At 35.7% G+C, this 272,937-nt stretch overlaps 5 protein-coding genes and 2 long non-coding RNA genes across 12 annotated transcripts; 4 read left to right on the top strand and 3 right to left on the bottom strand.

The window, feature by feature from the left end:
* Positions 1-3,763: 3,763 nt before the first annotated feature.
* LOC126964744 (uncharacterized) lies at positions 3,764-5,246 on the top strand. Its single transcript, XR_007729422.1, has 2 exons — positions 3,764-3,942; positions 4,945-5,246. It is a non-coding gene; the product is annotated as an uncharacterized LOC126964744 (long non-coding RNA).
* Positions 5,247-43,943: 38,697 nt separating this feature from the next.
* On the top strand, positions 43,944-111,088 carry LOC126964453 (multidrug resistance protein homolog 49-like). The gene is made up of 26 exons (XM_050807552.1): positions 43,944-44,103; positions 70,611-70,804; positions 72,384-72,528; positions 77,297-77,397; positions 78,311-78,482; positions 79,050-79,174; positions 80,755-80,950; positions 81,340-81,564; positions 82,625-82,811; positions 83,582-83,724; positions 84,405-84,554; positions 85,395-85,453; positions 86,426-86,560; positions 87,716-87,813; positions 90,382-90,470; positions 91,394-91,558; positions 92,641-92,914; positions 93,317-93,429; positions 94,256-94,385; positions 96,272-96,467; positions 98,774-98,933; positions 101,001-101,195; positions 101,733-101,942; positions 104,465-104,611; positions 106,679-106,787; positions 108,417-111,088. Exons 1-26 carry the CDS (start codon positions 44,005-44,007, stop codon positions 108,515-108,517), a joined length of 3,918 nt encoding a protein of 1,305 aa, XP_050663509.1. The 5' UTR covers positions 43,944-44,004; the 3' UTR covers positions 108,518-111,088.
* On the bottom strand, positions 80,944-82,471 carry LOC126964464 (uncharacterized). Its single transcript, XR_007729383.1, has 3 exons — positions 82,411-82,471; positions 81,993-82,264; positions 80,944-81,177 (listed from the first exon to the last, which is right to left on the bottom strand). It is a non-coding gene; the product is annotated as an uncharacterized LOC126964464 (long non-coding RNA).
* Positions 111,089-113,254: 2,166 nt separating the features above from the next.
* Positions 113,255-119,025, top strand: LOC126964462 (NADH dehydrogenase [ubiquinone] 1 alpha subcomplex assembly factor 3). Its single transcript, XM_050807580.1, has 6 exons — positions 113,255-113,454; positions 114,424-114,526; positions 116,150-116,208; positions 117,399-117,492; positions 117,997-118,133; positions 118,781-119,025. Exons 1-6 carry the CDS (start codon positions 113,366-113,368, stop codon positions 118,887-118,889), a joined length of 591 nt encoding a protein of 196 aa, XP_050663537.1. The 5' UTR covers positions 113,255-113,365; the 3' UTR covers positions 118,890-119,025.
* Positions 119,026-127,422: 8,397 nt separating this feature from the next.
* Positions 127,423-221,431, bottom strand: LOC126964454 (copper-transporting ATPase 1). 4 transcript variants are annotated; one of them, XM_050807556.1, is made up of 32 exons: positions 221,159-221,431; positions 219,510-219,575; positions 216,967-217,003; positions 172,064-172,178; positions 169,511-169,635; positions 167,144-167,271; positions 165,936-166,103; positions 163,461-163,534; positions 162,671-162,788; positions 161,230-161,390; positions 158,505-158,605; positions 155,355-155,483; positions 154,282-154,459; positions 153,270-153,367; positions 152,136-152,271; positions 150,863-151,003; positions 149,556-149,664; positions 148,978-149,137; positions 144,969-145,068; positions 143,294-143,488; positions 142,345-142,501; positions 141,620-141,764; positions 140,512-140,632; positions 139,636-139,768; positions 137,464-137,606; positions 136,590-136,682; positions 135,201-135,311; positions 133,569-133,718; positions 132,720-132,790; positions 131,745-131,885; positions 130,497-130,536; positions 127,423-129,013 (listed from the first exon to the last, which is right to left on the bottom strand). In XM_050807556.1, exons 2-31 carry the CDS (start codon positions 219,520-219,522, stop codon positions 130,500-130,502), a joined length of 3,588 nt encoding a protein of 1,195 aa, XP_050663513.1. In that variant the 5' UTR covers positions 219,523-219,575; positions 221,159-221,431; the 3' UTR covers positions 127,423-129,013; positions 130,497-130,499. The 4 variants fall into 4 exon arrangements, with proteins under 4 accessions (XP_050663513.1, XP_050663510.1, XP_050663512.1 ...); XM_050807553.1 differs by lacking the exon at positions 130,497-130,536; XM_050807555.1 differs by lacking the exons at positions 130,497-130,536; positions 216,967-217,003; positions 219,510-219,575; positions 221,159-221,431 and adding exons at positions 198,846-198,985; positions 211,664-211,828.
* Positions 221,432-235,042: 13,611 nt separating this feature from the next.
* Positions 235,043-249,585, bottom strand: LOC126964455 (uncharacterized protein DDB_G0290301-like). 3 transcript variants are annotated; one of them, XM_050807559.1, is made up of 8 exons: positions 249,441-249,585; positions 249,054-249,249; positions 247,317-247,431; positions 240,680-242,843; positions 240,170-240,610; positions 238,272-238,549; positions 236,262-236,466; positions 235,043-235,328 (listed from the first exon to the last, which is right to left on the bottom strand). In XM_050807559.1, exons 2-8 carry the CDS (start codon positions 249,238-249,240, stop codon positions 235,254-235,256), a joined length of 3,465 nt encoding a protein of 1,154 aa, XP_050663516.1. In that variant the 5' UTR covers positions 249,241-249,249; positions 249,441-249,585; the 3' UTR covers positions 235,043-235,253. The 3 variants fall into 3 exon arrangements, with proteins under 3 accessions (XP_050663516.1, XP_050663517.1, XP_050663515.1); XM_050807560.1 differs by having other exon boundaries at positions 240,170-240,583; XM_050807558.1 differs by having other exon boundaries at positions 240,170-242,843.
* An 823-nt stretch (positions 249,586-250,408) lies between these two features.
* On the top strand, positions 250,409-271,366 carry LOC126964457 (uncharacterized). The gene is made up of 10 exons (XM_050807569.1): positions 250,409-250,558; positions 252,008-252,185; positions 253,405-253,541; positions 254,429-254,566; positions 255,648-255,779; positions 256,562-256,654; positions 258,284-258,408; positions 260,318-260,395; positions 262,452-262,538; positions 263,286-271,366. Exons 1-10 carry the CDS (start codon positions 250,495-250,497, stop codon positions 264,366-264,368), a joined length of 2,115 nt encoding a protein of 704 aa, XP_050663526.1. The 5' UTR covers positions 250,409-250,494; the 3' UTR covers positions 264,369-271,366.
* The last annotated feature ends 1,571 nt before the right edge of the window (positions 271,367-272,937 follow it).

Raw genomic sequence — 272,937 nt, 5'->3', positions numbered from 1 at the left:
CTCCACAGTGCGGCTTTCTTCTTCGAACTACAACGCTGTGGAATGAGCTTCCTTGTGCGGTGTTTCCGGGACGATACGACATGAGTACCTTCCACAAAAGCGCGTACACCTTCCTTAAAGGCCGGAAACGCTCTTGTGATGCCTCTGGTGTTGCAAGAGAATGTGGGCGGCGGTGATCACTTAACACCAGGTGACCCGTACGCTCGTTTGTCCTCCTATTCCATAAAAAAAATACAGGGGAACTGCAGCTGATATTAATACTATACAAATTTTTTGGAAATAATTTATGTTTAAGTGTGCGACTGCTGGGTTCAAAATTGATAAATAAATATGTAGATAATGAAATTACTGGGCTAGTTAGTCTTAATATTTCATGTCTCAAAATAACGGGCTCAATTTCGGTGCCGCTCAGAATATTGGATTGAATCAAGAATCCTTAGCGGTACTGCAATAACCAACAGGTGAACATTTTACACGTCGAACATTTTACACGCTCACATAAAAAAGACACCCAAGTTATATTATTACAGCCAAAAGAGGCGTGGAGAGATTATATCACACCACATCTGTTCGCAGAGTGAGATTAGAAGCTAAACGCTTCGTGCATGTTTAGACATGCAGTTTAGTTTAAGGGTGAAACTGCGTCTGGTTTTCTGAAGGTGAAATGGGGAGACAGTTGTCACATCTTGCAGCTTCTGAGCGCACAGCACAGCGCTTGGCGACTCACTAATATCAATCAATATTATCGAAGAGCATTCACAAGCAGCTTCCATTTTCCTCTTACTACGGACTTTTGGACAACGTAAACGGTTTCAATCTTTGACTACTCGATTTGAGAAGAAATTTTTGGCGTTGGTACTTGTAATTTAGTTGGTTCCGGATTGACAACCATCTAGATTTTGTTAATAGAGCTGAATTATATTTATATTTCTTTTGTTTTAACCATCTTCACTAATCATTAATTTAATTTGTTTAACCCATAGTTTCTCAACCTTATTTTGCTCACCGCCCACTTTGAGAATATGTTTTTTTCTAGAGTATTGTCGCGTATTTTTTTGGCTTTTTAGACTATATTTTTTAATCAACCCACGCCCCATCTGCGCCATCTCAATGCCCCCGAATTTTCTCTGGATCTTCTACAGCCCCCCCGAAAGTCTACAGCGCCCACAAGGGGGCGTTATCGCCCACGTTGAGAACCTATGGGTTAAACTTTAACCGGTCGTTGGCATGTCTGAAGCATAATATTTTCGGTCCTTATTTAATTTCCCATATTATATTTTTTTTTTTCGAAAAATTGTAGCAAATACTTAATTATTATAAAGGTTTCTTTGGGTAATTCTTTAGTTCTTCTTGTAATAATTTATAATGCTTTAGTTTCAGGTTGATACCAGCAGCCGAATTCCACCATAAGACATTTCATTGAAATGCGAAAATCCACCCACACCATGTTGACCTCTGGTATTCTACACCGCACGTTTTGTAAGAAACTTCTTTCCTCGTACAGCCACTTCGTGGAATCAATTACCGGCTGCTGTTTTTTTTGAACCGATACGACTTATGGACCTGCAAGCTTATAGCACACTCCTTAACTTAAATATTAGTTTGTGATTTTTTTTTTAGAAAAATATATTTTTTTTTGAAAGAAATCATAAGATCATATTTATAACGTGTCCAATTTAGTAAAAATAATACAAAGAATTCAATTGCAATATATTTATTTTGACGCGTTTACCAAAATAGTCACAATTTTCCAGAAAGAGCCGCGATATCACAGCATAAATCACGTTTTGTGCGGCCGTCTCTTGTGCCAACATTCAAGCCCAGCGCAGGCAACTGTTGGTAACGCCTATATTAAACAGATGCCACATTATTGCTTCACGGCAGAATTAGGCGCCGTTGTGGTACCCATAATCTAGCCGGCATCCTGTGCAAAGGAGTCTCCCACTGGTAAAAGGTGACGAGCGCTATTTTTTTACCGCTCAGAATTTTTGTGTTTTTCAAGTATCCTCAGCATTGCAATGGGCAGGGCGTATCAACCACTATCAACGGAATGTTTTGCTTGTGTCGTCCCTTAATTTCATAAAAAAAAGGTACTGCCTAGAGAGCTTAGAGACCTTTGATCCGATACCACATGATAGTTAAAACTGATGTACAATTTTAAATATTTTGTAAGGTTAATTTTAATGAGCCGTGAAGTTATTAGATAATATGTCGTATTGATATACTTATGTATAAAAAATTATTATCATATAACATCATCAGCCGGAAGGCGTCCATTGCTGGACAAAGGCCTCCCCCAAAGATTTCCATGACGATCGATCCTGCGCTGCCTTCATCCAACGTATTCCGGCGATCTTGACCAGCTCGTCGGTCCATCTTGTGGTGGTATGGCCCATATTAATTGCAAATTGCAGTGGGGCCCCCATATTGAAGGATTGGCGAATAGGCTTAGTTCTGCAGCATATGCGGTTAAGAAAATCAGACGGTTAACTGACATAGATACGGCGAGATTAGTATACTTTAGTTATTGTCATAGTATTATGTCCTATGGTATATTGTTATGGGGCAGTGCGGCCGATATTAATACTATCTTTGTGATGCAGAAGAGGGCTATTCGCGTGATTTATAACCTAGGTACTAAAGAATCATTAAGAGAAAAATTTAAAGAAATAAACATTTTGACTGTTGCTTCTCAATACATTTTTGATAATGTTTTGTATGTTCATAAGCACATTGAGGAATTTTCTAGAAACTGTGACATTCAAAATGTTAACACGAGGAACAAACATAAACTTGTTATGCCTACTACTCGGTTGGGTCGAGTTAGTAAGTCTTTTGTTGGGCGATGTATATGCTTCTACAATATGATCCCAGAAAGTGTACAGAACAGGTGTGTTACGAAATTTAAAAGAATTGTTAAAAAACGTTTGTGTGGGAAAGGTTATTATAGCATAAACGATTTTCTTGGTGACACCACGGACTGGGATTAAAGCGAACACCCTCAGGCTCTTTAATTATAAATGTTTATTGTACGATATTACATTGTAATCCATATTTTATATATATAAAAAAAAAGGCCCGCTGAGTTTCTTGCGCCCATTCTTCTCAGGTCTGAGGCAGTCTCTTTTGAATGGGTGGTAGATTTTGACGTTCAATAAGTGATTATAAATCCTATTTTGAATAAAACTATTTGAATTTGAATTACATGTAATATAAAAGTCAAATCACAATTTTAAGGGGAGTGAAGTGCGTAATGCACTTTGCAGACTAAGATTATGTATATCATCAAAGTTAAAATAAAAAATGAGGTGAATAATTCTTGGTCTTTGATTGACACACAATATAAAAGCACATAAGTTAAATTAAAAAAAATACGTTAAATATTAAACAAATGATTGTTTATTTTAATATTAATATAGAACAATAATTCTAATAGGTAATAAAACTTATAAATAAAATTAATATAGATAAGATTTTCTAACTTTCACTTAGGCTTAAATGAACAATTAACTATGGCTTCACTCTCGCGGCTGAGAAAACACCAAAACAGTAATTTTTTTATATTTACAAAATATGTGTCTATGAACTGTTTCAAGTGATCCAATAAATACAATGTGCCTTAAGATTAATCAAACTCTTAGAAGTTGAATTTTATAACGATAACACTGTATAAAAGTCTAAATAACTAGTTGTATTTAAACCAAGATTAGGCAAAGAGAAGGCACGGTTAAACTGGCCCCAAAGACTGTATTTAAATAGTTTTTATAACGATCTCTCATGCCAATTAGTGTCTCTAGTCATTATTTTATAACAGCTTTTTATTTTTTGATGTTATGATTAACTAAGTTCTTTTTATATTTTTTGTAATGGAAGACGCATTTCAAAAACTGCAGAATGATGGAAAAAATAGTGTTAATGGTCTTATTGATTGGATGAAAGGAGGTACGTACTAACATGAAAATCTAAATTATTCGGTATCATAATGCGGTTTATGCTACGTGTTGCTAAGCTTGGTTATTGTAAACAAAAAACGTGATTTATGATAGATTCGTGCTGTGTATGACGCCGCTCTATCAGAATTGTACGAAAAATTGACTATTTTGCTAAACGCGTCAAAATAAAATCATTGCAATTGAATTCTTAGTATTATTATTACTATAATGGACACGTTATTAGTATAAGTTATATGATCTAATGATTTCTATCAACAAAAATTTATTTTTCTTACTTTTTTTTATATTTATGTGTGTAGTTCTTTAAACCTATGTCTATGTCACATGGGCAATAGAGAAAATAATCTTAATTTATAATGTAATAACAGCAGTACAGTTAGCAAAAAAGGAATAATAATATCGCATAAATTTCGTTCTTCGGATTGACTTGAAGATTCTCATTATTTTAATAGCACCGATTTCTTTTAAGTCCCAAGTGATTAGTCGTACCACGCCACGCCATGCCACATATCTAATTGGGGTGGGTTTCGATTTCGTCTCTTTTATCATTACTATGGGTAGAGGGCACCAATAACTTCCTTGAAAATTTTTGAATAATGGCATCTTTTTGTTTTTTCTCTCGCTCTGGGGTCGGTCCCTCATGTCTGAGGATCATGGCTGACCACGATCCGAATCTCCTCCTCATGCTTGCATCTGGAGCGGATGATCTGCCTCCACCGGATTCTGTCCAGCGCATTCCGGTCAGTCCATCTTGTTGGAGAACGACCGCGCGATCTTTTGCCTTTGGTATGGAAATATCAACCACAATTAGAATTTTCAAAACTTTCGTCGCCCCTGTGACTTGTCAATCAAAATCAGTTACAGAAGAAAATTTTTGCCTTGCTATATCTCCGTTACATATTATTTTCTTTCTCTTACACGCCTCGTTCATTTATACCCTAGTTTATTGTAAGTCTATGCATATAACACTCAACCTAAATAATAATTCCAGCGAAAATTATAGACGGAGCGAAAATCACCGAGGAAAAGGCTCGGGAATACTTCGAAAGCGTTCCCAATCCCCAAAATGTTGAGATGTCTCAGTTCAAAGAAGTCCTGAATGAGCTGGCATCGGAAACACAGAAGAGCGTGTCTGACTTCATCACAACCCTGACAGATCAAAGGCCGAAGCTAATGAACGCAGCAATGGCGGCTGCAACAGCCTTCAAAGACGCGCTCGATAAAAAATAAAGATTTGATACATTATCAGCTTCTATTGCAATAAATTGTCACAGGGATAAAAAAAAAATTGTTGGATCTTTAAATTTATGTGTGTAAATTTGTATTATTTATTACGAATTCGGCTGTACGGGCTTGAACCCTTTGACTATCCTAATATTTTTTTTTTAGAAACCAAAAAAAAAAAACGAATGTCGCAAACTTCAGAAAATTTCAGGCACCCACTTCACCCTGTTATTTTTGTGTTACAGTGATGCGCGCGCATCTTAAAATTTCACTCTCATAATTTTTTCATAACGCGCCTAAAGAAGTATAACTTCAAAATATATTTATTCATTAAGGTCACTTATGAACGTCAAAAGTTGACGTCAAAGGTTGAGTTTTAATGAGAAGAAGTCGCAAGAAGCCTATTGCCACTCTTTAAATCAACATTAACAGCTTCATGCTCAATACTCAAAAGTCAAATACTTAAATATATTATATAAGTTTTATTTTAACAACATAAAGCAGTTTCCGATGACAGAATAATCCAGCCACCACGTTTACGAGCAAGAAGCACCGACCAGCCAACGCCTCTTTCAACCTTATCTTGGGGAAAGGAACGACCCGCCCTACGACGGCACCACAAACATGGACATTCCCAGTGGAAGGCTCCTTTGCACAGGATGCCGGCTAGATTGTGGGTACACAGCGGCGCCTATTTCTGGCGTGAAGCAGTAATGTGTAAGCATTACTGTGTTTCGGTCTCAAAGGCGCCATAGGTAGTGAAATTACTGGGCAAATGAGACTTAACATCTTATGTCTCAAGGTGACGAGCGCAGTTGTAGTGCCGCTCAGAATTTTTGGGGTTTTTTAAGAATCCTGAGCGGCACTGCGTTGTAATGGGCAGGGCGCATCAATTACCATCAGCTGAACGTCCTGCTCGTCTCGTCTCTTATTTTCATAAAAAAATAAGATCTTTAAATTCAAAGAGAAGTTAAACACTAAGTTTTAAATTACTTATTGAAAGTCACAAAACTACCACTATTTTGAACAGATATACCCCGGATCTGAGAAGAAAGTATGCAAGAAATTCTTCGGGATTTTCAATTATATTACATTAAATACAACCATTAGTGGAAGTACACACTTACAGCGTCTCTTCTTCTTCTTGCAAGGCTTATTCATTCAATTTTTATTATTATTTTAGTTAATAATAACAAATAAACGCAAAATTAAATGTAAAAACAAAGTTACAATCACACGTGTTTTAATCGTTTAAAAAGTGTTTTATTTAAATTTGTAACATTCAAAAAGACTACTATTCTTATTGTAAACTAGCTGACCCGGCAATCGTTGTTTTGTATATAAATTATTTTTAGAGATAGACCGTTTCCTGGACATTGCAACATTACTTTATTTTTCTAAAATAAACGCCTAAGTTACTCCATATTACATCAGCTACCTGCGTTTAAAAGTCCTGTCAAAATCGGTCCAGCCATTTAAGAGATTAGCCGGAACAAACAGACAGACAGACAAAAATTGTAATAAATGTTATTTTGGTGTATGTACCGTATATATATTCATATACATGTCGTAAAAAACGGCTATTTCAATATTACAAACAGACACTCCAATTTTATTTATATACTAGCTGACCCAGCAAACGTTGTATTGCCGATATTAAAATCGCGATACAAAAGTAACTGTTGATCGTAGATGGGTGAAATTTTGAAGTTGTATGTATTTTTTAATGCTGGCTCATAATCAAATAAATTTAAAAATAAAAGTAAAAAATAAAAAATCGTGTGGACCACCCTTAACATTTAGGGGCGTGAAAAATAGATGTTGTCCGATTCTCAGACCTACCCAATATGCACTCAAAATTTCATGAGGATCCGTTAAGCCGTTTCGGAGGAGTTCAAAGTTTAACACCATGACACGAGAATTTTATATATTAGATGTATAGATGTATAGACTAGGTAACCCAGCAAACGATGTATTGCCGGATAAAGTGATAAAAAAAATCAATAATAAAAATTTTTGGGGTATAAAAAATAGATGACGACCGATTCTCAGACCTACCAAATATATCGTACTACAATAATAATTATTATATTCGATTGCCATCTTGCAACCCTATTGCGTATCTGTGGATGGAATAGAATAATATAAAAATCGCAATACAAAAATAGGTGTTGATTGTAGACAGATGAAAATTTAAAGTTATGTACTTACGTATTTTATTATGGTGAAACATACTATACAAAAGTTAAAATTTTGTCAAAAATAAAAAATAAATTTTTGAGTGGGTCACCCTCATCATTGAGGGATATGAAAAATAGATGTTGACCGATTCTTAGATCTATCCAATATGAACACAAAAATGTATATAAAACATCGGGACGAATTTTATATATAAGATGATAAGCAAAATTAGTATGTAATGTTAACCTTTTGCCATACCCTGTGCATGTAGTGTAAATTATAAATAGTTTATGAAATATTAAATATGTTACATCGCTAGGAGAACCAATAAATAAATAAAGTCGTTAGAGCACAATTAGGCAAGATTATTGCTAATGAGTGATGTTTTTCAGGTAACAAACAAAGAATGACAAACACTTATGACTGACAAAGATTTGTCCATTTACCAAAAGTTCCACGTAGGTTTAAATTAGTAATGATTTTACGCATGCGTTTCCATGACATAGAAATAAAATCAAAAGAACTATACTTATAATGAATAGATAATGATGGAATAAATGGATGAAATGGTCACTCATGTAATGCTGGAATGAACTGGGGTGGCCAACCAACGGGCAAAAACCTTAGTAAATACAAGGTCGCTCCAGGAAGTCTGCGAACACCCCAGGAGTGTTCTGAACTTCTGAGAGGAGCTGGGCTGGTTGGAATGACTGGCCAACACTGCACGCAAAATGGACCCAATCGGAGCTGTCTAATTGCGGAAACAGGGCACCCTTGGATCAATACAAATATAATATTAATATAAATAATAACTTTAAATGTTACTTTACCAACTAAATTAAAATTTGTCAGCTGTTGAAACTGCCGATATGAGAAAACTTAGAACTTTTAGTATTAATTTTGAAAAGCTTAAAAACATATAAATTATTAATTTCAATTTTGTATTTTAAACTTATTTTCAATAATTTATTAATGCACAGTATATATACATTGTACTTTTAACTAAATCAATTTAAAAAAAAGATATACACAGCACTAATGTTGCACAATACGTCAGCTGTATAGCTACATATATACATACTAGTTGACCCGACAGGCGTTGTTCTATACACAATAAATAAAATACTGTTTTCTATGAATTTGTCAACAATATTTCATAACATCAAGAATTATTTCGTAAAACATGCTCCCTGTGAAGTAATAATGAAATTGTTTTACAGCAGAACTGTCAAACCGTGTGTCAATAAATTCTCTAATAGAAAATATGTCCATACAAAACAAATATTGGAATTAAAAATAATTATAGGTCTCAAATCGATATAAAAACTATCCTTTCTCTCAAGTTGGACTAAACTGCACTCAATGAAGTAATCCCCATTAAAAATCCGTTCATTAGTTAGGAGTCCATCGCGCACAAACGTTTTTTTTTATGGAATTGGAGGACAAACGAGCGTACGGGTCACCTGGTGCTAAATGATCACCGCCACCCACAATCTCTTGCAACACCAGAGGAATCACAGGAGCGTTGCCAGTTTAAGAAAGGTGCACGCGCTTTTTTTTAAAGTCCTATGTCGTATCGTCCCGGAAACACCGCACAAGGAAGCTCATTCCACAGCTTTGTAGTACGAGGATGAAAGCTCCTTGAAAACCGCACTGTGGAGGACCGCTTCACTTCTAGATCTTAATATATATACATATAGATATACGCATTTCAGTGACGGGAACTCACGGGATTTCACCCATCCAAAAAGTGTATAACTAGATAATATGTTGATATTTATTTTTTTAATTATTTATTTATCGCGTGAGCCAGTCATGAGCATGTCAGTGACCCATAAGATTTTTCCCAAAAAGTGCCCAACGCGGCAACAGAAGTTTTCAGTTAAAAAATACAAGGCTCCGATGACAGAATTGACCAGTGACCAGGAGCGACGAAGAGATCTAATCCGCCTTTTGATGTCATACTATAGAACAGCGCTTCATCAAAATAACGCAAATGTTATGTGTATAAGGGGCCATAACCACATTCCTAAAAATTTGTTAGAGAGATGTCTGAGACAATAATGCATAACAAATTAAAATTATGGCTAATAGATAAATGCTTGTATTTATTAAAGAATTCTTGGGCCAAAAATAATATAGTATAGTATTTAAAAGTTATTATTTGAGAGGTACAACCTAATGTTTGTTTAATATTATATACTAGCTGACCCGACAGACGTTGTTCTGTATATAATAAATAAAATAATGTTTTTTATGAATTTGTCCATAATATTTCATAACTGTTGGTGTAATGAAATTGTTTCACAGCAGAATTATTTGATAGTTCTGAACGACGGGGGCCACATCAAAGGATAAACTAAATTGTTGTTTTTATTTAGTTTCGAGCATTTTCATGTGTATTTACCTTTTAAACCTTCTCTGGACTTCCACAAATAATTCAAGACCAAAATTAGCCAAATCGGTCCAGCCGTTCTCGAGTTTTAGCGAGACTAACGAACAGCAATTCATTTTTATGTATATAACTATGTACCTAATGTGTATTAATGACGCATAAATACAAAAATTCCAATTTTGACCATCAAATATTTGTATGCCGATATACTGGCGGATTGTGCTGTGCATCTACCAATTGTTAAAAACTATGTTACCATGATTTATACAAATAAATGAATTTCATTTCATTTCAGAAGGTAACAACCTGCCCCACGATGCCTCAAGAATCAAGATGTAATAAAAGGAAAGAAATACTGGCAAAAATTTATTTCAATGCAAGCGCGTCTTTCACAGCTCCAACAGCAGCTGTTGCAGCGTTCATCAGCTTCGGCCCCACATCAGACAGTGTCTTCATGGGATCATCCACGTTCCTCTTATTTTCTGTCGCCAGCGTATTCAAAATTTCGACGAATTTCGAATACTCCACATTTTTAGCATCAGGAACGCCTTCGAAGTATTTCCGAACCTTTTCCTCTGTAACTGATGCCGTGTCTATGATTTTAGCTGAAATATAAAACCCAATTCATTTAATTATTCATTTGATAATCTTACAACGATACAATTTAATTAAATAAAAAAACATAGATATGGCCGAAAGTGGATTACACATTTAAAATTACAACAGAAGGTCAAACTCTTCCTGTGTTTGTTGTGTTGTGTGTGTGTTTTTATTTTTAACCGATTTAAAAAAGGAGGATGACCTGACCATTTAACCGATTTTAAAAAGGAAACGATGATGATGATTTAACCGATTTAAAAAAAATCCAATCGAATTTAGAAAATTCGATTGGATTTTTTTTGTATGTACATCAATTACGCTGAGATTTATGAACCGATTTACGTGATTCAAATTCAAATATTTTTACTCAAAATAGGATTTAAAATCACTTATTGAACGTCAAAAACTACCAGCCATTCAAAAGAGACTGCTTCAGACCTGAGAAGAATGGGCCTAAGAAACTCAGCGGGCTTTTTTTTAAATATAAAATATGGATGACAATGTGATATCTTACAATAAACATTTATAATTAAAGAGCCTGAGGGTGTTCGCTTTATTCCCATTCCGTGGTGTCATTAAGAAAATCGTTTATGCTATAATAACCTTTCCCACACAAACGTTTTTCAACAATTCTTTTAAATTTCGTAACACATTTGTTTTGTACATTTTCTGGGATCATATTATAGAAGCATATACATCGCCCAACAAAAGACTTACTAACTCGACCCAACCGAGTAGTAGGCATAACAAGTTTATGTTTGTTTTGTAAAATTTTACACTTTTAGTAACATTGGTTTGCAATTTATGTTCCATAAAGGCAGAATTGTCCTTGTTGTGATTTTTACGCCCTAATGCTTTCGTTTTCCATCTACGTTTATACAGCTATGTTTATTGACGTTTTCACAGCTGAACCTTAAAAGGTCAGATTTGGCGTTGGGGCTAAAAGTTACATTTCCTCGGGGCAGGTTGTGATTTGTCACTACCTGCCCCGTAGTGCTTGATTGCCAACTGAGATAATTTGTGCTTAATTTTTTTTTATCAAGCTTTTGTCTCTTTTTTGTACGAATAATATATATATGAATAAAATTGGGCATGGCAAAATATTTAAAAAAATTAACGAACAAGCAGCAGCTATATTGGAGAGGAAAAAATCGCAAGATTTTGGATTATGTCATATGTCGCTTACAAGATATTTAAAGAAAAGAAAAGATGCAGAAGAGAATTACATACCTGTGGAATCTCTCACAGTCGACTATCAGAAAAATAGAGAAGTTTTCAACGATGACCAAGAGCCCGTTGTGGTAAGTTAGGTTATTAAATACAGCCAATATTGCTACGGATTGACGTTAAAGGATGTCAAGCAACTGGCATTTTCTTGCGCACTTAAGAACAACATTGTAATACCGCAATCGTGGATTGACAAAAAGGACGCTGGATCTGGTTGGCTAGCAACATTACAACGCAACCAGTCGTCATATATAAGAACACCAGAAGCTGCTAGCTTGAGCAGAGCCATTTATTAAAACGAATGTTAATAAATTCTTTTCAAAATTAGCTAACGTTATGGAATGTAGATGAAACAAGTGAAAGCTAGAAAGAATTTAGCTCCAAAAGGATGTCAACAAGTGGGTTCCATTACATCAGCAGACATAGGGGCTCTTGTAAGTCTCTGCGTAGCAGTAAATGCAGCGGGGAAAACGGTGCAGTGAATGTTTATCTTCGTTCGATTTAAATACAGGGACTATTTTGTTCACCTGCATTAGCCTCCAACCTGCATTAGAATTTACGAAAGTGATATTTCAGACTACAGCAACTTACTGCTTGGCGTTCCTTAAAGATATGATCTTCAAGTTAAAGTTTTTTAATAAAATTAGATACAATTTTTAAATAAGATTTGTTCAGTAGTAGGTGCAAACGTTTTTTTGGATCAAATATTCAGTTTGTAGTTTAGTTTTATTTTAGATTTATATTTTCGTTGTAATAAAGAAAATACTGCTTTATAGACATAATGTTAAGATGTTTAAGTTAAGAAAAGTAACTGATTGTGATGATTGCTCCTAATTACTAATAAATTTATTTTCTATTGTAACAATTTGCTCCATGTTGTGTAACAACCAGCCCCGAGCACGGGGTTGAAAGTTACAGGGCTTTTTTTCAAAATTTGTCCATTTATGTCTATCAGTCTGCTACATAAAATTTATTTTAAATAAAGATCCTCCATAGTTACTCTATCAAAAAACCTATACTCATGTGAACATTAAAAAAATATGACAGTTTGTAAAAAAATGTCACAACCAACCCCGGTCTACCCTAATACAAGAAAAATGAAAGACACTGGGATCACATATCATCAGTAAGTATGTATTTGTTATTTTATTAATTTAAATGTAAAACAACAGGAAGCGTATGTTATCTAATAGTTGCCGTTATAAAAGAGCTCAAATTGCCCTCCTCTGTAGCACGAAAACCGTATATACATCGACTGCACTATTCCATACCAGTTAACTGTCGGATATAATACAGTGATCATATTCTGAAAAAACTAAAGCGAGCCGCGACTAGGCCAAGATGTAAAGTAAGCACCTATGTGTGGCTGGAAAATAGATGCACCTCAACTACTTACAATCTTTCATCCAGTTAACAAGATTATCAACACTATTATTTCCGTTATTCTGCAGTTTCTTAAATGCGTCTTCCATTACGAATGAACACTACGTGTTTAAATTCTCTTTAATTACGAAATAATTATAAAACTACTAAATCAAAACAGAATAATGACAGGTTCAGAATTTAACTGAACGTTGTGCTTAAATTCTCTTTGAATTTGACTTGCTGTCACAATAGAATAAGAACTTCGTGCAAAAATACTTCTTTATGTGAGAGTTGTCGAAGGAGAGAAAAATCAAACAATTTTTTTTCAAGTTATTATTTTTATATGTTTTTAATCTTAGATAATTTATACGTCTACGTAGACTGTGGACATGTCGAACAAAATAGCGACAAAGTTAGCCTTTATTTGCAGCAACGCACGCACACTAAATCAATGTGACTGACTTATTAAAGTAATAAACCCGGCCTGCTGTCATGCGTGGCCTAACACAAAGTGGCTCTATCAAGACGTATAAGTTATCTAAGGCTTTTAATATTATATTTAATTGCATAGACTGCTATGGAATTATTACAATTATTGCATAGATAGCTGAATCCGATATCGTACAGTAATTTAGGCACATTTTCCCAGAAGTGAGTGAATTATTGTAGTTATCCAAAGAATGGATTTTGGACAAAAAATTGTCGTTTATCAGTTACAATTACTGAAAGAATTAAAGAAAAAAAAATCAAAGAATTATGCCACGAAAATAGCAAATCATTGAGAAGTGACGATGACCCCGCCATCGCTAGGTTTCTTATTGATATTAATTTACCTAGTATTTTTTCGATACTTGTGGAATTTTTGAAAATTTTACATATACATACAAGACAGGTATACCATATGCCCATCTTCTGTTGTGACTGCTTTACTAACTCTATTTCTCTCTTCAGACTATGGCAACACTTATTCGATTATAATTTTGCTTTTATATGCTGCTTAGCAAAATTATATATGTGTTGTCATTAATGGCATATAATACTCGTACATATACAAAGACTCACGAGTCTCGTGCCAGATTTTGGCGAGACAACCCGTCCTGAGGATGCCTCGTGTAGAGGCGAAACACGTGTCGAATCGTTTAAAGACAAATATTGGCGGAATTAACACTAAAGAAAACTCAAATCATTTGTATAATTATGGATTTCCGCAAAGTAACGCCTACTTCAATAAAATATAATACATATGTTATACATACGATTATGTTAAAGCAGTCACAATGACATAAGTACATTATAAAAATTTAAATTTTTAAAAGAGCGCAGAATACGAGAGAGTTTCTTCTCTCTCAGAGCGTCATGTATTTCTGTAGTGGTGTTTTAGTTTTCCGCCTCCGCTATTGTTATATATCTATGGCTGTCTAGTTCAATAAGAAGTAAAATGTAAATATATATATTAATACTAAGCTAGAGGTCCCGGGTTCGAATCACGGTAGGTGCAATCATTTATATGATGAATATAGATGTTTGTTTCCGAGTGATGGATGTTTATATGTATTTATGTATGTTTAAGTAAGTATATAGTAATAAACATATCGTTGTCTTGTACCCATAGTACAGGTTATCCTAGTTTGGAGCAAGACAATTTGTGTAAAAGTGTGTCAATATTATTATATTCTATATATATATATACCTTTGGCGATCATACATGAAGAAAGAAATAACAATAAAAATAAATAGAGTACTCAGTAATATTTACCGAAAGTTTTGTAATTAATAACGCATCGCAGGGACTCCTGTGATGCCTCTAGGAGAATGTGGGCAGTGGTGATTAGGACCGATAAGATATCGATTGTTTGGCTTTTCGAAAGCTTTTCTAAGTTGATCACCAGCTTCGGGTCATGGTGGACCATTCAGGTCACTGTCAAAGGTCTAACGCTCGTGAACACCAGTGTTTTCTAAGACTGTGTCCTACCTTCTAATCCGTTTCTTCTGGATTTCAATCATATGTTAGACTCCTTAACAGGCTACATACATTGCTATTATGATAACAGTAGGTACTGTAGATGCACAGGACATTCCGAAAAACTCTCTCTCTTTCTCTCTTGGGAAAACGATAACCAGTGCCGGTTGAGTTAAGATTTCTATCAAGTTCTCTCTTGAGAAGTTCGTAGAATGGGGGTTCCTAAATGAGGAATGATGATAAATAACCATAGAAGATTCAAGTTTACTTTTTAACCACTCAACTATTTTGTTAGAAATTTAACAAACCATTCATATTACAAATCCAAATTCAAATATTCTTATTCGAAATAGGATATTCAATCACTTATTAAAAGTCAAAAATTACCACGCATTCGGAAATTAATGTCACAGAACTGAGAAGAACGGACACAAGAAATAAATATAATGTTTTATAATTTAAATAGGCTGAGGGTGGTCGCTCCATTTCCAATCTATGCTATCATCAAGAAAGTCATATTTAATGTTATAATAACATTTACCACACTAACGTATTTTAACTATTCTTTTGAATTTCGCAATACATTTTTTTGAACACTTTCTGGGATCCTGTTGAAAAAGCTTATACATCGCCCAACAAAAGACTTACTTACTCGACTTAGCCGAGTAGTAGGTCTAATAAGTTTATATTTGACATTATGTTATATATTATAATCTCGTTTTTAACATTATGGTTATAACAGTTTCTAAAAAAAATCTAGGTTATAAATAGAGAGAATAGCAGCGTTGCCCAATAACATTATACCATAGGACATAACATGGGGCACACTAAAAGTTTTGCATTTCTAGCTAATCGGAACTATTCGAAACGTTGCAACCTTCTTAGTAATAAAAAAAAACAACAATTGGCGGGAAATCATTTGTCAATTGTTTTTTTATCACACATCAAAGTTCTACGTACGCAACGAAAATGGAATTAAGTCGAAAATATTTTAGAGCGATGATTTTTTATGATTTTAAAAGTTCTCTCTCTCCGCAAGACTGTGCCGCTGTTTTCAAAATGCTTTTGGGAGAGAAGCACCTTGCTTGAGCACCGTGAGGCGATGGTGTGTTGAATTTGAGACAGGTCGGGTTTCTTTACATGACGAATTTCGTGCAGGGCGACCTTCAACTGCCGTCAACGAAAATAATATGGCTACTGCTAAGCGGCTAATTGAAGAAAACCCGCGGATTACGTATGAGACAATTCGAGGACTATTGGGGATTGGTATGAGCCAAACTCAGAAAATTTTACCCGAAGAATTGAATGTTCGGAAACTTTGTTATCCTTGGATCCCTCGTGAACTGTAGACAGCGGAGCAGAAGCGGGCTCGCATGGAATGGTGCTCACAGTTGCTAATGAAGTACGACCACGGACATTCCAATGCTGTTTATGACATTGGTACAGGAGACCAAACGTGGATTTATTGTTTAGAACATTGTATAGGGTTTATATTTGAAGTTAAAGTAATGGGTTTAAGCCTCGGTGAAACTGGCTCCGACATTTAAATTATAGTTTTTAAACATAGAATTACATTATACTAGCGTTTAGACGAACAAAGCGAGAAGAAAAATGAGAGAAGAACATCTCTAACGGATATACAGTAAGATAGAATTTCTTCTTTCGAGTCACTTTTACTCGTAACAAAACATTACGTAGTCATGCGGCGCTACTACAGTCAAAAACATTTAAACAACAAATAATTAATCATAATAAGCTCATGGATGAGTAAAAAAATAAGGACTCCGTCTCACCTTACATAACAATGAGGCACAAAAACAAGCCGATAAACGTGTAAATACATAGCCCCACGCATACACTTACACTAATACAATCCCATCGGCCGCCATTATGAGATTTGCCATCATTTGTGACAGTATTTAAACATATAATTACATTATACTAGCGTTTAGACGAACAAAGCGAGAAGAAAAATGAGAGAAGAACATCTCTAACGGATATACAGTAAGATAGAAAATTTAAAGCGAATCTATTGCTACTGTAACCCATTTTGATTGACAACTCGTAAACAGTCAGCGACGATTGGAATTAGTTCCTTCATATCATTATATGTACGAGGGGCACACTGAAATGATCGGGAATAAGAAAAACCACATGCACAGGATAGGTAAATTGTATTTTATAATTTTATGAAGTATTCTCCGTTCAACTTTATGCACTTTTCCATTCGTGCGAACCAATCATTATAACAGTAATTCCAGTCTGAAGTTGATGTTGACAAAATGGCTGATTTGTACACTTCCACAGCTGCTTCGGGGTCTTCAAACCGTTGACCGCGTAATAAATCTTTCATTCTAGCGAATGTAAAGGATTCGTTTGGGCTCAGGTCAGGACTGTACGGAGGATGGCCTAACAGCTCAACGTTTTCCTGCTTCAAAAAATCATTTGTATTCCGAGCCGTATGGGAGCTCGCATTTTTGTTATGTAAGATGATGCGACGTTTAGGGTTATTTTTTCGGAGTTCGGCTATCATTACTGGCAAACAAACCGTAATATACCACTCAGCGGTAACCGTTCTGCGATCCTGTAAAGGAATTGTAGCAACATGCCCCTTTTTCGAGATAAACGTAGCGACCATTTTCTTTGTCACGCTGCGAGAGCGAACCACTTTCGTTGGTTAGACCTCGTCTTCGAAAACCTAAACTTCTGACTGATGTTTTATTTCAGGTTCGTATGAATAAATCCATGATTCGTCACTAGAGACGATATTATAAACGGCATTTGACTTCCCTCCGTTAAAGCGTTGCAGAGTATTCCGGCACCAATCTACACGAGCCGCCTTTTGCTCTTCGGACAAATTGAGGGGTACCCATCGGGAAACTAGCTTTCTTACACAAAGTTCATTGTGTAATATAGACTGAATTGCACTCATTCCGATACTGATAACAGCCTGAATCTGCTCGTATGTCACATGACGGTCAACTAATACAATAGTTCGCACAGCTGCGATGTTTTCAGGCGTGACCGCTGTTCTTGGTCGACCTGCAGAAGAAACAGTGCTGAGCGACACACGACCGCGTCGGAACTCGGCATACCAACGGTATAGTGTCGTTTGACTCGGTGCTTCAACATCATAAATCGAAACAAATTCACTGAGACATTTATCTTGAGATAAGCCGCGACGAAAATTGTGATAAATTATGGCACGAAAATGTTCACGCGTGAGCTCCATTTCTGTCAACGACGTGTCAACTTTAAACCAACATAGATTTTGTTTTTGATTTTTTTTTAAATTATATGAAGGTTCTAAGAGGCGAGTTTTCAAATTCTAAAAAAGGTTTTATTGTAACTCAATAAGAAATATTCTATTCCCGATTATTTCAGTGTGCCCCTCGTATATGTAATTCTTCTACTCTGTACTTGTGTTGACAGTGAACTCCTCCTAAACGGCTCGACCGATTTGAATTAAATTTTCTGTGTGTGTTCAAGTGGATCCGAGGATGGTTTAGATTCACAATTGAACTACCTCCTAAACAGCTGGACCAATTTTGATGATTGTTTTGTGTGTTCCAGTGAATTTGAGAATAGTTTAGATTACATTGAACTAGCGTTTAGATGGACAAAGCGAGAAGAAACGAGAGAAAAGAACATATCTAACGAATAAACATTAAGATAGGAAAAGAAAGCGAATATGTAGTTACTGTAACCGATTTTGATTGAGAACTCGTAAACTGTCAGCCACGGTTGGAAATAGTTCCTTCATATTTTGTTTATAAAACTAGCAAAATAGACATCAAAACTGGTCAAGCATTATCGTGCTCTCAAGTCGCTAGTGATTCTAAGGCTATGGTTTAAGCTGAGGGTTTAAACCACGGTGAAACTGGCTCCAACAATCCGATTGTAGTTTTTAAACATAGAATTACATTAAACTAGCAATTAGACGAACAAAGCGAGAAGAAAAGAGAGAGAAGAATATCTCTAACCGATAAACAGTAAGATAGGAAAAGTAAGCGAATATGTTGTTACTGTAACCTATTTTGATTTACAACTCGTAAACAGGCAGCCTCGCTTGGAATTAGTTCCTTCGTTGATCCTAAGTTTATGGTATAAACTGAGGGTTGAAACCACGGTGAAACTGGTTCCAACAATCCAATTTTAGTTTTAAATAGTTTTTTATATCCAAACATCACATGTCACGTTGTGTCATTATAAGTCATCAAGTACTAACGTTGATTACGGTCAGCTGGTTTTTGTATTGTTTAATAATGGAGGACGCGTTTAAGAAACTGGAAAAAGACGGACATAACACTGTTGATAATCTTGTTAATTGGATGAAGGAATGTAAGTATTAAGTCATTTTACAAACCGAAAACTGTTCCAAAACAAAGCAAGTTCGTTTTCCTTTATATCTGGAACTTTTATGTAGCCATAATTATTTATCAAACCTATTACAAATAAATACAAAAATACAAATATTTATTTATTACAACAAAATACAATCAGTGTTGGGGTCTCCTTTTAAGCAAAGAGTTGCCTGTAGTAGGAGGCCCCGCTCTTCCATAGCATAAACATACAAATGAAAATTCAGAGATTTTAAACTCCAAAGTTTATTTTTGGGAAGCAACTTCCAAATTTTTTATTGGTAATTTCAAATTATATATAAATATTATATTCGATTCAAAATTTTCTTTAAGTCCTTCTTTTTGTAATGAATTTTTTGCGTAGGAATATTTTCATTGCGTTATGTTGTAATCGACTCTCTAAGAATCCAATTTTTGTGAATATTGAAGTAGGACCGCGCCTTAAGCAAAGAGTTGCCTGTAGTAGGAGGCCCCGCTCTTCCATAGCATAAACATAATAATAAGGTGTAATAATAAACAAGTTAATTAACTAAGGGAAAGACAAAGACAAATGACAATCTGCTTCTTTTTTTTTAAGGAAATTACAGGACGAGACGAGCAGGACGTTCAGCTGATGGTAATTGATAAGCCCTGCCCATTTTGTAATGCAGTGCCGCTCAGGATTATTGAAAAGCCCAAAAATTCTGAGGCGCACTACAATTGCGCTCGTCACCTTGAGACATAAGATACTAAGTCTCATTTGCCCAGTAATTTCACTAGGTACGGCACCCTTCAGACAGAAACACAGTAATGTTTACACATTACTGCTTCACGTCAGAAATAGACGCCGTTGTGGTATCCATAATCTAGCCGGCATCCTGTGCAAAGAAGCCTCCCACTGGTAACTATTTTACTTGGATATTGTGAAACAGCCCCTTAGTATTTCATTTATATTATAATAAAAAACATGTTGGAATTATTATTTATATACTTATTGTAAGAGTTATGACTGTACGAAATAAATCTATTTTTTTAAATAAACATTGCAAACTTAGTTAGCGCTCAGAATTTGTTTGTCCTGCACTGCACGCATCACCTACCATCAGTTGAACATTTTTCTTGTTTCGCGTCACTTTTACTCGTAAAAAGCATTACGTAGGCATGCGGTGCTACTACAGTCAAAACCTTTTAAACAACAAATAATTAATCATAATAAGCTAATGGATGGGTAAAAAAATAAGGACTCCGTGTCACCTTACATAACAATGAGGCACAAAAACAAGCCGATAAACGTGTAAATACATAGCCCCACGCATACACTTACACTAATACAAGCCGATCGGCCACCATTATGAGATTTGCCATTGTTTGTGACAGATCAGTTTGCGTCGCAATAAAATATTTTAAAAATGCCGTTGTGAGTTGTGAATAAGCGTCAAAACAATAATATAAAAGTATTTGTGGATAAATGATTATCTAAGGGAGAAAAATTGTGTAACTGGTATACACCGTAACCGCACACACATTAGCATAAAGGTGCTTCACTTGCTAATATCACGGCGCGGAGTCCTTCTTTTTTTACTAGTCCGTGAATAAGCTCAATTTGATTAACAATTTCAGCAAAAGTCATCGACACCACAAAAGTAACAGAGGAAAAGGTTCGCAAATGTTTCGAAGACGTTGCAACTGCACAGAAGGTTGAGTACGTGAAATTCACCGAGATTCTGAATAAGTTAGCCACGGAACACCAGAAAAATGTGAATGACTTCATTAAGACCCTGTCTGATGAAGGACCAAAGATGCTAGATGCAGTCATGGCTGCTGCTGCAGCTTTTAAAGAGGCTCTGGTTAAAAAATAAAGTTTTGATGATATATTGTAGGCTGTCTATGAATTTCTACGGAAACCAAGTTAAATTTGTATAGCACATATCTTTTTGTATAGTGTTAGTCATATATATATTCCCCTGGCACATTCCCTATTTGTGGTTGGCCCTCCTGATACAAGATTGCCATTGTTTGCGATCTTGGGTCATTACTGCTATTAGGCCTAGCATCTTCATGTCTTTGTTAACGGTTCTACTCCAGGTAGTTGGTGGGGGGCCTCTACCTCTCCTCGCCTCATCCATATTCATGACTCGTCTCGTCATGTGGTGCTCGTCCCTACGTATTCCATGCCCATACCAGAGCAATCGGCTTTCTTTCATTTTATGATGTATAGCTGCAATATTAAAGGTGTTTATCGAATATACTCATTTCGAATTTTGCCTGAACGAGTACAACCCCCATAATCTTAATATATATAAATTACGTGACACGTTCTTTGTCCGCGATGGACTCCTAAACAAATGAACAGATTTTAATGGGGATTACTTCATAGAGTGCAGTTTGATCCAACTTGAGAGATAGGATAGTTTTAATTTCGAGTTGTGATCCATAATTATTTTTATTTTCAATATTCGTTTTGTATGGACTTATTTTCTATGAGAGAATTTAGTGACGCACGGTTTGACAGTTCCACTGTGAAACAATTTCATTGTAACAACAGGGAGCATTTTTACGAAATAATTCTTGATATTTTGAAATATTATTGGCAAATTCCAGTAAAACAGTATTTTTTTTATAATCTACAGAACAAAGTCTGTCGTGGCTAGATACTAGCTGTATCTAATAATAAGCAATTGACTAACACTACACATTTGTATAATGCTAGTGAATTGCTTGAAATATTAGAGCCACAAAAAAAGCTTTAAAATGTTGACTTATAAATGGAATTTAAAAATTACTAATCTTATATATAAAATTCTCGTGTCACTGTTATAATGTTAGTTACCTTACTCCTCCGAAGCAGCTGCACTGCTTTTTACCAAATTTTATATGCATATTCATAAGGTCTGAGAATCGGCTAGTATCTATTTTTCATACCCTTAAGTGATAAGGGTTGTTCACATTAACATTTTCTTTTTAATTTTTGCACAATTTTTTTTATTTTTATTTTATTATGATCCATCATTGAAAATTACGTGCAACTTCAAATTTTCGCCCTTCTACGATCTACAACTTTTTTGTATCGCGATTTTTATTTTATTTTGTTCCAACCACAAATCCGCTATAGGGTTGCAAGATGGCAATCGAATACAATAATAATTCTAGTACGATGTATTTGGTAGATCTGAGAATCGTTTGCATCTATTTTTTATACTCCAATTTTTTTAAATTACTTTCTATGGCAATACAACGTTTGCTGAGTCAGCTAGTTTAATATAATATGGCATGAGAACACCAAACACGTGCAGTATATTTCGTATATATGACATGCCCTAATGCGAGTACGGGTAGGAGGGTGATACCGCTATTCTTCATTATCTCATACCATCTTTGTTCTGTCTAATGGGCGAGTTGTGTTACTATTTGTATTAATAACATATTATATGCGTACGGCTTAACCTTCCAAAATTGGAAGATTCCATATGTCACTACATTTTTCAGATACATCAAAATTGCCAGACGGCACACTACCAAACCCATTTCTGACCCTCATTTACTACCGAATAACAAAACAATGTTCATCTAAATATTACGCAATACTTACTAAATGCCTTTACTTACAATTTACCATTTTGTAAAAATCTATGTCACGGCTATGATTTATTAAAATTTGGTGAAGGTCGCTTCCTGTTCGGACCTTAGGCTATTGCGTAATAATTCGTAAATAATAAATTAACATTAATTAACTATTAACTAAGAACAAAATAAAACGCTTCAATCCAAGGAAAGAATTTAAAATTTCTAATTGAACATCAAAAACCCCATCGATTCGAAAAGATATGCCTTAAGCCTGAGAAGAACGGAAGCTGGAAACTTTGCGGGATTTTTTTGCATTACAATTTATTTATTATAATATACAGGATGTAATAGTTAAGTATCAGTAGGCGATTATTCCATAAATAAACATAAAAAACTTTTTAATCTATATATATAAAAATTAAGTGCTGTTCGTTAGTCTCGCTAAAACTCGAGAACGGTAGGACCGATTTGGCTAATTTTGATCTTGAATGATTTGTGGAAGTCCAGAGAAGGTTTAAAAAGTGAATAATGAATTTGAAAATGCTCGGAATTAACTAAAAACAACAATTTTGTGTTTTCTTTGATGTGTCCTCCGTCGTTCAGAAATCAAATTGAAAGAATAGTTGCCAATGAATAACTAATTAGAATTTTTACACTTCTTTCTAAGTTAAGAGGTAAAAAATAAACTTAAATTTAATTTTGGTTAACTATAGTTGGTAGATTACAGCTGTTAACTATCTATCAGATTTTTTTTATGTAGTTAGATTGATAAATCTTAAGTTTTGTCACAAATTAAATTTCGCAACCATAATATTTGACATTGACCAACTATATGTATGATATATCATACGTTTGAACCAATTGCATTACAACAATAGGGGTTCAATATTTTACGAAATAAGTCTTGATGTTATAAAATATTATTGACAAATTCATAATAAAAAAAAACATTATTCTATTTATTATATACAGAAAAGCTTTTGTCGGGTCACCTAGTTGGTAATAAAAGTACGTTATCTAATTAGTATAACGACATCAATAACATTTTAAAATCAAACGAGAAGCATAAAAAAATGAATATTAATTTATTAGAAAGCCAACGTGCATACAAATATATGAATCTACGGACACATTTAAAATTCTTTTATAATGTTGTACACTTCACTGATAGGCTAACTTGACATGCTTAATAGGTAAACGGACGAGTAAAAAAAGAAGGACTCCGCGTCGTGATATTAGCAAATGAAGCACCGTTATGATAGTGTGTGTGCGGGGGATACTAGTTAAACAATTTTTTCTCCCTTAAATAATCATATATGGCCACAAATACTTATATAGTATCGATTCTACACTTATTCACAACGCACGACGGCATTTTTATTAATTTTATTGAGACGCAAACTGATCTGTCACAGACGATGACAATTCTCATAATGGCCGCCTATCGGCCTGTAGTAGTGTAAGTGTGTGCGTGGGGTATGTATTTACACGTTAATCGGCTTGTTTTGGTGCTTCACTGTTATGTAAGGTGACACGGAGTCCTTATTTTTTTACTAGTTTGTGAGGTATAATATATATTATTTGTTTTACTAAAACTTTTTACTTTGTGCTACTTAGAGCTAAAGACAATTTTGAAAAATATTACAAAATAAAGCCACCAGCAAAAGGATGATAAAAGAAATAACAAGGTTCTTACTTAATAAACAAAAGAAAAAAAACAATAACTATGAACAATGACTAACCATCATGCAGTACTCTCATAATTTTTTTGACTTCTTATTTGAAATATGACGCAGAGTGCCGAAAAGTACCTATCATATTGTTGTAGGTGACAACTATTCTACACAAGGGGGCAGATCTGCCTAGATTCGATCTAGCTACCTAGCATTACGCGTTGGTACCGCCAATCGAACCCCACTCAACAGATTTGGGCAATCGACCCCTCCACCTATAATATTTTTCAGGATAGAAAGATCGATTAAGTCCCTGCGATCAGACAGTGACAACGCTTTGTAAAATTTTAGAAGATCGGTGTGGGTTAACTTTTTAAAGTATTTAATAGACATTGCCAAAAATTATCACCAAAGTCCTCTTACAGTTGGAGCCATGCTAATCAGTCAATCTAGATAAAAATTGTATAAAAATTATTAAATATTTACCAATATTCTTTAACATGACACAGTTTTGTTATATTTGGAAAAAAAAAATTGTGATATCATTGAAAATAAATTCAAAATGCTTCTAATTCTGAAGTAAAACTATGGCGATCTTGTGTGAGAGAGGTAACCCAGCTCCATTCGATTCCTCAAGGCTGTTGAATCAGTCCCCACCCTTAAATCGATAAACATACATAAATACAAGTAAACATTCATGACTCGGAAACAAACAGCCATAATTCGTCATATAAATGTTTGCACCTACTGGAATTCCAATCCGGGAACTCTAGCTCAGCAGGGAGGGTCGTCATTTTGTACCGCGGGGGTGATTGATGTATTCTTAAGGTGGTATCATTAAGAAAATGATTTATGTTATAATAACCTTTACCACACAAACGCTTTTTAACAAAGTATTTTCTTTGATTAACGCGAGTGTGCAACATTTAAATAAAACACTTTAAAGGATTAAAACGCGTGAAATTCTGTGTTTTTTATAATAATACTTTATTTCATTTTCTTTTACACTCACTGCAAATAACTTAAATTACTAAATGTACAATATTTATTACATAATACCAATTATTTACATATTTTTATCGCTAATTGTAATAATACATTGAACATTGAAAAACGGTTTTGCAGTGATATTAAAAGAGGTTGACCTCTGACCCCGAAACTAGTTAAAACTGTATCTTCGGGGTCAGTGATTCCTCAACAAATGACAATGACAAACGAAACAAAACTAAAAAATAAAAATTAAATTGGAATGCGTGTATGTGTGTGTGTGTGTGTGTGTGTGTGTGTGTGTGTGTGTGTGTGTGTGTGTGTGTGTGTGTGTGTATACATGTGTGTGTGTATGTAATTCTTAGTTAGTAGGTAACAGAGACTTTCCGTTTCTGAATATGATAATTGTTTAAGATAAGTGGTGGTTTTCTTTTTTACCTCAAAATTGCTTAGTGTGTAGATAAAAGTCTTCTCATGAATCTTTTAAGGCCGTTTTACATTTTATTATGGGACATATTTGGGTGCGGCGTCCGCGTCGTCCAAGAACAGTCACGTTGAGGGGTAGAGTCGCATGTTTTCTTAATACACTCCGAAGAATATATAGTTGCCGGACCTTTAAAAGTAAGTTTGAAATAAGCCAAATACAACACTTTGTGCAATTCTAGAATAATTATTTATACACTCCTCATTTTAAAAGTACCCTACACAGGAAAAGAATATATTTTTGTTGTTACTCACTTATTCACAGTAAAGTTTTAAGTGGGGGTGGGTGGGATTTACAGTGAGGGACGGCTTCGTGTGTTGATGTAAACTGACGAGTGAATATTCTATTATCTTACGGAAGTCGGGAGAAGCGGAACTACACATTATTTGAATAAAACAAGGTCTATACAAGTACATGTAGAAATCTATAGGCTTTGGTTCTTTTATATAGGAAGCAGCATGGGAGTTACCTGGTAGAAAGCGAAAGTCGCAAATGGACATCAGAATAGCAGAGGTCTCCATTTCTCGTATCCCCTCGATTCGAGATCAAATTCAAATATTTTTCATTATTCAAATTCATTTATTCAAAATCACTTAATGAACGTCAAAAACTACCACTCATTCAAAATATACTGCCTCAGACCTGAGAAGAACGGGCGCAAGAAACTCAGCGGGTATTTTCAATATAAAATATGGATTACAATGTAATATCGTACAATAAACATAAATAATTAAAGAGCCTGAGGGTGTTCGCTTCATTCCCAGTCTGTGGTATCATTAAGAAAATCGTTTATGCTATAGTAACCTTTTTCACACAAACTTTTTTTTAACAATTCTTTTAAGTTTTGTAACACATTTGTTTTGTACATTTTCTGGGTTCATATTGTAGAAGCATAACATACATCGACCAATAACATGTTTATGTTTGTTCCTCGCGTTAACATTATGATTGTCACAGTTTCTAGCAAATTCCTCAATGTACTTATGGACATACAGAACATTATCAATAATATATTGAGAAGCAAAAGGCAAAATGTTTATTTATTTAAATTTTTCTCTTAACGAATCTTTAGGACCTAGGTTATAAATAGCGTGAAAAGCCCTCCTCTGCAGCACAAAGACTGTATTAATATCGGCCGCACTGCCCCATAACAATATACCATAGGATCATCACTCCTCTAACTTGCACCATGTATAGTCATACTCGGTGTCGATATATAGAGCGACATTCAGTAGCCATTTGGAAGGGAAGGCCAAAGTTGTCTCTAAGAAGTTTGGTGGACTCAGTTAGGCGAGACAGTACTTCACCTCATGCCATCACCAATTAAATAAGACGCAACTTCGGCCTAACTGCTGGAGTACTGATCTCATCTCTTACAATTTATTTTCCGTAATACGAAAGATTTTAGAAGTATTTTACCACTCAAGATACTTGTTGAACTCTGTTGTCAGATCTAATCTAGAATATAACTCAGCTGTTTGGTGCCCATATCACAAAAAATATATATCACGAATAGAATCTGTACAAAAAAAGTTTCTTTCAAAGTTAAGTTTTTTGCAAATAAATATATCCGTAATGATAGCTATGAGAATAGATTAAATACATATCAAATGAGGTCTCTGCGAATACATAGAAATGCTTCACAATTGCTGTGTTTACATAAACTTTTAAGCTTTTTTTGAGGTACCACCATTTTGTTTTAGGGTCATTTTATATTGTACGAAGTAAGAAAAATACATTAATTACTATGTTATCTATATGAGACGGTGGATTATGCTTAACTATTTTAAATGATTTGATTAAAATGAATTACGCTTATGCTTAAGATCTAAATGTAAGTCGTCAAATGCAACTTACACACCCTGAGGGCCAACCATCAAATTTTAATAAGCGATGCGATTCCGATGCAGTTCAGTTTAGGTACCCAAACTGAATCACTGAAATTCGTACCATCAAGTGGCTTTTACTGAATGGTGTTAAGATCGCTTAAGAAGAATGAACGAAATAAATTTGTTTGTGGTCCGCAGTGTGAGAAAGAGATGACTCTCTACAGTCGCTGCATAAGTTTGTCTCTCTTACTCGAACCGTATGCGTTGCATTTCGAAACCCTTAAATGATATGATTTTAGCGGTTTATTTGCGTAGAAAATACTAAAAATACATTTTAATATTGCGCTTTATATTGTCAAGTTATAAACCATTAAGCCCAATTTGGACTTAATAAATAATAGTAATATAAATAAATATAGTTCTTTGAATTACAAATTAAATATTTGCTTAGGTGTTTTCGTAAAAATAACGAGTTATGAACGCACCACCAGGAGACAGAGTATTTTTTTTTATTTGTTCTTGCGAACAGGCTATAAGCGTGGACCCTTACTGCCTCGTCTTTAGTGTTTTCATTTTTGGTATTTATTTTCAGTATTTTGTTTAACAAAAAAGTCCAATAAAGTATTCTCATCGCATCTTTCATCAATAAAATTTTCCTTTTTTGCATGTTTTCACTATTTTTAAAAGTTATTAACAACACGATTCACTTTCCTCTAAGGAAGTAGCAATTATTTTCGAATCGATCACTTTGACACCTAAGCTATCCAGTTTAGGTTGAAATATTACCTCATGGTACAAATGAATGAACGAACTAAATCAGTTTGCGATTCATTGACATCCTTTTTCACATTCAATTGACATCATTTACGTAAATTAGATAGCTTTAATCACGTCGTGGTACGAAATAGCAAAGCAGTTCATTTTAGGTTGTCAATTGAATCGCAATAAGACTTCATGGTAGGCCCGCTGGCCAATAAAACGATAAAGGTAAAAATGATCAACAATAAATTTTGGTATGAATTAACAAATAATTTTATTAAAAAAAAATTCAGTAATGGATTAAATATAATCCAATCAAGTCCACATCATTAAATGTGAATGTTATGAGTATAATCAAAAATAAAAATCATTAAATTATTTTTGCTGGACGTTTGTCTACGTCCAGTTTCGCCCAGTGCCACATTATGGGACAATCTATCTTATTCACCATTAACTAAGATGCTGTAGGTGCTTTCTCTTCGCGTCGCATTATAGAGGCGGTTTATTCCCTTATGAACGCGTAAAAGGCATTTATTTTTCTCAAAATTTATTCCTTTATAATTAATTTTGATGTCATTTCTAATACTACTACCGCTTCGGAAACAAATTGTGCTCTGGGAGTGAAGAAGCGGAGCAAGAAACTCTCCCCGAATTCTTTTTTGCGCTCTTTTAAATAAAATAAACAATATTATACTGTCATTGCTATAATTCATAATTGCCTGAAAACCGTCAATACGCGCTTCCGCGAACATGCCGGAAGCACTGAACTATTTAGGAAAACCCAACAGCATCGTCAGCGTGCTATAAGACCTATTGAACGCATAAGTCGTTGAATGTCCGTTGAAAACAGCTAAACCACGGCAGCACGGGTAAAAGGACTGGCAAAAAGCCCTTAACAAAGTTTTTTTTGTATCCGTTTTATTATAATCTGTCTCCTTCGCTGGGACATTCAATAATATGTGTGTCCTACTGGTCCATATATTGGCTTGCTTGGAGAATGGCCTATGCCAAACCCAATTTCCATAATTAAGCATCTGGTTGGCTAGTTACTAGATCTTGAGATATTTTGCGTTTCAGTCTTCTTGATACTTTCGTTCTTTTGTTCATTAGGGCTTTTGCTAGTATGTTAGGGTGATTGTCTGTTCTAGTTTTGTGTGCCTTAGCGAATTTTGTTATCTCATCCTTGACTGTTGGTATTCCGAGGTTATGGTGTAATAGATCATTTGGTACAAACCATGGAGCATTGGCTATTAAACGTAGTGTTTTATTCTGAAATCGTTGGATTATTTCAATATTTGAGTGTGATGCGGTACCCCATAGCTGTATACTGTATGTCCAGATGGGTTTAAGCCCCTAACAAAGTTATCTCGTACATCGTGCAAACCTATGGGCCAACATATTCCCCAGGAAAGCCAACGCCAAACGCTCCATTTGAATATCACGGTCATCTAAAAGGCTAACATCAACCCAGTGACCCAGATACTTGAATTATTTCTGGTATCCTGTCGACTTTTTGTTCACGCACCTGGAACACCATTTCGCGAAGTACTCCTCAAACCTCCCGAGCAGTTACCAGAATGCACACACAGACACTCCCAACAGCACCACGTTGTCAGCATAGCTAATATTGTTGACAATGGCACAGCCTGCTTCAGTACTGCTCCTGCTGGGGTCCCCTATAAAGACATTCACATACAGGTGCTCACCCCACACCTCAACCAGTACTCGTTAGAAAATGTGTCAGCCCATTTTACCATATTTAACTAGTTTTTGTATCAATAATCAAAAACTCTAATTTTATATGTTGTTGCAAGGCTAAGTACATATTATCTACCATATTTTTTTTCATATTATATAGTACTTAATAGTTATAAATAATTGTTTGAAGTTTTAAAAAATATAACAAATTTCGTTTAATGTCCAATAGAGTCTTCTTCATCTTTGGATTTACTTGTCGGGATTCCATTATTCTTGTCCTAAGTTATAGCCCGATTTGTTAGGCTGTTATAGACAATCTAGCCTATGTTATAGCAATCTACTCTCAGCTGTCCTTAAATATCAATTTTGTGAGTGAGACGAAGGAAATTCGTGACCAATCTGTTTCACCTTCGCTGATTAATTACAACGTAAATATATAGAAACTATCAGACCCAGCAAACGTTATATTGCCATTTAAAGTAAGAGGCGATCTTGACCATGTCTATCTTATGGGGACCAACATTGCGTCTTCCAGTAGGTGGTCACCATTGGAGGACTTTTCGATCTGTCCGTCGAACAATGTGCACTGCATTTTAATGGGTATGGCGTATCATCAGCTGAACGTCCTGCTCGTCTCGTCCCTTATTTTCATAATACTTCACCATTCCATACAAATGTTCAATGCTTCCAAAAGATGAAAACATAATTTTTGGGGTTCGAAAAATAGATGACGACCGATTCTTAGACCTACCAAATATATCGTACATAAAATTTATCGTACTACAATTATTGTATTCGAATTCGTATTGGTCGATTCTCAGACCTACTCGATATACACACAAAATTTCATACAAATCGGAGTTTGGTAACAAACACCGGGACACGAGAATTTTATATATTAGATGTAAATAAGAAGGTATCACCTACTAGAAGTGATATTGTCATGTAAAACATATCCCCCTACTTACCACCACGACCGAGACAGTAGTGATTTTGTATTAAGTACGTAAAACAACGCGTTAATATGAAGTATATCAATCAGCCTTTGAAGTGATCTGCGATGAGATCATAGTTTTAATAACAAGAATATTTGTAGCTAACTAAACATTAAGATCAATCAGTGTTAATTGGAGAGGACAATGATTTATACAACACTTACAACTCGCAACGACTATCATATCTAAACTAATATTATAAAGAGGAAACATTTGTATTTTTGTATGTATGTTTGTAATGTTTTCACACAAAAACTACTAGACCGATTTTCAAAATTCTTTCACCCTTAGAAAGCTGCATCTTCACTGTGTGACATATGCTAGTTGTAAAAAAATAGCGGCGGGCAGTTAGCCTCTATTTTCAGCAACACACGCACACTAAAACAAAGTGACTGATATAACACGAGTTTAAGACGTAAGCTGTCATGCACACTGAAGTAATAAACCTGGCCTGTTGTCATTCGCACGTTGCCTAATAGCAAGAGGCTCTATCTAGACTAGATTAATAATCTAAGATCTACATATGATAAAATCGTAAGAAAGTAATAGTGAAGACAAAAAGTAGTATATAGGATTGTTGTCTATTTATCTGTTTGTCTAGTGATATAGATAAAAATAGGTAATTAATACATCTAAATAGTATTTTGCTGTTAGACAACCGATAAAAACAGGCCAGGAATATTAGTTTAGTGTGCGTGACAAGCTACGTCTTACACTCGCGGTTTGTATGACACTTTGTGTGTTTGTTTTTAGTGTGCGTGAATTGCTCTAAATAGAGGGTAGTTCTAGACACAATATTTTTCGACGTTTTCACAGCTGTCATAGTCTTTCTAGACGTATAAATTATTGTTTAAAATAAATAATTCAGTTATTAATAATTCCTTAGCACAGGATGCCGGCTAGATTTTGGGTACCACAACGGCGCCTATTTCCGCCGTGAAGCGATGAAGATGATGATGTAGACCAAAACACAGAAATGTATAAACATTACTGTGTTTCGGTCTGAAGGGCGCCGTAGTTAGTGAAATAACTGGGCAAATCAGACTTAACATCTTATGTCTCATGGTGACGAGCGCAATTGTATTGCCGCTCAGAACGTTTGGGGTTTTTCAAGAATCCTGAGCGGCATGGGCAGTGCATGTATCAATTACCAATAGCTGAACCTGCTCATCTCGTTCCTTATTTTCATAAAAAATGATCTAAAGATAAATACTAAAACGTGACCACGGCAGAACCAATGATAGTATCACTTCTCTTACCACGATCGCGTGATCGCATCGATAAACAAACACGCCATAACTATTATAAACGTTATCGGAAAAATCTTAATAAAGTAATTTGTCAAATACTCTTCTTATCATTTCCTTAAATGCATTTCCCACGGTATTGGAATACGGGAAACTTAAGCATTTCTTCCGCCTTCCTTTTGAACTCTACTTCCGACAAATTTTCGTATAATTAAGTTAACGAGATAATAGAGATAATGCGATAGAAATACATTGTATTTACCATAGGGACTGACAATAACATAACATATTGCAACAACACTTGCTAAACGTTATGAAGCTACATCAGTTAGTAAAGGGGATTTGACATGGAGAGAAGAACTGCTAAGAAACTCCCAATACATATTTTTAATCACATCATAGCTTAGCCTATTCAATATAATATTGCAATTTGTTTTGAATGTATGTGTGCATTGGAAATGCTTATTTATCTTAATAAATATAAATTACGTGACACGTTGTTTGTCCGCGATGGACGCCTAAACTAATGAACGGATTTAAATGGGGATTACTTCATGGAGTGCAGTTGAGTCCAAATTGAGAGATAGGATTGTTTTTATTTCGATTTGGGACCCATAATTATTTTATTTCCCATATTTGTTTTGTACGGACATATTTTCTGTGAGAGAATTTGGTAACGCACCGTTTGACAGTTCTGCTTTGTAACAATTTCATTATAACAACAAGGAGCATACGTTACGAAATAATTCTTGAAGTTTTGAAATATTATTGGCAAATTACTATGAAACAGTATTTTTTTATTATCTACAGAACAACGTCTGTCGGGTCAGCTAGTAATAATAATATAAAACAAATCTATTAACTATATTTAAAATACTTTAATAACATTAAATTATAAACATAATATATCATTACCAAGAATACTGGCAGCATTTTGCGTTAGATAACTCTACTGGTCTGTAGACCGAAATAGCTGCCAGTGCTTATGTTTCCAGCAATTGAGGCGCGATGGTAATACTGTGTACATTCTCCGCGCCTCAAGTATCACAATACCAAACGGCACAAAGATGTAAGACATATCTACGACGCTTGCAGTCTTCGGCAGTCGAAGCAACAAGTATATAATATTATACAATTTTAGGTGGCCTGCACAGAACCAGACAAGAACCAAGCACAATTATCCTCGATTATAATTCACTATGCTATAGTAAGCCTCTTTTATCAAAGAATCTTTAATATATTTCTTTAATTTGTGCTCAGAGAGTCCTAGTATACTGTCTGATATTTTATTGTAATATTGAATACCAAACCTGTTAAAGAGCCCTTAATTCTAGCTACCTTACAATCTTTGGATGTTTTCAGTGCGCTGCAAATGTATTATATATTTGTAGTTCTTGCAAACTACGTCAGACAAAGACGTCGCTCTCGTACTAATCTATCCGACACAATGTTATATTATGATTTTCTTTGATTACCTTTGAAATAATCATAAAGAAATGTAGAACTTTAAACTCTATTATACCAAAAATAAAGCAGAGCTCTCATTGACAGAATCACTACAAGCAGCGCCTGTCATGAGCATGACATCTGGATAAGCCATCGCTTCTCTCGTACATATCCTAGGGAAGGTAAAGATTCCTTCCATGACGCCTCCAAGTTAGTCCATCGACTTAAGGCGACACTAAATGCCAGCGACCTTGAGCGATATGAGTTCACGGCTTCCGGCCCGCCATCTATGTAACAAAGCCAATATTTTCAAAATTCTTGCGTGGAAAACAGTTTATATGCTTACAATCCTCGTAATTCATTACTTATCTGAATAAATATACCTACACAAAAATGTAAAGCTATAATAATAACTTTTCTGAGAGTTGTACTAAAAAATGCGTCATGCCATGCCAAAAAACTTGTTTAACTGCAAGGAAAAGTGGTAGTTCAAAAAGACTCTGGAGTGAAAACTATAACCAATAGCAAGCATTAGAAACCTACAAATAAGACTTAAGTATATGTGTAAGAGGATTAAGTAGTGTTCATAGCACGAAATGCTATATTTTCACCAAAAAACTTGTCTAAAAACACCTTGTTTGCATGTTTTCTGTTTACTCTTTGCCTTAATTTAGACATACGGAATGAAATACCGAGTAAGTCGATCGACTTAATGACAACATTCACAGCTTTAGGAAGTGCTATTTCCGTCTGAACTTAAAATGAAGGCGAATAATGTAGGTATAGTTTTGTACAGATAGATTCGACCACTCTATGCAAAGGTTTACAACAAAATGCGCAGCAACGTAGCAGTTCCTGCCGTGTGCCATATTGAGTGGTTAGTCTGCAACCAAACCGTACGTTCAAATCAGATCAAGTATTTAAATCTATAATTCGGTGTAGTATAGGTAAACACCTAAAAATATGAACGGAAACCGAGGACCCAGTGCTCTGCGAACGGCTTGATCACTTGGCGTTGCGTAGAGACGTCGCTTCATTGTGTGTCTTCTACCGCATTTATCACGGGGAGTGTTCCGAAAAGCTGTTTAACCTGATTCCTGTCACCGAATTTCACCTTCGCACGACCCGCCACAAGTTACGATATCATCCCCACCATCTGGATGTGTGGCGGTCCTCCACAGTGCGGTTTTCAAGGAGCTTTCTTCCTCGTACTACAACGCTGTGGAATGAGCTTCCTCGGTGTTTCCGGGACGATACGACATGGGTACCTTCAAAAAAAGCGCGTACACCTTCCTTAACGGCCGGCAACGCTCTTGTGATTCCTCTGGTGTTGCAAGAGAATGTGGTCGGCTGTGATCACTTAACACCAGGTGACCCGTACGCTCGTTTGTCTCTTATTCCATAAAAAAAACTCGGTGTACCTGATCGACACGCACTTGTCCGTTTTTTTATTAATTATTATTTCAAGTTGTATGATTCGTTTACAATAATCTTATTGTTATCATCTGATTAGTGAGAGTGATGATGATTTGATTAGAATAAATAATAAGTGGGAGGGACATTAAAAGAATTGTTAAGAACCGTTTGTGTGAGAAAGGTTATTATAACATAATCGAATTTCTTAATGATACCACAGACTGGGAATGAAGCGGACATCAGAATCTTTAATTATGAATGTATATTGTACGATATTACATTGTAATCCATATTTTTATAAAAAAAAGGCCGCTGAGTTTCTTGCTCCCGTTCTTCTCAGGTCTGAGGCAGTCTGTTTTGAATGGGTGGTAGTTTTTGACGTTCAATAAGTGATTTTGGATAAAAATATTTGAATTTGAATTAAAAAGGTTGGATGAGGGCAGTGCAGGACCGATCGTCGTGGCAATCTATGGCGGGAAGCCTTTGTCCAGCAGTGGACGCCTTCCGACTGATGATGATGACATTAAAAAATATTGTTTACTTTGTACTTTTTTATCCTTACGTTTACGTCATAAAACAAAGTACCTAATTCTGAGACATGTTAAAGTTACATAAAGTAATAAATATAAAAGACGCAATTTTTTTTTTATGGAACAGGAGGATAAACGAGCGTACGGGTCACCTGTTGTTAAGTGATCACCGCCGCCCACAATCTCTTGGAACACCAGAGGAATCACAGGAGCGTTGCCGGCCTTTAAGGAAGGTGTACGCGCTTTTTTTGAAGGTACCCATATCGTATCGTCCCGGAAACACCGCACAAGGATGTTCATTCCACAGCTTTGTAGTACGTTTACTTTTGACTTTTTTATCCTTACGTTGTTGTGACATTCTCCAGACGGTGTCGGCATTTGGTACAAAATCAGAACATATTCCTCTGAATAAGTTTATTCAAGGACGAAACATGTCTTTAATTGTTTTAGAAACACTTCTATTGTAAACCGGACTTGGGTACCAAAACTATAAAACTTGTAAGTGTTGAATTAAGTAAATCCCTGAGTATTGAACCAGATGGAGACGCTACGTGAAGCTAAAATGGCCAAAAAATTCCAGATTGTATTTGTATGCATTCTGCGCTCATATGTAGGAAAAATAACCAGTTTTTCAATATCTCAGTCCCCCATCTTGTGTCACAGACGACCTACACAAAACCCGATGGATGAATGTCTCAAGCTGACAGTCGAAGGAGGCGATACCTGCACTGTCACCCAACACCTTTTCACAATCGGCGTAACGGACAGTCCTAAGTGCAGAGGCTGTCTGGCCGAGGACGAAACGGTCGGTCACGTAATCCTGGAATGTGCGGGAGGGGGGGGGGGGGGCAACCAACGGGCAAAAACCTTAACCAATACGAGGTCGCTCCAGGAAGTCTGCGAACACCCCAGGCATTTTCTGAACTTCTGGAAGGAGCTGGGCTGGTTGGAGTAACTGGCCATTACTGCACGCAAAATGGACCCATGCTAGTGGTTTAATTCCGGAAACAGGAGCCCCTATACCATACCATACCATACCCCATCTTGTGCAAGGTACAATCGAAATTTAAATCAAGATAATTTTAAGAAAGAAAATAAAAACTGCATAACAAGTAATATTAAATAAGTCTTTACGAGAAATGAAATTTAAACGAGACCAACTTAAAAGTCCGGACTTATATCGAAATTTCAGGCTTTGTTCTTTGTAAATAGTAACTCTAGGCCTATTAACCGCATCGTACGTTATTTGGCGATTAATGTATTTTTGGGAGTTTCTTGTCACCTATTCTTGGACAGTGTCGCGTAGCAACGCTTCGACGGATATGACGAGAGTTGTCAAACTTCAAGACATTGATAATTTCAACAGCTCCGTCAGCAATACTCGTAGCTTTAGCGTAAAAGTGTTTACTTTAGACGCTGTAGACCCGGGTTCGATACACCTACTAGTGTCTGGAATTTTTTGGGTTTTGTAAAGTTAACGGAAATTTCTAGTAAGTTCAGGATCAAATCGAACAGAAAAAAAGGGATGGAAAATGTGTAAGCAGAATAAAAATAGTTAAAAGAATTTTCTAGTACAATTTAAATTTAAAGATAGAATGGGAGAATCATTTTGAAAATAGAGCAGATCCGGGGGTATATCAAGTCCAACTTGGTAGCACCGGAAACTCCTGTACGATTGCTTAACGTATAACGACATAAAAATACCATTTGAGATGGGTAAAAAGTCAAATATGATAAATATCTAATTAAATATTTGGAATAGTAAATTTGACATTGCGTCGTGAGTAATGCAAATTACAACAATCTCAATCAAGTTTTATTTATTAATAGAACCTCGTTCTATTTTATGATAAACTGAAGCTACATTTAGATTGTACAAAAGTTCATTACCGTCTCTTCGCGGTTACTTACTCTAAGTTAAGGCAATACAGTAAGTCAATAAACATGACCGCTGTTAAGGTCAAGAGCAAACTTAATGTGCGGAATGCTTCGGAAACGTCGCGTTTGAGATTAAGAATTAGCAGAATTAGTCATGGATTTAGAGAACATGGTACATTTCAAAACCAAGGACGGGCTACAAACAGGTACATAATTAGTATGTCATAAAACAAAGTACCTAATTCTGAGACATGTTAAAGTTACATAAAGTAATAAATATAAAAGACGCAATTTTTTTTTTATGGAACAGGAGGATAAACGAGCGTACGGGTCACCTGTTGTTAAGTGATCACCGCCGCCCACAATCTCTTGCAACACCAGAGGAATTACAGGAGCGTTGCCGGCCTTTAAGGAAGGTGTACGCGCTTTTTTTGAAGGTACCCATGTCGTATCGTCCCGGAAACACCGCACAAGGAAGTTCATTGAACAGCTTTGTAGTACGTGGAATAAAGCTCCTTGAAAACCGCACTGTGGAGGACCGCGACATTTTGACTTGAATATGGAGATAACAGACAAAAAAATTGTACATGAATTGATAACTAACTTCACATTTGAAGCCGGTTGAGGATGAGACTATTAATTGTTGCAAGTAAGTATCCACTCATATATTTGCATTTTATAGCCATAATTAACACAAATACATAATTAGCAAAAAAATCGAGAACGATATCCATATTGTTGAAATCATAAATTTGCGCGGCGGCCATCATGGATTTCAAAAATGATCCCAAATTCGTTCTCTGCATTCTCGAGAACCTCGGATACGATATCCATAATGTTGAAATCATAATTTTGCGCGGCTGCCATCTTCGATTTAAAAAAACAAAATGGCGCGTAACCGAAAATCGTGACGATTTGCTATAAAATTTCTTACATACGTTGATGAAGAAGTTTCAGTTCAAAAGTATATTATTTATGTATACCACAAAGTAATGAAAAAAAGTAATAATATAGTACATAATATAGTATAATCTATTGAATAGCCAAAATATTCTTAATTATCTTTAGAAAACTTGTACATTAAAAGACTAGCTGATGCCCGCGACTTCGTCCGCGTAGATAAAGGGTTTTTAAAAACAATAAGTAAGCCTGGAATTGAAGATTATCTCATGTCCTATTTCAGTTCCGGTTCCCGTTTTCACTCCCGTTCTCAACATATTATATGAATCTTATTACGAGAAAGATTGTTATGGAAAACTAAGCCTACTACTCATCGACGTGAACTTCAGTTTTTCATAAATCCTGCGGGAACCAAGGATTTTCCGGGATAAAAGTAGCCTATGTCCTTTCCCAAGCTCTAGTCTATCTCTGTACCAAACTTCATCAAAATAGGTTCATTAACTTCGTCGTAAAAGCTTAAGAAACAAACTTACATTCACATTTATAATATTAGTTGGGATATGACGTTGATTTGTGGTTGTATTCTGTTATCGAGTTGTTAACTGGGCCCCGGATTCCCGAACATTATCTCACTTGTCCGGTTTTAAAACAATTCAAGTTTAGTCCCAAGTATGTTTTCTCTCGGGAAACTCCCTGGGACATTAAAATGCATGATGCAGTTTGTGGTCTGTGAGACACAATTTATGTTAATTTTTTCCTTAGAGGCTCACCATTTATAAGTAATTGTACTAATTTTATACACCTGTAAATACTTGTAATACGTTAAATATTCGTTACCAATAACTAAAGCAGTCGGCTTACTCTATTGTAACATGCAATTTTTGTTTAGAAGACAAACGTACCCTCGTTTGACTAAATACAAAAATCCAATCCCCTGATTTATTTAACGTGAAGGAAAAGGAGCTTTTAAAGGAGGTGAACGAGGAGTTTTTTAAGGGAACCCATATCGTATCGTGCTGGAAACGCAGGGAAAGCGCAAGGAAACTTATTCCATAGTTTGGTTGAACGTGGAAGACAGTTCCTTTAGAACAACACTATAAAAAAGGCATAAAAAGGCATTTATTTTTTCAAAATTGATTCCTTAAGAATTCTTTTTGATGTCATTTCTAATAACTACTAGATAATACATACTACTACCGCTTTGGAAACAAATGGCGCTCTGAGAGAGAAGAAGCGGCGCAAGAGACTGTCCCAGCATTTTTTTTGCGCTCTTTTCAATAAAAATATACAATATTGTACAGTCATTTCTATCGCTATAAAATAATCACAATGGGACTAGCCCAGGCTGTCCGATCATTTAGATATTCAGCAGTGGAGTAATAGGATTTACGACAGAGCCTTTTGATTATAAAACATTTAAATTTATTTATAGATAATGCCTGAACAGTGGCTGGGACTTTATTATAGAAGTGTATACATTTACCCTTAAAGCTATTATGTATCTTATGAAGCCTATAGAAGAACTCAGAAATTACAGATGGTAAAATAATATTCAATTCATGTGGCGTGTCGTTTCAAGTTGGAATTGCCGCAGGAATAAGGACAAACAGCTCTTCAGAAAACTCTTCGTGATAAATGCTGGTAGAACATACACAATGATGTGACAACTCTACGCAACGCCAAGTGATCTGGCCTAATTAAAGCTAATATTGGTTCTGATCAGAGATGACAGCAGTACTCCATATGTGGCCGGACCCGCGCTTTGTAGAGCGCTAGAATGTGGGCCAGTTTGAAGTATTGCCGTGCTCTATTAATGACGCCCAGTTTCTGTACAAGATTACCGTTTGGACGCAGCCCCTGAGATCCGTTTCTTCGTTACGACTTTAGGTCCTGTAGACGCGCACGTAGATGCGAACGCGGTCCTAGAAATCTACATGCAGCCAAATTATTAGAATATATCCTCCCTAACCAGCATACATATCTACCCCGGCATGAAGCAATATTTTTTATTTGTATATTATGCTCTACTTTGTACCAGGAGTAGGTTAAATAATCCTGTATGGTCCTGTAGACGCACTGGTAGATGCGAATGCGATCCTAGAAGTCTACATGCATTCAGAGAGTATACTCGAAGTAGAGAAGATATCATCGCTAACGAACATACATATCTACCCCGGCATGAAGCAATATTTTTTATTTTTATTTTTATGCTCAATTTTGTACCAGGATTATGTTATAGTAGATTGTTAACCGAGGGTCGAAAGAATCAATTCTCGAGGTATTCCCGCAGCGAGGTCGGCTATAGTCTGAGTAGGACTTGATACTTTTACCCGATTTAAACACTAATTTTCATTTCGAATATGAGGAAAATAAAACTAGTTGTTTATCTAAGCACAGATTAGTATCCCGCCAACGTATGTCGACTTTTTAAATTTCAAATATGGAACTTACCGCGTAATTGTTGCGGTTTATTCCGCTCAAAGAAGTTTGCGCTAAGTTCACACTGGCTGTTTAGAATTTCACATGACCGCAGCATTTTTTTTAATTAGTTCTTTTTTACATTAAACTCTTCACAGCAGTTCTATTTTTAAAGTTCATTCGGGCCCTTTGGTGGGAAGTAATTTGTATGAGTTTTTCCGTCTGTATGGAGGGAAGCAGCATTTTCCACCCAATAATAGGATCAAGACACCATTACTTTCCGAGTATGAGAAATGAAAAATAATAAACTGTGCGAGTGTGGTAATATGCACGAGTCTGGCCCGTTCGTACTGACGTCATAGGCCGGCAATGTTGTTCTCTCACATCGACATGCCATTTGTCGACATATTACGACAGTCTTTGGCCCCTGGGACTCCCCTATTCTTTATAAGGCCTGGTGAAGCACAGGCAAATGTATCGATCGCAAATAATTCTCAGGGGATTCTGAGAATTTTCATAATTATGAAAAGCCAGTGGACTTATTAAACAAATTTAAAATTATTTTGTACTTTTAAGTTAGGATTTCTACTAAAGAATGTTTTTTTAGTTCTTTAAGCTCTAATATATATTATTATTTTTAATATTTCATTAAAAAGTGCGCAAAAAAAGAATGCTGGGAGAGTTTCTTGCGTCGCTACTTCTCTCTGTTTCCGAAGCGGTAGTAGTATCTAGAAATGACATCAAAAATAATTCTAAAGGAATCAATCATTTTGAGAAAATAAGTGCGTTTTATGCCTTTTATCATATTTCCTCTAAATTTGTCTCTCTCTCTCTTTATCTCTACTTATTTTTGTTGATAAATGGAAATATGTTAATTATTTTATCTAACAATAATAATAATTTTTATTTCTTATGATTCCTCTGGTGTTATTGTTCAAAATTCTAATTACAATTCAAATATTATATAAGAACGCGTGGCCGTTGAGTTTCTTGTATGTACTTTTGCCGAAAATATGGTAGATTCAGTAGGTAGTAACTAATTTAAAAGAAATATTTATGATTCTGCTTCTTCTTATTGGTATTTCAAAAGCGCTCAGCTCAAGACTATTTGAATAAAGTTTATTTTACTTTGACTTTAATTAGTATTTTCCTTCATTAACGCGAGTGCTGCACATTTAAATGGAATACTTTTAAATGGATTAAAACGCGTGATATTTTGTTATTATATTATTATTACATAAGGATTTCACGTAAAAGTAAAACTTTTACTATTATTTTATTTAACCCGACGTTTCGTGACCCATGCAGAGATTGTTTTCAGGGGGACTGAAAACGTAAATACAATAATAATAAAAAATCCTCAACTGATAAACATTTCATCATCAGCCGGAAGACGTCCACTGCTGTACAAAGGCCTACCCCAAAGATTTCCACGACGATCGGTCCTGCGCTGCCTTCATAACCAGATCGTCGGTTCTAGTGGGGGGCCCACCAACACGCCGTCTTCCAGTACTTGGTAAAAATAAAAATAAATATAATATAGCAAAATCCTCATCATCATCAGCCGGAAGACGTCCACTGCTGGACAAAGGCCCCCCTCAAAGATTTCCACATTTGTATGAAATAAATTTTACACAGACACAGTTTCGGTCAAGGACGTTAGTACGCCTCGTCATTCCGAGAAGATATAGCAAAACGCATAAAATTATTTAATAAAACTTGTTTCGATACAATAAAGTGTATCGATTTGCATAAATCGTATATTATTTTTTGTTATTACAACAATGAAGAATTGCAATACGAGAAAATATGTTGTAATTCACTACTAATTATTAACAGTAATATCATTGAGACATTCTCAGACCCAAACCAATGAATGGGACTGTCAAAATGGCTAATATAAAAAAGGCACATATGTTTTCAAATTTGATTCCGAAAGAAACTGTCCAGGTATATCTTTTACGCTCTTAAACTTGTCTTACTTTTAAAAAACTCAAGCCGGTAAGCTCGCACAAGTTCGTACAAGTCGGCAGAGAAAAAAAAAAGGAAAAACTTAGAGATGGATGGATACAGAGGATTTGTAGAGTAATTTGGTTGAATATCAGTTCGTTTAGGAAAAGTGGTCTCTTGCCGAAAATCATGTTTCTTTTCAGAAAGCGTTTAACGTTAACTTATTAAAGTTAAAGTTAAACACTTGGTTCCATTAGGAACCAAATGGTAGCGGTCCGACTTGTGCGAAACTTATGTCTGTCCGTTTGTTGCAGTAAATTTTGACGTTAAACACTGTGAACACACACACTCATTTTAATAGATGTAACTTGCGATTGAAAAAAATAATCTATGGTCCGTGCAAAAGTTATTATATTTTATTAATGTTTTTCATAACTTTTATTAGTTCCTAGATAGGCAAAACAAAATGTTCAACATTTTGTTAAACTATTAAACGTAGGTAACAATGTAGTAAAAATTAAGGTAATGCAAATTCAAAAAACAATAAACATGAATGTCTGCGGGGTGAGAGGGATGTCAATATTGAAAGTGGCAAAAAACCTCCTTAAAATAAAACTCTTTCCGAGCCCAAATTCAAAATGCGAATTTCTAATACCAACTCGTAATTAATAAAGATATCAGCAAACTACAACTCTACATATAAACATAAAAAAAAATATTCTAAGAAACGCACCCACGGCCGTTAATTTTCCCCGAAATCACAGGAAGTAAAAACAACAATGTTTATGTCGTCACAAAACGGCTGATTTATAATTAATACAAATTAATTTCGACACGAAAACTTTGACGCATCTTAAAGGGGTTTCCCTAACTTGTTTTCATATAACAGTACCTCGGCATGTACAGCTCAGTTTATCCGCGTCTTCCAACGAGTTGACAGCTCTGTTGTCTTTGTCGAAAAGTGACATTTGTGTTTTTTTTTGTAATGAAAGGCCAAAGTAAACGATTTGTGAGCCATAAAGGCAAAGCGTATGATATGAGTGTGAAAAAAGAAAAAGAAATTAGTGTTGGATTCTTAGATTTGGTAAGTTTTAATTTTTGAAAAGTTTTTGAATAATAATTATTGTGTTATTATAAAAACGATGTATGCGTAAACGAAAAGTATGTATATTATATATAGAACTATACAATATATCTATACTAATATTATAAAGCTGCAGTGTTTGTTTGTTTGTTTGTTTGTTTGAACGCGCTAATCTCTGGTACTACTGGTCCGATTTGAATGATTCTTTCAGTGTTGGGTAGTCCATTTATCGAGGAAGGCTATAGGCTATGTTTTTTTTTTCAAAATTAGGGATCCGTAATAAAATTGCTATTTTGTAACACATGGTGTAAAATCGAAAACCTATTTTTGCGTGCGCTGCAAAAACTATTGACAATAGAACAAAATGATGTTCAGGCTATAATATAGGCAATATTTTATTACTTATAAAACTATCGCGTGAATTATACTTTATATGGCAAAACAACGTTTGCCGGGTCAGCTAGTACACTAATATAATTTTAAAAATCTTGGATCGAAAAAGTAATTTTGATATAATTAATTGGACTTTTTTATACACATAATATGATATAATTTAATGAATCTTTAAACGAAAAAGTAAAAATGAAAGAATTAATGAAGATCTTTTTTTATTAATTATTGAATTCCCACAGGAAAGGAAAATTTATATTTATTATTATTGTTAACATTGATTTACTTTGACTTTGACTTATCTTTATTTACTAAACAATCACCGGCGTATAAGTGTTCAGATAACTTAATTAGAAATATTTATTTAGTATATTATTACAAGTTGAGTGCCCCGAATAACAAATAAAATAAATACATAACGAAAGAGTTTTCATATCTGTAATCAAATAAAAATGCATGTTGTAAAACTATAATGATTAAATTATTGACTGTAGATCTTCGCTTGTTTTGCAAGCGGTAACAGATTACTCTTTAGTCTGTGGTAAAAGCGTGTGATAATAAAAAGTCACAACTTTCTCAAAGGTCAAGATATATATCTATGACCTGAAATGTTTACGTTCTCTTAATCTATAAAGCTCAGTTCTGAAATAATTTTAAAACATAATTCAATACGTCAATTAAGTTAACTACAAACTTATCAAATACAACCGATTTAAAATTAATTATTCATTACGCTTTCTTAATATTATTATTTACGCTATTAATTTTCCAAATAAGTTAATTAACTTAATTACATTCGGTATTTTGAGGCAATGGAAAGAATATCAATCGAATTGAAAACGGTTTCTTACTGGATTATTTTTTAAGAAGTCATCATCGTTTTAAACTTATTTTTCATTAAAGGTTAATTTATATAATATTTGTTACCTACTTGGGAGCTGCGATGCTCAAAAGTCAAAAGAGTTTTTCATTCATTTGGAAGGGTTTAATTTCTTGATTGGTTTCAGTTATTTCATATCTAATTATGGGATCTGTGACTAATTATGCAAATTCTTAATATTTTATAGATTTTTTATAAAAGTTCTGGGTTTTTGAGTTGATGATGACGCACGCTATGTATTTACTGAGTATTGAATGAGACTAAAGTGTCAAACAGAGAAGTTTTTTTTTGCGCCCAGACAACGCGAAAGGGCTTCCCTTACGACTGGAGGGAGGTGTTGAATGCTCATGCATAAACAGCCTAAGTCTGCGTTGGTTATGTGGTACTCACGTAAAACCTAAATGCCTACCCACTTAACACCACCTGAAGTTGGCTTTGGGCAAGTGCCCTCTAAGCCTTCATCGAAGGCGACGTCCTCTTAGGGAGAGAGTGGCGCAAGCGGCACTCCCTTGGGAGTATCCACTGGGATATAGCACAGAATATGCTATTTAATTGGGATTAGTGACATCAGAAGTATGATCATATACTAGAGGTGAGTCTAAATGCGACTGATTATCCCCGGATGCCAAGAGGCGATTCAGGTCAGACGAGAGTTGGTTAGGGGGATCGGTGACAGCGTTTCTGGGCCTTCTCACTTCTTGACGGGAAGGATCACTTATTACCAGAGTAATTTATATAAGAATACAGCATAGACAAACATACGCGCGAGAACGAAGAACATCTCTAACGGACAAAGTAGCATTGTTTGCAGCGGCATCGTGTGCCGGGTCTTCTCTATCCCTCAAATATGTGCGATGGAAATGTGTGCTGCTAATAAATCATTATTTTTGTTTGATGAACGCAGAGCTACTCGAATTGGGTACCGTCGCTCTGTTAACGGCTAGATCACTTGGCGTTGCGCAGAAATCTCGCTTGATATTATTATTCTACGTACAACTATGGTGTGGAATGAGCTTCCTTGTGCCGCGTAAGAAAAATAAATATTAAAGAATGCTGCAAACGTCAGAAAATTTTTGAAAACTTTCTAAATAATCAACATCCTACACTTATATTATAATTATAACAATTTCTTAGTTAAATAAATTGTTTAACTGACTTTTTTTTGAGTGAAGTACTGAGCGTTAATTGCGTCAAAAAAATTCTGATTCACCCTCAAGTGGCACCTACAAAATTTTTACTTCAAAAAGGAACAGTAGAACCTCTATAAATCATACAAACACCATTGGAAGTCCAGTCCAAATTAGTTGCACAAGGATTAAAATTTAAACCGCATTGTCATATTTTGTAAGCGTGTTAGTCATTTGGAATTCATTAATTTTAATTGAAAATGTAAAACATTTAATAATATTACACAATCTTAAAATTATAATTAATAAGTTGATGTCTTTGAAGTTATGCATGTTTCTGCGTTTGGAAAAAAATATGTGTATGTTATGTGACGTAATTATTCTCGAAAAAATATAAGGATTATTTTATCATGGATGGAAGCTAATTGCGATTTCTATTATGGATGGATGGAGCGTATTTGTTGTGTATGTAATTGGATTTATGTACGAAGAAAGTATGAATTGTATCTTAAATACGAGTAGGTAATCAGTGTAAATGTTTTTTGACCATTAATAGGGATATTTTATTATTAAAAAAAAAACTTTTTTCTATTCCTAAATAATATCTAGTTTTGATGGTTCTTCTAGGGAGTGATAAAGATTATTTATTTAAAAACGGTTCTAAATAAATAAAGTTAATAATGACTAACGAAAGTTTTTATAATCTAAGTAATTATGTAAAATTAAATTAACTACCAAGTACGTAAGTATATACATACTATTTTTAAATCTCATAAAAGGAAGTTATATAGTTATCGTTATAGCCAGTGGGAGGCTCCTTTGCATAAGATGCCGGCTAGATTATGGGTACCACAACGGCGCCTATTTGTGCCGTGAAGCAGCAATGTGTAAATATTACTGTGTTTCGGTCTGAAGGGCGTCATAGCTAGTGAAATTACTTATGGGCAAATGAGACTTAACATCTTATGTCTCAAGGTGACGAGCGCAACTGTAGTGCCGCTCAGAATTTTTGAGTTTTTCAAAAATCCTGATCGGTACAGTATTGTAATGGGCATGGCGTATTTATCACCATCAGCTGAACGTCCTGCTCATCTCGTTCCTTATTTTCATAAAAAAAAAGTTATAGGCTGAATAAAAGATGACTTTTAACTGTGATTTTAGCGTTCATAATTTTAACATTAATTTTTTTTTATACAATCATGGGATTATTTTGAAAAAGAGCAAAATAAACGCCTAGATTTTATTATGCGTAAGCGATTGGTATAAAAATCAAAAATATATGTAAATACGCTTTAGTAGGTAAAAAGATTTTCCTATCAAACAGCTAATTTCATCAAAAATTTACTGAAATAGCTAACGGGCTACATCTCTCTCGTTCCCACGTTTGCGAAACGTCGAGATAGCACTACGATAAACTACAAAGCGAAAAATAAATGGACGTGGTTCTTGAAAAACTTTACAAGCCACAAACATCACATTTTAAGGAATTCGTGTTTAAAGTTTAATAAATATTAGTGTATTTCATACATGTGGGTTGGCCTACTAAGTCATGATGTCATTTAAAGAGTGACTGCCATTTTTTGTCAGTCCGTTAATTTGAATCACGTGACCAATTTGTGTTCTTAACTCAATTTCGACCTGATTGTGGTTTGGAACGTTTTTCTGGACGTTACGTCCAATTATTGTTCGTAATGTAAATAACTCTTAAGATTACCATGAAAAGAAATCTACATTTAATTATAATGGAATGAATAATAATAATATTAATCAGACTTTCACTTGTAATAATCTTGATTTTTTTAAATTAAAGTCACCTACTATTTATTATTCAAACAAAACAAATCTTATAACTATATTTACAATACTACGACTTCATAATATTAAAACTATCATTACGTGGAAGCGTACCAAGAATACTGGCAGCATTACCGCGTTGGATAGCATGGCTGATCCGTTGACCGAAATAGCTGCCAGCGCTTGGGTTTCCAGTAGCCTTATTGAGGCGCGAAGATATTATTTTTAACATTCTGAGCCCCACGGGCCAAGTGTCTCGACACCAAACGGCACAAAGATGTATGACTCACTGAGGCCAACATAATATTTGCGACGCTTGCTGTCTTCGGCAGTCGAAGCAGCAGCCCCAGCACCAACTGACGTAACTTGGACATGAGAAGGAGCCAGAGTGTCGACGCAAGTAGCGTCCCACACCAGCGCCCTTCCCCATGCCCAAGCCACCAGCGTCATTCCATTAGGACGCTTGCCAAAACAGCTGGTATATTAAGAGCGGCAAATTCCCTGCGGATGACTTCATTAATGCTGGCGTGACGACTGATACGGCCTGCCGATTTTAGGCAGGATAACCCGTGACGTCCAAGAACCTGAACGCCAATTAAAGTTATTCAATTTTTTTTATATAATAGCTAATAAAATGCTCGCATAATGCCTTTATTTTATTAACGGTATGTGTGGATTGATGCATCTACCGAATTGCACTTTAAGTATGTACTCAATAACTATGTTTTTACTTGTTAATTTAATTTTTTTTGATTTACTCGTGTAAGGCATTTATTAATTGACGTTTGTGTATTTTGTTGCATCACTTTGTATATATTGTAATTGAAATTATTATATTTTATAAAAATTAAATTGAAAATAAGAATCTGTAATACCATTCTATTATGAAAAGAGCAACCTTAGAGTTTCTTGCTCGTTCTTCTCTAAAGAAATCTGCCTTCCGAAAGAGCTGTATGAAAAAATTACATATTTGAAGTGTAATGCAATTTACCCACGAAATAATTGATCAAATAAAATTGATAACTTTTGATGATTTAATAACTTTTGTCTTTGGGCCATTTAAAAAAAAATATTCCAACAAAACAATTAATCAGCTTTATTTAGATTACTGTGATTACATTAAATTAAGACTATCATTAAGGGGAAGTGCACCAAGAATACTGGCAGCATTTATGCGTTGGATAGCTAGGCTGATCCGTTGACCGAAATAGCTGACAGCGCTTGGGTTTCCAGTATAGTATATATATGAAGGCTTGATATAGCGAAGGCCTTTGATCGTGTATGGCACAAGGCGCTCCTCTCAAAACTTCCATCATTTCGGCTTACTGAGACCTTATGCAAGTGGACCTCCAGCTTCCTCACTGGGCGCAGCATACAGGTCGTTGTCGACGGTTATTGCTCGAATCCGAACCCCGTGAACGCTGGAGTGTCCCAAGGCTGTGTGCTATCTCCCACGCTGTTTCTTCTGCATATCAATGATATGTTTGACACCTACAACATACGTTGCTATGCAGACGAGAACACTGGTGATGTCGTGTACACGGGCCATGTAGGTCTCTCTCGGGAAATCGTCGACCAGTGCCGTGGGAAACTTGTGTATTCTATCGAGTCCTCACTTGATGAAGGTCGCGGAATGGGGTAAATTGACCTTGTCTAATTTAAACCTCAGAAGACTCAAGTTTGCGCATATACCACTAAAAAACCCCATTAGTCGTATCACCGCTCTTCGGCAACACTTCCCTTAAAGCCTCACCTAGTATCGGAATACTGGGTCTCGAAATCTCGAGGGATTGCCAATTCCGTGGACATCTGGAAGACAAAGCCAAATTCGTGCATGTATTCGACGAAGCTGGGCGTCATTAATAGAGCACGGCAATAATTCAGCCCACATTCTAACGCTCTACAAAGCGCAAGTCCGGCCACACATGGAGTATTCTATCATCTCTGGTCTGGCGCACCCCAGTATCAGCTCGATCCATTTGACCGCGTACAACGCAGAGCAGCTCGAATTGTCGGTGACCCAGTGCTCTGTGAACGGCTGGATCACTTGGCGATGCGTAGAGACGTCGCTTCATTGTGTGTCTTCTACCGCATTTATCACGGAGAGTGTTCCGAAGAGCTGTTTAACCTGATTCCTGCCGCCGAATTCCACCTTCGACACGACACGCCACAAGTTAGGATATCATCCCTACCATCTGGATGTGTGGCGGTCCTCCACAGTGCGGTTTTCAGGGAGCTTTCTTCCACGTACTACAAAGTTATGGAATGAGCTTCCTTGTGCGGTGTTTTCGGAACCATACGAAATACGATACGACCTACCTTGTTTTGAACAAGCGCGAACACCTTCCTCAAATTTCATTCTCGCAAGAGAATGTGAGCGGCGGTGATCACTTAACACCAGGTGACCCGTAGGCTCGTTTGTCCTCCTATTCCATACAAAAAATATGTATATATTGAGGCGCATTCTTTCACTTTATACTTTCTCCGCGCCTCTGGGCCCCACGCGCCAAGAGTCTCGTCACCAAACGGTTCTAAGATCAACACACAGAGACCGCCATATTTACAACGTTTGCAGTCTTCATCAGTCGAAGCAGCAGCCCCAGCACTGATTGTAACTTGGACATGAGAAGGAGCCAGAGTGTCGACCCAAGTCCAACACCAGCGCCCTTCCCGTGACCAAGGGCTATTTGTTCAATAATTTTTTGCCTTTGACATAATTCTCACATTAAAAAAAATAACAACAGTTATACGACAATATAAACTTACACAAATAACTTTTTACTATATGATCTCGTTAAAACATGATCACAATGGAACCACGTACCTTACGTTGATATCGGTTTAGATAACCTATTCTGGACTTAGTTTCTGTACTTCAAGCTGGCCAACATTCTAGCGCTCTACAAAGCGCAGGTCCGGTCATATATGAAGTTATGGTGTCATCTCTGGTATGGCACACCCCATTATGAGCTTGATGCATTTGTCCGTATACATTGAATTCATTTCATGAGGTTTATAAACCTTATCATACGTGGTTTATTTGGCGATTTCGGGATAAATAATCAGAGTTAACTTTTACGATGCGCGCGCACACCGTCACGCAAATTCAACACCCTGACGTTAATTGGTCAACTAGATATAATATAACATACCACCCACTGAGAGATAAGTGCTCTTAAATCATAAAATAATATTACAATATGTAAGTATTATTATTTCCTCATAACAATGGTTAATTTACATATCAGATTTCTATTGTGGACACAAAAGATTTATTCTCTATTCAATTTTTGACTCCCATACTGTACTTACATAGAGACGATACCGTCCTTACAACTTGGTATAAAGTTATACTTGATTTAAAATGTTTACAATAATTCCATAATACATAACTTTACACTTATACGTAGATCTACTTGACATGAACTACTGACTACTAACTATGCTGTATTTGTCCATAATAATATTCAACAGGAAATATACGATATATATACAGAAAAAGATTTTGTAGGATAAGTAGTGGGTACTATGAAAATTACTTAAGTAAGGTGGCAGGTCGACCTGTTTTTTTACGGAAAAAGGTGTTTGTAAAAGGTTCAATACGTGGAAGAAAGCTCCTTGAAAAGCACCCTGTGGAGGACCACCACACATCTTGATAGTGGGGATGATAATTTGTGGCGTATCGTGCGAAGGTGGGATTCGGCGTCAGGAATCAGGCGAGACAGTACTTCGGAACACTCCCCGTGATAAATACGGTAGAGGACACACAATGAAGCGACGTCTCTACGAAACACCAAGTGATCCAGCTGTTCATAGAGCACTGGGTCCCTGACAATTCGAGCTGCTCTGCGTTGCACGCGGTCACTTGGATCGAGCTGATACTGGGGTGCGCCAGACCAGAGATGACAGCAATACTCTTTATGGCTGGACCTGCGCTTTGTAGAGCGCTAGAATGTGGGCCGGCTTGAAGTATTGCCGTGCTCTAAATATATGACGCCCAGTTTCTTCGAAGCCAATTTGGCTTTGCCCTCCAAATGACCGCGGAATTGGAAATCGCTCGAGATTTCGAGACCCAGTATTCCGATACTAGGCGAGGCTGTAAGGTAAGTGCTGTTGAAGAGCGGTGATACGACGAAGGGGCTTTTTTATGGTAAACGCGCACTTGAGTCTTGAGGATATTATTATCACAGGATAGGTACTCGGTAGTACCATGAAAATTAATTACGTAAGGTGGCAGGTCGACCTGTTATCTATTCTACGAGTACTAATATACACTGGCCTTCAAAAGTAAGTATCACACTTTTAAAATTGGGATAACGTTTTAAGTTCACAAGATATACTTTCGAAATAAAAAGGACTCCAAAGAGAATTTAATTTTGTACATAAAAACTTTATAGTCGGTAACCTTCTTTTAAGAATTGGCTGAAAAAAAACTTCAAAAACAAAACCATTCCTTTTTCAAAGTGGACGATTCCGAATTACAATTTTACCATTCACATTTTTCTTTCTGTTTTAAATTTTTTTCAAGATCGATGGGTCTTGTCTTAAAAATTTATGCTAAAAAGCACATAACATTTATTTATCATGCCTCTTTCAGTTGAAGAATGTGCTAGGATCATGGCTTTTCTGGAACTAGGCATCAGTATGCGTCGCACTGCAAGAATGGTGGGTGTGATGGTACGAACGGACCAGAAGGTAAAGCGAAGGTACGAAGAGACTGGACACCATCTGAGGAGACCTTGTAATGGCAGACCCAGGTGTACCAGTGCCCGAGAAGATCGTTATATTATTTCCACTGTGTTAAGAAATCGCCACCAAAACGCAGTTGAAGTCCAGCAACAGCTACTTCAGACCCGGAGGGACTACATTAGTGACAGTACAGTGAGAAGAAGACTTGCTGAAGCAAATTTGAAACCCCGAAGAACAGCGAGTGGCCCAAAACTCGAGAGACAGCATCGAGTAGCGAGACTGCGATACGCCCGTGAACACATGCAGTGGGATGAAGAAGAATGGTCAAGAATTTTGTTTGCAGATGAGTCTCGATTCTCCCTTTACACTTCTGATGGAAGGCGAAGTGTTTACAGGCGACCTGGTGAGCGATACCTTCAAGCCTGCATCTCAGAAAGAGTCCAATACGGTGGAGGCAGTGTACATGTATGGGCTGGCATATCTTCAGAAGGTCGCACAGAGCTAGTAGCCATAAAAAATGGCACCCTCACTGGGCAAAGATATGCTCAAGAGATTCTCAATGAGTATGCAGGGCCGTATTTAGCAAATATGGGTGATGGATGGATGCTGATGCATGATAATGCCCGGCCACACACGGCTCATATCGTACAAGAGTATATTCAGGAGGTCGGTATCAGCGTGATGGCTTGGCCATCAAGAAGTCCTGATCTCAACCCGATTGAACACGCCTGGGATGAGCTTGGGAGGCAGATCGCAGACCACCACCTACTACCCTCAGGGCACTAAAGCAGGCCCTGGTAGAAGAATGGGAGAATATTCCCCAACATCGGCTCCGAAACCTAGTGTTCAGTATGCCAAACCGACTCGAAGCTGTAATCAGAGCTCGAGGAGGCAATACCAGTTATTAAAAATTAAATAACATGTAATACATTTTAGTTGTTTTTTTTTACACTAAACTAAAAATGTCTATTTTCATTGTTTTATCTTTTTTAAGTTAAAAATGTTACTAATGTATAATTTTAGTTTCTAAGAATTAAAGCCTATAAAATTTGCAACAAAACGTTTTTAATATTAAATCTCTACCTTCTATAGTTAAGAAAAAAAATTAATTTGAAAAGTGTGATACTTACTTTTGCAGGCCAGTGTATAAGGAGGAAAGATTTGATTGTTTGTTTGTTTGCATTGAATATGCTCCGCAACTACTGAACCGATTCGAATAATTCTTTCACTGTTGGGAAGCTACATTATCCCCGAGTGTTATAGGCTATATTACATTTTCAAAAATTTAGGGATCCCTACTAAAAGTCCAGTAATGTAACCCAAGGTGTAAAAATACGTCCGCGAACGACGTCGCGGCGTATCATCTATGGTTACCAAATTATTGTATTTGTGTTATTACTTATAAATTTATTTTACTTTTTTTAAATTACTACTGTAACGCATAATCAGGACCATATTATTCACGAAGTATCCTTACTTAATAAAAATTTTTAACCAAAACAAACAACCGACTTCAAAAACACTATTCCAAAACAATAGATAATATAATGTGCACTAAAAAGTATAAAAATAATTTCGTATTTTTATACAATCTAATTTATTAATCTTATTCTAGTTACGATTATTGTTATTTTTGGAGTCGGTGTCATTTTATCTATTATTTTGGAATCGTGTTTTTGTAGTCGGTTATTTTTTTGGTTAATATATTTTTATTTTATGATTTTTAGTGAATTTGAAGTGTACTTACTAACAATTTGTCTAAATATGTGTATATACAAAATTTTTTAATGCAGCAATGAACGTAAGTGCTTTGAAATTTGATTACAGACAGTTAGAAATTCTGTCACAGATCGCACCCTTTCTGTAAGTCGTTAAGGAGTCATCATATTCGACAACGACAATTACTTGACCATAACTATGTTATGGTAGATGACTTAAATCGTTAATTTGCTCCTAAGAACTGAAGAGATCCGTTACTTTGTCATGAATTCCGTAATCAGAACCTAAACAAACTCTCACCAAAATATCTTTGAAGTACTCGTATATCCTTTTCAATAAAAAAAAAATATTCGAAATCGGTTGGCGCGATATTGAATTATTCGTAAATTTATCATCCACTTTGCTATACGTTTGTATTGCAAATTTAAGACTTTTATGGTTTTCTCATGGATGCCATTGTCACATCTGGACCAATTACACTATGACCACACGGGAAGCACCAGCTTTCAAATATAAAAAAGAACTATCACAATCGGTTCACCCAGTCGAAAGTTTTGAGGTAACAAACATAAAAAAACATACCGACGAATTGAAAACCTCCTCCTATTTTGAAGTCGTTTAAAAAACAAATTGAAGCCCTACAGGTTGATGCATCCAATAAACGATAATTTAAATTTATACAGTTTATTATTTATTACTTTTTATGAAAAATTTGATATTTAAAACGCGTTTAACATAGAAAACGGTTTATATATTACATGCAGCACCTTACAAACTATATCAATTTTTGTATATTACTCGTACAGTCATTGTAAAATACTCTTAATATTTAAAATATGGCCGTTGAGTTTCTTGTATGTTCTTATCACGAGCTTTACTTTATACGAACACATAGTAGATTCAGTAATTTAAAATAAATCTTTATAGTAACGATTAATTTAATGACAAGCGCTTAACTTAAGCCTAATTGAATAAAGTTAATTTGACTTTGTAAACGTAGTGAACCGGGTCTATGTGAGTTAGTTGACTTATCTGTTCAACCGAGTGCTGTAGAACTAAGTCTTTTATCCATTCTTCAATGTGGAGTCTCGATCTTATGTGGAAACAAGAGTATTACTAAGAATGTAGCGGGTTGCACAGGCTTTAGCTCTTCTCTGTATGACAAAATGATCATACGGTTTGCCAAGTCGTTAAAATCAAATAAGGCTAAGCAACGGAACATTGACAAAAACCAGTTTTTGTGACCGTCTGCGAATGCAATATATTGCTAAGTTGCTTTTTTGTAATGTAACAATAACCAAAAATTATGGAAGGCGGCTCGAACCATCGCCGATTAAGTCATCTCCGATCGATTTGATTCTTTAGCGTTGCGTTGGGATGTGGTTTCTCTTTGCATCTTCTACCGCATTTATCACGGGCAGTGCTCACAGTAGTTGTTCGGGTAAACAGTCGTGTTCCACCACCGGATCATCATCATCATTTTAGCCGGAAGACACTGCTGGACAAAGGCCTCCCTCAAAGATTTCCACGACCATCAGTCCTGCGCTGCCCTCATCTAACCTATTCAGCGATAATGACCAAATCGTCAGTCCATTTTGTGGGGGGCCTACCAACACTACGTCTTCTAGTACGTAGTCGCCATTCGAAGACCTTACTGCCCCGACGGCTATGTTCCCAGCCTACTGCCACTTCAGTTTCACATCCTCCTGGGCTATATTGTCGACTCTGGTTCTCATACGGATCTCCTAATTTCTGAATCGATCTCGCAGGGAAACTCCGAGCATAGCCCTCTCCATTGCCCACTGAGCGACAATGAGCTTCCTCATAAGTTAGCGATCACGTCTGCGTTCCGTATGTCATCACTGGTAACACACATTGGTTAAAAATCACCACCGGATTTTACGTCAAAATGCGAAATTCTACCCACATTATATTGACTTCTGGCATTCAACAACCACGCGACTTGCGTCACGCTACCGTCAAGGTCATGAAAAAAAAATTATACTAGCGAGTACTACTAGCCATACGAACCTTGTGAGAGTGAGATACGGATAACTATCCTTACACAAAAACCTAGGTGTGAGAAAGAGACGGAAGAGATGGACGGTGAAACAGTTTTGAAACAATTTAGTGTCAATTCAGTTGAACGTATATGTGATCAAGTTAATATTATTTTTTATTTTATAAGTAACAGTATCAAATTTACTATCGACAAAATTAAATCGTAACCCACCTTAAAGTCATTTTCCAACAGTCATAATAAACAATTAGGTCGAATTTCGCTTAAACATACATATACTAAGTGACTGTTATCTTCTATATATAAACTTTGTATACTATCGTAGTAGACGAATTTACTTAATAGTATTTTACAAAACCTGCCAATAAAATTCCTGTCAAAATCGGTCAAGCCATTTCAGAGATTAGCCGGAACAAACAGAAAGACAGACAGAAATTGTAAAAAATTCATATAAATGTAGTAAGAAACGATTATTTCAATATTACAAACAGACACTCGAATTTTATTTATATGTTTAGATTTCATAAAAAGTTATAAGGAATAAACCGTACAAATATAAATTATCGTATGATAAAATCCCATATAAGTTATCTTATGGTTAAAAACCCCAATTTATTCATATATCGAATATCTGTCGTTTCATTAAATTGGTTATACTGCTTAGTTTTAAGCTTATTACTAAATCTGCTTATTATAAATACTGTTGTCATAGCAACCAATTCTTGTAAGATACATATTTTTAAGTACTAGGTATATCTTCTGTACATGAAAAGTTTATAAATTTATATCTAGAACCACGGATTAGTAAAAAAAGAAGGACTCCGTGCCGTGATATTAACAAGTGAAGCACCTTTATGCTGGTGTGTGTGCGGTTACGGGGTATAGCAATTACACAATTTTTTCACCCGTAAATAATCATATATCCACAAATACTTTTATATTATTATTTTAACACATTTTCACAACGCACGACGGCACATTTAAAATATTTTATCGCGACGCAAACTGATCTGTCACAGATGAAGGCAAATCTCATAATGGCGGCCGAGCGGCTTGTATTAGTGTAAGTGTTTGCGTGGGGCTGTGTATTTACATTTTACACGTTTACCGGCTTGTTTTGGTGCCTCACTGTTATGTTAGGTGACACGGAGTCCTTATTTTTTTACTCGTCCGTGTCTAGAACATACAATATCTCATCACACAAAACTCCACAAAGCAATATTACGTCGTATACATACATACATACACACAGGTGATGCTAATATAAAACAATTGGAAATAGACTAATTAACACTTCCGAGACAATTACTACTAAATTTTATCTTAGATAATATATATACGTCTTTGTCGTATGACAGCTGTGAACACGTCTAAATAAATAGTAATTTAAAAAAAATACTAATAAACATATTCTGCAAATTGAAAAATGGAATAATTTTATCAAATTAATGTATTGCCATCGGTCCTTTGAACGAAATCTGTCTGTTTAAAGTGGGCCAAACTCGCGCCCAAATGAGTCGGTTGCAAACAAACATACATACAGGTGAAGCTAAAGCGTGTAAAAATAGCGGTGAACTGTCAAACTCTATTTTTAGTAACACACGCACGCTAAAACATCGGGACAGGTGTATCGCTAGTGTAAGACGTAGCTGTCATGCACTCACAAGATTGGCCTGTTGTCATACGTAGCCAAACAGCACGAGGCTATCTAGATGTGTAAAATATCGCAGCATTCTATAGTGAAAGTTTGTAAGAGTTGGGAAAACCCGGAGGAAAATTCCATATGCTTTCCAGTTTCTATTAATACTTAAATTTTAATTTATTAGATACTTAATGCTAAAGCCGTGCGCGAATTGCGCTCAAATCTTCTCCTTCTTACAAAGGATTAAAGCATATATTCTATAATATATGATATAGAGTGGGCACCACAAAATAATCGTAAATTTATCACCAAATTGTTATAACAACAGTGGCACTCCGGGAGTGCCGACGCAAGTTTTACCAGTGGGAGGCTGTGCACAGGATGCCGGCTAGATTATGGGTACCACAACGGCGCCTATTTCTGCCGTGAAGCAGTAATGTGTAAGCATTATTGTGTTTCGGTCTGAAGGGCGCCGTAGCTAGTGAAATTACTGGGCAAATGAGACTTAACATCGTATGTTTCGAGGTGACGAGCGCAATTGTAGTGCCGCTCAGAATTTTTTGGCTTTCTTAAGAATCCTAAACGATAATGCATTGTCATGGGCAGGGCGTATCAACTACCAACAGCTGAACGTCCTGCTCATCTCCTCCCTTACTGTCATAAAAAAAGTGAAAACTTCAACATATACGTGTACGTGTCTGGAATCGTCAGGAAATATTTTAAAATGCAAGAAATACTTTTAAAAGAAGTATTTTTTCTGTAATGGTAACGGTAACAAGGTACCTAAAGTAATTTTCACTTTCACAAGAGATATTTGATGATAATTTTGAGCTCAAAGTAAGTCTCTATTCGAGCCACGGTAGAGTCAAAATAATTTAATTTATTTTCCAAAATATATAAATGATGCTCAAACATTATTCAAATAGGCTTTATCTAAACATTATTAAATCGTCATTACAAATATTAAAATTATTGAATCTACTATATTATGTTCGAAAAAAGTAGAGCTCGTGAGAAGAACATACATGGAACTGAACTCTTTAAAACATAGATTATTTTAAGTTGGCTGTAACACATTTGTGATTAAGGCATGCAATATTATTTGAATCATGTTCTAAGAAAAACAAATGTGTTATAAATTATAAAATATTTCATAAAAAGGAAAGAAAAATAAAGTGTATTAATATAATTTATATATTAGATACGCTAGCCACACGAATTATGCACGATCCATAAATCTTCGTAAATATAAATAAAATTAAGCAGGCTAGCAATAGTATATCTAATGTTATCAAAAATAAATAATAGTTTAAAATACTAAAAAACGCGCTTTTTATAGAAAATCGAACTAAAAACGTTAGGTGAACATTTTGTAAATTAACAAAAATCTTAATTTGCGAATTGAAAAATGGAATAATTTTATCAAATTAATGTATTGTCATCGGTCCTCGATAAATCTATGAAGTTTGAACGAAATCTGGCCGTTTAAAATGATGAGACATATCATTTTATGTCTCAAGGTGACGAGCGCAGCAGTTGTAGTGCCGCTCAGAATTTTCGGGTTTTTCAAGAATCCTGAGTGGCACTGCATTGTAATGAGCGTCCAGCATCAGCTGAACGTCCTGCTCGTCTCATCCCTTATTTTTATGAAAAAACGTTAAGAGGTTCTAGTCCCGCGTCACTCATACATTTTGTATTATAATTAAAACATGTATATTTAATCCCAAAAGTGTGGAAATCGCTTAGAAATAACAAATCGATCTAATCTTTCAAATATATTTTAATTAACTCACGAAGGTCTGTTGCAGTTAGATAGTTCAAACCGTGGGAGTTGCTGTACAGGAAACAATGTAGTTTTACAATTTTGAGGAATTGCTTACGCTGTTCCGGTTGTGTGTATGAATGCCCCTCGTCGCGTGATAACGATCACGCGATAGTCGGCTTTAGGAATAATTTATTTCAGAAAACAGTGACTTTATGACGAATACAATGAGAAGACACGCCGCTATCTTCCTGAGGTCATACTGACGTAAGATCCAACCATAGATTATCAACATACTTACAACTAGCGTCCTCTTTTTAGATTTACATCGACTATTTGCTTTTATATATATATCTATTTTTAAATAGTAATAAAAACAATATCGTACACTCGAAAAAAATCAAATAAATTACGACTTACATATTAATCATAAGACAATAAAAGGTAACCACAATCAGTGAAGTGTCATCCGCAAACAATACTACCTTATGTTTTTTTTTCTATAAGAGTAGGAAGATCATTTATATACATAAGGAAGAGAAACGGTCCAAGACGGTCGCTTGTGATTTTTTTTATGAAAAAAGGGACGACACGAGAAGGAAATTGATACGCCCTGTCCATTACAATGTAGTGTCACTCAGGATTCTTGAAAAACCCAAAAATTCTGAGTGGCACAACAATTGCGCTCGTCACCTGAGACATAAGATGTTAAGTCTCATTTGCCCAGTAATTTTACTAGCTACGGCACCCTTCAGACCGAAATACAGTAATGTTTACACATTACTGCTTCACGGCAGAAATAGGCGCCGTTGTGGTACCCATAACCTAGCCGACATCCTGCGCAAAGGAGCCTCCCACTGGTAATCCCACTTGTGATACACCCATACTGAGAAGAGTCCTTAAATTTCGCAAGATAAAACACAATTTTCTAACTTCACATATTGCAATAATATTTAATAAGGGATCATCCGCTTTTTTGCGGTTAATTACGGTTAATTTTTACGCGGAACGTAAATCGTTTTTTGAATTAAAAAAATTTCGAACGCACACGTTATCGATATGCCATTAATTTATTTTATTACTTGACTTTAATCTTTAATATGGACATAATTTGATATCATATAACTTGACATTTTTTAGATCGTTGTTTTTTATTTTACCTTTAATTTTAAATCTATTTTTGCTATTTTATTACTATTTCTGGGACTAGATTGTAAACTTTAAAAAAATACTCGTCATTACCGTTCCAGCTTTGCTAAAATAGCCCGGAACAAACAACCACACAAAACTAAAAAATGGTTGATTGTATTCCGTATAAACAAACATTATTATTCAAAAGCTGTGTATCCGTAATTGCAGACACTTCAATTGTTTTCATATAATGTAATATAATAATATTATATAATTAAATACACCTATGGGTTTTCCGACGCAGAAGTACCTAACTACCTACCATTAAATCCCATGTCCAAAGAGTATCAAAACAAGAACTTGTGCTATAAATAACTCATTGAGTGCAAGTCTGGTGCCACTGACCTTACCAGGGTCGAAAGCATGGCAGACGTACTTTTTCTTGCGTAATATTTCATCATACACATGCCACACAATATTCCTTAGTAATAACACAGTAATCAGAAATCCAATATATTCTTCACGTTTTAAAGTTCCTTGCCTTTTCTAGTTCTCTTGCGACCATACAATAAGGTGTAATTCAGATCGCACACCGCTATTAACCTACACTTTTCCTCATCTAGAACTTGCCTCTCTTTCTATCGAGTGACTCTTACCTATTCTTACGACATTAGGGTTGTCTTATTTACCAAAAACTATGCTTATCTAGTATATGGTCGTCTCGTAAAAATAGCTGAGTTTTTTCTATAATATAAATAGATTATGTAATCTAAAATTTATATCAATATTATTTTGTTTTCAAACCTTCATTAGTTGCAGATAGTAATGTATCCGTTGGAAGACCACGACATAGTCATACCTATTTAGTATAGTAAAATTATAGCTACCTTAGTATCATTAATGGTAATTTCATTATAATAATAATCACTTTAATTAAGATTGTTTCAGCGTCTTTAGGGAGCTTTAAAAATTTAAATTTGGATCGATAACCTTAATATGCTTTTTCTTACACTGTAACGTTTCTGTACACGCATAGACACTAAGATAATCTGCTTAAAAGAAATGATATACATAACATTAATACAAGATACAAGAATAAATTGTTGATTCCCAGATACCGATTACAAAAACTTAACAATTCTTTCATGGGAAACTCTGTGCGTTTCTATAACAAACTCCCATCAAAAGTGACAGAGCTATCAATTCGTCATTTCAAATCTTATATTTAAAAACAATTAAATAAGGAAGCCTATTATAGAATAGATGATTTTTTAAATGCCAAGATAGCTTGGCCAGATGTCGCTCCATCTCGCAATGACAGCTTGACAATACCTAAGGTTCTTGTAAACCGGTGTAGAGCTATGACTTGTTTGGTATAATATAGTGCAATAGTATAATTATGGATACAACTTTGTATTTTTGTATATTAGAATAATTTATTGTGTGAGGATTCAATGTGATGCTCGAGATTTTATTGAATGAAGATATTTTGATTCTGATTCTCCCCATTTTTAAAAGATCGGTCGGACCGGTGAAGTGAATTTCGCGCGAGCGTCCATACTGGATGTCCTACTCTGTAGAGGCCGCTGCGCATACTTACGATTTCGATACCTAAACGTGTGATACAGGCCTGCCGTAAATGCCGTGCCTGACTTACAAATATTCAAAGCCATAAATAATGTACTTAAAAACTCTGCGTTTAATAAAATATAAGGCATAAAGTAAGCATGTATATTACGCAAGAGTAAACGAAATTAGGGTTTCTGTCATACAGCTCAAAATCGAATTTCCCTTGTCGTTCTTGTAGGTACCGAAAGATGTTCGATGTTCTCGAATTTTCTAGACGGGCATTTAAATAAAATTAAAAACGTGTTTCCAAAAGCCGGTGCATATATAAATGTAACCGGAATTGCAAACATATTGTTGTGAATTTGTTTAATTTTTGAATTAAAGTTTTGTAAACCACTACATAGTACAGTGAAAGATCGCGAAAGATTGCTAAAGAAGAAAGACAAAGGCAATGTGAATCGTTCGTGAGTAAAAGAGAAGGAAGACAATGTGGAATAGTTAGAATTCGAGAGTAAAAGAGAAGGAACACAGTGTGGTCTGATTCGAGAGTAAAATATGGAAGATATTTCGTCGGCTTTGGTTCGTCGGTGTTCTTTGCTCGTGGACAAGGTCTAACCTATTGGCTAGCGACCCTGACCTCTGTGGTTAGGGATCTTGAGTTGGACTCGCAGTTGTAGCAAACTGCAAGCGTTGTATGACGAATAGAAATGTTTGTTTCTGATTTATGGCTTTTGATCTTATATACTTAATACTAGGGTAAAAGTTTCTTCGCATTTTTCATGACAGCTCAAGACTTTTTTTTCCAAACTTCATTCACATTTAATTACAGAATATAATATTAATTATTTGCTATTTTGTTCGATGACTTTTTGCTACTTTTTGGTAGTGATGATAGTTTGACATAAAAATACATCTATTTTTACATATCTTAATATATATACCTAAATAACGTGACACGTTGTTTGTCCGCGATGGACGCCTAAACTAATGAACGGATTTAAATAGGAATTACTTCACGTAGTGCAGTTTAGTCCAACGTGAGAGATAGGATTGTTTTTATTTCTATTTTGCACCCATAATTATTTTTATTTCCAATATTTGTTTTATATGGACATATTTAGAGAACATAGAGAATTTAGTGACGCACGGTTTGACAGTTCCACTGTGAAACAATTTCATTATAACAACAGGGAGCATTCTTTACGAAATAATACTTGACGTTTTGAAATATTTTTGGCAAATTCCTATAAAATACTATTTTTATTATTATCTACAGAACAACGTGTGTTGGGTCAGCTAGTAATATAATATATAAATTACGTGACACGTTGTTTGTCCGCGATGGACGCCTAAACTAATGAACGGATTAAAATGGGAATTATTTCATGGAGTGCAGCTTAGTCCAACTTGAGAGATAGGATTGTTTTTATTTCGATTTGGCACCCATAATATTTTTTTTTTCTAATATTTGTTTTTTATTGACATATTTTCTGTGAGAGAATTTATTGACACAGTGTTTGACAGTTCTGCTGTGAAACAATTTCATTATAACAACAAGGAGCACATGTTACGAAATAAAACTAATGACTGGTAGTACTCCTATAAAACAGTATTTTTTTTTATTATCTACAGAACAACGTCTGTCAAGTCAGCTAGTATATATATATATAATGAAAATGGCCTTAGTCTTTCAAGCTTAAACCACCGATCGGGACATGAAACTACCACCATTCGATGCGAAATTTATCCTAGATGCTTTATGGCTACTTATTCTTTTTATTGTATAATTTATTTCCTTAAATAACATAAATTTGGGAAGTTGAGACTTCTGATCAAAACATGGCAAGTATTTTGGGTTTTCTTCTCTAGATGTTAACACACTGCCTTAAGAAGTCTGTGGTGGAAATCTGAAGACGCAATGTTAGGCGGATGCACCTCCCAGCTAATTCTCTGAATTTTTGCTGAGTGGCTAAAATGTGTGTAGTCTGGCGTTATCGTGATAAAAATCCACTGACACACTAAAGTAATAAGAAAAAAACTATATACTAAAAGTCATAATAACTACAGTGTTAAAGTTCCGCGATGATAAAAGTTTAAAAACACTTTTTTTTATTACAATAAGGAACGAGATGAGCAGGATGTTCAGCTGATGGTAATTGATACGACCTACCCATTACAACGCCGTGCCGCTCAGGATTCTTGAAAAACCCAAAAAATCAGAGCGGCACTACAATTGCGCTCGTCATCTTAAGACATAGGATGTTATGACCCAGATGCCCATTAATTTCACTAGTTATGGTACCCTTCAGACCGAAAAACAGTAATGCTTACATATAACTGCTTCACGGCAGAAATAGGCGCCGTTTTGGTACCCATCGGAAAAGCTCATAAAGTTCAATGACCTTCAACTTCCATCACACATACACAGCATCACCTTATTGCCACAGTGTGTAAAGCCTGACGGACCTTTGATATTGACTTTATTCCGGCGTTCTTACCGAAAGTAATCCACATTTCATTACTAGTTAATAATCTTTCAAAAATTATTCGGATGAACGTAATGAAATTACGTCTCAATAAATAATTGCAAATGTGTACGCAGTTCATTAGGTTTCATTCATTGAGCTCTTGTGGCTGTATCTATACCTTTTGAAAGAAAGAAAGAAAAATCATTTATTCTGCATTTAATACCTAGTATTCAAGTAGACCTATTATTAATTTATATTGAATTATCAAAATTGGTGCCCGCAGCCAAGAGTTGTGAGGTAACAAATAAAAAAAATTAACAAAATTATTATTTTGCACTAAAAAGTATCAAATAATTGCGTATTCTTAGACATTCTAATTAATTAATCTAAATCTAGTTACGATTATTGTTATTTTGAATCAGTGTCCTCCCGCCGCGGCCCCGCTCTCGTCTCTTGCCTCCTCACGTCGCGCGTGCAACTCAAGCACATCTCACCTTTAACTATGTGTGTAGTTACAAACCTACTTTGGCTGACACCGACTCCAAACATAAAAAACATACCGACGAATTGAGAACCTCCTGCTTTTTGAAGTCAGTTAAAAACGTTCCAACTCAACACAACACACATCCGTTTTTATATTAATTCACATTTTTCTTACATTTCTCGTTATCTTGTTTTACTTTTTACCCCAATGTTTATCGGCTTCTACTTTGTTTGCTGATCAAGCAGGAAAACGCTTGTAACTATTAAATCACAGTTTTATGCCCTTTCTTGTTACAAATGAGTCAGTTAGAAGCTAATTGGTATAATTATTATTCAATACACGTGTTTTCAACAGGTTTATCACAGGAAAACCAACGTATATGATACTTTGTACGTTATGATAGCCTTCAATAGGTCTCATTTACTGCTAAATTTTTACCAAATCTTTTTTTTAAAACGTGGTGCAAAAATAATAAATAATTGGATACCTTATTTGACAGTAACGGACGAGACTATCAGGACGTAATGCTGATGGTTACAAATGCGTATTTTATTATTATTAGGAAATTGACTTAAGATGTCTTTCAAATCTGAACAATTCCTAAACATAATGCAAATATTGGGGTTGAACAGGTTATCAACTGTAAAGTAGATCCTGTAGATTAAGCCACAACATGAGAGTTCAACAAGACACATCAATATTTATGAACGTGACGTCAGTCAAACGGTTGGCTCAGTGGAAGAGGCACTCGAGTCGCGAGGGTTCGAGTCCCGCATGGTTCATAAATTTTTTTTTTCAAATTTAAACTGTGTACATTAAAAGGTTAAAATTGTTCATGCCAGTTTGTAACACCATGTTATTACGAGTTATATTTTTTCCTCGTCACACCACGGGTTTTACAACGTTAATATTATGGATACATCAATTTCTATTCACAGCATCTCGACACTATCAATACTTTAGATTACAAATCCTATGTAAATAATAGTACCTATAATTAGCTAGTAAATTTTAAGTCTACGTAGTCCATTGCATTATTTAGAGGACGCAATTTTATTTTTGGTACATGTGTGGGGGGTCAATAGAAGCATAACCTCAAGTTTGTGGGGTCGCCGCCCTTGTCCCCCGGCCGACATCTTGGAAAAAAGGGGTGAAAAAACTTTTATCGCGATATCTTGGAAACTAAGCGTCTTACAAAAAATTCGTGAAAACATAATTTGTAGCAAATTGTTTTGCCTATAAATATGTTTATGAATTTTCTTGCCCTTAATTAATAATTAAAGAAGTTATGAGAGAAAAAGTGAAATTTTTTCATAAATATTTTCCATTTGCTCTATAACTTTTTATATTATACATTTTACAAAAATGATCTTTAATGATGATGAATAATGATATTGTTTAAATAGGCATATCATAGTCCCGGGATCTTTCATAAGGCCACCTATGACCTGCGGCTGTCACTTTATAATCGCCGCACAATACTGGATCTAACATTCCTCAAAAAGCTGTTAACAGGATAGAAAACATGCAGTGAATTGCTGGATAGAATAGAATAGAATAGAATAGAAACATTTAATCTATATATATATATATATATATATATATATATAAGAGAATGTATGTTTGTATGTTAACTAATAACTCCTAAACTATTCGACCGATCTCAATGAAATCTTTTGTTAAAGATTCGTTGATGCTCAAGGAAGGTTTACATATATAATTTATATGGCAAAAACAACGTTTGCCAGGTCAGCTGTTAGCAATAAAAAACACACACCTTAAATTAACAGTATTACAATTACAATCTTAAAATACTAATTAAAATTAAATGAAATAGGTAACAAAAAATACTAAAAAATTAAATTAAATGAAAAATTAAATGAACTGTGCGGCGTGTGATTCCCTGCTAAAAGGAGCTGACTCAGTACATTGTTGGTCAGTGCAGAAGACACCAACACAACACTGGTTTCCAGAATTGTGGAAATGGAGTTCACAGTGGCTAAATAAATTTCAAAATCCTACAGATATCCACGAAATCCCATTACTACATACTTGTTGAACCAGTAAGTAGGACAAATGCCCTTAAACATTCTCCATTATCAAGGATGTGTTCTGAGTACAATCGATTCTCCGCGTCCACAAAAGATTTTGATATTTTTCATGACTCAGTGACAATCCTAAAAAAACCAACGGCACATTTCTGTTTGTAAATAATAATATGTTACTTGATATTCATGCAAACTATATTTTTTCTTTTTATTATATCTATTATTTTAATAATTTGGCTTCAAATCTTTGCCAAAATAATTGTATTTCGAACTTTATTTTGTATTTAATTTAATGTCTTCCAATGAAGGCGATGTATGCACCAGTAACTGGCATTCAGACCAGATTATGTATAAGACCATGATTGTTGTAATATTTTGTTTTGTAATGCTGTTGGTTTGTCAGAAAAAAATAGTGAAACACAAAAATCTCGCCCCTTCAAAAAGCCTTCGAGTAATTCTTTTTAGAGTTCCACAGGGCAAGTGGGACCCGCGCGAAGACTCCTCTGTCTATCCATTAGCCCGTCTGTATTTCATCAGGGTGTATCTGGTAAACCAAAATTGTTTGATTCAATTTCAAATCGCATTCTGAATTCAAAATAGGATCACTTATTAAAAGTGATAAACTACCGCCCATTAGAAAAAAGTATGCCTCAGATCTGAGAAGAACAGCGTAAGAAACTCAGCGGGCTTCTTTTTTTTCTCATGAAAATATGGTTACAATGTAATATCGTACAATAAAACGTATTATTTAATAACCTGAGGACGGTCGATCCATTCCCAATCTGTGGTAACATTAAGAAAGTCATTTATGTTATAGTAACCTTTACCACACAAACTTTTTTTTTTAATTTCGTAATTTGTTTTGTACGATTTCTGGGATCTTATTGTAAAAGCATATACATTACCCAACAAAGACGAAAATTATTATTCATTCATTCAAACGAGCTCAAGCCAACTTCAATATTATAATAATAATGGTAAATGTGTTACGGTGTATCTTATGAACAGTATAACAATACAGGTTTCTGATTTATAGTTATATAAAATCCCAAGAAAATTGCTAGTATGAACAATAAATCAATCAATTGAAAATGACTCATTTTCCGATAAATTTTTCCTCAAACCAATCTATGTAATTATTGTATTGTATGTTCCAGTCTTATGGTTATTATATCAGTTTTATTGATTATTTATAGATATATTAAAGTTGAAATAGAACTACGTTTTTGAAGCTATAGTTATGTAGTTGGTCAACATTTTGTATCATACTTCAGCTACCAAGCCTCTTGTAACTCATATGTCTACTGAACCACAATGAATGGACGAGAATTAAATAAATTTCAATATATATAAGTTGTAAAATAAAACAAAACATTTCTTTCTCATCGTATAAAAATAATTTAAATAAACGTTTGTATAACTCAATTATGCGGTAATAATAATTTGTTATTTAAATAAAAGACTTTTTAAAGTACAAATGATTTGAGTTTTCTTTAGTGTTAATCCCGCCGATATTTGTCTTTAAACAATTCGACACGTGTTTCGCCTCTACACGAGGCATCCTCAGGACGTGTTGTCTCGCCAAAATCTGGCACGAGACGCGAAAACTTTAAACAATTCAACACGTGTTTCGCCTCTACACGAGGCATCCTCAGGACGTATTGTCTCGCCAAAATCTGGCACGAGACTCAAAAACCTTAAACAATTCGACACGTGTTTCGCCTCTACACGAGGCATTTTCAGGACGTGTTGTCTCGCCAAAATCTGGCACGAGACTACGCCTACATCAATAATTTTTTGACTTTTTAAACGATTAAAACGTGTGTAATTGTAACTATGTTTTTACATTAGAATTTTGCGTAAAAGTTATATTTTTATAATTATTTTACGGTCGTTTTCAATAACCTATCTACCCTTAGTTTAACTTACGGATACATTGCTGTCACCGTTTAATGACAAGATCTTATCTATCCATAGTTATCCATATTCAATGCTATCTGTCAATAGGTTATTGAAATGTAAGTAAGCGTAAAAGGATAGAAAACGTCTATTAAGTTAAACTAAGGATAGATAGGTTATTGAAAACGGCCGTGAGTTAACCTGACGTTTTAAGACCTTTCCAGATCTCATTTTCAGAGGGACTGCAGATGAACGATATATTATGATGATGATAAATGAAAGATAACTAAAATAATAATAAAAATGTAACTTTTACGCAAATATCTAATGTAAAAATCAGTTACAATTACACGCGTTTTAATCTTTTAAAAAGTGTTTTATTTAAATGTGTTACACTCGCGTTAATTAAATACCTTAAAAAAAAGAAATTTCTAGAAAAAATTGTTATTTTAAAGCGATGTCCTCACTTCTGGGATTAAATATACAAATTTATTTATATCAAAATTGTCATAGGGGGTTCTAATCCCGCATCTTCCAAAAATTTGGTACATATTATACAAATTCAATTTGTATGTGTAATACTTAAAATATTTTATTACTCGAGCGTAATTCTCATCCATTGGTTGTCATTCAGTAGACATATAAGTTACAAGAGGCTTGGTAGCTGAAGTATGATATAAATGGTCTAGTTGACAAGCTAACGTCAGGGTGTCGAATTTGCGTGACGGTGTGCGTGCGCATTGTATACTTCACTCTCATAATTTTTCTTGCGTAGCTTAAGCTTAGTAATTCAAAAAATCTGTCATTTCGTAAGTTAAACTACACAGCTTCTAATATCTGTCCTATTCTTAACGAAGATTTATATTATAATATTTTTTTCAACAGTGGCGCTACGCAACATGGCCTGAAAGATTTGCATCATTCCTGTCAGCGGTATTCGGATTCCTGTGCTCAAGCGGCCTCATAGCTGCCATATATGCCTACAGCGAAATAACCGCATTGTTTGTGGAGAGGGACAAAGCTGTCGACTCACCGTTTCAGCCAGCGATAATAGGCCTCTTCGGAGGTGGAAGGAAATTGTGAGTTTCGTTTTACTTTTATAATTTAGAACTGACACATCTTACATTATGCTGGCTTATATTACTATAATGTTAAGTAGTCAGGGAAAATAGAAACAGAATTCCAACACAAATCACTGTATTATCTACAGATTTTATAATTATAACTTTTAACTTTCAAATATACACTCTCGGAATTATTTAGCAACACTTTAACACTGCAGAATAATTAATTTAATCCCAAGTAAGGCATTATTTACCCCGCTCCTCTCCTCAACCCTCCATGACTCGTCTCACACTTCACACCGCTATACTAGCGCCACCTCTCAGACACCCGTTGCTCACTTCAGTTGAATCGTTACAATAACTAATGATGATAATAAGCCATAACGGGTATCGGAACAGCGTTAGGTAGACTTAGCAACTACAGGAATAGGTGTGGTGGCAGTACTGTCTGGGCCGAACACAGCACAATATATAGTTACTTATACTGCTACTACAAAAATATGTGTGTTGGCAGTACTGATCCGGGCAAGTACTGCAGATACAGCTTTAATTTTTAATTCCCACTGCAGCCAATCACTACGGCAATTTACAAAGTCATATAGGTATAGGACACGAACGTCGACGAACAGTGCCGGATATTTTTATCATCTATCGACTCCTTTCTTAAGAAGGTTGCGAAATGGGGTAAAATTGATCTTATTCGATTCAACCCCAGAACACTCAAGTTTGCGCGTTAGCCTCAAATACCCACTTGTTGCCTCGTCTAGCATTTGAATAGTGGGTCTCGAAATCTCAAGCAATCACTAATTCCGCGGTCATGAAATTGACCAAAATTGACTTTGAAAAAACGAGGTCATAAAAAGAGCTAGGCAATAGTTCAAGCCGGCCCATTTTCTATTGCTCTCCAAAGCACAGGTTTGCCTGCACCTATATCAGCTCGAACCATTTGAAAACCTATAAAGTGTTACTCAATCCAACATAGCACGCGTCCAACTCATCCGATGTGGCGATGTATGAATTATAAACAATATCTGTCTCATTAATAAACGCAGTGTACTGTTACTCCAAGCGGTTAAAACTTAGTATCTCGTAGCACGAATTATGAGGCAAAAAAAATTGTAATTGAAAGAGCTTTAGTCCACGATCATAAGGCTACCACTCTAATTACAATGTAATCCACCGTATACGTTTCATTTTACTTTTTTCATGTAAATTTGACAGTGATTTACCCGTTTTAGGTTAGTCGTGTCGTTCGTTTTTCGTTATTTTCTTGAAAACAGTGCATTACTTTGTATTAGGAGTGTTATCATTATAATCGTGGACTAAAGGTCTATCAACTACAATATTTTTTACCTCCTAATTAGTGCTACTAAGTCCAACCCCTCCAAACCTAAAATAAATTCTCCCTATCATGTACCTAATTCTGTAGTGACAAAGGTAAGATAAAGAGAAAAAGTTTTCAATTTGGAATAAATCTACTTCGCGTTTATAAATAAAACAATTGAATTACGTGTCCAATAATATACTCACAACTCTTGGAGAATTTTCCACTTTAAAAATAAATTTGAGATTAATTTCTCTGCGTTTCCCACAGGAATAATAGCAATAGAAGCGGCCATATGGATGCTCTGGTAGATGACTCTGTGGCCTTCGCTTGGGCCAGCGTGGCTATCATGGTTGTTCAGTTAACTTTGGCAGCAATTGGTGTCACTCTTGCTAACTGGTCTGCTGCGAGAATGGTAAGCTTACAATTTTTTCTATATCAAAATAAAGCGACTTCAAATATAAATATTGAAGGCTTAGCCGTGCATTTTGTATTTACGTATCGTTTGCCTTTAAGGCCTCTTTTCACCAAAAACTAAGCGCAGTTGAATAAAGCTAGGTTTAAATTAAATTAGTTTAAATGTCAGTATTCATCTGGAGTACAAAAAGAAGTCACCAATATATTTTACGCACGTCTACGAAAACCATGTTTACACGTCATAATTTATAGTATTTATTGGAATCTAAATCAAATTTGTTATTATGTTATCAAATGTTTGTATTACGTTAACGACAGCGACTGCGTGAATGCGTTAAAAAATGTTAGGCATCCAAAATTCCGCGGTCTGAATTTAAAAGGATTTATTTTAATTTATTGATTAGGCATTTATAATGCGTTTAGTTTGTGTTGGCAAATTACGGCTAACTTATAGTGGCAGAAAGCATATTTTCATCAAGTTAAGGCGAAGAGTAAGCAGAAAACATGCAAACAAGGTGTTTAGAGAAGTTTTTTGGTGAAAATATAGCATTTCGAGCTATGAACACTACTTAATCCTGTTACACATATACTTAAGTCTTATTTGTAGGTTTCTGATGCTTGCTGTTGGTTATAGTTTTCACTCCAGAGCCTTTTTGAAGTACCACTTTTCCTTGCAGTTAAACAAGTTTTTTGGCATGGCATGACGCATTTTTTAGTGCAACTCTCAGAAAAGTTTTATTCTTATAGCTTTACATTTTTGTTTAGGTATATTTATTCAGATTAGTAATGAATAACGAGGATTGTAAGCATATAAACTGTTTTCCACGCAAGAATTTTGAAAATATTGGCTTTGTTACATAGATGGCGGGCCGGAAGCCGTGAACTAATATCGCTCAAGGTCGCTGGCATTTAGTGTCGTCTTAATGTTTGATTATATCTTATATCTTTATAATAATCTTTGACTTTTTTTTTTCGAGAGGAGCAAAATACATTTACGTATTTAGGCAAGTCCGCACAAGCGGACACCCCCTACCGACTAAAAACCTCCTCTATGCTGTTAGCCCTGAAGGCTTTTACAGCGACATAGGACGTGAAAAATTCCATACACTGGTAGGTGGATCGAACCCCGGCTTACAGCGTCTGAAGCAAACACTTTTCCTCTTATCTACAAGTATTGCTTGATCTTTGACTGTCAATATGAAAAAAAATGTGACGGTATTATATATTTAATGAAACATTAACTTTAAGCACAAGGCATCCGCAACTAGCGGACAATCTGTAAACTTGTTTACCTGCGTAAGCTTTGTTAAAATTATTTTAATCGCGTTCTACATCAATGGTGAAATCAGCTCTATGTCAGTGGACTCGGCTAAAGCATTTCGACTGCGCTTTTTCTTCCGACTCACTCACAAACATCAATATTTAACGTACTTTATGTACGCTTGCTTATTTGTACTTTGTTGTGTCGATCAGGTGTTTATTCTCCCCGCAAACAATTGTATATATTACAGTATTTTAAAGAGTGATGACGTACCTGGTTTTGTGGTGAACCACTTACAGTTTAACGTGTTTGTAAAGGAATTATTTGCATACTTTAGGAATAGGATAGGACGTTTTAATTTTATTTTTGTAATACTGACTGAAAAACTATCAAAAAATCTCCAAATGTTGAAATACTTAGTTGAACTTACCACCTGAGTTATAGTGTAACCCAAAACATTTATTGTCCTAATAAACGCGTTTTTATTCATGTACATAAATGTTGTTGCACGTAAAATACAAATTATTTGATTAATATCTAAATATATTATTGTTTAATAAACTATATGTCTATTCACTCACAGTTTAGTGTAGTGTAGTTTAATTGAATTAACATATGGAAAGTCTACTAAATACAAGTCTCCACAAGTTAGGATATCATCGCCACCATCTGGATGTGTGGCGGTCTTCCACAGTGCGGTTTTCAAGGAGCTTTCTTCCTCGTACTACAACGCTGTGGAATGAGCTTCCTTGTGCGATGTTTGCGGGACGATACGACATGGGTACCTTCAAAAAAAGCGCGTACTCCTTCCTTAAAGGCCGGCAACGCTCCTGTGATTTCTGTGGTGTTGCAAGAGATTGTGGGCGGCGGTGATCACTTAGCACCAGGTGACCCGTACGCTCGTTTGTCCTCCTGTTCCATAAAAAAAGTCTGCTAAGTAGGTAGTGTAATATGTAATGAGGCCATCTTTGGTTTGGTAAGTCCAGTAAATTATTTTGAAAATGTAATGAAATTAATTTAATGAAAAGCATATCGTAGTTTATAGGTTTAGTTATGTCAACATATATATAAACTAGTAATTAAACTGGACGTATACGAATTGCTTTGATTTTGAGGTTATGCTACATTAATCAGTGGGAGGCTCCTTACATTACTGTGTTTCGGTCTGAAGCGTGATTACTGGGCAAATGAGACTTAAGGTCTTATCTCTCATGGTGACGAGCGCAATTGTAGTGTCGCTCAGAATTTTATGGGATTTTCAAGAATCCTGAGCGGGACTGCATTGCAATGGGTAGGGACTATCAATTACTATCAGCTGAAAGTCCTGCTCCCCTCGTCCCTTATTTTCATTAAAAAAAACATTTTATCAATTAACATCAAAACCCTGGTTTTAAATCTAAAATGATAACTGGGGGTAATAAGTTGATGTTACGTATCATATAAAAAACTTTGATTTTGATACAAGTCTAGGCGGCAGTTTTAGCCAATCTCCTTTAATTTGTTTTTTGACAAATATTAAATTTGAAAAAAAAAATTATGAACGATGCGGGACTCGAACCCGCGACCTCTTGCGTTTCGTGCAAGCGCTCTTCTACCGAGCCAACCGTACCAGTGTTGTATCATTGATAAATCTGGTATGTCTTGTTCAACTCTCAGGTTGTAGCTTCATCTACAGGATCTACTTTACAGTTGATAACCTGCTCAACCCCAATATTTGCATATTAGCAAATTGACTTGAGATATCGCTCTTTCAAATCTAAACAATTTGTTATATATTTTAAAGGTATAACCCTCACTTCTGGGATTAATTACACAAATTAAATTTGAAAACAAAATTTATGAACGATGCGGGACTCGAACCCGCGAACTCTCGCCTTCCGTGCGAGCGCACTTCCACTGAGCCGTATCGTTCATAAATCTTACATGTCTTGTTCACCTCTCAGGTTTTTTTGCCTAGACTACGTCAGACATACACGTCGGTGCAAAGATAAATACTTCCGATTAAGTAAGGTTTAGCTTTTATTATAATTAAGACGAATGACCCTATTTGTTACAACTCATTTGTGTAAAATTTCATTGTTACAGATATTGATAAATTTACACTAAATTCATTCAAATAGTAACACCATTAACACAACAATGAAAAATAATATTAAGTAGGTCATTGTTTTTCGACTACTATTCGGCTAATACACGTTATTAGACAAAGTTTTTGTATAAGTTCTTTACTTTCTTTTTTCAAGGAACTTTCTTCCACGTACAAATAATCTGTGCAAAGAGCTTTCTAGTGTGCTCTTTCTAGAACGACACGACATGGGTACCTTCAAAAGAAGCGCGTACTCTTTTCTAAAATGCTGTTAGTGCTCCTGTGATTCATCTGGTGTTGCAAGAGAATTTGGGTGGCGGTGATCACTTAACACCAGGTGACCAGTACGCTCCTTTGTCTTTACCGTCCTCTTCAATATAAATAAGTTGATTAAGTGCTGAAGAACAATGGCGTAAGGTGCGCGGAGAATGTATAATGTACTATCTACCCGCCTCAATAGAGCCACTGGAAACCCAAGCGCTGTCAGCTATTTTGGTCAACGGATCAGCCTAGGTATCCAACCTATCAGTCAACTAAGGTCATCACCATAGATAATACACTATATACTAGAGATAGATGTGCAACTAATGTTTTTATTTTGTAAAATCAGTATACCCAGGCCAAGAGATGGCGCTGTATTATTTTTACGCTCTTAGCGTTCCGACTCTACTCTCTAGATGGCGTTTATTATGTTTATAGTTTTTTCTATTGTCGTGGTAAATGAAGACCGTATTGAATGCATATTGATGTTTGTTCTGTGTGGGTGGTAATTATTATTCGTTTATTAAGTTCAGCAGTCACCTTTAGATAAGGAGAGGCATTCGATGAGTACAACACGATAGTCAAGTCTTGTTTTAATAAGTAAGTTAAGTGAGTTTTTTGCTATCACTAGCTCCATCTATCCATCTATCATCATAGCCATCGTGGTGAAGTTGCAGCGTACCTAATAGAATAGGTGGCAGCACTTTTAATGCAAATTTTTTTCATGTGCCAATGTAGGGAAGTTGCACCCCCCTGGTCATCACCCTGACCAATGGCGTATAGATAACCTCAGCTGCGCGGCGCAGCGAGTCAAAGAGATAAGGGGGACGATGATTATTATTAATACAAAACTTTCTTTTTCGCCACTGCCCCCCGTCGCCCGCACTCCTTTCGCGGGGTACATGAATGAAATGGCTGTGTGGGCGGAAAACTATAAAATGGCCGCAGGTGTTCAAACTTTTATAATTGGATACGTTTATATTTTTTTACGTTTTTACGTTTTTTATGTGCTTATTTCCTGAAAACCAATATTTATTTGTTCTCACTTCTTGATACCAATATACGCATCAAGATATAGTACAGGATTTCTTTAACACCCTGTAGTAATTTAAGCAAGTTTGAATAAATTATGTCATTTCATGTGGATTTATGTTGCAGATAGCAAGGATACGATGGAAACTGCTAAGGTCTGTGCTGAGCCAGGAGACAGCATTCTTCGACATGAACAACTCGATGAATTTTGCGACCACTATTACAGAGTGAGTTCCTTCTTAAGTAATCTTTGTTTATAAAAGAAAGAGAAATAAAATAATGTATTTAATAAGGGACTTTCAAGAAAAGGGCATACCTAAATGCCGGATAACCACGTATCTCTTGACACATGGTTTTGCGGATGTCCATGAGCGGTTGCCTCATTACTCCCCATCACGTGAATCTCTTGTCTGTTTGCCGCCTTTTTTATACAAAAGAAAAATACATTATTTAATTACACTATTCCTATTTTAAACTCACTGAAAATCGAATTTTATGGCTTAGTTTCTTTTTCTATAGAAGCGTATTTTTAGTTATGTTTTACTATTATTTAATTTTGTCCTTTTATTCCTTACTAACCTCACCGTAATATAGTATTAATTACTGTCATGTGGATTCCATCACACACCGTTTTATAAACATTTGCTGTCTTATAAACTCAGTGTAAAGTTACTCCAAGATTATAATTACTCCTCCCTGTCATGTAATATTGTAGCAACAAAGGTAAGATAAAGACAAACTGCACACGTTTTTATTGAAGTTATACGTTTTTTGGCGCGTCAGGGAAAATCTATCAGAGTGAATTTTTATGATGCGCACGTACACGAAAATTTCGCATCTTGACATTAGCTGGTCAACTATATTACTATTATTATTATGCGTAGGGGATTAAGATGCACTTAAATCCTAGTATCTATCGCAAAACTTAAATCCTAGGAGCTAGCGTGCCTACCCTCGTCTTTCTATGTCAAAAAATGAGCTGTGCAAAAAATCGAGGCTACTAACTAGGAAACGTGTGCCCTTACTGAGCCGGGATAGCTGGTCAACTGGACCATAAGGACCATACTTTAGCTACCAAGCAGCTTTTTAACTTAGCGACGAGGAGGCTTACATAACTAATTATAAAAAAAAATGTCCCAGAGACACAGAGAAACTCCGCGCTGGAGTTGGCCAACACGTGGCTATGATATCGTACCTGGGTGGCAGCGTGGTGACGGCAGCCACGGTTGCTATCCTGCACGGTTGGCAGCTGACGTTAGCAGCTCTGTCTGTGGTGCCAGTGGCGGTACTTGTGGCAGCCTCTGTTGCTATGGTAAGTTATTCAAGTAAGACATCTATTTGCCGTCTCGAGAAACTATGACGTATGACGCCTACCCATGCCGTCATCTACCCCTCTATGCCATTTTTGTGTTATAAGTTAAATTTCGTTCAACAGCGCTGGTCTTTAGGCCATGCTGAAGTATTGTGTATCTCTACACTATTCCACTTGTGGTATCAGATCCGGCGAATCCGAAACTATAGATCCCATACGCCGACTACCTCGTATCAAACTATTCCTAACTGGTGTTTCTGAAACAAAGTATAATAATGAAAAACCTAAGAACACCCTAAGTTTAACTGGAAGGAGTAAGGTCTCGAATACAAAAAAGGCCTAAAAGCAATAAGCCTTCGAAGCCAAATAAACTTTATTCAATTAGGCTTAAACGTTTGAATAGTCACTATAAATATTTCTTTTAAATTACTGAATTTACCATAATATGTCTGGAAAAAGTTTAGCTCGTGAGTTAGCTCTTTGGGACTGAGGTATCGATATGTTTTAAAAAACTGTTGCAACTACAATTTTATGCATAAGCATTTAATTATCTTGGAAAAATTGCAGTATCAAACGCGGTGTGCATCTGAAGAAGTAGTGTCGTACGGAGTGGCTGGCCGAGTGGTGGAACAGGCTCTGGCTGCCATCCGAACTGTGAGGGCGTACGCTGGAGAACATACCGAGGTGAAGAGGTAAAGTTATCGAGGCTGTCTTCTATATTTTATGGAATAGAAGGACAAATATCCTGCAATACCAGAAGAATCACAAGATTGCTGCTAGTCTTTTACGAAGGTGTACGCGCTTTTCTTAAGATACTCTTGTCGTATCGTCCTGTAAACTTTACATACTATCTTATTTTAACAACAAGGGACGAGATGAACAGGACGTTCAGTTGAGTGTAATTGATACGCCCTCCCCATTAAAATACAGTGCCGCTCAGGATTCTTTAAAAACCCAAATATTCTGAGCGGCACTACAACTGCGCATGTCACCTTGAGACAAGATGTCGAGTCTCATTGTACCAGTAATTTCAACAGCTACGGCGCCCTTCAGACTGAAACATAATAATGGTTACACATTACTGCTTCACGGCAGAAATAGGCGCCGTTCTGGTTATACACATAATCTAGCCGGCATCCTGTGCAGAGGATCCTCCCACTGGTAGATCAATAAGATCTTCATTCAAAACATTCTACATCGTCATTTACTGTACAAATTTATAGTGATTCTTTTGAGTACTTTTTTATGATCAATTATTTACTTATTTTTTTTTTACTTTCACAAATATGTCGAAGGTTTTATTTAGTATTTTTCATGCACTTTACACACCTCGTATAAAATTTTAATGTAAATTGCCAGATGTAAACAGAGCAGCAATGAATATCTCGAAGGGTTTTTGTACTTTTGTTGCAATTTACATAGAATGTGTTGACACTTTTTCTCGATACTATGACATAGGTATTTGTATACCTTTGTGAGTAAGTGAAAAATATTATTATATAAACTGGTCCAAAAAGCTTATATTCATGTGAAGCTGCATCAAACTCAACAATTTGCTTTATTATTTTAATAGGTAGACCTACCTACACATTTCACCACGATGTTTATCAGCAATTTATAAAATCTTGTCTTGAACTTTTACTTAATTGTTGAAAAAAAAGGTAAAATATTTATAAAAGAGTCAGGAGTTATAGTTACATTTCAGGGGTGCATCAATCTAAAAAAAATGTAAATCAATAAAAGCATTATGTGAACTCTGTAACAGTTTTATATGTTTTTTTTATTAACAACAAAAGTAAAGTGAGTAATCGCAGGATCTAGTCGACGCAAACAGCATGGACCAGTGATACTTGTAATATTCACGAAGAAACGCTTTAGGGAAATCGAGGCAGGGCTAATAAGAGATGGAACGATGACATAGTAGAAACAGCAGAAAAGTTGTGGACATTAATTGCAAGAGATAGGAACCAGTTAAAATTAATGGAGGAGGCTTTTACCGCTAAAGGCAGACCTTATATCGAAAATAATGACTAACAATACTAACAAAATACTTCTAATAAAAACAACGAAATAATACTCGTAATACATACTAATTAAATTTATAAATAATATTAAAGCTCTTAATAAATATAAAAATGACCATTTCATCTGATATTTCCGTAATCTTATAGTAATAATAACATACACATGGGGTTACGTTATAGTAATAACGTAACCCCATGTGTATGTGACCCTGTCAGCAAAAAATACTTATAATTACTGATTTCGGCAGATATGAAGAATCCTTGCATGATGCGAGCTTAGCTTCTCGCCGCCGCTGTGTATGGGTTGGAATAGGTTCTGGCGTGGGGTGGCTGCTCACGTATGGCCTGAATGCTATCGTCTTCGCGTACGGAACAGCTCTGTTGGTCGATGATATGCCGCTGCCAGCTGAAGAACGGACATACAACCCTGGCTCAATGGTTATGGTACGAGCAGAATAATATTCTACGAGAATGTCTTTCCTTGTTTCCTTGATTCTCTTTTTGACCGCCACTTACTTTTCGAACTAGTTTTCCGTTGTAGTTACTAGATTTCATTTCAGGGTTCCGTACACGAAGGCTTACCAACAGAAATCCTAATACTATTCTCAGATAAACGGACCGACCGACGAGACTTAGTATCAGGGACCATGTTATCTCTCGGGTACGAGACCCTGAAAAAACAGAATAACATCATAAATACTAGTTCACGTCTATACAAACCAACTCCAACAACCAACACAACAATACAAAAGGAAATCCCTGCGAATATAAAAAAAATGTTAAATATCAATGAAGTATTTTATAAGGCATGTTTTTTATATTATTGTTTTCAGATTCTATTCACCACTTTCATGGCAGCCCAAAACATAGCAATGTGTAACCCACACTTAGAAATATTCTCGACGGCGCGAGGCGCTGCCAAATCCCTCTACAAGCTCCTTGAACGCAAATCCAAAGAAAACACTTTACACGACTCAGGAATCAAGCCCGACAGTTTCAAAGGCAATATACATTTTGAAAATCTGTATTTCAACTATCCTTCACGACCTGACGTTAAGGTAAATTGAATTGTTTTAGCATACTTTACTGAGTCTTCCAAAACAAATATTTTAAGTAGCGGACCTATATGTAGGCCTTGCGGTGTACTGGCTAAAGGCGGTATAAGCATGCAGCTATATGATTTTGAAAATAACCTACAGTGAATTAATTAACTAAAAATTCAGTGCCGTGATAGCTTGTCCGACGGGGTTGATGACTTTGAAATGATAATAAAAATGATCTTTAAAACTATCAATCTTCTTTCATATTTAAAAGCTTAAGCCAAAAATTTGTCATTTTGAATCATTAGTATTTAAAAGATTAAAGTTTTGGACTCTGGATAAACGTGGTGGAATCAAGTTGAAATTAATATCGAATACTTATTACGTCCGCAGTATTAAAACAATCAAAATAATTTATGGGAAATCAAGCCGCATATTGTACTTACTGATTTCTTCTGGGGGTACTTTTTAAAGGTTTTGATTGTGTATTCATCCAAAATACGAGGTAGTTTTAATATTATTAAAATACTGGAGTGTGAAACTGCTTCGGGCGGAAAGCACGGGCCATTTTCCGTAACTCGGCGTATTTTGTCTGGTGGTGTGGGTGGCGAATCTTACCCATGATCTCGATCAGAGTCCTCTGTGACCCGTGTTTGGCTCCGTATGTGGCTCACACTCTAGAATGATGTGTGCGGCTATCTCTTCCGCCATGTGATCCCTATATTAAACACATACTCTTGTTGAAACTGCGGCGATATGGTAAAGTTATACCTAATTCACCTTACTCTGAAATATCACTCCTAAATACTTCACTTCGCTTGTCAGTTGGAGTTCTATTAAACAATTTGGGCAATTTACAGTTACCTAGAATTCTTTTGTTTGTGAACATTACTAGTTCAGTTATTGTTCCCTTAAGCGCCTAAATAATATTTATTCCAAAGTATACATTGTGCTGTTCAATTACTTTTTTTAATAGGATAAAAATATTTGTACGCATTAATTCATCAGTTACTGTCCCTTACAAGTTACTTTATTTTGTTTTGAAGTTGACATATTTCATTTATTTTTATTTTTAAAGATACTCCGAGGTCTAAGTCTGAAAATAAATGCTGGAGAAACTGTGGCACTGGTTGGAGGTTCTGGATGCGGCAAGTCTACTCTACTCCAACTCTTGCAGAGGGCATATCGACCTGACAGTGGCTGTATCACTGTGGATGGGCACCAACTGAACTCCTTGCATTTGAACCATTTTAGAACTAGAATTGGTACGTATTCTATATTTTCAATTAGTGGGACTGTACAAATTGATAAATTTCCATGCCTCCAATAGACTGAGAGATAGAGTTACGTCATCGGTACCTTATAAAAACGCATACACCTTCCTGAAATGCCCACAACGCTCCCGTGATTCTTCTGGTTTTGGGAAAGAGTGTAGGTAGTCAACATAATTTTCTTTTCGATAACTTTGCTCTATAATATTTGAGTTTATGCTTGCTTGCTTGTGGAGGCGTTGTGGCATGACTGAAATATTGGGGGACGCGATTTCTGGCTTTGTTTTGGAGAGGAGGAAAATATGACGGGCCTGGGGGTAAACCGATGGCTGGTGCGTCATGCTCGTGAACTTTTTCGGTGCTAGTAAATGGTAAAACTATAACTATAATTTCCTTGATCAAAATGAATAAAGTGATATTGGTTTAAGTAAATTTTTGTGAATGACGTTTCTGAGGTTACATGAAATTTATAATTATACACAGGGATGCTTATCAACGGGTACTCAATTACCAAAATACCGCCAACCGGCCATCTGTCAATCTGTCAGCGGCTGTTCCTATATCTTAAGCCGCATTAGTTGAAATTTCGACAATTAGCACAGTTAGAACATAGCAAATAGTAAAAGCTAAATTAACGCACTATAAGCAAAAGTATTTCAAAAATTCTTTACGTATTAGTAAAATTTTACGATGCCAAACAACTCTCAGTGAATAAGTCCAACTTTTCGTTCCAATAACGTTGTCTATGTCTCTTTCTCTTCTAGGTGTTGTAGGCCAAGAGCCAGTGCTGTTTTCCGGAACTATACGAGAGAATATCACTTTTGGAATAAGCGACGTGAGCGACGATGAGATCATCGAAGCTGCGACAACTGCGCACGCGCATCATTTTATTGTGAAACTGTCGAATGTAAGATATTGTTTGCCTTGCTTTCGCTTAAATTTCATTACTTGTGGTGTCATCGTGGGCCGGGTCATTCCTTCCTCTAAAATATGCTGAGAGAAGTGAAACCTGGTCCAATGATCTTAGTCACCTCTTACGACACCCTTAGGCCTGGAACTTTTTATGCCCCGGGGAAGCTCAGAGTAAAACATCTGCAGCGGCGCTCACTTTGTCTATAATAATGGAAATAAATGTAAAGATTTCAAAGCCCTTAATTTACCAATCACTACAGAGCCAAATCCGTCATGTCTGCGTGATTAAAACATTCATTTTGATTTAATAGATCTGGTGTCCGTGAATAAGGTTTTCATGTATTTATAATATATATCTCGGATATTTATTTGGATTTAAAACCGAGCTTCACTGTGTTGGTATCCAACATTTGTTTTAAGTCGATCAGTGCACACAACCGGCGTGGGCGCTAGCTTGAAGACGACTGCGACTTCTCAATGAGCGCTCTACTGATGCACAATAATAACTAACTTCAATCACGTCACCGAGTGACAACTTCAAACACACTTTGAAAGATGACGTTCGCCATCAGTTCAGCCCAATACACAGAGTAGAATATAATCATACAGGCCATATTACTTTTATATTCTAATTCTCCGACATATATATGATATTTTAATGTGTAATGTATGCAGGGATATGAGACGCAGCTGGGGGAGAGGGGTGCCTCGTTGTCTGGAGGTCAGAAGCAGAGGATAGCCATCGCGCGAGCGTTGTTACGGAAGCCAGCCCTGCTGTTGTTGGATGAACCCACTTCTGCCTTAGATCCCGCTTCTGAACGTCAGGTCTGCTATTTGTATTTATAGTCTGATTAATATCTTGATTAGTAAGACGGGCATTTGATAATTTTCTTCTTTATTATAAGGTACGTACTTTAAGTAACTTTGATGATAATTGCATTACTTGCTGTTATTTCTACAAGAATGTATTGTATTAGGCTCACATATTTTATAGGTCTAGACAGACTGATACCGTTGCGAACACGTCGAAAAAAATAGCGGTTAACACCTCTATTTTTTGCAACTCACGTACACAAAAAAACTAACGTTTCGCGAGTGTAAGACGAAGCTGCTGTTATGCATGCATCATTAACTAATAAACCTGGCATTTTTTAAGGGTTTTCTAACAGCAAGAGGCTCTTTCGAGACGTACAAAATACCTAAGCCTCTACCATATAAACGTCTCTTAACAATAGGCTATTTGACAGTATGGAAAATAATTACTTATTTATCTCTGCGTATAAGTTGTAACCTCTCCTTACGAACTTCAACATTTTTTGGAACACTTATGAGTTTTTTCGACATCTTTATTGTAGTATTTGTGCACACCATTTGTAATTCATATTTAGAAGTAAATTACAGCAACGAACTATTAAATCACGAAGTTAAACAAAAAATATACTCTTCGCCATACACACCAATGTTTGTTTACAAAGTGTGACGTCACAATATTGACACGGCGCCATGTTGCTGGACCAAGCGTTTTGGCAACATAATTATTTGGTGTAATTTTTTTCCGAAGTTGTGTAAATTTAAAGAGAAAAGACAACTAATGACATTTATACTAGCATTTACGTGGATTTCAACATAAGTGATAATTATCATTTTAATTGTTTGTCGTAACAGGTTCAACTGGCCCTCGACGCAGCTAGCAAAGGGCGGACTACACTTGTGGTATCGCACAGGTGAGAAACAACTTTTATTTCTATAAGTCGCGATTACGGTTGCCAACCTTATACATATTTATTTAAAAAAAATAAAGTTTATTAACTGTATTCAAAAATACTTATAACTATACATATTATATACAATACTATGAATACATTAAATTTAAACTATCATTACGGGTACCAAGAATACTGGCAGCATTTCCACGTAAGGCAGGTCCTACATTAGAAGCGGAATCGGTCTGGCCAGCAGGCCCGACCCAGCCAGACCAGACCAGTCCAGTCCAGACTCCAGACCGCTCCTACACTGCATCTAGACAGGAGCGGACGAACCAGTCAGAATCCAGAGTCAGTACTGTGTGAAGTCTTGACGAGGAAAGGTGTCGATATTAGCTGGAGCGTGGACTAGAAGAAAAACAAACCTGTTTCGTTGTTGTCAGACCAGTTCAGACTTGTTCCGCCTCCCCGGAGCGAGCACTGGCTCCAGTGTAGGAGGGGACATGTCGGAAGAAATTCCGCTTCCAATGTAGGACCGGCCAAATATAGATAGGCTGATCCGTTGACCGAAATAGCTGAGAGCGCTTGGGTTTCCAGTAGCCCTATTGAGGCGAGAAGATAGTACTTTGTACATTCTCCGCACAAACACAAACGTCACAAAGATGTAAGACTCACTGAGACTGACATATTTCGCTGTTTCATTCGCTCTCTTCGGCAGTCAAAGCAGCAGCCCTAGCACCAACTGAAGTACTTAAAATTTGATTGAAATCAATAATCAAATAATGGTGTTTAAAACTTAAACGCATACATTCCAGATAGCAGACAGCATGCAAATATTTTAGCTAATCTTATTTTTGACAATGAACCAGACCTATAAATGGCCTGAAATTAATTTGTGGCAACAGAACCAGCCCCTTTTTTACCGACTTCAAAGGAGGAGGTTCTCAATTCATCGTTATTTTTTTTAATTTGTTTTTTCTATTTTGATTCTAGATTAGCTACAATAGTGAATGCATCCCGAATCGTGTACATAGAACAGGGATCGGTCCTGGAGCAAGGAACACATATCGAATTACTGGAGAAGAAGGGAGCGTATTGGAGACTCGTCCAAGATGACATGACGCACAAGTAAGTTAAGGCGATACATTCAAAACTGATTGAAACGCATCTGCGTGGATTAATAGCGCTTTAGCCCCTTTAACACTTATAAAAATTTCCAAAATCATCACGACCATCATTTTATTTATTCTGGCTTAAAAACTAAATAAGATAATTTTACATGTACGATTACAAGCGAATATTGTATTGGAAAAAACAATTTATTATTTACTTATTTACTATTCTGCGTATATAGGAACATTTATTTAATCTATTCACGAAGCATCCTTACAGAAAGAATGATTTTAAGCTCTAAAGGTTGATGCATTTTGGCTGAAGTACGATCAAAACCAGGATAGGTAAAGTAATGAAACTGTATCTTAATCTTTGTATATTAAAATGATAGATACAAAGTAGGAATTTACTATTTTGGTTTAATACCTCAGGTTCATCGTTTTAATTACAATCTAGCTTTAGGCTTATAAGCAATTTAATTTTAATCAATACAATTTATATGGCAAAACAACGTTTGTCGGGTCAGCTAGTAACTAATAACTTAAAAAGTAGGTTGTTTATGTGTTTTTGTATACGTATTATTACAATTATATTTATGTGTACTTGCCACTTCACTCTATACTATAGAGTTTAGATGATTAGCATCAATCTCATTATGAATTATCTATAAATGATGTCGCACGGATCGTGAAAATTCACTCACGTGCTTTTTTCTCTAATGATTATAGGAAATCATTAAAACGCCTCGTAATTACGCGTACCAGTGAGGCTCTTTTGCACAGGATGCCGGCTAGATTATGGGTACCACAACGGCGCCTATTTCTGCCGTGAAGCAGTAATGTGTAAACATTATTGTGTTTCGGTCTGAAGGGCGCCGTAGCTAGTGAAATTACTGGGCAGATGATACTTAACATCTTATGTCTCGAGGTGACGAGCGCGAGAGTATTGCCGCTAAGAATTTTTGTATATTTCAAGAATCCTGAGCGGCACTGCATTGTAATGAGCAGGGCGTATCAATAACCATCAACTGAAAGTTCTGCTCGTCTCGTCCTTTATTTTCATAAAAAAAAATTAAGTCTAAGTAATTATTATTTCTTAGACAAAATAAATAGACGAGTACCGAGCATTTTATATAATACCTATGTTCTGACCCGACCGTTTTTATTGCAGAAGTATTGAGAAGTTGGAAGAAGCTACAGAAGATGAAGAAGAGATTATAGAAGAGAATCCAAAACTCAGGCGCAACAGCAGTGTCTGCTTTCATAGAGGTATTGTTATATTAAGTTCAATATTTTTTTTAACAATTTTACGAACTAATCTACGATCGATATTTTTGTTAGCTGCTTCGCTTACAGTAAATCTTCTAATATATAAAAATCTCGTGTTATGGTGTTAAACTTTGAACTCCTCCGAAACGGAGGAGTTCAAAGTTTATGTTTATGTTTCTCATGAAATTTTGAGTACATATTGGGTAGGTCTGAGAATCGGACAACATCTATTTTTCATCCCCCTAAATGTTAAGGGTGGTCCACGATTTTTTTTTTAATTTTTTTTACCATTTTTTTTTTTAAATATTTGATTATGAGTCAGCATTATATACAACTTCAAATTTTCACTTATCTACGATCAACAGTTACTTTTGTATCGCGATTTTAATATCGGCAATACAACGTTTGCTGGGTCAGCTAGTCTTTTTATAAAAAAGTCACCAATCCATTATTTATTTATTTATTCAACCAATAAAGCCTCTCTCCTGACAGAGTAACCTTTTGCAATACAGGTTTGACTTTAACTTAAGTATTTAAATTATCTTATATACCTTAATACCTCAGAATTACTATGAACAAATTATAATATATACAATTTTACAATTATTAACATAATATTTATACAGAAAAAAAATTAATTTTAAAATATATTTGACAATTGCCTTACATTATTATTACAAAATAATTTATAATTTACTAGCTGACTCGACAGACGTTGTTCTGTACATAATAAATAAAATACAGTTGTTTTTTATGAATTCTCAATAGTATTTCATTACATCCAGAATTATTTCGTAAAATATGCTCCCTGTTGTTATAGTGAAATTGTTTCACGGCAGAACTGTCAAACTGTGCGTAAATAAATTTTCTCATAGAAAATATGTCCATACAAAACAAATATTGAAAATAAAAATAATTTTGGGTCCCAAATCGAAATAAAAACTATCCTATCTCTCAAGTTGGACTAAACTGCACACCATGAAGTAATCCCCATTAAAGTCCGTTCATTAGTTAGGAGTCCGTCGCGGACAAACAACGTGTCACTTAATTTATATATATTAAGATAAGATAAAATGACAGGTTAAAATAAAATTATTATATAGTAATAATGATGATAAAGAATGATATCCCAGAAGTCCTGACCCCAGTTTCTACTTTATTGCGAAGATGTTCTTCTTATGCTCGGATTTCATTAGCGGGCTACGTCGAATATTCGCCGCTAATGAAGCCACGCCAATCGCGGTGTGTGTCGGGCGCAGACAATTGCACATCGCGGCCCTGTCGATAAACGGGCGTTCATCAAAGGGTTTTGTCGCGACAACATTCGCCTGCGTGGCTTCACTTCGCCGCTTCATTATAATTCACGTCGATCACGCGGTAGGCGATGTAGTATACTGCGTAGATGTAGCCAAGAACATCGCGGTATACCGTAAACGATATTTTTGTACAGCGCGACACGAAAATTCGCTCGCTAATGAAGCCCCAGCAAAATAGATGTTTCACTTACTTTGATTCCGGCGAGGGAATTGTTGAAACAATGCTGTACTGTTCTATTACTGCATTTGGACCTCGCCCCGCACCGCGGCGTACATTCAGTCTTTGTACTTGTGCGCAAATTTAATATTATGATGTAATGATTTTATAGACGTGTGGGAATATTCGAAAGATTCGAAGTTTGTGATGCTAATTGTACACAAACAATGCCAATTCAAGCTCTAAAGGTTGATGCATCCAATGTACGTTAAGCTCTGTTCAAACTGAGGCGAATAACGCGCGGAACGCGGGACGCATTTTAGAGCAATTCGCTCGCTCGCTTAGCCTCTCAAACTGACGCGACTTCCCGCGTGTCGTTTTTGGTACTTCAGTGGAGAAACATCATGTCTATTGCTTTGGAAGATGAAGTTTTACTGTTGTTACTGTTAACTGTTGAAGAATAACAAGAAACAGTTCCATATTGAATCGCATTGTAAGACCAAATAGTCCCGCCGGGCCTTGTTTCGCGTCAACTTGAGCGACTACTCGCGTCAATTTGAACACGTCCATACAAGTTAGCTGACCTAATCGGCGCGAGCGACTTCCGTCCCACGTCCTGCGCGTTATTAGCCTCAGTTTGAACAGAGCTTTAATTTATATTTATACAATTTAATTTTTTATTCATTTTAATGAAATAATTTATATTATTTAAACACGGTTCATATATTGGATGCAGCACCTTATAAATAAATTGTTATATATATTACAGCTATTGTAAAATACTCTTGCTTGATTGAAAAGAGTGGCCGTTGCGTGTCTTGTGTATGTTCTTCTCACGAGCTCAACTTTTTCGGAACACATGTTCGGAAAAAGTTATCATATGGTAAATTCAGTAATTTAAAAGAAATATTTATAGTGACTACTAAAAAGCGCTTACTTGAAGCCTAATTGAATAAAGTTTTTTTGAATTAGACTTTGAAGGCTATTCTTTCTTTCTATTCGACACCTTATACCATCCTGTTAAAGTTCCGGATTTAAAAATCATTTGTTGAATCTTTAGGGTCTTAGGTCTTTCATTATTATACATTGTTTCAGAAACACCAGTCAGGAATAGTTTGATACGAGGTAGTCGTCGTATGGGGTCTATAGCTTCGGGGTCACCACCGCCTGATCTGATACCACAAGTGAGTATACATAGTATAGAGATACACAATACCAGCACAACCTAAAGACCAACGCTGTTGAACGACATAATATGGGGTATCCGTGGTCTGTTGCATCTGCGTAGCAACACAATCTATTTGGCCACTTGAAGTTGCGTGGAGACACTACTAAATTTGTGTCTAGTACTGTACTGGCAACGTATAATGGACCCTCCATTTATTTTCCTCCGTCTTTAAAGCATTTGTGTCTAATAATATGCGCCGCTCCAGCCGCGTTTGCATAATAAATTGCATGAGAATTTGCTAATCACAAGAGTGTTGCCACCCTTTAAGGCAAATAAACAAAACTAAAACATATAAATCCAAAAACCGAAAACATATTGGTATTTGTAATCTCAAAAAATATTGCAATGTCATAAATATAATACAAAACATAATTAGCCTTATAACTGTCGTTATTTGTCGTTCTGTAGAGGGCCCTCCTCCTTTTCTGTTCCGTCCAACGCATACTCGTACTGCCTGTTGACGACATGCAAGAGAAAGTATTTGACAAAAAATTGTGTGCAGAAATTCCAGAACACTTCTTCCAGGACATACGTGTTTTTGGGTTATCATCATCATCATCATCCGGACGACGTCCACTGCTCGACAAAGGCCTCCCCCAAAGATTCCCACGACGATCGGTCCTGCGCTGCCATCATCAAAGTATTCCGGCGATCTTAACCAGATCGTCGGTCTATCTTGTGGGGTTGTTGGGAAATCCTTACAAATTTGTGAAATAAATGTTAATCATATAGAATCTCCATTACGTGCGCGAGGCTTCTATCGCATTATTTTCTTTAGGTACTTAAACACACATACTTTCATCTGCACGTTTTCTAGTAACATAGACCATAATAAACACTTAATTGCACGTTTACTCAAGAAGTGCTTTTATTCACCAGGAACCTGATGTGGAAGAAAAAGAACCAGAGATTATAGTTTCTAGTTGGCAGATTCTGAAGCTGAACAGCAAAGAGTGGCCCTTACTAGTGGGAGGAGGACTGGCATCACTGACAATTGGTGCCACAATGCCAGTGTTTGCTTTCTTATTTTCAAAACTATTCGGGGTGAGTTTCAGTCAGTAAGTTCTTAAAAGTTAATATAAGGTTCATATTTTGTGTGAAAATTGTGCAAACTTTAAAAAACCGACTAGAATACCTACGCATATTTTAAAACGTCACTAAAAAATCTCGTTTTTTTTACATCACTTGGGTTTTTCTATCTAATTCAAATTCAAATTTTCAAATTCAAATATTTTTATTCAAAATAGGATTTATAATCACTTATTGAACGTCAAAATCTACCACCCATTCAAAAGAGACTGCCTCAGACCTGAGAAGAATGGGCGCAAGAAACTCAGCGGGCTTTTTTTTATATAAAATATGGATTACAATGTAATATCGTACAATATAATATAATATAATATCGCTTAATAATAACATAGATAATGCCTACTACTCGGTTAAGTCGAGTTAGTAAGTCTTTACGATAGTCGTTACGAAATTCAAAAGAATTGATAAAAAACGTTCGTGTAGTAAAAGTTACTATAACATAAATGACTTTCTAAATGATGCTACATATTGGGAATGGAGCGACCGCCCTCAGGCTATTAAATAATAAGTTTTTATGACAAAAAAAGAAGCCCGCTGAGTTTGTTGCGTCCGTTCATCTCAGGTCTGAGGCATACTAGTTCGATAAGTGATATCGTATCCTATTCAGAATAAAGTACTTATATGTACAATTTGTTATGTTTTAAAGTGACAACACTCACTTCTGAGATTAATTACTCAAATAAAACTGAAAATAACATTTTATAAACTCAATCACTAATTAGTAGTGTTTAGATTTGCAAGCCAATTTCCTAATATGCAAATATTGGGGTTGAGCAGGTTATCAACTGTAAAGTAGATCCTGTAGATGAAGCCACAACCTGAGAGTTGAACAAAGCATACAAGATTTTATCAACGATACGTCACTCGAACGATTGGCTCAGTTGGTAAAGCGCTCGCACGAAACGCGGTAGGCCGCGTGTTCGAGTCCCGCATCGTTCATTAAATTTTGTTTTCAGTTTTATTCGTGTACAATATTTGAACTTGAATTTAGATTATTATGGATTTTCTTACAATAACACCTAATTTCTACACCACAGATGTTCTCATGGCCAGACAGAGAAGCAATTCTGCACCAATCCCAGTTGTACGCTGGTCTCTTTGCCTGTGCTGCAGTAATCAGTGGTCTGGTTACTTTCCTGCAAGCTTACCTGTTTGGACTAGCTGGTGCTAAGCTCACAGATCGGCTTCGCATCATGACGTTTGCGAACTACCTGAGACAGGACCAGGGATGGTTTGATGAAGCCTCTAACTCCGTGGGGGCGCTGTGTGCCAGATTGGCCTCTGACTGTGCCGCAGTACAAGGCGCTACAGGTAATTTAATTAAATTTATTTATTTACATTTAGGTAGAATAACAGATAATAGGATAAAACTATGATCTCATATCAAGTACAGGATATTTTATTAGATCCTGAGATCACATTAAAATTGTACACATAATTCAGCAAATACAGTAAATAAAATTAAAAACAATAAATAAAATAATGTGGTGTCCACACAACAGAACATGCATATAACAATAATGAAATATACGAAAGTAAAATGATGATTTTGATTTTGAGCTTTGCTGGCTTTTAACAAATTCTCAGAAACGTTACATTTCTTATTGCGAACAGTACAATAACTGTCAGCCAATAATTAATTGCAAATTCATGATTTTCTATTGTTGCTTTAAGTCGATTATGACATCATTAAAACCTGATGGATTATTTTAGGTAGTCGCCTAGGTACAATGCTGCAGGGTGTCAGCACCATGGTCCTTGGAGTGGGCCTGGCAATGTTCTACTCCTGGAAGATGACCCTCGTCAGTCTCTTGAGTGTGCCTTGTGTAAGTAAATATAGTCCATACTAAAGTAACATAAAGAAATGAATTATGAAAGTTCTGCCAACGAGAAGAGATAAAAGAGGTCATTCACCCAAAACACGTCTACAGCGTGGAACTAAAATGGCGAAACAAATGAGTACAGCTATTTAACCGTAAACATAAATAAAAATCAAAAATAATACATATTAATTCATTTAAATAAATCAATATTCCTTATTGTTAATTCGGAACAACTTAGTTATAGTAGACGCTTGCTAGCGTAGGCACTGATATCTGCCTACTTGTCCCACGCCTCGGCGTATCGTTTAAAACTCGATAGAGTTTTCGAAGTAGTTATTAAGTTCAGACTGTCAAATGTTGCAACTTTTTTTCTTTTTATTGTGTCCATGTCAGAATTTGTTCGAACTATTTTCTTTTTAGTACAGAGACTAAAAAGCAAATTGTGTGGTTTTATGAAACCGCGATGCCAGTGAATTTTTTTTTCACAAAATAACATTTTAATATCAGCCTAAAATTAAAATAAATTATATATTGTCCTTTAAATATTCATAAAATTAAAATATAATGTAATAAAAATAACCTTTGTCAGTTGTGGGGTTAGAACCTGCTCCCTCTAACCACCGACATCAGCGCTGACGGTCGGTCGATCAACATCCGAGAGCATTTGAACGATATTATAATTCTACGGTCTACAAGAGAACCAAAGTGCTATCTTGATATCAATCTACAGTTAGTCAGCATGTTCAGTTAGGCTGTGCAAAGCAATAGATTACTTCACCACGAGTCTTGAAAATCGAAATATAATGATGAATTAATATTTAATTTACAGGTTATTGGAGGTATATGTCTCGAAGGCTGGATCAACAAGAAAACCGAGGCAAAAGAACGTAATGCTATCGAGAACGCATCCAGATTAGCAACAGAGGCTGTGCTCAATGTCCGAACTGTACATAGCTTAGGTAAGACTTGGTTTGATTAGGGTGATACCAAAGAATATGTAACAGTACAAGTACAGAAGTCTCACTCCGCAAAATCAATTAAAGAAATAGGGACTCTTACGCCCATACAATAAGGTGTAATTCAGATCGCACAGCGCTATTAACCTACATTTTTATTCACCTAAAAGTAGCCTCTCTTTCTAACGCGTGACTCTTACCTCTTCTGACGACATAAGGGTTGTCTTCTTTACCTAAAACTGTACCTACTATGAGTATAAGTTCAACTTATAAAAATAGATCAGTTTTTTCTATAATATTGATAGGTATGTATTTATTCGTAACTTTAAATCAATATTTTTTCTGTCAAACCACATTACTTGCAGATATACGTTGGAAGACCACGACATGGTCAAACCTACTTAGTATAGGTAATACATAGGTAGCTATCATGAATGGTAATTTCATTACAATAATAATAACTTTCAGTTAGTTTATCGTCTTCAGGAAGCTTAAAAAGATAAGTTTGGATCGCAATGATTTAATATGCTTTGCCTTTTTTTATGTTTCCGACTCTTAAATGATTGGTCTAGATTTGAAATAGGTGACCAACAAAGCTCGCGCGAGCTTTGTTGGTCACATATTCGTTCAGACTGTCAAAGTTGCTACGATTCCGTTACCTGCACAGAGAGTGAGACAGGCCTGGTGATACGATGAAAAAGAGAGTCTCTCTTCTCCGAACATTTGAAGGATGAAACAATATTTAATCTAATATTATAAAAAAAAGTGTGTATGTTCTTATATACGAACAGATGAAGTCATACTTATTTAACGTAACAAAAGAAAAACTATTCCACGTGCTATTTTATTAAAGTTGAAAGAACAGTATTGTAATAAAGGTATATTATATTATAATGACCAATGAAAATATTATTATACCGCATAATTTAGTGAAATAACGTTTATTTTAATTATTTTTATATAATTAGACAAAAATATTTTCAATTCTATTTTACAACTTATATATATTGAAATTTTGTTTAATTCTCATCCATTCGTTGTGGTTCAGTAGACATATGAGCTAAAACAGGCTATGGTAACTGAAGTATGAAACAAATGATCTAGTTGACCAATTAAAGTGAGGGTGTCGAATTTTCGTGACGGTGTGTACGTGCAACGTTAAAGTTCACTCTTATGATTTTTCCCTAACGCGCCAAAAGAAGCATCACTTAAAAAATCATTTTAGTAATTTTAGTGTAACTCAAAAATTAATTGAATGATTTTAAATTTCCTTCCACCTAAATAACTCCAGATCTTAAATTATTTATACATACATCTAGATGATATGGCATGACTAGACTATGACAGCTGTGAAAACGTCGAATAAAAACTTTAGAGCTAACCTCTATTTTGAGCAACTCACGCACACTAACACAAAGTGTCATACAAATCGCGAGTATAAGACGTAGCTTGTCACGCACACTAAACATATATTTCTTTTCTGTTTTTATCGGTTGTCTAACAGCAAGAGACTCTATCTAGACGTGTAAATTATCGAAGCTCTATATTATCAGCGAGAAACATGCTTTGATTTTTGATTTAATATTTTATTCATAGGTTTTGGTCTTATTATTTGCAGAGCTGCAAAATTAAATCAAATGCTTATTCAGTCATACAAATGATTTAAGTTTTCTTTAGTGTTAATTCCGCCAATATTTGTTTTTAAACAATTCGACACCTGTTTCGCTTCTACACGAGGCATCCTCAGTACGTGTTGTCTCGCCAAAATCTGGCACGATAGTCTCGTGAGTCTCTTAAATCATTTGTATAATTATGGATTACCGCAAAGTAACGCCTACTTCAATAAATTTTCTATCCAGTCATTCCTATTAAACAAAAAAATATTACAGGTGTCGAAGAATACATCCTTTCAAAGTATTCCAAGGCTTTGGATGAGGCAGAGAAGCAAGCGAGCAGTGCGCGATGGATTCGAGGACCGATCTATGGACTGTGTCTTTGTTCACCCACCCTGGGATATGCCGTGTCAGTGGCGTATGGTGGTTATCTGATCGCAAGAGAAGACCTAAAATATGAATACGTTATTCTGTGAGTTATTAGCAGAGACCTAGTTAACTTATGTGTCGTAGAAGTTCGAGAGAATACTAGCAAAATCTCTTTATAAGTTAATAAGGTTAGGATTTCGAGACCCGTAACTGCGTATCAACGTAATTTTACAATCAATGACGTTACGTTTCCATCTTATTTTTTTCTCTATATTCGTATTATCCTACCATTTCCCTAGTACGTTAATTCAATTGCAGTATGATGTCAACGGCATTTTAGCACCAAATCTAAAATATTTCTACTACTATTAAAAGGGCTGTCGATGCTTTAGACAAATAAAATTTGAAAACAAAATTTTATGAACGATGCGGGACTCGAACCCACGATCTCTGGCATTCCGTGCGAGTGCTCTTCCAACTGACCGACTGATCTTTAAAAACATAATAATTATGATACTGTTGTCATCTCAACCAAACGTTAAAATTCTGAATAAGACAGGCATTGGAACTCTTTAATGAAGCCACGTATCTATAGCCATATTTGGGCTTATTACAATTATGGACGCTGCTTGTGGTGACTGGTCCATCCTGTCTTAAAGGATATTTATTTTATATTGATAATAAAAGATTTTAAGTTATTAGTTTAAAAATAACCAATACTTATTTACATTGCATGAGAATTAAATTATCTTGTGTGCTCTTTTGAGTTTTGTTTTATGATAAAGATTTTCTTGCCATTTGTTCACATTAAAGCTAAACTTATTCCAAGTGGTGGTAAAATCTTTGGCATTCATAAGTGTCATTTTGACCTAAGTGAAGAAATGTAATTCTTTCTTTGTATACTAGATATTAAATACCAGCTAGAGAATATTTTATTTTCTTCTTCTTATAGGTCTGTCCCTGAGTGCTGAGGAACGAGACTCCGTTTGAAAATTTTCTTGACAGCCGCTCTCAACTTCTCCCTGTGTAAAGCGTAACTCAGGGGGATATCCATCTCTATTGCGATTTGGGCTTCTACCTCTAGGCCTTATAGGCAGTTCAGTTCCCTCATCACCATAAGCCTTATACAGATTAAATTTTTAACCAAAATTTATATACGTTGCGGGACTCGAACCACCACCTTTCGTCCGAGCGCTCTTTCCAACTGAGTCAACCGTTCGAGTACGCATGGGTCGTAAATTTTGGTATATCTTAGTCTCTCAGGTTATGGCTCCATCTACAGGATCTACTTTACAGTTGATAACCTGCTCAACGCCAACAATTTCATATTAGGAAATTGATTAGAGATGTCGCCCTTTTCAAATCTAAGCAGTTATTTTTAAAAGTGATAACTTAAAAAATAACAAATTGTTTAGACTGTAACCTTTTTAAGTTATTAGCGTCTCTGAGAGCTATGTAGCCAAAGTATTACAGCAGGAGACAGTTGGTGGCATATTATTTTTAAAATTTCAGTATTTAATTTAGTTTTGAATTCGGTATATTTGGTTAAAAAAAATTATTAGAAAATAAAAATTCCGGCAGAAAAAAATTTTGCGTTTAAGTTTTTTTTTCAAAAACTTTTGTGTATGTTTTAAGGAGATCTTCCACTGTTGTCGCAAACAGCCGCGTCATTTTCAAGGTTAAAAATTCAAAAGTATTTATTTGAGTGTGGTATTATATGTATGTTATTGTATTATTTGGAGAGTTTCTTGTGCCGCTTCTTCTCTCTCATAGCGCCATTTGTTTCCCAAGCCGTAGTAGTGTTAGAAACTTTTTTTGATGGAATAGGAGGAATAATGAGCGTACGGGTCACCTGGTGTTAATTGATCACCGCCGCCCACAGTCTCTTGCAACACCAGAGGAATCACAAGAGCGTTGCTGGCCTTTAGGAAGGTGTACGCGCTTTTTTTGAAGGTACCCATGTCGTATCGTCCCGGAAACACCGCATAAGGAAACTCATTCCACAGCGTTGTAGTACGAGGAAGAAAGTTCTTTGAAAACCGCACTGTGGAGGACCGCCACACATCCAGATGGTGGGGTGATATCCTAAAACTGACATCAAAAAGGATTCTAAAGGAATATATTTTTAGAAAATAAATGTCTTTTATGCCTTTTTATGTATTTTTATTATTCTATAATAATTAAACAATGTATCTAATTTTATATTTATTCAAAAATGTTTTTTATTTATTAGATTTATTAGATTAATATTTAAATGGGGATACATAGATGCACAATCTACTATTTAAGTACCAGCTTCAATCTACTCAGAATTTCTCTTATATTTTGATGAATAAATAAAATTGACATCCTATTTAGACTTATACCGACTTCACTGTTCAATTAACGATAGCCTATACCTTTTTTCAGAGTGTCTGAAGCACTTATATACGGTGCGTGGATGTTAGCAGAGGCATTGTCCTTTGCACCAAGCTTTGCTGGAGCCAAACGAGCTGGAGCCAGGGTTATGGCTGCCCTTCAGCGACAGCCTGCCGTCTTGGATTCTGGACTAGTAGACGACCCAAGCTGGGTAAGCAGCCCAAATTCAAAATTATTGATGCTAACAAAAACATTGTAATTATATGAAAAGGATGGCACGATTAAATTTAAAGTAAGGAGAAGATTGTTTGTCAGTTGACACGTCTTGCGTGTTAGCGTGGAAACACGTTACATACCTACTTAGCGTCAAAATGCGGTTCAATTTCCTTTAACGTTTCCTGTAGTATGGGTGCCAAACAACGGTATGTTTAAACAATCAACATTCAGAAAATTTATTGGTCACTCACTCGGAAACAATAATAATTTTAATATTTTCATACATGTGAAAAAGGATTCCACTTAAATGTGTTAGAGTAATTAGAAATAATAAAACACAAAAATAACATTGTTGTATGAACAAACAAATTTTGTCCCATCACCTTTGTTGCGTATCTCTTCCGGGGGTAATACGTCACAACAGCCGACCAATCACAGCGCGTCATTTCATGGAGCGAGGGTATAAAAGAGCGGCTTCCGGCTCACTTGATTCAGTCTCGTGCCAGATTTTGGCGAGACAACACGTCTTGAGGATGCCTCGTGTAAAGGCGAAACACGTGTCGAATTGCTTAAAGACAAATATTGGCGGAATTAACACTAAAGAAAACTCAAATCATTTGTATAATTAACATTCATTTATATGTCTTGGAAATTAATGTTACTCATAATACAAAAGTCATAATAGTCATCATACAAAACGTTTGCAAATTCCAAAAATCAGGATCTGCAGCTCAGTAGTCAGCGTAACCACTGGGCTTTGAGTTTTTAACGTTTTTTACATATATTATAATATTTTAGTCTCTATACTTTCTCTGTACGAGCATTTTTTTTCATACATTTTAATGTGAGAGAAGCATCAAGGAGTATACATACGACTCAGTGTACGGTATGATATGATCACCGTGGCCCATACACTCTTGTAACACCAGTATCAAAAATTGCTTACATACTAGAGTGTCGAATAAACATCTTCATCATCAGCCGGAAGATGTCCACAGCTGGACACAGGCTTCCCCCAAAGATTTCCACGACGATCGGTCCCTGCGCTGCCCTCACCCTACGTATTCCGGCGATCTGACCAGATCGTCGGCCCATCTTGAAGGGGTCCTACCAACACGTTTTCCGGTACGTGGTAGTCATTCGAGGACTTTACGTGCTCTGCCCACTGCCACTTTGTTTCGCAATCATTTGGGCTATGCCGGTAACTATGGTTCTCCTACGGATCTCCTTATTTCTGATTTGATCTCGCAGGGAAACTCCGAGCATAGCCCTCTCCATTGCCTTCTGAGCGACCGTGAGCTTTCTCATAAGGCCCAAAGTTAGTGACCACGTCTGCGTACCGTAAGTCATCACTGGCAACACACACTGGTTGAAAACCGTCGTCTTCAGAATAAACATACATAATATTAATTCGAAAACATATTTGTATGTGGCGAGAGATAGACTCAGGGTACCGTGGATAGTGCCCTTTGCTATTATATAAATATACTAGTTGACCCGGCAGACTTCGTACTGCCTCAGTGGATAAATAAAAGACCTAAACTTTTGTATAACATAAAGTTAACACAAACGAAAGGCATCCTTTTTTGAATGAAATTTTATTATTATTTTCGATATAATTACAAATGATGCTGCTTACGTACAAAACATAGTTTTCCTAAAATACAGGCTTTTTATAAGGTTTCAATTTGATTGATTTAAGGATTCAATTTGACAAACACATCAATTTATAGCTTTAAAATAAACTTTTTTGCATTTTTTGTTTTGTGGTGCGGTTAGGTTCAGAAATTTTATTTTTTGACAAAACTTAAGATTTATCAATCTACATAATATAGTTTGTTGTCAAATGTCAAATAAAAATTAACGGGGAAAAATCAAAATTGTGGTTTGTATTTAAATCCGAGGATTTTCATGTTTATTCAAACCTTTTAAACCTTCCCTGGACTTCCAGAAATAATTCAAGACCAAAATTAGCCAAGCCGTTCTTGAGTTTTAGCGAGACTAACGAACAGCAATTGATTTTTATATATATAGATTATATTATGTCTGTTTTTGTCCACAGAAAGCAAACGGTAGCATAGTCTTTAAAGACGTCCACTTCCGCTATCCCACCAGACCTAAGGTTCCGGTGTTACGAGGCCTGAATCTCAATATTCCCTCTGGGAAGACTGTAGCCCTGGTGGGTCCTTCAGGATGCGGGAAATCAACCATAATGCATCTGCTACTGAGAAGTTATGATCCAGAGAGCGGAAGTGTGGTATGTGATTTAAAGCCAAGTAGTCTTAAATCATGTTAGATAGATCTTATTTATTAGACAACGCACATTTAAATTAGTTAAAAGATATAACATATTATTTTAATAAATAAAAAAGAAATCCAGCATCGTTATATATTTAAAAAAAAAACTCTATATTATGTTAAGACAGGAATTTAAACATTTACGGCCTTATAATTAAAATTGCCATAAATTTATAAGTACTTGAGAATTAATTAATTATTAGTTTATTCCACGGGCTTATTCGCACGTATAATCTTTCCAACGTGTATTTGCAAGGCTGCTTGATATTAAGAAAACTTCAAAATAATTATTGTATTGTCAGTGTTGTCATCAATATAGTCAACATTTTGCATAATCTTTGTTTATTTACAGGTATAGCCTTATGTAAAGTTTATTTGTAAGGCCGAATAATTACGTCTTTCTTAGTGACATTATATGAGTGAAAATGTAGAAATATTGATTAAAATTATTTTTTGAATGTTTATACAAATAAAATGTTGTATTAATCTGTTACAGTCTCTTGATGGTAAAGATATTAAAAAAGCCCTCAGCCTTAAGAGGTCCAGAGCACAATTCGGTTTGGTTCAGCAAGAGCCAGTGATGTTCGAGAGAACAATCAGAGAAAACATCGCGTATGGAGATAACACTAGGGATGTGCCAGTCGATGAAATTATCGATGCGGCGACGAAGGCGAATGTACATAGCTTCATATCTAGCCTACCCTCGGTGAGTTAAAATATCAAGAGCAATAATGAATTATTATGTTATAGTGCAGAGAATCACGCAAGATAACAGTATATATAGATAAAGATAAACATAACGAAAGAAAGATGAAATTATCTATTTTTTTTATGGAATAGGAGGACAAGCGAGCGTACGGGTCACCTGGTTTTAAGTGATCACCGCCGCCCACAATCTCTTGCATCACCAGAGGAATCACAGGAGCGTTTCCGGCCTTTAAGGAAGGAGTACGCGCTTTTGAAACACCGCACAAGAAAGCTCATTCCACAGCTTTGTAGTATATGGAAGAAAGCTCCTTGAAAACCGAACTGTGGAGGACCGCCACACATCCAGATGGTGGGGATGATATCCTAACGTGTCGTGCGAAAGTGGAATTCGGCGGCAGGAATCAGGTTAAATAGCTCTTTAGAACACTCCCCGTGATAAATGCGGTAGAAGACGCACAATGAAGCGACATCTCTACGCAACACCAAATGATCTAGTCGTTCACAGAGCACATCTAATTGTAATTGTGATGTATGTTCGATTAGTTAATGCTGGATGCGGCAGAATAATTAAATTAGATAGTACTACTGCTCATGAAGAAATAGATATGGTGGCGATACTACCATAGATAATTGACACTTATATAACTGGTACTACCCCACACGAACACTGCACATAAAAATACTACTGCTACTACAGAAATAGGTATGGTGTAAGCAATGTTCGGGGTGACTGCTCAAAATAGTTCTAAAATCAAATTTAAAACTCTTGTTAAGCATGGAACGTATTCTTTTAGGATATTATAATCAATGACATTCTATACACATACAAGTATATATCATTTGCAGTCTGGTAGGGGAACGGCAAAAGTGTGCTTAAAGACATTATAAGCACACTTTTCTCCTGAGTCATGTGTCAATTACTGTCTCTGTTCGAACCAAACCTGAACTGAGTAAATGTTTTACATTGCTGATTATTGACCAAGAATATTTTTAACAACTGGAGTAAATGCGGTACACAAGGTTATATGGTGATACGGCCCCCGAGATGAACTGATGCCCTGATACCGATGAAAATACCAAATAGCACTACTTAAAAAATCGAATAGTATTTACCATTTGGCACTACATCTTTCATATACACCAAAATCAGAAGTGCCGTTTGGCACACTACACCCTGACCAAGTTCTGGCTCTCATTTTGTTTATAAGATAGTTTATTTTGCATGGTCTTATAGCTTGTTTCAATAGTTTTCTTAAATATTATCCTAATTATGAGCAATCTATTAATACACGTAAAATAAGTGCACTAAAATAGACGCTGCGCGCACGCCAAAATGGCGCCGATCTATAGCATACCGCGGCGTGGGGGCATTTGCCAATCATTTTCGACTGCTTTCTTTTTGAAGTTTTCATCATTTAAATTTAAGTTGTTATGAGTTCTGAATTTTATTTAATCTGTGTCTATAATAGTATTGCCGGAAAAATTAATACTTTTTTCCTTGACCCAGATGTTTTCATTGATTTTTCATCATTTTAATAATAATAATCGGTGTCACAACACAACACCTTTATATCACTGTATAATACAGAAAAAATAAATCTATGTTTATTTAACTATAAATATCCGGACGACCAAACTTTGCCCGGATTTTTCGAATGTACAAGACGTCAAAAAAAGCTTATAGGACATTTTGATTGAACCGGGGTCTTCTGCTTTCCGGATAACCCAATGTGATGGGACATTGAGCTATTATAGTTTTGTATATAGTCGTGAAATTTACAATTGTATTCTAATGTCATTGTAGCTGTTTCTCATTAAAACACGGATAAAATTAACATTATACATTTTTTAAAAATGAAACCTAGCTAGATCGATTTATCGGCCCCGAAATCCCCTGAATACTTATGGAAATCGTTGGAGACGTTTCCGAGATTCAGATTATACATATACAAGAATTGCTCGTTTTAAGATACACACTGTGACGTTATCGACATCAGGTTCTATGTGACCGGGTAGTACTTACGATACCGGGGAGCCGTTGGATGCATACCGCCCAAGATCGGTCGGAGGCCTACGTTCACCAATGACCGTTTGGCTTTTGTTCAAGATGATGGTAGTATAATTTGCACGTGTGAGGTCAATATTTTATTGGTATTTTATGGCGATTAGATAAGTTTCAGTAGTTATAACCACAGTAACAAAATACCAGTCGAAGCTGATTATGGTGTAATTTGTGGCAAATTCCATATTTTTACGTAATTTGTCTATATGTATAGAATGTCATTGGATATGATAAATATTTTTTTACGTACATGGATAGGTAGATGATACCTACTTACATTCATCATATTCATCAGCCGAAAGACGTCCGCTGCTGGACAAAGGCCTCCCCCAAAGATTTCCACGACGATCGGTCCTGCGCTGCCCTCATCCAACGTATTCCGGCGATCTTGACCAGATCCTCGGTCCATCTTGTGGGTGGCCTACTTACATTAGTAACCTTATATTATTATATTACAGGGTTACGAGACCGTACTAGAGGCCGGCAGCGCTGCTTTGTCCGGTGGTCAGAAACAGCGGGTGGCCATAGCGCGGGCATTGCTGCGAGACCCCAAGATATTGCTGCTAGATGAGGCCACTTCTGCACTGGACGCTGCAAGCGAAAAGGTATTAATTGACATCTATCAGCCGTACCCAATTTACTATCTACAGATAGAAATAAATTACTACCTTCCGCTGTCAAAAATCTGAAGCTGTCCCAATATATCCAATAAGTCACTCTTATCGCCTTATATTGCGACGCGTGAATTGCAATTTCCATACAAACTTCTATCGCTGGTAAGCTATATGTCTTCCCATTGACAGACGTGTACGGATAAGATGAATTACTGTCGATAAGTTTATTGGGACATAAAAGTCAACGATATTTACGATTTTTATCTCAAGTAGGCCACAACCGGTGATCATAGACTGAATATTGGGAACGGCGGTCAAAAATCAAAATCCATATTTTGATTTTGTTTTTAGTACTTATGCATCATTATTTTTTTACCTAATTTATAATAATAAATAATAATAAATTTATTCAATTACGAAAATGCACTTTATCCGACTTGGGGATCTCTAAGCAAAGAGACAGACTTAAAAGCCAGAAATGCACAGTCTTTGCTATATGGTAAATATCCATGAACAGCGAGTTTAGCTTAAAACACTAACATATAAGTGATTTTCTTGCAAGGCTTATCAAACATCTTATTACATTTATGATTATAAATATGACACTAATCAGAACTTACTGCAGATAAATTCTCAACCACATTGGGAAAAAGAGTACAAGTTTGTATACAATTCCGTAAAATGGCACTTATGAAGTTGTACAATTGACCAGGTCTTCTAAAAGGTTGGAAAGTGGTACGAAACTCGTTACCACTGTTTGAAAGCAATATTTACAGCTAGATCATTTACAACTATTTTAAATATAATCTATGGAAATACAGACCTATCTTAATATATATAAATTACGTGACACGTTGTTTGTCCGCGATGGACACGTAAACTAATGAACGGATTTTAATGGGAATTACTCCATGGAATGCAGTTTGGTCAAACATGAGAGATAGGATAGTTTTATTTTCGGTTTGGGACCCATAAATTTTTTTTTTTCAATATTTGTTTTTTATGGACATATTTTCTATGAGAGAACTTAGTGAAGCACGGTTTGACAGTTCCGCTGTGTTTCATTATAACAACAGGGAGCATTTTTAAAGAAATAATTGATGTTTTGAAATATTATTGGCAAATTCCTATAAAACAGTTTTTTTAATATCTACAGAACAACGTCTGTCGGGTCAGCTAGTAGTAATATAAAATATTATTTTATTAATAAACATAATTAATTCAAACGTTCATAAAAGATTTCGCCATCAAATAAATTACGGCACGATCTACCGTTTTCAGTGGTCTATATCCCTCTGCTTATTTATATGGAATAGGTGGATAAACGAACTTACGGTCACCTAATGGTAAAGTGATCACAGATGCCCAAACTTTGTAACAATACCAGACGAATTACAGGGGCGTTGTTGGCTTTTTTGTAATTAGACTGCTGAAGGAAGCTCCTTTCACAGTTTGATTATTCGTAGAAAGAATTTCCTTAAAAAGCGCACATTACACTGACTGGACTGCATATACTTATTACAACGTTTGCTGCGTTTCTTTGTACCGACTTCGTACGTACGCGCGCGGCGACATGCATTGTTAGCGCAGCCGGTTGCACGCACTCAAGAACATAAGCACACGCCTCTAATACGAGCCATCTGTCTTCTAGACTCTGTACTTGAGGTAGCACCACAGTGTGATCTATTTTCCAGTTCGATGGGATGTTTGGTCAAAGAATTTAAGAAAAGATTTGAGAGTATGATGCCTTATAAAATAAGATAACTAGTTTATAATTTTGATTGTTTTCTTTCTTTAGTTAAGTATCTTTGTAACGCTTTAGATTTAATATGTAATGTTACATTGTATTTTAATAAATAAATAAATCAAAGGAGACAAATTCATGGTTAGGATGTACTATAAATATTTGGTGAAATTCGCCAGTCAGGTCAAACGGCTCGTTTTTTTGAGATACTCATGGCATATAGATCTAAAAGTGCAACGAAAGAAAGTTCCAATCATAGGTTGTTGTGTGGTATTACTCGAGATCATGTGATTCAATTGATTTATCCATTACAGACGGTTCAGCAAGCATTGGAGACAGCATCAACTGGGCGCAGCACTGTGATCATCGCTCACAGACTGGCGACCGTCCGGCACGCTCATGTCATATGTGTTATCGACAGAGGTAAATATAATATATTCCTGGCTAAGCAGAAGTAGCTGTAATAAATTTAGTTGAAGTCCAATACTTGGGGCTTGCTTATCTGGTCTTTTACAGATGACATTTCAGGACCCAAGAGTTGTAATGGAAATATATTTATATACCATAGGCAGTGACAATAAGATATTGCAACAATACTCGATAAACGTTGCACATGGGGAGAAGAGCTGATAGAAACTCCCAGCCCATCTTTTAAACTATAGAACAACAAGATTACCATTAAATTTTAGGTGGCCTGCGCAGAACCAGTCAAGAGCCATGCATTATTATCATCTATATAAGCTACTATATTATAGCCTTCTTTATCAATTGAATACCAAGACCTAGGAAGGAGCCCTTAGTCCTAATTTCTAATAGCTCAATACTCATTTTATCCTATCAGGCTGAAAAGGGCTTTAATTCTGTTTTATGAAGCATTTTTTTTAAGCTTTTAGCCTCTTTACGCGAACGGCTAAGTTGTGGAACAATTATTAATTGCTATGTTTAGAACTTGTTCATTTTGTGTTTCATCCTTCAATTCGTCTAGCGTCAACCACTATCCAATAAGGCCTTTTCCACGTAAACGGAACAACAGCTAGATATAAGGAAAAACATTGACTATTAAGCTCGAAACCCGTGTTCGAATCCCTTTAGGTTCAACGCTTGTATGATGGCTTGTACGCATTATTAATTCACTTTGTTCAGAGCCTATTATACAACATTTTACCCCGGCAGCCTGTGGGTTGACTATACGCTAAAACAATACAGTGCTCTGCGGGTCCAGTATGATAATGCAATACAATGGATTCAGGGTACTTTTGTGCCTGCCATGAATCTGTAGTGCATTGTGAATTTTTGCTTTTTTTGCGCTCAGGCAAAGGGAAAGGGCTGCCCTCCGGGATAACGATGGGAGGGAGGTAGTGAATGTTCATTGCTCATGCATACTAACACAGCCGTCTGCGTTGGTTATGTGGGGCTCACGTCAAACTTAAGTACCTTTTCACTAAATACCACCTGACTAGTCTTGGGCAAGTGTCCTCTAAGCCTTCATCGGAGGCGACCTTCTCTTGGGGAAAGAAAGGCGCAAATGTTTGCCAAGGGTTGATTGCATTTTACATTAATGCGATAAACCGTGCACGTCCTTGATGCGTAGGTTACGGACTGCCGCAACAGTATTCTGAATTCATTCGCTAACTGATTTGACTGCCAGTTTGTAATATGATTCACCTACTGACTGCTTGATTCAATATACAAATTCTAATCTTTTTTAGGTGGTTGTAATTACTTTCACTTGCCTCTACATATATTATTATCTCTATTTCGTTGTATAGCTTTTTTTTTCACAGAATTCTTACCGTTCTTTTAAATTTGGTTCATTATATTTTCTTAAAATATCTTATCACACATGAAATACTTAACTTTAAAAGTTTGTTATTCGTCTTATATTCCACTTCACCAAATGACACTTTCGGTATACAAGAACACTAAATACCTACAGGATTTTTTACAATGGGACTTATATGGGTATATATACCCTTTGAAACTAAAGAACAAATATTGTATAAAATTATTATAATATGTAAATTATATTATAAATATTCAATTTCTTTCCAGGAACTGTTGCCGAATGTGGGAGCCATGAAGAGTTAGTCAGAAAACGTGGACTGTATTACGAATTACTGCAGCAACAGTCTCACAGCGATCCTCACACATAGTTATAAGAACATTGTATTCATCTAATAATTATTGAATAACAACTCGCCGCTCTGACCGGTGTCGCCATCTTGAAATGGTGACGTCATCGTACGCGATGGCAAATTTGACGTATGACAGTAGCGTACGGGAAAGGAGGTGTTCCAAAATTTACTTTTGATATTTTCCTGTTTCTCGTGTATAGTGTAGCGTTTTCTTAATTAATCACCCTCACATACATAGGGTGAAACATAATTAATAAATTGTTGTCGTTAGTAATATATTCTAGCGTTCTTAAGGCAAATATAAGTCATAAACATGCAACACATATTAGTCTGTGTCATATATTGTGTACATTTAACATTGTTTGGGTACACTGAATACAGCAAAGATAAGATTGATAGATTGTAAAATACAACGATAATTATTAATGCCATATTTAATAAATAGGAAATGTTGCCATAGTTATATTATTAATTTTGTCTACAGTTATTAAGGAGAGTTTAGGGTGATTTTCCTCTAATTCTGTGTACAAAGACCTAGAGAAGAAATGGAACAACTCCTTTTGTTATGTAGTTTAAGCGCCATAGAGTAGAATTCCTTTGGCTATTTAGATAGAACCAATTTAACAGTAGAAGGTATTCTAAGTATAGACGTAATGGGAGGACAGGTACTTGACATGATCTTACCTTTGGTAATAGGTACATTTCTACTGTTCTAGATAAGGCTGCTAGCGTATTACAATATAGGTTTATATAAGTAAAGAGTTTTTAGAATGTGACAGCTTCCAATTAAGTGTCTTTTGTTATAAGAGAGGATAAATTGTTAGTTAATATTATATTAAGAATAAAATGTAACAATTACCAGTGATATGAAAACTTTACACAACATGCCATTGTATAGATAAGATATTTCTCATATTTATTACATTTATGTTAAGTTATTTCTCATATTTATTTAGGTTACCTCTATAATTGTTTTTGAAAGGTATTTACATTCCATTGCTTGAAAATAGTTTTCGTAATAGATAAATGAACATAATCATCGCCATCGCCTCGACACATGCCTCCTCCAAAAATCTCCTGTGCTGGCCCCATCCAACGTATTCCGGCGATATTGATCAGATTATAAGTCCGTCTCTACCAACACTGCGTCTTCCGGTCCGTGTTCGGCATTCGAGGACTTTACTGTCCCAACAGCCATCTCTCCGTCTAAGTATGTGTCCTGCCCATTGCCACTTCAGTTTCGCAACCACTGGGCTATGTTGGTGACTTTGATTCTCCTACGAATCTCCTCATGTTTGATTCGATCTCGCAGAGAAACTTCGAGCATAATTAGCCCTCTCCATTGCCCTTTGAACAACTGTGAACTTTGTCATGAAATGAATTGAAATGAAAGTAATAATAACTTAAATGAACATGACAAGTAATCATAAGCGGTATTATTAGTTGATAAGTTATAGACATAAATCTACACTCATCTCTTTAGACGGTTTTTCTAATGCCATGTTTGTAATTGGATTTTCTGTATGTACATTATATCTGATAGGGTCATGTGGATCCGCTGTTTAACAGTAAATTGACTGTACAAATGTTTGAATGAAACGTGAATTGAAGTTTTTGTGATTTGCTCAATCTAGGAACACATATTCCACAATCAGTCGGTGTTTACTGAAATAGGATTTCAAGACCATACCTACTACATAACACTTCCGGAGACAGACGTGGTTATATTAATATCTGCTATTTAAAGTTTATCATCTCGTGGAAATGCTTTTCGCTCATACACAAAACAAATTATCATCGTTAGAACAATTTTGATTCTTCTTTGACACCTGCTTGCCGATTGGCTGGGACTATATTTCACCGTGGCGTCCGTAAGCTACCAAACTGGACACCATAGATACACCAGAGTCATGACGCGTCCGAGCTGGTCGCGCCACCAAATTATTTGCGCAACTGTGAGTAACTCCGTATAGAGCTGTATATATTTTGTTGGTAGCAGCGACTGGTTGCGCCGCCGTGATGTCCGGGTGAAATATGGCCCTTTGTCTAATAGTAAGCTGTTCTTTGTATGAATTTAAATTTCTCTTATAAATAACATTTATAGAAGAGCTACACGTCATAATGTACTCCATTTGTGTAATTATTATTGTGGTTTGTAGATTATGTAACAGACTCCTTAGCTTAAATCTTAATTTAGTACAACTAGGTGACCCGTGTAAATAAGTTACAAAAGGTCACACTGAAATAATCAAACCGAACTTAACAATACCTACTCTAATTATTGTTGACAGATTGGACTGTTATTGATGTAAGTATGTTTTTTTTTGGTAAATCTATATCTACTTAATATTTATTTGTCAATTTTTCGTGTCTATCTGAATCGAATTTTCGTTTTTCATTTCTTTAAATAGTGTTTGTTCATTAAATTTGATGAAGAATTATGGAATTTATGTCGTTCCGAAACGAAAACACACATTAGATAATTACCTAGTAATAAGTTTAAGGGGATTGTAATTGCCAAAACGTTATTTAACTCGATCTATGTCTAGTTGTAAGTTATAACATACATAATACAATTATTTATATCAATTTAATCTGGTTTTATTTTTCATTTTAAACACATTACGCATTAAACTTTCAGCCTATAAGAGACATTTCATAACTGATAATTTAAAAAAGAATAGGATGGTAAAATCGAAACAACTAATGAAGCCCTACGCAAAGGGAGGTCACAGAAAAAAAATGTTTACGAATTTTTTTACAATTGAGCAACATTTTATGAAACAAATTTAGTCAACAGAGTGCAACGTGGGCATTATCTGACTTCAGTGATGGTTTGGTGGGGTATTAGCTATGAAGGAGTGACTGAGCCATACTTTTTTGAAAAAGGTATCAAGACATCGGCACAAGTGTTTCAAGATACTATTCTTGAGAAGCTAGTGAAGACCCTTTACAACATCATGTTCAATAACCAGGAATGGTCCTTCCAGCAAGACTCGGCGCCGGGTCATAAAGTCTTGGTTGGAAACGGACGTTTCGGACTTCATTAGAGCTGAAGACTGGCCGTCGCCTAGTGCCGATCTTAATTCGCTGAATAATAATTTATGGTCAGTTTTAGAGAGTACGGTTTGCTCTTAACGCCATGATTATTTGGAGTCCCTAAAACAATCCGTTCAATTGGCAGTGAAGAATTTTCCCATGCAAAGAGTGCGTGCTTCTATTGATAACTGTATTGCAACCAATGGAGACCACTTAGAATAAGCTTTTCATAATTTAAATTGTTTTATATTTATGTATAAAATTAACACACTATAAAAGTAATAAATTTTATTTGCAATGGAAATTATTTTTTTCATTGTTTCAGGATTTATGACTGGTATTTAATGATATTAAATTGGTATTTATGACTATTGAGAACAAGATACATACTTTTATCGTTTAATACAGCAATAAATTGTTATTATAGGATATGACGCTGATGTAATCAAAAGGCAACAATTAGCCTGTATCGATTTGACCGCGTGCAATACAGAATTGTCTTCAGTGCTCTGTGGACAGTTTTATCATTTCGATCCCTACTCTGTAATTTACAAGTTGATACAGTAGGATCTATTACGAGTAAAATGATATAAAATGGGGAGTTGTAGCTAGTGGAGGAATTGTAAAAAATATTATTTAAATTTATTATAGTTTGGAAGAGAATCGAGTTACTATTAATCGGTTTTGTCATTACAAAAATAAATAAATACAGAAATATGTCTAATACCTATAGTCTATATGTATAGGTATATATGTCTAATAGCTTATCCACATAAACCTTAAACTAGTAGTTTTTTAAGTATTCAGTTACCTAAAGTATCAGCTAGCCTATAGGTAAGTATTAATTTATTTAATTCTAGTTGTCGATTCGAAGTGGCTGATAGTAAAATCTCAAATCGATATTATTATCTGTCACCTGTCAATGTAACTTCTATTAACACTGGCCTGTTAAAATACCACTGGACAGCGTAGACTGATTATCAATTGTTTACTCAGTCTACACTGGACAAGCTGTTACATAAGTTTGACAGCAAATTTTTTGTGTCTATTTGAAGCGCCACTCGCGAGCGTCCAGAGAACTAATATTGACGTATAATACAAATGGCTGCGAAGACCTTACAATACTTATTTTTCATTTTGAATTAATTGCGTTCGTTTTCTTTATACTTCAAGAATCAACATAAAAAAGTACAATTTTTTTGCAAATAGTTTCCCAAAATCTATCGATGCTTGCTGTGGTTGTCATCACTAGTTTAAGTACCGCAGACTCTCGCTACATGGCCAACAGCGCCAAAATGGCGAATATCAAACAACGATTTTTCTGCGATTCATAAATTATAAGAGATTATGTGGAATATGAGGATATTATAAAGTTAATAAAAAAATTCAAAGCAATAATAATTATTGTTTCCTTTTCATTACTTTTGTGATTTCTATGTAACTGAGAAACTCCTTCTTTTTTGAAGCTAGTTAAAAAATTATTTAGGAATTAAATTGTCTTTAAGCACACTTTTGCCGTTCCGCTATCATACTGCGAATCAAAGAGTATAATAATAGATAGGGAATATATATGCTGCGAATGATAATCATATGTTCATATGTATAGACTATATAGAACGTCATTGTATCTTACCGTAACAGCTAGAGCAGTGCCAGAAATAAAAGAAAAATAAATGTCATAAGTCACAAACTTCACAAGTGACATTGCCATGTCTTGAATAAATTTAAAAAAATACAGAGAACGAAAAGAAAACAAAATTCAAAAACAAAAACATTATTTTGAATGAAGTATTAAGTAAAAGCTTTTTATATAAATCACTTAACAAGATGTTTTTATTATTTGGGCTTGGACGTGCTTGTAAGTTTGCAAAGAAATCACCATATTACTTAAATAAATGCCATTTATCATTAACTAGGTAAGTGCTTTTGGAACTAGTCTTACTATTCGCTACCATTGTATCATAAAATATATTTGCAGGACCATTAAAAAATAAAAGCACATTTATTGAGCTAGTATTAGTATTGAGAACGTTTGTGTTTTTTTTAATTGGCAAACAGGCAAGTGCCTCACCTCATAGAATGTGGATAACAGCTGCCCATGGACGTGAAGTTATTAATAATTGTCGGCATTTGAAGTGAAAGTAATACTCTCTACTTCTAAGCTCGGATGTCCCTAAGCCATATAATTTTGGCAAGTATACCCAAAATGATATTACTCAGCAAACAGATAATTCCACCCAATGGCTTTGATAGGCAAGATGTACCCTATACAATTGTGTAATTGTTAATTTTATTATTGATGCCTTATAAATGAGAGTTTGAATATACTGTCACTTCTAAAACACTGGCAACACTCCTGTGACTCCTATGGTGTTAGAGATAGTGGGAGGCTAACATCAGGTGACACTTGTTTGTCCTCCTCTTCTATAAAAAATTTAATTTAATTCCTGCTGATTCTAAAAATATTTTTTTCATACCTGTAATATGTTTTGATGAACATCATCAGATGATCTGTACACTCATGTCTCTAAGTTGTTATTTATCACTATAGTGTGACCAAATTATTAGTAAATTATTCAGTTCATTAAAAAATGTCTAATAAGACATTTATAGGATAGCAAAAGTTAAATCTTTTTCGATAAGTTTAAGTAAAATTTTGCATATTTTGTCCGTGTGTAGTCTGATCAAGTTGCAGGCAAACCTCCTTGATTCCGATCATATTGTATTTGTAATTGATAGATTAATGTCTTAACACCCAAGCTGCCCCATTTTCCATATTTATTATAAAGACTATTATAGTAGTTCACAGTGCTAAGAGAGAATGCTATATTGAAATATTGTCTACAAAACATTTAAATTAATTTATTTTCAATGAAACATTTCAGTAAAAGGCAACACAAAGCAGCCTATGAAGGTGAAGGAAAGACAACACTACGAATTATAAACCAGGAGCAAGATCTAGGACTTATGATTGACTCATACGGAGCAGTGAGTATCCATCTTGTGTATTACATTTATTTATTATGTTTTGGTGAATGGATTTCCATATTTGTAATAATGGGCTAGTAAATATCTATAGAATATACACATGATTTAAGTTTTTCTTTAATGTTAATTCTGCCAATATTTGTTTTTAAAAAACTATTCGACACATGTATCGCCTCTACACGAGGCATCCTCAGGACGTGTTGTCTCGCCAAAATCTGGCATGAGACTCAAAGATGTCTCACGAAACATGTGTCGAATTGTTTTTTAAAAACAAATATTGGCGGAATTAACACTAAAGAAAAACTTAAATCATTTGTATAATTATGAATATCCGCAAAGTAACGCCTAATTCAATAAATTATCTATAGAATATTCAAAATCTGTTTTATCATGCTGCCTGAGGTGTAGGTAAAAGATACAGACTCTTACCACTTAATGCTTAAACTTACTGCTAAATGCAAAAGCGACTATATGAACCTCAAATCTTTTAGGCCAATCAGTCTCACACCTTTATCAATATCTCACACCTTTACCTATATCTCACATTATCTCATGAGTTATTTTATTTTAGAAGGCTTGTCTTATTTGATATAATTTCTTTAGCCTGTCTAAAAATACCGCCATCCACTATTTATCATGTAGCTAGTATGACTGATGCATGCCATCCATAGGGCTATTCCAGGCAGCACACTGGTATAGCTTCTTTTGACTGTCTGTAGCTTTTGGAGCTTTGCCCCCAAGACATTGTATAGGTTGTTGTGTAAATAAGTTTACATAAACATACTAAAATGTCCTGCCAGTCATTGATAAAACAATAAAATTAATAAATAAATAAAACAGCATGTTGTATGTTTTTGTTGCTGTATGTGCATAATTTAAGACCAGATTTTTGAAAAATTTATAATTGCATTAATTCTGTTATAACCTCCCTGCTCTCCAAAATCATGGAGAGCATAATTAACCGCCAGCTCTTGGTATACCTAGAAGGTCACCAGTGGATCAACGGCCGACAGTACTGCTTTCCCCATGGTCGGTCGGCAGGCGATCTTCTGGTATTATTTCTAACACGTAGATGGGCTGCAGCTATTGATAGCAAGGGGGAAGGCCTGGCAGTTAGCCTGGATATAGCGAAGGCCTTTGGTCGTGTATGGCACAAGGCACTTCTCTCAAAACTTCGATTATTTGGGCTTCCCGAGAGCTTATGCAAGTGGACCTCCAGCTTCCTGATGTTGCATAGAGACGTCGCTTCAATGTGTGTCTTCTACCGCATTTATCACAAATTAGGATATCATCCTCACCATCTGGATGTGTGGCGGTTTTCAAGGAGTTTTCTTCCACTTACTATAAAGCTGTAGAATGAACTTCCTTGTGTGCAGTTTCCGGGACGAAATGACATGGGTACCTTCAAAAAAAGCGCGTACACCTTCCTTAAAGGCCGGAAACGCTCCTGTGATTCCTCTGGTGTTGCAAGAGAATGTGGGTGGAGGTGATCACTTATCACCAGGCGACCTGTACGCTCGTTTGTCCTCTTTTTCCATAAAAAAAATATTTTCCAGTCCAAAAAAACTGCATACTTATGTATGATGTAACTTGTAAATTTATAAATTAATTTTATAATTTCAGTTTGGATTCAGATTGAACAATGGCATTACTGTACTCGGTCCAATGGCAATATTTCCAAGGTTAGTTTACCTTATTATCTTCTTTGAGCAGTTGAATCTTTTCTTTGATAAGTTCTAGCCAAAATTAGTCTCAGTGCATCCAGTCTGTGCATATTCATCCAGACAGTACACTAAACACATCCTACTGAAGAAGCCATTGTTAGGGTTAGTTAGTGTGGAGTGCCTTTATTTAAAGTACAGTACATACCACATCTGAACCCTCTGAGGATCCTACACCTCTAGGCAAGTGATAGGCACGGGACACAGTTACCAGTCGGAGGCTCTATTGCACAGCATGCCGGCTAGACAACGGCGCCTTATCTGCCGTGAAGCAGTACATTAAGCATTATTGTTTTTCGGTCTGAAGGGCGTAACTAGTGAAATTATAGGGCAAATGAAACAACGTTTTATGCCTCGAGGTCACGAGCGCAGTGTAGTGCCGCTCAGAATTTTCGAGTTTTTCAAGAACCCTGAGTGGCTCTGCATTGAAATGGGCAGAGTGTATCACTTAACATCAGTATCAAAAAATATGGAATTTTGGCATTTTTATTTTTTCTTCATGAATATGCTCTGCAATGCTATAGTTTAAATGAATTTTTCAATACAAAATGAATTAGTCTATTTGATAATAATATATGTAAATTAATATACTTTTATGACATTGAATTTGTTAATATTATACATAGGTACTAAATGAATTATTAAGTTATTTACGTCTCATATTATAATATTATATAAGTATTAAAATTTCATTTTATAAATATTATTGATATCATTGTGAAATCCGACATGTTTCAATATAACAGTACGATTAGTGTTTAGACAATTTTGTAACATATTTTGCATGTCAATTGACGAAACATATTGGATTATCCATTATATTGTTAACACCTTAAGTACAATGTTTCCTGCAAATAAATTTCATTTCATTTCAATGCTGACTGATACAGAAATATTAAAGTAAGTGTACAAATGTTTCATTTAGAGACAATTTGAAGTTTTCTCTTGTATTGTGTGGTCCAAACATCGTTATTTTTTTTAAAAGATGTTCCTAATGAACTTCTATACACAGAACAGTCCTGTTGTGGCAGGTTCACCGGACAGTATAAATATGTTCCATTTAGAGACAATTTGATGTTTTCTCTTATATTGTGTGGTCTAAACCTCATAATTTTTTTAAAATGATGTCCCTAATGAACTTCTATTCACAGAACAGTCCTGTCGTGGCAGATTCACCGAACAGTTGACATAACAACCGAATCTCTGGCCATCTTTCGCGTCTTAGAACCAAAGATAGATCTTCTTGTAAGTATATTAAGACATTTGTTTTTTCATAATGATTCCTAGAAAAAATTGTTGCTGTCAAGTAAATCACTACCATCGGTTCATACAAGGAGAAGAAACTGAGAAAGTGAGAATGGGGTCTTTTACTAAATCCAAATAAAATCAATTATATAGAAATTTAAATATATTTTAATATTATGAAGCTAAATCAGTCCGATAAAGGGCTTTGAAATGAAAAGAAACTCCCAGCCCATATTTTAAATCATATAAAAATTTAGTAAATATTAAAACAATTTTTAATTCGTTTCTTTTATGGTTTTGTTAAATATGTTAGCATTCTTATCCGTTGGAAAGAGCGGACCCTAAGGCAAGTTCTTTAAAAGAACGAAACGAGCTTAAAAGGGAAGTCCTGCAAATTGTATAATAAGTTGTTAAATTTTGATGCTCGCTTTTGTCGATTTTGAAATGCAACCCCATATTTCTACGAGATATGATAAATATAATTTAAATTTTCATCATTCGCAGATAATAGGACTGGAAACGAACGATCGGCGTGTCGTAGACCCGGTGTTCCGGGCCACCAAACAAGCGGGCCTCAACGTGGAGCTATTGGTGACTGAGCACGCTTGCTCCACCTTCAACTTTCTCAACGCGGAGGGACGGTACGTAGGGCCACGAGATATGGCGACAAGAGCTATGACTGGTCATGGACCAAGGCTTGTTTTGCTTTTGTGACAAATAGGGAACTCTCGATAATGTAACATTATATTTATATGATGAATATGGATGTTTGTTTCCGTGTCATGGATGTTTATATGTATGTTTAAGTAAGTATATTGTATTAAATATATGGTTGTCTTGCAACCCATAACACACGCTATATATGCCTAATTTGGGGCAAGATAATTTGTGTAAAAAGTGTGTCAATATTATTATTATAAAGAGACATTATAGTATTAACCAGTCTCAGTTTGGTACCTGGACCTGGGGTTATAGTAATCGATCGCCAGATCTCAGTCAGTCAGTCTTCGTTGAATGTTTGCTAATTTTCAAGTAAATCTGACACCTAGAAGTTGTGCAAATCCCATTCCAATATTTCTTTACATATCTACTTGCATTAAGTTGAAGCTAATATGAAGCTTACAAAATCAAATATATTTTTTTCACACAACTTGAGAGTTGAACAAGACATACTTAGATTTACGATCGATACGTCACTCGGACGGAAGCCCAAAAACGCTTGTTTGAGGGCCGCATCGTGTATCAATTTTCGTACAAATTAAATTTGTTTTTATTTTTTCATTTCAAGGTCTGTAGCAGCAGCTCTTATCCCGCCCTTGCATATACAAGTTAACGAAGATGACATGCTTAAATCACAGTTGCATTACAACAATCTGTACACCAAGAGGAATTACTAGCAGCCGAACTAGCACCTACTAATAAGTGATACGACCTTTCGATGGCTACAGCCTAAATATTGTGTTATATATTATGTAATAATTGTTGTGTACATATTAGTTAATTGTTGATAATTAATAAATAGCTTTATCTGTGTGTGATGTTTATAATTGAAGTGAATAATTCTTTAGCTGCGTTGGGCAATTTTTGGTAGGGGAAAATCTTATGGGTTCGCGTTACCGACATGCTAAAAAAAATATATATATAGTGTTGCGGCTTCAGAACAATCCCTTATACTTGTCCTGAAAGCCATACATTCAATCCATTTCAAACTTTCCCTCCTTACATGCACATCCGTGATGTGTGCCATCTGGCAAACTGTCAAAATATAACTCTGAATGGCCGCGTGCGTAACCGCATCGACGCTCACTAAAAGTAGAGCAATCTAAGGTCTAAGATCGATCAATCGCCTGGACAACAGTGTACGTTAAAGTTATAGTGCTAAGTCTACCAGTAGTTATATATAATTACCAAAACATTAAGTATTAGTGACGTGTGATTTGGCAAAAGAGGTGTGCTCCTGACCAGTGAGTATTCCTTCCAAAACTTCCAGTTTTGTAGCCACTATATTTGTTCTTATTTGAAGCCAACTAGGTTTTGATATTCTTTGTTTCGGTGACTTAGGTAATCTGAAATATATCTAACATAGGCACCAATCCATACAAGTGTTCATGTGCCAACATATAGTTAAACACTTTTTGGATGGATGAAATCTCGTGAGATCGCGTCACCGACGGTAGGCAGTCTACAAATTCCATATACGAAGCAATCAGCGTTTCATACAACTTATGTCGTACTAAAGCGACTACAACTACAACTAGTTAGATCTACAGTGCCTACCTTTCTAGAAAACCAATGCACGCCACTGAATTTTGTAGCTATACAGCTAACGTATTGTGCAACATTAGTGCTGTGTATATCTTGGATATTACATGGATTTAGTGAAAAGTTCATTGTGTATATACAGTGCATTGTTGAAATAGTGATTTTATTTGATTAATATATTATTGAAATTAAGTTGTAAAAATAAATTGAAATTAATAATTTAATAGTATTTAAAGACATTATGGAATTTCAAATTTTAATACTAAAAGTTCTAAGTTTTCACTTCTATTTAAGTAAGTCTCTACAACTGCCAATTTTTTATTATTTAACCAGTGCGATGCTTCTATTCACAGAATATCAGCTAGATGCGCCTTTTTCTGCTGTAAAGCATATCGTATCAGCAGTTATCTTCCGGTCGGTCCTGTCTTCGGGGATTTTTGTCTTTCATTTTTATATTGATAACTAGCTGGTGACTGGTGCGCTCCGCTTCACCTATACAATATGCATATAATATTTTTTTTGTTAATTACGAAAATTGTCATATAAAGTAAGGTCAGGTGGGGAAGGGAAACATACTTCATTTTTTTATTTTATGATCAGCTCTAATCACTATTTAATGTCGTGCAATCATCTTGTAAGGCACAAAATATACTTCTTCAAGTCGGCTTTATAATATCGAATGGATTTTTAAACTAGCTATAATGGAAGTAGCTAAAAAGCTATGAACCGTTTAAGCTGGTTGTGTTGTTTCACTTTCCCGGTTTTTGGGGTAAGGGAAACACTTAAATTAAATCTAAAAGTAGTAATGCTAGTACAGATTATTCCTTCACAATAAACTTAAAAAAATCATTAATCCAATGAAAACTTCAGCCCATTGAAATACGGCTTAAAATAGAAAATATTTCATCTATCGAAATTCGGGGTAAAGGAAACATATGGGCTTGAGACAGGGATTGTCAACTAAAAATGAAAACTGGGTTTTCATTTTATTTATGTTTATAAACAGTACAATTACAAAAGTCTCTCATATTTCAGTCTCGATAGAAGGTAATACTTGTGTTGGAGTTAAATTCCAACTTATCGAAGTATTATTTAAGTATTTACTCATCTAAATCTAAAACTCTTGGACTACTAGGAACTTTAGTTACGTAATTGAAAAATTTATTTTATAACAATAAAAAAATTTAGACTCTACTTAAATAGGAACATTAGCTAAGTACCCACTTTAAAAAATACTTTTAAGAAAATAAAATTTAACTTAAATCTATAGCTATTCAGTTACTGAAAGTTTAATGGAGTTAAAAGCCATTTTAAATATAATTTGGCCTCTGCGACCAATGGCTGGATTTGGCAATTTTGTGACAATGTCCTCCGTGTGTTTTACTTCAGAGATATCGCCCAGTACAGGAAGGGTATAAATAGTTTCCCCTTCTGCTTTTGATTTTTTTCTTGCGTATTTTACCACTGGAGCACCGATCTCATTTTTGGTTAACACTACGCCCACATAATGTTTTATAGACTTTTTAGTGCAAAATTTTACCAGTCTCAAAATAATGCTAATTATGATTTTCCTTGTTTGAATCAATTACATCTTCCTCATTACTTTCAGTCAGTGTTTTTTTTTACCATAGAAATCATTGCTGCCATTATATTCGTCATATTTTATTCTTATTGTTTGTTTGTTTCTTTTGCTGCTTAATTTTATGCTTTTTTTCTTTGTTTTCTTCACCATCTTCCTTCATTATCATTACTTTCATTCCGTAGCTCCTCCCTGTAATCATTGCCTTCACTGTGTTCGTTATATTTGACTTCAGTCTCACATTCACTTGAAGTTATTGAAATTTTTGACTGTTTTCTACTTTTTTTTAGTGGAATTTGTATCTTTCTTTTCTTTTTTATTTGTTGTCTGGGGTCTTCAATATTTTCTTCTTTTACTTTATTCCTGTTCTTTGTTCGCTTCGCTTGCCGCTTCACCTTCTTGTTTTCTTCAACATCTTCCTCATCTTCCTCGTTACGTCCATTCAGTAGCTCTTCCCAGTAATCATTTCCATCATATTTGACTTGATCTCACTTTCACTTGAAGTTGTGGAATAATTTGGTATAGGTTAAGTTGTCAAGATGAAAGTTGAAACCAAAAATCAGCCTGAGGAAGGGAGTATATTACCTGTAAGTAACCAGAAGTGACATCAACAAAATTAGTTAACCGAAATAAATACCTAATTATTTATACCTAACTTTGGGATTGTAAGTAATATAGGTATACATAAATATTCCTTGAGAAAAATTATTCGGTTTCATGCCCTGATAACATCGCTAGATATATCAAAATTCATCGTCTCCAAAACTACTGCCATATTCGTACCTGTATGGCCAATAGGAAGAACCTCTGGACTTTCCAGAGGCACAGGGCCCTACCAAGTCAATTTTTTATGTACGAATTGCAAATTACAAATATTTCTGTTAATAGTAAGTAATACAACTATTTGTTATTAAAATACCGATGCTTGAATCTTTAGGTACTAAATATCTGTAAATAAGTATATCTCTTAAAAATCTCTTAAAATGTTGATGACACCTACCACCGGGAAAGGGAAACATATGTTCCACTTGACCTTGCCATGGTAGTTCCCCTTACCCCGGTCATGAATTTGTAGGTTATGTTTTTAATCACATTGAATTTTCTTATTTGTAGCGTAGTTTACTCAATTTCAAATACATAACATGAAAATAATACGTATTAAAGAATACTTACCGATATTGTAAGTCTTCGGGCTTAACACAAAAAATACACGTCCAACTCGTGATTTTGTAGCGCGCCAACTGACTTTGTTTTTGTAAGGGTCGCGCGCACTGATTAGACCTAGCGCCATCTTTGTTTTTGTATTGAAACTAAATCCTAATTACTGCTTTATCGACCGACAACTCACAGAGCTACAGTCTATTGTTCTAAATTTACAAACCACTGTTTACCTTCCCCCGTAGTCCCCCTTACCCCACCTGACCTTAAAAAAATATATATAATTAAAATTTTGGGGGGTATAAGATGACGACCGATTTACCAAATATATCGTACATAAAATTTATCGTACTACTATTATTGTATTTGATCTTGCACCCCTATTGCGGGTCTGTGGATGGAACAGAACAATATAAAAATCGCTATACAAAAATAGGTGATGGGTAGATGGGTTATAATTTGAAATTGTGCGTACTTTTTTATGCTGAATCATAATAAAATAAAATATCAAAAAAAAAAATTTAGGGGTTTGGGTCACATTTATCATTTAGGGGTATGAAAAATAGATTTTGGTCGATTCACAGACCTACCTGATATTCACACAAATTTTCTAACAAATTGATTTAGCCGTTTCCGAGGAATTTGGAAACAAACACCGGGACACGATAATTTCATATATAAGATAAAAAGCACTTCTACCACTATTTTCACAATAAAATCAATCATCACATAATTATTATATTTTGCCTTCGTGTAACGAAATTTGAGAATGTTATGTAATCTAATAGTGACAATATTTAGATCGGAGTTGTAAAGCACACGATAAGACCAATCGACGCCAAGTTAAGGGCGATGGTTTTGAGAAACCTACAGTAGCCAGTAGCGATTTTGCTGTTGTTATTATTACCTGACCAATTACGATACGTCGTGATTGTTAACTGACCAATAAGCATTCAGTATCCCGTGCCCGCTTACCTCAGTTGATTTACTGTATTGTTTGCATTGCGAATTTATTACGAGTTGTTGAGTTATAAGGTCAATGACGTCACATTACAACTCTAGTCATATTGGTCATACGAGCGTATATCTTATTCCTTAAAACCATGACCAACTTGTTACACAATGAACTATGAAGACATGTACGTAACATTTCGAGCGGCTAGCGGTGGAGAAACTGCTGGTTACGATGTGGTACTGCAGTGGTTCGTGCAGTGCAGAATAGTTGATGGCAGAGTGATATCTGAAGGTTTGTTCTCCAAGTCCTACGAGCGAATGTGCCCGAACAGGGAAGGGCTGACTCTAGCGAAGTTCATTCAATTGTTGGGAATTCTTTCTCGGGAGTCACGTGCCAGCGTTGATGATTTCTGGCACAAATATTTAACAGTAAGAGATTTGATCCTAGAAGATATACGGAATAAATGATTTGGAAGTTACTTATTTATATTTTATAATATAGATTATAATTGATTCTACAGAAAAAACTTTATAAAATGTAAACCTTATAAGCAAATATTTTAAATTATTATTTGGTAAAAGGTTATGGTAGTTAGTAGGAATAGGCAGAAACGTCTTCTACAAACATCTCAAAACAATCGCTACCACTACAATAATAGAATACGTTATAAATTGAATTAGTATTTGTGAAACTTACTTCCCAAATATTATTTTGTTCACCTAAAATGTTGCTGGGCCCTACCCCAATAGTAATAAAGAGTCTTTATATTGTTTTCACCATATTGTATTTATATGACTTGCAATAAAAATATTTTTGATTTAGCATTTAATCGTAAATATGTATATGGGATCAGACATAGACCAGGATAGATGCCCGACATACGGCCGTTACCAATATTCAGTCTATCTCTTACTTGAGATAAAAATCGTAACTATCGTTGACTTTTCTGTCCCAATAAACTTATCGACGGTAACTAACCTTATCCGTACACGCTGTCTGTCAATGGGACGACGTATAGCTTACCAGCTATAGAAAATTTTATGGAAATTGCAATTCACGCGTCCCAATATATATAGCAATAAGAATGACTTATCGGGTATATTGGGACAGTTTCAGATTATTGACAGCTAATTACTGACAGTAGAAGGTAGTAATTTATCTCTATCTGTAGATAGTATATTGGGAACGGCCATAAGAAAATGCTAAGAAGGATAGATGCGTGCAATGTCGGATAGCTTTATGTAAAATACACAGTTTTAAGATGTTTTTTTTAGAAATCCTTAGAACATAATCCTAATATAAAATACTTAATGGAATTATTAGTTTTTTCACCAGAAATTTCGTAGGTAGGTACCTATATATTTTCTACCACGCTATTAACAAACTGTAGAACTTCTACAGTAGAAGTGTATTACTATCATCGAAAACCTCTAGTTAACAGTAGGGTACTAATTAAGTAAATTAAAAATAAATAGCTTAAAAATCCTAGATCATTTAAACGTCTCCATAGACCATGACAGCTGTAAAAACGTCGAAAAAAAATTGGGTTCAGAACTTTTGGTACGTAACTGGTTAAAATGTAAAATAAAACAAATCGACCGACTTAGGTATATATATATTAACAATAGGATCAGTACAAAAATATAGTTCATATAAAAACGTATTTACAATCAGCGCCTCCCACTGACTGCCACAAGCGTTGGACACGTGCTGAGATATATTGTGAAACCGTAAAGGGACAATAAGGCCCGGTATCCACCAAAGGGGAGAAGAGAGGAGATGTATTTTGAAAACAAATCAGATTCCGTTATTTTCACATCTCTCCGCTTAGCTTCGATGGAAATGGATCAAGCGGAGAGGAGAGGAGATGTCCCATTTGTCTATAGAATTTTGTGCTGCGTCGTGCGATAGAGCGAAGTGAAGATGCATGTAGGCGGAAGGCCCTCGCTCGCGTGCCCTTTTCCCCGCTGCCTTCTCCCCGAGCCTCACACACACTAAAGCGTTGCTATAAACACTCCGGTCTGGTGGAAATAACCTGACAGCTTCGCGGCTAATCTCTTCTCGTCTCCTCTCCGCTATGGTGAAACCGGGCCTGAAGGTTTAAAAACTCACCGAAAATACAAATTAGATTATCGAAACAGAATCGGTAAATGCGTGATTTAATTACTTCCATGCCAGATGAAAGAGATACATAGATTCGGTTTGAAGTAATACAAATCTGGTTAAGAAAAGCAAACAAAATTGTATTTAAAAATGTGCCTTTATAAGGTCCACTTTTCTGTTAAAAAATAAAGCATAAGAGATAAGTATTTCGTGTAATATTTTTGTTTTTGTTTTACAATTAAAGTGTTATTAAAATTAATTGAGTTTTCTTTAGTGTTAATTCCGCCAACATTTGTCTTTAAACAATTCGACACGTGTTTCGCCTCTACACGAGGCATCCTCGGGACGTATGGTCTCGCCAAAATCTGGCACGAGATTTTGCCTCGTGTAGAGGCGAAACACGTGTCGAATTGTTTAAAGACAAATATTGGCGGAATTAACACTAAAGAAAACTAAGATCATTTGTATAATTATGGATTTCCGCAAACTAATGCCTATTTCAATTTTTTTTTTATTTAAGTATTGTTATCAAGACACGTGTACAATTCTCGTGGCGTCATTTAAGTATAAATAAACAAAATAGGTTTAATTTTTGTATAAAATTATTTTAAGTAAAAAATATAATGACTTGATTGATATACCGATGTGTCGATTATTGAATGCTGTAGCGTTACATAAATCTACAGTTCGTTAAGGGGCAGACACGTGTCGTGAATCATTTGAGCACGTTACGCCTTACTTCGTTTGTGATGCGTTATTATTCGGATTTTATTATAAAAACTTATAGATAATCGGCCGTTACTTTAATCTTTGATAAATTGACAATTTGACACTAGAATAGTAAATCATTTCGCCAGTACAGTTTTCAATACGGGAATAAAACTTATGACTTTACTGTCGCGCGTTTTTATTAAGACTAAACACTCAACGACACATTACTTTTACACAAATCATAATAATATATTTTTGCTATTTTATGCAAGAGATACAAATTTTATATAAAATTCAATTAGAATATATTACAATAGTATATTCTTTGATTAACATGAGTATTAATCATTTAAATAAAACACTTTTTAAAAGATTAAAACGCGTTGTATCCCCCTGCAAACGTGCTCTGGAAAGGTCACAAAACGTCGGGTTAACTAAAATAATAATAAAAATGTAACGTTTACGCAAAATCTAATGTAAACCACAGTTACAATTACACGCGTTTTAAACCATTAAATAGGGTTTTATTTAAATATATTATAATTTATAAATCGCATAGAAGTCTTAGGACATAGATACACTTCGGTTTATATTAAGACCTACAAAAGTGACGTCACAACTACGAGACATTCCGTCGTATGCCGGCCGAACACACTCGTTGAAACAACCCGGGACTCGTCAAGTCTTGGCTATCGGCCGCGTGTCGGTTATTTGCGCCCGAGTGAAAGAGAAGTGGGAGGCACTTTGGTACCTACAGGATGCGGCTACATTATGGATACCACATTTCTGCCGCGCCTATTTCTGCCGTGAAGCAGTAATGTGTAAGCATTATTGTGTTTCAGTCTGAAGGGCGCCGTAGCTAGTGAAATTACTGGGCAAATGTGACGTAACATCTTATGTCTGAAGGTGACGGACGCAACTGTAGTGCCGCTCAGAATTTCTGAGTTTTTCAAGAATCCTGAGCGGCACTGCATTGTAACGGGCAGGGCGTATCAAAAAAATACGAGCATACTACTACGTTATTTAGCTACAATTGTCATCTGCTAATTGTGTTAGCATGAGGCAGTGTTTCGATATAGCGACGAACGAAACGCCGCGATAAATGAATAATCTTAATTTAACAAAATATATTATGTTGTTAAAAATCATGTAAAAGTACTTTTTAAAAGTACCTCATTTAAATATTGACGTCATTATTTCAAACGATTTTGAAGTAAATGGGACCCATATAAAACATGTCCATTTTCAAGTACATACGCGGCAAAATGGCTGACGTCTAACACGTTCTCGTTGGTTGTTTTTTTTAAATACTGAGTTAATTTTGCGGCGTTATACAATTAACATAATTTTTCCATAAATAAGCAATGTTGATATTTTATGGATATTCCATAACATAACAGAACAAATCACAATTCGGGACATCATTTTAAACTGCCTTATATCTATTTAATAAGTCACAAAGACTATAACTTAAGCTGATTTGTGCACTAGTTTGGTAATACCGCCTTAATATAAATAAAAATATTTATCTGTCAAAAACTTGAACGATTTGATTGAAAGCAAGTGACACGAACCAATTTGACATGCCGTCAAGAGAAAAACAGCGATATGGTTAAAAAAATCAACGAAGAAAATAAAATTACATTTGTACAAGTATTGGTAACTGGTATGGTATATAACAAACTCTGTATGGCTTCAAAAATAACTAGAGTACGGACGCGTCATTTGTAAGGGAAACGATAGCTGGTCCATTCGTCAACGGGTTCTTTTACTGGTAACTAGACAGTCTTAATATGTTAAAGTTCTATTGAATCTACTCCCCAGCCGTACTCTAGCTAAAATTCTTCCAATAAAGATATCTCTATATACATATCAAACAATTCACCCGTTTCGTAACGACATACAAATACACAAATATCACACGGAAATAATTATACGCTGGAAATACTTCATCTGCGAAATGAAACTTTTTCCTTCCATTTAAATCGACAAAATAGTTTCATTTTAATATACAAATAGTATATAACTCTTACATTCGTACTCACAAACTATAGTATGACGTGTCATAAGACTCTTGGCCTATTCATAGGTTTTAAATAGATTGGAAGCATAGACATAGCTCAAGGTAATAGAGAAAGCAAGTGCGAAAAATCGTCCAAAATCATGGTGACTTAAAATAATATTTTTCTAATTTCTTATAACATCAATCAGCTGAAAATATTTGTTTTATTGATATAGTAAAGACCATCAGACAATTATATTATGTACTACATTTTATTTTACCCATTATTCTTTACAAAATCAAAAAAAACGAAGGGGCCGAAATAGTTGGCTTATCCACATTAAATCAACCAGTGACGTAATAACCATGAAGACTTTTTCCACTTAAGTGAGCAATGTTGTACTAAATTTCATAAAATCCAAACCAAGCACTTCGATTCGGGTATTTAAATACTGTAGAAGAACCTTTTTCACAGTTCCTGCTTTTTGAAGCTGAACCGTTTGTTTACCAAATACTTAAAAATATGTTTAAAAAAAATATATTTTCACGCTTTCAAGTATAGTTTGTGAATACTGACGTAAGTTTACAATTATTTTTCCCTATTAGCGCCATCTACATTTAGATTTGCGCAACTCAACCGTTAATACTGGGTGCATCCCTCGTCGGCCTCTTTGGTATGAACGAGACGGACATCAAGTCGTCCTCCTCTTGCAACAAACAGCCGTCCGTCTGTTTGTTACGTTGAAACAGTCTGTTGGGAAATAAGATATACACACTTGTATTAGTACACATCATTGAAACAACTCATGTCATGTCGAGATTTATAAACGCTGTATTCAATGATGTTCTAAACACATATAAGGACATATCACTCGCAGATTGATAGCGGAACGGCAAAAGTGTGCTTAAAGACAATGTAAGCACACTTTTCTCCTGAGTCATGTATCAACTGTCACTGTCCGAATCGGGTTCTAAATTGAACATACGTAACCTGAACAGAATAAATATTTTACATTGCTGCTCATTGTGCAAAAATATTTTAAACAACTTGAGTAAATGCGGCAATGTATAGATATAGCAGTCGAAGCTTATTGGGGTGTTATTTGTGGCAAGTTCCATATTTCGGCTTGATTTTTTTATGACGTGATCTGTCTACATGTATAGAACATCATTGCCTGTGGTATCGTACGTTCGGATTAGCGATTTTATTTATGATTACTTATATATTATATAAATGATATTATTCACTAATGAAACAAAGCCGTAATTTCTCTGAGAACACAAGTGTAACGGGTAAAGTGAAGTGAGGAGCGGGTGTCGGAGGGGTGGCGCTAGTGTAGCGGTGTGAAGTGTGAGGCGAGTAGAGGAGAGGAGAGGGGATGGCGTAGTGTTAATAGATGTCTTGCTTGGGATTGAACTTTTCTGCAGTGTTAAATTGTTGATAAATAATTACCAGTGTATATATTTGAAAGTTAATAATTTTAATAATATGTGATGAAAAAAAATACTATTTTTATTTTCCGTGACTGCTACACAAAGTTAGTTAAATTAAATATTAACAATCTACTATAATTATGAGTATTATTAGCAGGTAAACTAAGATGAAAATACAAGAAAAACTAAAGCAGTTTCGGAATTTATATTTCTTTATGTAAAAGTTAACAATTTTACTTTTAATATTTTCACAATCAAACATTACCTATTCTAGAAAATTCTAACCTCTGACACAGATATGTCTACGTGATCGACAACCCATAACGTTGAGCTAACGAGCTCGTACGCAAATGTTAGGCGACATAAGGGAATGAACATTCGATACTCATTTCAGTCAATGTATGTATGAATAATTTGAAAACAAATAAAACCGTTATTGTCAGACACAGTGGCAGTCGAGCTCATTAGGCCACAAACACCTTAGTTGAAGAGCTCGTTGGTGAAACAGTTTCGGTTAAAAACGAGCACAAAACAAAGACAATTCCAAATAACGACCTAGCCAATCAGTTAACCCGTCACATTGCACAAATCCTTACGGTATAATCATACCCAAACACAATTTGCCCGCACAAAAACTATTAAGCATTATAATCCAAGCTCTAAGATCAAGACAACCCGATTTTTTTATAACCAAAGTACAAAAATACAATCAAATTAACCCCAATGATGTATATAGCGGACACACACACACTAACTCCGTCACCCAGGCTCACACAGATTTTAATTATGTATTTACACACCATTTACTGAATAAGAGCCGCTTTCATTGGATCCTTTCCGCTAGAGTGAGAAAAAAACGTGTATGAGCGGAACGTTTATGTATCTTTACAGAGTGGATACAACATAGGCATAAACTATTTTTAATAATTTAATCCAACAAATATGATAAAATAAGCAACGTTTTTTAAATTTGTGTATTTTAGTCATTTTACAGAAATATAGAAAGGTCAAAAACCAAAAATACAATCCCGCTCGAATCTTTAGAAGACCTAAAGTTCTGCTACACCAGTCCATTTCCAAGGCTTGTTTTCTACTGGTATCAATCATTATCTTATACTTATTTTTACCAGTGAGAGGCCTTTCACATGTTGTCGGCTAATTAACTATGCAAGAATTATTGTTTAGATTTGAAGACCACTGTAGCTACAGGAATTACCGGGATAAATGCCGCCCAAAATATTGGGGTTCAATTAAATATCCTGAGCGGCACCGCACTGTAATTGACAGGGCGTACCACTTACCACCATCAGATGTGTCAATGTGCTCATCACGTTTTTTCATTAAAGAAATCTTGGTTCCCTTGGCCCCATTTTCGGTCAACCTCTTAATATGGTGAGTTAGGTGACTCAGGTTAAACTCTTCGGAACACTTCCAAATGATTAGGACACGTATGCGACAATGTCTCTACGCAACGGCAAGCGATCGATACAACTATGCATTGCAAGCGTCTTATGGTTCGAACTGATGCTGGGGTGCAAGTTGCAACTAGAAATGAGACCTTGACATGAGATGTGGCGGGAAGAGCTAAAAAATTACTAAAATCTGTCTGAATTTTTGAAGTTATACTTCTATAGGCGCGTTATAAAAAAATGACGAGAGTGAAATTTTAAGATGCGCGCGCATCACTGTAACACAAAAGTTTCAACAGGTTGAAATTATTTCATTTAATTTTCTGACGTTTGCTTCTTTCGTTATTTTTTTTTTTGGTTTCTTCGTCCATTATTAGGACAGGCTAAGGGTTCAGGCCCATACGGCCGTATTCGTTATTTATTGTCAAAGCCATCTTTGCAAGATTTTTACAAAATAGTTCTTTCTAAAAACTAAGAATAGCACGAGGAATAAAGCATTTTAATGATTTTTGCTTCGTTAGGTCAAAGAAGTATAATTTCTTGCGTGCATACACAAGTACACACACACTTTTTTTTAACTAGAATAATTATTGTTTATGTAATATGTCCCATTATCAAGCGAACCCCAGGGGTACGTACTTGGCGATCGGCGAGGCCCTGCTCTCCGGGTAGATTTTGTCATCCAGTCCTCGGTGGACTGACACTGCGTCTAACTCCTCCAGGTGTATCGACTGCAGGTACTCCGTGGTACGCAGTTCTTCGATTGTCGCCTTTCTAAACCTGAAATTGAACAATGCTTTCGTTGACCTATTGTTGTTTATAAATCATTGTATTTGTTGGATGCAATTACTAATTTTGACCAGCAATCACGACCCTCATGTTCACGAAGTAGCCTTACACAAACAATGAATTCAAGCTCTAAAGTTTATAGCAGTATTTCTCAACGTGGGGCCCACGCCCTAGAGGAGGGCAATTTGATAGTTAAGGGGGGCAATTCGATTGTTAAGGGGGGCAATTCGAAAATGGGCTCGACACGAATTTACTCCTTACGCTTTAGGTTATTTGAATGCAATGCTAGACATCGGTGAAAAATATAACAAAAAAGGCAAATTCCAAGAATGTACAAAAAAACTCCTACTACCGTGTCCATCTTCATATTAAGCAGAATGTGGATTTAATGCTGTAAATGATTTAAGTACTGATAAAAAAATAAATCGACTTGATATAACACAACGCGGAGACTTGAGATTAAACTAAGTAAATTGGAACCTAATATAAAATCTCTGTGCAGCAAGCATCAACCGCAAGGATCGCACTAAATGAATATAGAAAAATAAATATTAAAAATATTTTGAATTTCAGTTTTTCGTTTTAATATGTTTTAAAATATGACTCACGATGTTTTGATAACAATTTAAAAGTGATTTCTTCCTAAAACTTATCATTTATATTTCTTATGGGACAAAACAATTTTTAAAGGCAATACCAGAGGAATCACAGGAGCGCCGCCGGCCTTTTAAAAGCTTTTCCCAGAAACGAGAAGTCACGGTAAATATTGGTACAAAAATATATACCTACAAGAATCGCTAATTTAAATATACAAGCCAAGCTTACGTTTTGAGCAGCAAACTGGAACACACCACCGAAACAGAACTCATTGCCATCGCGGCCGACGCCATCCATGGCTGCAACAGTATTTACATCTATATTACATCCAATACAACATAACATCCATGTTGCCACATTCCACCTTCGCACAATGCGCTAGATACTTACCCCCTTATTCATAATAGTCTGCGAACTAAAAGCATTACTAATTCTCACTCTGTCTTCTTCTATTGACCTAAATCAGAATGAGAAAAAACACTCCTAAGCGGCTGTTTAAAGTTAGCGGACCATTATGAATAATAGGGTTAATCATTATCCCATTAACGTACTATAAACTACTAGACTCCCAGTCGCCTATTAAAAGGTGCTCAAAAATGTCCGAGCGGCGTTGTATAGACATACACATTAAGTTACAGATAACATTAAAGCATTTATTAAAATCAACACCTTGTAAGTTAAGATTATGGGGCGAATAACTGATTCAAAAGCGCTTACTTTAAACCTAGCTGTGACATAAAGTTTATTTGACTTTGACTTTACTATTTATTAATACAATGAAAATAGCTAAAGTAAACTAGTCGCGGCTTACCTATATCAGTTAAATGTCAAATTTTTTTCAACCATGCACAGCCGAGTCTATCAGCCAGTTCCGAATTCAAATATTTTTTATTCAAAATAGGATAATATGATATCACTTATTGAAAGTCAAAAAGTACCGCCCATTCGAAAAAGTATGCCTCAGACATAACAGGGTTACAGCCTATAGACATAATAAAATTACAGTAAAAGAGTTAAAACTTATTATTTTATAATCTTAATATATATTAATTCAATACCCCCCCCCTTACAACATACCTGTAACTGCAGCCCCCACAGAGCGAAGGCCCCGCTTGCCAGCGGTATCCCCAGCAGGTTGTAGACGGATGCGAAGATAAAGTTGAGTCGTATCCGGCGCACGGTCGTCCTCGACAGCTCCAGACACGCAACCACGTCCAGTAAGTCATTCTGAAAGAGGGATTAGTATTACTTTATCATATAACTACCAGTTTCACACAATCCTATAATCAGCAATTTTGGAAAAAAAAATACGTGTTGCACTCCGGGAGTGCCGGCAGAAGTGAAAAGTTGAACATTACAGTTAAGTGCATTTTTTAATAGTTTGGAATGATTAGAGAATAATTTCGCGCGAATTGATTTATTTATCAATTATAAAAGTACTTCTAGCATTTAACACAATATTAACATATTGCGCTATCGTACACAAAAATGACAATTTATATTACAATACACTTTAAAACTATTACAATTATTTTAAATAAAAAAGTTTCTCTCTCTGAAAAATAAAGAAACAATTAAATTTTCTATAAAAAGTTATTTTCAATAATATATTAATCAAACAAAAACACTATTTCAACAATGCACAGCACTTATTGAACTTTTCACTAAAACCATTTATTGTATGTAAATAATTAATAATATAATTTAGAAACACAGCACTAATCTTGCACACTAGAGTATCGCTGTATAGCTACAGATATAATGCTGTAAGCATTTCGGTGACGCATGACGATGACGCGACCCCATAAGATTTTCCGCTACTAAAAAGTGTCCAAGCGACATAAGATTTGAGGGCGCAGCATTATTTAATTACCATATTTGTAATGTTGACAACACAATATTAAGAATTTGACATCTTGATACTTGTAAATTATTTTAGAATATAATGTTTTCATATTCAGTCTTAATAAATATTTTATACTATAAGCCATATAAAAGGCATAATATTAGTTCCATTTTATGCCACGACGGTTTCTTTCACTACAGACTTTAAAGAAGTTTTTACTGCAAAAAAAATGGTTGTCTGTAATGTCTACGTACGATAATTGTACGTGATAACGTCATAAGAAAACATTGATGAATACTTTTATGAATTGAATTATTACTACAAAATTATCATTCATCAAAGGAGTTAATTGAATATTATAATTTTGTCGATAAATTAACATTTATTGGCACTCGTTAATTTTAATATTTTTTTACTTAAACTAAACCACGCCTTAGGTCGATCGTGTCTCTGTATCGCTTGTTCTTTGCTCACGCCTGCACGCTCGGCTCAGGCGGTATGTGACACTTTTTCATGCGTACACGTACATATTGAGAGCATGAGAGTTGAACAAAACATACAAGATTTTATGATGATACGTCACTCGAACGTTTGGCTCAGTTGGAAAGAGCGCTCACACGGAACGCGAGATGTCGTGGGTTCGTTAGTAATATTTTGTTTTCAGTTTTATTTGTGTAATTATTTTGCATTTTTTTTCTCAAAACTATCATATATGTATATTCAAAACCATCCGTGGAAAATAATTTGTGGGTTTATAACGCTTTATAAGGTCGGCAATGCTCTTGTGATGATGCTCGTGTGTCCTCTTCTCTAAAAAAACCAGCCCATGTGCTCGCTGTCTACAAATAAATAAATGAAGTTACCCTCATAAGTACTAAGTCGGCGGCCTCGACAGCCACGTCTGTGCCACTTGAGATGGCGATACCCACATCCGCCTGCGCTAGAGCGGGAGAGTCGTTCACGCCGTCACCCACCTGCATTACAAATTGAAGAATATAATGCACAAATACAAACTTTTTTAGTAAGGGGCGAGACGAGCAGGACGTTCAGCTATTGATACGCCCTGCCCATTACAGTGCAGCGCCGCTCAGGACTCTTGAAAAACCCAAAAATTCTGAGCAGCAATACAATTACTACTCATTTTCCCAGTAAATTCATGAGGACGAGACTAGCAGGACGTTCATGTAAAGGTAATTGATACGCCCTGCCCATTACAATGCAGTGCTGCTCAAGATTATTGCATAACCCAAAAATTCTGAGCGGAGCCATTGCGCTCGTCACCTTGAGACATATGATGTCAAGTCTTATTTGCCAAGTAATTTCACTAGCTAGGGCGCCCTTCAGACTGAAACACAGTAATGCTTACACATTACTGCTTCACGGAAGAAATAGGCACCGTTGTGGTACTCATACTCTAGCCGGCATCCTGTGCAAAGGAGCCTCCCACTTGTGTATGGTTCCGTCTGTGTCACAGGCTTCCGTAAATGTAAAACAAATGAGATATCATATGAACAGCTGAGCAGTAACATATACAACTGAATATTAATTGGTTTCTCAAAGCAAAAGTTCAATTATAATGAAAAAAGCATGATGATGATATATCTTTCACAAAATAACATATTAATATCAGCATAGAAAAAAAAACAAATTTACATATTAATAGTATAAAAAAAAACCTTGGTCAGGGGGTTCGAACCTTCTCTCCCTTTCCGAATCAGAGCTTAAATCTAGCGCCTTAGACCGCACGGCCAAAACTGATTCCAGAGCGTTGGTTGAAATAAATGATGCAACTTCACCCCTACTACAATCGATTGTAATGTGACATTTTTTTTTATGGAATAGGAAGACAAACGAGTTACCTGGTGTTAAGTGATCACCGCTGCCCACATTCTCTTGCAACACCAGAGGAATCACAGGAGCGTTGCCGGCCTTTAAGGAAGGTGTACGCGCTTTTTTTGAAGGTACCCATGTCGTATCGTGCCGGAAACACCGCACAAGGAAGCTCATTCCACAGCTTTGTAGTACGAGGAAGAAAGCTCTGTGGAGGACCGCCACACATCCAGATGGTGGGGATGATATCCTTACTTGTGGCGTGTCGTACGAAGGTGGAATTCAGCGGCAGGTACCAGGTTAAACAGCTCTTCGGGACACTCCCCGTGACAAATGTGGTAGATGGGCGAAAATTTGAGCCAATGTCATAAAAGTTTCACTTCAATAATAACTTTACAATTTCATATATTTTTATAGCTCACCATCGCAACTTTTTGCCCCTTTTCTTGCAGCTTCTGTATTTTGGCCACCTTGTGAGACGGCAGCACCTCCGCGTACACCTTGTTTATGCCCACCTGGATATTCATAATCAATTAAGCACAAGCAATAATACAAATAACCTACAAAATATAAAAATGTATGTGTGTACTTATGTACGCAAAACAAAAATCCTTAAAAAAAAATATTTCTCGTGGTATTTTACGTGTGTAGAAAAAACAATGTAATAAAGAAAGTATTCAATACGACCAATGAAAATATAATTATACCGCATAATAATTTACTTAAATAACATGTAATTTAATATTATCATTAAATTATTTTTAAACAATTAGAGAGATTTTTTTTTAAACTTGTATATAAATTGCAACAATATATTCAATAGACCGACGCAATAGACTGGCGCAAATACTATAACATACCTATTATAAAAACGGGAATAATTCAGTTTAACTAATTTTAGTTAAATTTTTGTTAAAATTAGTTAATAATTTATCCTCTACATTGTGACGTGAAATTATTGTAAAAAACAACACGAATTGAAAACACGTGCACGTGCACCGAGTCCTATAAATACAGCCGCACAGTCGACACTTGAGTCAGTCGTGCTCGGGCTGTCGTACGGTACGGACCTCTCTGAGACGTCGTAACGCTGCCCGTTGAATAAACGAAAGTAATAAAATACTTACTCGTGTAGTTTTCTTTGGAAGAACCAATTAGTGATCTTCAGCAAGCTAGCAATAATTGCTGCACAATAGCACAATTATTGTGATGTCAACAGTAATGACGTCACACCTTTTAAAAACAATACAGAGGTTATTTTCTCGTCATATATAATATAGTAGTATATAGAATTACCTGTCTGGCGATAGCGACGGCCGTCTTCCTGTTGTCTCCGGTGAGCAGACATACTTCCAACCCCATCTTCTTGAGGCAGTATACAGCCAAGTGTGCCTCCGGCTTTACCTCATCTGCCACGCCTATCGTGCACACCAGGTGATCTGAAAGTTACACCATGCATTACTTGCAAACCTCCACTGTATAGAACTCATAGACTTACCATATGTGGTGCAATGAGTTTCTTGCCGCTTCTTCTCATTAAAACTAAAGTTATTTTGCATATAATATGACACAACCGTAGGTAGATACTTGTTAGAGTTGTAATCGATAAACAAAAAGCTGTTTAAGTTTAATTTGACATTGTTCTCTAAAGAATATTGTAAAAACACTACACCTTATGTATTTAAGGCTAAACATCTTTTTAAGATTGTTTTTATAAATTATGATGTATTTTAGAGATAATTATTGTGACTGATGAAGAACTAAACAATAACAATTTATAACCTGTTTTACATGTTAAGTAACAACCAAGTTACCTGTTACCTGCTCAGGAAATCACTCAGAAAACATTGGTTCCGTAAGCAGTGAACTTGCAAAAATAAACTCTTTTTACAAAGCTTATCCATTCAAAAATTTGTTTTATTAATTGTTCAAAATATTAAAACATTCGAATAACATAAAAATACTAGTTTTTAATGACTTGTTTAGGTTGTTGGTAAGTAAGTGTAAAAAAGTATCGATAAACTAGAATTGAGGGTAGGGTAAAGTAGGGCACTTTATTTTTTCGCCATTTGAGTGTTTGTTGATTCAGTTTACCGCGAGCTTTCGGGATATGTGTTCGAACTCCGGAGTGTCCGTGATTCCAAGTGGGTGCCTTTCGCAGTGCGCGATAGTTTCAAGTGATTGACTATATTTAATAATTTAACTATCTAATTTAATTAAGATTTTGAAATCAATTTTCATTTCTTCGCTAATTCTTAAGAGCTTGTTTACGAGAAGAGAAGTAACAGCCAATTTGCCGCTTGTGTGCAACGTTGTCACTTGTGTGCTACGGGGTCAAAGTACGTTTTCGTTTGCTAATTAAATTTTGATGTTTATTTTCTTTGAAAATGTCACTTTTATAATTTACGGATTTTAATTAAATAATTAATTTTACTATATTTCTCTGGACCAGTATGACTTGTATTTTTGTTTATTTCATTTGTATGCGATCCATACTGTATACCTACCGTTAAGGATCATTCTAGAATCATATCGAACAGTGTAGTATGTAGTAACAAATAAAAACTTATTTTTGTAATCAACTCTAAGGTCAAGGTTCCTTTCGCCGGTAAGTATCTATCGAATTCTCTACGTAGCAGTATTATTAACCGCGTCTTCATGAATTTTTTACTTCTGCCGTGTGGTATTGATCACACACCGTTATTTTTCAAAGTTGACTAGATGACTCCACAGACATTGTTCTGTACATAATAAATAAAATACTGTTATTTATGAATTTGTCAATAATATTTAATAACACCATGAATTATGTAAACTAAGCCCCCTGTTGTTATAATGAAATTGTTTCATAGCAGAATTGTCAAACCGTGCATCAATAAATTATCTCAAAGAAAATATGTCCATACATACAAAACAAAATAACAATAATTACGGGTCCCAAATCGAAATAATAACTATAATATCACTCAAGTTATTTGGACTAAAGAGCACTCCATGAAGTAATCCCAATTAGAATCCGTTCATTAGTTTAAGAGTTCACTGGAAATAAACATCAGGACACTGGATTTATATATGGATGGTGTTAGGGAAAAATTATCAGAGTGAATTTTTACAATGCACACCGTCGCGCAAATTCGACACCCTAACGTTAGTTGGTCAACTAGACCATTTGTATCATACTTCAGCTACCAAGCCTCTTGTAACTCATATGTCTGCGAATGGACGAGAATAAATTTCAATATAAAATGTAAAATAAAAAAAAAAAACGTTCTAAATGTATGAAAATAGTTTCTTAATTACATTATTATTCTTACATCGACAAACGTAAAAAAGCAAGAAATATTTTTTTAAAGAATGTTGTTTTCTTACTCAACAGTAGTAATTCTTGCGTGCGTACATAAATACACAATATTTTTCTTATTAAAATAATTTGGCTATTGTAAAGTAAAAGTAGGTATATTGACGTACCGTTGATGGCGACCAGTACAGCCGTTCTGCCGAGCTCCTCATCATCAGCCAGCACCTGGTGCACGCGCCGCGGCACCGTCACACCGTTACGGGACATCCACTCGCGGTTACCGATTAGAACCACCTGTTCCACCTGCCCAGGCCAACATTCACATTCAACTAAGTCTTAATCGGGTGTTATCCAATGTCAATCCTGTGCAAAGGAGCCTCCCACTGGTGTCTAAATTGACTTACTGACTTACAGGTTCTATTTACTTTAAGAGGAGGAAAAACGAGCTTACAGGTTACATATGTTAAGTGTTCACATTGTCCAGCATCATCAGAGGTATCACAGGAGCGTTACCTTTTAGGAAGGTGTACGCGTTTATTTGAAGGTACCTATGTCCCATAAGTACCACGCAAGGAAACTCATTCTAAAGTTTGACTTACGACTGATCCGAGTCCATCAGGATCCGTTCCCAAAGAAACGAGTTTTTATTTATCGTCAAGCACGAGAAATGGCGGCGTTTTAGACGTGTGTGTTGACACATAGTTCGACGAACAGATGGCCGCTAAGCAGTAAAGTCCTCGAATGGCGATTACGTACCGGAAAACGCAGTGTTGGTAGGCCCCCCACGAGATTGACTGATCTGGTCAAGATCGCTGAAATACGTTGGATGAGGGCAGCGCAGGATCGTCGTGGAAATCTTTAGGGGAGGCCTTTGTCCAGCAGTGGACGTCTTCCGGCTGATGATGATGATGTGTATTGACGAAAGGCAGAAATAAAATTTGTGATTTAATAATAAGGTTAAAATTTAAATTTATCGACACACTCATGATTATCGTCACATCACTATCGCCTTCCTGCACCCTGCACTCAACTCGCGTCCTCAGTACCTGCATGTCGGGCGGGATGATGGCTCCCAGCCGGAGCGCCGCCTGAGCCGAGCTCAGCGCCGAGTCTCCCTCGTCCACGATCACGTCCAGCGGTACTCCGCCCAGGCGCATGGAACTGGCGCTGAACACCCGAAACAATATTATGAACTACCAGCTGTTACCCCTGACTTTGTTCACATACACTTTTTAATGTCAATAAGGAACGAAACAAGCAGGACGTTCAGCTGATGGTAATTGAATCGCCTAGCTCATTACACTGCAGTGCCGCCCAGTATTCTTGAAAAATCAAAATATTCTGAGCGGCACTACAATATCGCCTTGAGACATAAGATGTTAAGTCTCATTTATCCAGTAATTTCACTAGCTACGGCGCCCTTTAGACCGAAACACAATAATGCTTGCACATTACTGCTTCACAGAACGACAGAAAAAGTTGTGGTTCCCACAATACATCCTGTGCAAAGGAGCCCCTCACTGGTAAAATCCCTCAGTCGCCTCTTGCGATACACTTGGGCCTGAGACTTCTCTATTATTTTTATGCCCCGGGGAAGCACACATCCTATATGTATCTAACTAGCTAATAATAACATGTAATAAATTTTATACATTTGGCATTCAGTCGTTTTACCGTGATTATTTAACAAATATTTTAAATATTTCAAACTTCACATCTACATATAATATGAGATCACGCTTTACTGCGCCTAAGTACATAAGTCGCTTTCAGCTATTAACTCAAACCTTATGTAACGAAAAGTCAGCTACAAGGAAAAAAAATTTTTTTTTTCACCGGACCGCGCATTATTCCGGAGCGGTACGGTAGTTTTTTGCCATCTTATTGCAATTTATAGTCAAATACATAATGTGAATATCGCCTCCATATTTGAATACCAGCAATATATTTTATTAAGAAACTCTAATTTATGCAATATTTTGTACAATAGTGACAACATTGTAATTTGCGTGCAACGTCTATCGTTTCGCGACGAATTCGGTTTGCTTTCGCTTTGCTATGTGACTAGATTTAAACGACACTATACATGACAAAATGAAACGTTTTGCCACGCTTTCGGTTCGCTGTCTGTTTGAAAATAGCTAAAGTGATCACCTGTAATCCTGTATAGTCGGCTGAACGGTATTGGTCCGTAGCACCAGTCGAGCTCGCAGGCCGCACCCGGGCGCCGCGGTGAACGATACGCAGGAGGCTCTGCTTTCTTTCCCACCTAGCACAGTGCTACACCACTGTACAATAGCTGCGGACAGTAATAATAGTAATAGAGTTAGAAAAAATAAAATTTATGAACATAAAAATTTGTTTAAAACTGTTGGACAGGTTCATACGCGCTGCACCATACATGGTCATACACTGGTTTTGGATAGACCACAACGTACGTCATTGCTTCAACGTAATACGCAAATTTCTATTGACATATGAATATTATAATGTAAGTGAATTCTTAAACTGTCACATTGATATTTAAATTTCTTATTTATATAAATAATTGTCAATCTCTGACATTAGCACGCTTTGAATAAAGCTGAGTAGCATAGGTATTATAAACATTTGTACTGTACCATCCTGTAATGAAACCTATTCAATGCGAATAAAGTTTATCTTATCTTATGAACGATGCGGGACGCGAACCCGCGCCCTCTCGGGTTTCGTCCGGGCGCTCTTCCAACTGAGCCAACCGTTCGAGTGTCGTATGGTACGTAAGTCCTGGTATGTCTTGTTCAACTCTGAGGTTATGGCGGACGGAATCCGAGAGGTCGCGGGTTCCAGTCCCGCATCGTTCATAAATTTTTGTTACAAATTTAATTTAATTAATGTACCTGAGGCGACGGGATGCTCTGAGTTGAGCTCGGCGGTGAGGATACAGGCCACGATGTCGGGCAGAGTGGCCGCGTCACCCGTCAGCAGAGACACGCGAGCCACGCGGGCGCTGCCGCGGGTGATGGTGCCCGTCTTGTCGAAGATCACTGTCTTGACCTGCAACGACCAGTGGACGTGTCAACTGGGGGTCATGACCACTGTTCAGGCGAAAGACGTGTGGCGCAAATTCAGCCAATCAACGTGCGCGATACCGGAGTCGGCTCGGGCGCATTGACTGCAGCGCCACTCGCGCGGTTGTGGTCTATAGGCCAGTTACTTCAGCTAAGTTAATTAGTGACGCTTGAGAACTACGCACGTATACGTATATATTTCGGCCTGGCTATGTCGCAGCCCTACCTACTCCAACCTACTCATCGGAATAGGAACAAATGCAGAACAGAAGCCGCATCATCACATCCAAGGTTACCCATTCCACACTTTTAAGGAAAATTCGAAAATTAGGAAAGGATTTCAAAACTATAAGGAATCTAGGTGTTCTACATTTTTGTTAAACAATTTACAATGCCTTGGTCTTTCTATTTTGAGGTTGCTATGCTATTTTTTAGTTAGGGACGTTTTTTTACTAGGAAGTTTACCAAGAGTTGTTTCAATATGTGATGTTATTTATTTATTTATTAAGTACAACCACATTACACATCCATACAATCTAGTTTCATACATACGGGGTAAAATGACTTTAAATTTTACAATAACTAATAACAATAATATAAACTAAATTCTTAAATACTTCCAAATCTTTAGTTTAAAACTATATAAAGAGTCATAAAACACATCCAACTCAATGCGACAATTTATTAAATTGTACTCCTTAAGGATGCGTGTTATTGTCACTACCTATGGTAAATAAATATATTTCTATCTTCTTCTATCTAAAAGAAAATGTTTAACCTTATGTGCGTTCTCCAGAGGCTCCGCCCCCTTGATGAGCAGGCCCAGGTTCGCCCCGACGCCCGTGGCCACCATGACGGCGGTGGGCGTGGCCAGGCCGAGCGCACACGGACACGCGATGGCGAGCACGGACAACGCGAAGTGGAACGCCGTCTGAACGATCAGCTCCCAGTGAGAACGGTCGCGGTACATCTCCTGGAACACCCCGCGCTATGTGAGGCCTCGTGTCGGCCGTGCTACTATCATAGTACGGTCAAAACATAAATTCTTTCAAATTAATGCTTTTCAAGCACTATTTCAAAAGCATAACAGATGTTACGTAACTGTCAGAGCGTATAATATTATCAAATTGAAGTTTTTTTTTATGAAAACAGGGGACGAGACGAGCAGGACGTTCAGCTGATGATAATTGATACGCCCTGCCCATAACAATGCACTACCGCTCAGGATTCTTGAAAAACCCAAAAAATTCTGAGCAGCACTACAGTTGCGCTCGTCACCTTGAGACGTAAGATGATAAGTCTCATTTGCCCAGTAGTTGCACTAGCTACGGCGCCCTTCAGACCGAAACACGTTGTGATACCCATGATCTAGAAGGCATCCTGTGCAAAGATGCCTCTCACTGGTAAAAGTTACTATATTTATACTTATCTCTTTCTTTCTTCTTTTTGGGTTGTCTGGACGAGATCGTTTAATTCGTCGATTGATCATTAAGACCGCCCATTGCGTACCTATGACTGTAATTAGCTTAAGATCTTTTTTTTTATTTACTTTTAAGTCTGTGTGGTATGCAATAAAGTGTCTATCTATCTATATCAGCTTACTTTCACTTGGTGGGTTGAAACAGGGACGTACTCTTATAATTTTAAGGCCGGCACGACACCATTATCAAACGCTACTTTTGATTGGTGATTGTTTGAAGTGTCTACCTGGACATAACCTCACTAATAAATTATCTTGCCCCAAACTAGGCATAGCCTATGCTATGAGTTGCAATACAACGATATATTTAATAGAATATACTTACTTAAACATATATAAATACATATATACATCCATGACGGAAACAAACATCTATATTCATCATAATATAAATGTCTGCACCTACCGGGATTCCAGAACCCGGGATTTCTAGCCCAGTAGTCGGGTCACTGACCACTGGGCTATATGGGTCCTATATATTTTCTCTCTTTTTATTTATAATATTACATTACCTAAAGCTAGTTTTAACATAGCTATAATCATTGTTTTTAATAGTTATTTATTTTATGCGATATTGTTATCAGAAACGAAGTATTAGTAAGTGTCTTGTAATTGTAATTTTTTTCATCAAGACGTTGTTTTGTAAGGAAATTAAGTTCGGTTATCAAAATATCAAGACGGATATATGTGATCAGTGTAGGAGTAAAAAAAAGTAGCAAAATTGTAAATATCGTATGAAATGTATCTTATAAAGTAAGTATTCAATGTTCATTTAATTTTACCTATTAACATCTATATAATATGCTACAATAGGATAAAATATTCAACTTCATTCACATTTATAAATAATCAAATGTATACTTGAGGAATAGTATTAACTAATATTTTTCACAAATAAAAATATCAATTATTTTTATCGGTTAATAAGTATAACATTTCAACCAATATTGACACCTATGTTATATTATCATACCGGTGTAATTCTCTTGACAATATCGATGTTGATGGCGCCACTGATCGTCCAACAGATCAAGGTCAACAGAGACAGGAATACCACTATGGGCACGAAGTATCTGAAACAAACACAAGATGATAAAACATTAGGAAATTTATGAATTTGAGTATAGAATAGTTTTGTTATATTTTTCTACTCCTATACTATTTTTTTTTCTGTCATTTATACAGCCACGGTCACTAATATAAATACATACTTTATTGAGTCTTTGACACTGACCTCTACTATATACCACTGGACTGGCGGCTGTCAAAGGGCTTTTGTGCTGTTTGATATTTGCCATTTTGGCGCTGTTGGCTATGTAGCGAGAGTCTGCCGTACTAAAACTATGATGACAACCTCAGCAAACAGGCACAATAAATTTGCTGTCAAACATATGGAACAGCCTGTTCAGTGGTATTTATATAGGTCAGTGGTCTTTGAAAAAGTCTATACTCTATGGCCTAAAAAAACATTGTTTACCCTACTATAATGTAGCTAAAAAGCACAGTTTTTTGGTGCATCAGACAGCTCAACCTAGGTTAGGTATGGTAGGTTCATAGAAATATTAGGTAATACGTTGTACATACTATAGAACATACCTACATACTATTTTCCATGTTTTAATCATTAGACTATACATTTTAATTGTAACTTTAGAAAAATTTTAATATAATTTGCCAAGATACTGCTAGGTTATATTCTGTAATTTTCATATTTCCCGCGTTGGCTGTATGGGTGTACCTTTGCCATTCATTGAAGTAAAAATAAAACCACTCACCAGAGTTAAGTAACTATGTAAAAAATACATCGCCCAAAGAATGCAACTCAAAAAGTTGTTGTTTTTTTTTTCATTTAAAATTACAGAGTTCTAGAAAAATATGTGTATGCAACAGTTGGATAACTAGGTCAAAAACGCTCGTGGCGTCATTCATTGCCAAGTGGTCCCGGGTTCGAATACCGGTAGGTGCAAGCATTTACATGATGAATAGGTATGTTTGTTTCCGAGTCGTGGATGTTTATAATATTTATTTATGTATGTTAATAAATCAATCAGGTAATATATCGTTGTTTTGTACCCATAATATACAGGCTATGCTTCATTTGGGGCAAGATAATTTGTGTAAAAGTGTGTAAATATTACAATATATTATGTGTTTTCTCAACTATACAGTTGAGCAATATTTTATACCCGGGGTATGTTAAATACGATGAGTATTTTTGTCTGTATGTCCGGATGGAAAACAAAGCCGACAGCGCCATGTCAGCGTGGTGCTGGATGTCGTTTAACTTGGAGTTGTTTCCATATATTTTGCAAATGTTCACATTGATTCACATTTTCTTCGTCCTCGGCAATAAGTAGCACTGTGCCCTACCAGAATACGACTGGCGGCCCGAGCGAGAATGCTTCTCCGAGTCTCCGATTGCTGTCATATTATGGTGTGAGGAAAGCGAGCGGGGCCGGCCAATACTAACCTATGTGAAAACATAGCGCTGTTAGCCCGCTACTTGACACGAGATTGAATTTAATGAGCCATTGTTGCTACGTAGATGTTAGAGTCTCGTGCGAGAATTTGGCTGCCTCGTGTAGAGGTGAAACAGGTAACGAATTGATTAAAGACAAACTTTAGCGGAATCTATACACTCAATAAAATCACAACATTTTGATATACTGTGGATGTAGAAACAGTGGACATGGTAGACTCACCCAGCGATGGTATCAGCCAGCCGCTGTACGGGAGCCTTGCTGCCCTGCGCGTCCTCCACCAGGCGCACGATCTGCGCCAGGGTGCTGGCCTCGCCCGTGTGCGTGGCTCGCATCACCACCGCACCGTGCTGGTTGAATTATAGTGGACTCACCCAGCGATGGTATCAGCCAGCCGCTGTACGGGAGCCTTGCTGCCCTGCGCGTCCTCCACCAGGCGCACGATCTGCGCCAGGGTGCTGGCCTCGCCCGTGTGCGTGGCTCGCATCACCACCGCACCGTGCTGGTTGAATTATAGTGGACTCACCCAGCGATGGTATCAGCCAGCCGCTGTACGGGAGCCTTGCTGCCCTGCGCGTCCTCCACCAGGCGCACGATCTGCGCCAGGGTGCTGGCCTCGCCCGTGTGCGTGGCTCGCATCACCACCGCACCGTGCTGGTTGAATTATAGTGGACTCACCCAGCGATGGTATCAGCCAGCCGCTGTACGGGAGCCTTGCTGCCCTGCGCGTCCTCCACCAGGCGCACGATCTGCGCCAGGGTGCTGGCCTCGCCCGTGTGCGTGGCTCGCATCACCACCGCACCGTGCTGGTTGAATTATAGTGGACTCACCCAGCGATGGTATCAGCCAGCCGCTGTACGGGAGCCTTGCTGCCCTGCGCGTCCTCCACCAGGCGCACGATCTGCGCCAGGGTGCTGGCCTCGCCCGTGTGCGTGGCTCGCATCACCACCGCACCGTGCTGGTTGAATTATAGTGGACTCACCCAGCGATGGTATCAGCCAGCCGCTGTACGGGAGCCTTGCTGCCCTGCGCGTCCTCCACCAGGCGCACGATCTGCGCCAGGGTGCTGGCCTCGCCCGTGTGCGTGGCTCGCATCACCACCGCACCGTGCTGGTTGAATTATAGTGGACTCACCCAGCGATGGTATCAGCCAGCCGCTGTACGGGAGCCTTGCTGCCCTGCGCGTCCTCCACCAGGCGCACGATCTGCGCCAGGGTGCTGGCCTCGCCCGTGTGCGTGGCTCGCATCACCACCGCACCGTGCTGGTTGAATTATAGTGGACTCACCCAGCGATGGTATCAGCCAGCCGCTGTACGGGAGCCTTGCTGCCCTGCGCGTCCTCCACCAGGCGCACGATCTGCGCCAGGGTGCTGGCCTCGCCCGTGTGCGTGGCTCGCATCACCACCGCACCGTGCTGGTTGAATTATAGTGGACTCACCCAGCGATGGTATCAGCCAGCCGCTGTACGGGAGCCTTGCTGCCCTGCGCGTCCTCCACCAGGCGCACGATCTGCGCCAGGGTGCTGGCCTCGCCCGTGTGCGTGGCTCGCATCACCACCGCACCGTGCTGGTTGAATTATAGTGGACTCACCCAGCGATGGTATCAGCCAGCCGCTGTACGGGAGCCTTGCTGCCCTGCGCGTCCTCCACCAGGCGCACGATCTGCGCCAGGGTGCTGGCCTCGCCCGTGTGCGTGGCTCGCATCACCACCGCACCGTGCTGGTTGAATTATAGTGGACTCACCCAGCGATGGTATCAGCCAGCCGCTGTACGGGAGCCTTGCTGCCCTGCGCGTCCTCCACCAGGCGCACGATCTGCGCCAGGGTGCTGGCCTCGCCCGTGTGCGTGGCTCGCATCACCACCGCACCGTGCTGGTTGAATTATAGTGGACTCACCCAGCGATGGTATCAGCCAGCCGCTGTACGGGAGCCTTGCTGCCCTGCGCGTCCTCCACCAGGCGCACGATCTGCGCCAGGGTGCTGGCCTCGCCCGTGTGCGTGGCTCGCATCACCACCGCACCGTGCTGGTTGAATTATAGTGGACTCACCCAGCGATGGTATCAGCCAGCCGCTGTACGGGAGCCTTGCTGCCCTGCGCGTCCTCCACCAGGCGCACGATCTGCGCCAGGGTGCTGGCCTCGCCCGTGTGCGTGGCTCGCATCACCACCGCACCGTGCTGGTTGAATTATAGTGGACTCACCCAGCGATGGTATCAGCCAGCCGCTGTACGGGAGCCTTGCTGCCCTGCGCGTCCTCCACCAGGCGCACGATCTGCGCCAGGGTGCTGGCCTCGCCCGTGTGCGTGGCTCGCATCACCACCGCACCGTGCTGGTTGAATTATAGTGGACTCACCCAGCGATGGTATCAGCTAGCCGCTGTACGGGAGCCTTGCTGCCCTGCGCGTCCTCCACCAGGCGCACGATCTGCGCCAGGGTGCTGGCCTCGCCCGTGTGCGTGGCTCGCATCACCACCGCACCGTGCTGGTTGAATTATAGTGGACTCACCCAGCGATGGTATCAGCCAGCCGCTGTACGGGAGCCTTGCTGCCCTGCGCGTCCTCCACCAGGCGCACGATCTGCGCCAGGGTGCTGGCCTCGCCCGTGTGCGTGGCTCGCATCACCACCGCGCCGTGCTGGTTTATGCTGCCGCCTATCACCAACGAATCTGTACCCAACAAACGTTGAACATAAGTTTTTTGACGACTCATGTAGCCCAGTGGTTAGTGACCCTACCTACTCAGCTAGAGGTCCCGGGTTGGCAACCCGGTACTGCGCGGTCTACTTTTATAGGGGTGTAGCTGTATCATTAATTTCGACTACTGCTTTCAAGTCAGTTTGACCGCGCGGTCGAAGACGCCAGATTTAAGCTCTGCTTTCCGAGAGAGAGTACACCGTGTCCGATTGTAATGCGATACGCAATAGATGGGCAAAAAGAAATTGAGGCGATGTAATATAAGTATTTTATGGAGCCTACTGAAGCTAGAAAAGAAGCTAGAAACAAACTTTTCTTTAAGATTTGTGTTGTATATGAAAATTAGTATTTAGATTAAAAAGGTGCCGATTTAGGGTAGTTACGGTATTACCTTTGGTTTTAGCAACTGGCATAGACTCCCCGGTGATGAGAGACTCGTCGCAAGTGCTCTGCCCGGAGAGAACCTTGCCATCGACCGGAACCTTGGCTCCTGGCACCACCTGTCCGTAAAACCAGTCAGTAGTCAGGTTGCCGCAGCAGCAAAGAACATTCTTCTACCGACAATCAAACTATGGAATAATGTCCCTTAACCGGTCTCCAGGACAATACCTCATGGATGCTCCTGAAATAGCGGGCGGTGTTCGCCGCCAATTTTCCAGAACTTAGAGAACGCGTTCAAATAAATAATGTAAGTAATAGAGCTTAAGGCAACATAAGAAGTCAAAAGACCATTAAGGTGAGGTTAATAAACACTAAACACACAATTGTTATCACAACAGAAAAAAATGCTAAGTTATAAGTTTCACAAAACAACCACATTAAGATCGGCTCCCATAGTAGGCTCCAATCGACATTACCTGTACGAGTGTTAGAAAGACTAGCTCATTCACAATCAATAGTCATAAAGTATGTATCGTACCAAAAAGACTTATCATTTCAAAAATATATACATATTAGCTTTTAACCGCGACTTCGTCCGCCTGGAATAGTTACTTTGAGCAGCTTTTTTTAAAATACTTTGCAATCAATACACATACAAACTACGGCGGTTAACTATAAATTTGCTTATTTAATATATATATATATATATAAATTATAATTATAAACTACTTTATTTTGTTTTTCCATCCTTTGCTAAATCATTTTGAGTGTTTGATATTCGTAAGCACGACATATAATATAGTTTCCTATGGGAACATATTTTTCTGAAAGTATTATAGTATAAAAGTTTCACAACTTTTAAGCGTTTTATTTTTGTATCAAGTATTATCAAAATCGAATTTCTGAAATTTCAAAAACGCTAGACACAATATTTATTTATTTCTTATCAATTGCCGAAATACAAAGTTTCATAGTGTCACCTTTGATAGTGACGAACTTCCATATAAACTTCAACTCCTCCAAACCTCTTATTTGCGATCAAAGATAGCTTATGTCCTATTCCAAGTTCTATCTCTGTACTGTTTCATCAAAATCTTTTCAGTGGTTCAGGCGTGAAAGCGTAACAAACAAAAGTTGTGATTTATATTGAGTCTAAATTCCGCTAAGTTTTGTCTTCAAGAACTCTAAAGACTCAAAGAGTCTCGTCAGTGTCAGGATTTGTCTGGTCAACATCTCCTGAGGATGCCTCGTGTAGAGGTGTCGAATAGATTAAATAATAATAACATTTGCATTAGTAAAGTAAGACTACTAAGTTACCTTCAACACATCGCCCCTTTCCACCAGCTCGACCGGAATACTTTTCTCGCCTATCTCGTGACCGTCAGAGTCGAGGGTCAGCAGAAGAGCTTCCGTCGGCTTCAGAGAGAGCAGCTTCGATAGAGCCTCCGATGTCTTACCCTGTATATGAGTGTTGGGTTATACCTAACTAATAAGCTGAATAGTAAACCTTTTTGAGACAAAACACTGTAAACATTTTATAATGTTGATCTAGAATAAGCCTTACTTAAGTTTCTTCTTTTGTTCTCGATGTATATTAGATTTAATTAGATTAGGCATGTATATATGGGCGCAAATCGCCACCTACCGTCAATTGTTTGCAACTATTGATATTTGTTTTAGTTTATCGTTAAAATGAATGTATTATTATAGATATATCTGAAATTTAAATACAAATAGCTATTTGTAAACATAAAAATGTTATTTATTAAGGTCTAACTAATTTAATAGACACTGTTTTGACTGTTTGAAATGTTTGAAGATGTTTGATGTTTCATTTATTGTTAAAATACTTAATTGAATGTGTAAATGTTCAAACTAATTTGTATTAGAATTAATATCGTTATTCTGTATCAAATTTTATTATTTTATGCAATAAGTCTTTCTTAATTGTATTTCGAAACTTGCTTGCAGCGCCATCTTCTTATTTCGTAATGTTTGTTCAAATTAAATGAACAAACTATTATATAAATCATTTGAAGTTATATAAATTCACTAAAACATTTACTGAGCTGTATTTACGAATTATTTTACAATACCTAATTTTATTTGTGTTTTAAAACAAGTTGTATCTACTCTGTTTCATCTATTGTACGGAAGCTATAAAAGCGATTGTTTTATGTAAAGATGGTTCATATCTATACTAGCAAATGTGCTTCAATAAACCGAGAAATTCTTAATGTTGTATTTCTTCATGATGGACCCTGATCAATGAAACCCTGGCGTAACGCCGACATATATTATACTCATAATTATTTAGATCCTACCATCCCCACCATCTGGATGTGTGACGGACGGTACTCTACAGTGCGGTTATCAAGGAGCTTTCTTCCACGTACTACAAAGCTGTGGGCTGATGAATGAGCTTCCTTGTGCGATGTTTCCGGGACGATACGATGTGGGTACCTTCAAAAAAAGCGCGTACACCTTGCGTGCGTACCATAAACGTGGGCGGCTGTGACCCCTTAACACCAGGTGACCCGTACTCTCGCTTATCCTCCTATTCCATAAAAAAAAAATTGGTGGGTGTTACCTTAGCAATGTGCTCGAGCCACCTTCCGAGCGACACGAAGACCAGCAGCATGGGCGGCGTGTCGAAGAATGTCAGCGGGCTGGTGGTGCGCTGAAGCACCATGGCGGCAATCACCACGCTCAGGGAGTACGCGTAGCTGTCACACATTTTATCAGCTATAGTATTTTCTTTGATTAACGCGAGTGTTACACATTTAATTAAAACACTTTTTACAGGATTAATACGTATGTAATTATATTTATTGTATTAATTTAACACCTGGAATCCAATAACCTCTAAATTACAATCCAAAACTACATATACCAAAAAAGGAGAGGACACTTGTCAGTATTTTTTTCCAAAAACCATCTGTCTACAGCAAATACCACCCACGAAGGTACAAATGGCGCTTAACCTCATAATGACAACTATAAAAAGATAAATGACAACTACTTATACCATCTCGACTCATTGTAGTCTAAGATTCGACTGCGGGATTAGTGCGCTCATCGATTATTTGCTAAAAAACAAATTTTTATTTATATTTATAATTAGGAGAATATATATCTACCAAGTTGCCTATCAAAATTTGGCCGCTAGTATTTTTAATTAAATTATATTTAATTGATTTTTGGGAAAAAAATTCGTTCACTTGTTTTTTAAATAAAATATCGTCTACATCACGGCAATTTACATAATGATTTTAAAAAATCACGGTTGCCATTGCCCACCTGGCTTCGCAGCCAGGTGTAAACAGGTATAATTTCGATACATTTATACGTTCATAACGTATAACGTTAAATGTAGAAAGTAAGTTATATAGTGTAAATCAAATGGTGTACAAAACTTACTTACATAATAGTAGGTATAAATATATATAAAATATAATATGGGGAAATCCTAAAACATAGATTCGCCAGGGAAACTATCCTAAGAATGATTACTCCATTGCTCGTGAAAACAATATTAGCGTAGTCAAATTCTTCTTTCCCAACTTTTTCCGACACAGAAAAATTATCATATGGCTTTCACATAAAAGTTGTCAATTTTATGCGTTTTTACGGCTAACTATGTAAAGATTGTTTTGACCTAATAGTTCCAACAACTAATTTTGAGTTTCGGATTTCTTGTGACGAAAAAACTCCACAGCCTCACCTGATGGTAGTGGTCATCGATATTAGTACATCCATATTGGAAGTTCCGTGCTTCAGCGCCTTGTAAGCCTGCTTGTAGAAATGCCAGCCACCTATAAACTGAAATAACACTGTGTTTTAGATTTAGTTCTATATCAAGAGTGACACAAATAAAAAATTTAGGATGTAATACGCATAAAAGGCATTTATTTTCTTAAAATTGATTCCTTTAGAATTTTTTTGATATCATTTCTAATATACTAGATGCTACTACTGCTTCGGAAACAAATGGCACTCTGAGAGAGAAGAAGCGGCGCAAGAAGCTGTTTCTAATTAACTTTTCTTTTTAATAAAATATACAATATTGTACTGTCATTGCAATTGCTATAAAATAATCATAATCTAGTCCCAAACTGTCCGATCACTAAGATATTGAGCTGTGGAGTAGTAGAATTTACGACAGAGCCATATTTTAATAAAACTTTTAAATTTATTTATAGATAATTCCTAAACAGTGACTGGAACTTTTTTACCCTTTAAGCTATTATGTATCTTATGAAGCCTACTAGAATTAGTCACAAGCAATCCCTTATTATAATAGAGCAAAAAGGTGACGATTTTTTTGAACGTATATTAAATTTTTTTCGTTTGTAAATATAAGTACCAGTGGGAGGCTCATTAGCACAGGATGCCGGCTGGATTATGGGTGTACCACAACGGCGCCTATTTCTGCCGTGAAGCAGTTATGTGTAAGCATTACTGTGTTTCGGTCTGAAGGGCAAATGATACTTGATAGCTTATGTCTCAAGGTGACGAGCGCAGTTGTAGAGCTGTTCAGAATTTTTGGGTTTTTCAATAATCCTGAGCGGCACTGCATTGTAATTGACAGGGCATATCAATTACTATCACCTGAACTTCCTGCTCGTCTCGTCCCTTATTTTCATAAAAAAAAGTTGTCACAGTTTATCTAGACGTATAAATGATGTAGGGGGATACAGGGCACTACTGCTACTCCTAGCCCGTCCAGCACTAACCTGCACGGGCGTGGCCAGGGCGAACATGATCAGGTTCTCCAGACTGAGCCCTGGTATCACGCAGCACATGTCCTCGTGGCTGCCCATGTTCACCATGAAGTACGTCATGGCAGCCATGCACGGCGCCCCAAATATCAGCGATATTAAGAACGCGTTCCGCCATTTTCTGATCTCCTCTCTGGAAGTACACAGAAAATTAACGAATCCTATCGAGAAGGAAATAGTAAGAATGTATGAATGTATAAATTGTATGAAATTTACCGGGCCAAATTATAAACATTTAGACACTATACTATATTTCTTGGCATTGGGCTTGAATCCATAGATATAATATATAAACATGTAAAAATAAATATATTAAACTAAAATTAATGGAACAACAACAATTATTATAAGATCAATATTATTATTATAACATTCAATTCCACAGAGTGTATGTGCGATGAAAGAAGTTTCTAAAACAGACGGTTGTGGAATGCCAGTTGTTTTTCTTTTTAAATAAAAAGTGAACAAACGAGCGTTTGGGTGACATGATGTTAGGTGATCACCGCCGCCCACATTCTCTTGCAACACCAGAGGAATCACTTTTTTTGGAAACACCGCACAATGAAGCTCATTCCACAGCTTTGTAGTACGAGGAAGAAAGCTCCTTGAAAACCGCACTGTGGAGGACCGCCACACATCCAGATGGTTGGGATGATATCCTAACTTGTGGCGTGTCGTGCGAAGGGGGAATTCGGCGGCAGGAATCTCCATCCAGATATGAACGTGAACACTTGTAAAATATTTTATACTTTTTAAACACGATTCATATATTAGATGCAGCACCTAACAAACTAATTAGTTATGTATATTACAGCCATTGTAAAATACTCTATTTGATTGAAAAGAGTGGCCGTTGAGTTTCTTGTATGTTCTTTTTATGAGCTCTACTTTTTCCGAACGTACGGCAAATTCAGTAATTTAAAAGAAATATTTATAGTGACTATTCAAAAGTCTAATTGAACAAAGTTTATTTGACTTTGACTTTGAACGATGGACCAACACATTCAAGTGCAGATAGTCGAACTCACTTGTGCTCTAAATAGTTGCCAGTCGTCCGGGTGTGTGACGTCACGAGGGTGGCTTCGAACCCCAGTTCATTGACCGTGTCGCAGATGCGGCGAGCGCCTATCACCTCCGGGTCGTACTTTACTCTGCCCCTAAACAAAACAATAAATTAAATTTTAAAAATAATTCGAACGTATGGTTAAAACAGTACATTTTTTAAACATGGACTGTGTTATCAATAAACGCCGAATAAAATTATTCTAAATTTAAAACATTTTGGTGAGACAGGGAGAAGTTGCGGAAAACGCAGTCAAACTGCGTAAGCAGTTTTGCGGGGCATGATTTAAATGACAGTGTAACTTTTTATGAATAAATATTTTATATGTAATGCAAGTAAGTCTTTTTAGATTTAGGGAAAATCATTCTACCATGGCTTAAGTCCAAAGACTAACCGTTATAATGGAAAACGAAATTTTTGTTATAAAACAGTCGTTCTAGATGTCGCGCAAGCTCTTGGTAAAGTGTAGCATGAGGGAGTAATATACAAACTACGATACAGGCCTCATAAGCAGTTTGCAGGTATTTTCGACTCGTACCAGACAGTGCACATAGCGTTTCAAATCAGGCAGGACGAGAAAAAGACATCGCTCGACACTATGTTCTCTTTTCCCCCGCGGTCTCCACGCTTTCCCCTTTGTCGACTGATCATCCAATGTTGTGGAACGTGGCGAAATTATACCGGTTGCCCCAAAGGGTACGCGGTAGCGGGTTTAGCAGTCCAACTTATAGGTGGTAGCTACAAGACATTGAATGTTAAGTCCAATAGATCATTTATTCTTTTCAATTATAAAATATCTTTATTATTTTTTATTATTATCATAACAATATAAATAAAATGTACAAAAACCAGTGTATATTAAGTCCTAGCGGTACAACATCATAAGATCATAAGTTTTACGAACAAAAAGTCCATCTCAAAACTTTTAACATACAGATACTTAAATTTGAATATTATATAAACTTACACATAGAGAAATATAATTAATAAATAAATTTTATGTACGCGTAAACGTGATGCGTAGTTAATATGAAGTTTTTAAGTAATGCCGAGGCAATCTTTAGATAGCAACAAGACAGCAAACTCGTTTGTTTGTTGTTCATGGTTTGGCGCTCACGCAACCAAGAGATCAGTGATGTCACTAGCAGCTGCTTCTTCTGCACCGCTGTGGTTTTCAGTGAAGCTTCCACAGATATAAACCTTCTCCATGGCACCAATTGATATGGTAATATTGTAATATGGTAATATTGTAATGTAAATCGAAAATAAAACTTTTCACATTCATATATTATGTCTTTACCTACATGAATAAAGTGATTTTGATTTGATATGAGGAAAATAGTCCAAAGGAAGTCCAAAGGGTAGTAACAAATGGGTAAATCTTCAGGTAAGGCTTTTGACGTAAGACAATCTATTTGAAACAAACCAACCGAAGTCGATAATTAAAATTTGTTCACTGTCACAACTATAGACTAACAGTTAGGTGCGTGCATTGGTTTTCCAGCGCGGTAGGCACTCGAAGTCTAACTAGTTGTTTTTGCGATTAATATTTAAAAATTTAGTACCTGTTATAAGTAAGTTCACTTACCAAAATTTTTCTGCTGTTCTGTCAGATTGATCTTGTGTTATAGCAAGATTTGTCAAATTATTCTAGTCACCGTAACCAGTATCATTCCACACAGTTTTCGTTGTAGAAAATAAACAGCAGGGGTAGCAGAACAATAAATTAAAATGGCGGCATCCGGCTAGCCAAGTGTAGATATTTTTCGTAATACTTGGTATTTAAATATCTCATAATTTTACCTTTTTGTTGATTTAAGTAACATTTTTGCATTGGTCTATTAAGAGAAACAATTTTTATTTTATCTACGAACGAAAATTGTGCAAAAGGATACATACCTAATTTATCTAAACAAATCGTATTTTCGCCACAATCGCGACACTGGAATTCCTCCATTATATTTTAATTCCTTACTAGTTACCTATTTTAAACACAAAACACACAGCAACTTCTTTTTTTTTATACGCGTTTTTTACGCATTATATTAGCTTCACCTGTATGTTTGTAACCGACTTCTTTGGGCGCGATTTTGACCCACTTTAAACGGCTAGATTTCGTTCAAACTTTGTAGATTTATCGAGGACCGATGACATTACACTAATTTGATAAAATTATTCAATTTTTCAATTTGCAAAATATGATTTTTGTTAATTTATGTAATTTTCATCTATAGTCGATAAGGCAGGAATTGATGTTAAAGTACTTAATGGCGCTGTCATTGTTCATTATTAGTGAACAATATATTTTTATTTCCGGAAATGTCATATTTTATATCTCACAATCATGAATCACGTCATGTGCGATGTCAACACTCTTATGGGAGCGCAATAAGGTTGATACTCGGACACTAAGCGAACCAGACACGTCATAATAATTACTCATAAATCATAATGTAGGTATAATTTCTTTCATTGGTTTAATTCGTGACAGCTAATTGTCATTTCGAAGTGTCATAAACCTGCCTACCCCGCATGTGTTAAAGATGTCAAATTGCGATGGTCATATTTAAGAACGATATACATAGTAATTGTATATATTTTGGTGTGGTCGTATAACCTTGACAAATATTTTTTTTTATAGAAATTGAACGTATTCTACTAGCCTTTATTAAGCATTATCGGAACTGCTTACTTGAGGTATTTAGTATATCGCGTAACGAAAAACTTACTGGTTGGGTGTTCAATAGAAGTTCGATTATAGAATAAAAGAACTAAATTTATCTGAATTATCTTGGAATCTAGTGTAGGTATATTATTTAGACTATGAATATGGTAGGTAGGCTATGCCTATTGGCATATATGGAATGCACGCCCCTGCTAACAGTATACTAGCGTAGAGACAAACAAAGTGTGCGACAGATAATAATGTAACCGATTTAGATTGACAAGTCGTTAATAGTCAGCCAGTCTTCTCATTAGCTCCATCAAACCATCACTAGCGCACACACTGACAAATCACGCATTAACGGACTGTCAGCTCCTCTATACGCTATTATATTTTAAGTCTGTTTATCAAACAACTTAATTTAAGTTGATACAATTAAACGCTACATACTTGCTTGTAGTTAACGCCACCACACACGATATCACACCATCTAGGTTCATCAGGCTCTTCTCAATCTTGCTGACGCACGACGCACACGTCATTCCTTTGATCTGAAAGATATTACACATTAGTTATTTATGCAACTGTTGTGTAATAAGGTGTTTTTATACCTAATTATCAACAGTTGCATATAAGACTTTATCTACACCCAGAATATGAATCCTCTAAAAGATTCTGAAACAGTTAGCTTACTGCTAACATTAAAACAGCCAGTCCTAGTAGTAACCTAATATCATCCATTACTGATTATATACAAATAAACTAAGTATTAATGAAATAATTATTTATTTTAGAAGTAATTTACATTTTGTTTAGTGCAATAATTAAAATTCACATGAAAATTAAGTTCTTTTGCAGCGTTTAAAATGAATCGCTCATTTTTTGTAAACAAAGCAATAAAAATATCGAAGAAAAATGGCGGGGATTCGAAATACCTATTTTTTTTACGGCGCGCGACATTCTGGTAGTGTGGAACGCGCGTAAACGAAAATGTTCTTTTTTTGAAATTCACACAGATACCACGCATCGAGCAATTAGAATGTGGCTGTCTGTTAAAACTCTTTGAGCATGAAGGGATTGAAAAAAATAGGAGTGTTGTTATGAAATTCAGTACAACATTACAACACTCGTTTGGATGATGTAATGGTTATTAGGACATTGGGTTTTTTAATGTTGGTAATAAGCTAACTGTTTCAGAATCTTTAATAGAGGATTTAAAGCATGGGTGTAGATAAAATAAATAATAATTGCGGTTTTTCCTCTGAGCACCCGTTAAATGAATAAGATGCACAGGAATGCATCTCCACGTTATACCAAATAATAAAGCCGATCGGCGATGACTTGACGGATCCGAGTCTCGTGTCGTCCTAAAATTGCGGTACAAATAAATACTTGTTAAAGAAATATACTTCTATAAACAAGTTCTAATATATTTCTTGAATTTGTGCTCGGTGAGTCTTACTAGGAATATATATAATAGGTATGAAGGAGCCCTTAACTCTAGCTAACTTATTAATAGCACGTACAGTTTTTTTTCTTCTTGAATTGAATCACAAATTTTCTTAGTTATATTTTTTAAGCTAGTGCATAGCTTCTATCGCGGGCCTTGAGCGTGGAGACTGAATCCAGAAATTCCGCAACGAAAATAACCTAACACTTACTTACTAGATGTATATAGATATTTCGGCACGGTCATTACAGTTGCCGTGGAACAGCGATTATCACGTATGCTTTTTTGCAGAAGGTCCCAGGTTCGAGCCTGGGGTACATCTTGATTTTTTTTTATTTCTTTATTTTTTTTATCACGTTTTTTTAATTTTTATTATTATGACAAGCATTTTTATTTAGTTTCACCTGTCCAGTTATCTGTCTGTAATCAAATCTTGCAAGTTAAATTTTACTCACTTCCCGTTTGCTTTTTTAAACTAAGTTTTATCAAAAAAAAATACTGCGTAAATAAAATAAATCAATAATTATAATTGCATAAGTTGATAAAAAATGCTATGCAATAGCTTTACCGCGGCAGTCCGCGAGTGCCACACGTCTTTTTTTAACATACATTATATTCATATATATGTATGAGGGAAGGGTTACGATGTTAATCAACTTGATGTTTCCTGAAAAGGGTATCTTGGTCGCAGTGGCGTGCATTAGTTTTCTATTCAGGTAGGCACTGTGGATCTAACTAGTCGTAGTTGAGCTTTGTAATATGAAAAAATTGCTTACCTAAACTACTACTAAATACCTATATTTAGTATCTAGCGTAAAGAATTGTATGAGTAGGTGTTCAATAGAAGTTAGGTTATAAAATAACGGAACAAAATAAACTAAATTAACTTTTACAATAGCGCTATACTTATTTAGGTTCATAACGAAGTAGGCACTGCTTATTGCCTATGTCATATGCAGGCCCCTGCTTGGTTGCATTTTATAAATACTGTAATTACAGTAATTATGGCTTAAACTCTCCTCTACAGCAAATGTTACAATTATATAATTGTATTTTTAATATAGATGAAAACATCGATATCTTCTTTTCAAACTTTCTTAATTTTAAAAAACAAATTTATATTGCTCAACAAAATTTATAGAGATTAGATTTTTAAATATCACACGTATTTCGTATAGGTGTTCTGCCTACCAGTGGGAGGCTCCTTTGCATAGGATGCCGGCTAGATTATGGGTACCACAACGGCGCGTATTTCTACCGTGAAGCAGTCATGTGTAAGCATTACTGTGTTTCGGTCTGAAGGGCGCCGTAGCTAGTGAAATTACTGGGCAATGGGACTTAACATCTTATGTCTCAAGGTAACGAGCGCAGTTGTAGTGCCGCACAGGATTTTTGGGGTTTTTCAAGAATCCTGAGCGGTACTGCATTGTAATGGGCAGGGCGTATCAATTACCATTAGCTGGACGTCCTGCCCGTCTCGACCCTTATTTTCATTAAAAAAAAAGCTATAATTTAAGTAGGTACATTTAAACTATTTTATTATATTTGTTTAATTCTTAGTGTATAAGTTAATAAATTGTATTTAGTTGGTAAGCCTTTATTAATAAATCAATAAATGACTCCAATATCCCTCTTTTGGAGCATAAGAATACTATGACCATCCGCAGCATCTGTACTCCTGCAACTCTGTTCTGCAAGTCCGTCATCAGACGGCAGGAGACTCACCAGCAGGGTGAGGTCGCGAGGCGCGCCGCTCTCGCTGATGACGTCACTGCTGAAGCCCAGGTCGGTGATGGAGCGCGCGATGTCGGCCGCCGCCATCTTGCTCGCGTCGTGACACACTTCAGCCTTGGCCGCCAGCAGGGCAATCACAACAGACTGCACACCTACCGAGTGATGGTTTGGATTTTAATGATATAAACAAATAATAAATAAAAAAATATTGACACGCTTACACAATATATCTCGCCCCAAACTAGGCATAGCCTTTTACTATGGGTACAAGACAACGATATATACAATACACTAACTTAAACATACATAAATACTTATAAACATCCATAACTCTGAAACATTCATATTGATCATATAAATGTTTGCACCTAACGGGATTGGAACCCGGGACCTCAATAAATACAATACCTAAATACAAATCACTTGTTAGTTTTAAAGTGATATCCCTCACTTCTGACCTATCGCGATCTTTCGGGTTCCATCCGCGCTCACTTCTAACTGAGCCAACGGTTTGAGTGACGTATGGTTCGAAAATCTTGGTATGTTTTTGTTTAACTCTAAACAAACTCAACAACTTGTTAAGATTTGAAAGAGCGACATCTGAAGTCAATCTCCTAATATGCAACTACTGGGGTTGAGAAGGTTATCATTTGTGAAGTAGATCCTGTAGATGGAGCCACAACCTGAGATTTGAACTCGTGAACGAGCGCTGCTTGGGGTGATTGGTCAATTGATATCGAGAACCATACTTAAATTAAGTAAGTTTAAAAGAATCACAGGAGGGTTGCCGGCCTTTTAGAAAAGTGTACGCGCTCTTTGAAGGTGCCCATGTTAAATCGTCCTGAAAACACCGCACAAGGAAGCTCTTAACACGGCTTGGTTATATGTAAAGGAACTCAGATCATGGGGATGATCTTCTTAAAGCCATAAATTAGAATAATTTATGGCTTTAAGAAGAAAAAAGCTTTTTCTCAAGTAATCCAATATTTATCTTAGGGTCTTTTTTATGAAAGTAAGGGACGAGACGAGCAGGACGTTCAGCTGATGGTAGTTGATACGCCCTGCCCATTACAATGCAGTGCTGCTCAGGATTCTTGAAAAACCCCAAAAATCCTGAGCGGCACTACATCTGCGCACGCCACCTTGAGACATAAGATGTTAAGTCTCATTTGCCCAGTATTTCATTAGCTATGGCACTCTTGATACCGAAAAGCAGTAATGCTTACACATTACTGCTTCACGGCAGAAATAGGCGCCGTCGTGGTACCCATTATATAGCCGGCATCCTGCGCAAAGGAGCCTCCTAATGTGTCTGTCTTAACATTTCTATATTATTAAATACATAGGGTACCATATTATATTAATTTGTACGTTAACCGTAATAATCTGGTTGCATTAACCCTTTCATATAAGCTCTTATGGAGTAACTCACCAGGTAGCTTGGCGCAGTGTTTCTCTATCGCAGCCACACACGAGGCGCACGTCATTCCTCGCACTTCCAGTGTACAGCGTGAGAGAACCACCTCCGAGGTATCCACTACAGCTCCACCCTAAAAAATGGAGATTTTTTTACAAGACGTTCAGCGGATGGTAATTTATAGGCCCTGCCCATTACAATGAAGTGTTCAGGATTCTTGAAAAACCCAAAATTTCTGCGCAGCACTACAATTGCGCTCGTCACCTTAAGACAAAAGATTTTAAGTCTCATTTGCCCAGTAATTTAGTATTGATAAGATAAAATATGAAATAATTTATACATGTAGCCACCTGCCGCATAGACCTAAGGCTGAGATCGTAAGAGTCCCTATTTCTTTAATTGAATTTGGAGAGTAAGACTTCCGTAATTGTACAATTATTATATCTTCTTTGTACATATTCCAAGGCTCTTAAAAACGTTTAAATAATATCTATTAATCTGACAGCCAAAAGGGGTTTGACATTTTAAAGACCTGAATTTTTAAGCAATCAACACACAGTAAAACACCATAATAATTGTAGTCGGAAAGGTGGTAGTCAGTTTATATATATGTTTGGGTATGTGTGCGTGAGTTTGAAGGAATGTGTGTGTGTGTTACAAACCACGTGTATGTGATTTAAAAGATACCTAACTAACATAAAATAAACATTTCTTAATAAAATCATCAAATTATCTCTCAACTAATATTATTCAATATCTCATTTCTCAATTTGAATTTAAATTATGTATGTGTGTGTATACTTACATTTAAGTGGGGTTTGCTGTTGGGCGATAGTTTGACGCCGTCCCCTTGCGCCTGCTCGTTGTTTTCTGAGGTATCTATGAAAAAAGGAACGATTTAATTAATATAGGAGTGTACAAGTAATAAGTAGTACATACTTTAAATCGGGTTGTAGGGTGCACAGAAACAAATGTGTTGGTGTGTGTACTATACTAACACTCAATATAATTAACTCCGTATTAACTACTGTAGCCATAAAAGGTTGGTGTTTTAATGATGCCACATCAATATTATTATAAAATCATATATCTCTCATCGTTAAGGCAGCGTTCGTAAGTACTCATAATTTAGCCGGCATCCTGCACAAAAGAGCCTCCCACTGGTGTTATTAAGGCGTTCAAAAATCAAATCAAAATCGAAGCCATACATGTAGGTCAAGGATTTGACACTTAAGTTTTCTTTTTTTTTTTTAAAAACGACGCTTTAGCGTAATAAACAAACAAACCCATACACACATATTTAATAATATTACTAGGTGACCCGTGCACTTCACTCAAAACAAGGCACACTGAAAGAATCCAACAAAACGTAAAAAGGCACTGTCTTCCACGTCTAACTAAGCTTTGGGGCTGTGTTCCATGTGCGTTATTTCTAAGACGATATGATATAGAAGAAGGAGAACACTATACAGGATGTCCCAAAGTTTTGGGACATGAAGGGAAAGTACCTTAAATATCGAAGATAGGCTATTTTACTGAAAGAAGACTTTATGTTATTTTTAAAAGTAAGTAGTTCTGCATTCAAAGTTTTTCTAAAAATTACTTGCCTCATCTGGGAATCGAACCGACTTAAATGTAAAAAAAACATCCCTACTTTTATGATGCCAATCGAAAGAATGGCCAAAAACTAATAACTCCTCTAAGTAACATAGTATTTTAAAAGAAAGGAACAACGTAAAATGAATGTTTTTCTACTTGGATTAGTACGAATGGACCGATTAGATGGCCGGCCAGATCTCCGGACCTTACACCATTAGATTTATTCTTTTGGGGATATGTGAAAGATATGCTATACAAAAAGCGATACGTGAACGTGGGCGAGTTACAAACAGAATTGTGCCATATCATATCGAGTATTCACCATAAAATGATAAGAAAATCATCAGGCAGCGGACTCATTAAAAGATTGGCGATTTGCGTAAGACAAGAGAGATCACATTTTGAGCATTTAATTAATTAATTTACAAAAAATACCCATTTAATTGACTACTTTCTTTTAAAATACTATGTTACTTCAGAAGAGTTATTAGTTTTTGGCCATTCTTTCGATTGGCATCATAAGAGTGAGGGAGTTTTTTTTTAGATTTAAGTCGGTCCGATTCCCAGACGAGGCAAGTAATTTTTAGAAAATCTTTGAATGCAGAATTACTAACTTTTAAAAATAACATAATGTCTTCTTTCAGTAAAACAGCCTATCTTCGATATTCAAGATACTTTCCCTTCATGTCCCATAACTTTGGGACACCTGTATATGAAACTTCATACAGTAACAACTCGAGTTACTGAAGTTACACTTCTTTAGGCGCGTTATGAAAAAATGATGAGAATGAAATTTTAAGATTCGCGCGCATCACTGTATCACAAAAGTTAAGGTTAAGTTGGTTCTTAAAATTATCTGACGTTTGCGACATTCGTTATTATTTTTTTGGTTTCTTCGTCCATTATTAGGATCGGCAAAGGGTTCAAGCCCGTATAGCCGTATTCGTTATTTAATAATTAATTGTCAAAGCCATCGTTGCAAGATTTCTACAATATCTTTCTTTCTACAAGCGTAGAATAACACGAGGAATAAATAATTTGAAGGATTTTTGCTTTGTTAGGCCATAGAAGTATAACTTCTTGCGTGCATACATAAGTACACACCATAGACCAAGTATAGTAACTAGACTAATTGATAGCTTCCGTCTCAATCACGAGAAAAAGAAATACTTATGCGAGTCTTATGTAAAGAAATGAGATATAGTGATTAGATTTTTTGTTTCGCCATGCGTGCCGGTTTTTTCAAGGTCAGCACACCCGGTGTGCTAAACAAACTTGACAGCGCTGCACAGATATTTTGTTTACTTTTATTTTGGGTCTATAAAAATAAGCTTTAATTGTTGTGTAACGTGTGAAATATCCACTATTTATTCAACATCAGTGACAGTAAAATTTCAATTCTACTTAATAAGTAGAATTGAAGTAAATATGGTGCGATGTTGTGTTTTACGATAAAGTGATAACGAAAGAACACTTGTGTTATATTATGTACCTATGTATATAGGATATTATGTGTCTCATGTTGGCCACACCAAACCGATGTCTAGTTACTATATATACTTGGTCTATGGGACACACACACTTTTTTTTTAATTTTGTTTGATGTGAGTACCCTTTTCTGAATTCTTATTCTTTAGAACAAATAACTCTCTTTCATAATGTTTCCCCACCAAGTACGTACCGTACTTCCTCCCGTCCACGCTGACTATGTCCACATCAAATCCCAACGAGTATATCGCGTCCGCTATCTGCTTGGGCGTGGTCACGTCCGCTGCGAACCGAACAGACGCACTATTGTCCGCCAGGCTCACTGTTGCCTTTACCACACCCGCCATTCCATCGAGACATCCTGAAACAAAATAATTGTATTGTTATGATACACAGCAGATGCTCTGCTGGTTTACATGCTTTATCATCATCATCATTTCAGCTGGAAGACGTCCACTGCTGGTCCAAGGCCTCACCCAAAGCTCGCCATGACGTTCTGTCCTGCGCTGCCCTCATCCAAATAATAAGAGACGGACATATTCTATGCAGTTTTATAGTTTTATTGTTAGCATTGAGGTTAGTCAGTTACAAATTTTCGATTAAGCGCGAGTTAAACAATTATGAGATAAGTCCTCAATGCTGCTAAAGAAGTTTTTACTTCAAAAACAACAAATGGTTAATATTATGTTCGATGACATTTTGTAGTCGGTAAAACTCGGGGGAGTTTATGTAGGTTATATATAATATAATTTTCGGACCGTAATCTTGTGAGGGTCGCATATCAACACTACGTCTGTCCGGTACATAGTCGCCATTCGTGGACTTTACATGGTTACGTTATTAAATTAGCCGCCTCCAAGTTAATTTAATATGAGTACATCAGCGCCGTCGGTTTGTGTGTCGGTGTGCACCATGAGTTGTAAGATTGATGATAATGATTTGCTGCCCCCACAAACTGAAGTTGCAGTCCCACTACCATTTTTATATTTTTATGAAAATAAGGGACGAGACGAGCAGGACGTTCAGCTGATGGTAACTGATACGCCCTGCCCATTACAGTGCCGCTCAGGATTCTTTAAAAACCCAAAAAATTGGGCGACAAATTCAACAAATGCGCTCGCCACCTTGAGAGATGTTAAGTCTTATTTGCCCAGTAATTTCGCTAGCTACGGCGCCCTACAGAGCGAAAAACTATATTTTTTTTATGAAAAAGGAGGACAAACAAGCGTATGGGTCACCTGGTGTTAAGTGATCACCGCCGCCCACATTCTCTTGCAACACCATATGAATCACAGGAGCGTTGCCGGCCTTTAAGGAAGGTGTACACGCTTTTGTTTACACATTACTGCTTCACGGGAAAATTATCTAAGGTTAAGGATTAGATGTTGTGGCGCCACTTACCCTGTATGGTGTTGACACAGGAGTGACACGTCATGCCCGTGACTGCTACGAGAACGTCGCTGACCTTGGGCGTGGGTCCCGCCATGTCTATCAACACGTCGGTGGGGATCTCGCGCGAAAGGAGTTTCCTGAAAGAAACCGATGTACCACGCTATATATTGGCTTCACCTGTAATATCACTACACATAGTATAAAATAAAGTCGCTTCCCGGTGTCTGTCCCTTTGTATGCTTAGATCTTTACAACTACGCAATGGATTTTGATGCGGTTTTTTTTAATAGATAGAGTGATTCAAGAGGAAGGTTAATATCAGGTGCGTGCATTCCATATAGGCAAATAAGCAATGCCTACCTTAATAAATATCTAAATTAATATATTACACACACATTATTCTGTAACCAAATTTCTATTGTAAACCCACCCAGTAAGTTTTAGCTTACGCTAAATATTTAGTAAAAACCTTTGATATGCACTTATGAGTGCCTGCCTTAACATTTAACTGCCTATACCAACCCACTGAGTTTACAATACAATTTATTTTGAGAAATGTTCGTCCAAGTTATACTACCACAGAAAAAGGTAGGCTAGATGAATATGTAATGTTCTAAAAACATGTCTTCGCAATTTAACAGCGATAATAAGCTTGCCTACTGACCAATCACTGCTCGTGGAATCCTAACAATAAATTTCGCATGCACTTGCTCTCATATTCAATTGCAACCCTTAGCTATTTTCTTGATATTCGTGTCTGTATTGTTAAAAAATTTAAATTAGACGTTGCTATGAAGTTGAATATATATTATTGAATATATATATATGTGTTGAAGAGTTATTAAGTAATTTAAAAATAATAGAGAAATTAGGAATAATAATTATTAAAATTACTAATTTTGGTGCATAGTTTTTATTCGTAGACAAAATAAAAGAAGACGAACATGTCAATAGACCAACACCAAATATTTACGAGTCGTGTATAATATTCATGCATTAATGAGATATACTATATATATATGATACACCTCCCGCCCGCACGGCCTCAACTGTCGACTGAACTATTGAGTCAGTTAACGTGACAAGTGACAACCCTACTGAAACGGATTCGACACGTGTTTCATCTCTACACCCGCGATCCTCAGGAGTTGTAGACACGCCGAACGCTGCAACAAAATTCCAACACTCCCACACATCTCTATGCCACAATACAGCTAATTGAACAGTAGCGTAACTCATCCGTCTCCGTGAAATTTATAACTACGTCTGGGCGGAGCGCTAGGGTTGTTGCATACAAAAGTATAATAATAATATTGACACACTCTTACACAAGTTATCTTGCCCCAAACTAGGCATAGCCTGTATTATGAGTGCAATATACTACAATATACTTACTTAAACATACATAAATACAAATAAACATCAAGGACTCGGAAACAAACATCCATATTCATCATATAAGTGATTGCACCTACCGGGATTCGAACCCGGGACCTCAAGCTCAGTAGGCAGGGTCGCTAACCACTAGGCCATATGGGTCAAATAAGTATGATGATACGGACGGCGCGGACCAGGTAATTTAACACGGACCAGTCTTGGCGGCGTACGGAGTGGCACTCAATAGGTTGTCTTCTCAAGATTGCTTAGCAGCCGTGTCAATCGTGTGTATGTGTGCGTGTGTCGATTTGGTCGCTCTAGTTAGAAGTTAAAGTACTGTTCTATTACTGTATTGTGCTCTATGCAGTGCGGCCCGTGCCCTGACTTATAAAGAACATGTAAATATAGATCTGTGAAATTTAATAGTGATTTATTCAAGAATTTTTGTGACACTAACACTCGAAGAAACCGCCGGGATCCAAATAAGACTAATTTTCGACGAAATTCCCACTGACCTTGCAGTATGACAAGAGTTGTCTTGCTATGAGTGTCAGAATATACAATAAACTGCCCATTAATTTAAAATTATTTAATAAAAGACTTTTTAAGAAAAAATCTTAAACACTGGTTAAGTGAGCGACTATTTTATACGATAAATGAATTTCTGAACGCGAGTAATATCATAACATAAAATGTGAAAATTTTTGTTAATAATTAATTAGACAATATTTATTATTATGTGAGTCTGTAGTTCTGTATTATTTTTCAGTATTATGATAATTAATATTTATTGTTTCTGACATGTTGACATATTATATCATCTAATCTTGTTATGTGTTATTTACCTTACTATTTACTGTATTAAATTAATTTGCATGCCTAGTTAAGCCTGGCGCAACATGTGAAACTGTAAGATTATACCATCGTAACATACCATGTTTGTACGCAAATAAAGAATTTGATTGATTGATTGATTGATAAATGTTTCTGTCGACTCACTTGTTTTCGTCATCAACGTCGTTCGGGACCTCGAACCCCATATCCTCTATGTGGCGCCGGATGTCGTCAGCCGTGCACGCGCCTCGCTCATATCTGAAGTAGCCGGCACTCTCAGCTAGGTCCACCTGAAACATGCGCCAGACTTATTGGATATCACAAGTAAATATGCCGACCCATATGGCCTAGTGGTTAGTGACCCTGCCTACTGAGCTAGAGGTCCCGGGTTCGAATCCCGGTAGGTGCAAACATTTTTATGATGAATATGGATGTTTGTTTCCGAGTTGGATGCATGGATGTTTATATGTATTTATGTATGTTTAAGTAAGTATATTGTATTAAATATATCGTTTTATTGTGCCCATAGCACAGGCTATGCTTAGTTTGGGTCAAAATAATTTGTGTAAAAGTGTGTCAATATTATTATTATAATATAAAACAATAAAGTACGTGTTTCCAAACGATGTTTCGCAGTGAACAAGCATCGTTACTCAGCGTAATTAGGTGTAAGCGTTTTTAAAAAGTTATAGTATACAAAGCAATGATAGTTAACTGGAATCAAAAAGCATTCTAAAAGAGAAATAGATAAAGAGAGAATAAAAAATTACTCTTAGAAAGTGATTCCCAGCTCTTGCTATACCCACATTTTGAATTCATTCATTACAAACAAAAACAATATTGACGTAAATGCTCTCATTTCAAAAAACATCAAAAAACGCATCTCTTAGACCTTGTCCACACACAAAGAACACCGGCGAATGACAGCCAACGAAAGGTCTCACCTTTTTTTTCAGCCGATTCGTTCGTCATAATATGTGAATCCAGTATTAGTTCTCTAGTATAGCCAGGGGCGTTATTATCATATAGGCAAGTAGGCAGTGCCTATGTCGTTATCTATATATATAAAAATGAATTGCTGTTCGTTAGTCTCGCTAAAACTCGAGAACGGCTGGTCCGATTTGGCAAATTTTGGTCTTGAATTATTTGTGGAAGCCCAGGGAAGGTTTAAAAGGTGAATAAATATAAAAAAAAGGCTCGGAATTAGATATTTTTGGTTTTCCTTTGAAGTGTCCCTGTCGTTCAGAAATCAAATTGAAATTGAATTGAATAGTTTAAACTGAATAATTAATTAGATTTTTTTTATTTTTCTTACTTTAGCTTACTATAGTTGGTAAATTAACTACAGTTCTTAACTATTTATCAGATTATTTTTATGGAGATTGATAAATCTTAAGTTTTGTCATAAATTAAATTTCTGAACGCAAACATAATATTTGACATTTGACAACCAACTATATGTACATTGATAAATCGTAATCTATATATATATATATAAGAGATTTCCACGTATATAGTCACTCATCACGATATCTCTGGAACCATAAGGCGTGATTGAAATTTGGTAGGAATATTCCTTTCGCCGAGTAGAGGTCAGCTAAGAACGGATTTCAAAAATTCCACCCGCAAGATTTTTTTTATTATAAACAGAACAACGTCTGTCGGGTGAGCTAGTAAGAAATAAATATAGCACTAGTGTTAAAGTTGATTAAGTTTAATTTAAATTGTTTAGATTTGAAAGAGCGACATTTCAAGTCAATTTCCTATTAAAGAATTAGTACCTGAATGACCGACCCTTGCTCGGATTTTTAAGAAGGTACAAAACTAAAAGGACATCTGGATTCGAACCCGGGTCTTCTGCTTTCCGGATCACCCAATGGCCCATCTGAGCTATTATAGTCTTGTATATAGTGGCGAAATTTACCTTTGTATTCTTAAAACTAAAACCTAGCTAGATCGATTTCTCGTCCCCGAAACTACCTGTATACTAAATTTCATTAAAATCGTTGGAGCCGTTTCCGAATTCAGATTATATGTATTTATATACAAGAATTGCTCGTTAAAAGATATAATATTGAGGTTGAGCAGCTTATCAACTGTAAAGTAGATCCTGTAGATGAAGCCACAACCTGAGATTTGAACAAAGACATATCAATTTTAATTTGGTTCCGTTATTTTATAACTGAACTTCTATTGAACACCCTCATAAAAAAAAGTTCTTACGCTAGATACCTACGGTAAGAAATCTTTGCATATTACAAGAGCTCAACTACAGATCCACAGTGCCTACCTTACTAGAAAACTAATGCACGCCACTGAGCATAGCACCTGACCACTGGCAGGATTCTATTGTCAGTTCAATGTTTTTTTTTATGAAAATAAGGAAGGACATGAGCAGGACGTTCAGCTGATGGTAATTAAGACGCCCTACCCATTACTCTCTTGAAAAACCCAAAAAATCTGCGCGGCACTACAATTGCACTCGTCACCTTGAGACAAGATGTTAAGTCTCATTTGTCCAGTAATTACACTAGCTACGGCGCCCTTCAGACCGAAACACAGTAATGTTTAAACATTACTTGCTTCACGGCAGAAATAGGCGCCGTTGTGGTACCCATAATCTAGCCGGCATCCTGAGCAAAGGAGCCTCCCACTGGTAAAGTACAGTTGAAAGTGGGGAACAGAATATTCATTATTGAAATTACGGATCGCGCTCACCTTGACGTGATAAATCCCTGGCAGCTCTCTCACCGAACTCTCTATGCTGCGCACACAGGACTGGCATGTCATGCCATTGATGAGCACGCGGACGGAGACCAGCTCGGCTGAATCGCTGTTGACAAAACACATAATATAATTCTAACTATATAGCGTAGTGCCGTTGAATACGAATAACGATACCACAGGTTGGGAATGGAGCGACCGCCTTCATAATAAGTTTCATTGTACGATATTAGTTCTAAAACACTTTCAAAGGATTAAGACGCGTGTAATTTATTTTATTTAACCCGACGTTTCAAGATCCCCTGAAAACGAGATCTAGTAAGGTCTTGAAACATCGGGTTAACTTTAAAAAGTGTTTTATTTAAATGTGTAACACTCGCGTTAATCGAAGAAAATACGATATTACTTCGTAACCATATTTTTTATGAAAAAAAAAAGAAGTCCCCAGAGTTTGTTGCGCCCGTTCATCTCAGGTCTGAGGCATGGTTTTTCGGATGGGCGGTAGTTTTTGACTTTCAATAAGTGATATCATATCCTATTTGGAATAAAAATATTTGAATTTGAATATGAAAAATTATATTAAATAGTGGTCGCCCTGCATTGGAAATTCGACCATAATTCATTTAATTACTATGTATGTATGTGTGTGTAACTTGTACGTCATTGAAGTAGTAGTGTGTGTTATATTTATTTTAATTAATTCAATGTATTCATAAGGCATTTTATAAACTAAGAATAGATTTATGCACTTCTTCTCCGTATTAACTGTAACTTGTGTTAAATTTAACCATCATCAAGTTCATGCTTATATGGATATAATATCATAAAACATGAGAAATGTAAAAAAAAAATATTTCTGCCAAAGTACATTATGAGCAATGCGAGATTTGCAACTCTGTTACTAAAGACCACAGTTCGTCCGTCTGTCTGTTAGAAGCTTGTATCTCGTAGACCGCAACAGTTAGACTGCTGCAACATGTTACAGAATGTGTATTACCATTGTAACAACAAAAAAAAATCTATATGGCAAATCCCAACACGACCATCAAGCAGGTAAATCCGCTGACAGACAGACAGACGGACGAACAGTGGAGCTATAGTTATAATACCACTCTGTTACCCTGCGTACATGGAATCCTAGAAAGACAAATCAATGAATATATAAACAAAACACTAAAAGCATTTCTGCACAAACATTTAACAAAACAAATATTGATAAAATCTTATCTATAATTCTGTTCGTATGCACACGTGTAACAAGGAAATATACAATCTCGTATGCTTTTGAAATGAAAATTTCTTACACGCGCTGAGCACCTATATTTTTTGGTACCGAGTGAGACTTAGCCGTCACGCTGGGCTATGTAATGCGGGTAAAATAAGTAACAAACACTTAACATAAATATTGTAACTAGTAGTTGCATTCGCAACCAAAGGTTTTATCTCAATAAAATGTTTTTTAAGAGAATAATCATTAACAGAGAGAGTTGTCATACTGAAACATGCAGGCCAAGCCTGTATGTTTCAGTAAGCCATTAAGTTGGCGACATCCCATTCTGCAAGTACGTACACGCCAAGAAAGGGAAGATACTAGTAGGATTAAAACAATATATCAAACGATGAACCTGTTAATGCTGACTTAATTTTGATAGAATGGCAATGAGTTTCTTGCCACTTCTTCTAATGGAAGCTCAACCTTTTCCGGAGTGTTGGTTAGTGGTTAAAAGAAAAAATATTTTGACATTCATAAGTGTCAATTCCGTGACCTGAATGAATAAAATGATTTTGATTTGATTTTATTTGGTTTGGTTTGAGGCCCTCGATATATGCACGCTCGTAAGAATGAACTGTTATTTAAATGTGTTCTGTGGTCGCGTAGGACCTTGTCCACAGAGAACGACGACAAAAGCAAGACATTCTTCTCGCTACACATAGGTATCTCGTCTCTTCCGTTTAATAGATTTATTCAGCCGTCGCTCGTTATATGTGCACCCGGCTTAAACAATACAAGGTAACAAAAAGATTATTTCTTATACATTCATGGAATCCCATACTACTAAGGCTTCTTATACATAACACCGACATCGTAAAAAACCGCGTGAACACCGCAATAAGGACGAGTTAAAATTAGAGATGTGCCTACGTGTCGGTAAAGCCGGCAACTATCGCAGTCGGCCACTAGTCGGCGATTATTCGGCAAAAACCGCCCGGACTATCCGGCTTCCTATTTTGTATGAACCTACATATTTGTCAGTAAAATTTATGTAGGGGAAATTACAATAAATAAAAACCTTGTATGTTTACAAATATTTTTATGTTATAATCAGTCTATACATTTCGCAATGTACCTAACGCAAACTTTTCTTTGGTAATCACTCTCCAACATTACATTATGATTGTTAAAAAACATCATCTATGACATTTTCAAACTAGATCAGTATCAATAAATGCCAATAGTCGCCATCTTTACATCCGACTAAGGGACTACGCGCACTTATTCAGCTCTTTTCAGCTTTTGTCCATAGAAAACAACAATTTTGTATGGAGACGTGTACGCGTCGATTCAGATTTCCGCGTCCATTCTGCTTTCGCGGCAAACTAGCATAAAATGAGGATAAATGTGTTTTTATTATGCGACTGCACACACAGCGTTCAGCTGTTCCGCCGCATACAGTGCTGTTCGCCGTCGAATGCGGCGGAACAGCTCTTTACAGGGATGGTTCGCGACTCCTTGTCGACAAGTTGCGACCTGTATTGATTTGACGTAATCATTATGCACGCAAAGATTAAAGAGTGCAGACGTGATTTAAAGTTATTATTCTCATTTTTACGACGCCGTACGCGGCTGATAGAAGCAGAGCTGTATAAGTGTGACCAAAATCGTTCAGCGAAACGCGAATGGAGTTGAATAAGTGCGCGTAGTCCCTAATCGGCTAGTCGGCCAAAGTCATAATCGGCACATCTCTAGTTAAAATAAAATAATGGTCATGGTTCATTAAAGTATTGCCAACGAAACTGAAAAGAAGTCTCCCTTTTTTTATATATTGACAAATAAAGAGTATTCTACTTCATCAATAACTCATAATGGAACTGGTCTAATCTAACTTTATTGATTTATTTGTATTAAGTAGTTAATAGTCATCACATTGATGACATTGTTTACCTACGTACATAGGTTATTATAAAGATATTTTTTTTTTTTAATTTATTTAGTTTTTTTCTTTTTTGTGATCATTTACTTTGTATGTGAGCTTGACGCCTGAAAGCCAGGATTACCTAAGTTTAAACACAGTGTTATAGCTTCTAAGCAAGACATTGTATTTATTATTATTTTATTTTGTAATTTAGTAATAGTTAATTAATTAAAGTGCAACTTTTATATTATGTTTGCTAGCTGACAGAGCAAACGTTGTATTGCTGATATTAAAATCACGATACAAAAGTAACTGTTGATCGTAGATGGGTGAAAATTTGAAGTTGTATGTATTTTTTAATGCTGACTCATAATGAAACAAATTTAAAAAAAAATGTCAAAAAAAAAATCGTGTGTACCACCCTTAACATTTAGGGGGATGAAAAATAGATGTTGTCCTATTCTCAGACCTACCCAATATGCACTCAAAATTTCATGAGAATCGGTCAAGCCGTTTCGGAGGAGTTCAAAGTTTAACACCATGACACGAGAATTTTATATATTAGACTAGCTGACCCGGCAAACGTTGTTTTGCCATATATAGTATAAATCACGCGAAGTAATAAAATATTGCCTATATATATATTGTACATCATTTTGTTCTATTGTCAATAGTTTTTGCAGCGCACGCAAAAATAGGTTTTCGATTTTACACCTTGTGTTACAAAATAGCAATTTTATTACGGATCCCTAATTTTGAAAAAAAAAACATAGCCTTCCTCGATAAATGGACTACCCAACACTGAAAGAATCATTCAAATCGGACCAGTAGTACCAGAGATTAGCGCGTTCAAACAAACAAACAAACACTGCAGCTTTATAATATTAGTATAGTATAGATAAGATAATTTAGTACATATACTTCAATTATTTGTTTAGTAACTAAGTCGCATGTAACGCAATTTAAATAAATCAAATATTTTTTTAAATCATATTTTTTATGAAGAAGTAATATATTAGTATTTTTTTCGATTATTATGATGATATTAATATGTTATTTTGTATATAATTAAGTTTCATAAAACCACACAATTGCTTTTTTTTAATAAATAAAAATTATACTTAAACATGCGGTTTTGCAGCGACGCGGCACCAGCGTCATGTATACAAGCATCTTTATACCGATAGAGTAGTGTTGTCATACTGTGGCGTGAGATCTAGAACTTTCGCAACGCGTGCCTAATCCATATTACGATCACGACTGTACCTGCATGTATGGTATTATTTATCCATCACAAGGTTGTTTTGTTTGTTTGTTTTGGGCCTTGAGAGTTTGTAAGAGTGGAATTTTAAATAAAATATATAAAAAACGGCTAAGCCGTTCTGACCGTATCGTGCACAAACAAACAGACAATAATTCTTAATACATATACCGATTTAGCTTCGTGTATATTTAAGTAAAATGAGTTGAATTTTATTTTTGTATAATTTAATATACACGGCACGCCATGTTTTTAGTATAACATTTTTATAAAAATATATCTTCTTATTAATCTGATATTTTATATAAGCACTTGCAACAAACACGACTTTTGATTCCTTTATAAATTTTTTAGTACTTCAAGTTTTTCACTTTCACTTTTTTAGTGATTCAAATACGGGCCTCTGGCTTAGTAATCAGGATCTCTCACAATAAGTAACTCGCGTACAAGCAACAAAAAACATTAAAACCACCAAATTGAACTGAACTATGACATGTAAGGTCAAACAAAAAACTAAAATATAATTTTGCGGTTCTCGTTCTTGTGGTTGAACGAAACGTGTGAACTGAGGGCGGTGTGCAAACTTAGCACATTCAGCGCTTGTAGCGCTTGAAAATCTGAATGTATAATATTAATAATATCATTTATTTCAGGCCATAGCCATAGGTTAGTAACACATTAAATACAATTATCTGAACACTTATATTTTAACAGCCAATGTCTATTCACTACATATAAAAATGTACGTAACTAATATGTGTGTTCTTTAAGTTTTTACCCTATCTGCTACATTACGTCACTATACATTTCTACTTTATTGAGGTATGTATAGAAGTAAGACCTCTTTCAGTTTTTTCCATAATTTTCTATTTCTGTTTTCAAACTCTTCTTTTCAATTTATTATGTTTTCAAAGTGATAACCCTCGCTTCTGGGATTAAATACACAAATAGAATTAGAATATATACTTATATATATATAAAAGATGTCACTTAAAAAAAGGTAACAAATTGTTTAGATTTGCAAGAGCGACATCTCAAGTCAATTTCTTAATATGGCAAATATTGGGGTTAACCAGGTTTTGTACTGTTAAGTAGATCCTGTAGATGAAGCTACAAGCATTCTAGATTTTATCACCGATACGTCACTCGAACGGTAGGCTCAGTTTTACGGTAACTGTTATTTTGTCTAGTGTTGGTTCATCCCATCTTGTGGATAGAATTATCAATTATTCATAAACCGTAAGATATGACTTTGGTTCTTTCCTATTAATTTTTTATAGTTTTTTTTTCAATTGTTCCGTAATATATTTATGTATGTCTCTTCGTAAGCGAGTCGAACTCGCAGTGGACCGGTTACATAAGTCCAATGCTGATGACCAAGTATTACTTGCATCTTCAGCCGAGGAGTTGCAAGAGTTGTTAACTGCTATGAATGGAGCTTTTGGTAGAAAGGGAATGAAGATGAATGTAAAGAAGACGAAAGTGATGGTGCTTGAAAGAGTGACAGACTGCAATATCGTGATTGGAGATGAAAAAATTGAACAGGTGAATGAGTTTGTGTATCTGGGTTCTAAACTAACAAGAGATGGAAAGTATGAGAGTGATATTGAAAGAAGAGTGAATGCAGGAAACATGGTGAATGGAGCTTTGCACTCCTTTATGAACAGTCAGAAGGTGTCTAATAAGTTTCGTTTGGCTGTGCATGAGGGGATGTTGATTCCAACACTCATGTACGGAAGTGAAAGTTGGGTATGGCAGAAGAAACATGAAAGCAGAATAAATGCAGTTGAGACGAGAGCGTTAAGAAGTATGATAGGAGTTAAACTGAGTGACAGGATAAGAAATAGTGAGATAAGGAATAGTTGTGGTCTGAAAGAAGATGTTGTGACAAAAATTGAGAAAGGTATACTGAGATGGTTTGGACATGTCGAGAGAATAAATGAAGAACGATTGACGAAGAAAGTGTATAAGGCCAGTGTGAATGAAAGTGTTGGAAGGGGTAGACCTAGGCGGACGTTTCAAGATCAAATCAGGGACGTCTTGCAAAAAGGCCAGGTCAAGAGTACCCTAAACCGGAATGCATGTATGAAAGGAATAATGAAAGTGGACGAAGCGAAAGAAGTATGTAAGGATCGTAGCAAGTGGAAAGAAGTGGTCTCTGCCTACCCCTACGGGAAAGAGGCGTGATTTTATGTATGTATGTAAGAAACCTTAGACCGTCCTTGCAAGGGCATGCGAAGCGCAGACGGCACGTAAACTTCCCTCCTACAGCGCTTTAAGCGCTTCAATAAATGTAACATTTTATTTATTGATGTTGAGTCATAGAATACGTGCATATAATAACAAAAAAGCATCACATTTTATTAGTTATATAATTATTAATTACATAACTGATATAATATATGTAATTTGTCAAACATATAATATATTATATTGTATTTGTCATCAAGATACCCCTCCTCGACTATTCGGTTAACGGGGTCATTAGACTAAAAAAAAACCAATTCCGATCACATGTTCTAAGATTTAAAAAAAAAATTGAAACTTGAGACATCTGCCAGTCTTCCAGAGTTTCAAAACTTATATTAATATAATATTGTATTGGGAAAATTCTTTGTATTTTAATGAACGTTAACGGAAAATCCTTGGAATAGCACACCGGATATCGAAAACATTAGCACACGGAGTCACCGCAATCAACCGGTAGACGTGGGTTGATGGTTTACAATATAAAATTATCATTTATAGAAAACACTTATCTCTCACATTAACACAAAATTTTATGAACGCTGCGGGATTCGAACCCACGACCTCTAGCGTTCCGTGCGAGTGCTCTCCCAACTGATCTAACCGCTCGAGAGACGTATCGTCCTTCCCACAAGCACACAGCCGGTCCGAGGGTCGAGTCTCCTTAGGCCTTCAGGGCTAACAGCACAGAGGAGGTTTTTAGTCGGTAGAGGGTGTCCGCTTATGCGAACTCCCAAGTCCGACATATGGTCTTCAATACGTAAATGTATTTTCCTCCTCTCAAAAAAAAAAAGTATTGTCATAAAATCTTGTATGCTTTGTTCAACTCTCCGGCTGTGGCTTAATCTACAGGATTCTACTTTACGGTTGATAACCTGCTCAACCCCAATATTTTCATATTAGGAAATTGACTTGAGATGTCGCACTTGCAAATCAAAGTGATAACCCTCACTTCTAGGATTAATAACAAGATAAAATTTGTATTTAATTTTTTTTTGTGTAACGAAGCGGTTTACCCTCCCAAAAGAAGTTATCACTTCAATAATAATCTCCGATTACCATTTTAAAATTACCATTGAGTATATTTAAACAAGCAGTTAATCCAACTGTTGTCAAGCAAGATCACCTGCTCATATAAAGCTAACAGACCAACAGTTAAAATAATCAAGATGATTAACAGTTAAAAAAATGTAATTACTTCCATAGGTTTCGTTTGCAATTATGATCTTCAGTTGAACTAAAGATTTTGTATCTAACGTGACACAATTTATATGAACTACAATTATATTGCTCGCAATACTGTCACAGAATAAAGAAATTAACAGTAGTTTCACTTAATTACACACCTATTAAGGAAATAGCTACTTTAGGTGTCCACTGATAAGACTCATTTTGAATCGTATTCAAATCGTAGCTGCGCTAGATTCATGATAAATAGATAGTAGTGTGGTTTCCACACACTATGATCTACTCTTTCTTATTGGGTATCTTCCCAGGGCTGAGGCTCGCGAAAAAGACAACACGCGACATTTTCACGTCACATAACAATTTATTTGTACCTGTAAGGCCGACGACCAATCTGTCAAGGCCAAAACTAACTTAAAACTCACTGTTTTATTATGAAGTTGATGTTAAATTTCTTGACTTAAAGCAATTTAATTCGATCTGGTTATAACCTGCAGGTATTACTGACGTCTGTTGGCGGCTGGATTTTAATTTTCATTTACTGGTTGACTGAATTATATACTTCCTTTGCATAATTAGGTACCTAAGTGTAGTATTTTCGTTTGTTTAGTTTATCTATACGTTTTTTTATGATTCTCCATATTTGAGAGAAATTTCACTCTGATCACATAATCAAATAAAAGAAAACATGGCTGAAATAAAGTAACGCGCTTCTGTAAAGATTAACTACCAACTGAATGACTGTCTCGAGGTGCCCGCGCACCCGTAGGTATGCTTACGTACACACACGTTTGGTCTGTCGCATGTAGGGCAGAGGAAGTTTGATAAAATTATCATAATAAAGAGACACGGGTTATAAAAATGCAAAGCTAAGACGTAGTCACTTTACGACCCCGATTTTGCCATTCTCCGTTGACTTGGACCGATGTAGGTACAGTAATTTAACTTGCATCGAAGTATGTATGTAAGGGTAGACCTCAGTCTCAAAAACGATAGAACGCATGAAGAAATGTTTCGAAATCGAAATTCGCGTTTATTCGCCATTAATGCTTAATAGATATTAATCCTATAGGATTATAATATATAATATCAGTACTATAGATAATTACTATAATAACTGATATTCATTTCAGCCGGAAGACGTCCACTGCTGTGTAATGGCCTCCCACAAAGATCTCGATGACGATGGGTCCTGCTCTACCCTCATACAACGTATTCCGGCGATCTTGACCAGATCATCGGTCCATCTTGGGGGGCTTAAAAACACTATGTCTTCCGGTAGTAGCTGATATTATAATCGCGACATACCAATCTCTGACCTTACGAAAAACTTACGACGCAGAGTACGCGTACGAGTTTCCAGTTAAATTTATCTCATCCTGAATTTAATTTGTTGTATTTAGTTTATTTTTATGAAAATGACAGACGCTTTTTTTTTAATTAAATCATACTGTATGTCGAGGGAGAAAAGGCCTTGAAGACAGCAACGACAGACATCCAGCTGGTGCGGATTATTTTTAAGTTTGCGTCGTGGGGTGCAATCTATGCGATCGTAGAAATCGGCGAAATGTATCAAAATAATCAGTGCAAACTGGTAGTAGTTCGAAGTAGGTACACTAAGCGCGCGAGTTGAATGTAGTCGGGGCCTGGTGTGAAGAGCGGGAGCATCTCCCCCCGCTTTCCACACGGCTCGCCTCGCGCGCCTGCAGTGTACTGCTGTGCCATAGTCGTCGCTTACCGTGTTATCGCGTTAATACTAAATTTGCAATTTCGTGTTATTTTTTTGATTTTAATAATAATAACTGATAATCAGGTTCCGTTCCAAATCAGTGGAGTTATTATTCATCGGCAAGCACGAGAAATGGCGGAAAATGTTTTACACATGTATATTTTAAGAAAGTCAGAACAAAAGTTTGAGATTTTATTATTAGGATAAAATGGTGAACTTGAATCATTGTTGAAATTTATCGACACACTCATGATTATGATTATCAATTATAATTAGGTCACTGCACTATCGCATTTCTGAACTCTGCATTCAACTCGCGCGATATCTGTACTACGAAATACTACCCGTTTGAACCCATTATTTTACTTAAGTGCATTATCACCCTCCAAATCGAATAGTATTGTATTCAGTACTTACCAGCACAAAAAAAATTGACAGCTTTTTCCCACACAACAGGCCACGCCAGCCGCTCAACGAACTATGACCCTGCCCGCTAGAATCCAACATGGCCGCCGTTTCGAAAATGTTTTTAAATACCCGCTTAGATATTGTAAACCGAATTCTATTCACATAATAGTTGTTTAATGTTGTAATTATAAATGTTATTGTTATTTTTATGTAACCGCGGCACTACGCGTCATACGCGTGATTCATTTGTGCAGTTCCTGGTTGTATTTCTATATAAAAACAGTTTTTTAAAAGTTATTAATGCCCTGGGTTTCACCTACGTTTATCTTTACTAATATTATTAAGAGAATATAATATTACTTAGCTACTAGACACTATGATACAATCACTGACCTGTATAAATACCACTGGACAGGCTGTTCCATATGTTTGACAGCAATTTTTTTGTGCCTATTTGAAGCGCCACTCGCGAGCGTCCAGAGAACTATTTTGACGTATAACACAAATGGCTGCGAAGGAAGGTATAATACTCTGAAGTATTTTTGCCTTTTGAATAAATTTGGTTCCTTTTCCGTGTCGTTTATACTCTTAGAGTCAACTTAATAAAGTACACAATTTATTTTTGTAAATAGTTACCCACCATCTATCGATGTTTGCTGAGGTTATCATCACTAGTTTTAGTACCGCGGACTCTCGCTACTTGGTCAACAGCGCCAAAATGGCGAAAATCAAACGGCCACAAAAGAACTTTGACAGCCGCCAGTCCAGTGGTATATAGTAGAGGTCAGTGGATACAATATAACAATCAAAGACTTGACACAAGCAATATCGTGAGCCTGTATAACATATATGACAAATTCAAATTCAAATATTTTTATTCAAAATAGGATTTATAATCACTTATTGAACGTCAAAATCTACCACCCATTCAAAAGAGACTGCCTCAGACCTGAGAAGAATGGGCGCAAGAAACTCAGCGGGCTTTTTTTTTATATAAAATATGGATTACAATGTAATATCGTACATTAAACATTAATAATTAAAGAGCCTGAGGGTGTTCGCTTTAATCCCAGTCCGTGGTGTCATTAAGAAAATCGTTTATGCTATAATAACCTATCCCACACAAACGTTTTTTAACAATTCTTTTAAATTTCGTAACACATTTGTTTTGTACATTTTCTGGGATCATATTGTAGAAGCATATACATCGCCCAACAAAAGACTTACTAACTCGACCCAACCGAGTAGTGGGCATAACAAGTTTATGTTTGTTCCTCGTGTTAACATTATGAATGTCACAGTTTCTAGAAAATTCCTCAATGTGCTTATGAACATACAAAACATTATCGAAAATGTATTGAGAAGCAACAGTCAAAATGTTTATTTCTTTAAATTTTTCTCTTAATGATTTTTTAGGAACTAGGTTATAAAGCGCCAGCTAGCCGTTGCTCTTAAAGGCTTTCCGACCGCACGACAGTAGGAGTTCGACCATATTAAACAGTTAAGCACAGATAGATTAGTTAGCTAGATTATGGGTACCACAACGGCGCCTATTTCTACCGCGAAGCAGTAATGTGTAAGCATTACTGTGTTTTGGTCTGAAGGGCGCCGTAGCTAGTGAAATTACTGGGCAAATGGGAGTTAAAATCTTATGTCTCAAGGTGACAACCGCAGTTGTAGTGCCGCTCAGAATTTTTGGGGTTTCTCAAGAATCCTGAGCGGCACTGCTAGGTAATGGGCAGGGCGTATCAATTACAATAAGCAGGACGTCCTGCTCGTCTCGTCCCTTATTTACTTGCGGTCATATTTCTCTTGCTGTTTTAAAGACCCCGTCACCTTTAATCCAGAACACTTCTCGATCAAATACCACCGCAGTAACAATTCAAAGCGATGCCAATCCGTTACCGTTACTAAACTCTTGTTTTTTTTTTGTCACTATACAGATAAGTGGAACAATAGAGGCATTGTTTGCAAAATAGAATCATACGGCTAAAAAACTAATTAAAAACGTGACTTGACTTTTTCTTTTGGGAGCGTTGTTTCTAAATCCATTCATTCATATCATTTCATATTTTTTTTATTCATTTTAAATCGTTTTATTGAACGTCAAAAGCTATCATCACCCATTCGAAGAAGTATGCCTCGGATTTGAAAAGAACGGGCGCAAAAAATTCAGAGGGCTTCTAAGCTAGGGTTTCGTACATCAAAAGGAAAAAAATATAACTCCTCTACTTATAGGATCACTTTGTTGTCCATCCGTCTGTCTGTCAAGACCCTGTCTTTGGGACGCGTGGAAGTATCTAGTTGAAATTAAAGCTATGTGAAAATCAAAGTTCAGATGTTCAGAGAAAAAAAAAATTAATTAATAATATTATAACATTTTGGTATAATTTCATATAATATATACATATATAAATATTTGCCATAGTAAGGAGTGGAAACCGTTAAAAAAATCGAATCGATTAATGTTTAACTATATAGAGAACTTTATAGGTTATTATAATTGATCCCGTCTTTCCTTTAGCCACTATTTCACGGTTTTTGGTTATTCAACTTTAGTATAAAGATATCCTTGAATAAACCGGTTACAAACGGTTTATTCCACATATAATTACCGAGACATTTGTCAAAGCTAAGTTTAAATTTTCGTTAGGTTTAGTCCCCACTAGACTGCACGATACCAGCTAACAGTCCATTTGGTAGATCGACGATCGACTTGTTTGTACTCCCGTGGGATAAACCTGTTAAAATTTTCATAACATCTACACTTTGAAGGAAACCACGGATACCAACTGATTTTAACTATTGAATCCGGTTCCAAGCCTTGAGTGATACATACACGAAAATCATCTAAATTATTACATATCCTGTGTTATTAATAAACACGAAGTAAAGTTATTCCAAATTTAAACTAAAATACCTATAAACAAAGTACCTATTCACATCATTACTATTCGACGTATCGCATTGCTGTACGCCTCAAATTGTTCTGTAATGCGTTAGGACTCAAGTCATCTTGTCATTGTTATGAGCTAATGATCATCATCATCAGTTAATACGACCTTCATCGTTTCTGCAAGTAAAAATTTGCGTGTACTTGCACAATGTTTGTGTAATACCGACACTTTATTGTAATTAGAACCACGCCCGTCTCTATTACGACGTTTCCTTCCGCTTGCTTGTTATGCCCGATTTACACTTGTCTGCAAATCGCGGCCACTATTTACGAGTGAGACTGACGTGTGAACTATCACACTCCACACTAGCAACTTTACAACGCTTATAGACCAAACACATGATCGGATTTGGTATGGCCGGACCAACGGCCGGTCCGGTGGGCGCCTCGCACCAATTGGTCCGGTGTCACACTCGGTACGGTCCGGGCGGTAATAATACTAATTCTGGAACAGACATAAGCTTATAATGCCTACTACTCGGCTAAGTCGAGTTAGCAAGTCTTTTGTGGGGCGATGTATATGCTTTTACAACAGGATCCCAGAAAATGTTCAAAACAAAAGTATTACGTTATTCAAAAGAATTGTTAAAAAACGTTTGTGTGGTAAAGGTTACTATACCATAAATGACTTTCTTAATTTTACCACAGATTGGGAATGGAGCGACCGCCCTCAGGCTAATAAATGATAAGTTTAATTGTAAAATGTTACTTAAATTGTAAAACATATTTTTGATGAAAAAAAAGCCCGCTGAGTTTGTTGCGCCCATTCTTCTCAGGCCTGAGGCATTCATTTTGGAATGGGTGGTAGTTTTTTGACTTTCAATAAGTGTTCATATCCTATTTTGAATAAAAATATTTGAATTTGAAATTGTACGATGGACAATGCGACATACCATCCAATATGGTCCGCTACCAGAGCGCATCCGATGATTTGGCCGTACTAAATCCGATCAGAGAGATGAGAGACCGAGATGTTCTTAGCTCTCGCATGTTTTGTTCGTGTATGCTAGTATATTGTAAGTATATCCTCTTATTATTTACTAGCAGTTTTAATCGGGTGGGGTTTCTTCTCAAACGATGGTCATAACAGTTTTCATGGCCCTGATATATATGACACAATCAGATCCCTCTTAACAAGTCACGATTTACAACGAGAACATAAACCATAAAAATCACGTGGTATCAACAAGGCCACCCTTCTCTCACGCACAGATTAGCTGCAGACAACAAACCAATTAAAAACATTACCTTTGACAAAATCTTTTTATGCCAGTTTTTTTAATTATTTATATTTTAGAAGTATTTTGTATTGAAAAGGGGTTCACTTAGGGCAGGAGCGTGCAAATCATACAGGCAATTAGGCAGTGCCTACCTCGTTATGAACCTAAATAAATATAGCAGTAATATTAAAGTTAATTTAAATAAATTTGGTTCCATTATTTTGTTATCAAACTTCTATTGAACATCCACTCATAAAATGTTTCCTTAGGCTAGATACTAAATAGCTACGGTAAGCAATATTTGCTCTTTCCAAAGCTCGACTACGACTAGTTAGATCCACAGTGCCTACCTTCCTAGTAAACCAATGCACGCCCCTGGGTAGATATATAGACCGGCCGTTGGTCCGGCCGTACCAAATCCGATCATGTGTTTGGTCTATTAGAGATGTTCTTAACTCTCGCATGTTTTGTTCGTGTAGGCTAGTACATTGTAAGTATATCCTCTTATTATTTACTAGCAGTTTTAAAATATATTGGTTTTTATGGTAATCATTTTTATTTACTTAAGGTACTAATCTAATCTATGACACTTGTTAAGTAAATATAATTAATTGTTCTAATGGGGGGTACGCGGATCTCTACTATTAATTGGTTACAATGGTTACTCGGACCGGCCCTGTAATGGTTATAAAAGAATGATAACTGGGGCCGGCGTGATCAATGGTTAAACGCGTACTGCCCTACTGAAAGCAACACATGGTTATAAATAATTAATTTTATCTACTGAGAACTATTTGTAATATAATGCTGGTCGATGGATTTACTTCGAACATTAATGTTTAATAAACATACATTTTAAAGGAATAGGAGTAAAACGCGTATAATGTAACTGTATTTCTAGTTTCTACAGTAGAGTTTTTACGTAAAAAAATATATTTTTGTTATTTATCTACATCGACGTATTTATTGAAAGGAGACGGGGATTTCTGGGCCAAAATGTAATAAGTTGAGACATGGTTTAAAAAATTGTCTAATTTTTCTATTCTAAATATACAAAATTAGGCTAATTCACAATCTAGAAAACGATAAGATCATACTAGCGCTCTACAAAGCGCAAGTCCGGCCACACATGGAGTAATGCTGTCATCTCTGGTCTGGCGCACCCCAGTATCAGCTCGATCCATTTGACCGTGTGCAACGCGGAGCAGCTGAAATTGTCGGGGACCCTGTGTTGGAGGGGAGTGCTCTGTGAACGGCTGGATCACTTGGCTTCGCTTCATTGTGTGTCTTCTACCGCATTTATCACGGGGAGTGTTCCGAAGAGCTGTTTAACCTGATTCCTGCCGCCGAATTCCACCTTCGCACGACACGCCACAAGTTAGGATATCATCCTCACCATCTGGATGTGTGGCAGTCCTCCACAGTGCGGTTTTCAAGGAGCTTTCTTCCTCGTACTACAAAAGTGTGGAATGAGCTTCCTTGTGCGGTGTTTCCAGGACGATACGATATGGTTACCTTCAAAAAAAGCGCGTACACCTTCCTTAAAGGCCGGCAACGCTCCTGTGATTCCTCTGGTGTTGCAAGAGATTGTGGGCAGCGGTGATTACTTAACAACAGGTGACCCGTACGCTCGTTTGTCCTCCTGTTCCATAAAATAAAAAAAAAACACGAGAAATCTCAAAATTAAGTTTTCATCATCTTAAAATTGACGATTAAAATAGGATACCGATTACTATAATCGATTAATGTGAATGATTTTATACAATTCAACCCAAAACCATTTGCACCAGATGATTGATTCAATAAAAGTACGTTACTAAAAAATACATTATAATTAACATAACATAATGTCTTTTGTTAAAAAAAATTAAATATCAACTTAATATTATAAAGAAATCGATCGAAGAAAGAGTCCGTTCTGAATCTCGTTTTGTATTTTTTATCTGTGCTGACAGTGACAGCCACAGAATTGTCTAGAACGTCAATTGTCAATCACTTGTTTCATAACTACGCCATTTGTCATTTGAGTGTTTCCCGTTGTTTTATTGATATTTTGCTTCTGATATTGCAAAACTTGTACAATCATTATCATAAAACAAAATAACCATCATATTTCAAAAATCAGCTGTTTTAATATAGGTTGTTGCCCATATATTACATAACCTCCTATAACTCAGCTTTCAGATTGCCAACAATCCTCAAATTTTCAGTGATGCTTTTTTAATTTAGCTTTTACATCTTGGCCCAATAATGTATGAAAGGGTAGGGTTTCCTTTATATTACATTTTTAAACTACACTCGCATTATTCCAAGGAAATACTAGCGGCCTTACAAGTAAACTTGGTATATAGTTATACCTGAGAACAAACCAAGAATATGCAAAATGTTGACTATATCGGTGACAACACTGTCAATACAATGATAGTTCTGAAGTGTTCCGAATGTCAGTCAGCCTTGCAATAAACGCGGGAAACGTTATACGTCCGAACACACATCATAGGCAAAATATCTATTTGTAAACATTCTGCATACTCTTGGTTTATCCTCAGGTATTACTTTATACCAAGTTAATTTAAACAATTTGTTATGTTTTTTAAGTAAGATAACCCTAACTTCTAGGATTAATTACACAAATAAACATGAAAACAAAATTTTATGAACGATGCGGGACTCGAACCTCGCAAGCTCGGCCTCCAAGGCCCCCGCCCGGCTTCGCTGTAAAAGCCTTTAGGGCTATCAGCACAGAGGAGTTTTTTAGTCGGTTTTTGTATACACCCGAGCCCGACACATGGGCCTCGCTATAAACGATACGTCACTCGAACGGTTGGCTGAGTTGGAAAGGGAGCTCGCAAGTTTATTTGTAAGGCCGAAAAAGTTTTAAATTTGGAAATTGTGCGCCGAAATGGTATATTAACGATTTGTATGTGGACTTACGGTGACCATCGGCATCAACCATGTGCGGCGAGTCTATATAAAATGTGTGAAAACTAGAAGTACCGATAGCTTTAGAACATTATGCGTTATTAAACATTCCAGAGCTACAATCCACCAATGGCATTCGTTCCATTGCGGCTGTCGGGAATTATTGGAATATTATACGGCGGATGACTGGAATTTAAATTTATTGTGTACGTACGTGAGCATATATATACCTCGGGTATATTATGTCATATGGTGTTGAATTTTGTTAAGGCAACATTAAGGTAACATTAAACCTCGAATTGCAAATGACTTAACGTTGCGACATTATATATATTTACTAGTGGACCCAACAGACGTTGTCCTGTACACGCGTCTTAAATTTGAATAATCTGTCCAGCCGTTAGGAGGAGTTCACTAACATACACATGAGCAGGAGAATTATATTATATGGACGTAATTGAGAATCTAAACCAATCTCAAATTCACTGAAACAAACAAAAAGTCATCAAAATCGGTCCAGCCGTTTAGGAGGTAGTTTAATTGGGAATCTAAACCATTCTTGAATCCACCCGAAGACTATACTTATTACACCACTAACGTTTTAACTAATTTTATATCTTAATAAAATAGTGTAGTTAAACCCCTGGTGTGAAGACGAGGAAAAAACAATTTCTATCCTTAATCATTCGTTATCTAAACTATCGAGAATGTCGATATCATGAGAATTGAAATTGACACATCCCTTAGAATATCAATTACCAAAAAGGTGTAGTAAAGGGTTTTACCCTTGGTGTGACCACGAGGAATAAAAATTACTCGTAGTCACACTGGGGTGACAAACTGGTGTGACCACGAGTCGTGAATGTTAAAAACACTCCTTAGCGGCTGTTTTAAGTTAGTGGACCAGTATGAATAAGGGGGTTAGGGTTAAACGAGAACGAATCCGCGTTTAGTTATTTTTGTCAGTTTTAAAATTCCAGTTAAAGTATCTACCCCATATCATATTCTGTATCCTGTATCGGCGAATAGTTTAATGTTTATTTTGTGTGTGTTAGTTGCCCTTGTCCTCTTGGAATAATTGAAGGTTCTCGGCTTTGTTCTTGGTTAAGATTTAGATAAGTTATGCCACGACACAGTACTACAGTCAATATAAACCTATAGATATAATAAAAATGTAACTAATCACTGTAGGTACGCTGCGGCATAGAAATGATGGAATTTTGGGACGAATTGTATCGAATAATTGGACGAAGTGTGATGAACAGTATTTTTGTTACGAAAATAAGGGACACGACGAGCAGGACGTTCAGTTGATGGTAATTGATACGCCCAGTCCATTAGATTGTAATCAAAAACCCCAAAAATTCTGAGCGCGCTACAATTGCGCTCGTCACTTTGAGACATAAGATGGAAAGACTCATTTGCCCAGTAATTTCACTACCTACGGCGCCCTTCAGACCGAAACACAATAATGTTTACATATTACTGCTTCACGGCAGAAAAAGGCGCCGTTGTGGCAAAGGAGACTCCAACTGGTTGCAAAGGAGCCTCCCACTGTATTGTAGTAGATTCTATTATAACCCTAAGCCGAAAATTACCCATAGAAGAGTGATATTCAAATTTAAATATTTATTCTGTAAGTATCTAGTCCACAAAAATATAATTATATATAATATTTACTTTTATAATTCTATAATATTTATTGTTTAACTTGTTTAAAGCTAACTGAAGTTGAGCAGCTTCGATCCAAAGGCTGTTTGTCATCCAATAATAAAATCTTTTGTATTACCCTTTTTATATTTTATATTAAATAGAGATTTTTTAATGATAATTTTAAGTAAGATCCTGTTGTATATTGTTGTTCCTAGTGATAGCAACTGTGTATTTTACTACAGCTTCCTCAAATCTAGCTAAGCGATAACAGTAGATGCCTATTCTACTGAAATTAGAACACTGATGGCGAACATCGTCGTGAAATATCATTTGATGCTTCGAAGGTGGTATTTGCTGTAGACGGATTTTAGCAAAATTTACTGACAGCGTTCTTTTGTTTTATGGTATGTGTAGTTTTGGGTTTTAATTTAGAGATTAATTCTTTAAAAGTGATTTATTTAAATGTGTAACACTCGCGTTAATCAAAGAAAATACTACTTCGATTAAGTAGACATATTTCAGCTTACAAAAAGGTTTGAATTTTTCATTACACGACAACAATTTTATATTTTATCACCACAAACATTTTCAAAAGCAATAATAGGGGATACTTGATTTAGGCACCTAAATACAAACAAGAGAGGGCGCTGTAACAATATACGTTTGTAAATTTTAAATGCACCATCTTGGATTTTATTATTTGTTGGCACAAAGGTAATACTTATTTCTATAGAAATAATTTTAGCCAATATAAACGAATCTGCGTGCAAAAGCTAGTTAACAATAAAACAGGTAAATTGCATCAATACACAAGTATTTACAACACCATAAACGATAAAGTCTATTGTCAGCAATACTCAACACCGCCGCGACCAATCTTAACTTAACGACTCTACGATAACTTGAATATCTCAAGTGCTTGATATTAGATATCATAATATAACGTATCTTATCTGCGTACTGGCAAAGGGTTTCGAAATCTGTCCAATTTGGGTTTCGAGGACAAACAAACCTACAGAGTACAGGACGATATCAGATTTAAATAATAAGGTAATACCGCTTGTAAACATTACGACTAAATTAGGAATCTCATACAAGATATAATTTAAGAACATGTATGATGCCGCGAGCTTCCATAAAGAACTAACATTTACGTTTAGTGTTACTCGATAATTTCTCTTCTGATCAGTCTCTTGCTGTTAGAAAACTGATAAAAACAGGCAAGCTATGTCTTACACTCGCTTTTTGTATGACTCGAATAACTATCGTCCTGTGTCGGTCGTTGTACTCATGCACGATAATGCTCCTTCCCATACCACGCGGCTGGTCTCTCGCGAGCGCTCTCCGAGGCCATGACATCCAAGTTTTGGATTGGCCTGCAGTCGCCCGACTTAAATCCTATCCTAGAGTTTTCCCGCCAAATTTGACGACAGAACAACAGCTTTTCGAACACTTGCAAAGAACATGGGAACCTCATACCGCAGCAAGACATTGACAATTTAATTTTTAGTATGAACAATCGATGTGGGTGTGTAATTAATGTGAGAAGTGACAACACTGATTATTAATAATAATATTATGTAATAAGATTTTTATAATTTAAATTAAAATTTAAAGTTTTTTAAGAAAAAATACAGTTTAAAACTAATTTTGTAAGGCAATTAAAAAAATTACAATTTGAGTTAAAACAAAATAATAACAAAATATTTATTATAAGAGACTGTTTTTAATTATTCAATGAATTATAAAATATCCCTAGATTTTTTTGATATGTGTATATATTATTTAGAAAAATGTAACATTTTGATTTAGTATTCATTTGTTGGTAAATAAGCAAAATACCAGTGGCAGTAAGGTGCGGTTATTCCGTAACTATTAACGATATCAAAAATCTTTAAACTGATATTGAAAGTAATTAAACTAATCAATAAAATGGCATCGATAAGTTTTGAAGAATTAAACGAGAAGTACCTATCTAAAATTTTGATATTAATCACTTCCATCCATTTTAGTGCGTTCTCGAAAGTTCGTTCCCACATTGTTCGACATCATTTGAGATTAATCCTTAGGTTTGTACCAAACAGACACGAACTTGATCCAATTATTCATGCGGTAACTAAGCGATTTAAGTAAATATTTAGCGCGATATTAGTTCAATTGTGTTATTGGCGATTTTTATTAATATCTAACCAGTAACTGGTGCCTAGTGTAGAAGGGGTGCGTAATTTACACTTACACTTATTATTAAAAATTAAAAGACAATGAGGGCATAGTGTCCCTTTACCATTCACAATAAGTAATGCCTACTCGAAATTAGCGCTCTAGCTTATATAGGGCACGACGGTCTACCGTGATGATGCTACTAACTGTTAGTAACTTACACGAATCAAGTTAACTAAAGATCTGAATATTATATGCTGTTAGTTATTTCTAATCAGTGTTCCTAAGTCTCGCTAAAACTCGAGAACGGCTGAACCGATTTGGCTAATTTTGGTCTTGAATTATTTGTGGAAGTCCAGGGAAGGTTTAAAAGGTGAATAAATATGAAAGCGTTCGGAATTAAATAAAAACAACAATTTTGTTTTTCCTTTGATGTGTCCCCCGTCGTCCGATATTTGTTTTGTATGGACATATTTTCTATGAGAGAATTTATTGACGCACGGTTTGACAGTTCTGCTGTAAAACAATTTCATTACAACAACAGGGAGAATATTTTACGTAATAATTCTTGATGTTATGAAATATTAATGACAAATTCATAAAAAACTGTATTTTATGTACAACGTCTGTCGGGTCAACTAGTATTAAATAACATTACTAACACAGTAATGAGTTAGTTAAATAAATTTAATTATTAATTGGGATATCTTACGGCAATTCATGATGTTGGTAGCGCTTGTTAACACATCAAACTGACACTAGTATAAAATGGGTGGTTCCTGAAGCTTGTGGTCCTGACACGTAACAGTCTGTTTCCGTTGTATAATATTGCTTAGAACAATCTAATATTACAATTCTTTTACAAACATTCCATTGGATTAATTAAATCAGGTCGCTAAATCACAAGTCTATAATGATAAGATATCTCATATCTGACACTCGTAAGACCACGGGATTAAAGACATGTACACACTTATTTCATGACTGTATTTATTGCAGTGAAAACTTCTGTGGACACGCTGAGAATTTTATTTAATGAGTATTGATTGAGACTGAGCTGTCACGCTCGCTATATAAAAAACAATACATCTATTCAAAACATACTGCACTGTACATGTACATGCTTCAAAGACGTTGCGTAAGTTATTTGGCCAGCTTATATTATTATCTACACCCATGCTTTAAATCTTCTATTAAAGATTCTGAAACAGCTTATTGCCAACATTAAAACACCCAATGTTCTAATAACCATTACATCATCCAAAAGAGTGTTGTAATGTTGTACTGAATTTCATAACAACACTCCTATGTTTTTTTTATCCCTTCATGCGCAAAGAGTTTCAACATACAGCCACATTCTTATTGCTCGATGCGTGGTATCTGTATGAATTTCAAAAAAAGAACATTTTCGTTTACGCGCGTTCCACGCTACCAGAACGTCGCGCGCCGTAAAAAAAAGTAGGTTATTCGAATCCCCGCCATTTTTCTTCGATATTTTTATTGTTTTGTTTACAAAAAATGAGCGATTCATTTTAAGTGCTGCAAAAGAACATTATATTCGAGTGAATTTTAATTATTGCACTATACAAAATGTAAATTACTACTAAAATAAATAATTCTTTCATTAATACTTATTTTTAATGTTCTGACGCAATTAAATAACTAACTCTACTTTTTAATGTAGGTATTGCAATTTTTTAACATGTTGAAATTGCGCGTAGAGTTAGTTATCTAATTTTGTCACAACATAGAACATAAAGGATAGATTTAATAGTGTAAATATGCAAAATGGAACACGAGAGCTACATACATGTGCAAACGCTAGGCGTAGCCGCCCTTTTATGACCAGTGGGCAGTAACACTAATAAAGAAAAGTTGAAAGGTTTCAAAGCGAGTGACAGCTGCCAAAGCTTTCATTTTCGGGCCAATTAACAGATGGCACTACAGTCTTCTGAAAACGTCACTTTGAGGCGTCTGTCCCACCCCTGCTACACAGCCACATTCTCTCCAGACCTCACTGGAACGTAATGGACCCGTTACATTTTCTCCCATCGCGTTCGTCCTGTTTCCAATTTCATTACTGTTAGGTACATGTGATATTTTCGTGCTATCACTGCATTGTTTATGAAGTTTTCATTGTTACTTTTTGACTTTTCTTGTTAATAGTTCTGTACACAAATAAAATTTGAAAACAGAATTTTATGAACGATGCGGGGCTCGAACCCATGCGTTACGTGCAACTAAGCTAACCGTTCGAGTGACGTATCGTCATAAAATCTTGTATGCTTTGTTCAACTCTCAGGTTGTGGCTTCAACTACGGGATCTACTTTACAGTTGATAACCTGCTCAACCCGAATATTTGCATATTAGGAAATTGACTTGAGCTCCTGTAAATCTAAACAATATGTTATGTTTTTTAAAGTGATAACCCTCACATCTAGGATTAATACACAAATAAAATTGGAAAAACAAAATTGTGGGTTCGAATCCCGTATCGTTCATAAAATTTTGTTTTCAAATTTTATTTGTGTATTAATCCCAGAAGTGAGGGTTCTCACTTTAAAAACATAACAAATTGAATAGTTCTGTAGTATCTGTTGTTCTGTTTAGCTATAATATTTATTAACAATAATATTAGGATATTATATTTTACTCATGTTTATTTTCCTCACCGTAACAAAGCGACGGTGTGACGTCATCGACGTTAGGTCCAGAGATAATTAATCGGGTAGTATGTATCACTCATTCATTCACCTTTCAGTTCTAATTCTTAGAGCTTGAAGTCCCACCTTGATTCCATACACTTTTCTTGACTTTCGTGTCCAGTGATTAATATGGCCGAGGCCTCAGGCCTATGACATAACTAGATTGAGATAGAGAATCGTCCAAAAAGCCATTACTCACATGCTCAATTCAATTTATAGACCAAATATAGCGATGGGGTTTCGGGGGAAATTGGTAATTTCTGCAATTAAGATATACACCTTATATACAGGATGTAATCCTTAAGTGTGAGGCGATTATTCTATAACTATTGCAGATATCAAAAACCTTTGATATTGATATTGAAATAACGTTACCTAATCAGTAAAATGACATCAAAAACTTTATAAAAAAGCGGCCAAGTGCGAGTCGGACTCGCCCATGAAGGGTTCCGTAGCAGCAAGTAACATAATATTATAAAAGTTCTTGTAGTTCGTTGTAACGATTTATGTCGTATTAAAAAAAAAACTACTTACCTTCTAAATCTCGTTCAAATCAATTCTTGGTAAAAGTTTGCATGGTAATTAATATACATAACATATTTTTTTTTAGTTTTATCAGTCTCTTATTTTAGAAGTTTACGGGGGGAGGGGGGAGGGGGAGGGGGGAGGGGGAGGTGGGAGGGGGGGAGGGGGGGAATACACATTTGACCACTTTGAATTCAGTTAAGAAAAACATGAAATTAGAACACTCACTCGAACACAGAACTAACCATAGATATCCCACACGTATTGGTTTGATGAAAACTAATTTGTAGTTTCAGTTCGTCCCCCAAAACTTATTGTTTTTTTTTCTATTACCAAGTTTCAACAGTATAGTTCTTATAGTTTCGGAAAAAAGTGGCTGTGACATACGGATGGTCAGACAGACATGGCTACAGAACCCTAAAAATCAAACGAGAGTATCCAAAATTTTGACTCCCATACATTCAGTTTGAGATTAGTAGAAACGTTTTAGTTCCTTATTTTAAAAGGTTATTTTAGCTTAGTACTGAAATTAAAGAAAATGCCTCGTTGTGTGATAAAATGACCTTTCTAGTTTCTACTAATCTCATACTAAATGTACGGAAGTGTTTTATATCAAAATTTTGGATACTTCTCGTTTCATTTAAAAAAAGTTATTGATATCAATTTACTGATTAGGTAACGTACATTCGATATCAGTTTTTTTTTATATCTGTAATAGTTACGGAATAATCCTCTGGTCACACTTAACGATTACACCCTGTATAGGTATCATGTCATGCTAAGTGTCTAAAATAATGAGTTCAGAGATTGGAGAGAGCTCAGGCATTCAAACGGACCTGAATACAAACCTACAGAATCAAGCAAATACCTGAACGATTAAGGCGACACTAAATGCCAGCGACCTTGAGCGATATGAGTTCACGGCTGCCGGCCCGCCATCTATGTAACAAAGCCAATATTTTCAAAATTCTTGGGTGGAAAACAGTTTGTATGAATAAATGAACCTACACAAAAAAGTACAAGCTATAAGAATAACTTTTCTGAGAGAAGTACCAAAAAAATGCTGCACGTCATGCCAAAAAACTTGTTTAACTTCAAAGAAAAGTGGTAGTTCAAAAAGGCTCGGCAGTGTTAACTATAACCAACAGCAAGCATTAGCAACCTACAAATAAGACTTAAGGATATGTGTAACAGGGTTAAGTAGTGTTCATAGCTCGAAATGCTATACTTTCACCACAAAACATGTCTAAAAACACCATGTTTGCGTGTTTTCTACTTACTCTTCGCCTTAAGCAAATTTGGTAAAATGTTTTTCGTAGTGTATGCATGTAAATTCTGCAAGAGAAAGTATGATATTATCATCAGCCTCCGTGTTGCAATAAACCAATTTAATTTTTTTCTTACCTAAAACTAATAAAGTTTAATCCTGTTTCTAAGGCTTTGTGGCAATACAGCGAACAGAAGTAACAAAATCGTAGCGAATTCACAATGAGACATTACTACAGTGTCACCTTGTAAAATTAAAACAATCGGCGTTTAATTACAACTATAGGTTGAGCATAGGTCGTAATAAGATCGCAACACATATTTTTTTAATTATATTACATTAATGAGGTTTTATTTATTCAGTAAATTAGGAGAAAAATGATTTGTTTAATCGTTAAGTACTGAATCGTCGTCTGCCATTTAACACACATTCTGATTCTTTTTGACGTGATAAGGTCTTATAAATCGATGAACGCCGGCTGCACGCACGAAAAACTTCCGACTGAGCCGAGCCTGCAAGCGAGAGCGAGCAACAAGCGACAGAGAGGCACAATCGATCTAAGCAATCGGCTTGCGACGCATCTTGTTCATTGCTTATTATCGTCGTAAGTAGCAGTCTCACGAGTCCAGTAATTTCATAAATTCTAATAAACTATAATTTGATAAATTCAGATGTAACAGGACAATGCCTGCAATTTAATTTTGAAAATAAACTTACATCGGTTATATTTATTATTATTAACTCCTCGAATTATATTCGTTTTGCCAGTATTTTACATTAAATTCTCATCTGCCTCTACAAAAATAAAAATAGAGACAGTCGTAGAAAGATGATAAATATATGTATATTGCTAGTATGATATGTCATGTAATATATGACAATTTTGTACCAAACACATAATTATTCATAAAGAAATCAATGGGATATCAGAACATATTTCACAGAACCTGTATAACCGTGTATGTAATGTATATGTATGTAATGAAAAAATTCTTCTATGTCAGTTTATTTCTGCACTTTATTGCAACATTAATAGAATTTACGTTGAATTTTCTTGGTCCGTTTCTTAAAAAAGGAACCAATTATTCCTGTGTATGTAATGTATGGATGTAATAAAAAAATCTTCTGTGTCAGTTTATTTCTGCACTTTATTGCAACATTAATCGAATTTTACGTTGCATTTTCTCGGTCAGTTTCTTAAAAAAGGAACCAATTATTCCTGTGTATGTAATGTATGTAAGTAATAAAAAATTCTTTGTCAGTTTATTTCTGCACCTTATTGCAACATTAATGCAATTTTACGTTGAATTTTCTCGGTCAGTTTCATAAAAAAAGGTAACCAATTATCACATTACGTATTAATATAGACATATAATTTCTAGGAGGGTTTTATTAAATCTTACCATTCATCTTCGTCCTCGAGCCGGGAGTACTTCACGCCTCGCGACGGCATCGTTTCTGATATGCTCACAAACACACACGCACACTAATAACACAACATAATTATTTGCAGCAGAAATTCACTGAATCACTTTGCGGTCCACTAAACAACAGAGTTACTAAGTCATAATAATTCTATAGTAAAAAGGCCAAAAACAGGGGTCATCTGGTAGTAAGTGAACACTGTTGCCCGTACACCTACGAAGTCAGAAATAATTCAAAGGCTTTACGTCATGTTTATGAAGGAATAGGCTTAGATACGCATGTGCGATAAATGATAAGTTGATAACTTAATTGAATTTTCAATATAAAATTGGAATCCTAAAATTGCGACCCGATATAATTATTAGTTCAATACATTTCTTGCTTTTGGCATTGGAATAATCAATGAATAGTTGTAGGTATCTGTTTATTTCGAAGACGTATTGGTATTTTATCCTATGGCATATTGTTATGGCGCTGTGCAGCCGATATTAATACCATCTTTGTGCTGTAGAATGGGGGCTTGCTATTCGCGCTATTTATAAGTTAGGTCCGAAAGAATTATTAGGAGGAAAATTTAAAGAAATAAAAATATTGACTGTTGTATCTAATGTTGTACATGTTCATAAGTACATTAAAGAATTTGCTAAAACTGCGACAATCATAATGTTCACACGAGGAACAAACATAAACTTGATATGCCTACTACTCGGTTATGTCGAGTTAGTAAGTCTTTTATAGGGCGATGTATATACTTTTACAAGATGATCCCAGAAAATGTATAAACAATTGTGTTACGAAATTTAAAAGTATTGTTAAGAAGCGTTTGTGTGGTAAAGGTTACTTTAATATAAATGATTTTCTTAATGATACCACAGACTTGAAATGGAACAAAAACCCTCAGGTCATTTAAGTATAAAAGTTTTTTGTACGATATAACATTGCAGCCATATTTTTGTGAAAAATAAAAGCCAGCCGAGTTTCTCGCGCCCGTTCTTTTCAGGTACGTTCGTCTCAATACTAATTCGAATGGATAACGTTTTTGACTTTCAATAAGTGATTTTAAATCCTATTTTGAATCAAAATATTTGAATTGATAAAAAAAGTTAGTTTTTGCTTTATACTACGTGGATTAAGAAATCAAAACTGGCTTATTGAATTACAAAATCAGAAATATAAATTACCTTAAACCAGAGATCGGATATTGAAAGTTGTTTACACCATAATTTTGTTTATCTGTCTGTCTGTCTGCTTGTTCCAGCTAATCTCCAAAACGGTCGGAGCTATTCTGACCGAAAAATCACAGCCCAGTGACTCATTCACATTTATAACATAATTTCCCGCGACTTATCAGGAAAATGACTTCTTCCAATTGTAATTACATAAATTTAGAAAAAAAACCGACCATAAGCACGGACGCGTTAAAAAAATAAGGACTCCGTGTCACCTTACATAACAGTGAGGCACCAAAACAAGCCGGTAAACGTGTAAATACATAGCCCCACGCAAACACACTAATACAAGCCGACCGGCCGCCATTATGAGATTTGCCATCGTCTGTGACAGATCACTTTGCGTCGCAATAAAATATTTTAAAAATGCCGTCGTGGGTTGTGAAAATGTGTAAAAACAATAATATAAAAGTATTTGTGGAAATATGATTATTTAAGGGAGAAAAAATTGTGTAACTGGTATACCCCGTAACCGCACACACACAAGCATAACGGTGCTTCACTTGCTAATATCACGGCGCGGAGTCCTTCTTTTTTTACTAGTCCGTGACCATAAGTAAATATTTAAAACTAGCTGACCCAGCAAACGATGTATTGCCATCATAGTATCATCATCAACTGTAGTTAATCTATCAACTATAGGTAGCTAAAATTAAGTTTGTTTTCTTAACTCCTGAGAAAGACAGATACAAAGATTATAATTAGTTATTCATTTTAAACTATTCTTTCAATTTGATTTCTAAACGACGGGGGACACATCAAAGGAATAACAAAATTGTTGTTTTTTTTTTAAATTCCGAACATTTTCATATTTATTCACCTTTTAAACCTTCTCTGGACTTCCACAAATAATTCAAGACCAAAATTAGCCAAATCGGTCCAGCCGTCGTTCTCGAGTTTTAGCGAGACTAACGAACAGCAATTCATTTTTATATATATTATAGATATAAAAGTATTCTAACGCATGACAACGAAATTGTAATACATAGTGTAAACATACAAGTAATTAACATGATAACATTATTAATTCATTATCTAATAACACTTTTATCTAAATAATGCGTTTCGAATTATCTACATTACTGCTACCTATTAAATGTATAAATTAGAAGTTTTGGCTTCGTTTTGTGTATTAAAGTCGAAGGAAATTAGTATTCTATTGTTCATATGTTTATATTGAAGCCAAAACCAGTGCACCAGTGGGATTCCTCCTTTGCATAGGATGCCGGCTAGATTATGGCTACCACAACCGCGCCTATTTCTGCCGTGAAGCAGTAATGTGTAAGCATTATTGTATTTCGGTCTGATAGGCGCCGTAGCTAGTGAAATTATTGGGCAATTGAGACTTGACAACTTATGTCTCAAGGTGTCGAGCGCAATTGTGATGCAGCTCAGAATTTTTGTATTTTTCAAGAATCCTGAACGGCACTGCATTGTAATGAGCAGGGCGTATCAATTACCATTAGGTGAACGTCATGCTCGTCTTGTCCTTATTTTCATAATTTCGTAATAAATTTTGTATATTTAATCCCGAAGTGAGGTATATCGCTTAGAGCTGCGTATTGTATAGTTTGTATTCAATTAGAGTAATATTATCTAGTTAATTAAATTTTTCTTTTACGAAATATGTGTTTCAATGATAGTATTGTTATAACTTTATTTGTTCATTACTCTGTCGCATTAGGTTAAACCTGTAATGATGGATGTACTGTGGTTATATAAATAAAGACCAATTACAAACGGTAAATTTATTGAAGTACTTTGTACTTTACGGAAATCCATAATTATCCAAATGTTTTGAGTTTGACACGTGTTTCGCCTCTACACGAGGCATCCTCAGGGCGTGCTGACTCGCCAAAATCTGACACGAGATTGACTCGATGTCTCGTGCCAGATTTTGGCGAAACACGTGCCGAAGAATTGTTTATAGAAAAATATTGGCGGAATTAACACTAAAGAAAACTCAAATCGTTCGGATTATAACAAACGGTCGCAAATGATCAACGAAAAGTAAAAGTGACCAAAGTGAAAGTGAAAGCCGTGATCGAGATCACGTTGAACGCAACGCTCACAGATACAGAACCGGGACAGCTGTTATTAACAGCAGTCTATGTTTTCTTATTAAGTAAATATATTTATTATTTATCTAATATATAAAATTCTCATATCCCGGTGCTTGTAGTTAAACTCCTTCGAAACGGCTTGACCGATTCACATGAAATTTTGAGTGCATATTGGGTAGGTCTGAGAATCGGACAACATCTATATTTCATCCCCCTAAATGTTAAGGGTGGTCCACGCCAATTTTTTTTTTTAATTTTTTTGATATTTTTTCTTAAACTTTATTTGATTATGAGTCAGCATTAAAAAATACATACAACTTCAAATTTTCACCCATCTACGATCAACAGTTACTTTTGTATCGCGATTTTAATATCGGCAATACAAAGTTTGCTGGGTCAGCTAGTTTTATTATAAATTAAATATATTTCCTTATCATTAATATTTTTATTAAAAAGAACGCAAAAAAGAATTCTGGGAGGGTTTCTTGCGCCGCTTTTTTTTTCTCACAGCGCCATTTGTTTCCGAAGCGGTAGTAGTATCTAGTATATTAGAAATGACATCAAAAATAATTCAAAGGAATCAATTTTGCGAAAATAAATGCCTTGTATGCCTTTTTAATTCGGGAGAAACTACCTCCCAGTCTCCTTCACCATCTCGTCGCACACCGCCAAGCGGACGATTTGGCGACGTGGCGAATCACTGGGTCATCCGAAGTACCTCGCAAATTCCAATAAAAGAATAACTTCGTGGAAAACGTGTTATGAACGCCGAGACAGCTATGGGTGCGTTTTAAAAGGTCGCCGAAGATGCATCTAAAGACGAGTGCAAAAGGGCAAACTATTTTTGTTATAATTAATGTAATCTTCATTTTAAATTCTGCATAAGACGATGCCTGCATTTAATTAAGTTTAGTTAGTATGCAAAGTTTCAAAGTCATGTCTAAACTATGTATGTACTTTTTCCTAATACCAAAAGTAGCCAACGTGTCTGAAGGTTTTAATTTAAAAAAAAATATTGTCTGGACTGAACCAGCAACATCCACTCAATCGGTAATCACACGCGTATAACACTACATTAACGGAGTCAACAAGTCAGTCACATCAGATGTTTAAAAAACAATGAAACAATGTATTAATCACAATGATAACATAATATGATCTATTACATTGTTCCAACTAACATTTATAATAACAAACTACCCGCATTAAGCCTCCTCTCCACTATCGGCGATGATCGTTACTTGTATGATCGACTGTCATCGGCAAGATAATCGTTGATCATCGCGTAAGCATCCACACGATCGTCCGTGATCATTTATTGAGCGGCAGTCCTTCAAGATGGAGGTGGAGCTTATACCATTCATTTAATTTCAGTATACAATATTTATGTTTGGGATTCCATATTTATTGGTAGTTCTGATAAAGTTCTGTAAATTTAAATGTTTCTTCATTTGAACACCCAGTAGTCATTGTATCGCACTTGCTCTATGTAAATGAAATGAATACAAAACAACGCCGCGACGACCGCGACGTACGTTCGGCTTCTGTGAGTACGACACTGGCCAGTGTCCTTCAGTGAATTAATGAATTGCGGTCGTGTGGGTGCGCGCACGCAGCTTCTCGCGAATTCCCTTTGATGCCCGAAAAACTGACAAGTCACCGATCGCCGCGGTCACTATGATAGCTTGCGATCGATGCGCTTACGATTATAGACGATGATCGGCGACTAGAAGCGAATAAGCCCTCCAAGCGATCGTGCTCGCGTGTAATCGCCGATTGTGAAGAGGCGCCTTTACACTTAAATGAATAATTGAATTTCCCAGAAAGGCTGAAATCGAAGAACCAAGAATACAGGGACTCGTAAATCAAATCACAATCACGGAAGTCAAAAAGGCCATTCTGAAAATGAAAAACCACAAAGCCTGCGACATACCAGCCGAACTGTGGAGGTCCCTGAAGGCAGGTGGGGAAGTCTGGCTAGCTAATTTGTTTAATGATTATGCTTTTGAAAAAATATTTACAAAACTCGATTAATCGTTCCAAATTATAAAAAGTAAAAGGCTCATTTCATTGAGATAAATGTTTTCTATAAATCGCCTAAACTTTATTAAATACAACTTCTGAACCTATTTTACTATTTTTATTGTTCTATTTATTTATTCCGATTTTATTTGCCATTAAATAAGAGTGGTGGTATAATAGCTTAAGACTCCTATTTAGCCGTTACCAATGATATAAAGAACTAGCTGAGAATACTTGCTTTGCTTGGTCATTTTTGATTGTGTAGTTATTTGTTACTATTTATATTAACAACTTATTATTACTTACTTCACAATTTTTTCATATAAAAATTTTCTAGATCTTTCAAATATCTTTAAAACATTTTCATATAATTACGTTTGTAATGAATTAAAAATGCCTCTGATTCCGAATTAAAACAATGGCGACCTTGTACGGGAGAGGTAACCCAGCTCCGCTCGATTCCTCAAGGCCATTCGCTCAGTCCCCAGCCGTAAGTGCTTTATGCCATCGCATCAAAATCAAACCGACGCGGGTCGCGGGACGGTAGAAGTCAACACTCACAACAGTCGGCGTGAGCCACGGATGAGTCACTACTCCACTGACCTCTACTAAATACCACTGGACTTGCGGCTGTCAAAGTGCTTTTGTGCCTGCTTGATATTCGCCATTTTGGCGCTGTTGGCCATGTAGCGAGAGTCTGCGGTACTAAAACTAGTGATGACAACCTCAGCGAACATCGATAGATGTTGGGTAACTATTTACAACAAAATGTGTACTTTATTACGTTGATTCTTGAAGTATAAATAACACGGAAAACGACCGAAATTAATTCAAAATGCAAAAATACTTCACGTATTATACGTTCCTTCGCAGTTATTTAGTATTGTAGAGATGCGCGAGTGGCGCTTCAAATGAGCACAAAAAATTTGCTGTCAAACATATGGAACAGCCTGTCCAGTGATATTTAAACAGGTCAGTGCACTACCTCACTATCACTACACAAGATTACATAGATTCATTCAGGGTACTTACCTAGAAGTTTCCCCGCGTATTCTTACGTTTTAATTTACATCCTTAAGCAATTGGTTTTACCGTTTTGATCTTCTTATGAATTATATATATATATATATATTACAATGTTGAGCAAGTGACCAATATTGTATAAATTAAGAACGACATATCTTATGAATATCTAAGTGCATTTCCTGTTTTTTTTTTCTTAAATTGAATATGATATATATCTTTAGTGTTAGATTACGGATTGCTCTGCGCTGCGGTCCAACTAGATACCGCAGGCGTAGTCGCAAAGTGCGGCAACTTTTACTACGCCCAAGCGTACTCGAGCCACTCTCGAATAATGTGTTAGTGGACGTGCCAGAACAGAACATGTTCTGTTAAACTTTGCTAATAATTGAAAATTAAATACCGGCTTGCGTTATAAATCTTTGTAAAAATAATACAACAAGAAATAAGAAAGACACTGGGAATACATTTGATCAGTAAGTACTTTGAATTTTATTAATTTCAATGTAAAATAACACGAAGCTTATGTTACAAAATTTGAAAGATGCCATTGAGTGTCAAGATGCCACGCACACAAGAATCTAATAGTTGCCGTAATAAAGAACCTATTAGTTCTTAGGTAGTGCAGTATCTAGTTCGCAGCGGAGACCAATCCTTAATCTAAGTTTTTTGTCTACCCTTTTTGTTTATCAAAATAAGGGACGGGACGAGCAGCACGTACCTTGCCCATTATAATGCAGTGCCGCTCAGGATTCTTGAAAAACCCAAAAATTCTGAACGGCACTACAATAATTGCGCTGGTCACCGAGAGACGTAAGATGTTAAGTCTCATTTGCACAGTAATTTCACTAGCTACGGCGCCCTTCGGACCGAAACACACTAATGTTTACACATTTCTGCTTCACCCATCTGGTTGTGGTACCCATAATCGAGCCGGCATCCTGTGCAAAGATCGTCCCACTGGTAAACTTTTACACATAAAATTTTTGTTTTTTTATCATACTCTTTAATACCTTAATAAGGTGATATTATTATGTTTCCTCTCAATTTTAATACTTCTTCAGAGGGCGGAATTTTTACTTAGGCAGTCCTGCCTCTTATATTACGTAGTATCAGGAGCGTGCATTGATTTTCTAGCACTGTGGATCTAACTAGTCCTAGTTGAGCTTTGGAATATGCAAAGATTGCTTACCGAAGGTATCTAGGATCTAGCGTTAGGAAAAATTTTATGAGTGGGTGTGTTCAATAGAAGTTTGGCAATAAAATAATAACCAAATTAAACTAAATTAACTTTTACACTAGTGCTATATTTATTTAGGCCTGCCTAATTGCCTGTATGACATGCACGCCCCTGCGTAGTATTTACATTCCTCTTTCGCTAATGTGAAATTGTGAAAACGTGCTCGCAATGTCCACCGCGCCTGAACCTGTCATCGCGCACGCGGGTTTCTACGTTTACAAGCACTAAGCCAAATTATATCTAGCTACCGCGCCCTTGTAACCGAAGCACTATCAATGTTTGCACACTATAATATATATTTTTCATTTCTCATTCTCTGAAAGTAATGTTGTTTTTATCTGATTATTGGGTGGAAAATGCTGCTTCCCTGCATAGAGAGGGAAAAACTCATACAAATTACTTCCTACCTAAGGGCCGGAATGAACTTTGAAAATAGAACTGTTGTCAGCTGTGTTTTATGTAAAAACAAACAGTGTGAACATAGCGTAAACTTCTTTGGGCGGAATAAGCCGCAACAATTACGCGGTGAATTCCATATTTAAAATGTCGACATAATTTGACAACTAATTTTAAATAGGTACTATTTATATTATTATATATTATCAATAAATAGTTTAGATAAACAACTACTTTTATCTTCCTCATATTCGAAATGAAAAGTAAAGTGCTTAACACGGGTAGAAGAATCAATTCCTACTCGGACTATAGCCTAAATAGGTATCTCGGGAATTGATTCTTTCGACCCTAGGTTTACAATCTTTTTATTTCATCTTCATGTCCCCTTATAGCACAGCGATCACTTTGAATGTTGACGCGGCAGCACGCAACAGGGATTCTGGCCTAGCGAAACTCTCTAAGAAAAAAGCGATTCTCTCGATTGTATGAAACGTGCAGTCATTGATAGATTGACAGATAACGGCTATAATCTAATATCACCACGTTATAAGCAACTGTTCGCTTTCAAACTTAGCCGGATTATACGTCTGCGTCAATCGCCATACTGTAATAACTACTATTACACAAATAAAATTTGAGAAGCAAAATTTCCAACATGCAAATATTGGGGGCAAGTCAATTTCCTAATATGCAAATATTGGGGTTGATTGGGTAGATGAAGCCACAACCTGAGAGTTGAACAAAGCAAACAGAATTTTATAACGAGGTGGTACACGAACGGTTAGCTCAGTCGATTAGAGCACCGGCACGGAACGCCGGAGGTCGTGGGTTCGAATCCCGCATCGTTCATAAAAATTTGTTTTTCAAATTTTATTTGTGTATTAATCCTAGAAGTGAGGGTTATCACTTTAAAAACATAACATATTGTTTATAACTACTATTTCCAACTTACGTCAAATCACTGCACATTTCATACTGCACTAAATTTCAGGCAGTACCGCCTCTTATTACGTAGTATTTACATCCTCTTAGCAGGGGTCTAGATTTCAAGCTAAAAAAATGGAAGACGAGCGCCGTTCGATGTTCTCCTGTTTTGAATGTCCCACAAATATCAATTTAAGTAAGTATATCTTTATTTGGAACAAACACTACAAATAGCATATATATACTACATATATCAAGCTTGCACAAATATTTACCGTGGCAGCGTTGTACCGATATTGGTATCACACGAGATAGCTACGGTAAACAGAATATATTTATAAGTCGATATATTATTGTGTTTAGAATGTGCGGGAATATAGGTACTCATGAACGTGGAAACAAGGCTCTACCAGAATAGGAGAATCCCTCCCCGAGCACTCTAGCTCGGGCTGCCCTTCGTATGGGGAGGGCATATAATTTTGTTAGGATATATAATTGTTAGGATATCATCCCCACCATCTGATTGTGTGGCGGTCCTCAACATTGCGGTTTTCAAGGAGCTTTCTTCCTCGTACTACAAAGCTGTGGAATGAACTTCCTTGTGCGGTGTTTCCGGGACGATACGACATGGGTACCTTCAAAAACAGCGCGTACACCTTCCTTAAAGGCCGGCAACGCTCCTGTGATTCCTCTCGTGTTGCAAGAGATTGTGGGCGGCGGTGATCACTTAACAACAGGTGACTTGTACGCTCGTTTATCCTCCTATTCCATAAAAAAATAAAACAATTATTTTTAATTAAGTGCCTAATTTGTTACAATATCAGAACTATTCTAATGCTACGCTATGATATGCTAACAACATAAATAAACTGCATTCCAATCGATTTAGCTGTTTCTGATATTAACTTGCACAGACGGTAGTTTCATCAGCATTTATTTTTTTACTAGTGCACAAATTACGATTTCTAGTTATCGCGTATTAGCTACACAAGACGGTGAATGCATTTTTCAATTGCGTGAAATCGAAATTATTCCATCAATTTTACGAATATCAAATATATAATATAAACTTGCCGTATAGCCCGATGCCCGCAACTTCGTCCGCGTAGATCTTGGTTTTTAAAAATAATAAGTAAGTTTGGAATTGAAGATTATCTCATGTCTCATTCCAGTTCAGGTTCCCGTTTTCGCTCCCGTTCCCAACATATTATATGAATCTTAATTCGAGGAAGATTGCTTTGGCAAACTAAACCTACTGCTGGTATAGTTATAGCTCATCGAAGTGAATTTCAGTTTTTCATAAATCCCGTGTTTCGTGTTATTTTACATTGAAATTAATAATATACAAAATACTTACTAATATGTGATCCCTGTGTCTTTCATATTATCCTAGTAGTACTATTTTACAAAGTTTAACGACGCAATCCTGCATTGTATTTTCAATTATTAGTAAAGTTTAACAGAACATGTGGGACGTCAACAGCACACATTGTTCAAGACTGACCGGTATCTAGTTGGAGCGCACGGTGACCAATCCCTAATCAAGTTACCAATATAATTCTACCAAATGTAATATATTTCTACTACACTTAAAATCGGTTATCTATTGCTCAATTGTAACGTTGTAAATTTTTTAACGTTTCAAATCAACTCAACCAAACATCAAAAATTTTCAGAATACGCATCTACCAACAAATGAAATTCGATCTTGTTACGAGAATACGCATCATTCAATCTCCCTAAATCGAAACGTACATAATATGGTAACAGACAGGTTGATTATAAAATAATTGTAGTCATGGAAAAGTATAAGGTTCATATATATTTTTTGATTTTATGAAAATAAGGGACGAGGCGATCAAGACGTTCAGCTTATGGTAACTAATACGCCTTACCCATTACAATGTAGTGCCACTCAGGATTCTTGAAAAACCCAAAATTCTGAGCGGCATTACAATTGCGCTCGTCACCTTGAGACATAAGATGTTCAGTCTCATTTGTCCAGTAATTTCACTAGCTACGGCGCCCTTCAGACCGAAACACAAGAATGTTTACACATTACTGCTTCACTGTGTGGCACCCATAATCTAGCCTCATCCTGTGCAAAGCCTCCCATTGGTCAATTATAGGTTATAAATATAACCGTCCATTAGAACATTATTTACATCTGAAGACGTTTTTTTCAAATTCGACAGTTTTTGCCCATTTGACCCGGAAGTAATTACTTATTGTTCTTAAAATGTTACTGTTCATGTAACAGAGCATAATATTATAGTTTCTTATGGAATTTATGGATTGAAAAATAGAGAGCTAACCTACATTACGAGATTACAGAGAGAGAATAATAGATTAAGAATTGTTTCTACCTATATTTTTTTTATGGAATAGGAGGACAAACGAGCGTACGGGTCACCTGTTGTTAAGTGATCACCGCCGCCCACAATCTCTTGCAACACCAGAGGAATCACAGGAGCGTTGCCGGCCTTTAAGGAAGGTGTATGCGCTTTTTTTGAAGGTACCCATGTAGTATCGTCCCGGAAACACCGCACAAGGAAATTCCTTCCACAGCTTTGTAGTTAGTGGAAGAAAGCTCCTTGAAAACCGCACTGTGGAGAACCGCCACACATCCGGATGGTGTGGACACACAGATGGTGGGGATGATATTCTAACATGTGGCGTGTCGTACGAAGGTGGAATTCGGCGGCAGGAATCAGGTTAAACAGCTCTTCGGAACACTCCCCGTGATAAATGCGGTAGAAGACACACAATGAAGTGACTTCTCTATCTATATAATGAAATAATAGTCACATGAGTCGATCTGCATCAAAAAACATAAAAAGATTATATTTATAGACAATTCGCGCTCATTCAAACACTACGGGAAAACCCCTACTTTGCGATTATTATTTATTTATTATTATATTTTAGGTTATGAACGAAAGAGGATAATTTTGGGTTAATTTATGGAGGTTGTGGCTTGGTTTGAAATGAAATTTATATATGTACCTATTTATTCAACATTATAAAGAAAAAACCCGACTTAGACACGACTGATCCTATTAGTGCCGACTTTTAATTTATTAAACTTATTAATACACTAGCTGTCCCAGCAAACGTTGTATTGCCGATATTAAAATCGCTAAGCTAAAAAGTAACTGTTGATCGTATATGGGTGAAAATTAGAATTTGTAAGTATTTTTTAATGCTGACTCATAATCAAACAAATTTAAAAAAAAATCTCAAAAAAATTAAAAAATAACAATTTCGCGTGGACCACCCACCAATAGTTTAAAATGAATAATTAATTAGAATTTTAATTATTTCCAAATTTCTCAGCAAGTAAAATATAAACTTAATTTTAGCTCAAATAAAATATGATAACAAAAGTTTTATGAACGATAAATTTTAAGTTTTGTCATAAGAAATAAAGATTTTTATAAGTACTACGTGCTTAGTCATGTGTGTACGGGGTCGTCGTCGCGGGTATCAACTAGTTATTAATAAATTAAATCAATTTTCATCATATAAATGTTGACACCAAGCCTATTTATTTAAAATCGTTTATTTTTAATTTTTGCCTGCATCTGTGTTGGTGAAATGAAAAACATTCACGTTCTAAATATTGATTTCGCGCAATAAAGTACAAACCAAATTTGTAACTAAAATCCTATTGTATTTACTTGTGGCACAGCCTTGCGGTAAATTTATTAAATACTTGATGCAATAACAAAATTCTACTAAAGTATTTATATTTTATGAAACAATTATTGCATATTTCAAGATATTTTTTGTATGAAATTTGGTTCATGGCATATGAGTTCGTAATTAAATAATTAAAAGTTCAAGCTATGTGAAAATTATTTCAATGGCACTTTCTATTCTATAGTATACTTAATTACCATAATAAACAAAAATCTCTCACAAACTTCACTAAACAACACTTATTTTCTTTACTTTATTAAACAACACCTAATTACGAATCTCGTAAACTTTTTAAGATAACAAAAGCAACGGTCCGCGTATACAGCCAGCATTCGGTCGCGGCGTAGTCGTTGGTACTGATTATTGAATGGCGAATGCAAGTGAACGTGAAGGTGTCTTAAGAGACGTAGTGATGTTCTAAAGTTTTATCGACTGTCGATAAAATTATATTGTTTAGTATTTTTATTAAGATAAAGATTAGGTAGATGTTTTCCCAAATCTTATTAAACTAAGTTAGCGTAAACTCCCAAAACTAGATGGAATGTTATTAAAACTGTGCTATTGTTTAAGTCATATTATTTACAGTGATACAGTTATTGGCCATGGAAACTCAAAAATCACAATTTTTTATTTAAAATTTATCTAAATATAAAGTAACCCTTAAAGGATCACCTCTTTTCGAGAACACGTCCTCAACGCAAACTGATAAAAGCTAAATAAAATTAAAGTTTTTAAATCGAGTAAACCAACAGATACGGTCATTAAAGCCATATATTTTGGGTTTTAAATGGGTTTCTTTCTCTGACCTAGAATCATACTTAGATTAGCATGGGTAAATTTTTATATCTTATCAGGATGACATATCCTTTTTGGATGCTGTTCGATGTGTAATGCATTTCATTTTGACGAATTAATTACGGTAATATATAAATGATTAGATTGATTTAAATTGAGATGTAAAGGAATTCAATTTATTCAAAAATTATTAAATTACAAAATATATTAATAAATACAAAGTGTGTGTGTTACTTAGAAGTTATATAACACGTTGCCTGAACTAGGTAATACCGTGTTTCAGGCGTAAAGCAAACATACTAACTAAATAAACAGAACAAAGAAAATGAAAAAGGTATAAATTAATCTAAGTTTATGTATATACTGTACAATAATTTATATATTTATAGTTTAATCTCGTTAATAAATTATAAACAAAATATTAATCAGTACATATTATCCGAACCAAAGAAAATAAGGAAAACGCATTCAGACTTCATTCTCATTTAAATAATTATCTTCAAATTAGTTTTGTTCGTATAGTGTACGATAAAATCAACAACACATCTGAAAATTTATTCACTACAACACTAGTTATTCTACTGAGTACGAGCCAATCAGACCACTTGTCCGGATATCTCTGGCCATTAATGCGAACGGAAACATCAACTTTATCACGACGTAATAAAACTCATATTACTGTTTGTACTTACGTCCTTATCGAAAGTTTAATAATAATTAGATTGTTACTTGTTGTTTCTTTTAAACTTCATTGAGCTAAAGGCAATGGTCTTGTCAATGATTGATAGTCAAGTAAGATAGTAGGTATATTTATATGAATGTATGCTAGGCGAACTTATTATGAAATATTGTTATGTACTTATACGTAAACTGTTCTCTAAAACACCTTATACTGATATGATAGAATATAACAAAAAAAAAAGGTTTTTTATATACACACAAAAATACAATAAATAATAATAATAACTTTATTTCCCAAACATTACAATAATTAATAATAGTTAGTAGTTACAAGTTACAAATAGTTCTAAATTATATTATTAATTATTTACATACAAAACAGGGAGCAAAGACAACTAAACTAGTATGAACTGTGTTTCAGCTGTCAGAGACTTCTCGGTACAAGACATCATTACCTATATAGTCAAATCAAATCAAATTATCAAAATCAGATAAAATAAAATAAAAAATACTGTCTAAATACAAAAGTGAGATTAAAATAAAATAAAAGTATAACTTCTAAGAATGTGTGTGTATGTGTGTGTGTGTGTGTGTGAGTGTGTGTGTTTTGTTCAATTTTAGAAACAAATATACTCAATAGAACAACTTCACCGAATATAGAAATTCTTTCACCAGTAAAATGGTTTAATATAAAAGAATAAGATAGGCTTTTTTTATCTTTACTAATATTATAAATAGGAAAGATTTGATTGTTTGTTTGCATTGAATAGGCTCCGCAACAACTGAACCGATTTGAATAATTCTTTCACTGTTGGGAAGCTACATTCTCCCTGGGTGTTATAGGCTATATTAAATTTTCAAAAAATTAGGGGGCCCCTACTAAAAGTCCAGTAATGTAACCCAAGGTGTAAAAATACGTACGCGAACGACGTCGCTGGGTATCGGCTAGTTTAAAATAAAAAAGAGATCCTTGCGGAAAATACGTAAAAATTTAAGGTAAGTATCGTAGAAAATGACGGTTTGTAAAACGTTACAGTAAAAAGATCAAGACATTAATAATAATAATAATATTGACACTTACACAAATTATCTTGCCCCAAACTAGGCATAGCCTGTACTATGGGTACAAGACACCGATATATTTAATACAATATACTTACTTAAGCATACATAAGTACAAATAAACATCCATGATTCGGAAACAAATATTCATATTCATCATATAAATGATTGCACCTACCGGGATTCAAACCCGGGTCCTCTAGCTCAGTAGGCAGGGTCACTACCCACTGGGCAATAGGGGTCGTCTATAACCCAGTATTATACTTTAAAGGCATAACATGCTTTTATATTCCTAAAATTGATTTGTTTATTATTTACTATTTGCAGTGCCGGATTAAGCAAGCGTGGGGCCCGTAAATTCTTTCATAGAGCCCATGATCTTAATTGGAAATAGTCGATTACCGAATGTCTGAGATGGATTGTCTTAAGGGGAAAAGTTGGAACGTTTCACGTATCTGTGACTTCAAGTAAATTAACATACCTCATCTTAAGAAGTTTCACTCGAAAAAATAGGCTCAGGCAGAATTGAGTGGGCTGAAGCCTGAAATATGCGGGGGCCCCTTTTGCCCGGGGCCCGTAGCAATGGGCGCTGACTAATTAGGCAAGCATCTAAGTAGTTTTAGCCCAGGGCTCCACATACGGCCCGGCTCTGTTAAAATTAGGTCAAGGATCTCCTGAAGAGAATCCAACTCAAGAGTATAGTGATCCCAGGGTTGCTTCAAGTAGAATAATCCAGTAAAGCGTCAGAACAAGTGGGCATCGTATAGAAGCATGATGATAATGAAAATTATAAGGGATTTAGCAGAAAGCGTATCTGTATATCACCAGCTGATAATGAAATAATTACTACATTTGAAACCATAATATACTTAATCCAATGAATCGTTTTGGTTATCATTTTGCTGTCTATTATTATTACTTCTACTATTATATATTATTTGTCTATTAAAACATTCAAATTACGTAAATCTCTAAATTAATTGTTGGAATTTACAAGAAGCGTCTAAGATTAAATGGCTGATGTAGCATTTTGTGATGCCTCTGGAGTGATGGACGAGAATTAAATTTATATTGTATGTAAAAGTTTTAAAATATAAAAAAATAATTACTCTCAAATTGTATAAAAATAATTTAATGATATTTCATATTACACGTTATTTAACTAAATTATGCGGTATAATAATATTTTCAGTGATTATACCTATTTAATACCTTCTTTATTACAATATTTATTTTTAATTCAAACATATAATAGCGCGAGGAATAAAAGTTTTTAAGGATTTTTGTTTTATTACTCCAAAGAAGAATCATTTTTGGCGTGCGTAGGTACATATGTATGTATATACACTTTTTTATTAAATAAAAATTGAATACCGACTAAAAAACAGCGGCATGGCTTGTTTATTACTGTATGGCAATGCTGGCGGAGGTGAGACATTCTCAGAACAAAATAGTTGCAGCATTGTTCCATACAAAATGCTACAACCAATACAACAGAGGTCTTGAATTTCAACCAGATACAGGTATTGTCATATATACATACTTATGAGTTTTTTTTGCTTATGTCACGTTCAAAGAAAAACAGCTCCTAACCAGTGCCGGAATAAGCAAGCGCGGGGCCCGTAGAAAATTTTTTGAGAGCCCTTGATCTACCTATATTGGCAATAGTCAGTTACCGAGTGTCTGACGTGGATTGTCTTAGTGGAAGTCAAATAAACTTTATTCAATTAGGCTTAAACTAAGCGCTTTTGAATCGTCACTTAAAATACTTCTTTTAAATTAGGTACTGAATCTAGCATATCTTCAGAAATAGTAGAGCTCGTAAGAAGAACATACAAAAAAAATCAACAGTCACTCTTCAATCAATAGAGTATTTTAAAAAGGCTGTAAAATAAACGCGGGAAACGTGAAAAGTGTCTAAATGTAAACATTTTGCATTTTCTTGGTTTATGGTTAGTTATAACTATATGCCAATTTTATTTGTAAGGCCGTAAAGTTTCCCTCAAAAAATTACACACAGTCAGAGATGAGTGGGTTTAAATATGCGGGGCCCCCTTTAGGCGCCTAGTAATTGCTAAGCGCCTAATACTCTTGCTACGTGGTTAATCAGGCACTGTTCCTAAGATGTTTTATTAAATGTATTACGATTGCCCCCTATTACCTTAACTATTAGTCATATGTGCTCTAACCCGAATGAATCCCTATTTTGAATTGTCTTACTTAATCGATCATCGGTTATGTTCCTTACTTCGTTAGGGTCAACTGAAGTACACGTCAAATGTCAAAATCCAAGTGTAAATGTCAACATTGACAAATTACTCCTCTAATTTGACGTTGATTGAACAAACTCTTTGCATTTAATAAATTATGTACCATAATAATATTAGTGTTATTGCCAATTCTGTAAAGGATATAAAAATCAAGACAACTGCAAAAGAAAACGTTTATCGTTCGTTTCCGGTTCCGGCATTCGAAACCGAAATTGTAACTAGTGAACGATATAGAGTTTTGTTCAACCTTAAACAATTTTTTTTACGATTTTTACTTTCACTACCAAAATTTTTGAATAGTCTAGTTAAACAAACCAGTTTTTCCCGTCTTCATCGTCATTTGTCAGAACACAGTTTCTATTTAAGTCACCTAATATAATATGATACATTTCTACATTTTCGTACGTGTTTTGTCTTGTTTTTGTTATAAATCTTGCGGAATTAACCAGTTAATATTGGTTATAAAAAACTTATCGATCACACTCCGAATGAAATAATATAGACAAACTGATTCAAACCGGTAATTACCGTTAAAGTTTAAACCGGTTTCAATATTTGTTTGAGCGTATAAATAACTATTAACTGCCTAGAGTAGTAGCTGCAGGTAACATATTGGTTCTCAGACTATATGCGTGTTTTTGGTTTCGTTTTTAAAACTATAAGAAATATAACTGACAGAAACTTTCACTCACCCATTTTTCTCCTTTTCCAGCATCTCCGTTTCTTCATCTGCAAAACGAATAGATTGTTAATAAATACATTTTTTTTTTGGTATTTTTAATGATATATGTGGCACAAACAGACCTACAGTATAAATCGTTGTCTTGCACCCATTAGGACTAGGTGTGCCTAGACTCGGGGCAAGATAATCTGTGTAAAAATGTGTCAATATAAAAAAAAAATACGTAAGGACTGGCTGTCTGTGACTCAACGTTACATACCCTTCATTGCATTATATTGACAATAACAATGACCCTTTCACTTTTTAAGACAACAATAGCTCAGATTTTTCCTTACTATAAATAGGTATGTACTTAATCGTAATTTTAAATCAATATTCTTTCATTGTTAAACCTACATAAGATGCAGATAGTAATACCACGACCGTTGGAAGACCACGACATACTTAGTATAAGAAATAAATAAGCAGCTATCATGAATGATAATTTCATTATAATAATAATAATAATCACTTTAATTTAGATTGTTCCAGCGTCTTAAGGACGCCTAAAAATGTTTATATTGTCTCGCAATGAATTTACTACGCTTTGCTGTATTTATGTTTCTGCATTTTTAAAATATCGGTCTGATCGGTGAAGCCAACAAAGCTCGCTTGTGAGTCCCTACTGGCTGGCCTTCTGTGTAGAGGCCGCCGCACGTACTTACGATTTCGATGCCTACACGAGGAGTGAGACAGGCCTGACTATGGGAAGAATATTAGCTTAGAAATGTGCCCACGTATAGCAATCTGAGTATGCCTTAGGCTGGTATAATACTACGCTGTAGGCAGTCATATTCAAACTCAAATATTTTTATTCAAATTTGGAAACGTTATCACTTATTGAAAGCTACTACCCATTCAGAAATAAATGCCTGAAAAGAACGGGCTAAAGAAACTTAGCGGGCTTCTTCTTCTTTGTTTTTTTTAATAAAATTTTGATACAATAAAATTTTTACTAATAGTTTGAAGATGATCGCTCCATTTCCAATCTGTCGTATCATTAAGAAAGTCATTTATGCTATAGAAATTTTTACCACATAAACGTCTTCTAACAATCTTTTGAATTTCGTAATACATTTGTCTTAAACAGTTACTGGGATCTGTTTGTAAAAGCATATACATTGTCCCACAAAAGACTTAGGTACTAACTCGACATAGCCGAGTAGTTTATGTTTGTTCCTCGTGTTAACATTGTGACTATCACAGTTTCTCGCAAATTCGCTAATGTTATGTACACTCATAACATTATCAAGAATATATTGAGAGACAACAGTTAAAATATTTATTTCTATTACTTTTGCCTTTGACCTAGGTTATCGTCAACACCATCAGCCGATAGACGTCCGCTGCTAGACAAAGTCTTCCCCCAAAGATTTCCACGACAATCGGTCCTCCGCTGCCCTCGTCCAATGTATTCCGGCGATCTTGACCAGATCGTCGACCCATCTTGTAGGGGGCCTACCAATACTGCGTCTTCCGGTACGTGGTCGCCATTCGTCGAACTATGTGCCCTGTCCACTGCCACTTCAGTTTCGCAATCATTTGGGCTATGTCAGTGACTTTGGTTCTCCTCCTATTAATTTATAATTCGTCTCGCAGGGAAACTCCGAGCATAGAGGTCCAACACTGCGTCTTCCGGTACGTGGTCGCCATTCGTCGAACTATGCGCCCTGCCCACTACCACTTCAGTTTCGCAATCATTTGGGCTATGTCAGTGACTTTGGTTCTCCTACGGATTTATTTATAATTGGTCTCGCAGGGAAACTCCGAGCATAGCGGTCTCCATTGCCCTCTGAGCGACCATGAGCTTTCTCATCGGGCCCATAGTTAGCGACCACGTCTGTGTACCGTACGTAAGTCATCAATACGAGTAGTCAGAAATAGCGCGATAAGCCCTCATAGCCCAGGTGAAACACGAGTCGAATAGATTAAGACAAATCTTAGCAGAAATTTCACAACTGAAAACTCACAACATTTGGATAATCATGGATTACTGTAAAATAACCATAATACATCCTTACAATGAATTCAAGCTCTAATTCTATTCGTCCAATATACGATAATTTATATTTATACAGTTTATTATTTATTACTTACTTTTTATGAAATAATTTATATTATTTCAACACAACTCATTTGTTGGATGCAGCCCCTTACAAACGAATTTGTTATTTATATATATATCACAGCCATTGTAAAATACTCTATTTAATTGAAAAGAGTGGCAGTTGAGTTTCTTGTAGGTTCTTCTCACAAGCTCAACTTTTTACGAAGATATGGTAAATGCAGTAATTTAAAGAAATATTTCTAGTGACGAACGAAGCACTTACGCCTAATTAAAAAATGTTTACTTGACTTTGACTAATGCCTAATTCAATAAATTTTCAAATTATTAATTTTATCTGTCAGAAAACATTAACTTAACACTGTAAAAATTAGTTAGTCATAGTGGTAATCATGAAATAGTGTAATTTGGTAACACTAATAATTGATTTCATAATATTGATAACTTACATGTGGCAGCCATATTTGATTTGTACTCTCAGACACCATGATTCACCATCATCCGTTGTAGGTCATCTGATAATAAATAAATTGTTTATAATAAAAAATTAACTAAATAAAATTAAGTTTAATTAAATAAAATAAATAAACAATACAATATCAAGATTGCTTGAATAGGTCGGATGAGAGCAGCGAAGGACCAATCATCCTGGTGATCTTTGGGGGAGGCCTTTGTCCAGCAGTGGACGTCTTCCGGCTGAAATGATGATAATGATATAAAATCCATTAGAGCCAACAGTATCAATCTAGTACTTGTTCATTGAAAGTACTAGTACACAAACAAAATGGTATGTTATTATTGTATTAATATTTTGGAATACTTAGAAGTTAAACTGAGTTGAGCTAATAAAACATGGGTGAAAGTAAAAGCAGCAAGCAAGGATTCTAACAATGCCAGGAGCTACGAAGGTACAGTACTTTTGTCATATTTTTCATGTGGAGATTTTTGCCTAGCATCAAAGCACTAAGCCTTTCGTTCCGGGAAACTCTGATAGCGCGGTATCCCTCAGATCGGTGTGATATTGGCGCTCACTCAGCGTTCTCTCAATATGTATTATTTTATGTGTAGCAATAGATTGCTTATAATTAGGATAATTTAAATGAATGTACCAGAAAGCTATTGAAGCAAGCTAAAAGACCTACAAAATAAACCATTGTATAAACAAAATAAGGGTCAGAATGTGGTGAGGGAGTAGGGTGCCCTATGGCACTTTTGTTTTGGTATTTTTGAAAAATCTAGTACCCCGGGGCACTGTTGATTTGGGAAGGTTAAAAGCACACTTTATGTTCCTGGGCTAGTAAGAAAAAAAGAAAAATTGTATTAGCCTATCCACCCCGTACAATAGAGGTGACACAATCTGTTTAAAAAAAGTTGATCTCATCCACAAAAAATATACTGGAAGGTTAAGTAATAATACATATGAAACTCTTGGCATAATCAGAATCCTCAGATTTATTTAGCACAGTGCTAACATTAACACATACATGCAGGTTAAAGGTCCATATGAAGTTACTAATCGAAGGCTAGGAGATAATATTGTAAATTACATTTGTTCACTTTAGAGCAATTTTGTGGCACAAAGGCTTATAGGTAATGACATGATTTGAGATAAAACATTCCATAATCATTCAGCTTTAACCTAAGGCTTTCTCTTTTATTTCTAAACAGATTAATAGACAAGTTAGTTCGGTTTACAAGTTAATACAATGCATTGTATGTACTTGTAGAATGTCTTATTGAAAATTCTAAGTACATACATATATTATGTAATCAATAAATAACAAATCATTGCGTTTTTTATTACTAACAAAAACTTGTTTGTAGTTTGCCAATAAGTTTCATAGAACTTGTATATGTACAGGACCTTTTATCTATATACAATGATTTCATTGATATATTTTAATTTGTAAGTAATAGATTTGATTTACTAGAAAAATTTCCATGAACTAAATTTTAAAATAAGCTAAGCATTGAGCTTTGTTTCACATTAAATATACCAAGTACTTAAGACACTTTTAACTGGTGCAAAAGAAACTTCTAACTTATAAATAGTTCTATACTTCTTAATTGTAAGCCCTCGAAAGTAGAACTTACTTACTTGCCCTGTAGTTATATATATAATTATTCAGGTCACATTACTCGAAGCAAACTAGAAAAGACTTAATAAACTATGGATATACACCAAAATACAACATCTAAATAAGCCTTGCAACAAGTTTTCTGTTCCATATAAGGCGCGACAAGTTAAGATGAAATTAAACACTAAAGAAAATTAATTAGAATCCTGTAAAGTGAGTAATATTATTTTTTAAATACTGGGAAATGAAAACAAATTCTTTGGAAATTGATAAATAGATGAAAATTTGATTTCAAAACAGATGCCTTTGTGACGCAACAAAGACATTGACACTTGACAGATATCGTTAGAAATTTTGTAAGTCAATGATAGAAACCACGGATATGCTGCGACCACGGACTAGTAAAAAAATAAGGACTCCGTGTCACCTTACATAACAGTGTAGCACCAAAACAAGCCATTAACGTTTAAATACATAGCTCCACGCACACACTTACACTACTACAGGCCGATAGGCGGCCATTATTAGAATTGTCATCGTTTTTGACATATCAGTTTACACAATAAAATATTTCAAAAATGCCGTAGTGCGTTGTGAAAAAGTGTAAAAACGATACTATATAAGTATTTGTGGCTATATATGATTATTTAAGCGAGAATAAATTGTGTAACTAGTATCCCCCGTAACCGCAAACATATATAGTGCTTCACTTGCTAATATCACGGCGCGGAGTCCTTCTTTTTTTACTCGTCCGTGGCTGCGCCGTTAGAGATGTACCTAACAATAAATATAATTTTTGTTTTGACATAATTTTAGGAACATTATTATAATTTAATTTATTTTTATCTTAACGTACTTGAAAATTATAGGTCTACATGCACAATAACGACATAAATTCAGCTATCGTTAGAATATGCGTCAGTGTTGGCAACAATTAGTGTGGGGAAGACGTGGAAAGAAATCATGTTTTATAAATTTATTCCTATACGACCTCTGAGTGTAATTCTCTTAATTTTCCACCAAATTACAAAATTGGCACTTTTAGAGTTCTTTTAAAACCAGAGGAAATCAACTTAACTTAACAATAACACCTCCTTGCAATGAATACTTCTTAGATCTCATTAATTACCTACTTAGTTATGATATAAATCCTCCGCCTTGAAAAAATCGAGTATTTTGACCTCACTTTTGAGTAAACAACCGCGCATTTTGCAAGAAATTTCTTGCCTCGCACAGCCACTTTGTGGAATTAATTACCGGTTGCTGTTTTCCCGAACCGGTACGACTTAGGGACCTTCAATAAAAGAGCACACTCCCATTTCGACCTCCTCGGCCCACGTCCTATGTCGCTGTAAAAGCCTTCAGGGCTAACAGCATAGAGGTTTTTAGTCGGTATGGGGTGTCCGCTTGCGCGGACACTCGCGTCCGACATATTACGCCCCGTCCCGGGGCGTAAATACGTAACTGTATTTTCCTCCTCTCGAAAAAAAACACTCTCACCTTAAAGCCCGGCAACGCATCTCTTGACACCCGTTGTTGCGGATGTCCATTTTTTGTTATGAAAATCAGGGACGAGACGTGCAGGATGTTCCGCTGATGATAATTGATACGCCCTGCCCATTACAATGCAGTGCCGCTAGGGATTATTGAAAATTATTGGGATCGTCGCCTTGAGACATAAGATGTCAAGTCTCATTTGCCCAGTAATTTCACTAGTTACGGCGTCCTTCAGACCGAAACACAGTAATGCTTATATGTTACTGCTTCACGGCAGAAATAGGCGCCGTTATAGAACCCATAATCTAGTCGGCATCCGGTGCAAAGGAGCCCCTCCGTCCGTTTGGCCCCTCTTATAAAAAATGCAGATGACATTGATCTTTACAGTTCTGAAAAGTCTATAGAAGAGTCAAGTTATCGTCTAAAATATGCTCTTGGGTACCCTTCTAAATAACTACTCCAACATAGTTTCACACTTTCTGTTACCAAAAGTAAAGTTGTTCTATTTGCTAACAAAACACTAAGACCATTCTTAAAAAACAAAATCGACAACTTTTACCGGTTGAGATTCAAGTTAAGTTTTTGGGTGTCTAGTCTGTTAAGGCAACAAATTAACAGGCACTAATTAATTAGAATATATATCCCAAAAGTGTGAGAAGAACATCAACATCCTGCGTTCTGAATTTGGTGTGTGGTGAGGCGCCCACCGTTTTGCACCCAAAAACTTTTTAATAATGTTATCTTTCGGAGCCATATTGATTATGGTAGCTCCCTTTAGGCCCTGGTAACAAATCATCCGCATAATCTTAGGTGCAATGAAGACCCGCACTATGACTGCCACGCAAGTTGAGTGTGTTGAACCTCCTGTATCACTCCTTCGTCAGTTCCTTGCAAATAAATTAATTTGTCAAATAGTTAAATTTCGAGAAACTCCCTTGCTTAAAAAATTTGATCAACTTCACCAGATGAAACAATTGCTATCTTAGAAGCCATTTAATTCATTAAGTAACTCCATTATACTTTCTCATTCAAAAGTTGCCTCCAAGTAATTTTCTCAAATTCATTTCTTTCAAAAAAGATTACAATTGCCTATATTTAAAAAAAAGACAGTCACATGAAAGTCATAACCTCAACATTAACATTATTTTAGCATGGGTAATAAAAGTGCAGATGCATGTGCTTAGTCAGCTTCACAAATAGGATCCCTCCAACACTCAAATTTTTTCTGACGTCTTAAGTAACTAGGTACTAAGCTGAAATCCATGATTTATGATAGTTAGTCCAACATTTGGAAAACTTCCAAAACTTTAGGAAAATTCTATGGAGATCATCAATCTGATATTCCACCAAAACCAAGGTTCTCGAAATTCAAAAGTTCCCATAAGCCGGTAATTTCACCAATTTGCCGCTTACGTCTAAACCATGCCTGCATTTCAGTATTTCTGACAAAACTTAGGATAAGGAATTACTCTCTGTGACTGTGGCCTATATGAGGGAAATGCGGACTACAAATTCATTACTTGTCCTTTAAGCAATTTTCCCTTTACAATTTTCTGAAATGAAAATGAAATTCCTCACCCTACATGCTTTCCTAGGAGACATTCTCCTTTATTTGTAAATATTTTTTCTATCTAAATATATTAGGGAAAAAGAGATTAAGCTCTACCATTAGGTATATCGTGTATATCTCCCTAATATGTGCATTTTTCTTAAGTCATTTTCTAATTCTACTATCTGCATGTATGTATTTGTTTCAGAATTCATAATAACATAATATGTAATAAAATAACTGTTGTATATTATAAACACTGATCATTAATGCCCATTTAGACGGAGAGATTCTCTCGCCTCGAAGAAACGATTATTGAAGGAATATAAAACATATATTCGTCTAAACGTTCGCTCTTTTCGCTCGTCGACTTAGGCGACAATTGCCTCGCCATGGAATATTTATTGTGTCCATGTAAAACAGAATTTCAAAGAAATACTCGTATTTCGTTTATGCCAAATGTTACCATGAGTAGAGTAGGTACGCGAGGGTGTTTTAATTATTTTTGCTCTTTTATCGCAAGAAGTCATTAAACGGCAAAAGAAAAAAAATCACGTTATCAGTCAAAACCACTCGAGTGCCTAACGCTTTATAAACAATACCTACAGTTTAATCCCAAATACATTTAATTTGACAGTACTCCAACACCAGTTTTGTTAATGAACTAGAAAACTTTAATACACTCATTTGAATGCTGCGTCAAAAAATGCGGCCGACAGTATTCGGGATTGCGTTCCGTTTTAAATAGTAACCAGTATAACTGGCTATAAAGGAACGGCTTCACAGTATACTAAATTGAGGTCACACTGTACAGTGGTCGCAGTGCATATCGGAACATACCCAAAATCTTTGGCGAGATTTTAGTTCTTGCCTGTACTTTAACACTTTTATACGATTATTGCTTGTGATAGTAGCGTACGCTTTCTCGAACCGAAACGTGCGAGAAAGTCTCTCCGTCTAAATGTGCCGTAACTAGTGATAGCCTACCTCAACCTGACATAGGAGACAATAAAATCCACAATATAAAGAATAGAATAAAAGTAATATACTTAGCACGGACTAGTAAAAAAAGAAGGACTCTGCGCCGTGATATTAGCAAGTGACCTTTATGCTAGTGTGTGTGCGGTTACGGGGTATACCAGTTACACAATTTTTTCTCCCTTAAACCGGGAGCCGGCTTGTTTTGGTGCCTCACTGTTATGTAAAGTGACACGGAGTCCTTCTTTTTTTAATAAGGTAATTAAAAAAAAACTGGTTAGTATACAAGGCTACAGTAAAAAAACCTAAAATTAAAATAGTATTGTCATCAGTCATCATACATGTAGGTACATGAGTAGTAGGGATTCGCCGGTTCTGGCTCACAGTAGTGGGGATTCGCCGGTTCTGGCTCACTTGTTCGAGATGCCTACTAAAAAAAAAAAAAAAAAAAAGTTTGGTGTCAAACTGGGGGTTTTGATGTATTTCCGAGCGATTGCGCTGATCCGTTTTTCGATATCTCTTATAGTTTCAAAGTTAGCTTTTTAAGTTAAACAGATCCATACTCATTACTAATCAGTGGTAATTAACCTAATGATTGGTGAGCGACTCAATGTCGATTCTTTGAAAGTGATAGATGTAATTAGTAAATTACCTCTCACATTCGTTACTACGATTAAAACGACAGTTTTGAGCTGTGTTTATTATTAAGTTAACAGATGATATAAATAAAGTATATAATAAAACATCGTTGCAGATTGTATCATTTTAAAAATATTTGATAAAATCATTCAAACTCTTCTTATTTAAATTTAAGTATAGATACTCGCAACACATACTGCGGTAAATAAATTCTTTACTCTTGTAGTATTGTAGATATACATTCTGCAATTGCTTTGTAAAAACCTCAGCTGGAATCCCTGAGCTGGACGATCAAATGAATTGAAATATTGTCCAATACCCTGCTCACCAATGTGTGTTGCAACCCAGTGAGAGCCTGGCTTATTTTCACTATCTACATTGCTGACAATATAACAGGGCGTTACAACGTATATCGACAATCAGTTTGCTGCGTAAACATTATTTTGAATACTGAGATCCATTTTCTTCAAATAATGCTGTATCTCGATTGTATTCATATTACCTTAGAATAATATATTTAAAAGTTATTGGATTACAACTTACAATAAAACAAAACATCACTTTAAGTACATATTTAATTTCAAAATTATAAGGCAATATAGTAGTAAGTTTAACTAAAACTAATACACACGATGAAACGATTTATTGTTAGCCTACCATTTATTGATTATATTTAAATATAAAAATTTATAAATAAAACAATATACAGTACCTACATAACAACTTACTCTACAAGTTATATATCTAATCTATTCTTTTCAAAAAAAAATATTGTACCTTAAAACTTATTATATATAATATTTATTTTATTTTATGATGACTCCAAGCTAAGATATCAATATAATTTGCTTAGATATACCGTTGGGACATACATACCGTTACAAATTAGATTTATTTATTCGTTGAGTGAAAATATTATGCTTTATTGACTTAAATCTATGCATTGAACAATATTCATTCTTATTTCCAAACAGGCATATCTTATAATTTTCCATTTTCATATACTTACTTATTAACAAGTGTATTTTCCCACAACATCTAATACATACGTTTAGATCTAAGTCCTAGGAATTCATTAAATGTGTTAACTTTGTTTTCATCTTTATAATTATCGTAGCGTATCGTACCCAAAGGTAGCAAAAAATTTTTTTCTGCAGTCAGAGGTTTTGAAACGCAAATGTAAATCAGGTTTTATATCTATGCAAATTTTTTATATATTAAACTAGCAGTATCAGTGTACAATAATTTTAATTTATTTGGAAACTTATTTTACTAGTGAAAGCCATCGCATTAGAGTTTTAGAAATTTTCAATATATAAAATCCCAACTAAATAGGTTTATTGAAGAACAATTTAGTTTTTCGTAATTGAACTGCAACCAAATTTTCATTTTAAAACAGATAAACTATGGAATTCTATCTTGGCAATTAAAGCTTGTACAATTTTACATTTAGTCTTTTTCAATATTGTCCATTGTTCTTTATACATTGAGTTATACATTAATTTATAAAAATCTTTTCGAAATCAGATGTAGGTAGCTTGTTTATGCATGTTTGTATTTAAATTTATGTAATATTTTAACCATGAGCTTTGTTTGAATTTTAAAATTCTATGAATATGTTGTTTTTTCTGTGTGTGTGTGTGTGAGACACATTGCTTTAAATTTCTGAAGTAAATGACATATGTATTAGTTAGTTGACATAGGTTTGGAACAAATTTTATGCTTTTTGTATCATCAATACTTACATTTTATATTCTCGGGGCATAAGGATAGGTCAGAATGTAAATCATGCAGTTCAATTGAATATTCTTGGTCTACTTCCAAAATAAAACCAAATTCTAAATCATCCGGAACATCAAAATTTGTAGGGACATCTACCCATTCAAAACCTTCTGTGGGAAGGTATGGAGATATAGCCCATCCGTAAAGGTTATTAGCATCAAAATAAGTTATAAACGACTTTCGTTTTTCTTTGTCCTGTTCTCGCATAGTCAAAGTCAAAGTTCTTTATTTGCCAGAAATATTCACAAGTAAAGTTGTTACAAATTTAAGAGTAGGCACATGTTTCGTCTTGAGAGACATGCAAATATTTCAGTGGTTTCGTTTTATATTGTAACCTATACTTATTTGTTTAAATTCGCTTTTGCATAACGATTCCTACATTGAGATATACAGTCTCAAATACCCGATCCAATAAAAGCTATTTGTTCAAAGCCCTAAAGTAATTCTAATTTAATTTTTGTGCATTTTCACATAGCACCCCAACTTTTAAACCCAGGCACTGTATAATAATGTGCTGGATCTAGACCATATTATGTCTATAAACATAGATCTCGGAAATTTTCAAATACATATTTTGTTTAAAGTGAAACATTGATCTTAAGATATAAATCTGAATTATCTAATTTATAATCTTCATCGGAAATATGTGTGCCGGTAAATATATTTTAAAATCTATCACGATCATGGAGTGCTGAAAGTTTTAAGCAATCGTGTGGTGTTATAAATTCATGTGGATAAATTATTTTTTTCTAAGACGTAAAAAATTATTATTATTTGGAAAATTTAGTCTTAAATTTTGAAATTGTTCTTCCTTCAAATATTTGACAAGTTTGTCTAAACTGAATGGAAACATTTAAACGAATCAACATGTCAGTTGAATTTTACGATTATTTAATTTTATAGTTTTTGTGAATGACTTGTATTTTTCTTACGTTTGTGGATAATGAATGATGAATTAAATAATCGTAAAATTCAACTGACATGTTGATTCGTTTAAATGTTTCCATTCAGTTTAGACAAACTTGTCAAATATTTGAAGGAAGAACAATTTCAAAATTTAAGACTAAATTTTCCAAATAATAATAATTTTTTACGTCTTAGAAAAAAATAATTTATCCACATGATTCCTACATTGAGACTGTATATCTCAATGTAGGAATCGTTATGCAAAAGCGAATTTAAACAAATAAGTATAGGTTACAATATTATAAAACGAAACCACTGAAATATTTGCATGTCTCTCAAGACGAAACATGTGCCTACTCTTAAATTTGAAACAACTTTACTTGTGAATATTTCTGGCAAATAAAGAACTTTGACTTTGACTATGCGAGAACAGGACAAAGAAAAACGAAAGTCGTTTATAACTTATTTTGATGCTAATAACCTTTACGGATGGGCTATATCTCCATACCTTCCCACAGAAGGTTTTGAATGGGTAGATGTCCCTACAAATTTTGATGTTCCGGATGATTTAGAATTTGGTTTTATTTTGGAAGTAGACCAAGAATATTCAATTGAACTGCATGATTTACATTCTGACCTATCCTTATGCCCCGAGAATATAAAATGTAAGTATTGATGATACAAAAAGCATAAAATTTGTTCCAAACCTATGTCAACTAACTAATACATATGTCATTTACTTCAGAAATTTAAAGCAATGTGTCTCACACACACACACACACAGAAAAAACAATATATTCATAGAATTTTAAAATTCAAACAAAGCTCATGGTTAAAATATTACATAAATTTAAATACAAACATGCATAAACAAGCTACCTACATCTGATTTCGAAAAGATTTTTATAAATTAATGTATAACTCAATGTATAAAGAACAATGGACAATATTGAAAAAGACTAAATGTAAAATTGTACAAGCTTTAATTGCCAAGATAGAATTCCATAGTTTATCTGTTTTAAAATGAAAATTTGGTTGCAGTTCAATTACGAAAAACTAAATTGTTCTTCAATAAACCTATTTAGTTGGGATTTTATATATTGAAAATTTCTAAAACTCTAATGCGATGGCTTTCACTAGTAAAATAAGTTTCCAAATAAATTAAAATTATTGTACACTGATACTGCTAGTTTAATATATAAAAAATTTGCATAGATATAAAACCTGATTTACATTTGCGTTTCAAAACCTCTGACTGCAGAAAAAAATTTTTTGCTACCTTTGGGTACGATACGCTACGATAATTATAAAGATGAAAACAAAGTTAACACATTTAATGAATTCCTAGGACTTAGATCTAAACGTATGTATTAGATGTTGTGGGAAAATACACTTGTTAATAAGTAAGTATATGAAAATGGAAAATTATAAGATATGCCTGTTTGGAAATAAGAATGAATATTGTTCAATGCATAGATTTAAGTCAATAAAGCATAATATTTTCACTCAACGAATAAATAAATCTAGTTTGTAACGGTATGTATGTCCCAACGGTATATCTAAGCAAATTATATTGATATCTTAGCTTGGAGTCATCATAAAATAAAATAAATATTATATATAATAAGTTTTAAGGTACAATATTTTTTTTTGAAAAGAATAGATTAGATATATAACTTGTAGAGTAAGTTGTTATGTAGGTACTGTATATTGTTTTATTTATAAATTTTTATATTTAAATATAATCAATAAATGGTAGGCTAACAATAAATCGTTTCATTATAAAAAATTCATAGAATTTTAAAATTCAAACAAAGCGCATGGTTACAAAATTACATAGATTTAAATACAAAAATGCATAAACAAGCTACCCACATCTGATTTCGAAAAGATTATTGTAAATTAATGAATACCTCAAATATTTAAATAACAATGGAAAATATTGAAAAAAGAGTAAATGTAAATTTTGCACTGTATGATTTAATTGCCAAGATAGAATTCCATAGTTTATCTATTTTAAAATGAAAATCGGTTGCAGTTCAATTACAAAAGACTAAATTGTTCCTCAATAAACATATTTATTTGGTATATTGCAGGTATATTGGATATTTCTAAAACTCTAATACGATGACTTTTACTATAACTATATGTTAAATAAGTTTCGAAATATATTAAAATTATTGTACACTGATACTTATACTTTAATATATAAATTTTTAAAGAGATATAAAACCTGGTTTACATTTGCGTTTCGGAACATCTGACAATGCAGAAAAAATATTTTGCTATCTAAAACTCAATAATAAGAAGTTAGGCTATTTTACAGATGGAACAAAGTTAACATATTTAATGAATTCCTAGGACTTAGACCTAAATATACGCGTAAGATGTTGCGGGAAAATGCAACTCCAAATTTAATAAGTGTTACTAAGTAAGTATATGAAAATGAATAATGCCTATTTAAAAATAAGAATGAATAGTGTTCAATGCATAGACTTAAGTCAATAAAGCATAATATTTTCACTCAACGAATAAATAAATCTAGTTTGTCATACCAAACGAAATATTTAAGCAAATTATATTGATATATGATAGCTAAGGTAGCTTGGAGTCATCATAAAATAAAATAAATGTTATATAAGTTTTAAGTTAGATTTTTTTTTTTAATAATGAGAGTAGATACATCTTTTATTTATTTGTGGAGTAAGTTATGATGTAGGTACTGTATATTGTTTTACTTATAAATTATTATATTTAAATATAATCAATAAATGGTAGTTTAACAATAAATCGTCTCATAGTAGTAGAGGGTGCATTCTGTGTGGGTGTGGAAAATCAGTTTTCGTAAATAATTTTATAATATTTTTGAATGATGTCAGTGACACAAATTGTATCTAAATCACCTGATGCTTTGATGAAATGCAACCTTTATACAATCTCAACCATGTCAATTAGTTTCAAGATATAACTACCTGATCTCTATAATGTTTGGCGGAAGAAAAATCTTAAACTAATACTAAAAATAATTAATGACCCGATGAGGAAATCTGATGGTCGAATTGTTGATATATTCGCGAAAGGAAGTAATCACAGAAACTAGTGTATTGTATTTATCTCAAAATTTGTTACATTAAGAAAATAACAAAGAGCTTTATCACTTAACTCAAGTTACATATTTCATAAATCAAAGTTCGTTTTGAATAAGCTCTTATACAATAAAATTGATAAAAGTCATAATATTTCAGTAGATTACCGCAGTTATGTTTATGTTTGATCGTTTGTAAGGGTGTGTATTAGTTTTAGTTAAACTTACTACTATATTGCCTTATAATTTTGAAATTAAATATGTACTTAAAGTGATGTTTTGTTTTATTGTAAGTTGTAATCCAATAACTTTTAAATATATTATTCTAAGGTAATATGAATACAATCGAGATACAGCATTATTTGAAGAAAATGGATCTCAGTATTCAAAATAATGTTTACGCAGCAAACTGATTGTCGATATACGTTGTAACGCCCTGTTATATTGTCAGCAATGTAGATAGTGAAAATAAGCCAGGCTCTCACTGGGTTGCAACACACATTGGTGAGCAGGGTATTGGACAATATTTCAATTCATGTGATCGTCCAGCTCAGGGATTCCAGCTGAGGTTTTTACAAAGCAATTGCAGAATGTATATCTACAATACTACAAGAGTAAAGAATTTATTTACCGCAGTATGTGTTGCGAGTATCTATACTTAAATTTAAATAAGAACAGTTTGAATGATTTTATCAAATATTTTTAAAATGATACAATCTGCAACGATGTTTTATTATATACTTTATTTATATCATCTGTTAACTTAATAATAAACACAGCTCAAAACTGTCGTTTTAATCGTAGTAACGAATGTGAGAGGTAATTTACTAATTACATCTATCACTTTCAAAGAATCGACATTGAGTCGCTCACCAATCATTAGGTTAATTACCACTGATTAGTAATGAGTATGGATCTGTTTAACTTAAAAAGCTAACTTTGAAACTATAAGAGATATCGAAAAACGGATCAGCGCAATCGCTCGGAAATACATCAAAACCCCCAGTTTGACACCAAACATTTTTTTTTTTTTTTTAGTAGGCATCTCGAACAAGTGAGCCAGAACCGGCGAATCCCCACTACTGTGAGCCAGAACCGGCGAATCCCTACTACTTACATGCATCTTTGAAAAATGTATTGTTTAAACGTTTGAAAATTAAATTTTTTTTAAATTTTAAGTTTATAGTAGAGATAAAATTGTCTTAAAAAAAAGAGCAATCCATAAAATACACTGGCCTTCAAAAGTAAGTATCACACTTTTAAAATTGGGATAATGTGTTAAGTTCACAAGATATACTTTCGAAATAAAAAGGAATCCTAAGAGAATTTAATTTTGTACAAAAAAAAACTTTATAGTCGGTAACCTTCTTTTAAGAATTGGCTGAAAAAAAAAATCTAAAACAAAACCATTCCTTTTTCAAAGTGGTCGTTTCCGAATTACAATTTTACCATTCACACTTTTCTTTCTGTTTTAAATTTTTTAAAGATCGATGGGTCCTGTTTTAAAAATTTATGCTAAAAAGCACATAACATTTATTTATCATGCCTCTTTCAGTTTAAGAATGTGCTAGGATCATGGCTTTTCTGGAACCAGGCATCAGTATGCGTCGCACTGCAAGAATGGTGGGTGTGACGGTACGAACGGTACAGAAGGTAAAGCGAAGGTACGAAGAGACTGGACACCCTCTGAGGAGACCTTGTAATGGCAGACCCAGGTGTACCAGTGCCCGAGAAGATCGTTATATTATTTCCACTGTGTTAAGAAATCGCCACCAAAATGCAGTTGAAGTCCAGCAACAGCTACTTCAGACCCGGAGGGACTATATCAGTGACAGTACAGTGAGAAGAAGACTTGTTGAAGCAAATTTGAAGCCCCGAAGACCAGCGAGTGGCCCAAAACTCGAGAGACGGCATCGAGTAGCGAGACTGCGATACGCCCGTGAACACATGCAGTGGGATGAAGAAGAATGGTCAAGCATTTTGTTTGCAGATGAGTCGCGATTCTCCCTTTACACTTCTGATGGAAGGCGAAGTGTTTACAGGCGAATTGGTGAGCGATACCTTCAAGCTTGCATCTCAGAAAGAGTCCAATACGGTGGAGGCAGTGTACATGTATAGGCTGGCATATCTTCAGAAGGTCGCACAGTGCTAGTAGCCATAGAAAATGGCACCCTCATTGGGCAAAGATATGCTCAAGAGATTCTCAATGAGTATGCAAGGCCGTATTTAGCAAATATGGGTGATGGATCGATGCTGATTCCCGGCCACACACGGCTCATATCGTACAAGAGTATATTCAGGAGGTCGGTATCAGCGTGATGGCTTGGCCATCAAGAAGTCCTGATCTCAACCCGATTGAACACGCCTGGGATGAGCTTGGGAGGCTAGTCAGAAATCGCAGACCACCACCTACTACCCTCAGGGCACTAAAGCAGGCCCTGGTAGAAGCTGGAAGAAGGCTCCGAAATCTAGTGTTCAGTATGCCAAACCGGCTCGAAGCTGTAATCAGAGCTCGAGCAGGTAATACCAGTTATTAAAAATTAAGTAACATGTAATACATTTTTAACGAATTTTTTTACACTAAACTAAAGTGTCTATTTTCATTGTTTTATCTTTTTTAAGTTAAAAATGTTACTAATGTATAATTTTAGTTTCTTAGAATTAAAGCCTATAAAATTTGCAACAAAACGTTTTTAATCTTAAATCTCTACCTTCTATAGTTACGAAAAATATTTGAAAAGTGTGATACTTACTTTTGCAGGCCAGTGTAGTTTGTCACTTTATAAGTGGGGAAAGAGGTCGACGAAGTAATAAGTATATAAATTGGTTGAGTTCTTGTGACGGGCTTCGTCGATGTCGTCGCTTGCGGCATTGTCATGGAGCGGGTTTTCCGTTTTCCAAAATACTGTCGAGGGAGGAAATGGCTGGTCCATTCTTCCGTAAACGGGCGCTTCTTGTGGTTGCTCTGCTTCATTCTGTTAAAAGCATTTTCATAAGGGGGCTACAACGCGTAGGATCATTTGTATATTACAATTAATCGTTTTTTTTTAATTTTTTTAAATGAAATTATTTCTATATATAACCGAGTGGTGTAACCTGTATAGCCGAGTGGTTAGCGATATATTGTATTAAATATATCATTGTCTTGTAACCCATAACACAGGCTATATATGCTTAACTTGGGGCAAGATAATTTGTGTAAAAAGTGTGTCAATACTATATTATATTATTATATATTATAATATAGTTGCAGTAATAATATATTTAAATATGTGACGTCATACTATGGAGTGGGGAGTCATACAAATATGACCAGTGTGACAAGTATGGCGGAAAATCATAAAATTCGTGTAGCATAATTTATAGATGGAGTTATATATAATATATGATTCTAGAACGCGTTTTTTTAGAGAATTAATAAAAAGTATTGATAGTAAAGTGAAAGAGTTTTTTTTTAATAAAAGACTATTTGAAAATATGCATAAAAATAAGTTTTATTTAATACCGTTCATTATTAGCTGTTATTACAATAAATTTCCTTTTTCATTACAGTTATGAAGTACTAATTTGGTTACTTCATTACAATATGAGGGTAGTTCAAACCCCACCTACTACAATGTTATGTGTACCTTAGTCCCTGGTGTGGGATATTTTTTTTTTTTCATTCCACATCAATTTCTCAGACATCATTTATTATACTTGAAAATAAACCATTCCTGGGTAGGTCAATATTATTTACAATGTCTGGCACAACCTGAAAATGTAATAATATATATATGAATAGATAATTTATAACTAAATGCAAGCTTATCTTGAAAGAGTGATTACAGAAATTGGACTACACCTCCACTGAAAACCATCTACACTGATAGTTTATTTATTTTATTTATTAATTTCTTATTAACAAATAACATATTACAGGTAACACAATTATTGTACATACATAAACTCATTTGAGTTTTACCGTGTACAATAAGGTCGTCGGAAGACATATAATATTATTTAAATTTAAGTTTAATACTTAATTAACTACTTAAATTAAATTACTTATTTTTTAAAGAAAAATGAAACAACTTAAAACTACATACAAATATTCATTATACAGAAGAACAAAACAAAAATAAGGCATAAACATTTAGGTGCTAAGAAATTTTATGAACAGCATTACATATATATATAGTAACTGAGAGTTAAAAACACACACTCACACACACATTTTAGCTATTTTTTATGAAAATACGGGACGAGACGAGCAGGACGTTCAGCTGATGGTAATTGATACGCCCTACCCATTACAATGCAGTGCCGCTCAGGATTCTTGAAAAGCCCAAAAATTCTGAGCCGCACTACAATAATTACGCTCGTCACCTTGAGACATAAGATGTTAAGTCTCATTTGCCCAGTAATTTCACTTGCTACGGCGCCGAAACACAATAATGCTTACACATTACTGCTTTACGGCAGAAATAGGCGCCGTTGTGGTACCCATAATCTAGCCGGCAACCTGTGGAAAGGAGCTTCCCACTGGTAAAAATGTAACACTTATCTACTACATTAGTTTTTATATCTTTTGCGAGGAAATAAATCAGATATAATATTATTATAGCTCGCAAAACTTATAAAATTGTTTGGGCGCACTTTACTAATAAAGACCAAAATAATTAACAAAATTTTAGTTCACACTAACCTTGATCCTAACCATCCTTGGCATAAAATCCTTAAAGAACTCGTAGAAGTCAAAATGCGTGTTGACAACTCCCATTCTCGCCATCTCGTGTTTGAGCGTGTCCACGGTCGCTTTTGGCGCCACCTCAAGGCGTCGTATTTCCCGCGTCAACTCGTAAAACATCTCAACTAATCTTTCCGCGCGAATTCGGGCGTTATAACTGTATCTGAAAGTTATATTATTATATAGTTATAGTAGATGACGTCGAAATCAATAGAGTATTTCAATAACTTGAGCAAATTATTTCAGTGACGTGGCATATTTATTTCCTCGATATTTGTATATTTTTATTATAAATTGTTAAGATATTAAATTTAGATAAATAAAATGCAAAGGGTACATAACACATACACACACTCGCGCTTTTTTTCCGTCGGGGTTGACAGAGACAACAGAATGTCACTTGCTTCTATCCTTACAAACCTCACGCGCTTCCTCTACATTCACTACTCTTTTCATACATGCTCGCCGGTTGCGGGTGCTTCGGACCTCTCCTTTTCTCAAAACGTCCCCAATTTGGTCGACGAATGTTCTGCGAGGTCTCCCGCGGCCGACTTTCCCACACACACTTTCCATATATATTTGATAAGTCATTCTTTCTTCACTCTTAGCTCCATGTGTCCAAACCATTTCAGCATTCCTTTCTCAATCCTTAACGGGTACATAACGCATACAATTTTTAATTTTTAACATTAAGTGGGTACATTTGAACAAATATAATAACGAAAGTATAATTTTAAGCAAGAATTTTTTTTTCAACAAAGTAGTGGAGAGACTACTTTGTCGATTGTTAAGAACTATGTCGTCATAGTACATAGCATCGAAGAGCCAAATATTAATTTTTGAGTTAAGACCATCATTTCCAAGCAGTATAATGATGCACATGTTCAAAGCAATCTATATATATAAAAGAGAATGTATGTTTGTATGTTCTCTAATAACTCCTAAACTATTCGACCGATCTCAATGAAATCTTTTGTAATAGATTCGTTGAAGCTCAAGGAAGATTTTTTTTATATAGTTTGTCGTGTCACGCTCCCACGCATGCACTCACCCACGCATTTACCATATCTCTCGAACTGTTTATTGACAGAACAACGTCTGTCGGGTCAGCTAGTTAACAATGACAAAAACAAGACGGCTGTTTTCGGTCTCAGAAGTTTAGGGCCTAAAGTCTCATAACATACACAGATAACGAATATTTACTGTGTCTAAATATGAACACATTAATTGGAATGGCTGCGCTATAAAGAGTTTATCAATGTTTAGGTTTTAAGGTAAACCAACCAAATTATGCTCGCTTCGAAATTATGCGACTACTGTCATAAATAGTTTACATTATACTAACACATCATTTATTGACCGGCTGAAGAGTCGGTTTCGGTTTCTGCAAATTTCGTCGAAAAGTCTAGCTTCGCAGAAAATCTACCAAACCTTCGGCCGCAACGAAACTGCGCTCGTGAACTTATTGAGAAATTTTGTCCCAAGTTTGTAAGTTTTTGTCAGTTCTATCAAAATAAATAACTTTTTTTTTCAATTATTTCATCACGTTTTATTTGTCAACAATCTTCATATAAGCAATAAAATACTTCAGTAAACAATATTTCATTGTCTGTATGTCTGCAAAAGTTACGGTTTCGGCCAAACTAAACAGGTACCTAAGATTCCAATTCCATTTCGTTAAATTCATGTTTCGGTCGGAAACTAAATATAATAATATATTCTGTCATATAAAATACATACTAATACAATTAAACAACGAATTATAATTACATCATGCCAAGATTTACGAACCATACGTCACTCGAACGGTTACCTCAGTTGGAAGAGCGCTCGGACGGAACCCGAGAAGTCGCAATTTAAGAATATAAATAGAAGTCGAAATTTTGGTTACAAATTTAATTTAATTAATCGCAGAAGAGAGGGATATTACTTTAAAAATAATAAATTGTTAACAAATCATAAACTTACTTTGGTTCCAATTTGGTTTCTAGAAAATTATATAACCTCTTTGTCGCCCAGGATGCTTTAGGTGGTTGGTATCTCTTAGGCGGCTTATACGCGAAATCCTTCAGTACTTCTTTAGGCAAATTATCTAAAGGCACCAAAAAGTTCTTTGGCTGCTGGCGTTTAATTTTTGGTCTAGTTTTAACAATCTTAGTTTGCCTTATTTCCGGTCTGTGTGGTACTTTGAAATCATAATCACACTTCATTTTGTTAGCCTCGAGTGACTGATGTACTTCTTCTTTCTGAAATTGTAAATGTACTTTAAATGTTGAAAAGTTGTTGAATATTGTAAATTAACTTCGGCCCACGGCCCAAGCAATTTTTTATTTTTATTTTATTTATTTATTAAGGCTTACCTTAAACTTGATACATAATTTAACATATACGAATAAGATCAACATTAATAAGTGTCACTATTTACATATCTAAATTAAAGGCATGCACAAGGTTACTAAACTAACTAATGCTAAAAACAAATTTAAAAAAAAGTAATGAACTTACTACTAATTACTTACTTAATAATCTATATTTAAGCTTTTTAGTGACGGGGGCACCTGTTTTTATAAAAGTTAAAATATGAAAAAATATCGATATTATGATCTAACTTAAATATTTTATTATAGCTTACACATATGAGTTGGATGGGAGAGTTTAATCCGTAGTTATTTCTATAAAATTTAATAAATATTGGGGAATAAGTACCTATTCGACATTTAAAAGCTGGTACACAAATGTCAATATTTTGAAGTACATCTACAGTCACAGTTACAGGACAGTCTATAAGGTTATTCATGAGTTTGTAAAGAAAAATCAACTGGGCCGCCTTTCTACGCATTTCTAAGGAATCAATTTCAAATTTAATTAGCCTTTTTTGGTAATTATAAATATGATAGGTTGTTCTTTCGATATAACTGAGTCTAGACAGGATTTTTTTCTGCACTGATTCTATTCGAGTTATGTATTTTTTATAGTGTGGACACCAAATTACAGAATTATATTCAAGGATAAGTCTCACTAAAGAATTAAACAGTATTTTTAGCGACTCTACTACAGATCTAAAGTCTCGAGTGTTTTGAAAAATAAAACCAAGAATTTTATGACTTTTTTATGCAATATTATCAATTTGGCTGTTAAAACTGAGTTCATTGTCTATTATTACGCCTAGATCTTTCATTTCATCAGTATTTTTTATCAATACGCCATCTATATCATATGTGGTTTTAAACTTTATATGTTTTCTTGATTAGATTTATTTTTGTTAGGCTGGTTTGTCGCGCACCAAAGTGTCACACGACTGATATCATTTTGTAGCTTAGTTTGATCGAGAGGGCAATTCACTGTTCGATAAATTTTTAAAACATCAGCATATAATTCATAACTAGAATCAATAACATTATTGGAGATATCATTGATAAATAGTTTGAATAGTAACGGGCCTAAATGCGAGCCTTGAGGGACGCCAGAAATTTGCTGAAATTCATTAGAATGATATCCACAGAGTTTGACAACCAGTTGTCGATGTGATAAATAAGATTTTTAAGATTTTCAATAAAGAAGCAATGTTCTTGTGATTTCTCCGGTGTTGCAAGAGAATGTGGGCGGCGGTGATCACTTAACACCGGGTGACCCGTACACCTGTTTTCCTTCTTTTCCATAAAAAAAATATAAGAAGTATCCATTCGTTACATTAGTTCAAGTCACTAACAACTACAATAAACTCTCCCCATATTTCGTATAAACTTTTGGGGAGACTCACTAACTGAAACCAAAACGTCAAACACCATTAAACTCAGTTGAGAGTATAAACATTGGACCATATGTCATCTAAAAACAATTATTAAAAAAATATCCATAACACATACCAATTTACGTAATATCGCACTATTCTCAGCCTTAATCTTCTCCACGTACATTTCTAATTTAGTCCGTTTCGTTCGCGGCGTAAGAATAGATTTCTCTGATCTGTGTTCTTCGTCATTATGGTGTGCTGGTTCATGCGCTAAGTTCCAATTCCTAAAATATTCATTTTCATTATCACTAAATACATCTCCATTAGGCACTGAATTGTCATCCGAATCTCCAACTCCAGCCTCCTTTTCCCTCTGTCTTGATGATTCTTCTTCTCCCCTTTCACCCTGAGCTGATTCCATTTGTTGCGAATCCTGTTCTTGTTGTGAATCCTGATCTTGTTCTGATTCGGATTGTTGAGATTCCTCTTGTTCTGATTCAACTTGTCGTGATTCATCTTGCTCTGATTCAACTTGTGATTCCTCTTGCTCTGATTCAACTTGTGATTCCTCTTGCTCTGATTCAACTTGTTGTGATTCTTCTTGCTCTGATTCAACTTGTGATTCCTCTTGCTCTGATTCAACTTGTGATTCCTCTTGCTCTGATTCATCTTGTTGTAGATCTTCTTGTTCTGATTCAACTCGTTGTGATTCCTGTTGTTCTGATTCAAGGTGTTGTGAATTCTCTTTAAGGTCTGATTCCTCTTCTTGTTCTGATTCTATTTGTTGTGATTCCTCCTGTTGTGAATCTTTATTTTGTACTGTTTCCTCTTCTTGTTCCGATTCCACTTGCTGTGATTCCTCTTCTTTTTCTGATTCATCTTCTTGTCCTGAATCCTCTTCTTGTTCGGATACCACTTGATGTATTTCCTCTTGTTGAGATTGCTCTTCTTGGTCTAAATCCGCTGCATTGTCTAATTGCGCTACTGTTTGTTTAAGTTTTTCTGTTTCTTTATCATTTTCTACACCCCCTTCAATTTGATTTTCAGATTTATATTTCTGGTCGTCTTTTCTGTCATTGTTACCATCTGAACATGGTATAGTACCAAAACAGAGCTTATTTCCATGAATTGAATTGTCTTTTGCTTGACTTTTATCCATATTTTCATTTATTTCATTACTTAGGTTTTCTACATTTTGTTCAATATCTACATCCATATTTTGGCGATTCTCTGCATTTTCCACTAAAGAATTTTCAAGATGAGGATATTCTGTAGAATTAGCAATAGGCAATTTAGTCAGTTCGTCAAAATTTGTTTGTCTTCTAGCAGATTTTTCCATAACTAATGTACGCAATGATTTTCTGAGCGTGAAATCTTTGCCAAAAGTCTTCCGCAAACTTTTACGCGTTATTCTGTGAGAATCCCAACCTGACATATTGGCACTAGAATTTTCTGTGCAGTTTTGAAGTGACGCATAGTCTCTTTCTTTCATCTGTTTTGTATCTTGACTCGCTCTTATTTTACTATTATTAAGAGTCATACTTGCTCTTACAATGCTAGTGTGATGATGATCTTGAAAGTCCAAAGATTTGTGTTCATTTGTATTACAATGGCGAATAGCCTCAATAGATTCATTTTGAATACTGGTGTCGCTGCAACTTACTTCAAATGTTTTGTTTTTCATACTCTTATTACTGCTTCTTTGTTGTAAATCATTTGACGTTTGATTTTTTATTCTTGATTTTTCTTTTGATGACATGTTCTTATCAGTATTGGACTTGGAAACATTTTTGGAAGTCCTCTGATCTTGAGGCTTTAAAGTTTTGTCATTGTCTAATGTAACATTGGTAGTAGCTTCAAGTGATTTATTTTGATTATTAGTGCTATCATTGCTAGTTTGCTGTAAATTATTCCTTGTTACATTTTTGCTAACACTATGAATGGACTTAAGTGTATGTTCGAGTGCAGATAATTGATCATCCTGTTCACAAGTTGGTGCAGCTGAAATGTTATTTCTTTCTTCAAGACTACCACCATCTTGTATATTTGTAATTGTCTTCCTATTGTCTGTTTCTTGACTTACTTGTACCTTTTCTACACTATCATTACAATTTTCTTGAGTATTATTTAAAGATACATTTATTTGTCTTTTACTCTTAGGTGACCCTACTTCCAGCTGATGACCTATCATTGTTGAAGAAGGCAAGAGTATCCATTCTTCCATTTCACTATCTGTTGCAGTGGAAATCGGCGAATTCAAATCACAATTTGTATAAGCGAAATCATTTGATGGTTTTTGTGTTCCTTTAAAACCAAAGATTTTCGAACGTTTTTCAGGTAGTTCCTCCTCACTACCGGAGTCAACAAATTCAAAATACTTATTTTTATGCTTAGTCCTTTCTGTATCTTTTGCTTGTTTTGGTGCATTAAAGCCAAAAATATTACGTGTTTTTGATCGATGCTCTGTTAAAACACTTTCACTTGTTTTATCTGTCAATGTTTTATTAGATAATTCATTCATTAATTTAGCTCGGAAAGCAGATTTTGTTGTGTTTAGTCGGTGACCAAATAGAGTTTTAACCCTAGCGTCAACATTACATTCAACAGCACTGGCAATGCATGGCACAGTTTCATTTATCTGAGTTTTATTGAGGATTTCTCTATTTTTAATGAAATTTTGGAAATTTTTGCCTTCAGCATTCCCATTGTGCCCAAACAGCTTACGATTTGGGACAACAATACTATCAATATATTCGCTGTCACTACTGTCTGGTATATTCATTGATTCATTATTATTTTGGCCTTGACTGTAAAAAAGAAAAAAAGTGTTAAAAAAATGTTGAGATAAAATAGGGAGAGGACTTGCATGAAATCTTGTGGCAAATAAAAGTACATCAATTGGTTATTATTACATGAAATAAAATTAATACAATTGAAGAAATACTTTTCTGTACTCTATCAATATTTATTGAAGCTGCGTTTCACCTAGTTACTTTATAGTTCGTGGCTGTGTTCGATTCATAACACATTTGTTTACGTAAACTACGATCTACTCGAACTTACTTATTTAGCCTGTTCTACATATATACTTAAAAAGATCAGACTGTTGAATTTTGTATATGTATTTTGCGTACTTCCATATTTTATGTCACATAGTATGTAAATCAGTTAATAACTTTAAAAATAGACTTGATGAACTTTAAAAAAAACAAGATTGTGAATATAAGTGCAGTGATATGCACACATCAGATAAATGATCTGCTACTGCATTATAATAACAATAATAGTTTGTTATTGTTAGGAAATGCTGCGGATGTTATTAGTATTTTTGTGCTCCAAAAGAGGCCTATTAGAGCAATTTATAATTGCGATACTCTCTTCGGGAAACATTCAAGTTGATAAACATCCGTTAGGATGATTAGGGAAGGGTTACCATCCCTATATATGAGGAAAGGGTTAGAATCAAATACAGTGAAATACCATACGACATAACACAATGTAAATAAACATAATGGACAACATAATATACTGTTAAATACTAGCTGATTAAATAATAGGTGAAAAAAATTCAAATCCTTTAGAGGGGACGCTAGCAGCGTTATTCCATACAAACGTATTCCCTTATTTTCTCCCTGGCTAATGCTTCTAGAGAGGAGATTTTTTGTCAAAAAATCTAGATATGCTAAAGATATGCCTGTACGTTTTGTTTTTTTCAATCAACTAACGACATAAGAAATTATGACCCTTCAAACATCGTAGAAAATGCCATTTTTATACCGCCCTGTTCAGACGAATACGTAACAAGTTTTTAAGAAAAAAAGAAAATGTACCGACTTAGACTCATTCTTCCCGAAAATATTGTACCAATAATTTTTTTTTTGTGCGTTCTATTTTCTATCGGACAACAGGGGAATACGAAACCTCTATTTAGTCAAAATTTTGTAGGTAACATCGGTCTGAGCTGCATTTGTCTCTATCGCACTCTTCGGGGGAAAGCTGGAGGTGAGGGGCGTTGGTTGGCCAGTCCGGAGTATAACTTAAAATATAGTGCATCGCCCAAATACTACGGTTTGCTTGTCGATTTAGTAGAATTCATTTATTGATAATTTTCGTGAATGTGAGATGTATAGTATGTAGTGTGTGACAGATGATTGATTATATTAATTTATATAGAATCAATCCATGCAAGTTACCTACGGATAGACAAGCATGTATAAATTATACACGCAACCACAAGTATAAGGGCGCGTTTCCATTGAAACAGAGCTGGGCGAAACTGAACTTGTAATTGATCAATCACAGCTGCTTCCATCAGCGACATAGAGTAGAGATTTTGAGTAGGTAGACTGTGATTGTTGAACTCATGAACCGATAATGTATATACATTTTTATTTTGATATATAGGTACTGTAAACATACTAAAATAAAATACATATGTAAAAGGGGGTGGCTTATTATTACACACAAAACATAATATAGTTATTTTGCAAATAATACAGTAATTTTTTATATCGTTATTTCTACTCTTCCCCGTACAGGTAAATTTCTTGGAATACGACTGTCAATCAATTCGGGTAGTATTGGTAGTAGCATTCGTAGAATTTTTTTCTAGATTTGCTTCCACGTTTCGCATAGATCCGTCATCTTTTTCAATTGTTTTATAAAGTTATTTCCTTAGGGCTCCATAAAATAATTTAATAGAATTTTGACTGTGTAAACATGATAAATGAAATGATAAAACATTAGGCCTTTGTTAAGCAATGGACATCTTCCGGCTGATGATGATAAAAATGACTATGACTATCAATTTTAACAAGTTTTTGTGAAGTGTACAAAAATCAGTACTATCATTTTCTATTCCATCTATCCTATTAAATTCTTCAATATTATATTGCATTTTACTTCCACAGTGGAATCATCATTTATTAGGCAATCAGGAGTACCTAATATTGAAAAACAACATTTATGCTTATCCCCGGATATCCCACTTTTGACATTGTCCAGTCCAGTTTACTACGAACATACAGTAGTACCGTACGGGAGTATAACAATGACTTCAATAATTCCGCAATAATTGAGGTTTTTTTTCGTAGCACAGAAAGTTTCCAAAATTTTACCCAATAATACGCTTGCGCCTCTCTAAAGCCTACAATTCATCATCACTCTGATCAATTGTAGGGTGTTGAAGCTCTTCAGCTTTTTATCTATAAATTTAACTTATACAGAGGCAACACATCACTTATCAGGCTCAAATTCTAGCCGACCTAATTAGGTACATTCTTATCATCACCAGTATCAGTAACTTTTTACTTTGCAGTCCAACAATGCAGCACCGGGCGCTGAGCTACAGACACTTTTGTTTGAACGTTTTGCCCAGGAACCATTTGCAACTACTTAGCTGATAGCTCACAGGACAGTAATCTTTATCCACTTCTCTGTCTAAAATGGCAAGCATTTTTTCTTCTACACCTTCCTTCACCAATATCTCAGTAGCACTTCTTTGATAGCATATTGGGCTTATTTAGCGTACTACAAATTTCATTTAACAGATGTGAATATCCATTTCCTGAGCAGAAACCTACCCCAGATTCCTTCCACAAATGTTTTATTTATACTTTCTTACAAATTTAGGTTTTCATCATACACTATTTCAATATTTATATATATTCTAGTACTACTCTATGTACTCGTATCATCATCACGATAAAGTCGTTCCCGCTGTCTTTCCCTATATATGCATAGATCTTTAAAACTACGTAACGGATATTGATGCGGTTTTTAATAGATAGAAGATATAGTGTTTTTAGACCCCCCACATGGTTCGGAACAGGTTGGATGAGGGCATCGCTGGACCGATCGTCATGGCGATCTATGGGGAGGGTATTTTGAAAACATTTGTTTGTAACAGTAGTGGACGTCTTCCAGCTGAATGATAATGATGATGATAGTAGAGAAACACTGATCATATTTAACCGACTTCAAAAAGGAGGAGGTTATCAATTCGATCGGTATTTTTTTTATGTATGTACACCGATGACTCTGAGATTTATGTAATTTTTTATATAAATAATATATAAAAATTTACATGGTTTGGCCCCGTAGTTTTTATTTTATGAAAATTTTTGTTTACCTCGATGATATAATTGTTTATTGTGTACGGCTTTTTTAGGAGTATTCATTCAGGTTGATTATATATTATAAGTATCACCTGACACTAAAAAGTAAAAAATAAAAAAAACTACGTTTAGAAAATCCGACTTCAAAAACTGAAGAGTATTAAATAACTAAAAATTTAAATTAATACACCTTTACCTTTAATATTAATAAAATTCTATTATTTGTATGTGCTACATATTGATAGCTTTGAAGTCGGTGCCAAGGCAAATGTGAATACCTACACTCGCCACGCGTGACTTTGAGCGGGATAGCTTCGTCTTCCAAGCGGACAGACAAGCGTGGCTAGACAACCTTAATAATAACAGTAAGAGAGTGAAATAATGTATTAAATTAAATTTTTAGTTATTTTATACTTTTAAGTTTTTGAAGTCGGTTTTTCTAAAACGTAGTTTTTTTAGAGTTTTCTAATGTGATGTCTTAAATGTTCGACGAAAAAGTACGCGAAGGTAGGTATGTCTATCTCTTAGTCATAACCCACAATAACAATTTTTTATCCTTTACTATTTACGAGAAATAATCGCTTATTTACTAAGTGAATTTAAGCAATACAGTACAGTACAGTACAATAAAAAATTAAGTATACATTGTGCATTTAATATAGATCAACATGGCCTTTTACAGCAGTTAATTTAAATGAATATTTTCGAAGATATTAAATATTTAAAATATATGTATATTGATACATACATTTTTCAGTAGGTAGTGAAAATAATTACTCAAAATCCGATTCACAAGCCGAGTGAGAGCAGAGTCAAAGTATAGCAATGTTACAAATCCGTGTATCAATAGCCAGGGTCAAAAACTAATTATGAGCGAGCACAGAGTAAGTTGATAAAAGAAACGGGAGTTGCGTCATACGCATTAGTCACACAAAACACGGGCTATTCACGCAGACATAGATCGTTGTTTCGGGCGCGGCGCGACGGCAATAGTTTCTCCAAATACCTATTTTTTCAAATTATGCTTGACCCCGGTCGCCACTTAATCCTTACAGGATAATGCATATTACTGATTTAAGCTCTGCTTTCTTCTTAGTCCTAATACTGATTGATTGATTAAGATAAACTCAATTCAATTATCATAAATGTAATGAGTTAACTTACCTAAGAATTTCTACATCAAGTTGATCCAGTATGTTATTGGTTCCAGCCAAATGATTACATTCTATCATATCCACATCAATTGTATTATCACTCAGTCTTTTCCACCAGCTGTTATCTTAAAACATAACAAAATTATTTGTTTTATGGCATGTATAGTAACAGCAGAGCCTCACTGTCTTTTAAAGGAGAAAGGGTGATTTATTTATTAACAAGTTGTGCAACATTACGGACATAAGAAAAAGATATACAAATCAAATTTGTAACCAAAATTTATAAACAATGTGGGACTAAAACCCGCAACTTGCCATCTGAGAGCTCTTTTCAAGTGAGCTAACTGCTTGAATACTCATGGATTGTAAACAACGGTATATCTTGATCAACTCTCAGATTGTGGCTCCCTAAGAAAAATAATAAAATAGCCAAAAGAAATTTTTATATTTAAAAAATTGTGAATTTGTTACTGTTTCATTTTTTAGTAAATTATGTCTCAAGAAGATGGGAAGAATAACGAAAAGAAAATACCATTTAATTAGATTTAAATTGATGCCCTCCAAACTATATCTATGCAAATAAATCGGTTTGATATTTTCATTAAATTAAATAACATCAAACGCAAACAAAACAACATCAAGTTAAAACACAAAGGTCTCCCCCTTTCCATGCACAACAGTAATTGGACATAATTCCAGAAAATTGTTCCAAACCACACTCACATCAAAATTGAGTTAGGAACACAAAACTGGTCATGTGATTCACATTAACGGACTGACATGGCAGCAATACTGTCACTCTTTAAATGACATCATAACTTAGTAGCCCAACTCACATGTATGGAATACGCTAATGTTTATAAACTTTAAACACAAATTTCTTAAGATTTGATGTTTGTGGTTTGGAATGTTTTCCAGGAACTACGTCCAATTGTGGTATAGACATTAGATGTTGCAAAGATGTGGTTGCCTCACAACTTCAAAGATTTTAGATATAGTATAACCCTTCATAATCAACAGTGTTAAGAAGGTAGTAAGCCTTTAGCCTACGCACCTTCTTGGTAAATGAACGTTATAATTGTCAAATGTTTTATGTGTTGATATCTGTCTGAAAGAATTATGTTTCGATTCCGAATTTGTTTCATATTATAATTATATTATACTCGTGTTTACTTCCACCTCAGTTCATTATTCGTTAATAAACAGTGCCCCAGGGCACTAGATTTTTCAGATTCACGAAAACCTGTATTCCCACACCAAGTTCAAACCCTTACTTTGTTTAAAAGATGGTTTATTTTGCAAGGCCTTATAGCTTGTCTCAATAGCTTTCAGATATATTCACTCAAATCATCCTAATTATAAGCAGTCTATTGCTACATATTAAATAATATGCACTGACATAAAGCTGTGTGAGTGTGCCGATCAGAGAGTACAGATTCACTTAGGTTAATATATCTTTAATTAACACATTAGACATTAAGAGATAAAACCCTGTGACAAATAATAAACTAAAATATTTAAACTATAGGTTTATTTCACAACAGCATATATCTCAAACATATTAACACAAAAATATGAGTGTCTTTCTGAATTGGATCGTTAAAAATAAACTTTTCAATCTTACTACACCTTAAGTTAGCAATGATACAAATTCAAATTTGGATTTTAATTTAAATAATCACTGGAAGTCAGAGTCTACGACTACCACCTTCAATTATGAACCCTTAGATGCCAAAAACATACTCACTAGCATCAATATCAACATCTGTATTGTCTGTTAGTATTGAAATTCTATCAGGCATCATAGAAGTCAGCTTAATTGAATTATCTGAATGAGTTGGGGATGCAACACTTCTTGTTTTTCTTTTCCTGTATCTCCTTGGAGTTCTGACTTTCAGCGATCGAGCTGGTGATGGTATCCGAGTAGGAGGCATTTCGAAAACCTATAACAAACAATATATATTTATAGCTTCTTAACAAATAACCTGGTAAGTCTGTTCGAAGACCTATTTACGTGAAGTTATGCGGAGTTGTTTTGGAATTAGTAAACAAGGGCCATTTTTGTTCACGTACTTTTAAGTAATAATGCGAAAAGAAACATCGAAAGACCAAAGTTATTAAAAATAATACTCACCAAAATAAATAACTCGTCTTCTCAATTATTCTACGTCCTTATTCCCTCTCGAAAATCTTAGTTTTATGTCGATTGTCGGTTGGTTTTAAAATAAACTGCTAAAGAGTAAACTTCTTATTTCGTAATCAAAGAGGATTTTATTCATATGTAACTGTCAAGTGTCAACAGCTGGTATCAACAGTCATTCACACTAAAAATGTTGCGGTCTTTCAATCTTCCAGATTCCCAGTAAATAACATTCAAAGTCATCTATAATTTATTTGGTGCATTTTTAATTTTTCTTTTTTAGTTTTACTGACATATTACCTCTATATTTCTCCATTCACCTATTATCCACAGGAACAAACGTAAAATTTTTAATTTTACACATTTATTGACTCTATTATTAAAAGAGGCTAACTGACCAAAGTGGTTTGAACTCAGTTTGTTCATTATTGCCTGAGAAATGGATTCATAAACTACATCTGGGGGTCTGTATATACTAACAACAATGGTGCGCTCGAGCTCTACGGGCTATTTCAATTGTACGTTCAACATAACAATTCTATTCATAAATCTCTAGGCAAACTTGACTCTCACTCGTAAGATTCCCTATATTGATACAATTTCACCAAAAAAACAGCACGTAATATTTTTATGTCGTTAGTCAATATTGTGTCCATAGTTATAGTGAAGATTTTTGAAAATAATTATTTTTCTAAGCCTACCTACCTACACTAGTGAAGTACCTACCCACACCGAATATCCGATTCAGTTTCACCAAAATTCTTTCACATTGATTTGCGTTATTTTTTGTGTTTATGGCTCCCCTATGAGACCTTAAGCCTTTTTTTAATCTACACTAAAGGAACTGAACGGCTTAAAAAAATTTTAGCAGTTTAAAAAATGACGCGAATAATAAAGTGAAAACAGAATAGTAAAACTAATTCTAAATTTTTCTTGTTGTTAAGACAACTTTATGTCCCGGCCATAAATAAAAAAAAAACTAACAAAATAGATGAAACAAATATGGAGTAGTTAATGTCATTTCAATGAAAATGAAAAATAAATAAAAATGATTTGGAGTGTAAAGCATGTGATTTTGTGTACAGCCGTCCTTTTATTTAGTTTAGAAACATGTAAGTTTGAATTCCATTATATTTCTATGTATTTAGCTATTTCATTCGAAGTATGTACGTGTTCCAATATTTTTTTAAGAATTTACAGCTATTTTTCGTTAAGGTGCTGTTGGACCTTGAATTTTGCATTAAATTTATTTTAAAATATCCTTAAGTGTATTTATGTAAATTTAATTCACGAAGTATAATGTATTTTAGGAGAGAATAAGACGTAATTATCTTCATAATTACGATGGAGTACCTGTGCTTATTATTTTTACTTTCACCAATAGATCTTCACTCATTAAACAAAACTACTTGACGTTACTGCTTAAGAAAGTATAGCTAAGAAGCACAGAATAATTTATGCTTTTGGTGGAATACTTCTACTAAAATTTCAAACACAAATAACATTAAAATTCTACTTAATGTTTTTCATATAAATTAAATCATTAAATTAATGTAACATAAATCCATAAAAATCTTTTGGATTCATTAATAGTTCTTCTTCTTCGTCGGATTACTCTTGACAGAGCAGTCGTGGTCACGTCTAACGACGAACAATTCTATGCCAGTTATCCCTGGCTATTGCTTCTCTGGCACATGTGTTGAGGGGAGTATTGGTTAAGGCTTTGATCTGGTCTGTCCAGCGCATAGGGGAGCGTCCTCTTGACCTACTGCCGTTGACCCTTCCTGTAATAGTACCTGAAAGAATAATCTACCCTTAGTACTAGCTCACTTATTGGCTTTGGACTTTATTTTCATATGACAACCTTAACATGTAGTTGTAAGTTACTCTAGCTTTATGATTAAACATGGTCAAAATTTATAAACTTTATTATTATTTATTATTATAATATATAACTTTATTATACATTTTTAAAACACCAGAGAAAAGTAATAAGGAAGCATACATAACTTCAGCCATATCACTCATCATGTTAAGTACTACCTGATACAACATTTGAAAAAAGCTTGTACACTCAAGTATTATCTGACTGAACCACTTACCATCATTTGTGTGACGTAAGATTGTTTTTGTTACTTGTGCTTCAATGAAACAATCCCATAAAAAATTGCAAATGCAAACTTTTTCATATGATTACACAAAAAAGTTTTTTTTTGTTTTTGTTTATCTGCAATCAGATTTAGACTATAATCAGATGTGTTGCCAGTTATCATGTGCAGAGTGTGCTTCTGCGCTTCTACTCATCCTGCTTACTTACTCTCGGGATTCAAGTGTTTGCATATCAAAGTGGATCAAGGGTTTTTTGGAGCTAATGTCTAAAAGAGGTGTTAAAAAAGCATTGGGACGGCAAGACAGTCTACTTTTATATCTCTCTGAAGCTAGTCTTATCTTGTGTATGATTGTTATAATAGATGTATGTGTTCATAAGTCTTTTTAAGAAAGTTATCTTGATTTTGAGATGTGTATAGCATGAAGGTGCCCAATAAATTTATTGATTTTAGGTAAAAGCGAACTCCAGCTGCCTTCCCTAATGCTTTACAGCCCTGGAGAGCTGGAGTATACTGATGTGTTGGTGCGCAGAGTGAATGACAACCTTACACTCGTCTGTGAGTTGAAGGGTGCGTCCGTCCCAAGAATATTTGTATGGAACTATGTCAGCAATGGCTCTGATATTGTCAGGTGAGATACATTCGGCAAAATGACAGATTTTTGTTTCCTACGACTAGCTTAGCTTACAATTACCACTACTCACTGCTCATCATATTGCTAACATTGAAACATAAGTTTTAATAAATGACTCCCTGGTCCATACTGCTCTCCTAGAATTATACAAGTTTACCACCAAGCTTCCTCACTGGGCGCAGCATATAGGTCATAACGCCCAGTTCCCAAATCCTGTGTTGATGACCTGTGCTATGTCCTACGCTGTTTCTTCTGCATATCAATGATATGTTGGACTCCTGCAACCTGCATTGCTATGACAGAACTGGAGATGCCGTTTCAAGTTTGTGCGTTGCCAATTCCACCATCATCTGGAAGGCCAAGCCACATTGGCTTTGAAGAAGCTTGGCGCCATAAGTTTTAGACATATTTTCACAACATGGAATCCCGTGGTCTCTCTCTGCAGTACGAATGCAACAATAAGATCCGAAAGTATGGACGTCGTCAGTAGTGTGTGTGTCGTGAAATAGGGAATCAAAGGCCAAAACGAACTATGCACTAAGTGGACAGATTGATGTACCAAGTGTTCTCGCCGCCGCCGCAGTTCCGTCGTCACCACGATTCATGAAATTGGATCGAAAAATTGGCATCAAATTAATAAAATATGTATAGTGAGTACCCGTCATAATAATTGCAATTTCATTTTATTATCATGAAGCAGAGCTCTTGCTGATAGAATCATCCAGCTGCCACAAGTAGTGCCCATTCACGATTATGATGCAAGATCACTCTCAACTATATTTTAGCGAAGAAAGAAACCCGCATGTCTTCTACCACATTCATCACAGAGAGTGTTGAGAATTGAAAAAAATGCCAAGAATCTCTTCCATGTACAGAGCAGAGTGAACTTCCTGTCTCTATATTTTTTCCAAAGTTTTCCATGGGAATTCTTCAGTGCCACTCGTCAATTAAACCACTTCCTTTTTCAAAACAATGTCTGAACATTACCTGATACTTTACTTTAGAAGTACTTATATGTATACACGTACTTATATGTATACACTTGTACTGAAAAATGTTGCGAATTTTATTGAGCATACTAGAATCGTTATTAACTAATCATTTATTAAGTGACTTACTAAAAGTATATACATGCATAAGCCAGGCGATATTTTTTTTCTTGTGGTAGAAATGTAGCAACTTTCAAGTTGTGTATAATTTATTAATAATATTTCAGGCCCTTTTTGGTGGAGCCAAGTGGGCCAACTCCCACCAGCCGGCTCCAGAGACAGAATCTCCAGCTCACCGACAGTGGACACTATATGTGCTCTTCACCACCCTTCAGTATCACCAAGTACATACTTGTACAGCCAGGTATGTCTTACTTTGTTTTACATCTAATCATGTGATTTTAAATATAGGTAGGCATGTTGTGTGATGACTTACGGTACGCAGACGTGGTCGCTAACTATGGGCCTTATGAGAAAACTTATGGTCGCTCAGAGGGCAATGGAAAAGTCTATGCTCGGAGTTTCCCTGCGAAATCGAATCAGAAACGAGGAGTTCAGTGGAGTCAGAGAAAGGCAGTGGGCAGGCAGATATAGTTCGACGGACAGATGGGTGTTGTGGCAGAAAAGTCCTCGAATGGCGACCACGTACCGGAAGACGCAGTGTTGGTAAGCCCCCCAAGATGACCGACGATCTGGTCAAGATCGCCGGAATATGTGGGATGATTGTCGTGGAAATGTTTGGGGTAGGCCCTTGTCCAGCAGTGGACGTCTTCCGGCTGATGAAGACTACGATGATGATGACGTGTTAATATTAATACTATATTTATATCTTAAAAAATTTAATATGATGTGGGCTATTCCAAAATAAGCTACACATGCCAGGCTGGGTAAGCTTAAAAGGAGTCAAGAACCCCCACTTTATTTGTATTTTGTATAAAGAGATCTCACCAAGTCATCTGCAATCACAAAACTTTGGACGAACATATTTACAAAATGCGAGCAAGGACTAAAGACAAATGATCAAACAACAAGTGACAAAGTACGGTTAAGCAAATTACAGAGATGGGAAGTCGTTGGCCGTTGTCGCGTCGTATAAAGAGGGCACATGCAGTCAGAGGCAACATGCTCGCTCGACGATTTGCATACTGTTTATTGTTTTAACTTTAATTGTTTGTAACTATAGGTCTTATTGTGCCTGAAATAAATGCCTTTTATTTTATAAAATACCTGATGAATGATCGTTCGTTCCAGCGAACAACAACTGCGCTCGCGGGGCGTTCTCGTGTTCGCGGCGCTGTGTTCTGGCGGGATACGTGTGCGACGGGTTCGCGGACTGTCTGGAGGGCGAAGACGAGTCCTCCGCATTCTGTCCTGAAGCGCCGTGCCAACGTAAGTTACTCTACCAGTTAATAGTATATCGTGCAACTCACGAAAGCGAAGTAGAACGCCCGAGCGAAGCGAGTGCGGTCATTCGCTTGAGTTCGCAATCAACAACTTGTCGCACGACTTGCACATACTGTTTTGTATTTCAAATGCGACGATTTATGTATTATTTCCGACTCCATATTTGTTTTTAAACTTTTGTAACTTAAATAATTATAATTTCATTTATCAAATAATTAAAGTGTCAGACGCGTCAAATTCAATTCAGTTTGGATATTTCGATTGTGTTTTTTTTTCTTATAATTTTATTTATTTTAGCAATTTTATCTAAATTTGCGTGTGACAAGTAAACTTTTCGCACTCAAAGAACACTTTCATTTACGAAAAAACTTACGTGTGATTTTAAAATGGGCAAACGGCTCTTTTTCAACCGCAACAGCGAGCGCCAATATACTACTTTTCCCGCATGTGTAATAAAATAGTATATGGTGACACACCTCTGTGGTACTCTGACATGTTGGGCACCATACTTACCCATCTATATATTACTAGCTGACCCAGCAAACGTTGTATTGCCGATATTAAAATCGCGATACAAAAGTAACTGTTGATCGTAGATGGGTGAAAATTTGAAGTTGTATGTATTTTTTAATGTGGACTCATAATCAAACAAATTTAAAAAAAAAATAAAAAATAAATTCGTGTGGATTCTCAGACCTACCCAATATGCACTCAAAATTTCATGAGAATCGGTCAAGCCGTTTCGGAGGAGTTCGGTCCCGCACACCGTGACACGAGAATTTTATATATTACATATTGTAAGAGTCACTTGTGCGATGTTCCATAAAATGTATAACTTTTATATACTACTACCCGGTTAGATTATCTCTGGACTTGACGGGGATGAGGTCACGTCGTCGCTCTGTTACGGTGTGCAAAACAAGCATCACTAGGGTATTGTTATTAAATAAAAAACGATTTTTTTTTCTTTTTATGATTATACTAATAAAGTTGTCAACAATTCTTGTAGATATTAATTGACTTGAATAGTAAATTAGATAAAGCTATAAATAATTTAAATGTTCAGGTAATGACCGGCTGAACTGCTCATCGGGCCGCTGTATCGCGGAGGCGTCGTGCTGCCGACAGACTGACGTTCAGGTTCTGTGCCGGCAGCCCTCCTGCTGTGAGGAGCATCCTCGCTACTCCAGGTTTGAAGGTGGGTTTGAATTGTTATCTCCTTTTTTCAACACTTCGCGTACTGCGGCTCTCTGTGTTTTTTTTATGTTTCTTGACCACATTGATTTTGGCGCGCGAATTTTAAAAAATTTAAAGTGTTTTGCAAAAGTTTATCTATTCTTATTATTTTATGTGAAGGTTAAGGATTTAGTCTTGCACAAAAATATTGAAATTTCGTCATAATCATATACTTGTAAACTATTGGAAAACGTTTTTTAACATACGGTTTTTTTATGACAATAAGGGACGAGAAAAGCTCCTGCTGACGTTCAGCTGATGATAATTGATACGCCCTGCTCATTACAATGCAGTGCCGCTCAGGATTATTGAAAAACCCAAAAGTTTTGAGCGGCACTACAATTGCGCTCGTCATCTTCACACATAAGATGTTACGTTTCATTTGTTCAGTAATTTCACTAGCTACGGCGCCATTTAGACTGAAACACAATAATAGTTACACATTACTGCTTCATGGCAGAAAACTTCACGGTGCCGTTGTGGTTACCTATCATCTAGCCGGCATCCTGTGCAAAGGAGTTTCCCACAGGTAAATGCCCTAAGTCGTCTCTTACAACTACCTGGGGTCTGGGACTTCCCTATTTTATGCCCCAGGGAAGTACAGGGCATGATTCAACAATGATCATTACCACAGGAGCTGTAGCAAATTTATTAATTATCAAATCTATTGATTTGTGTTATGGTTTGTGGGTTTTTATTGAGTATATTACGAAATGGGAATTGAAAATGTATTTGTATTTGCAGCCGGCGATGTGGAAGTGGAATTCCCACCGCTTACAGACCGTCACTCCCCCGATGACTACGGCTTCATACAGTCCACGATATACACAGTCACTGGTGAGTACCCCAGCTGTACTGGCGGCTCGTACTGCCCTGACACTTGTATGACATGAGTAAAGAAAACGGTGCAGAGACTAAGCTTCTTAAGAGCGGACAAAATTGTTACCTATTTTGGTAGGGTTGTTACAAAAAGTTAACAGAAATTAAAGAAAATGTTATCTTATTAGCCTTTTTATTAGGTTTGATCATCGATATTAAATAACATTAACATTATAAACATTTTTATCATAAATTATACCTTACTATCTAGTTTAGGTATTTGATAGATATTTATATATAATTTTAATTATTATACCGACTAGAAATCAAGAAATAAGAATCATGTATTGATGATAACCTTTCATTAAAAATACTTTTTTAACTTAACCTTAAACGGTTAAAGTTGAATTTTTGGTTACGATTTATTTTATTATATACAAACGCTGATTCACAGCCAAACTGTCGTTTAGTAAATGTAGTGCAGAGAGTAATATGGGAGCTGTTTTATCATCTTTTCTACTGATAACTTTCGCGTGATCTAGCTAAATTGCATTTAGAACGGCTGAAAGTGAATCACTTGGAGATCTAAGAGGTTTGAAGTACATGAACTTCAGAAATCAGAAGTGATATTTGATCTCATTCCAATTCTAAGTCAAAGTCATCTGTTCCCGCTACCGTCTGTAGTCCCGTGGGATGGTCGCGCACGAAGTTGCCGGTCTATATATAGGTATAACACTAGAAGTAAGGGATTGCTTGTTACTAATTCTAGAAGGCTTCATAAGATACATAATAGCTTGAAGGGTAAATGTATACACTTTTATAATAAAGTACCAGCCACTGTTCAAGTATTGGCAAAAAATGGTTCCGTCGGAAATCCACAGCTGAATAACCAAGTGATCCGACGGCCTGGGACTAGATTATGATTATTTTATAGCAATAGCAATGACAATATAATATTGTATATTTGATTAAAAAGAACGCAAAAAAAATGCTGGCAGAGTTTCTTACGCCGCTTCTTTTCTCTCAGAGCGCCATTTGTTTCCAAAGCGGTAGGTCTAGTATATTAGAAATGACATGAAAAAGAATTCTAAAAGAATCAATTTTGAGAAAATAAATGCCTTTTATAGCCTTTATTATTATATATTATTTTTTGCCTCTCCAAGAAAGGTGACGTGTTGCAGACATTACTTATATTCTAAATGTAGCAAACGGTAAAGTTAACTGTGCAGAACTGCTAGAGCAGATTGGCTTTCGAACCACTGTCAGCTCCAAAAGGCGAGGCATCATACTTGAAATACAAACAGCAAAATGTAATTATAGACAGAACAGTTTTCTTATAAGAGCATGCAAACTTTATAATGAAGTTAATAGTGAATACGACCTTGACTTATTCAAGACAACACCATTTCAATTGAGATGTCAGTTAAATAAAAACTTTTAACTTATATAAAGTAAAAGTAGGTTTTATAATATTATTGTAGGTACAATAAGTATTTATTATTTGTGAAAACTTGTAAATAGCTTTCTGTTTTATAATAGAATAATTTTTAATATGTACCTAGCTGTAAGTTTTCTAAGGTTGTAAAATAAATAAAATGGTGTATATATTGTGCTAACGTGTTGATAGCCCTGTGTTGTTGTGTGCAGCGTGCGCGCTTATCTTCATGATCGCCGTGGTGCTCCTGGTGTCGGCTCTGTGCAAGATGCACATGAAGCGCGCGGCCCTTCGCGGGTACACGCACGCGCATGCGCACACCGCCCGCCACTACTCCGTGAGTCACGTGACACTTATGTAGGCTTACTGTGTACCACTGGACTGGCCGGTCAACACACTGTCTTTGTGTTAAACCACTTCGAAAGTCATACTAAATCATCGCTCTAGAATTTTCTCGAGTCAATTCCATTTTCTCAACGGCTAAACAAGTTTGAAAAGACCTTGAGACAAGACCAAAAATCATAAATAAATAAATGGTAATCGATTTTTAAAACCAAGGAGTTTTCAATTAAAAAGATTTTAATATAACAGGAACAGTGGAAATATTGCATTCCCGATACGTTTAATGCAGCCCTCGTACTACTGGACTGGTGGCTGTCAAAGTGCTTTTGTGCCTGTTTGGTATCCGCCATTTTGGCGCTGTTGGCCATGTAGCGAGAGTCCGCGGTACTAAAACTAGTGATGACAACCTCAGCAAACATCGATAGATGGTGGGAAACTACAAAATAAAAGCGTACTTTATAACCTACGTTCTTTCTTTAAGTATAAATAACACGAAAAATTAACGAAATTAATTCAAAGGTCGAAAATACTTCAGACATTGAACGTTCCTTCGTAGCCATTTCTATTATATGTCAAAATTATTTCTCTGAACACTCGCGCACAGAAAATTTGCTGTCAAACAATATGGAACAGCCTGTCCAGAGGTATTTATACAAGTCAGTGATTTTTATCCATGGTATAATAATATACTCCGACAAGTATTCTCTCCCAGTGACAGCTGGGTCACGTAATTCACCTAAGAATACGTCATCAGTTGCAATGGCGGTTCTCAAACTATTTTCGGGTGAAACAACGCTATAAATGTGAAATGACCAACAGCTGTCAGTATGACTAGCGATGATCATTTTTTTTTTTAATTTATTTAGTGGCACGGGATGCAAGTCCATAGGCCAAGCGATGATCATCAATGCAATGTATTGCCACTGTGTGTGATTGAATTACCCGAGCAAAATGATGTTTTTTATACGAATGACGACCTATATAGCCGAGTGGTTAGCGATCCTATCTACTAAGCTAGAGGTCCCGGGTTCGAATCCCGGTAGGTGCAAGCATTTATATGATGAATATGGATGTTGGTTTCCGAGTCATGGATGTTTATATGAATTTATGTATGTTTGAGTAAGTATATTGTATTAAATATATCGTTGTCTTGTAACCCATAATACCGCCTATATATGCTTAACTTGGGGCAAGATAATTTGTGTAAAAAGTGTGTCAATATTATACTTAATAAAGCAATTTCTATCAAATTTAAATCTAAATTTATGAATTAAACGAGTAACTAATTAAGCTAGTTAGTAATTTATTTTCTTTTCATTAACACAATGAGAAGGTAGCTAAATTTACTGAAAAGGACAATCAATGGTAACACTTATGGTGACGTAGTCTTAGGCTTTATTTTAAGTTCAGTGTGATTTCTCTGTGTATCCAAGAAAAGCAAATGCCATACCATCAACAAGCTCCTAACACTTTTTGAATACTTACCTTTACCATTGGGAGGCTTATGGGTACCACAACGGCGCCTTCTTCTACCGTGAAGCAGTAATGCAGCAGTGAAGTTTCGGTCTAATGGGCGCCGTAGCTAGTGAAATTACTGGGCAAATGAGACTTAACATCTTATGTCTATCTAGAGCTGTTCATGCTTTTTGGGTTTTTTAAGAATCCTGAGTGGCAATGCTCTGTAATGAGCACGGCGTATCAATTACCTGAACTTTAGTTCGAAATAGTGTTTTTCGATGTTTACATCATAGAGATTTCTCGTGAAACAGTTGAACACATAAAAATAAATTACGAACATATATTTTTTTCTACAATAATTACTAATAAACTGACTAGGGTGACTATAAAACTCAAATTCATTTAGATTTTTGTCACAAGTCAATATTGTTGATTTATGATTGCAGGCTCGCTACCCGCCTAGGTACGAGGCGACTCGGCTGTTGGACCAGCCATCGCTAAGCCCCACCAGGCAAACTGTGCAGGTATATCTAGTCTACACAATCATATTCAGCATAATATAATAACGACATTAGGATAATGATTATCTTATACGAATTGATGAAATAAAATACTTTTAAAAAGTTTAAGACGAGTGTAGTTTATTATACTTTTTTAAAATAAAAAAATAAATGATTATTTAATTAAATTAAATTATTGAAACTGAATTAATAAACAAATAATAACGAAAATAGTAATGCAATCAAAAGATCAAATAATAAAAAGTTATAAACAATTTGTTATGTTTTTCAAGTGATAACCCTCGCTCCTAGAATTAATACACAAAAAGTGAGAGTTGAACAAAGCCTACAAGATTTTATGGCGATACGTCACTCGAACGGTTAGCACAGTTGGCAGAGTACTGGCACGGAACGCTAGAGGTTTTTTTTATTTTTTTTATTTTTTTATGATAATAAGGGACGAGACTAGCAGGACGTTCAGCTGATGATAATTGGTACGCCCTGCCCATTACAATGCAGTGCCGCTCAGGATTCTTGAAAAACTCAAAAATTCTGAGCGGCACCACTATTGCGCTCGTCACCTTCAGAATAAGATGTTAAGTCTCATTTGCCCAGTAATTTCACTAGCTACGGCGCCCTTCAGACCGAAACACAGTAATGCTTACACATTACTGCTTCACGGCAGAAATAGGTGCCGTTGTGGTACCCATAATCTAGCCGGCATCTGGTGCAAAGGAGCCTCCCACTGGTAAACTGGTCGTGGGTTCGAGTCGCGCATCGTTTATAAAATTTTGTTTCCAAATTTTATTTGTGTAAAAAGTTATAAGAGTTATGGTTAAATCAGAAATATTAATCTCTAATAGAGAGAGAGAGAGATACCCATTATAAAATCTGACGTCACATTTTAGTTTTGCCGTAGTAGTAGATCTATACAAATTTTTGCGGCTTTCGAGATAGTATACAAATTAAATTAAATTATTTAATTAATTTTTATTTAGTTTCTACATATAGTTTAGGTTACCCTTTCTCTCAGAAATTAAATGCTTGTATCTATGTATTTCTTTACTTGATTTTAATATTATTTTTAGTGTACATCATTATTACCAGTGGTGCAAAGGAGCCTCTCCTTTGCACAGGAAGCGGTCTAGATTATGTAAACATTACTGTGGGTCGGTCTGAAGGGCGCCATAGCTAGTGAAATTACTGGGCAAATGAGACTTAACATCTTATGTCTCAAGGTGAAGAGCGCAATTGGAGTGCCCCTCAGAATATTTGGGTTTTTCAAGAATCCTGATCGGCACTGCATTGTAATGGGTAGGGCGTATCAATTACCATCAGCTGAACGTCCTGCACGTCTCGTCCAATATTTTCAAAAAAAAATTATAATAATAAAAAAATGCATCGAATCAACGCTCCTGTGATTCCTATCATGTTGCAAGAGGTGAGCGGCGGTGATCATTTAATATCAGGTGACCCGTAAACTCGTTCGACCTCCTCTTCTATAATACTCCTTATTACCTCCTCCCGCGATGCCTCGTGTAGTTGAACAATGAGTTTCTTGCCATTTCTTCTCATTAGCTCAACCATTTACGAAGTGACGTTAAATTTAACAAGAAAAGTATGTTTTTGACATTCATCAGTGTCATTTCCGTGTCCTACACGAATTAAGTGATTTTGATTTGATTTGAGCACCGGAATACTGGGTCTTTAAATCTCTATCGGTGCTATTCCGCGGGAATAGCTGAAATGGGTTCGAAGAAACTATGTGGTCAGTCGTTATTTGAGCGAGAAAGTACATTCCTGGACTATACGACATGGGTACCTTAAACAAAGCCGCGTACATCCAAGTAAAAGGCCGGCAACGCAACTTCTGGTATTGCAGGAGAATGTGGGCGACGTCGATCACTTTACGCCAGGTTGACACTTCGCTCGTTTGTCCTCTTCACTAAAAAACGTGATTACGGATTATGTATTGACATATCTGCTACAACACGGACCTTATGGTTGCGAATGAAAAAAAATAAAGAATTTTGGATTAAACAAAATAAGTGGCTCCTCAATGTATGTCTGTCTGTTTCAGTGTGAGACAGAGACTGCAGCGGAGTCTCCGGCTGACAGCAGCTCCCTCTCTCGACTCTCGTCCATGTTCTGTGGCAGATACTCTCAGGTGGGTATTGTTCAACAATCGCTCAAGTACGCATATGTGTCGTTTCTTATGCTAACAAGTAGATGGGCCACAATGTATAACACTGTTAATATTATCCGAGACGTAATGTTTCTCAAATAAGGCAAAGCGTATTAAGATAAAAACTAAAACACAACAGTATAAGTTAATCACGATTTTGCGCCAAAAATAATGTATAAAGTACTGCTATACGAACACTGAACAGTTAGTTCTACTGCTATCAATTCTTTTATACAGGCGAAAAATGTTACAATATTAGTTTGTTTTAGTAACGTGCTTTGAGAGACCAGCTGCCATTTAAATCACCTAAGCTCCAGAAATATACTTAAAAAAATTACCAATCAAAGTATGTATTTCCTATTTCTGTCCCTTTCGTTAAATCGGGTACAGTGAAGATGTATCACCGTCTGAATAATGTAGTTGATTAATTATACACAGTTCTGTCAGTGCATAAATAATGTATTAAATCATAAATGTTCCAATCAGCGTTTTATTATATAGCCGCAGTAGCAAAAAATATACATACACTCTGGTCCTTTGAGCCGGTTGTTTCAACGTTTTAAGAAATTTGGCATCCACGATTCCGTGGAATTTAAATTTGGAGGTTCCTTACTTCGTTGAAAACTACAAATTCAAGGTTCAGAATTTTGTTTAGCGTTTCCTGTTAGAACTGTGTAATGAAACACTGGTTGCCACTTGATTATTTATTATAAATATATTTCCCAACAGGTGCCGACACAATGCGACGTCGAAATGACCGACGTCACCTCCGCATCACTGAATAACTCCCCAACACGTAACCGTCCGCTGGACGAATACCGGTCACCAATACCCAACGACCTGTACTACACAAACCCAGACTTGTCTAACCTGGGTCGAGACCTTAACTATATGGCCACTCCAATCGAGTTCTTCAGGCGAAGGACCCTGAGACGAAATACCATCGACCGCGTCATAGACCATCTGACTCAGGCACCACGACCTTTGACTCTACAAGTTGGCAGGTTCCAACTCAGCATACCCAGGCTGCGACGCGACCGACGTCCAGACACCCCAAACATTGCTGAAATCAATATAGAGAACCTGGACTTCGTAAGGCTGAATTCTAACGATACATACACCCTAAATGGTAGGACTATTCGCCTTTTGGGGGCGGACTTCGAGAATTATCCCAGCATGGATGGAAATAGACCTCCACCGTACAATGAGGCAATGAGATACAAAATGTATGGCCCTCCGCCGGAGTATCTTAGCCGCGAGGGAATCAATAGGGAGACAGAAGCAGCCAGTAACGTGGAAATGCCTCCATGCTATGACGATCTGAATGGGAATACCAGCAACGCGAGAACCAGTGATTCACTTAATACCTATTCGAGTAACGCACAATCCAGTAATATGGGGAATGACAACAACGCAAATATCAATTTAAGGAATGAGAGCAACGGAAATATCAATGTAAGAAATGAGAGCAACGGAAATATCAATGTAAGAAATGAGAGCAACGCAAATGTCAATGTAAGGAATGAGAGCAACGCAAATGTCAATTTAAGGAATGACAGCAACATATCGAATAACAATGTTGCCAATAGCTCCGTGAGTGGCAGTGACTTATGTAGTAACGGCAATATAAATAATAATGTAACGTTAAGCTTAGGGAATGACGGCAACGGCAATGGGCAACATGATAGTATAGTGAATAGTGATACTTTGAACAGTTTAAACAATAACGGCACGGTTATCGAGAGTATAAGCTCGGTAATAGATAATCTTCCCGCTATTGATAGCGATTGCAGCGTTGAACGTTGTGGTTGAATAGTTTAGTGATTAGATATAAACTAAGGCATTGTCCACATGGATTCCTGGAGAAGACTCAGTTGGATACTTGTCTACATGGATTTCCTTAGGGATTTATTTGAATTTGTTTGCCATATGGATCCCTTTCAGATTATCACTATCAAACCCCCTGTTTTCCAGATCTAATGGATTCTGCAAGGGGTTTCATTCGTATTTTAAGTGACGTGGTTGCCTGACGTATTGTTTTCTTCTGGAAGATTGAATAATTTTCAAAAGAAACCCTCTAGTTTTCAAAGGTAGATCTAATCGCACAGAGCCTATGTGTATATTTTCTAAAGAGTAAGAGTTTTAATGATTGCAGTGTTAATGAATCATTATTTTTATAGGTTATAACACAAAATTTTACTACTTTAAGAATTATTAATATCGAATTTTGATGTTTACTCTTTTCAAGCTATGTTAGCCTCAAAAATATCTCCTTTGCTTGATTTTGCTTGTCTTTAGCTTATTTACACAAACATTCACAAAATTTGAGGTCTTTTATAATATTCCATCAATTTTTTTTTATTCCACCAAAATCTTGATACTTTAAACACTCATTAATTTAGTATTAGATTCGTAGAAAGGTCCATTGTATTGTACAACAAGGATGTCACTTCGAACATCTGCTTTGAATACAAAATTTTTATTGTATTAATCTCATACTAAATGTATGTGAATATGTTTAATTAATATCAAAATTTTTGATAGTTATCCTTTGGCGTTGAAAAAGTTATTGATGTCATTTTATTGATTAGATAACGTACTTTCGATATTAGTATAAAGTTTTTTGATATCTGTAATGGTTACGGAATAATCTCCTGGTCACACTTAACGATTAAAATAATCATAATTAAAGACAACACTGATGAGACAATAACATTGCATCGCGGCCGAAAAACAATTGACTTTTGTTCATTTCGACAGCGTTTTGCTCGTGATGTGATTCGATTCGTTTGGCACATAGATACCATTAAGAAAGAGAGCTAATAATATCTTGCCACCATTTTGATAAGAGTAGTTACTTTTTGTAAATAGTAGAAGTCAAAATACCGTCCTTTTATTCCTTGATAGTTGGAGTTACCTGCTGTTAAGTGGGCCTGGGGTCTTAAATAGACGTTAGATTTTATATTCTTTTCATTTGTAATTCGTAGACTTTAATTGTTATATTTCGGAATTTTTTAACACCAATATGCCCATCCTAGTAAATGTGGCCACTGTCCAGTGATATATATACATAGTAAGGCCAACAAGATGGAATAAAGAATGTAAACAAAGCTCCAGGGGTTCAAAACATTTGCATTGATATCTTTGAATATTGAAAACAATTTATATATTTCAAAGATTTTCTAGAGCTGCCAGGCTGTGATTCCATAATTAAAATAATCAACTAATAATAACAGCAAAATTCAACAAGAAAAGTAACAGTACGTATTAATAATAACAAATGTTAGTAAATAAATAATAGTAAATACGGAAACGAGATATACGTATTACACTTCGAACGCAATCGAAACAGGAATAAACAATTTCACAAAATGGCGGACCAAATGTTGACAACTGCGGTACTGGCCGCTTTCCTGTACCACGAAACACGCAACGACAGCTATCATCGACCAACTAACTGCGTTCGCTATCGCAATGTAACTCAATAACGGTCCTTTTGTTTACATTCTTTTTTGCGTCTCGCTAGCCATAGTATAGTTTATTCGTCGAGAGTTGATAAGTACTATGAAACGTCTATAGCGACTGTCGCTCAAATATCGCATTCGTTTTGTGGTACGGGGGTACACAGAGTTCAGTTGCCATTTGTAAAAATATTCACCTGTATATATTTATAAATAGAGAAAGACAAAATAGTTTGGAACTTTTTAAGGATATTCGCCATTTGGAATATTGAGATTTGATCAAAAAAGCCAACTTAAACGCAATATTTAATGTATTGTTCTACAAATCTATATATATATTTATAAGAGATTTCCACGTATATAGTCACTCATCACGATATCTCTGGAACCATTAGAGCTAAAGACTTGAAATTTGGTAGGAATATTCTTTTCACCGAGTAGAGGTCAGGTAAGAACGGATTTTCCAAAATTCCATCCGCAAGAGTTTTTTTTTTATTATGAACAGAACAAGGTCTGTCGGGTCGGTCGAGTAAAATATACTAAAATAAAATAACTTACTTTATAATTCTTACTGGAAATATCGAACTAGATGGAACGAAATCAAATAATGCAACATGAAAAAGTCATTATACAACGATAAAAGATCTCTTTGATTAAAGACATTAAACAAGTGACAGCGAAAATAATGCGAAGGAAACAGATTTTTTTTGTGCATTGTTTTCTGTTTTTGGAAAGGAGGACAAAAGAGCATCCCTGGTGCCTAGTGACCAGAGGAATCAAAGGAGCGTAGCCACCCTATTAAGTGGGCGTATTCGCTTTTTTTAAATACCCATGTAGTAACTGTCCATAGTTTGTACGTGTCCCTTGAAAACCTAACTCACGCAACACAACACATTATCGGCATACTCGGCGTCGATATATCAAGCCAGCTTTGTTCTGTTTCATGGTCACTTGGAAGAGAAGGCCAAATTGGTGTACGCAGTAAGAGGGCTTTTGGCGTACAAACCGCCTGTAACTATGTAAGGCAAAAAATCGGCCTTAAATGGAGTACTGTTCTCACCCCTCTGCAGGGGCCCTCCCCGCTCCCCCGTACCAGCTTCCATTTTACGAAGAGCGGCTCGAATTAAGTCGTCTACGATGCGCTTGATTCCTTGGCGTTGCGTGGACATGTGGTTCAACGGGGAGTGCTCAGAGTTGTTCGGGTTGATACCAGCAGTCAAATTCCACTACATTTACATTACGATAAAATGCAATGCACGTGGAATCAATGACCGCCTGTTTCCCGAAGCCATAACTACCAACTTAAAGCCCGGCAACGCCTCCTTTGATCTCCGGTGTTGCGGTGTGTGTGGGCGGTTGCTTCATCACTTGCCTCTTGCCCGTTTGTACCCTTTGTAAGATTTTACCCTCTTGTATAAAAAAATACAGATATTTTCTTTTGGGTGCGAGTAGTGCAATGGTAAAATTATGCGGCTGGTAAAACTTAAAAATGATTAGAGCAATATATCATTAAGGTAGTGTGCAATTTAATTTGACCACTTCAGTGTTTACTCTTTTTAAATCTGTAAATAGCATTTTGTTAAAACATGCTATATATTCGCCTTAGTACTAAAATTAGTATGAAATGTATTTTGTAATTCATTGTTTGTAAAATATAACTAAGACATTTAATTAAGGTAGAACTTTGATAACCGTGTTGAATATATTTAAGAAGTCGTGGCACGATTGAATCCTGCTTATAGTAAGGCCAACTAGATGGGACAAAGAATGTAAACAAAGTTTCAGGGCTTCAAAACATTTTTGTTTGAATAAATTATATACAAATTTTGAATTCCCTATTATCGCTGTCGTGTGTATTAGACAACGATGATTCGTCGGTAGAGTCCGAATCAGCCGTGACTACGAAAACGCTATCTATTGTATTATCAATCATGTTGCTAACAGATACCATGATTAAAGAGGAGGAGAATTGACAAACATTAAAATCATGTGCAATTTCGACGCTTTTTGCGTGGTAAATTCAAATATTTAAAGGTTCTGGACTCTAGAGCTCCTAGGCTGTGATTTCATAATTAAAATCCACAACCACCAAGTTACAAAATCAATAAGAAAACTAACTGCAACGATTTAATAATAACAAAAAACTAATTTAAATACGGAATCGAAAAAGTATTATCTCAATTTCAATTTAATTGAAAAAATACTAAATATATTACTTCGAACGCAATCCAAACAGGAATGAACTTGTTCATAAAATGGCGGACCGATTGTTGACAACTGCAGTACTCACTGCGGCTCCTGTACCACGAAACACGCAACAAATGCTGTCGTTAACCAACTGATGTTATTAATGCGTACGCGTAATAAGGACAGAGATAATAATCGCTCGCTATCGCAATGTAACTCGGTAATGGTCCGTTTGTTTACATTCTTTATCCCGTCTCGTTGGCCTTAGTATAGGTATTTTCAAGTGATGTTGTTCTACAGTTTAATTAATATATAAGCAGGCAATCATTAGTAAATAATTAACAATTTTGCTACAGGAACTTTAGAAATTCACAATATTCCTCGAAGTGTATTTTTGCAAGCGTGTTTAGATCTTTATAATTCCAATAACTTTTGCACTGAATTTACTCAAGCGTTTTCTGTCTTGTAAATATTTTATGCGATGATTTTATCAAGCGCCTTATTGTTTTTGTTGTAATAGATGAATACGTTCACACCATACAATATTTCAAAAGCTTTTCCTCCACATACCTACACAGGGTGTAACCAAACAACATCTGAATACATAAGGGTTCCGTAGATCTATATCTGTTCTCACTAATTTTTAAAAAACTTTTTTTATAATTTTATTGGATAAATGAATGCACTGCGTTGCATTTTTATTCCATTTTTTTCTGGAATATTTCAGAGCTAATATATTCAGAATGATGGGCCAATGGCAACCTTCAACTTTTAGGAAGTAATTGTTTTGCACCCCATATTCATATGTTGGTGTTGGTTAACCTGTATATTGTATAGTGATTACCGCCGCCGATAAAAATGTTGGTTACTTCCCAGTAGGTATGCAAATGCAATATCGATTGAACAGTGAGCATGGTGTCAGTTTTAAAAAATGGATTTAAGATTAATATTGTAGGAAAGGAATCTAAAAAAGAACCAGTTATGTTAAAAATTTTGAAATATAAAAATATTCAATTAAGTACACACCTATCACAATCTGCCACGTTAACATGAATGACGTCACATCTTAACAGTCATCACTGCGATTTGTGAGTTGTGACGTCATAATCCGCCATCATGCGTATTCGGCTTCTTACAAAGTAGATTGATAAAATACCGACATTATAGAATAGTTATTCAAAATCTGTCAACAGACCTATTCTGCTAAAAGAAGTTTGTACAAAAAAAGAAACTCACCGGTGGGTCGAGCACTAACGGCCATTCCCAATATTCATTGTATCTCCGGTTGTGGCCTACTTGAGATAAAAAACCGTAACTTCGTTTACTTTTCTGTCCTAATAAACTTATCGACGGTAACTCATCCGTACACGCTGTCTGTCAATGGGACGACGTATAGCTTACCAGAGATAGAAGTTTGTATGGAAATTGCAACGGTGAACTGGCGATAAGAATGACTTATCGGCTATATTGGGACAGCTTCAGATTATTGACAGCTAATTACTGACAGTAGAAGGTAGTAATTTATCTCTATCTGTAGATAGTACATTTGGAACGGTCGTAAATCCAGCATAAAAGTCGATCAGTGAATTACCGAGACACATGTATATGGCGAAGATGATAATTTTTATAGTTTGTAGTAAGCAAAGTCGTAAGAGTTGAATGAATGTATATACGCAACGAATTACAATAATTTGACATATCACCATTGTTATGTACTTTGGATTTTATTTCGGAGTTTAAGTAGTTATAATGTTTTGCACACAATATGTTCAGAAAGAGACAATATTGTTTAGCGTTAATGTGTTTGCTGTTTGGTGTTCCAAACAGGAGGCCTATTACCAAAATCGGAAGCCGAAGTTTCGACCCGAAACGAAAGAACGACGAACTTCGAATTAAATACTATCAAGTTAAGTCAAAGTCAAAAATATTTTATTGACATAAAAACAATAGATTGCTCGTCAACGTCAATCACAAAAAATACAAACATTCATATTAATTACACAAGTTTAAACATACACATATTTTTAAAATAATGCAATCCAGTAAAACGATTCAAGGCTGAACCATAAAATCCATAAAAAAAAGTGTGTGTGTCAGCTCCGACGCACGGCTGGAGTTTACTTTCTTACTTTAATATTACCATAAAAGTGAAGTTTTAGTTACGATCATAATAATGTCAAACAATGTAAAAGTAAATGTCAAGTGAATTTGGGAATAAGGTAAACGAAAGACAAAATTTCTAATCGCGAACTTCGTATCGAGCGTCGGATCGGAAAGACTTTCGTAATAGGAAAATGTACGATCCGTCAACCGAAACTTTTTTCAATTTTGATTTTGGTAATAGGGCTCCAGGTCTCAGTATGTGTAGTAAGTAGTGTATCGTTCTCAAATAACTGTGCCTGGAAGTGACAACAATACAGTTATCAGACTTATACTATACTAATAGGCAAACAAAGTGTGCGAGAGAGAGACGAATACGGCAGAATAGAAAAGGAAAGCGAAACTAATGTAACCGTAACCGATTATGATTGAAATTGTAAATTCGTGGATTGAGACTGCTTCTGGAACCCGGACCGTAAACAATTTGTTATTTTTAAAGTGATAACCCTCACTTCTGGGATTAATTATACAAATTAAATTTGTAACCAAAATTTATGAACGATGCGGGTCTGGAGCGCGCGAATTCTCGGGTTCCGTCCGAGCGCTCTTACCAACTGAGCCAACCGTTAGTGTGACGCATAATTCGTAAATCTCGGTATGACTTGTTCAACTCACAGGTTCTGCTCGGACGGAATCCGAGAGGTCGCGGGTTCGAGTCCCGCGACATTTGTTACAAATTTAGTTTGTACGGATCCTAAGTTTAAATTAAAATATGGAATTTATTTTTACCAAACTGTCAAGGTCCATATTAGCAAGCTTACTGAGTGTGTAATTTCTGTTACAAGATCTGTTAAAGTAAAAATAGTTTTCAATAACTTTTCACTATTGTTGTCACCACTCACTTGCACTCAAGACTAGGTGTGAAAATATTGCTATCCAATCTCACTCATTTTCGTGATTTTTATTTCTATTGTAAGATTGTATTTTAATATACTTATTGTTATAGTACAAAAGTTAAGTGATGCCTTATCATTGTTAGTTAAGAATAAAATTTGTTGTAGACTTTTGTAGTTTTATTTCCGGAGTAGATGTAGATTTAAACCTCATACTTTGTATTAAATTTAAAAAGTATTTGAGAGCTCGTGAGCACTGGTTTTGACGGTTTATCTATTGAGATATATCTTGAATATGTACTACATAAAAGAAGAAAAATTTAATAAGAACTTTTGCTACAGTACCTGCTTATCTTAATTTTTTTATGACAATGAGGGACGAGACGAGCAGGATGTTCAGCTGATGGTTATTGATACGCCCTGCCCATTTCAATGCAGTGCCGCTAAGGATTCTTGAAAAAAAAAAATTCTGTGCGGCTCTACAACTGCGCTCGTTTCCTTGAGACATACGATGTTAATTCTCATTTGCCCAGTCATTTCACTAGCTACGGCGCCCTTCAGATCGAAACTCTAATGCTTACACATTACTGCTTCACGGCAGAAATAGGCGACGTTGTGGTACCCATAATCTAGCCGGCATCCCGTGCAAAGGAGCCTGGTTACTGGTTACCAACAAACTTAATATATTATTTTACTTATAAATTATATTATCTATTCTTATATATAGATTCTTGCAATTTAAATCTGTCAATATAAATACAATATCCACCTGGAAACAAATAAATGGAATTCGGAAATATTCCTGTAGGTATATTTTAAATAAAAAACAGAAAGTACACAAAAATATTTAATTGTTTCTACGCCACGATCACTACTAGAAATCATGCAAAACTATAGTTTTCTATGTTCTATATAAATACTTGTACATACAACACGAGACTCTGGTTAATGGCACTACCATATCTTAGTATAATAATAATACTTATATTTCAATGTAGTATATTACAAGTTTGTAACCTAATTGCTAATCTATATTTATAGATACATTTTCAAAGCATTTGATAATACTTATAAGATTTCGTATACATATATTATACAATTTAGATTACTAGCTGACCCGACAAACGTTGTTTTGCCATATAAATTATATTTAGAGTTAGACCGTTTCTTGGATATTACAACATTACTCTATTTTTTTTAAATAAAAGAATTTTTCTACAAATAACGTAGCCTATGATACTCTTTATTACACCAGCTACCTGCCAATAAAAAATCCGTCAAAATCGCTTCAGCCATTTCAGAGATTAGCCGGAACAAACAGTTAGACAGGAAGATAAAAATTGTAAAAAAAAAATATTTTTGTAACTATGTACCGTAAATTAGTATTTTTTTTTAAATTCATATACATATAGTAAGAAACGATTATTTAAATATTACAAATAGACGCTCCAATTTTATTTAAATGTATAGATTTAAATATACCTATCGGATGTTGGTTGAGGTAAATCCTGTGTGAACTTCATAGTTCATTTCGTTTAGGGTTTCGTAATATAGAAGAAGAATCGCCTATACATGAAATATTGTTACCGTTAAGATGCAGTTAATTATGATGACACTACTCTTAAGAATGGATAGTTAACTTTAGCAATAAATGCGTTGCACCATTTGACAATTTTAAGATAACTATACACTATAACTTTAACCGTAAACGTCCAATCTTAACCGGTTAAAGTGAACTGT

This window comes from Leptidea sinapis, chromosome 5 (assembly GCF_905404315.1).
Source record: "Leptidea sinapis chromosome 5, ilLepSina1.1, whole genome shotgun sequence".
Taxonomy (NCBI): Eukaryota; Metazoa; Arthropoda; class Insecta; order Lepidoptera; family Pieridae; genus Leptidea; species Leptidea sinapis.
This window is presented reverse-complemented; position numbering and strand designations above follow the sequence as displayed.

Bases quoted from the DNA above. Each gene is read 5' to 3' on its own strand.
- LOC126964453 (XM_050807552.1), top strand. From the start codon at position 44,005: ATGAAAGGCCAAAGTAAACGATTTGTGAGCCATAAAGGCAAAGCGTAT. The intron at 80,951-81,339 runs GTACGAGCAGAA...TATTGTTTTCAG, and splicing joins ACCCTGGCTCAATGGTTATG to ATTCTATTCACCACTTTCAT. The intron at 106,788-108,416 runs GTAAATATAATA...ATTTCTTTCCAG, and splicing joins CATATGTGTTATCGACAGAG to GAACTGTTGCCGAATGTGGG.
- LOC126964462 (XM_050807580.1), top strand. From the start codon at position 113,366: ATGTTTTTATTATTTGGGCTTGGACGTGCTTGTAAGTTTGCAAAGAAA. The intron at 117,493-117,996 runs GTAAGTATATTA...CATCATTCGCAG, and splicing joins AACCAAAGATAGATCTTCTT to ATAATAGGACTGGAAACGAA. The intron at 118,134-118,780 runs GTACGTAGGGCC...TTTCATTTCAAG, and splicing joins TTTCTCAACGCGGAGGGACG to GTCTGTAGCAGCAGCTCTTA.
- LOC126964454 (XM_050807553.1), bottom strand. The intron at 143,489-144,968 runs GTATGATAATAT...GGGGTGTTCCAG, and splicing joins TTGTCAAGAGAATTACACCG to GAGATGTACCGCGACCGTTC. The intron at 137,607-139,635 runs GTACGTCAATAT...TGTAACTTTCAG, and splicing joins TGTACTGGTCGCCATCAACG to ATCACCTGGTGTGCACGATA.
- LOC126964455 (XM_050807558.1), bottom strand. From the start codon at position 249,240: ATGCCTCCTACTCGGATACCATCACCAGCTCGATCGCTGAAAGTCAGA. The intron at 238,550-240,169 runs GTATGTGTTATG...TTACAATTTCAG, and splicing joins GTGCGATATTACGTAAATTG to AAAGAAGAAGTACATCAGTC. The intron at 235,329-236,261 runs GTTAGTGTGAAC...TTACATTTTCAG, and splicing joins CAAGGATGGTTAGGATCAAG to GTTGTGCCAGACATTGTAAA.
- LOC126964457 (XM_050807569.1), top strand. From the start codon at position 250,495: ATGATTTGGAGTGTAAAGCATGTGATTTTGTGTACAGCCGTCCTTTTA. The intron at 250,559-252,007 runs GTAAGTTTGAAT...TATTGATTTTAG, and splicing joins TTTATTTAGTTTAGAAACAT to GTAAAAGCGAACTCCAGCTG. The intron at 260,396-262,451 runs GTATATCTAGTC...TGTCTGTTTCAG, and splicing joins CCACCAGGCAAACTGTGCAG to TGTGAGACAGAGACTGCAGC.